This window comes from Canis aureus, chromosome 37 (assembly GCF_053574225.1).
Source record: "Canis aureus isolate CA01 chromosome 37, VMU_Caureus_v.1.0, whole genome shotgun sequence".
In the NCBI taxonomy this organism is placed as follows: domain Eukaryota; kingdom Metazoa; phylum Chordata; class Mammalia; order Carnivora; family Canidae; genus Canis; species Canis aureus.
The window spans coordinates 23,474,671-23,718,463 of NC_135647.1; the positions used below are offsets into that span (position 1 = coordinate 23,474,671).

The following is a 243,793-nucleotide window of genomic DNA, read 5'->3' on the forward strand; positions in this document are numbered from 1 at the left end:
TATAATTATAGTTGATAATTATATAATTATAATTAATATATTTTATATTGTATGTACTATAATATATATTTTATATTATAATATAAATTTATATTACACCAAGCCAGGCTATGTTCCCTGTTAGACCACATCCATTTCAGGGACTGTGCTTTCTAAAATGGATTTGGAAAAAAAAATAATAATCCACAGGACCGGAAAGCAGACATCTACAAATTATAATTTCATTTCATCCTCTAAAAATTATCCCACAACTTTATTAAGGTATAATGAATACAACAAACTTCCCATATCTGACATGTACACGTCAATAAGTTGTGATCCTGGATGCACTAGTAAAACCATAATCAAGATAAGGAACACATCCACCACAACCTGAAGGCTCCTCTTATGCCTTTTAATCCTTCTTTGCCCTCCCTCCTTGCCCCATTCTACCCACACACCCTCAGTCCTCAGGCAACCACTACCCTGCTGTCTGCCACTCTGGAATAGTTTGCATTTTATAGAATTTTATACATATAGAAGCATACGACACATACTTCTTTTGGACACAGCTTCTATCACTCAGTACAAGCATTCTGAAATCCATCCATGTTGTTGTGGGTATCAGTAGTTCATTTTTTAAAACTGCTAAGTTGGGATCCCTGGGTGGCACAGCGGTTTGGCGCCTGCCTTTGGCCCAGGGCGCGATCCTGGAGATCCGGGATCGAATCCCACGTCGGGCTCCCGGTGCATGGAGCCTGCTTCTCCCTCTGCCTGTGTCTCTGCCTCTCTCTCTCTCTCTCTATCATAAATAAATAAAAATTAAAAAAAAAAACTGCTAAGTTATATTCCTTTGTACGGATACACTGTAATCTGCTTATCCATTCACCTGTTAGGTTGTTGCAATGATTTTAACTATTGTAAATAAAATTGCTATGAACATGCATTTGCAAAGTCTTTGTATGAACGGATGCGGTCATTTCCCTTCATATAGGAGTGGGGAATAGTTGGATCATACGGCAGGTTTAATTTTTTAAGAAACTCTAAAATCGTTTTCCAAAATAGTTATGCCGTTTAACATTCCCAGTAGCTCAAATGAGAGTTCCCAATGCTCTGCCTCCTGACCAACACTTAGTATGGTCGGTGTTGTTAATTTTAACAATTCCAGTATGTGTATAATGTCATCTCATTGAGGCTTTAGTGGGCATGTCCATAATGACTAGTGACGTTCAGCATTTTTTCCTGTGTCCATTTGCAATCCATATTTGTTCTCTGGTGAAATACATCTTTTAAAATCTGTCACTCAATTTTTTTTGTTTTGAGAGGAGAGGGTACTTATTGCATTTTGAGAGTTCTTATATATATTGGGTAAATCCTATTTCTTTATTATTTTTAGTCTGCCTGCATGAAGCAATTATTTCAATGCTTCTTGAAGTACAAGGTTGGTTGGTGATGAAAGCATTTGGCTTTTGTATGTCTGAAAGTCTTTATTCCACCTTCATTTAAAAAAATTTTTTTTTTTGAAAGGGACGGAGTTCTTGGTTGATGGTTTCTCTTTTTTCTTACAGTATTTGAAAAATGTATCTCCACTGTATCCCTGCTTGCATTGTTTCCAAAGGAAAATCTAATATTCATCTTTATTTCTGTTTTGCTGTACCTTTGTTCTTTGATCACTTTTAAGATTTTTCTCTTTTTTGTTTTGAGCAGTTTGATTATGCAGTGTGATGATGAAATGAATAAAAACTTAGTTAAAACTTAACAACAGGGGCACCTGGGTTGTTCATTGGTTAAGGGTCTGCCTTCAGCTCAGGTCATGATCCCGGGGGGTCTTGGGATGGAGCCCCACATCGGTCTCTCTGCTCGGTGGGGAGCCTGCTTCTCCCTCTCCCCCTGCTCCCCTCTTGTGTGATCCCTCTTTTTCTATCTTAAATAAATAAATAAAATCTTTTTAAAAACCCTCAACAATAAAGACAACCTAATTTGAAAATGAGCAAAGTATTTGGCTTAATTTTTCTCTGAGAAAGCTAGACAAAGAGCCAGTAAGTACATGAAGCATCATTAGGCATCAGGGACTAATACAGCTTATTAGTAATAGTCATAGTCATACAGTTCTACGCCATAATGAGGTATCACTTCATACCCACTTGGATGGCTAAAATAAAAAAAAAAGAACAATAGATGTCTAGAAATTGAAACCCACATACGGTGATGGTGGTAAAATTGTGCCGCTGCTTTGAAGAATATTTTGACATTTGCTCAGAAAGTTAAATATAGACTTACTATGTGAATTAACAATTCCACTGCGGGTATAGACTCAAGAGAAACAAAAATAGGTGTCTACACAAAACCTTATATGGCGATGTTCACAGTGGCATTATTGTACACAACAGACAAAAGAGGGAAACAACCCAAATGTCTATCAATTGGTGAATAATCAAAATGGATATATATGTGCACACTCAATATTATTATATTATCAGTCATAAAAAGAAATGAAGTACAGATCATTGATACCTTAAACCAGCAAGGATTAACCTTTGAACACGGTGGGTAGCAGAAGAAGGCAGCTTAACCGGCTGAGCCACCCAGGTGCCCCTGGATCATATACTTTTAAAAGGTGAGTATTAAGGTGTGCTAATCGTATCTCAATAGAGCTGTTATTATTATTATTTTGAAGGGAGACACCTGCTCTCAGGGTCGGGAAGGCACAGGGGTTGGCCCACGAGTGGGGGCCTCGGTAACTACCTGGAGCCACCTGGCTGGCCTCCTCCTCCTCAGACCCTGGGAGGATGCGCTAATTCAGGTTCATTTGAAATAGGAGGCGAAGTGTCCCGAAGGACAAGGCTTCCGGGGACACCCCTCGGCCTCGGAAAGGCATCTGCCCTGCTTCCTCCTTCTGGACATCATCACATCAACAAGAAATGCTTTTTGTTAAACGCCGAGGCCCCGGTCCGCGGCCTGGGAGCGAGGCGAGGCTGATACCCGGGGGCGGTGCCTGCTGACCCCCACCCCTACCCCCCCGGCCGCAAGTCCACTCCGCCTCACAAGTCCCTATCCCGGGCGGGTCTGACCCAGCGCACCTGTTCGGCCCCCGCAGGTGCAGGTAGCGGGGCGCTGCTGGGGTGCAGGCGGCCGGGGCCCCGGAGGGGAGGGCGCAGGTCCCGCGGGGGGGCGGGCAGGCACCTGCCGCAGGTGCGTCCTGCAGCCCGGGTCGGAGGGTGCAGGAGCGACCGCAGCCCCCGCTCCTGCACGGCGGGGACCCGCGCGGGCGCTGAGCTGCCGCGAGTCGGGAGCCGGGCGTGCGCGTCCCCCGTCCCCGGGCCTCCCTCCCCGGGGTCACCCGCGGGCGCCGGAGCCGGACCCGCCCGCGCGTCGCCAGTCGGGAAACGCCTTTCGCTTCCTCCTCGGTTTCCGAGGCCGCGGGCCGACCCGGGCGCGTCCAGCCGGAGCCGGGGGGTGGGGCTGGTGCGGCGGGGACGGGGCGGGGCCGGAGCGGGGGGGGCGGGTAGAGGGGAAGGAGGAGGGGGGAGGGAGGGAGAGGAGGAGCGGGGAGGAGGAGCGGGAGGGGGGAGGAGGAGCGGGGAGGAGGAGCGGGAGGGGGGAGGAGGAGCGGGGAGCGCGGAGGGGGCAAGGGGAGCGGCAGGGGGGAGCGGGGAGGGGGGCGAGAGGGAGGGGAGCGGAGGGGGAGAGGGAGGCGGAGAGGGAGGGGAAGGAGGAGGGGGCAGGGGGAGAGGGAGGGAGAGGAGGAGCGGGGAGGAGGAGCTGGAGAGGGGGAGAGGGAGGGGGAAGGGGAGAGGGAGGGGGGAGGGGGAGCGGAGAGAGGAAAGGGGGAGCGGGAGGGGAAGGGGGGAGGGGGGAGGGGAAGGAGGAGCGGGGAGGAGGAGCTGGAGGGGGAGAGGGAGGGGGGAGCGGACTGGGGGAGAGGGAAGGGGAGAGGGGGGAGAGGGAGGGGGAGGGGAGAGGAGGAGCGGAGAGCGGCAAGGGGGAGCGGGAGGGGGCGGGGCGTCCCACCGGGGCCCTGACCCGCGCGGGGGACCCCCGCCTGCCCCGAGGCGCCGCCCCCGGGGGCGGGAGGCTTAGAGGTGGTCTCCGGCCCGGGGCGGCCGAGCGTGGCTGCGGGCAGAGCGGCGCGCGGCGGAGGTGGCAGGTGAGGGCTCCGGGCCGCGGCGGGGGGCGGTGGCGGGCGCTCGGGCGTGGAGCCTGGGGCGGGCGGGATCGCCTCTCCCCGTGGCCGGAAACACAGCTCGGTGCTCCGCAGGGCCCCAGGGCGCCCGGGTCCGGTCCCCGGCGAGGCCCCCCGCCCCCTCCCCCCTCCCCTGGGGTCCCCGCGGGACGCCGTCCCCGCCCGTCCCCTTCCCGCTAAGGTCCCCGGAGCGCGGCTGCAGCTCTCGACCCCGCGGTCGTGCCCTCCGCCCCCCTCCGCGCCGCGGCTGCAGCCCCTCCCGTGCCCGCGGCGCCCTCGCAGGCCTCCCGGGCCGCCGGAGCATCCCCGGGCAAGGCGGGGATTGCAGGGGGGCTGCTGGGGGCGCTGGGGCGCGGGCGCGGGGAGACCGGCCGGGGTGGAGGGGGGCCTGGAGTTGGAGAAACTGTTTCCAGGGGCGCGGGGGTGACTTGGAGGGACGCAAAGGTGGTCAGGGGGCTGGAGGCGGAGGCTGCAGCAAGGGAGGCCGACAGGTGGAGGAGCTTATCCCCAGGCCCAGGCAGGTTGAAGAGGAAGGCCGAAAGGTCGGCTCCCCCGTCAGAGGGCAGAGCGCTGGGGGGGCGGGAGGGGGGGTGGACAGCTGGAAGCTCCTAGAGGGAGCAGAGGATGCAGGCTCAAGAGGAGCAGGCTGGTTCAAGGGCTAGGAGGCAGCAGAAGGGAACCCTCGGTGATGGGTGCTGATGGGCGCGAGGGGAGGAGGAGCTGCGGCCGGGAGTCAGGGAGGCCCCAGGGTGGAGGGGCCCCAGGAAAGGGGCCCTCCCTTTCCAAGCTTAGCTAATTCCCTGGCCAAATGTGGGCTGCGGGGTGGTAGGATGAGGCCGCCGGCTTCACCTGTGGCCGGCACACCTGCCCACTCACCTTTATGCTTCTGGAGCTTCAGAGCTACTGGCCTCCCCATTCTGGGCGGTTCACCTCCTTCTGGGCTCTTCTCTGCTCCCCCTGGCCTCTCCACTCAGGTGTCCCAAGGGCCGGGTCCTTGCCCTCTCAGGCACAGTCCGCGCCAGCGGCTTCTGCTGGGACTAATGGGTAAAACTCTCAAATCAGTGTTTCTGACTCAGCACAAAGATCGTAAACCAAAAACACACAGTCGCCTCACCCTCATTTCCAATGTCTGAGGGTCACTTGGCCCCTAGGCCCTAGGGGCGGCAGTGGGTGCTTTGAGTTGGCCTCCAGGTGCCGAGGCCTGGTCAGCGAGAGAGCGCACTGGCTGTCCCTTGGCCGGTGACCAGTCACTGTAGGTGCAAGGTCCTTGCCTCGCAGCCAATTTCATACCCAGCTGTAGCCTCTCTTTTACCAGCATCTCAAACATTTCTCAAGAATTAGCAGATGGATAGGGAGACTGTAGTCTGCTGCAGAGGTGAAACTCTCAGAAGTTTCCTTTGCCCTGACCCTGTGCCCCTCCACAGACCCGAAGAGCTGGTCCTTGTGACAGAGGATTGGACTCCCCTGATCTCCAGACGCTGAGTGCTCTTCACTTTCCCAAGGCTCCCGGGCTGGTTTGATCTGCTGCCAGCACCACACGTGGCTAATTACATTAAAATTGGGACTTGTTTTTTGGATGGAGAGCCACAGGAAATGGATTTTCCTCCAACTGAAAATACTTATGAGCTTTATTATCTAAAAAAAAAAAAAAAAAAAAATGCAGGGATCCCCTGGTGGCTCAGTGGTTTAGCACCTGCCTTCAGCCTAGGGGCCTAGTGCGTGATCCTGGAGGCCCAGGGGTGGAGTCCCGTATTGGGCTCCCTGCGTGGAGCCTGCTTCTCCCTCTGCCTGTGTCTCTGCCTCTCTCTGTGTCTCTCATGAATAAATCAATGAAATCTAAAAATAAATAAAAATTTTAAAAATGTACAATTCCCGCATTGCCACGTAGTAAGGCAGTAGCTTTCGGGGGTGGGTTGAAGCAGCCTTTCTCTCTCTGCTCTGGTTCCAGACCCTGCATCATGGAGGCTCTTTCTGAAGCAAATGGCACCTTCGCCATCCGCCTTTTAAAGATGCTGTGTCAAGATGACCCTTCACGCAACGTGTTTTACTCTCCTGTGATCATCTCCTCTGCCCTGGCCATGGTCTACCTGGGGGCAAAAGGAAACACCGCTGCCCAGGTGGCCCAGGTAAACCTGCTTGTCGCCCAGGGGAAGAGAAGGCCTTTGGGGGGTTATGTTCTATGGCCCAGCTTCATACCTCTGACTCCAGAGCTCCCATAAGGCAGGATGGGGGGGTGCCAGGTGTGTGCACACATCTGTGCCTCCGTGTGCCGGTGGCGCTGCTAGAGACCAAGACAGAAAGGGCAGGGCCGGGAGTCTCCTCCACTGAGATGCTTTTTGGGGGGAAGTTCCCTAATTAATAACCTGGATGAGACCATCAAAATCTTGTCCTAGCGCTTTATCTCTGTTTAGAAATCAGTACTGAAATTCTTTGAAATCTAAGCGGCTAAGAGCTCTCATTTTTGGAGTAAAAGACTGCATGGCTATGACTATTCTTTGGCAGACAGGTAGGTTAAGATCTATTTCAAGCCATTAATATGCCAACATGCCTTCCTAGCTCAGTAAGGGGATGGACAAAAATACGCACAAGTGGATAAAAAACCACATGTCTTTGTTACACATACACACTATATCATGTGGCCTAGTCTGCTTAACAGACGTTCGGCAAACATCGGAAAATGATAAAAAGTCGATCCCTGTCCTGAAGGGATGGAGCGAGCAGAGGGACATGTGCCCGAGATAAAACCTGAAAGCTTATTTTCTCCTGCCACTGTAGATACCTTCACTGTCGACGACGTGTGGATCAGTGTGGCTCTTGGTTTTGATAGGACTTTTTTTTCCCTTGAGAACTTTATCTGGGGTGATTTTTTTTTTTTTTCATTTTTTCAGCTTGCGGTAGGAGGGATTGAAGGTTTAGGTGTAGAGGGGGTCTTCTTTTTTTTTTTTTTGAGGGGGGCTTCTTTAGCCTACCGAACTTTCTATGCTTTAAGCTAGCTGATGAACCCTTCTGGGGGCTTTTTTTGAGAGCCTCAAGATCGGTTACTTTGTGTTCAGAGACATTGAAATTCCTGATCCTCCTGGGCTCGGCTGGACGGCAATGGCACTGGCTATGCTAAGTGCACGTTGCTTAGAGCACTAAGGGACCTTCTCTCACGGAACTAGCTTTCAGATTCTGTGTGCACTGGTGGGGACGGAAAGTGAGGTTTCCCCCACTGACTGTATTTCTTCCCATCTCCCCATGAACCATTCATGCTTTTAATTGTATGTGCTTTTGGGTTTTTTTCCTTGTGCTGTTGGGTTTTTTTCCTTGTGAATCTTAGATGCGAGTTTCCCTCTATATAGGATATAGTTCATACTTATGTTTTCCTTGGGATGCAAAATTTTATAAAAGCCCCTTTTCTGAGCCCCTCTTATCCTTGTCACTACTTACCTTTTTTTTTTTTTTAAGATTTACTTATTCATTTGAGAAAGAGAGGGGCAGACGGAGAGGGAGAGGGAGAGTCCCAAGCAGACTCCCTGAAGCATGGAGCCTGACAAGGGGCTTGATCCCACAACCTTGAGATCATGACCTGAGCCAAAACCGATAGTTGGTTACTTAGTGGACTGCACCACCCAGGTGCCCCTTTCTATTACCTGCCTTGAAACAATAGAGATCTATTTAGGTAGAAAAGCCAACTCTTACTCCCCTGCTCTTTTTAAATTAAAAAATGTTTAACTTAAATTCAATTTAGTTAACATAAAGTAGATTATTAGTTTCAGGGGTAAAATTTAGTGTCACATGCATACAACACCCAGTGCTCATTACATCCCGTGGCTTCCTATAATGCCCATCACCCAGTTACCCCCTCCCCCGACCCGCCCTCCTCCAGCGACCCTCAGTGTGTTGTGTCCTTGTAGATCAGAGTCCCTTGTTGTTTGTCTCCCTCTCTGTTTTAACCTTATTTTATTTTCCCTTTCCTTCCCCTATATTCACCTCTTTTGTTTCTTAAATTCCACATATGAGTGAAATCATATGGTATTTTTCTTTCTCTGACTGCCTTATTTCACTTAGCCTAATACCCTCTAGTTCCGTCCACACCACTGCAAATGGGAAGAGTTCATCCCTTCTGATGGCTGAGTCCATTGTCTATATAGAACACCTCTTCTTTATCCATTCATCTGTCGAAGGACACCTGGGCTCCTTCCATATTTTCACTGTTATGGACATTGCTGCTGTGAACATTGGGGCGCAGGTGCCCCTTCAAATTGCTGTTTGTATCCTTCGGATAGATACCTAGTGGTGCAATTGCTGGATCATAAGGTAACTCTATTTTCAACGTCTTGAGGAACCTCCGCACTGTTTTCCAGAGTGGCTGCGCCAGCCTGCGTTCCCACCATCGGTGCAAGAGGGTTTCCCTTCTGCACATTCTCGCCAACATCTGTCATTTCCTGTCTTGTTCATTTTAACCATCCTCACTGTGTATCTCACTGTGGTTTTGCTGTATTTCTCTTTTTAGTAAATGTGCTGCCGAAGCAAGCACTTGCTGTATTTCTCTGATGCCGAGTGATGCTGAGCATTTTTTCATGTGTCTGGATCATGTGTAGGTCTTCTTTGGAGAAATGCCTGTTTCATGTCTTCTGCCCAGTTCTTGACTGGATTTTTGTTTGTTTTTTGAGTGTTGAGTTTGATAAGTTCTTTGTAGGTTTTGGCCACTAGCCCTTTATCTGATACATCATGTGCAAATATTTCCTCCCATTCTGTAGGTTGCTTTTTAGTTTTGTTGACTGTTTCCTTTGCTGTGCAGAACTTTTTATCCTGATGAAGTCCCAGTAGTTCATTTTTGCTTTTGTTTCCCTTGCCTTCAGGGCCATATCTAGCAAGAAGTTGCTGCGGCCAAGGTCACAGAGGTTGCTGCCTGTGTTCTCCTCTAGGATTCTGATGGATTCCTGTCTCACATTTAGGCCTTTCATTCATTGTGTCTTACTCCCTTGTTTTCTGTTCTCTGCCTCCCCCCTTTTCTTTCTATATCTTCTCCCCACCCCCACATCCTGTTGCCCTAGTAGGTATTAAATCTGCAATTAAATTGAAAGTAATGTTCCTTTTGAAAAAAGAGAAAACAATGCCCTTTAAAGGAAAATTTTGTGGAGTATTTGGGAAAGAATTTTGCTTACAGATGCTGGAATCAGCAAGAAGGCCATTAAACTGAGACCGATTGCTGTGATCAAAGGATAGAATGCTGACTGCAGCCACCAAACTCCACTGCCCCTCATGGGATGGAGGTGGACTGAAACTCCTCAGACATCAGACTCGAGACCTGACAGGTTCCAAAGTGCACAGCTGTAACTGTCCATTCCAACGTGGCTGGCGGGCGGCTGCTGCCTTCAGGAGCCAGTGTTGTAACATTACCTTCCGGGAAGAGTAACATTGCCCTCATTTGGAAAGGAATGTATGTGCTTCCTCCCTGATTATCCCACATGTTTTAGGAAAATCTGTTAGGGGGTGGGGATAGATCAAGATACTGCCTAACTCCTCATAGAAGTCTTAGTCATGACAGTGAGCTTCTTTACACCAAGCTCTGTGTTTATATTCTGAGAGGTATCATGTAGAGCGTTCTATTAAATAAGAAGGTTTTGAAAAAAAAAAAAAAAAAAGATTTTTTGAGACATTCTTTTTTTTTTTTTTTTTTTTTTTTTTGAGAAAGAGAGCGTGCTTGAGCAACTGGCAGAGATGGGGGAAGGACAGAGGGAGATGGAGAAAGAATGTCAAGCAGACTCTGCACTGAGCGCAGAGCCCAACGCAGGGCTTGCTCTCATGACCCCAACCAAGATCATGACCTGAGCTGAAATGAAGCGTCAGATGCTCAACTGACTGAGCCACCCAGGTGCCTCCCAAAGAACAATCTTCATAAATTTCAAAATTATGTTTTCTCAACAGGTGCTTTCATTAAGCACAGAGAAAGACATTCATCAGAGTTTCCAGTCGCTTCTCGCAGAAGTGAACAAACCTGGCACCCAGTACTTGCTCCGAACAGCCAACAGGCTCTTTGGAGAAAAGACTTGTGAATTCCTCCCGGTAAGTTGAGTCAGCAGGACAATAAAAGTTGTAATCAAAGTATAGAGTCTGAAAGGAAGATCCCAAAGAACTGAAAATTATGGTAAACATGTTTTTTAAAATCCTATTTCTATAACCGTGCCTTGAATTTTTAAGAATTTGACTACTTCTAAAATTCATTTATCCATTTCTGGTTATTCATGGCTTAGTACTTCCCTCTTTATAAACTCTGCTGTTACAGTGCCTAGTGGACTAAGATTCGATCAGTTTCAAGAGATGTAGACTCATTTTAATAAAATGTATGTAATATCCCGATTTGGGGGGGAAACTAGACTTTATCTCGGAATATAGCCGCGTTGCACTTTTCTTTCCAAAGACCTTTAAGGAATCCTGTCTTCGGTTCTACAATGCTGAGTTGGAACAGCTTCCCTTTGCCAAAGCGGCAGAGCCGTCCAGGAAGCACATCAACGCTTGGGTCTCAGAGAAGACTGAAGGTCAGAATTGCTTGCAGTTACCTCCCCCTCCCCCCGACCCTCCCCGCACCCTCGGCTTTCCCCTCCTTCCCCTGGTTCTCCTCCCCTTGCTTTTCCTGCTGCTCCGACTTCAGATTTCACTAGTGTTTCACTTGGTCTGGGCGCTGACAGGTTGGGCCTCTTGCCTTATTTGCACCTTAATGGCCTCACAGGGGTTCTGGGCAGATGCTCAGGTGTGCAACAGCAGACACCAAAGAGTTTATCCGCTCCCCTGGGACCAGAAGGACTGATACAAATGTCCAAAGAAACTGATAGGCCAGGGGCACCTGGGAGGCTCAGTGGTGGAGCATCTGCCTTGGGCTCAGGCTGTGACCCCGGAGTCCTGGGATCGAGTCCCACATGGGACTCACTGCATGGAGCCTGCTTCTCCCTCTGCCTGTGTCTCTGCCTCTCTCTGTGTCTCTCAGGAATAAATAAATAAAATCTTCTAAAAAAGAAAGAAAGAAACCAATAGGCCAGATTTCCAGCTTAATAGCTTGCACTGACTGAAGCGTAGCTTCACGTGGCCCGTGCCCTTCGCAGGGCCCCTGGGAGGCGGCTCGCTCTGGTTCTGCTGTGAGACAGGCGCCTGGGCTTCCTCTCTGGAAATTCTCTGCGGCCTTCCTTACCCCCCACCTCCCCAGGCTGCCCACAAAACTGCCTTGTTCTGCTTTCAGGGCTGCTCACACTCCCCCGTGAGCTTTGCTGAGCCCAGATTGGAGAGGCCGCAGACGCTGCCTCAGGCCCGGGCAGCTCGACGGACTGAAATCACGCTCTGTTTGGCCTTGAGCCTGATTCGTTTCTCTTTTACAGAGTGGAGGGTTCTTTTTAAATTTTTTTTAATTTTTATTTATTTATGATAGTCACACAGAGAGAGAGAGAGAGGCAGAGACACAGGCAGAGGGAGAAGCAGGCTCCATGCACCGGAGCCCGACGTGGGACTCGATCCCGGGTCTCCAGGATCGCACCCTGGGCCAAAGGCAGGCGCCAAACCGCTGCGCCACCCAGGGATCCCCAGAGTGGAGGGTTCTGATCGTGGGCCGCGTGCCCGCTGATGTTGGAGCCACGCAGGACCCTCCGCGCTAACTGCTAAGCATAGCACCTCGAGGAGCACTGTGACTAAGTCGGGCCACAGAGAACGAGAGGTTGTCTGTCCTTACAGAGCCAGCAGTGGTTGCTACCATTTCTTGGAATATTTGCCCCTTAGGGCATCTGGGGGCAGCGACTCAGTAGGGCTGCTCTTGGTTGGTTGGAAAAATACATCATAATATCCAGGGAAGAAGGGGGTGTCTTTCACTGGCCCACTTTACCTTTCCCAGGAATGTCTGGTGTTTTGTTTATTTTATTTATTTATTTTTAAAGATTTTATTTATTAATTCATGAGAGACAGAGAGAGAGAGAGAGAGGCAGAGACACAGGCAGAGGGAGAAGCAGGCTCCATGCAGGGAGGTCGATGTGGACTCGATCCCAGGACTCCAAATTCACGACCTGGGCTGAAGGTAGACGCCCAACCACTGAGCAACCCAGGTGTCCTGGTGTTTTGTTTAGAGAATCAAATAGTGAAATCTCTTCCAGATCCTTCCAGAAGCTCCTCAGAGCACCCAGGCTGCCCAGCCTCAGCTATTTCCCCTTTGAGCCATTCATCCTGGCTGCCTCCGATGCGGACATAGCGCTGGTTGTGACGTCCGTGCATTAACTACACACTCCATTTTACCACTTGAGATTAACAGAAGTCCCTCCCAGCCCATCTCTCATATCCTGCTTGCCTTCATGTCTGACCTAATATAGTGTTTTTCTTTGAGTGATTTATAAATCTTGTGCTGTTATCAACTCTGTGACTGTCCCCACAGCATTGGTGACCTGGCTGTGAAATACCACTTGTATGTGTTGTTTTTTTATTTCTGCACATAACAGTCCGAACTCAGCTCATTTCAAAAAGAAATGAATATTTGGTTCTTGATTAATAACCAAGAATCTAAAAAACAAAAAAAAAAAACCAAAAAAACAAAACAAAACAAAACAAAAAAAACAAGCATCTGCCAGTAAGCCTTACCACAATTTATTCATCACACTTCTGTGAAAAGAAAAAACACCTGAATATATTCTCTACTTTTCCTGGAAGGTAAAATTCAAGAGCTGTTGCCAGGTGGCTCAATTGATGCAAAGACCAGGCTGGTTCTTGTCAATGCCATCTACTTCAAAGGAAGGTGGAATGAACAGTTCGACAAAAGGTACACAAGGGAAATGCCTTTTAGAATAAACCAGGTGAGAGAAGCTTTCAGAAATCCTCCTAGTTTCATGAAGAAAGTGAATGGAAATAGTTAACTTTGTAAAAACATAAATGATTGGCTAAAAATAATTCTGAAACTTAACACCTTTGTGAATGGAATTTTAAAGTAGAAGAGAACTGAGAAATAAAAATTATTTGCTATGATTTTTTTTTTTGCATTTTATTACTGCTCCTATGGCCTCTGATAATTTCTCCTACATTCATTGCTGCCACCTAATTCAGGAAACTTAAGACTTTTTTTTCTAAGTCCAGTAAGCTTAACAGAAAGCAAAAAACAAGTGTTCAGGAGTGTGATATGTTGTATGTGTTGGGGAGCATATAGAAGGAGTCAATATCATTTTAATCAGATATTTTAAAAATTAAAATAAGTATAGACTTGGATTATTGTTAATCATTATTGATCTAGTATTTATATGTTTGTAATATTAAAACTGACAAAGATGTTAGGCATTAAAATAGCTTGTGGAATCTCCCAGCTTGTGGAAAAAAAAAAAAAATTCATGAAATTAGGAAACTTACACTTTACAGGTAAATCCTTTGGGGGGGGCATAAGGTGTACTTCATATAATCAGCCCTTTAGTTATAAAGGTGTGTTGGGGGAGGACCTTTCTAGCATCTAATTTTTATAATAGCTGATCCATATCAGTTTTTAAAAATTTAATGAGTAGTCCAATGAACTTCTGCGTGCATATTACCTCTTCTGTACTTTAAAAAAATACATATTGCATTGGATTCGAGTATCAGAATTGGAACAAGTGGATTTAAATATGTGAAGAGACATGTAATTCCCTCTGCTTTCTGAGGGGCCGTCTGCATACACTACGGGTCACACTGCTGCGAAACTCTTCAGTTTCTTTTTCTTTATCATTAACACGTTTTCCACTTGAATACAAATAGTTTTCTGTTTCAGTTCATTTGATTATATTGTTTCCTTAGATGTATTGCAGATTTTACATGAGGAAATTGGATTTGCCTCCTACGAAAAATGCAGTGTTGCGTTTATTTCGCTGAATAAAACGTGTCCTTTCCTAGGCTGGCACCGTATTTGCTTGCACTACGGGCCTTGTGGTGGTGACAGGAAAGAGTCAGCGCTAGCACACGAATATTGCTTCCATCAGGGGGGCTGAAAACACTCCTGGAGCCAATTATAGCTGTTTTGGAAATTTTTATTGCCGCTTTCAAGAGTCTGTTTTTAATTCTGTGCTCACCTGTTTAATTCCCATCAGAAGGAGCAAAGGCCAGTGCAGATGATGTACCAGGAAGCCACGTTTAAGCTCGCCTACATCGAAGAGCTGCAGACGCAGGTCCTGGAGCTGCCCTATGTGGGCGACGAGCTGAGCATGCTCATTCTGCTCCCGGACGACCACGTGGAGCTCAGCTCGGTGAGGGTCCAGGGATGCCCTCTGCGTCCTTCCTGCTAGGCCTCAAGCGCCGCGGTCAGCGTGTGTTACCTTCCACGTCCATGGTGTGCGCAGCCAGGCAGCGGGCACAGCGTTCAGGCGCTGGCCTCTGGAACCCAGCGGCCCGCCAGGACCCACTCCTCCCATTGTTATCCACGTGATCTTGCCAAATTCCTTAACTCCGTTTTTGGGCCTCGAAAATGGGGATGGTGGGACTCCTGGGGGGCTCAGTGGTTGAGCATCTGCCTTGGGCTCAGGGTGTGACCCTGGGGTCCTGGGGTCGAGTCCCGCATCAGGCTCCTTGCGGGGAGCCTGCTTCCCCTCTGCCTGGGTCTCTGCCTCTCTCTCTCTCTCTGTCTCTCTCATGAATAAATACATTAAATATTTAATTTTATTAAAGACAACCTCTCAAGTGGACAACCTCTGCTTGAGGGTTATGAGATTGAAATGAGGGTGGTTCAGGTAACAAACTTAGCGCATTGGGACATAATAAGCCCTGAATAAATGCGGTCCATTATTACTATCATGATCATTGTTAGCATTATATTTTATTTATCTATTTTTTAAAGATTTATTAGAGAGAGAGAGAGCAGTGTGCGCTTGAGGGACAGAAGGAGAGGGAGAAGCAGACTCCCCGCTGAGCAGGGGGCAAAAGGAAAGAAAGAAAGAGAGAAAGAAAGAAAGGAGAGAGAGAAAGAGAGAAAGGAGAGAGAGAAAGAGAGAAAAGAAAGAAAAAGAAAACGAAGGGAAAGCAGAGTCAGGTAGGCCTTGACGGTTGTCGGGATAAAGCGGTGACCCTGCGGCCGCTGGGTAAGACGGGGAAGGGCCACCAGGGTGCTCCCTGCTAGGCCCGCGCCCACAGGTGGGGGGGGAAGGGACGTGCGTGTCAACCTGTACTGAGCCGTGAGATTTAAAGTGTAATTGGGGTCCTTCCAGGTGGAGAGCCATCTGACTTGGGAGCGATTCCGCGCGTGGACCGGGCCGGCGTGCATGCGGAGCACCGACGTGGAGGTCTTCCTGCCCAGACTGCAGCTGGGGGAGGAGTACGACCTGGCCGCGGTGCTTGGGCCTTTGGGGATGGCCGATGCCTTTCAGGGGGACAAGGCCGACTTCTCGGCGATGTCGGCCCGCGGAGATGTGTGTCTGTCCAGGTTTGTGCACAGGAGTGTGCTCGAGGTGGACGAGGAGGGCACGGCGGCGGCGGCGGCCAGCGCGGCCCTGGTGGTGGCCGAGTGCTGCTCCGAGTCGGGGCCCAGGTTCTGCGCCGACCACCCCTTCCTGTTCCTCATTAGGCACAACGCAGCCGGCAGTATTCTGTTCTGCGGCAGGTTTTCCTCCCCGTAAGGGCGAGCCCCTCCGTCTCCCCATGACCCCTGTCCTGCCCCGCGCCTGTCCACACTCGGCTGGCCCCGTCCTGGCCCCTCGTTGGCCCTACCCAGTGTAGGGCAGGGGACGAGAGACCTTAGTGATTCCCTGGGGTGTTCAGAGCCCAGTCCTCATCCCGTCGGATGGGACGCAGAGCTTCCCCAGACTGGGTCCCCCTCCCTCCGTAGGTAAGTTACCTGTGACACTGAGTCCTGCCTCGGTCCTCAAATCCTGCTGCATACTTGCCTTAGCCTGTTTCCCTGGTGACAAGCGCTGCGAGCTCGGGCTACTGTTCTCTGTGCGCTGGTGCATGGGCTTTGTAGAAAGTTTCCTTAATGTACATTTTTATTTTATCTTTGTTTAATATTCATGCATCACCAGCTAGGTGGCAAACAGGGCCTGGGGCATTGGAGACGACAGGGTGGAGTCACGGCCTTTGGACACCTGGTCTTAAATAATCTTGCCAGAATCATGTAGCTTTTAGGACAGCCAGATAGGACAAGGTTATGTCCTTAAACTTATCACGTGATCCCCTTGTAGGGATCATACCTTTCTTCGCGTTCTTGTATCTCTCCACCTCCAACTCTCACAAAAATTTCGTTCAACTCTTAAAGCGCATTTCCGATGTCATCTTCTCCGAGAATAGTTTCCTTTTCTGCATAAGCAGATGTGCATCTTTGAACCCATGGAGGGAGGGCATTTCTCTTATGGCATTTGCTTTATTAATCACCGTGTTCTCCAACTAGACCTTAAATTCCTCAGGGCTTGGGAAGTGTATTTTGCAGTCTATGTGCTACTTACAATGCAGCGATATGTAATTTGATCACAGCTGAGCTCTGTAATTTTTTTAAAAAGTGATTAGATATCAGTGACATTATTGGGGCCTTCTTAAAGGATTTGTTATTGAGGTGAAATTCACATAGCGTAAAATTAACCATTTTTAAGCAAACAGTGCGGTGGCCTTTAGGACATTGAAAATGTTGTGCAACCACCACCTCTATCTAGTTCCAAAAAATGTTCCTCACCCCAGAGGAAAACCTGTGCAGTCACTCCTCGTCCTCTAACCCCCTTCGACCCCAGACAACTGCCAATCTGCTTTCTACCTCTATGGACTTACTTATTCTGGATATTTCATGTAAATGGATTGCTTTTGTTTCTGGCTTTTACTTAGCATGGCGTGTGCGAGGTTCATTCACGTTGTTGTATGTACTTCATCTCTTTTTATGACTGAATAATAGTCTACCATAGAGCTGCAGCACGACTTGTTTGTCTACTCATTCATTGATGGACATTTGATTTGTTTCCATCTTTTGGTTATTTGTGAGTCATCCTCCTACACATGTGCATATTTGTGTATTTGTTTGGATCACTGTTATACCAGGGTTCCAGTTTCTTCACATCCTTATCAACACTTGTTATTTCCCACCCTTGAGAAACTTGTGGGAACAGTTTTAAAAATCATGGCCACTCTGGTGGTGGAAGTGAAATCTCATTGTGCATTTTACTTGCATTTTCTTGATGACTAATAGTGTTGAGCATCTTTTTATGTGCTTACTGGCTGTTTGGATAGCTTCTTTGGAGAGAAGTCTATTCAAGTCCTTTGTCCATTTTTTCATAGGGTTGTCTTTTTGTTGTCAAGTTATAAGAGTTCTTTATATATACTGGATACTAGACCCTTCTCAGATATATGGTTTGCAATATTCTCTCCCTTTGTTTAGGTTATATTTCCCCTTTCTTGATAGTACCCTCTGATCCACAAAGGTTTTTAATTTCAGTGAAGTCCAGTTTATCTATTTTTTCTTTTGTTACTCATACTTACAGTATCATATGTAATAACCCTTTGCCAACTCCAAAGTCATGGACATTTACAACTATTTTTCCTAAGACTTTTATGATTTTAGATCTTCTGTTTAGAATGTTAATCTATTTTGATGTATATGATATGAGGTTTGGGTCCAACTTAATTTTTTTTGCATATAGGATATCAGTTGTCTCAGCACCTGTAACTGCTTTTGAACTGAAAAAGGATGTTGATAATAAACAAAAAAGAAAGACAATATCTAAAAAAATGAAAATATCTAAAAAAAATGATAAGGTGAAATATCATACAGTTGGCATACACACACACACACACAGACACAAGTATCTCAAATCCATTCCATGAAGGATACCATAATGAGACTGAAAGAAACTATAAAAAAAAACAGTAAAGAATTAACACTAGGGTATACAAAGAACCCCTGCAAACCAAAGAGAATAAGACAGTCAATTATTAATCATAAAAATACAAATAAAATACCGTGAGGTACTGCCCTACATCCATCAGATTGGTGTCAGTTAGAAAGTTGGATACTATGCAGCATCAGCCAGGAAGTAGGGAAATTTGGGAGCACTTGTGGGACCAGGAACCAATATGGCCAAGATAGAAAGTAATCTGTCAGTGAACTCAATTGGCGTCTGCTCTGGGCTCCAGCAGGCTCCTTTCTGGGTGTGTGGCCCAGTGATGTCATCGCACAAGTCCACAGGAGTGTTCACTGCCACTTCATTTATGTTGGCAATGAGTCGGGAGCTACCTAAGTGTCCATCTCAATGGGAATAGATAATGAAGATGTGAGACATACTCTGTGATATTATATAGGAGTTAGAAACTAAAGTACAGAGTAGGTCTTTAGTCTTGGATAGCTGATGTTGAGTTAAAAAAATTATGTATATAGTATAGTAGTATATATATAAGTATATATAAATATACTTCAACAACTTTTAAGTTTTACTTCTGTAAAAATCTCTTCAGGATATGTTAAACAAGGATATACACCAATTGTATTTCTTCTATTGGTGAGAAACTTTTCATAAATTTTGTTACCATATTTTATTAATGAACAGGTTTATTCCGCCCCCAGTCAAATCTAGGTTTTTCCTTAGCGATTTTTGACACTGCTTTCAATTCTTAGAAAGACTTTCCCATTCAAGCCAGTAGGTCACCTATATTTTCTTCTAAACTATTATGTTTTTAACTGACTTAACTATTCAATCCATCTGAAATTTGTTTTTGTGTTGTTGACATTCAGGAGAAATATAATTTTATTTATTTACAACCAATTTCTCAACGTTATTTGTAAGTAATCTGTTTTTCCCCAATGTTCATGATGATTTTCTCATCTTCATTCTTCCAGGTGAACTTCAGAATAATTTTGCAATACTCAAAATAATTTTTTTTAAAGATTTTATTTATTTATTCATGAAAGATGCAGAGAGAGAGAGAGGCAGAGACACAGGCAGAGGGAGAAGCAGGCTCCATGCAGGGAGCCTGATGCAGAACTCAATCCCGGGACTCCAGGATCATGCCCTGAGCTGAAGGCGGGTGCTCAACTGCTGAGCCACCCAAAGATCCCCTCAAAATAATTTTTTAACTTTGATATTTTTTGGAGGGATTAGTGTGACATTAAACATATAAATTTGGGATAAATTAATCTATTTACAGTGTTAGTCTTGTTTTAAAAAAATGTGAGGAGTCTCCATTTATCCAAATCCTTTTTTTTAATATATCTCAGTCTATATATAGATACATATAGACATAGTTTTGTTTTTCTCATTATTTCTACATTTTATTGTCATTATAATAATTGTGAGAGCATTTTTTCCCTCACCTGGTTATGAGTTACATCTAAGCAAACAATTGAAGTTTAATACATACTAAAGAGAATCACTATTTCTGTCTCCTACTACTAAACAACCCTTCTGACACGAGTCGTGTGGGTTTTTCTACACCAAAGAATTCTCCGCTTCTCAGGGACACCGAGCGGGTGCCTTAGCAATTTAACTCAGTTTGAATTTACTTTTTCCTCAATAGGAGAATTTAATTCACTTATATTATACAATACTATGCAGAACCTTTTTTTTAAATTGTGAAGGGTCTATAAGCAGTTCCTGAAAAAGATCATGAAAACCAATTAAGTGAAAAACACAGCTTGTGTGTGCACAGCATGATGCACACACTTATGTGAACAAGCTTTGTATGTGTACATGTAAATTCATGTATGGGAGCCTATGGGAAAAGGTCTAAAGACTAAGCCTTCACTGCTAACAGAGGTTATCTCTGGGAAAGGTTTGGAGGGGAATGGGGGGATACTTCCAATTTTTACTCTGTTTTCATATTATTTAACATTTCAACTAGGAAAGTCTAATCCTGTGATCTGCACATAATTTAAAGGAAGAAGAACTCTGAGATGTAACCACATGTGTAGTTCTTAGTGACATGGTATTGGAACGGAAATAAAATCTACATAAACACCTTTAAAATGTTTTATTCTTGGCTTTTATGGAAGTATCTACTTTATTTATATTTATATTTTTTGAAGGTGTTATTTATTCATGAGGGACATACAGAGAGAGGCAGAGACACAGACAGAGGGAGAAGCAGGCTTCCTGCGGGGAGCCCAATGTGGGACTTGATCCCGGGACCCCAGGGTCACAGCCTGAACCAAAGGCAAATGCTCAAGCACTGAGCCCCCCAGGTGCTCCTGTAAGAGTTTTTAATAAGAATATCAAACATATATCTTCCTCCAATCATGAAGGAGGTTTATGTCCATCTTTTTTTTTTTTTTTTAATTATCTTTCAAAACTTTATTTCCATGTGAACTGACTTCACATGTTTGGCCCATTGATTCCCTAGGGTTGTGTGGATGAGTAGGCACTTTGGTAGTTCCACACCACATTACAGTACAGATTAAGTTCCCTCATGGAGGGACACAAAAGACAGGGACAGAGATGGATAGAGATACAGAGACTCTGTGAGTTTGACTCATGTCCCCTGGATATGTTAGACATTTGGATATTGCCCAAGAGAAACATGCAGCGCATGAAAATATCAATCCTAACAAACCCAAATGGGCCAAACTACAGTTGTTTGGTCTCTCAAGCTTCTAAGACAAAGCGGTGAGTGCAGGGACCAACAAACTCTCTTCTTGGTTCTCTGGAGCTTGGGCTACTTCTCTAAATTCCCAGGAGCTAAGGTTGTATAATGTGGGCAGAGAAGGGGAAGTTTCCAGTCCAGACTGTGATGCTAATCTTGAAGTGTGAACCGGGTCCTGCTATTTCCTCCCTACCACCTGCTGCGTGAGCCAGTCCCCCACCTTCCAGGGCGATGAAATAAGGAAGTCCATTTGGACAAGACTCCCAGCTCCAGCGTTCTCTAAGCCTGTGCTTCTGGATCTCTTCTTGACAACAGGTGGAGATGGCATCAGGACAGCCTAGGGCCCCAAGGAGACGTGGGCTCCGCTGAAAAACGGTGAGGTAAAGGAAATTAGATCTAGTAATTCTTTTCTTTCCGTGGAAGGAGGAATTAGCATTTGTTAAACCCCGGTGCGGCCCAGAGACCGTGCTGGGCACTGCACCTGCATATTTTTACTTAGTGCTCACAGCAACACGGGAAGGTCAATATTGATAAGAAAACTGCGGTTCCGAGAAGTTAGGCAACTTCACTTAGCCTTGTCCATTTAGTTAGTACAAGGCTGGCAGGGAAATGAAGCCAGAGCTCTCCACAGCAAGGCCAGAAGCGAGCGTGGGCGGGCCTGGGTGAAAGGCACGCACCCCCCTGCCCCCACTGCAAGGTGCACGGGCTCGGGCTCGGGCTCGGGGTCACCCCTGCCCTCCCAGCACAGCGGAAACAAGGGGCTGCCAGCGCCTTGTTCTTGCTTCTTGAAACATTAAGGAGGCTCTACTGACCGAAGCGGGCTGGGGGGAGAGGGTAGCTACCACCCAGAACTCCATCTCTCCAGGGAGGACGGCTTAGTGATGCCCCAGGGCCTGTGCCCCCTGGGACCCCAGCCTGGGCGGACAGGATGGAGCGGATTCGGGGGAGGAAAACGACTAGACTGAAGCCAAGCTGGTCCAGACCCGGGGGCTGGGATGGGGGACGCGAGAGCAGCTCTGCGGGGCCGGCGAAGCCCCGCCCCTTATCGCAAGGCCCGCCCCTTTATCAACAGGCCACGCCCCCTTCCCACCAGGCCTGCCCCTCCCGCCCCCTTTCCAACCAGGCCCCGCCCCGCCAGAGCCTTTCCCTCCAGGCCCCGCCCCCGTCCGCCCCAGGCCCCGCCCCTCCGGCCCCGCCCCTTTCCCTCCAGGCCCCGCCCCCCGCCCAGCCCAGGGAGGGAGGGAGGAGAACCTGGGGCCCTGATTCTGCTCCCAGCCATCCTCTGGCTCCTGCGTGTGTCCCTGGAGAGCCCCGGGGCCCCAGGGGAGTCATTTGAGCTTTAGGAGAGGACAAGGAAGGACCACCAGGATCCAGGCATCTGCTGTGTGCCTAGGATTAGGAAACACGGCCGCGTTCTTCGGGGACTACAGTTGCAGGGGCCACAAGACCTCAATGGCCATTTTCTTAAGGCCGAGGCCTTGATTCCTCTGCAGAGAGAGCTGCGGAGTAGGAGCTGGGAAGGGTCAGGAGGGAAGGCTCCGAGAGCCAGGACATTATGTCCTTGTAGTAGCACCGTTGGGACCCAGAAGTAGGCACTGACTCGGGGAGAAGCCTGATGAGGCGAATCCTTAACAAGCGAGCAGCAACAGGGCCACATTGGTTGTGTTTGGCCAGCATTTATTCCGATTGGCCGCTGCTCAGGAGATTCTCACCACCACCCTGGGGCCTGGCCTCTGGCAGATGTGCTTGGTGGGCCCCCACCGCCACCCCAACACACTTCCTATGAAGCACCCTGTGCTTGGTCAGTGGGGCCTCCCAGAGGTAAGCTGAAGATCGCTGCCCAGGTTTGGGTTCCCAGGACAGAGCTCCGTGCTCCTCTCAGGCCAGAGCTGGGGGCAGCTGAGCTCCCAGGCAGGCATCTAGGTCATCAAAGCCAGGATGGAGTCCAGGACTGGGAGGGACTCAAGTGCTGCCAGGACAAGAATTGGGACAGGGCTCCAGGCTTACCTAGGGGCAAAGAGGCCAGGGCCTTGGCATGGCAGGTGGGTCCTCCGGGGTCCACCAGAAGACCCTGGTCTGGGAGTGGCCTGGCTGGGGCCCAAGCAAACTCTGCCCCTGAGTTGCCTGAGATTTCCCAAATCAAGATCCCGGGGTGCGCTCTGCTCAGTCACGTACATATGCAGAGCCCCAAGGCAGCCCAGTGGTAGGTGCCCGAGGTCTGTAGCCGGCCAGCCTGGGTGTGACCCTCTCTGTGCCCCCTACTGACTGGACCACTGCAGCTCTCCAAGCCCGATTTCCTCATCTATCAGGATGCCTCTCTCAAAGGATTAGGGTTGTGATCCACTTGGGACAACAGGGAACTGACAGTAAGAGCTTGATAAATGTTAGCTTCTGGGACCGTTTCAAGTTCATCAGATTGTTCTCTTCCGAAGGCATAGCTAAGGCCACGGAAAATGGGGAATGAAATCTTTTGTGGGCAGATGGTGAAGAAAAGAGGTGGAAGGACAAGGAGACATATATTACTTCATGAGTGCGGGGTCGAGGGCCGGGCTCCTGGGAGGCCATCTTGGGACAACCAGAGGCAGCGGAAGGGATGGTCACGGGCGGTTGGCGGCAGGGGCAGGAGAGGCGTGATGGCAAGCGACGAGGGAGCGGAGTCGAGCAGAGTCAGGTCTGACAGGCCTTCCTTCCTCCCTGCCCGATGGCGCCTGGGAGCCGCCACAGACACCGGTCCCTCCCCTGGCAAGCGTGACCTCCTGCCTCGCGGCTGCCCAGCCTCGCCTGGCCTTCACCCTGCTTCGCAGAGTCCTCCGAGGGAGACTGAGAAGGCAGGAGAAGAGGCAGCTTCCTACGCACGCCCACTTCCCTGGGCCGTACAGCAGCCAAGCTTGTCCCCTCCAAGCCCGTGAACACCCTGCTGGCTCTACTGAGCAGGCCCCGTCCTTGACGACAGCGAACTGTCCCACACGCCGAATACATCTGTCTCTGTGCTCTGGTTCCAGAACCCCCAGCACGGATGCCCTCTCAAGCGAATGGCCCCTTTGCTGTCTATCTTTTAAAGAAAACCCTTCACACAATGTCTTTTGTTTTGTTTTGTTTCTCTTTTCCTTTCTGAATGTCTCCTCTGCTTTGGCTATGCTTCTCCTGAGGGCAGAGGGCAACACTGCTGCCCAAATGCCCAGAGGTCTCCACGGCAGCGGAGGAGGAATTGGGTGTGGTCATTAGAGTCATTTGCCAAAAGTTTCTGCGTTTTCTCCTTTCTTGCACTTGGCAGGATTGGTCTTTTTTTTTTTTTTTCCTGGCTCCCCTGTGGGGCCATATGACCCGTTCTGGCCACTGGGTCACAGGTAGAAGGGACACACACACAAGAACATTAACTGACAGCTTGAGGTCCTCCAGAATTCTTTTTGTCGCTCTAACACGGCATCGGCAACATTTGAGATGACGGCTACTCCACTTGCCTGGGACCCTCGGTGCCCCTGCCTAACCATCACGGACAAACAGCCTGAAAACTAAGTGACTCTTTGCTAGTTTAGGCCACTGAGATTTGAGGGATTGTTTGTTACCCAGTGTACCCAAGCCAATCCTGACTGATATAATCAAACACTGTTTTTTCCCCCACCACACACCTTCACAGAAGCTGCTCATGAGAACTTTCGCCAGCGCTGCTGCAATGGCCAAAGAAGTGAAAAATGTGGTAGGACCTTGAAGACCTGTGATAACTTCCTCACTTTTCACATAAACTCAGAGGTGTCGTTTTGTGGGAAGGCCCTGAGCTTAGACTGATTTAAATCCAGGCTGTGCCTCTGATCTGCTAAGGAACCTTTCTTCAGCCACATACCTTTTCAGAACCTTATAAAAGACAGATAGTATCAGCTTGGCTTGTATTCACAAAACAGAAAACATCTATAAACTAGTGAAATATGTATGTAAAAGTGCTTTATAAATTTTAAAATAATGTGCACCTTAGCCATAAAAATATTGACTGTGTAATGCCTGATGATTCTTCTAGTTCAAAAAGTTTCTGTAACTGCAGAAGAGTTTATTCAAGAGATCAAATCCAACTTTTATACTGGAAACCCATATTATAGGTGGAGAAAGTGGCTTGGACTGAGAAACAGCTCTGAATATGGGCAGAGTTACACATCAGATGTACTGGTCTAGCCCAAAGCCTCATGCCACAGGTGTTGATGAACCTGAAGTTCAGAGATTAATAAGCAAGTTGAAGTCACTTCTAGTTCTAGGCAAGATGGAGTAAGGATGACTGGGCTTGCCCTCCCAGGGAATGAACCATAAAACTGGACAATACATATGAACTAGCTGCTTTCAGGTATTGGATAGACAGTGCAAGGTTGTAATCTTTGAAAGAAAAGCCACACATGAGATGAGATCTATATTATAGCTGAGAGAGCACTTTCCAAGCTGCAGCACAGGGAAGAGGAGCCCAAGCAGAAAAGAGAAAAAGAAAAAAAAAAAAAAGAAAGAAAGAAAAGAAAAGAGGAGTGTCCCTGGGTAGAACGGACCAAGATCAGAGTCTAAGGTTGTTGGAGCAAGTTGCATTTGCAGGACATGGTGCCACACAATGGGGAGAAATATAGAAAAGTAGCTTCCAAAACATCCAGAGGAGTTCCTTTCCTTGGGTCTTTGACTGAATACTGAGCTGCAGCACAGGATGAGATTCTGTGAGACTTGGCAGAGAACAGACGGGTCATGAGGGCTGGACCAAGATTCCAGATTACATGGTGCTGCAATGGAATTAGACTGCGTTGTTAGATTTCTGGCCTTACAGAGTTAAGAAAGCCCTGCTGAACAACTAGGGCTTCTGGTTGAGAGTCCAGGAAGCCCAGGCCTTTAGGACTAAGGCTAATATAGCCCCAGAATAAGGGCTCCCTATTGATAAGGGTCCTTATTCTGGACCCTCCCTAACAAAACCTAACCTCATCAGCACCAAATAGCCACCAAGTAAGAAGAAAACTCAATTCTATTTAAAGGAAGACAACATAACCAACAATGTCCAGCATGGAATAAAAAATTACTAATTATAGGTAAGTAAATATGGCCCATAACCGGGGGAAAAAAGCAGTCAATAGAAACAGACACAAAAATGATGCCAATGTTGACATTAACGGCCAAAGATTGCAACACAACTATTGTAAATGTGTTAAAGGATTTAAGGAATACATGGCATAATGAACAAACAGATGTGAAAACCCAATAGATAGATACTCACACACACACACACACACACACGGAAAGGAAATTCTTGAATAGAAAAATCTGAAATAAAAGACTTAGTAGATGACCTTAACAGTGGACTAGACATTGCCACAAAAAAATTAGTAAATACACTATGACTTTTACTCCAAAAAACTTCAGTATGCATTTAGTTTTGTTTAAAAACAAAACAAACAAACAAAAAAACCCCAACATTTTCTGGGCATCTGTGTGGCTCAGTCAGTTAATCGTTTGCTTCGGGCTCAGGTCATGATCCTGGGGTCCTGGGGTCGAGCCCCATTTTGGGTTCTCTGCTCAGTGGGGAGCCTGCTTCTCCCTCTCCCTCTGCCCCTCCACCCTGCTTGTGCTCTCTCTCATACTCTCTCTGGTGCATGCTCTCTGTCTCTCTCAAATAAATAAATAAAGTCCTTAAAAAAAGACATTTTCCTACCTAATTATAATACCACATTCACACTTATCAAAAGAACAATTATTTCCTCACATCCAATCCACATTCAAATTGCCTTGTAATCCCGGAAATATCTTGGTTTTTTAAAGATTAATTTATTTATTTGAGAGAGAGAGAGTGAGAGCAGGAGAGCGACAGAGGGAGAAGGAGACTCCTCAAGCCGACTCCCTGCTGAGCACAGAGCCCCAGGACGTGGGGCTCCATCCCAGGGTCCTGCGATCTTGACCTGGGTAAACCAAGACTCGGATGCTCAACCAGCTGAGCTACCCAGGCGCCCCTGGAAATATCTTTTATGGTTCTTTTCTTCTCACGAGAATCCATTCATGGGTTAGGCATCATATTTGATTTTTATGAGTCTTAAAACTCTTTTATTACAGAACAGCCTCTCTGAACACCCCACTTCCTTCATTTTCTGAGACATTGAGAAGAAGAGATCATTCTTGTACCATGTCCTGCAAACAAGATTGCCGTTGGTACTCATCCTAGTGGGGTTCGGCTCAAGTAGGCTAGGGAGAAGAAAAGGTACACAAAATAAGCTCCTGCTGGAACTTTATGACTTTAGCCCCTAATCAGCCGGCGATGCCCCACTACCCACATTTCACTTAGCAAAATATCACATAGGCTTTGTTCAGTGTCCATGAATACATTTCTCTGGCATCTTCATATCTTAGTAGTCAATCTTATTACCTTTTCTTTATACCTTCTCCCCCTCCTTCTGTCGTGCACTGAACGTCTTCTCGGCACTAAAATTACATAAATATTCACCTATATTTTTCTTTAGAGTTTTAATAGTTTTGTTTTTTATATTGATCTATTTTGGAGTTTATTTCCAACTGGCATACGAGAAGCCAAAATTTTAAGCTAATAGGCTTTTGTGTTTCTTAAAAATAGTGACGATATGAGTTAATTCAGTATTATCGGACAAAGATAAGGTAGGAATCCTCCAAATCCCCCGCATCTGTAACTCTGTCCTGAGGAACAAGTCACTGTGCACGGCTAGAGCAAGGAGACCACTAAGTGCTCCAAATGTCCTTTTATTAATGAACCACAAAGGATTAACACTAATATATGAACCGAACAGCTTTGATGACCGCTTGGGCTCAGAGCACTTCTGTCCACATGCAGATTAGATGTTCGAACTGTCGTTTTTGTTCATCGTCGATTACTGAGCCCACCACATACTAACATTGCTGCTTGGTCCCTTTCAAATTTTATGCTTGATCTTTCCCTGAACGTGTGAACCTCCCAGACAATGTCACCCCACCTCTCTGTTACGACAGGAAAAGACCCAGTGGAGCTTAGTAGAAAGACTTTCCTTGAACACCCACTGTTCTTCGGGAAACTGAAGGGCGACGCCTAAGGTAATTTATTTTTCTTTTTTTGAAAAGTACCTTCGGTAAATGGAAGTAAAGTCATTTGCATGTTGATGTCACTTCTTGTTAACATTAACAGACTGGGAATTGAGTCCTTGTTTAGAATGACCAGTGGGCTCTTTGGAGAAGAGACGTATGATGTCCTCTCAGTAAGTCAGACCTCATGACTGATCAAAAGACTTACTATGAATTTAGCAACACTGTCAGTAAGCAGCAGTGCTTGAGGGGTTTTTTCTCACATGACTCAACTCTATGACACCAACTGGCTGCCCCCAAAATTCCATTTTGTAGTAGTTACAGAGTTAGTGCAGATGTCACACGTTGAAGAGCTTAGCCCCCCCAAGACTGCTCCCTGAAGTGGGCATGCTAGCCCGAAATGGAGGGTTCTATTTCTGCCCAGGTGACTACAAATTACAAGTTCCCATGGCCAATCCCTACATTCAGTAATTTATCACATTACTGATCAGCTATTGGTTTCTTAGGAGGGATATCACGGCATCGGGCAGAGTGTATGGGAGAGGGGCACAGAATTTTCTGGGCACACCACCGTCCCAAGCTCCTCCACGTGCTCCTCAGCCTGGAAGCTCTCCAAACCCCGCTCTTGAGGGCTTTTTATGTAAGTCCGATTGAGTCATTATTGGACTCAGTCTCCAGCTTCTGGTCCTTTCCCCAGAGGTCAGAGGGTGGAGCTGGAACTCCCCACTCTCTAATTGCCCATTTTAGGAGCTCTGTGCCAGGAACTGGGACCGAGAATGATGACGATGATGATGATGATGACGACTAATATTCTCTGATGGTCCCACACCCTGAATGAAACTAACTCCCCAGGGAGCCTGGAAGGGGATGGGATGACTGGTCCTGCTCCGATTCTGAGTGAGCTCCGCGGGACCTTGCAGGGTGGAGGCCGGGGCCACAGAGACCACGGTAATGCAGCCACGAAGCAGGAGGGACGGCGGGACGGCCCTTGTCGGGCTGAGCCTCTCTGCCCTCTGTCCAGGTGCACGTGTCCTGGTCACCACCGCCACCGTCCGTGCTCCCTGAGATGTGCTCCTGGATGTGTGGCCCCTCGAGATTGTTGGGAGGCAGCTCCCTTGTCAGCACTATGTTTAGGATTTTCACTTCTCAGGACAACAATCAAGTATTTAGGAAAAGAAGGCTTTCATCCTGGGTTATCCTGGGTCATCCTGGGTCCTCCAGGGACCTTCCAGATGCGGTGTAGCCTCCACCCGAGGCTCTGCGGAGGCCCCGGGCCCAGGCGAGGCGGCCCTGCTTCCAATCACCTGGGGTGGGCCAGGGGTGGGGAATCACCCCAACAGGGGCGGGCACCTGTTGGGCCGGGTCCCCGGAGGCACCGGGCCGGCTTCCCTGGGCTTGGCTCAATTTAAGGGGCGCATCCCACGCTGATTTGGGCTCCAAAGCCGAAGACACAGAGAAAGCTCCTGCCCGAGGCCCGCCTGGGCATCAGGTGGGGCTGTCCTGCGGGGCCCCGGTAGGACGCCCCACTGCGCCCCAGGTCCTGGGGCAGAGCCGGGGGTGCGGCCTGTCCCCGTGGGACCCCCGGACTCCCACCCCGACGTGCACCCTCCATGACTGGCCACGCTGGCCCTCGGGTGGGACAGCGAGCATCCTCCTCACCACCCCAGGCCCCTCTGTTCCCCCACCTGGGGCAGCGGGAGGCCCTCCACCCCTCCCATCCCTTCATAAAGCCAGGTACAGCTACAATCCACCTGCCTCAACTTGCCCTTTTAGTTTAGAAACATTTCTCTATGTAGAAATGATTCAATATTGCTCTTCTGTTTATTCCTAACGCCTTTTTAAGACCATTACAATCCAGGGGATCCCTGGGTGGCTCAGCGGTTTAGCACCTGCCTTCAGCCCAGGACGTGATCCTAGAGACCTGGGATTGAGTCCCACGTCGGGCTCCTGCATGGAGCCTGCTTCTCCCTCTGCCTCTCTCTGTCATGAATGAATAAATAAAAAATCTTAAAAAAAAAAAAAAGACCATTATCATCTGCCCTCTGGCAGAGATGAGAGGCAGCCCAAACTCTCTGCGCTGTATCTTGTCAAGAATAGTTTCAGGCACCTGAAAACTGAGGATTCCTGTTTGCGAAGTCGACTACTAGGCACGAGAGCCGTAACAGTTTGACAGGCTGGTCCCCAGCTCATGATATGTTCTTTATACGCGTTATCACTGTGCCTGGGCCCAAGTTCTACTTAGACCTCTTTATTGTCTTTCCTTTTTTTTTTTTAATTTTAAAGATTTTATTTATTTATTCATGAGAGAGACAGAGAGGGAGAGGCAGAGACACAGACAGAGGGAGAAGCAGGCTCCATGCCGGGATCCAGACATGGGACTTGATCCTGGGTCTCCAGGATCACACCCTGGGCTGAAGGTGGTGCTAAACCGCTGAGGCTACCCTATTGTGTTTCCTTTTTGAAAAAGACAACCTTGTAGAGGTAGTGCCTGCCGATTCAATTGGATCATTGACACAACGGGCCCTTGTCGATGCTGTATACTTCAAAGGAAAGCAGTCCAGGCAGTTTGATGAAAAACATACGGAAGAAAGTTTTTTAAAATTAACAACATAAAGCTATATTGACCTGTGCAGAAACTGTCTTGAGACACGGGCCTGTTGCTTTGAGCTTAATTGTGTCCCTTTGATTTCATGTGATGAAGTCTTAACCCCCAGCACCTGAGAATATGCACTATATTTGGAGGTGGGATTTAGAGGTAGCTCTAGAGAGGAATCAAGGTAAAATGAGATCAGGTGGGTTGGCCCCTATGTCAGGAAATTTGGACACAGACACATGGAGGGAAGACGATGCTAAGATGAACGTGCAAGTCAAGGAGAGAGGCTCTCAGCGGGAACCACATCTCTGACACCTTGATCTTGGACTTGCCACCTGAGCCCTGGGAAACAATAAACTTCTGTTGTATAAGTCTGTGGTAGTTCGTGAAAGCAGCCACAAGAAAGTAATTTAAATTTTAAGAATCGCTATGATTTCTTTTCGGCTTCTAAATGAAAATGAGTGCTCAAACACCAGAGCAGTCATGTGAGTATTCTGAATCAAGTTTATATTTTGAATAAGACCTTTTGCCTTCCTCTTTAGTCATCTGGTTATGGTTGCCTAGTTACACCTGTTTTCTTTTAGAATGAGAACAGATGGGGCACGTGATGGTGATGGATCAGCAGCTGGGGCTCTCACATCCTGGGTAGAGGTGGAGCTGCCCCATGTCTCTGGGGAGCTGAGCATGGCCATTCTGCTCCCTGACACCGTGTCAAGGGGGATCTAAATGCCACGAGTCATTGCTTGTTGTGCTCTTCTAAAATAGACCCTTCCCAAGCACCAGTTCTTGGGGGTAAGAGATGGATCAAAAATTAAATGCAACTGAAGTTGTGGCAGAGCAAGGACAACTCTCCGGAGGGGTGTGGGGAAGGGCCTCATCTGTCTGCAAAACTCCAGAGCAAGCCATCCATATTGAGGGTGACAGATATGTTACCCTGGAGCCAGGCAACCCCGTGGCCCTGGCCCTCTGGTGGAGACCAGAAGCATTGTTGAAATGTGCTAGGAACTGTGAGAAACATGGAGAGAAGTCAGACGTGGTCCCGTTCTGCAGAGTCAACCACATACGAAAGAAAAGCAAAAAAAAAAAAAAAAAAAAAAAAAAGAAAGAAAAGCAAGTCTACGTGTAATGCAAGGTAGAATGTGGTAATTCACCAGGCACAGGGTACTTTTACAATTTAGAAAACACTTTTGAAAAAAAAAAAAAGAAAAAAGAAAACACTTTTGATCCATTTCTGGATCAGTGTTTGATTTTATAACAGCTCAAGGCCCCAGGCGAAGCCAGAACCATTATCTCCATTTTACAAATGAAGAATTTGGGACAAAAAGGTTTAGAAACTTGTCGAAGATCGCACAGACAGTAAGTGGCAGGGCTGGGACGAATTCCACGGAAATGCCTTATGGGTTTAATTCATAAAGATCGGTTGCTCTTTTTCTGAAAATTCACTAGTACACAATTAGCTCCCTCCTCATATAAATTATCTATTTTATCATAGCACAGACTTTCTGGATCAAGATTCATTTGCATTTTGAGACGAGCGGAGACATACTTAGAACAAAGCCTCTTAGCACTTGACAATTACTCAAACGCCAGCTGCAAAACTGCAGACAAATTCAAAGGGATATATGTACCTTTATGCTTATTGCAGCATTACTTACAGTGGCCAAGCTATGGAAGCACCTCAAGTGTCCATCCATAGATGAGTGGATAAAGGAGAGGTGGTTTATATGTATATACATATACACAATGACATATTATTCAACCATAAAAAGAATGAAATCTTGCCATTTGCAACAACGTGGATGGATCTAGAGAGGATAGTACTCCGTGAAATAAGCCAGTCAGAGAGAGACAAATACTATATGATTTTACTCATATATGGAATGTAAGAAACAAAACACATGAACAAACGGGGGGTGGGGGTGGGGGTGGGGTGGGGAGAGACACACCAAAAAACAGACTCTTAACTATAGAGAACAAACTGATGGTTACCAGAGCAGAGGTGGGCGAGGGATGGGTGAAATAGGTGATGGGGTAAGGAGGGCACCTGTCTTTGTGATGAGCCCCAGGTGATGCATGGAAGTGTTCAGTCACTATATGATACACCTGAAGCTAGCATAACACTGTTAACTATACTGGAACTAAAATTAAAAAAAGAAAAAAGCTGCAGATAGGCTCAAAGACTTAGGCCAAATTCTTCATGATTAGATTCAGAGTAGCCAATAAAACATAAAAATACAACCAATTAGTAATTAGTAACTATTCAGTTATTTGAAATCAACTTGACCAGCATCTTAAACCAGCTTTTGGGATGGGAAACTCAAATGTTCTTGAACTGTAACTCCATTTTTATCTGTCACATACAGCTAAACAGCTCCCTCCAGGGCCCACGTGACTGAGGGGAGGAAATGTCAGGGCGCTTGACCTGGTAGGGTTTCCAGGCGGTGGCAGCAGGGCCTGGATTGGGGGCCACTTACCCCTAAGTTAAACTGTTGACATTATTTTCTAATGTAATTATATGTAGAGTCGTAGAGTTAGATACACTGAAAAAAATGGACAGAGAATACTTTAATTATAACATTTAGGCTCCTCTCCCACAAAAGAAACCATATAACAATGTTTTATTTATAAATCCTATAGTTAACTTGGAGATAGCACAACTACATTGCATTGTATTTTTAAAAGCATCTGTTTATTAAATACAAAAATTTAAAACATATCATAATGTTTGCATTTCTTAATTAAAAAGAGAGAGAGAGAGAGAGAAGACTCCAAAAAGTGATATTGGCCTGGGCCTTGTCTGAACCTCCGTGAAGCCCTACCTCATGGACAGAGGACTTTGTGACGCCAGAGTCCTGGGTAATTATATGGGAAAGCAGGGCAGAGTGAGTGACTGGCCCACTATCGAGACCCTACGGCTCTTTCCTCTTTTCTTCCAGGTGGAAAATGAGCTTCCACATGGAACACTCTGCAAGTGCACACAGCCAGGAGCAATGGACAACAAGGGAGAGTGCAGTATGGGGTCTGTTCTTGGCAGTTAGGGAATTATCAATGCTTTTGACAATACAAAGCCTACAAAGCCTGACTTTTCTGGAATGTCATCCAAGACAGAGCTGTCCCTGTCCAAGTTTCAGCCTCTTTGGAGGTCAATCAGGAGGGCACAGCAGTGGCTGTTGTGACCATTGCAGCGGTCACAACAGGCAAAATGCACAAACCCCAAAGGCTGAGTACAGATCACCCGTTCCTTTTCTTCATTTAGCACCACAGAATAAAGAGCATTCTGTGGAAGTTTCTCCCTTCCATAAGCCAATTACTTTTGGCTGCTGTGCTGTATTTATTCTTCTCTCTCCTGTTATAATACACACGTTTTGGCCTCAGCCCCACAGCAGCTCATTTGAAGTTCTGAGCTCGGCCCTCTATGATACATGCACTCAAACTTTATGCCGTGATTTTCAAACAACTTTAGGATGTTCTGGGGGTACCTTGGTAGTTAGAGCAGGAGTGGAATGAACATTAATTTGGGTTTAGAAAGAAAGTGACTGTTCTCAGTTTAGAGGAGCAAACGACTATTGAGTTTTCTCTACAAAGGGTTCATCTTCAATCCCCTGAATGCCTGCCTGTCTGTCAGCATTCACACCTTGACCCTTACAAAGGCTTCCAGTACTTCAAGCCACCTACTCTTTCATCTCGGTAGTGACAATTTCCTGTCCTCTGCTTTCAGGATAAAGATCCCAGATAAAGATGCCTCTGTTGTTTGACCCTTTGAAACAGCTTGAAAGTGCACTTGAGACATCTCTCCTTCTGCCAGATGATGTGGAAGGATAAAAGGGCTGATGTACTTATTTTTGAGAATTCTCTGACCTAAGAGAACTGTAAGAGCTAACAGAACTTCCTGAGCTGGTTCACTTGGCTGGACTCTGTTTCTTCTCTCAGGAGTAGCCATTATAATCCGCCCCATGGATATTTCCTTACTTAGCATCCTGGTGGGCAGCGTGGTCATGCTGCAGCACATTCTCAAGAGGGAAGCCCTTGGCCAAGATCACTGCTTGGCATTGGTTCTCTGTTCTCTTTAAGGCATGGCATCTCTAAACACAGCCTTACCAGAATAAGAAATAGGGGAATTGAGGGTTGTTTGGACACCCACATAGGCAAATAATTGGCTGTAAGTTGTAAGAAGAAACTACAAAGGTGATTTTACCCAGAGAGGGGAGCAGTTTGATTTCTGTAGAGTAAGTTTCAGACTAACTTTTAAAACTGAACAGGAAATTGTGTGAATTTTTTGGAAATATCAAAAAATTTGAAGGTTGGCGTCCACACAAACTTTCCAATGTCGACATCAGCTGTAAGTATCTCACTCTCAAGGTTACTAAGTGGCCTCAGTTATTAGGTAGATTGAAGATAATGAAATGAAATTGGGAAAATCAAGGGGGTTTTAGTTGAGGAATTGTGACTAGACATTTCTTGCCTGGTTTTAATATCAAGGAGTCTGAGGGACTCTCTGCATGCCTCTCTCTCTCTCTCTCTTTTTTAAGATTTTATTTATTTATTCATGAGACACACACACACACACACACACACACAGAGACAGAGACAGAGACACAGGCAGAGGGAGAAGCAGGATCCCTGCAGGGAGTCCGATGTGGGACTCGATCCCCGGACTCCAGGATCATGCCCTGAGCTGAAGGCAGATGCTTAATCGTTGAGCCACCCAGGCATCCCTCTGCATGCCTCTCTTGGTTAGAAGTAATATTACTAATAAACAATTAAGTAAATGGATGGTGGATGGTGGGAACAGGTTTCTCATTGTTGGAGTGGGAGAGTTACAGGCACAGAAACCTGACAAACACTACCTCGGCCCGGTGACTGAGGTCAACATCAACAGTAATAAATCCTATTAATAGCATGTATCCTTGAGATGATTTGATGAGAATGGCACTTTATCTCTGTGATCTTTCTCCCAAAAGCCCATCATCCCTGTCTAATCATTAGAAAAATGTCAGACAAATCCCAATTGAGAGGTGTTCTACAAAATACCCAACCAATACACTTCCAGACTGTTACGGTCATCAAACCGAAGAAAGTCTGAAAGCTGTCATATCCACGATGAACCTAAGGACTAAACATAATGTTTTGTCCTGACTGGGATCCTGGAATAGAAAAAGAACATTAGGTAAAAACTAAGAAAACGTAAATCAAGTATGGACTTTAATGATGTATCAGTGTTGATTCATTAGTTGTAACAAATGTACCACATTAATGTAAGACGTTAACAACAGGGGAAACTGTGCTATCTCTACAACTTTTCTGTAAATCTAAAACTATTCTAAAAAAAGTTAATTTCTTTAAAAAAAAATGAGAGACTTAGGAGACATATCAACTACTAACAGTGATACTAGCTCTCCTAGTGTAATAAGGAAAGAAAAAACTAAAAGGCATATAGATTGGAAATGAAGAAATAAAACTGTTCTTTTTCAGACCTACAAATGGCCGAATGACAGATGAAAAAAAAAATGCTCCGCATCACTGGCCATCAGGGAAATACAAATCAAAATCACAATGAGATTCCACCTGACACCAGTGAGAATGGGGAAAATTAACAAGTCAGGTAAGGACACATGTTGGTGAGGATGCAGAGAAAAGAGAACCCTCATACAACTGTTGGTGTGAACTGGTGCAGCCAGTGTGGAAAACTGTGTGGAGGTTCCTCAAAAAGTTGAAAATAGATACCCCATGACCCAGCAATTGCACTACTGGGTATTTACCCCAAAGATACAAATGGGCACCTGCACCCCAATGTCTATAGCAGCAATGTCCTCAATAGCCAAACGATGGAAAGAGCTCAGATGTCCATTAACAGATGGATGGATAAAAAAAAAAAAACAAAAAAAACAGATGGATGTATAAAGAAGATGTGTCAATTATAGCTGAAAGAAAGAAGGGAGGGGAAGAAGGGAGGAAGGGAGGGAGAAGGAAGGCAGGAAGGCAGGAAGGAAAGGAGGAAAGAAGGCAGGAAGGCAGGAAAAGCTAGATGGAGGGAGGTATCCATGTGCCTTGTTAAGAAGTTTTCATGTTATTCTGAGTAAACTTGAGAGACACTAAAGAGTTCTAAGTAGGGGGGGTGGAAATCAAATAGAAAAAAATATCATTTAAAACAGCATTTCTGAAAAATTTTGATCAGATAATAAGAAAATGTCAAAACTGACATCCAGGAGAATAAGAGGAGTATGGCTTCAGGGGTGAGATAATAGCCCGGAATAGAGAAATGGTCACTAGAATAAGGAAAATGGATGAATTGAAGAGTTTTTACAGAGAAGAAATATCCATATGACACATTTATTTATTGAATGTTTTGAATAGGGCAAAGCAGTAATTAAATCTTTGACAAATATTCCCAGGTTCCCAGCATCTATAGATCGAAAACTTTCCAGTTTTGTACATGCTGTGTCTTCATTATCTGTGGTGTCCTAGAATTAAAAAAAAAAAAAATGTCAGGAGTGTAGTTTTTTAGAGCACAGCAGTGGTCTGGATCACCTAGGGGAGATAATAAAATGAGAAGACGCAAAGGCTAGGACAGAACCAGGAGAGACAAAACATAAATATATTAACTATCAAAGACCTCTGACCCCGTTGGTTTACACTACCCTATATTTAATGATCTCAACACAAAACTACCATAGATATGCTGAAATCTATCACCAGTAGATGGTACACACACAAGGTAAAGTATATGCCAACAAACATTTTCCAGAATTAAATGTGAAATGTAGATTTCAAGTCAGAATCATTGTCATTCGAAGATATATTACGATTAATATTCATGTATCTGTGTTCGTGGTATCTAGTTCCCCCAACATAATGTCATTCACACACATCTTTCACGAAGATTACTCTTGTGTTAAATATGATATACCGCAATTCGTTTTGTTCTGTATAAACCAAGTGATTGGAAATAAACTACAATATCATATATTTTTTAAAAAATGATTTACTTTTTGCACCTTCATAATAATATGTAAAAAAAAAAAAAACTATGCCAGGCCCACTGAAATATGCTGAGATACTACAGGGCATGTAGCAAAATTCCACCAAAATTAACCCACAACTCCGTGTTAAAGTGAATGTGACAGCACAAAAGCCTGAGGGCAGATCTGTGGGAAGTAAAAGAGATAGTTTTATTCCAGAACATGTGCTGATGTCCAACATGTCTGAGTTGATAGGTTATTCTGCATTCTTTGTAACCTGACTTCATGTGCAAAATAATTTCAAAGTGCATCATACGCGCAGAGAATGTGACCGCAAAGGTGTTCTTCAGGGGGATGATAGTCTTATTTATCTTCTGTTTGTAACTTATTTGAGGATGTTTTACTTCCATATATTTTCTTGTGGTTGTCTTTTGCTTTACGGAACCTCGAGCTTTTTAGGGAGACATAAATAATACGCAGAAAATTATAGCATTCAAAAGTATAGAGTCCTGTGAATTTTCGCTCATCGATCTAACTCGTATAAAAAAAATCCTCAGCTCAAGAAATGGAACATGAACCACACCACAGAATTATCCTTCCAACCATTGTCACTCTTCCGTTCAGGGTTGTGCTGATTTTGATCATTGCTAAGTTAGCTTAGTTTGTTTTGGAACTTTTTTGTTTCAATGTAAGCCTACTGTTTACACAAACTTATGGTTGGCTTTTCCCCTAAATACATTACACAAGAAATTCCTCTATATTTTTTTAGTTCAGTTGTAGTGTATTCTCATTGCAGCATACCATTGTATCCTAGAAATATGCCGTTGCGTAAATATACCTTGTGTCTGTCCATTCTACTGCTGATAGAGACCTGCATGGTTTCCATTTGGGTCCATGACGAACAGTGATGTTACAAACACTCATGTAGTGCAACTATGAGCGGATTTCTATTGGAGACATCACCATTAGACATCCTATGATTAACACAGAATTTACGCGAGGTACACGAGGGCTTGCATAATCTTCAGGTGGTGGATTAAGAACCTGAGATTCCCTTTTAGTTTTGTTGACTGTTTCCTTTGCTGTGCAGAAGCTTTTTATCTTGAAGAAGTCCCGCTAGTTCGTTTTTGCTTTTATTTCTCTTGCTTCTGGTGATGTGTCTAGCAAGACGTTGCTGCGGCCGAGATCAAAGACGTTGCCGCCTGTGTTCTCTTCTAGGATGTTGATGGTTTCCTGTCTCACATTTGGGTCTTTCATTCATTTTTAATTTATTTGGTGCATGGTGTGAGAAAGTGCTGCGGTTTCATTCTTCTGCACGTGGCTGTCCAATTTTCCCAGCATCATTTGTTGAATAGGCTTTTTCCTATTGGATATTCTTTCCTGCTTTGCCGAAGATGAGTTGACCATAGAGTTGAGGGCCCACTTCTGGGTTCTCTATTCTGTTCCACTGATCTATGTGTCTGTGTCTGTGCCAGGACCACACCGTCTTGATGACCACAGCTCTGTAGTACAACCTGAAATCTGGCCTTGTGATGCCCCTGGGTCTGGCTTCCTTTTTCAACATTCCTTTGGCTATTTGGGGTCTTTTTTGGTTCCAAACAAATTTTAGAATTGTTTGTTCCAGCTCTGTGAAAAATGCTGCTGGTATTTTGATAAAGATGGCTCTTATCCTGCTGGTGGGAATGCAAACTGGTGCAGCCACTCTGGAAAAACTGTATGGAGGTTCCTCAAAAAGTAAAAAAAAAATAGAGCTATCCCCTGACCCAGCAATTGCACTAGTAGGCATTTATCCGAAAGATGCAAATGTCATGATTTGAAGGGGCACTTGCACCCCAATGTTTATAGCAGCAATGCCCGCAATAGCCCAACTATGGAAGGAGCCCAGATGTCCATCAACAGATGAATGGATGAAGATGTGGTGTACACAAAAAATAGAATACTACTCGCCCATCAAAAGGAATGAAATATTGCCATTACAATGATGTGGATGGAACTAGAGGGTGTCATGATAAATGAAGTGTCAGTCAGAGAAAGGCAAATGCCGTATGATTTTATTCATATGCGGAATTTAAGAAACAAAACAGATGAACATAAGGGAAGAGAAAGGAAAATAAAATAAGATGAAAACAGAGAGGGAGGCAAACCAGAAGAGACTCTTAACTACAGGGAACACACTGAGGGTCACTGGAGGGGAGGTGGGTGGGGGACGGGGTACCTGGGTGATGGGCATTAAGGAGGGCACGTGATGTAATGAGCCCTGGGTGTTGTATGCAACTGACACTAAAATTTACCCCTGAAACTAGTAATATACTGTATGTTAACTAAATTGAATTTAGAAATTTAGGGAGTGGAGCGGGGCTGTGCCCTGACTTTTTCCCTCATTAGCTACTCTAGCAGAAGTGTTTTGGGGTTTTGGGGATCCTCCCCTCTCTTCCCTGCTCAGGAGACAGCCTCTTGTCTCCTCTTCTCCGTTCCATATCCTGTTTGCTGTGCAGAAGCTTTTTATTTGAAGAAGCCCCAAAAGTAGATTGGGACTACTATAGATACCCCCTCCTGTACCTTGACATTGCCCTTTGGGGGTTTCACACACTCTCACCTCCCATCACCAGCAACTCAACAAGGCGTTGAGTTTAAATCACCTCCCAGGGTATTCGAAAGACGACTTGACGCGGTTGATGCAGATCGCACCCTGTTGTCCTGGAACAGTGCGGTCAAGGAGGCTTTGGCTGAGGATTAAACATACCGGCTTCATGACGAAGTGTGGGCAGCGGGCGGTGTGAACCGCGATGACACACACGGAGGCAGAGCCAGGGAACTCTGACCTACCCAGCCGGGGCTCCTATGCTGTGTCCTTAGGCTTTGTTATTCTTACGCTGGGCAACTGCGGGCAACAGTCTCAGCTTCTCTGTTGACCTTGTGTCTCCAAAGAATGAGCTGGACTGGACGATGGGTGAGGACCCCTGCAATCCCACCATGGGCCCGCACGCCTACGCTGTCCTGAGTTCCCTGCCCTTCCCGGACATGCCAGTCTGACCCAGAGAGTCGGGGCCCATGAGTTTAGGCGTTTAGGCGTGGTATCAACCAAACACATTTGGTCTACGCCCGGTTCCTGCCCGGGAGCTTCGAACACCTGTGGGGGTTCCTGAGTGTTCAGAGCGTCTCTGGTTCTTCATGAATAGTGCCTTTCAACCTTCTTGAGTGTATGCTGACGGAGTGACGCATACTAGGCCTTTAGAGGGTTTCAAGGGAGCGGTCGGCCACACCAGGAAGACCAAGCCTGGGAGGAGAACTTTGGAACTTTCAACACCTTCCCTCCCCAACCTGTGGGGAGGGGAAGAGGATCAGAGGTGGCCTTCAAGTCACATGCCCAGAGGGCGCCGGGGTGGCTCAGCTGGTTAAGCATTTGCCTTCCCTTCAGCTCAGGCCATGGTCCCAGGGTCCCGGGATCAAGCCTGTCATGGGGGGGGGGTCCCCTGCTCAGTGGGGGGGTCTGCTTCTCCCCTCCCTCCTCCCTGCTTGTGTTCTCTCTCTCACACACACAAATAAATAAAATCTTAAAGAAAAAAAAATCACATAGCCAATGATTTTGTCAACCATACCTTGATGAAAACCTTAAACAATGAAATTTGGAGAGTTTCCGGGTTGGTGAATACGCTGAGGTTCTGGGAAGGTGGTGTCTTAATTTTAGCTTGTGGCATCTACACAAACTACAGGGTGTTCTTGTCCGAATGAACGGAGTTGCGGGACACCTACCTGCTGGTGTCGCAGAATTGTCGTGTTGGAAGGTGAGTGGCGGCAGGTATGTCCACGGCTGGAAGAAGCTTCCTCTGCAGAGATGACCTGTGGGATGCAAAAATCTTTAAAATGACACCTTTCCCTTTTTTTTTTTATTTTATTTTATTTTATTTTATTTTATTTTATTTTATTTTATTTTATTTTATTTTAATTAATTAATTAATTAATTTATTTATTACCTTTCCCTTTTTAAAGATTCACCTATTTATTTCAGAGGGAGAGAGCGAGCGGGAGCGGCAGAGGGGGAGGGAGAGGGAATCTCAAGCAGACTGTGCGCTGAGCGCCGAGCCCGGGGGTGGGGGGTGGGGGGCCCTCCATCCCATGGCCCCGCCACTCTGATCTGGGCCAAAAGTCGGGGGCTTAACGCACTGGGCTCCCCAGACGCCCAGACAATGATGCCTTTCTGAGCATGGTTGGAAATAGGGAAACGTGATAAAAAGAGAGTGCTTCAGAAGATGAAAGGAGTTGCATACTTGGTGCTGCTTTTCCTGTAAGGGAGATGTCAGAAGAGGTCGGGAAGGGCACCAAGGGCCTGGCCAGGCAGCAGGGCGGGAGCCACCCCTGCAGGCAGGCCTTGTGCACGCCCGGCCCTCCGCACGGCCGGCCCTCCGTGGCCTGTGGGAGACAAGGCAAAAGGAGCACTGACCTCCTCACTGCTCACAGCCCACTGACACGTCCTGGCAACATGCAGATACCCTTCCTGTAGGAGCCCCGTCGCCTCCGGGCTCAGGCTTTGCTGAGGGCAGCAGGGATCCAAGCCCGAGCCCTACCCCAGGACCTGGGAGTCTCCTCTGACATAGAAAAGCCCTTTGGAAACATCCGGTTTCCACCCCCAAGATGCAGGTTGGCGACCCCCACCCAAGCATGGGACCCGCCCATATCCACCTGAAGGGTCTCCTGCATCAGGGTTTATTAGGAATAAGTGACCTTTTCCCAGCAACAGCTGATCCCCTCAAGGTCCTGGAGACCTTGCTTCCAAAGCATGTTGGGGTTTGTGCCCCCAACAACGCCCCGGCGCAGCTCTTTCTTCAGTGACAAGTGCTTTAAAGCTTTAATGAACCACCTTTCTGCACCCGAGACATCCCCAGAGATCCCTGCTGGCCGCGGTGCACCGTGCACGGGAGGCTGCCGGGACCTGCTCCTGCCTCTGCCCGCGGCCCGACCCGCTGACCCAGGCCCTCGGCCACGGCGGCCAGAACTTGGCGGTCAGCCCGTCAACTCCGCAGCCCGAGCTTGCTCGTCCCGGCCCTGGAGGAGATGCCGGCGTGGGCCTCGGCCACGGGGCGCCTCGGCCTCCCCGCGGACCTGGCGTCGCCCCGACAGCCGCGCTGCTGAAGCACCTGAGAACCCTCTCGGTCCCCAACCTCAGGAGATGCGCCCCCCGGAGTCCACGCAGGCTCCCAGGTGGGGGACTCCAGCACCTGCACCCCCATGTGATTTCCACTTTCCCCTCAAGGACAGGAAGGTCTCCCTCCCCAGGGGAAGGCTCGCACCCTCGGCTCTGAGTCCCTGTTTGCTGTTGAAAGTTCAATAAAGTGTTGTGTTAAAATGCAAAAAAAAAAAAAAAAAAAGCTGGCCCTGGGCTGGGAAGAACGAGGCTGTGGGGCGCCGGGGGCAGCGGCCGGGCCGGGGCCTCCAGCCCTGCGCCACTGCGGAGGGGGGCGCATCCCCGGTCTCTCTCCCCCGAAGCCCGGGTACGAGCGTGCCCTTACTTGTGCCAGTGTCACTAGTGGGTGAAGTTAGAGGCTGTGATGCACGGGGCAGGCTCTCATCTGTGTCAAACTTCCTGTCACCATACTCGTCTTAGGTGTCCTCAGTTGTGGGTTTTTTTGTTTTTTATTTGGTTTATTTATTTGAGAGCAAGTGAGCAGGTGCATGAGCAGAGGCAGGGGCGGCTGAGGGAGAGGAAGAGAGTCTCCAAGCAAGCGGACGCCCCCAGCCTGGAGCCTGACACAGGGCTCGAGCCCAGGACCCTGAGATGTGACCCGAGCTGAAATCAGGAGCAGGCCGCCCGCCCGCCCGACCCTGAGCTTGGCCACTGGCCGCCCCGGAGCTCGGGGCGCTGAGGGTCTGGGCGCGTGGACGGTGCAGCCGGGACCCCGGCGGCCGGGTGTGTCCTGGTCCCCGGCAGGCCGCCCGCAGGGACGTGGGGCTCGGTCGCCCGCTTCCCTCCTGCCCGTTTCCTCTTTGAATTAAGCGAGTGCAGCTGCTTTCCAGATGCCCAGCGAGCAGCCCCCTGGGTGCCCGGCCCTGGACGCGGCCTTCACAGCCACGCCGGCGCGGCAAGCGCAGGCCCTGGTCTGCCCCCGGTGCCCCCCGGTGTCCGCGGACAGGGTCTCTTGAAGGCCGACATCTAAAGCACCTGTGTTCTGTCTACCGCGTCTCCCGGTTGGTTGAGGCTGACAGGGGGGCCGCGGGCCTTCCCCGGAGCCCCGAGCGGCTGCGCCTCCGGGAGCTCACCCCGCGACCTCGTGGAGGACCCGTGTCCCCAAGTGCGCCTGGGAGCGGCTGGCGCCCTCACCCTGGCCCGGGCACGATGGCGACAGGCTCGGTAAATGCCTCCTCCTCAGTCCTCGGTTCCCGGGGCCAAGGTTTTGGTGCCATCTCGTGCCACGAGCGTCACCTCGTGGCTGTGCTCAGCGAACTGCGCTGGTTTACACTCCTGCTTGGGCTCGTCTCCAGGTCACCCAGAGCTACTCTAACCTCAGCCCGGAGGCCTTGCCTTCCCCTTCCCCCTCACCGAGGACGGCACTGGGCCCCACACCACCTGCTCACACGGCGCTGCTGTCCGGGCTGTGGCCTTCGTCCCTGTGTGGAGCTACGTGGTTAAAGATGCGTTTATGTATCTTAGAGGGGGACCGAACAGGAGAGAGTGAGTGTGCGCGCTGCGGGGAGAGAGGGCCCGAGGGAGACGCGGACCCTGAGATCAAGACTTGCATGCTGGGGATCCCTGGGTGGCTCAGTGGTTTAGCAGACTCTCCGCTGAGCACGGAGCCCCACGCGGAGCCAGATCTCATGACCCCGGAACACAGTCTGAGCCAAAACCAAGTGTGAGATGCTTCACCAACTGGGCCACCCAGGCGCACCCAGGCATTTTCCAACAGTACGTACCGAACATCCTCTACGTGTTAGGTGCTGTGCTGGAGCCTGGGGATATGGCGGTGAAACACGGGTCCAAGGGCCATCGCCGTGATGGGACAGTTTGTTGAAAGAGACAGACGATGCCTTCATAAGTGGGGTCATTTCCGATGGCGACGGTGCTGGAAGACAAGCAGAAAGCAACCGGGAACAAGAACCGAGGCCCAGTGGCCGGGGTTGGTGTCAGCGGAGGTGGCGCAGCGCAGAGGCCAGCCTGGTGAGGAGTCCCCCGTCATTCCGGGACGAGGTAGGAGCCTGACAATGACCTGGAAGAAAGAGGGCCTTCTAGTCTGAGACACTGAGAAAAAGGATCTATGAAATGAGGGGGAAAGAGAAGGAGGTGAGGTCAGGTGAGGTCAAAGGAAGTCGCTGCTGGACGTGCGCATTTGTAAGAGGAGAATAATTGTATGGAAATCTCAGCTCTCGGAGCCAGAGCAAGGGGATCTGGTCTAGCGGAAGAAGTGCGTGCGGGAGGCCTCCTGGTCCTGGACGGCTCCGCAGCCCCCTGCATGTTTCATGGCAGTGACATCCGGCCCTCTGGTGGACGAACCTGCGTCCCACAGCTGAAATTTTAACACTGGGTTTGTTCCTCTATTTGGCGGAAAATAAAGGCCCTAGAAGACCCTTTGAAGGGTTATTTTTCTTTAAAGATTTTATTTATTTATTCATGAGAGACACAGAGAGAGGCAGAGACACAGGCAGAGGGAGAAGCAGGCTCCATGCAGGGGAGCCCGACGTGGGACTCGATCCTGGGTCTCCAGGATCACGCCCTGGGCTGGAGGCAGATGCCAAACCGCTGAGCCACCCAGGCGCCCTATTTAATACCTTTTCACACATTCTAAGCCATTTGGGTTTTCTCCTTTGAAGTGTTTATTCAAATTGTTTCCCCCCTTTTTGTCCTAGTTTTTAATGTGATTTGCATAAGTCATATACATGCACGCACAAGTGATACCAGTCTGTCCATCATATGCCATTCAATTCTCATTCAACTGTGTGGCTTGCGTTTTTGACTCTCCTAATGATATCTTCGTAATAAACAGAAATTCTTATTTTTAAAGCAGATTTATTCATCTTCCTGTATAGTAAATGTCTTCTTCCTTGAAAACCCATGGAAAAATCTCCTACATTTTCTTCTAAAACTTTATTTAATTTTATTTTTCAGAGTACTTTTCATCGATCTCAAACATCCATGGAATTGACTTTTTGGTATGGTATAAGGTAAGGATTTTTTTTTTCTTCTTTTTTTTTCTTTCTCTCTCTTTCCCTTTTAAAAAAAATTTTTTTTTTTTTTTTAAGTAGTCTTGACACTTGACATGGGGCTTGAACTTATAACCCTGAGATCAAGACTTGCATGCTGGGGATCCCTGGGTGGCTCAGTGGTTTAGCGCTGCCTTCAGCCCAGGGCCTGATCCTGGGTCCTGGGATCGAGTCCCATGTCGGGCTCCTTGCATGGAGCCTGCTTCTCTCTCTGCCTCTCTCTCTCTCTCTCTCTCTCTCTTTCTCTGTGTGTGTATCATGAATAAATAAAAAAATCTTAAAAAAAAAAAAAAAAGACTTGCATGCTCTACTGACTGGGCCAGCTAGGCTCTCTTCTGTCTCTCTCTTTACTTCTTACATATAGATATTCAATTGTCTCTACCACTTATTAAGTATTCCACCCTCTCCCCATTGACACCTTGCCATTTCTGTCATCTATCAATATGCAAAGGTCTGTCCCTGGACCCTTTGTTCTATCTCATTGATCTGTCATCTCTCCTTGCACCCATACGACACTGTTTTAATTATCACAGCTTTATAAGTTCTGGTATATAGCTGGGTGTGTCCTCTTGCCTTGTTCTCTTGCAAGAGTGTTTTGATCAATAATTAATAACAACAACAAAAAAAGGGTGTTTTGATCATTTAAAACACTGTGCATTTTTTTTTAAGATTCTACTTATTTATTCATGAGACATACAGAGAGAGGGAGAAGCAGGCTCCACACAGGGAGCCCAATGCAGGACTCCATCCTAGGAACCCGGGATCATGCCCTGGGCCGAAGGCAGGCGCTCAACCACTGAGCCACCCAGGGATCCCCAACACTGTGCAAATTTTCAAATCAGCTTGCCTAGTTTCACATGCACACATACACACATACATGCTTCCTTTGGAATACTGTTTGGGATTGAGATTTAAAAAATCAGTTAAAGTTAAACAGCCACCTTTGCAATAGTGAGTTCCACTCAATGAACATGACACATTGCTTCATTTAGATTTTTAAAAAAATTTCTCCTAATAATGTTTAAAAGCTTTCTGTATAGAAGCATTTCCTTTTTTTAATTTTAATTTTTTAAAAGATTTTATTTATTTTTTCATGAGAAACACAGAGAGGAGAGAGAGAGAGAGGCAGAGACACAGGCAGAATGAGAAGCAGGCTCCATGCAGGGAGCCCGATGTGGGACTGGATCCAGGGTCTCCAGGATCACGCCCTGGGCTGAAGGCGGCGCTAAACCGCTGAGCCACCCGGGCTGCCCTAGAAGCGTTTCCTGCTTGATTTTTTGATGCTACTTTAGTGGTATCTTTCCTTTAATTTCATTTTCCATCTGTTGGCAGTTAGTAGAAATACTGATGTTTAGTCCCTGTGTTGCTAAATATGCTTGGTAAATCTAAGTGGAGAGTTGAATGAAATGATTAGGCTCTTATCCTAATGGTCACAGATACAGGATACTGCCCTTAATGGATTTAGGATATATCTTTTCTTCCGATACAGAGGAGTATTTACAAAAGTTGACCATCATGTGGATCCTAAAGGAAGTCTGGAAACACTTCCAAAGATGAAACTAATATAAAGGTCACATTCTCTATCCACAGTACAATTCTCTAGAAGTCAGTAACAGACACAATTAGTTCTCAAACACCTACTGGTGCTGCTTGGAGATTTTCTCCTGGGTTTTATGAATCTGGCTGTGGATCTTTGAAAGACTTATACTGCATCTCCTTGATGTGTGCCCACATGTGAGAATAGAGGGGAAGGGCTTCTTACCTGGATTTGGAGAGCAGTGTGTTGCTGGACGTGGGAAGGCAGGAAGAGCACGGGGTTCACTAGCTCACCTGGGTCCCTTGGGCATAAGCCGCTGACCGCAGTTAGGGGTGGACATGCTGGGGGCCATGGCAGCCAGCTTCAAGCCAATTGATCCTGTGGCAGTGGAGAAAGAAGAAACAGGAAATAAGATAATCACATACATCTGACATTTTTTTTGTTGCTACTTCTTAATAATTTTTATTAAAGTATAACACACATGCAGAAAAGTACAACCATATGTGTACAACTCGGTGCAGTATCACAAAATGAAAACACCTGTGTAACCCACTACCTGTGTCAAGAAGTGCCACATCATCAGTACACCGGAGCCCTCCCCACCCCGTCTGCTGCGAAACATGACCCTATGTGTTAAAAATGAAACTTGGATGTGGTTTTGTTGGCTGTGGCAAGACATGGAAATGAGAGTCATGAAGGAAGTCTATTATCCCTAAAAATAAAAGGCAAACCATGTCACGCCATGCCAGACCATTGCAGGACCTGGGAAGCACAGGTCGTCCGGGAGGCAGGAGGCGAGAGGGTAGAGGACGGCCTAGAGCCTTTACTGGGGTTCTTGCAGGAAGGAATGGGCAGGGCAGGGTAGCTACACTAAGAAAACTTAGGATTGGGTAGTTTAAATAATTTTTCTGGGCTCTGGGCTATTCAGGTGGTCTCCAGTTGTCCGATACCTGGCCCGGGGGTGGTTTAGGGCAGGGGGAGCACTGGCTTGAGGGATGAGAGTTTGATAAAAAAGAGCATTGAGAGCACGGCCACCGGACTGGTGGGTTTATATATCAAAGTTCCACTATCAGGGGAATCACTCGCTCTCTCTAGGAATTAGTTGGCGCTGGTAGGGGCAATCTCTCTGGGAGCAGGGCCCCAAATTCCAGAGCACCAAGAATACAGAAAATAAGAAAATACAATCAGTAAAGTACTCCTCCCTCCCCGGAGAGATCGTCTTTCCTGACTTCAAACACCACGAATCAGCTGTGTTTCTGAACTTCCCGTGACTAGAACCATACCCTTTGGCATCTGCAGTCTTTTGTTCACCGGTGTGTTGGTGAGATGGAGCCGTGTTGTTGTGTGTTGTTGTAGTGTGTTCATCTCCACCGCGGTATATTATTCTGTTGTATTAATTTAATCTATTCTTCTGTTGATGGGCATTTAGGAGGCTTCCAGGTTGGGGTTCATATAAAGGACATTGGTATGACATTCTTTTTAAAAAGATTTTATCTATTTATTCATGAGAGATACAGAGAGAGGCAGAGACACAGGCAGAGGGAGAAGCAGGCTCCCTGCGGGACTCGATCCCAGGAACCCGGGATCATGACCTGAGCTGAAGGCAGACGCTCAACCCCTGAGCCATCCAGGCGTCCCTGTTATAAACATTCTTGTACACATTTCCAGGGGCACACACTCACACCCGGTTCCTTGGGTGTATTCCTGGGGGTGAAACTGCTGGATCATAGTTAGGGTAAGCATGTGTTTGAGCTCAGTGATACGCCCAACACTGTCCAAACCGGCCGGGCGCCACCGGTGTATGGGGGCATCTCTGCGCGACCTTGATAGCGGCCACGCACAGTTTAAAGAGTCTAAAGCTACAAGTAGAACCCTCCACTGTTATTCAACCGAAGAGTTACTTTGTCTTGACCTTATAGAGCAAATGTGTTGATTTAGGAAATGGGTTTATTTCATATCTGACCCACATTACTAACTCCAGGCTAGCACAAATGCAAAATGTCAGGAGAGAAAATAAAAATTCAGAACGCTTTCTTTTGGTTTATGTATTTCAGATTTTTTTGTTGTTGTTGTATTTCAGATTTTAATTTAACACATTTTCAGTGCAACTTTGCGCTCTTGACTTTCTCACCTCGGCCTCTTAGCAGAAGCTACCAAATGGTTCTCTAGTTCTGTGAGAAATGGTGGAGAGCTTACCAGATTCCATCGAATCACTTCCACCTGACTGTGATTGCCTTTCAATTTTTTTTAATTTTTTTATTTTTATTTTTTTATTTATGATAGTCACACAGAGAGAGAGAGAGAGAGAGAGAGAGGCAGAGACACAGGCAGAGGGAGAAGCAGGCTCCATGCACCGGGAGCCCGACGTGGGATTCGATCCCGGGTCTCCAGGATCGCGCCCTGGGCCAAAGACAGGCGCCAATCCGCTGCGCCACCCAGGGATCCCCTGTGATTGCCTTTCAATAAGTGCTGATTTCTTTATTCTAATAAACTGTATGGCAGCCTACAATCCTAGTTCTTTAACTCTTGCTGCTTTTTTATATAACAATGGAGAGTATTTTTATTACTCATCACTGTGATCTTTTTTTGCTCCTTTTCATTATAAACAAGTTCTGACAGTTGAAATAAATCTACAAATCCATGCATATTGTATTATCCCTACTAATAAAACAATAGGGTGTTTTCCTTTGTTCCCTTTACGAGTTGAGATTTGCAAAACAAACAAAAACAAAAGCACAGGAGAAGTTTCATGGATGCAGAATTATTTTTTTTTTAAGATTTTATTTATTTATTCATGAGAGACACAGAGAGAGGCAGAGACACAGGCAGAGGGAGAAATAGGCCCCATGCAGGGAGCCCAACGGGGGACTCATCCTGGGATCCTGGGGACCCTGGGGGGTCATGACCTGAGCTGAAGGCAGGTGCTCAACCACTGAGCCACCCAGGGATCCCCATGGATGCAGAATTATTTCATACCCTCGAGCGCTATAAATTTTGGTGAAATTACGTACCTGGACCTTTCAAGGGAGAACAAATAGACAAAAGCCCCACAGAAAGAGTTAGGGGGTTTACTCTGCAACCACAGCCATCCCATTTAACAGTACAGGAGGAAGAACTGCGAGTCTCCGTTCTAGTCCAGGGGGTAAGACACTCTTCAGTGACCAGATGTGAGTCACCGTGGTGTGCGGCTGTGAGTGACTCAGCGGCTGTGGCCCTGGCCTGTGAGGGAAGTCCTGGGGCGGCACTTTGGTACCTGAAAGACAGGGACCCCAAGGCCGCGGTTTGGAGGGCACCTGGCTTTCTCTCTCTGGGGGCCCACTTTTGCCCCGTGCCGGGCGTCCCGCATTGCGCCCCCCGTCATCGTGGAGTGCGCGGTACCCACGGCCCCGGCTGGCCGTCCCCAGGGGCGCCACTTGCTCCGCGCGGCGGGAACTAGCCCATCGCATCCCCGCGGCCAAGCGACCGCCTGGGGCCCAGAAAGGGGCCGGTAGTCGGGGAGGCCGGCGGCCGCGCGGGGGCGGGGGCGGGGTCACTTCCACCCGGGCTCCGGGGCTCCGGGCGGCCGGGCCTGCGAGGCCAGGGCCCAGGAAGTCCCCGGGGGAGGCCGCGCCCCGCGCCGCGCCCCGCCGCCCCGGGACCCGCCCCGCCGCAGCTATAAGGGCCCGGCCCGCCTCGGCGCCCGCCCCGCACCCCAGCGCTCCTGGTGCCGAGCCGGTAGGACCCGGAGGGCGGGAGGGCGGGGCAGCCCGGCTCCGGCGCCCCGAGCCTCGGGGACCCGGCGATCCCCGCGGGCCCCCGCGGTCCGCGCCCACTGCGCCCCCCCCGGACCCCGCAGTGCGCCGCCCCCCGCGACCCCGGACCCCGCCGTGCGCCCCCCGGGACCCCGGACCCCGCCGTGCACCCCCCGGACCCGCGCACCGCGTGGAGGGCGGGGGGCGGGAGGCGCTGGGGCCCGCGGGCCTGCGGGGCCGAGGTGGCGGCGGCTGCCAGGCAGGACCGAGGCCGGGATCAGAATGTTTTTCCGGCTCCAGCCCGAGCTGTGAGCGGCCGGTCCCGCCCGGCTTCTCCTTCCTGGGATTGGAGGCAGGAGCGCTCGGCGGAGCGGCGGGGGGGTCCTCCCGGGGACGGGGCGCACGGCGGGGAGGTCCTCCCGGGGACGGGGCGCACGGCGGGGGGGTCTTCCCGGGGACGGGGCTCACAGCAACGGGGTCCTCCCGGGGACGGGGCGCACGGCGGGGGGGTCCTCCCGGGGACGGGGCGCACGGCGGGGAGGTCCTCCCGGGGACGGGGCGCACGGCGGGGGGGTCTTCCCGGGGACTGGGCTCACAGCAAGGGGGGTCCTCCCGGGGACGGGGCGCACGGCGGGGGGGTCTTCCCGGGGACGGGGCGCACGGCGGGGGGGTCCTCCCGGGGACGGGGCGCACGGCGGGGGGGTCTTCCCGGGGACGGGGCTCACAGCAAGGGGGGTCCTCCCGGGGACGGGGCGCACGGCGGGGGGGGTCCTCCCGGGGACGGGGCGCACGGCGGGGGGATCCTCCCGGGGACGGGGTGCACGGCGAGGGGGTCTTCCCGGGGACGGGGCGCACGGCGGGGAGGTCCTCCCGGGGACGGGGCGCACGGCGGGGGGGTCTTCCCGGGGACGGGGCTCACAGCAAGGGGGGTCCTCCCGGGGACGGGGCGCACGGCGGGGGGTCCTCTGGGGAAAGGGCGCACGGCGGGGCGGGGTCCTCCCAGGAGGGGGCGCACCGCGAGGAGTGTCCTCCCAGGACGGGGCGCACGGCGGGCGGGGTCCTCCCGGGGACGCGGCGCATGGCGGGGGGTCCTCTGGGGAAAGGGCGCACGGCGGGGCGGGGTCCTCCCAGGATGGGGCGGGCGCACCGCAGGGTGGGTCCTCCCGGGGACACGGCGCACGACGAGGGGGGGGGTCCTCCCGGGCACTGGATGGGGGCACTGAGGGCCGCCCGGCCCCACCCCGGAACCCACGGTTGGGGTTTTGGGCCTTCCCATCGCACGCGAGCGGAGAGTCGGGGTTCGCGGCCTCGGGACACAGGACACGTTAGGCTGCCTCTTGGTGATGAGGCCACTTGGCTGTGGGGTGGGGGTGGGGTGGGGGGGGACTTGCCTCAGTGCGCGGGCAGGGGGTTAGGATCTCCTAATGGAGACACTTCCTTCGGGGAGGCGGGCCGGGGGCCCCGTGTCCCTGCCGGGCCCTGGGCGGGCATCCGTGCGCGTGGGGAAGGGGGGCGTGCAAGGTCCCGGGTGCTTGGGGGTGTTTGGGGCGCCCCAGGGCCCAGGCGGAGGAAGACGCCTCACGGGACCCGGCCCCCGCTCCGCTCCGCTTGCAGCCCCGCCATGGAGCAGCTGAGCGCGGCCAACACGCGGTTCGCCGTGGACCTGTTTCGGGCTCTGCGCAAGGACAGTCCTGCTGGGAACATCTTCGTCTCCCCCTTGAGCATTTCCTCGGCGCTGGCCATGATCTTCCTGGGGACTCGGGGCAGCACCGCAGCTCAGGTGTCCAAGGTGAGCAGGAAGAGCAGCAGCGGCCCCGTGTCTCCCTGCTGGCGGCGCCCGCTGAGAAGCTGCGCCCTCCTCGGTGTCCTGTTGTCGTTGTTGTTCTTAAGATTGTGTTTAAGATTGTGTTTGTTGGTTTGAGAGAAAGAGAACGGGGGGGGGGGGGGGGCTGTCAGAGGGAGAAGCAGAGCCGCTGAGCGGGTGCAGGGCTCCATCCCAGGGCCCCAACCATGGCCTGAGTGAAGGCAGACGCCCCCCAGGCCCCCAGGGCCCCAACCCCCCAGGCGCCCCCTCCTACAGAGGTTCCTAGAAGTGTATTTCTGTGTCAACAACCATGCACCGTGAGGTCAGAGCTTGGGAAGAAGCCCCAAGAACAGCGCAGTTGTGGGCAGGCTTTCCTTCCCCAGCACATGCCTCCCGAGCACCTGCCACCTGCCACCTGCCACCTGCACCAGGCCCTGTTGTGTGTGCGGCTGAGGGCACAGCAGGGAGGCCGCGGGCAAAGCTGGGCGCGGTGCCTGCCTCGACAGCCTGCCTCTGAGCCATCGTGCCTCTTCCTGGAGGACGATTTTCCAGTGTCCCTTTTGCATGTCATGACCCGCTGCTCATGAATGATGCCCGTTGACATAGTGTTACTTTCGAGCCTAATGACACATAGACGCATCACAGTGCCGCTGCTGGCGGTGGCGCCCTTTCGAGGGGACAGGGCGACTGGGGGATTCCACGTTCCCTCCACTAGCCCCGGGCCAGGCCCCCAGCGTGGCTCTGTGGGCTGTGACCCGGGGCGCTGGTGGGAGCAGGAGTGGCAGGGACAGCGAGGCCGGGCAGCTGCAGGCCCAGCACCAAGCCCCTAGGGGTGCGGCCGGTGGCTCTGGTGACAGGAGAAGCAGCAGGATGCCCTGCCTTCCTCCCGGCCCTGCTGGGGGTGGAGGGCCCCTCCGCACCAGGTGTTCTTATATTCTGAGAGGGGAACTCTGGTTTTCCCTGGATCTAGGGGAAGGGGTGGCAAAGTGAAGGTCTAACAAAGTGAAGCCACCAAGCGCAGGGCCCCGAGCCGCCAGAGAAGGTCTAGCCGCGGACTCAAGTTCATGGATCTCCTCCAGCTGCAGAGCTTCTCTTCCTCTACTTTACGGCGAACCAATCATCGTCATCACTGCAGTTAGGAAAGCATTTTAAGATTTTTAAAAATCCACCTTTTTTCCCTTTTTTTTGAAACCCCCTGGTACTAACTGTTAGTTGCTCCTGGCAGGGTAATATCAGCTTCTATTTGGAGGCTTTCCAGGGACTTTAAGCCTTCAGCAAAAAATAGCTTTAAGCCCCCCCCCCCCCACCATTTCCATTGAAGCAGATGGGTCATACCCTCCGTGTAGACATTCAACATCTTGGTGAGTAACTGGACTTTGTAACTATAGGTTTGTTCTTTGTGTCTTAAAAGCAAAGAACCAGCCCAGGCCTCATAAAACCATAAAGGGACTCTTGATTTGGAATGGATACATGAGGAATTAAACTTTTGCCAAATGTTAAGCTTAAAGAAGTCATTTAAAAAAAAATAAGTTATTTTTAAGTAAGTGAGTTACTGATGCTAATAGTATCAAAAAATCTTCTATCTGTAATATCTTTGTGTTCCGGCCTAGGTAATAATTCTTATTTCTGCTGTTTATCTCTGAGAACTTTCAGTGAAATTATATTAGATGCAGAATAAGCACATGAACGTATCATCTGTGGTTTTCTTTGGAAAAAAGTAGACTTGTATAAATATTTATTAACTCATAGAACGAGAATTGTAACAAAAAAGTGATATGAAAGCAGTTTCTAATGTTATGATTATTGTGTCTCACAAAGCTATACATTCTGGATTCTCTATTACTTGTTCTCCAATGAGAAATTAATAAAATTTTGGGTGGAGATCATGAATAATCAGTCAAAAAAAATTAATTTGATGGAAGCAAATGCCAAGGGATCGCCTTAAAATTTCAAAATAAGTAGTTATAGAAAGAATGTTTTATTTATTTTAGGCTCTTCATTTTGATGCCGTTGAGGAGATTCATTCAAAATTTCAGAGCCTGAATGCTGATATCAATAAACGTGGAGCTTCCTATATTTTGAAACTTGCTAATAGGTTATATGGAGAGAAGACCTACAATTTCCTCCCTGTAAGTACTTTGCACTTCCTCTCCAGAAATTCACTAGACAATGCACACTTTTTTCAAAGTCAATTTTAATTTTTATAAAATTTCAGAAAAATGATACCGAATGAAAACACATGACAGCCAGCACTCCCACTAATTGACGTGGCTTCAGTTTATAGTCTTCACAGTGAAAAGATCGGCTCTTGGCTATTTTACTAAAGCAAGAGCGAATCCCGTAATTCACTTCCAAGTATAATCAGTGTTTGCTTATTTGTGAAAATGTTAGCCAAACGTTGGAAAAGAATTGGCAAATTTCATACAACACCGAAACTACCAAACTATACACTAAAAAATGGTTAAGATGGTAAATTTAATGTTCTGTGTCTTTTTTTTTTTTACCATAATAAAAATGTTCAGAGTTAGATTTTTTTGTTGTTGTTGTTACAATGCAATTTGTACCTTTTAGGACCATTTCTGCTTTAAAGGATATTTGAAAACTATCTCTGTATGTAGTAGGAGTTATTCATGATATTTCCTTTAAAAAAAATTTTTTTTAAACAGGAATTCTTAGCTTCAACTCAGAAAATGTATGGTGCTGAACTGGCCAGCGTGGATTTTCAGCAAGCCTCTGAAGAGGCGAGGAAGGCGATTAATAAGTGGGTCAAAGGGCAGACAGAAGGTAAGAGACTGGCAGTCGGACCTTCTTCCCCTCCTGCCTGCTGCCCCACCTGCAGGTGACTTTCTCTCCCTTTTTCCTGTCCCGTCGTCCTGGGAATCCTCGAGTTCACCCTGGGAACGGACTCTGCACTGCCCATTGGACAGTGTTCGCGTGTAAAAATTCTTCACAGAGGAAACTTCAACATGATTTAACTGAAGCAGCTAAATACGTTTTCCCCATACATTCCCCAAACTGCATTTTAACATTAAAATTCACATTGAATGTAGAATAAAAGGAATAAAAATTTTGAGGGAAGCCCAGCCTGGCCTAAATTATTTAACATACACGTGGAGAAAAAATATCCTAATACTTGGGAACAAATATTCACAAACCACCGTGGTCATAAATAATTTTTGCCAGCCTCTTGTCTGAGAATTCAAGGATGATACGTGTAATTCTCTCGCCAGTCGTGGGAGGGTCAGAGCATCTGCAGAACGACTGTCTTCCATACCATGACTCGTTCGTGGATACACCGCAGTCAAGGCTGGCTCTCCTGTTTCAGTGCAGTAACTGTCCTACCTTTTGGATATTTACTAAAATCTTTTTTTTGTGTGTGTGTGAGAGAGAGTAGGTTTCTATTTAGAGGATTTGAAAAAGTGATTTACTAGTCACTAAAAATATTTTTGTTCAGGACATTTTTTTGTTCCTGAAAAAGAATGGTCACTCTCAAAATAAAGCTCATTGTCTACCCTACACTCCAGAAAAGGAGAGTTTTCCTGTTGTAGCCTGTTAGCCCTTTCCTTGGCTTATTTAAAGTAGAAAACTGCTGCTAGGGCTTTCCTAACTTCATGCCAAGTGAAAGGAAAAGTGGGTACGGAATATGCTTCTGGATTGCGTTTCACTGCTAATCAAATGTCTGTTCCAGTTTGAAATTCTGCTATGTGGATTTTTTTTTAAAGCTTACTTTATCTTTTTAGGGAAGATTCCGGAACTGTTGGCTGCAGGTACGGTTGACAGCATGACTAAACTCGTGCTGGTGAATGCCATCTATTTCAAAGGCAGCTGGGAGGACGAGTTCTCGAAAAAAGACACTGCCGATGCCCCGTTCCGATTGAATAAGGTAAGGTGGGGCAACTGCCTAAGGTTACCCTTCGGTCCACGAGAACGTGGATAAAGATGTGAGTGATGTGTTTTTCCCCCAACCGCTCAGAAAGACAAAAAGACCGTAAAAATGATGTATAAGAAGAAGAAATTCCCATTTGGCTACATCGAGGATCTGAAGTGCCGGGTGCTGGAACTGCCTTACCGAGGCAGGGAGCTCAGCATGCTCATCCTGCTGCCGGATGACATTGAGGATGAGTCCACGGGGCTCAAGAAGGTAACAGCTCCCAGCTTCACGCCTCACGTTTCCTCCCGACCTATCCACTCGGCCTTGTGTGGTGGTGGCTGGTTTTGCTGGTGGAAGGTGCTTGGTATGTGTCTGCGGCTGTTACTTCCCTTCCCGGTGCTTGCTGCTCTGTTGTCAGGTGGCCCATGGACGTTACTGCTCCCAAACCTTAAATTTTCAGCTGCTGTCAGTGAACAGAGGTGATGGAGAGCATCTAACGACGTCTACTAAGCGTAACACAAGTCAGTGGCTCGTGCTCATGGAAACTCTCTTAGAAGGACGTTAGGGGAAAATGCAATAGAATGAGGATTATCAAAACAAATGTTTGAAATTTAAAAACCCCAAACCATTATGGTACATAAGCTTCATCGTGTACTACAAACCCTACTACACTGCTCCTCCTGGCTGCAATCCATATGGGTTGTGAGTCGAATTTCCAACAGTCACACAGCAGAAAAAGATTCATGTGAAATGTCGGCTTGAGGGTTAAGGCTGATGCCTAACGCGAACCTTGTATGAGGTTCCCATTCTGTGTCATTTAAAGGCTGTGCTGTCTCTTGCCAGGGCTGAGACCAGGCAAAACTGTGAAGATTATGATTTGGGGGGTGGGGTGCCTGAGTTGCTAAGTCAGTTAAATGTCCAACTCTTGATTTCAGCTCTGGTTATGATCTCAGGGTCATGAGATCAAGCCTTGGGTCAGGCTCTCTGCTCAGCATGGAGTCTGCTTGAGATTCTCTCTCTCCCTCTCTCTCTGCCTCTCCACTTACCCCCTCTAAATAAATAAGTCTTAAAATAAGATTATGTTTTTTCTTCAGTGTCTCTAGGCTGCTGTGTGGTTTTTCTCCATGTCCACGATCAAACTTCCTTTCCAGAAGGGGTGTAATATTAGCCATTTCCATGTATAGAGTATGTTAGAATCATATGTTCCTTAGACTGGAATCCTGCATTCCATTAGAATCAACATGTTCCTTCTTTCAATTGTATCTCCACATTCATCTGTTTCTCTGATTATAAAAAGAAAGTCTCTAGCCTCATAAAAAGAATAATCAGCATCAGTAGAACAAGTGGGTAATGGTTCTGCTCTCGTCCAATAGTAGTAATTATAAGAGTAATGAAAACGGCTGTCATTTATGTAGCACTTACTATGTGCCAAGCATTTGATATATATGTTAACTAAGTTTATACACAATGCTGTAGAGTAGGTACTATTATTACTCCCTTTTAAATGAGGAACTAAGTTTTTTCTATGTCCCCCTAGGAGCTAAGTCTATTAGAGATTACAGCTCTGTGAGGTTCACAGATGATCACTGTGATCAATGGGGTTCAGAATAAATAGAAAAAGGCTTTCAAATTTTCCTTTGTACCACTTGACTAATTAGGTAATACAGTCATCCTGGCACATCCCATGTGTAAGCTGGTATGGAAGGGGCTTAGTAAGTCCTGGGCGGATGGATGGGTGGGTGCATGAGCATATGGGTAGGGAGGTGGATGGATACCTGATGGACCCGACGTCCAGAGTTCCTGCACTTGGGCACCTGGTGGCCTGGAACACAGCTCTGCTCTGTTATCCCCAATCACTGGAAAGAAAGGACATCTTCCAAGTGGAATCTGTTCTGGCACAAGATGTGCGGACTAAATGGCAGCTGATACAACGGGCTCGTTCATTTCAGTCATGCTTTATTAGTTCACTTATGTTAGATTGTTCTCACCTCTCCTTCTTGCCCGTTCTCCTCCAGATTGAGGAACATCTGACTTTGGAAAAACTGCATGAGTGGACCAAAGCGGAGAATCTGGATCGCGTTGAAGTCAATGTCTACTTGCCCAAGTTCAAGCTGGAGGAGAGCTACGAACTCAACTCCCACCTGGCCCACCTGGGTGTACAGGATCTCTTTACTGGCAGGGCTGATCTGTCTGGCATGTCAGGAGTTAGAGATCTTTTCATATCAAAAATTGTCCACAAGTCCTTTGTGGAAGTGAATGAGGAGGGTACAGAGGCGGCGGCCGCCACAGCAGGCATTGCCACCTTTGCCATGATGATGCATGAGGAGAACTTTGTTGCTGACCATCCATTCATTTTCTTTATCCGGCACAATCCCTCATCTAACATCCTGTTCCTTGGTAGACTTTGCTCCCCTTAGAGGCTGGAAGTACCAAGGTCAAGCTTAGAGCTTTGTTACCTGTACTTCCAATAGTGGCAATTTCGTACATCTTGGCCAGTACAACCACTATCCAAAAACATCTTTAATTCCCCTCCTAAGTGTAGCTCTGTTTATATACGTCTATGAACTTTGGCGCGGGTATCTATTTTCCTTTTCGTTATAGTATATGTGCTGCCGAAGCAAGCACATTTCCTTTTTGTTATATTGATAAAATCCAGCGATTGCTTTGAATGCAACGTAAAAAAAAAAAAAAAAAAAGGCAAGAAATGAAATCAGGTGTGTAGATTCTTGACCACATAGTAGTCTGTGAAATTGCTATGCTCTTCTGACAGCCCAAAGGAAACCTGATAATACTGTAATTTATTTTACAGACAGAATTTTGGAAGCCCAAGTAGAGACACACTGATTGTGGAAGAGAGCCTTAAAATCAGATATCTGATTGAAATATAGGGCCTCAAGGGCTTGGGTTATGAAGGCAAACTTGTCTTGGCCAATATTTCTGATTCCTTGTTCAAACAGCATTAGTATTTTTTGTTGCTGTTGTTGTTCTTATTCTTTCAAACAATTAAAGAGCCACCTGGTGATAGCCTGCCTTGCCTTTTATATTCTCCTTTATCCTACCTGCTGTGGTGTTTGTGTGGGATCACATGGAGTCAAGAAGTGGATGTCTTATAAAAGATGCCAAGAAATGTCAAAAAGACTAATGTAGTGGGAGAGATGGTTAAGCAAAGAGGGGATGCCAAGATCTTACTTGTTAGCAGTCTTATTGCGTGTTTTCTGTTAAAGGTTCTTGACTTCTGTCATGTGATATGGGTTTTTATGGCGATGGAATGGCTTTTGGCAATTCTGTGGAGGGAAATGGGAGGATGGACTCTGAATTATATACATGTACTTCTTGGAACAAGGCTTGAAATGCTGCATTTTCTTGCTTCCACAAGACTTGTGGGCTGGTTAATAAATGTTCTTAAGATACTGCAAGCCAGACTGATCTCAGTTCTCTTTTTGTTCTCCTGGATCTTATACAAGCCAAGAATAGAACAGGGGGTTCTTGGCCTGAAAGTACTGGTGTCCGTGGTGATAGTAAGAGAGTCCACAGAATGAAAACAATATGTTAGCAAATCTGTTGTCAGCAAGCCTTCCTTCCTTTTTTTCTTCTTATGGAAGGAAATATAGTAAAAATTCTAAAGTCTTTGCATTGTCTGGGAAGAGAATAAAAGTATAATTACAATTACATTCTATTTTGTTAAGGATGCATGTTGCACAGTCTATGGTTAACCACTAGAAGAATAGTAAAAGGGTTTATAACTTTTTTAAAAAATATTTTTTTAATTTATTCATGAGAGACACACAGAGAGAGGCAGAGATACAGGCAGAGGGAGAAGCAGGCTCCCCACAGGGAGCCCGATGCGGGACTCCATCCCAGGACCATGGGATCACGCCCTGAGCCGAAGGCAGGTGCTCAACCACTGAGCCACCATCCCAAAGGTTTATAACTTTCAAAATAAACCAAAGAGAAAAAGAGAGTAACAAGAAATAATCCAAAAAGAGGAAAGACAAAAGAGAAAGAGGTGCCTGGGTGGCTCAGTTGGCTCCCGAGTCCCGAGTCGGACTCCCTGCTTGACGGAGAGTCTGCTTCTCCCTCTCCCTCTACCTGCTGCTTCCTTTGCTTGTGCTCTCTCTGTTGGATAAATACATATAATCTTTAAAAAGAAAAAAAAGGGAGAAAGCTACACAAAGCAGGCATGACAAATACCAAGATGATATAATCAACTCCAAAAGTTTAAGGAACTACTTAAAATGCAAATTGGCTAAATGTGCCAGTTAAAAGACAAAGATGGTTATGCTAGACTGGAAAAATACTATCTGGTGCTTACAGGAAATGTGTCTATAACACAAAAGTAGAGTTTGAAAGGAAAAGATCTATGGCACTAAAACCATAGGAGTAGAAGTAGCTATAAGTATTTTTGGTAAAACATGGCAAGTGGTTCTAGTATTTATACAACACTATAAAAGACCAAGAATATCCAAGACAATCTTGAAAAAGAACCAGGTGAGAGGAACATAATTGAATCGAGACTTTAATTAGTATCAATGCCCTCTTTTACTCTCAAGATGGAATCAATTTGGATAATAAACCATATGGTCATCATAGTTACGATGAACGTGGCACTTCTAAGTTGGGAGTGAAGGGAGGACATTTTCAATACACTGTTCTGGGATATTTGGGAACCCACATGGAAAGCAATTCAAGGTGATTCCTGCCTTAAGCCCAGACAAATATTGAGACCAGCTGGACCCAACTATGGGAGCAAAACCATAAAAATTTGAGGAGATCGTATAAGAATATATGTTCATGAACCTGTGATTTCTTAATAGGACACATGCACAATTTTTTGTTAAATTTATTTCTAGGCATTTGGACACTTTTTTTTAAATGACAAATTGGGCCAAATGACAATTAAGAACTACAGTTCTGTATCACACACCATTAAGAGAGCGAAAAGGCAGGCCTCGGGCTAGCGGGTGCAGGCCAGCGCCCCAGGGAGGGCACCCCGCTGTCTCAGCGAATATGCCCCAAGGGAGGGGTCCGAGCCTGGAGCCTTTCCATCCTTATCTCCCAAGTTAGAACTAAAAACATGTGGGTAGGGCAGCCAGACTCCGGGAAGGTACAGCTTTGGACACTGGCTTCCGAGTATCTTCAGAGTTTTTATACATCAGAGAGGCTGCCTTACATTAATTACCCGGAGAAAGTGGGCCCATCTCAGGAGGGAAAGGGGAATCCGGTTGGGTCTTGCAGAATCAGGAGGGCTTTAACGTCATCAGATGTCAAATGGGCCTGTGATTTCTACACCGATCTACATTGATTTCTACAGTGATTAAACAGATTACTGCCACCTTCCCGCCGCCCTGAAGTCTCCCTCGCTCAGCAACAGAGCCCACTCTACCCCAAGTTCTGCTCGTTGAGGTCGGGGGCAGCCCCGGCAGGTGTATTAGCACCTACCCCACGGCAGGCACCAGGGGAAGCCGCATGCGGCTGGGGCTCGAAGCTCCGCAGGGCCCAGGTCACCCTGGTTCATCGGGACCTGAAGCAACTCTGAGTGTCACCGAGTCTCACCCAGAGGGATGAGAAGTGCCTTCTAAACGGGTCTCCAATCAATGCTCCAGTCCCCTCTCAGCTGACAGTCGCAGCCACTGCAAATGAAACCTTCGATAATTTTATGATTTCAAATAAACTTGCTATTGAAAAGGCAAAATATAACCTGAAATTGCTGGGAAACAGGAGGCAAAGGGCATTTCAGCAGAACCTGCTGAGTTACCGTTTTTCCAAGGCATGAATCCAGCACCCTTTTGGCTTCCAATGTCACTGCCAAGAGCTGAGATCACTACAAAAAAAATGATACATCTGGGTGGGGACAACAAATATCCTGGAGGAAGAATTTGTCGTTTAAAAAAAAAAAAAAAACAAAAAAACAGTTGGAGACCGAAAAAGGATCGGTCACATTTCAACGGTGGGGAGGTGACTGTCTTATAAACATGAACAGCTAAAAAGCATTTCTTCATCTAAATGCTCAGGTTTCGAAACACATGTGCAGAATTGGACATCAGACAGTTTCTGATCTGAAAAAGATAAAATGGTCAGTAGCTGTGGTGACAGGAGCCCAGTGTACAGGGTGTGATTGGAGTGATGTGGCGTGAATGAGTCAGCTCCAAATTACACTGCCAAAGAACCACATGGGTGCCATGGAGCAAAGGTGACTTTCCAGTACACAGGAGGGACAATTAGAGAGAGAGAGAGAAAAAAAAAGCAATGCATAGCAAGAACAAGAGGATGTTACTAGAAGAGGTTTTCAAAGAGCTCTTGCATCAGCCCTTCCTTGGTTTTGTAACTATGTTACAACAAATCCTGATAATAAGCTATTTTGCATCAGCAGATAAATGAGTTTCCCTGTAAGTTAACAATTTATTTATTTATTTTAAAATATTTTATTTGCTTATTTGACAGAGAGAGCTTGCTCAAGCAGGCGGAGCAGTAGGCAGAGGCAGAGGGAAAAGGACCTGCTGAGCAAGGAGCCCAATGTAGGGCTCGATCCCAGGACCCTGGGATCAGGACCTGAGCTGAAGGGAGATGCTTAACCACCTGAGCCCCCCAGGTGCCCCTAAATTAACAATTTAAATATCACTGTACAGTATTTTAAGAGGTCAGTTTTCAAAGACTGAATATACATGGCAAATTTTAGTTTTCTATGCAAAATTTGATATATTTAGGAAATTGAGTAAAATTTTTCCCCTCCATTTTCAGTTAATCCCAGATATTTTCTATAAAAGCAAAATAAGAGATAATTAAAATTTTCAGTTGCTTTCACATGACATAACCATATTATTGTAAGGACTTACATGCTTCTTATTTATTTATTTATTTATTTATTTATTTATTTATTTATTTATTTAGAGAGAAAGAGTGTGAGTGGAGGGGGGTGGGCCAGAGGAACAGAGAGAGAGAATCCTAAGCAAGATCTGCACTGAGCATAGACTCGGGGCTCAGTCTTACAACCCTGAGATCATGACCTGAGCTGAAATCAAGAGTTAGATGCTTTTCTGACTGAGCCACCCAGGCGTCCCAGGACTAATATACTTTTAAGATTCATTAATACGTTCTTATCGTTCATGTTCTACATTACTTGTTGAACTACTGTTAAAAAATTAATGTTTTTAAATCATTGTGAGTGTTTTTTAAGTAAAAATAGATTAACTCCAGTAAAATTGCTAGTCTAGAATAGGTAAGGTCCTTCATATTCAAGGCTCACCATGTTCCACTGAACCGTGACAAATAGCATGAAATATCTCTTAAGACTGTTTAAATCAATTCTCTTTGTTCTAGTTTCAAATTCACTCATTTTTCTAATTAATTTTCCTCCTCCATATATTATGTACTAAACGCTGGACTAGGCTCTAAGGATGAACCCAGTAAGACCCCTGCCCAAAGGTAGTCTATGTCTAGTTCATAAAATAGTTCTCCAATAACTCATTTGGTTAACTGGACCCATTAGCTAGCAATGGTATCAATTTGGTTGCTGCATCCTTAATCCTGTGCTTTTGCTCCTATCTTTCCCTTTATTGCAACCCAGGGGGTTGTCTTTGGTATTGGGTGCCAACACTCTGGGAAGCTTTTCTCTACATTATTTAGTAAGCTGGCAATTAGTGGGTCTGTACTTATCTTGTGTGCTTTTTTTGTGGTTTTCTTTGTTTTGTAAAGATTATATTCATTTATTTGAGAGAGAGAGAGAGGGAGGGAATAAGGGAGGGAGGGAGGGAGAACATGAGTGAGGAGAGGAGGCAGAAGGAGAGGGAGAAGCAGACTCCCCACGGAGTAAGGAGCCCAATGACCTGGGTTCCATTCCAGGATGCTGGGATCATGACCTGAGCTGAAGGCAGACGCTCAACCGATGGAGCCACCCAGTTGCCCCTTTACTTGTCTTGTTATCAGTGTAGGTATTCTGGTATCTACTCCCCCTTCTAGATATACCTGGGGTCTTCCGTTGAAGCAAAGTTGTGAATCCCCAAAACACAGCTAATCCAGGAGCAGGTGGACGCTCCCTTTACAAAGGGAAAAATATGAGCAAAGGCACAAGGTTAGGGAACCACAATCAGGGTGGGGTGATTGGAGATTAACAGGAAAAGGGAAGAACAAGGGGCATGTGGCTTGGGAGTGGAGAGCCTGGGTCCTGCAGAGCACTGAAGGCAGGTGGACCTGGGGATTTCTATCTTAAGTGTAATTACTCCATTCACCTTAGTAGGTCCCATATCCTGTTTTAGGTACTAAAGACAAAACGGTTAAAAATTGGAGTGAAAACGGTGTTTTAAAGCAAATAGGCCATGAGAAACATTTACTGTGCCTGGCATGTGAAGACACATTGGAGGGTAGGAGTGGGAGTCAGAGGGTTACTTAGGGACTCTTCCAGGAGTGAGAGATGAGGGTGGCTTCAACCAGGGGCCAGCGAAGATAGATGTCAAAAGATGGATTTGAGACATACTTGGAAGCAGCCCTTTGCAGGAGGTAACTTGTGAAGAGTGAAAGAAAATGAATTATCAGAATTTCTTCCAGATTTCTAGCAACTGAGTGAATGAACAAAGATGGGGGGTGGGGGTGGGAGGAAGAGCAGTTCTGGTGAGAAAGCTGGGAGTCTAACCACAGAGGTTCCTGGTGTGCCTACTGTGAAGTGGAGGGAGAGGAGAGAGCCTGAGGGCCAGCCAGTGAGGACAAAGGATGCCAGAAAGAAGAAGCTCAGGAGATGGGACAGAATGGGAGAGGGAGGGGTCAGCAGACCCACAGGAAGGGAGAGTTTCAAGGAGGAGGAAGTGGATAAATTGCATCAAATTCAGGAGAGGTCGAGGAGGTGAAGATTGAACTGCCCTTTTGATTAGCAACATGGCAGTTACCGGGGACCTTAGCAAAGGAACATTTATCCAGTGGTGATAATGGAAGCTAAATGGAAATGGCTCAAGGAGTAACCAGCAACACAACTTTTGGCTGCAAGATTGTGGCAACAGCATAGATTTCTTATTTATCAACCTACTGAGGCATAGCTTACAAATAATCACCCTCTCAAAGCATACATTTGTAAACCACTATAACTTACTAGTTATGGGACCAACAGATAGGTAAATTTACAAAAATTAATAGGCTTCTATTTAATCACAAAAGTAAGTCAGGAACTGTAATAAAAAATCTCATTTGCCGTATCAACAAAATTTGAAAATATCTAGAAATTAATAGAGGTGGAAGAGTAGAAAGGAAATCATTAAACTGAGTGAAAGACAGGAAAATGATGACATGACAATCATATTCTAAGACAGAATCCATGTGGTAGATGCATGAGTTCCCCCAAATTAATCCATAATTCTAATGAAATTCCAATCAAAACCCCAATCTGACAAACTAAATCTAAGGTTTTCTTGGAGAAGTAAATGAGTAAAACAAGAAAAAAAATTTTGAGAAGAGAGAAAAATGAGAGAAAACTCGACCTCCTGTAACAGAAAGAGTGTGGCTATGGCTCAGAAATAGACAAATCAACAGAATAAAACAGAGTATCTAGTAGTGAGTCTGTGAGAATATGTGGCAGTTTGTTACAGGATTAAAGTGGTGTCTTAAATCAAGAGAAAGAATGGATTGACTAAGTAGGTGTTGGGGCAATTGGCTGGGGAAAAATACATCTGCACTTCATACCCTGAAAGAATCTCAGATAGATTAAAGGCCTAAACTTAAAAAAAAAAGCTATAAATTAAGAAGATAAAGTAATAAAAGTACTGGAATAAAACCCCAGAGAATATATTTAAAGTCCAGAGCCATGAAGTAGAAATTTATAAATTTGATTTCATAAATTTTTTCTACCTGTAGAAAATATTCGCACCATATATGACAAAGGTATAACATCCCTAAGATGTGTACCAAGAGAGATAGCTACTGTGTCCAGGCATCAGGGACAGAGGCTGGGTGGACGACCTCTCAGGTGCCATCCGTCCTGTGGTCTTAGGATTCTTCAGGGACTGGAAAGCTCCCCCACCAGGACCCAAATGGAAAGTCCTCTGTCCTTGCAAGCATTAATCCGGTGAAAAGTGAGCACCTTCTATACATGCCTCTCATTGCCCTGGGTGCTAAAGATGAAAAGATAAGTAAGACAAAATGGTTCTTTTGGAAGGTGACTTTCTATTTGGGAAGACAAGAAGCAAATTACCACAATAAAGCATGAGAGGTTCAGGACTAGGGAGAGGCAGAGCATTTTCAAAGAAAAGGAGTGACTCATTTGGCCCCAGGGGGCTGGAACGGGGAGGGTGTGGGGAGGTCAGTTAATCCTGGGACTGGAGGGACGCCTGGGTGGCTCAGTGGTTGAGCACCTGCCTTTTGGCTCAGGGTGTGATCCTGGGATCTGGGATCGAGTCCCGTGTCCGGCTCCCCGCGGGGAGCCTGCTTCTCCCTCTGCCTGTGTCTCTGCTTCTCTCTGTCTCTCGTGAATAAATAAATAAAATCTTTTTTAAAAAAACCCTGGAACTGGATGATTTATCCACACAGTACCATTCAGATCTGCTTTTTGATAATATTTTTTTTTTGTTCAATCATTGCAACCATCAAATTTCCTAACTAGGGATCACCTTGATGTGACTTTATAAAACTTCTAAAACTCTTTACGAAGTCTACATTTTGATAAATGACATTTGCTAAGAACTAACTAGTGTTTTATATAGCGCGCTCACTACCTTTGAACAGTGCAGCTCAAAAATGTCTCACAAAGTGGACATACTCCTGTATTTAGTGCTCAGATCAAGAAATAGAATCCTCCCAGCGCTCCAGAAGTCACAAACCCAGCCAGGATAAACTCTCCTCTACTCTCTTAGAGGAGTTTTGTCTATACACTGTCTGAATTTTTCTTTTTTTTTTTTATTTTCTATCTGAACTTTCTTACTGTTATATTTTGTGTGTACATATGTGTGGAGCCCATATAAATCTATTCCGAATGGCCAACTTCTCTTGTGAAGAAAGCAACATCCCACAGGACTGAAGTTCTGTGTTTGGCTTTTATGTGTCCAAGTAATAATAAAGAATTCTCACCCTGTTTGGATTTTCTTTCTGTAGCCTGCTCTCTTCTCCTGGATGTTAAGAAAGGCTTCTAAATATGAGCTGTCTTGTTACCAGTTGAGCAGGAAAACTTTCTTTTTCTGAGCAGTTCAACCTGTTTTGTTACAACAATGAGTAAAACTCTTGGTAAACTTCTTTGCTGACTATTCTTTAAAAGAAATAATAGTAAACCAAAATCAGCAATGACATGGAAAATCCAGGGAGGAAAAGCCGGATAATTGCTTAATCTATGTTGCTCAGAATCACCAACCCAGCAATCATGCGGCTCATGTAGTAAAAACCCAAAAGGAAAGAAAAAAGAAAAGGTGCTGGCCTTCCCACCACCACCTCTGCCAACCCTGCACCCTGCCCCTTGGCACTCCTTTTGAGCACAGCCCTTCCGAGTCCCAATCCCTGGGAGAAGTCGCTTTGCAAAGGTCACTGATGATATTAACCTCGATCTAACTCTAAAAAAAAGAAAGATAATATCTCATACATAATGTTTATGTGACAGGAACTTTTCTAAACTTATTGGTTTACGTATAGCTTGCTTAATCCTCTCAACCATCTGAGGAGTTCACATATAACCAATATCTTTGGTTTACAGATGGCAAAACCGAGGCGCAGAGTCAAGTTGTCAGGGGTCACGAAGAGCCAAGGTTCAACCTGGACAGAGTTTTTGTTCTTAGCCACGGTACTGCTTTCTGCAGCACAGAGCGGCGGGCAGGTGTGTAAGACACCCTCTGGCTGGTTATGATGAACTCTTTGTCTTCAAGATCATTGCTCAGGTTGATGTATTAATACTCCTGTGAAATGATGTGTTAACGAGCTGCGCCAGTGGCCAGTGATGAGGGATGAGTAGAGCAGAGTCCTCTGTCAAGGAGTCCTTTCCTGGAGGAAAATGACAGGATGAGCACAGCTGCAGAGGACTCCAAACACAAAGACTATTCCATTCTATTTGGAATGTAGACTCAAAGAGCAGGAGGAGATGCCATTAGCATATCAATCATAGAAACCACATTCCTCCCTTGGGAAAGTGAGGATGTGGGTCTAAAGTCTTCTAAGTTTCCTCTAAACCCTAACATCCTGCAGTCTTCATGCCTGGTCATGGTCTCGTTTATGAACGGGACTCGGTGGCACATGTTGGTGATCAAATCAGCAAGACTTTGCCAGCCTCGCAAAACAAGATATTGGGCACGATTTGGGTGCATCTTGTGACTGTGGTTGATGGTGCTGAGTAAAAATATCGCATACAGCTGGAGGTACAACTATAGAAAAAAGCCACAAAATGCTCCACTTAGCAAGGACGCTACACCCCTCAAATGAGCTAAACCCCAGGGCCTTATATTTACAGCACGGTTCATATTATGGGATGGAATGGGATAGCTGGATGCTTTGGTTCTTTGGAAAAGTATTTGCCTTCACCCACTCATGACAAAGACATTTAGAAAATGTCTCAGAGATCTATGAGCTATTATTGAAGATTGCTCATCGGTTATTACTGAAGAATGCTCTATCTCTTTGACAACCAAGCACGTTGCCTGGCAACAATTTCCTTGTTGATTCCATATCTCCCCTTATCACTGTTTCTATAACCTCAGCAAATCTATCCCTATTTTGTTTCCTCCTACACGGAATAAAGGTCCCTTTATGTTCCTGAATTACCAGGCAGCAGAACTAGAGTGATATAGATCATCAGGATTTATTATAAGATAAGACATTGGGTGTTTCACTGCTATAATTGCACCTCAGCTTTGGCTTGCATTTGAAGCATTATGGGACAGATTCCTGTTGAATTTTAAGAATACAACCGAGGCCTATGACAGAACACACAGTTACGTCAGGGGAAAGCCAAGGGGAGAAACTTCAGATTCAGATTCAGGTTCCTATGCTGTAAAGAATTTGGTCAGAACTGGATTTTCCTGGAGAGCAGGAAGAGTGTGGTATTTTGAACACAAAGCAACAGGGCATGTTTCCTTCTTTTAGTTGTAAGAGTGGTGGAAGATTCTTACACAGTTGTAATTCCAACTTGGAAAACACTTAGCATTTACTGTACCTGAAACCAGGCTGGTGTAAGCCAAGTAGACACCCTGATAGTCTACAGCTGTTCCTTGAGGCTTCCAGCACCTCTGCCTCCAGAGACTTTACTTATCCTCTGATTAATGCCTGAAATTCCAGGACGAACCTCTATCCTGTTACCTTAAACATTTAAGTCCTCTTTAAAATAAAAATGCTCACTAAAGGAATAATAGTCTTTAGCTACCATCTGCATCTTAGTGAAGATCAGTCATTTATATATTTGTTGGACTGAGGACTGAGAACAAGACATGAGTAGGAGAGAGACCATGGGCACACTGGGCTCTGAGTGAAATGAAAAGATAATGGAAAAAAAAAAAAAAAAAAAGAAAAGATAATGGACCCAAATCTCAGACTTCAAAAAAGCATTGGCCTGGGGTTGATCCTGACTCGGGTGCTCTTGTCCAGTGACTTATATAAATACCTGAATGTACAGATACCAGACAAGTACAGACTTATTCGGATTCCTCCTTCTTCTTCATCAGCTCTCCCATTCTGAAAAGCCACAGAGTTGTAAAGAATTGTAGATTTCCCCCCAAACCCATTTCTGTTTATGCATGTAACAGAAATTCAAAATACATTGAGTAATAGTAAACTATTGTAGAGACTGTAAGTCCTTTGGATTGCTCCATAAGGGATAGAATAAGTACTCAGAAAATCAGTAAAGATATAGATTAACACTATGAACCAAACTGACCTAGTTGACGTTTATAGGACACTCCATTTAAACAGCAAAACAGACATTCTTTTCAAGACACAAGAAGCACCGATCAAGATAGACCATATTTGGGCCAAAAATCGAGGCTCAATTTATTTAAAATGATATGAATCATACGAATTGTTTTTCTAATTACAATATAATTTAATTAGAAATCATTAACAAAAAAGTATGTGGAAAATCTCGAAATATTTAGAAACTAAATAATGGACTTGAAAGTAACCCATAGGTTAGAGAAGAAATAAAAAGAGAAAAAATTAAAAAAAAATAATAAAATAAAAAGAGAAAAAATTATGCTCAACTGAATTACACTTTGAAATTGAGAAATGATGTATTAGAATTTATGGTATGCAACTAAAGTGGCGAGAAGAGGGAAATTAAGAGCTTCAAATGCCTATAATAGAAAAGAAAGGTCTCAGATTGATGACCTAAGCTCCCATCCTAAGAAGCAAGAAGAAGAAAAACAAAATAAACCCCAAGAAAGCAGAAAAAAAGAAATATAAGAACTGAAATCAAACAGAAAATAGAAAATAGAAACAAAAATAGAGGAAGTCAGTAGAGCTAAAAGCTAACCTTCTGAGAATATAAATAAAATTGGTAAACCTCTAGCCAGTTGATCAGAAAAAAAAGAGGAAAGATACAAATTACAAATACCAACAATGAGCAAAAGACAGCTCAACAAACTCTGCAAACAATAAGGAAATATGAGAAATACTGTATTAAAACATTCAACCACTTAGATGAGATGAACAATTTATTGAAAATTTAAAACTACCAACGCTCACCAATAACAAATTGGTAACTTGACTATACTGTGTCAATGAAAGGAATTGAATTTGTAGTTCAATACCTCCTCACTGAGTAAACTCCAGTCCAGATGGCTTTCATTGCTGAATTCCACCAAACATTATGGAACAAATAATGGTAATTCCACCATTGTGGTGGTGATTTCCCAGGTGCGAGCATACGTGACACTCGCAGATGACACCCTTCAGTCTGTGCAGTTTACTGTAGGTCAACGCGGCCCATCCAGCCCTCAGGGCCCCTCCCCACAGCTGTCCCTTCTGTTCCACTCTCCTGACGCCGAGGACTTGCAGGCCCCTATTATATTGCGTCTGCCCACCGTGCTCCCCGCTTACTACTCACAATCAACGCCTTCTTTGATGCTAAAAGGTCAAAGAAAAAAAAGATCCACAGAAAGTGCTAAGAACACAGCAGCCTCTGCTCTAGGCTCCCGGGAGCGTCCACTAAGGAGAGGAACCAGCGCCTGAGGCCTCACATACAAGGTTTAACGTCTAGGGACTTGCTGCGAACCCCGCGAGCTGCACCCCCACCTCCCAGGCTGCCCCCAGCCCCAGAGCCGGAGCCGGGCAGTGCCGGGACCTGTCCCTGGTTGTCCCGACTGGCAGGTGCTATTTTCTTTTTAAGGTTTTATTTGTTCACGAGGGACACAGAGAGAGGCAGAGACCCAGGCAGAGGGGGGCGCGGCTCCGTGCGGGGAGCCCAACCTGGGGACTGGATCCGGGACCCCGGGGTCACGGCCTGGGCCCAAGGCAGGTGCCTGCCCGCTGACCTCCCCCACCCCCCGGGCGCCCCGAATTTTATGTTTAAAACGCCCCGTCCTTGTGCACCACCTCGCGAGTGTGTCTACATCTTGACAATGTTTATTTTTTTATTTTTTAATGATAGTCACAGAGAGAGAGAGAGAGAGAGAGAGAGAGAGGCAGAGGGAGAAGCAGGCTCCATGCAGGGAGCCAGACGTGGAACTCGATCCTGGGTCTCCAGGATCACGCCCTGGGCCAAAGGCAGGCGCCAAACCGCTGCGCCACCCAGGGATCCCTTGACAATGTTTAAAAGTACCTTTGTGAGGCTGACAAAGCTGAAACCATGACACCTGGACAAATGGGGCGCAGAGGAGTCGTTGGAAGAAGGTGCAGAAGAAGGTGCAGGCTCAGCTGCAAGTGGCAGCGGCCCCGCCTCCGGGTGAGAGGCGCCGGCCCCCTCTCCTCCCTGAGCTGCACCCGCTTCTCCCCACACCTTGTGGCAGCTCCTCCGTGGACTGTGGGGACCTGCGGGGAGCGGGGAGGGGAGCAGGGAGGGGAGTCAGCGGGTGTATGGGGGGGAACAAGCCCCAGGGACTCTTCACTACAGGCACCACACTGCGGGTCACTGGAGGGAAGGGTACCTGGGGGACAGGTGGGGGGGACCAGGTACTGGGGGGGTACAGGGTAGTGGAGGGTGGGGGACGGGGCGATGGGATACTGGGGGATACTGGAGATATGGGGTACTGGGGGGATGGGATACTGGGGGGGCAGGGTACTGGGGGACAGGGTATGGGGTAATGGGGGTACGGGGGGTATGGGGTACTGGGGGGGACGGGATCTTGGGGGACAGGGTACCCACAGTGGACGGGTACTGGGGGGATGGGGTAACGGGGGGGATGGGGTACCTGGGGGACAGTGGACGGGGGTCGGGGTACCGGGGTGGGGGGCCGGGCACGGGGAGGGCACCTGAAGGAGTAAGTGCCGGCAAGTCACCGAGCACTGCTACTTTGGATCGAATGATGGACTTACGTACACGTTGGGTAACTGAATCTAAATTTAAACGACCGCCACCACACCCGGAGAACCACAAACCCAGGGGTAACCGACTAGTGGGCCAGGGTTCACGTTGGTGGCGCCCTTGCACACTGCGGGGAAGCCCATCCTGCCCCCGCGGGCTGTCCCCGGGGCCTGCAGGGCCGTGTCCCCGCGACTCTCGGCTTCTGTCCTGCAGAACCTACAGGCTTTACTGCCCCCCTGGGGTCAGTGACCCTCCCAGGGCGAGCGTGACTTGGGGAAACGTTGGTGAAGGTTTCCTAAACCTCCTCGACGTTGTGACACCCCCGGTGCCCTTCCCGTCCTGCTCCCCGCGTCGCTGTGACTCTCCTCCGACAGGAGAAACTTGGAGAGAGGCTCCCGGTGTGATCCTCGGCGTCAGCTGCCGGGACCCCTGGTGACTTCCGCGGCCCGCCAGGTCCTGTTCTGGGGGCGGACGGGGACAGGGCCTCGGCCACCGGCCCGCTGCCAGGTGGCGGGGACAGTGGAGGGCGGACGTTCACTCGGGCCGTTAGGGGAGGAAGTGGGCAGGATTGCAGGGCGACGGGCCGGGGCCGGGGGGCGGGAGTGGGGCCGTGTCTGTGCTGCTCGGAGGCCCCCGCATTCCTGCGTGGGTAGCAAGCAAGCCGGTGAAACAAATCTGACTCCCGTGGCATTTAGCCTCTGAAACTCGCTACTATTTCGTCTATAAATGTCCAAAAAAAAAAAAAAAAAAAAAAAGTAGTCCCTCATTTTGGATTTCCCTGACAGTTGATGAAGTATCCAGGGGACTTATCCTACTTGACTTTCATAAGAAACGTCCAAAGTCCAAGTGAGCCCAGCAGCCACCGTGACCCTCAGTCCAGACCTAGAAAGCGGCAGCACAAAGAAGGAACGTGACTCGCCAGAGATCGAACAACAGCCTTGTCTCAAAATTTCATTTTCCCGACATTGAAGAATTCTAGAAAGATCTAAAATGGGCCCTTTAACGGAGTGACTCATCAGCAAAAGGGGGACTTTCCTGTGAGTGGTTTTAGGACGTGAATAACATGCACGTGTCTTCAAACTGCATGAGTTTTTAGAGATTAATCTCCGCTCCTTCGAGAGGTGAGGAGACAGAGGTTTAGAGAGGCTAATTAATATTCTTCCGGAAGCTGTCCAAGCCTGTTTTATGATTTACCAGCTTAATCATATTAATTATATAGTACGTGTTCGACTCCAGGAAGTAAGGCCTCACGGAAAGGTCGAGAAACACCGACTCTTCAATCAGTGTTGGGGTCATTGCTTGAATAAAGATATTGCAAAAGGGAGATGGATCCTGTTTGCAGTGCCGAGGTGGAAACTCAGACCTCATCCTGAACGGCCCCTCCCGCCCGTTGCCCTGAGCCGGCAGGTGCCGCCTGCGCCGTGTGGGCCGCGGGTGTCTGCTCTTGAGGGTCACCGCCTCCCCAGGGGACGGCCCGCTGGACAGGTGCCCAGAGCCCCTCGGACCGGCCGCGGCGGGCAGGGGGCCACGAGCCGGGCAGGGGGCGGCTGGCTCTACCGGGCGGCCTGACGGAGGCCTTCACACCTCCCACGGGGCTCGCCCGGGCGACGCGTCAGCACGTGATGTAGCGGGAGACGTGGAGCCGCCCGAGTGCTTCAGCCTCAGGACGCAGCTGCGGCCGGAGGCTGCCCCCCGCGCCACCTGCACCCCCACCAAGGAGCCCCCTCCCTCCACGGTCACCTCTGGCCGTCTCCATGGTCTTGGCCCCATGGGACACCCTCCCTTGGGTCCCAGAGCGGTGCCACCACCGCGGCCCCGGCTCCCCACTTCTGTCCCCATTTCAGGGGCCGGGGCTTGAACCTGCTGCACTGGTCTTCGAGGGGCGGAGGGCGAGGGGGGAGGCCGGACGTGGGCCCAGCTGGCGTGGGGACTTGGGACAGGCTTCCCGGGCCTCCCCTGGGTCTCTAGAGGGAAGATAACGGCCCACGGGGGTGGGGGGGCAGCGGCACCTGCCAGCTGGGCGGGGACAAACTGTTGACGCTGGTGGCACAGCCCGGATGGGACGTTCTGGGCCCTAAGCAGGCACCGCAGGAGCCCATGGGGTCACAGGGCAAGAGCCCCCGCCCGGGCTCCCAGCCTGGATTTGCCACCCGGGAGTCGCCACCTGAAGTCCCAAAGCCTTCAAACTTTTCTATTTTTTTAAGATTTTATTTATTTGAGAGACAGTGAGAGCACGAGGTGGGGAGTGGGTGGGGGGGTCAGAGGGAGACACAGGTGTCCGCCCCACCCCCACCCCCCCACAGCCGGGAGCCTGGCTCGGGACTCCATCCCGCACCTGGGATCATGACCAGAGCCTGACCACCGCACTGAGCCCCCCGGGGTCCCCCGAAGCCTCTTCTGTATTTAAAATGGATGTGAGATCAGTAGAGCTCAGTTAGTTACCTTGTTACTCAAAGTAAATACTCAGTGACTTAGTTACCACTCGTTAGTTAGTTACTTTGGAAATGGGATCCTAAGGGAAAACCCTTTGGTGCCCACCCCAGCGGTCAGACACCAGGGAACCCGTGTGCCCGCTGTCCCGGGAGGACGGTGCCCCCGCCCCCGGCAGCCGGGAAGGGAAGTGGGAGGGCGCAGGCTGCGCACCAGCCCCCACCTGGCGCAGCAGCTCGGAGGGGACAGAGCGACATGGGGACATGGGGCTCACAGGGCTACGGCAAAGCACACGGCCCCGGGGGGCTGGGGGGTCTCCCGGGCCTGCCTGGGCCTGAGGGTCAGAGGAGCCCCTGGTGATTCAGGGCGCTGTGCACACTCACAGCTACCTGCCTGCGCGCCAGGCACGCTCTCTGCACCCAGCTCCGTCCTCATTAGGGATCATTTCGTCCCTATTCACGCAGGAGGAAAGTGAAAGAGATGATGACCTTGCCCAAGGTCACACGGTGGAGAAGCGGCCCAGACGGGATTCGAACCCAAGCAGATGGGTGCAGGGGGCCCAGGCTGTTGACCCTCGTAGTTGGCGGAGTTGCTGCAGGAGCCTGGGCCGGGGCTGCAGGGCCCGAGTGTGGGGAGAGGCTGGGGAGGAGGTCGGGGTGGGGTCGGGGACTTTGCTTTTATGCCGAGGGCAGAGAAGCCCCGCGGACAGGCTTGAAGCAGCAGGTGCCAGGGCCCGATGGCAGGGGATGGCACGGCTGTGCCCGGCCTCCCTCCCGGGGGTCACAGGGTGGGGTGCTGGGGGCAGGGCCCAGGTGACCAGCCCCGAGGCCAGGAAGTGGCCCGAGGCCCACAGGGTGTTTCTCCGATGGCACCGCACCCAGCCCTCGGGCGGCCACGTGTCCTGGCCGGGGTGGCTCCGGGGTGCCCTGCAGGCCGCCGGGGGTCACAGGTGAGCTGTGAGAAGTCGGGTGGGGAGGTGAGAACCGGCGGGCGGTGGGGCCCATGCCCTGTGCACACGGGCACACACACACACACACACACACACACACACACACGTGCATCAGAAAAATACCCGAAGGGCATATAGGGGGCCGTGAACAGTGATCGTCAGGAGGATGTTAAGGCTGATTTTTATTATTCTTTTCCGCACGTGTGCACGCTGGTTCGGCCGCCTCCTTCCTGTGCCAGTCTTGCATCACGGGCCGCTCTTGTAATCCAAGTCCTTTCAAAACCCTGTTTGTGGGGGGGATGAGGTGGGTCTCCAGTGGGGGGATGACTCCTGGGGGCAGCGCGGCTCTCCAGAGCACGCAGGGGTGGCCCCATCCTCAGCTGAGACCCAGACCAGCGAGTTTCAGCGGGTGTTTCCCGGCCGCGCTCGTAGTCACAGCGAAACCCTGTGCGGAGCCGGCTGCCCGCCCCCGCGCCCCCCAACAACGCAGCAAGGGCCGCCCTAGGACGTTTCGGCGCCACCACGCCCCCTTTGCTAGATCCTTGAGTAAACGATTTCCCAGGACGGCCAAGGTTAGTACGAACCCCCATCACCTCTCCTCAGCCTCTATCCTTCCTTCCCTCCGTTCCACTGGCTTCCTTCCTGCCACCGAGCCAGCCCCAACCTGCCTTCCTCAGGCCCTCGGCACCTGCTGTTCCCACTGCCCGGAACCATCTCCACGTATTTGAAGGGCATGATCCCTCCTAATTCTTGACTCAGGTGTTCCCTTTTGATAAGGTCTACGTTGGCCACTCCAAATACAATCGGGGCGTCCCCGCCCTTTCTAGTGGTTCCCTATTTTCCCCACGGCACCCTTCATGAACATATTAGTTTTTTATGAGCACAGTATGCTTTTTTCTTCACTGATGTGTTCCCAATACGAGTGCTTAGCATGAGGCTAGTACCCCAGACTTACTGAACGGATAAAGAAACTTTCCCAGAACCAAGAGACCCGGGCTTCTAGACTGAAAGGGCCCGCTGAGCACCCGGTTAAATCACTGTGAATCTTTCTAACACTAGGAACAGAAGATTCTATCAACTTGCAGAAGTCACAAATCAGAATTTCTTAATAGCAACATGGGAAAGAGGAAGACAACTGACAATTTCCAACCCAGAATTTATTCCCAAACTACCAGAGAAGTCTGAAAGTTGAAGAAAAGCATTTTCAGACCCTTTTAAGATCTAAAAATTTTTTTGTCTTCCATGCATCCTTGCTCCACGAAGCTCCGAGGGCATGTGGATCGCCTCAGCAGATAAAGGAAAGCACTGGGCCCCGCTGACTGGAACACGTGAGGCAGTGCCAGGGGGATGTCGGGATCGAGGAGGGGAGTTCGCACAGCAAGGCCGGCTAGTGATACCTCACGGTCTCTCCGGCCTGGTAAAACCAGCAAAGGACGTGTTGTGCAGAAATGATGGAATAAACCGGGAAGGCAGGGCTGGTGTGAAGGCAGGGGGCGTCCCAGGGGACCAGCTGTGCAGCATTCCAGACACAAGGACGCAGCGTTGTCCTGGAGGGATCACACCAGACGGGGTGGGCGTGGGGTGGGGGGCGTGGGGTGGGGAACGGAACCAACTCGTGAACGACCATCAGGTAGTTGGAAAACAATTAGCAGTAGGCGCAGAGGAAACGACGCTGTGTGTGTGTGTGTGTGTGTGGGGGGGGGGATTTAGGTTTAGGAATCACAAAAATCAAATAGCAGTGTGTCATTTAGAAACACGGAGCTGCAAGAAGAGGCTGCGGGAACGACCAGGCTACTGGATCCTTCTATAAGCCATTTAAACTTGTTTTCCTTTAAAAATTAATATGGATTGTCCCGAAGATACGGACTTCTCCCTAAGCTTTCCAACCTTCTCACCTGTGGGCAGTTTTCTTTCCCGGTACTGACCTACCATCATGTGACGGGGACAGATGTTGGTGGCTAGGCTCCCGGGTGGGAAAGATGTGAACCAATTGAGAGTACTTTGAAATAGTTTTATTGGCTCATAAGACCTTTGCATATAAAAAAAATACCCAAAACACTATGCAGTATTAAATCACAATTACATTTTTTTACCAATTCAAACTACCCTGAATATACATCTCTTAAAGAAAAAAGAATCCTACAGAACTGAATTCTGAATGACATTATGACTTAAATACTATGACAAAATAGATAATTCCTTATAACATTAATTCATTGCACAAAGCTGCCAGATATTTTCATAAGCATAACCATTGCACAGAGTGCAAGTGAACACAATTTCAATGTTACACATTTAGTTGAAGTACATGTGCCTCCCTCTACAGAACTCTGACACTTCTGGCACAGAATGTCGGTTTAACTTCCACCGGGCAACCAACTTCACAATCCAGTTACTCTTGCTCTCCTTAAAAACAGACACACCCTTCTGCGGTCAAAGCCTGCGAGTCAGCACCGCCTCTGCTTGAAGAAATCGACTCCCCGCAGCTCCTCCGGCAGGTACTCCTGATCCACAGGCTCGCTGTACATGGGGTTGTACTTGTAGCCCTTGCCGTAGCCCAGATCCTTCATCAGCCTGGTGGGCGCGTTCCTCAGGTGCAGCGGCACGGGGGGCAGAGGGCCCTGGTGGTTTCGCAGGCAGGCTTTGACGTTGTTGTAAGCGCTGTACACCTCAATGGACTTTGGGGCTCTGGCAAAATAGACTACGCACTGGGCCAGAAGCACCTAGGACACAAAGGAAACGTTATGAAGGTGCCAGAAAGTTTGTTCTGCAGAATATTTTGGGACACCTCTAGGTAATTCTGAAAAGATTCCCACAGGCTTTTATGCCTACAGTCTAGATAACCACTCGGGATACAAAGAAGAAATTCCAACAGGAGGCGACAGGTTTAACCAAACCAACGGTCTACTTTTTTCTGTCAAACAGAAGCATTTTTATTAAACGAGTCTTTTCTTACAACCCTAACATTTAAGAGTTAATATGAAGCTGCCCCGTTTGTGGGTGAACTTACAGAAACTTCCTGTTGAGCTCTCTCAATGCTTCTGGCCCCAGGAAAGCCTGAGCACTTCCTCTGAAACCACGACTACTGAAAAGTTCCAAAACATGACCCTGTCGATACTTAAGGTCCCTCCCTTCTCTCTCAAGTCTGAGCTTCTAAAATGGGAGTTGAAGAGCCAAGCGGCTTCTCCGGGGCCTGAACATTAAAGGTGAAGGCAGGACACACACTCCGGTCCACCCAGGGACACGGCACAAGGGAAAGGAACCGTTTCGCCAAGAACTGAGCTGATTACCTCACATTCGGGCATGCCTATGAAGTGACAGCCTTGGTAGGCAGCAACCGCCTGTGTTAATGCAGAAGGGTCAGCCAGACCTGTCGCACACGGAGACAAAGGAAGTTTAGGTCATACTGCACACTCCCACCCATACCTGCCCACGAGCTGCTGCGGCCAGACCGCCGCCGCGGTGCTCCTCGCGGAACAAAAAACGTCCCTTTGGCAAAATGGACAGACTGCTCTAATCTCATGAGCTTATTCAAGAAATGTTTACTGACTGGTGTCAAGAATGGTTTCCTCGTGGATAAAACGACATCTAGTAGGAAGAACACGGGAGTGCGCACCACAAGCACGAGGAGCAGAGGCCATGCAGTCACAGGACAGACGCGCGGGAGACAAAACATTGACTAACACCGAAGAAAAGTCTTCCTAATGTTCTTCTTTACTGAGTGTCCAGAATCTTCCATGACTATTTCAGGAGCCTGTCCAATGAAAACCTGAACACACGACTGCAAAGCTTTTAAAATATTTATTTCAACACTCATGTTAGGAAAATCACTCCCGGAGAGGAAACAGGTAATGATGATGACTTCAGAACACCGACACTCAAACACACACACAAGCCAAGAAATAAACCAGTGAGTTCATACTCGTCGTCTTCTCCTCACCTGTCCACATGGTCCCAAGAAAGTCCCAGGCCCCAAAGCAGCAGCAGCAGTATTCCTGCCCCTACAGCGCACAACCCCATCCTCCGTGCACACACAGGCCCGGGTCCTGCCCAGAACACTCACCTATGTCCTCACTGGCAAACCTCACCAGCCTCCGTGCCACGTACAGCGGGTCCTCGCCGCCTTCAAGCATGCGCGCAAGCCAGTAGAGGGAGGCGCTCTGGTCTGAGCCCCGCATCGACTTATGAAGCGCAGAGATGCAGTTGTAATGCTCTTCTCCTAGATCCCACAGAAAGCACACGCTCAATTACGGGCCAGAAGACAGAATTCACAGGGCTCATGGGAGGGTCATCCAAGCCTGAGTACGGGACCTAGGACAGTCTGGGGGAGAGGGAGGTTTGGCTGCTGTCCCCAAGGTGCTCGGTGGGAGGGCGTCAGGTCACTGGTGACCCGTGCAGCTCCATCTAGTAACCTGCTCCCCCTTAAGCAGGAGGCTGCTGGAGCATCTGTGCTGCCCGTGCTGAACACGAACAGAGACCAGGGGAGGCTGGTGTTCTCTTGGGCCTCAGTGGATTGCCACAACCAGGAGGTGGAGGCGACTGCTCTGATGTTCCACGTCTGCCATGTGTCCCCACTGCCATTTTGAGGCAAACTGGGCCCGGCTGGAGCCAGGATGGAGGGTCCATGACAGGGTCATCTGTTATGGACGGCCCCATATGTTTCTCTGTGTCCTTTCCAGCTGCCTTTCTGGGGTCTGAAGGCTGCAGTCACTTAAATCTGGTGTGGGGACGCCGGTGTGGCAGGATCCCAGAAAGGCCGAGGTGTGGACTAACAGCTCTCCCCCTGAAAGCACTGTAGCCCCTCCCTCAGCACCTGGATCTCCTCCCCTTTTCACCCAGGACTCACATGCAAACAAAGCAGTGAAATGTGCTTTAAAAAACATATTTAAGAAGAGAAATTAAAAAAAAAAAAAAAAAAAAAAGAAGAGAAATTTCATGATCTTCTGACCATCACCCCTTCCCTAAGTTCAAGGAGAGGACAGCCTTGTCATGAAGGAAAGCAGGGGAGTTACTCTTTTTCGCATTAGTCCCTCCAGGGAAGCACCAATGTGGACAGAGATCATGGCCTGCTCTGCACGGCATTCAGGCCCCAGGAACGAGTCCCAGCAGCTGACCATGCCAGTATGACAATCCTCTGAAGACAGCATGGGACAAGCTGCTGGCCTGCAGGGAGGAAAGAGCCAGGAGGCCGACTGCAGGGGCCTGAGCACCTCCTGTTCAGGAAGACAGCGGATCAGTGGTTTTCAGTCCAGCCACCAGATTTCTGGGGACAAATGGAATGGTCATCTATCCCCAGGCTTCCTACCTACGTCGCAATGTCACGGAGACCGGCTGGGAAAGGGTTCTGGGTGACATCCACAATGGGGGCCTGTCACCCCCCATTCACAGGCCTGGCCACCTCACATACACGTGGGAGATGAAAGCAGCCACCTCTGCTTCACTTTCCACGAAACATAAAGGAGGAGGAGGCAACGAACCTCCCTGACGCAAAGGTTACTACTGCCTCATACCTTTACGGCAGGTCAGTGCTGAGAGGCAAGTACGTGAAGAGCACGGGCTCTACGGCCAGGCAGCCTGGGTGTGAGCCAAACTCACCAGCCAGGTAACCATGGGCAAGTTACTGATCCTCTCTATGGCTCGGGCTGCTTGTCTGTGAACAGTGGATTACGGACTCCCTGGCTCCTAGGACTGTGAGTCTTAAGTAACGTCTGCCTGGTATGGAGTAAGCACTACAGGAACATCTAAGTCAGATATTACTGTATGCTAGCTTCCATTTTTGCTTTTATCATGTATTGTTTTTTTTTTTTTTTTTTAAAGATTTTATTTATTTATTCATGATAGACACAGAGAGAGAGAGGCAGAGACACAGGCAGAGAGAGAAGCAGGCTCCATGCACCGGGAGCCTGACGTGGGATTCGATCCCGGGTCTCCAGGATCGCGCCCTGGGTCAAAGGCAGGCGCTAAACCACTGCGCCACCCAGGGATCCCTCATGTATTGTTTTTTAACCAAAAATTTCACATTATTTATGTAGAACCCTGACCTCAATGCAAGGCAAAGAATCTATTCTCAATTTGGAAATTTCTTCACTCTGATACAGAAATATGTGAGCTAGTTACTGGTTCCCACAAGTGGGTAACTGTACATTAGATGGCATTAAAAGAAATAATTAAAATCTTAGGGCTGGGGATTTTTGTCTCACCAGAGTTATAAAAAGGCCCAGGAGCATAAGCTAGCAGGATTCCAGGGCAATGCTTCTTTCATCTCTATTTATGGAACCTAGCTTGGAAGAGAACAATTCTCTAGGATCTGAACTGTATTTATGAGTGTCTATGGATCCACCGTTGTGCTGTTCTACTACAGTGGGGTAGTGGCGGGAGTGGAGCGCATGGACACATTAAGTCCGAGACTTGCAGAATGCGTGGGTTCTCAGGGCCTGACCCCAGGCAGCCGCCACTGTCCCCAGCTCTTCCTGGGGCAGCACAGAGCTACAGAGAAAGTAATCCCCACCGTGCATGGCTCCCCTGGATGGAATGGGAGCCTCAAGGAGTAGAAACCCTAGGACTAGACATGTCTGGCATCTACTGTGTGTGTATGGGTGTTAGTATACTCACGTGAGTGTGTGAGTGTGCTCTAGAGGGAAACCGGTGACCTGAGGGAGCGGCTGGCGTGGAGGTTCCTAGGACTGTGTCCTTCCGAAAGGCAAAGTCCTAGGAACCTGTCTTCCACTTGGGAGTTGAGAATGAGTTTTACCACTTGCTTTGTGAAGTAAGGCAAGCCTTGTTATCTGTAAAATGGGGATAATATTAACTACTACCTCCTAACGTAATTTTGAGAATTAAAAAAAAAAAAAAAAACACGACAGTATATATACTCAAATATTCAGTGTTAGTTAATTTTATGTTAAATGGCAGCTGTCTTGATTTTATGACAGTCTGCTAAAGTGTGAAAGAACAGTTCCAGTCCATCCAGTCAAAATGAAGAGTCTCCTTTAGGACATATACAAGGGGGAGAGATCCCTTGCTGGAACCCCTCGAAACCATGGAGAATGTAGCAGGTGGGATATTTTTACCTCTTAAAATTTTACTTTTTGTTCATATCCTCTATTCTTGTATTTGCCAAAACAAAACAAAACAAAACAAAAAAGCAAAGCTCTATGGCCAGAATGCTTTAATTTTCAGACTTTTCAAGCCTTCATATGACATTCAGGAGAACAGAGAGCTGGCCACCTGGGATCTCTGGGCTGTGCTAGCAGAGGTCCTGCCAAGAGGCATGCTCATACCGGAGAGGAGATAGGACTATTAGATGCCTCTGATGAGTCCTTACTAACGTGTCCATTAGGTTTATTAGGACTATGCCCACACCTCTGCCCACAATCAGCTGAGGCACACTAAGGCTGAAGAACCTCTGTCACTTCTTCAAAGTCACACAGTGTTCTGTTCAACTTAACAGGAGGCAGTGCCTGGAACCCAAAGTTATTCTTAAGCTCCTGCACCTGCCTTCTCTAACCAGTAAGAAGTATTCTCCATCATCGAAAAGCATCTGGGAATATTGTAGTCAAGGTACCACCTATGTGATGCTCTGGCCTCTTCAATGATCAGCTCTTTTTTCCGGCATAGCTTTTAAAGGTGTGGATATCATTCCAGTTACTGCAATATGACTCTACAGAGAATCACAAATAGGGCAGCCCAGGTGGCTCAGCGATTTAGCGCCACCTTCAGTCCAGGGTGTGATCCTGGAGACCCAGGATCGAGTCCCACATCGGGCTCCCTGCATGAAGCCTGCTTCTCCCTCTGTGTCTCTGCCTCTCTCTCTCCTCTCTGTGTTTCTCATGAATAAATAAATAAAATCTTAAAAAAACAAAACAAAAACACAATCACACAAATACTCAAGCCCCAGAGTCCAGCCTAATCTATAATATGCTGATCTTCACCACCCACTTCTTTTATAAAAAGATACAGCTGTGCTATGCTTATGACATTTAATATTGCTAGGTAACAGATCTAATAAGAGATCTAATCTAATATCGTTTCAAATCTGTTATCTGTAAATGCAGTTGTACAAAAACAGAAGTGTACCCAGCAAAATTCTTTAAAAAAGCTATGACAAACTAAAGGAATTACATCAAGATCCACATAAACTCCATTTTTAGTTGAGACTCTAAAAATTAAGGACTTTAATTCTCATTAACCTAATAAAAATAAGTCACTTATTACAAAAGCGTTCTTCTTATTTCCTACCATTATATATGATCACAAAGATTACTGTCAACTGTAAATGTAGGGGCTTTCAAAAATGTATTTTAAAAGGCACCACCAGAGAATAACAGAAAGAATACCTACCTACTTTACAAGAGAAGTTTGAAGTCTGCAATTTTCAACATGAAAGCTCCTCTCAATTCTTATCAGGATAGTTGCTACTCTGTGGCCTCTCACAAGAAAGATCAGGAAGCTAGGTCTTTGAAATCAGGCTCTGAGTTGGAGGTTTAATTCAATTACCAACGTGGAGATCCAACTGAGAATCAAGTTCATGTTCTGAACTCAGCTGAAAGCAACCTGGGATGCGAATGTGTGGACACAATTTATTTCATTAAAGTTCTCCCCTTTTCACTTTCTATTACTTACCTGCTCGGTCATATAAAATATGAGATCGCTGGAGGCCTTCCTTCACATCATTTTCAGTGATCAGAACTCTACTGGGAGAGTAGTTTTGCCCACTCTTCTTACAGAACATCTTCCTAGAGCTTAACCTGGCCAGCACTGCCAGCTGTAGTCCATTCAACCCAGCTCGGGCGTCCCCATCACTAAGATAAGCCAGAGTGTCTACTGCTTTATCCTCTATGAACACAGATGGCCTGCAACACAAACAGGGTTACCGTGATTTTCATGTTTGACACTTCTCATTCTGTAGCACTTCTTACAGAACAGCTATGTCTTAGCAAGTTCATTAAAAAGCTACCTTAGGTTCAAGGCTCCCGCCCTCTCTCTCTAACTCATGTTGTCAACATGGCTAAGCATTATCAAGATTTGAGAACTCTCCTGATCTTGAGTCATGAGATTATTTTACTGTACAAGCACACATGCATAAGCATGCATGAAGGAAACATGGAAAGACATACGGCTTCTCTGGTTTTATCCTACAAAAGAATAAAAACTATAGAAACCTCTAGGGCTTCATTATAATATACAGAAAACATACTTCAAACACGGTCCACATCCTGATGAGAGGGGTATGTTCACACTACTTCCCAAACAGGGAAGGGCCAGGATCACATCACGCAGCTCAATTCTCTCATTTTACAAACAAACCAGGTCCCCAGTTACTCTGGATACAGCAGAACCTAGAAGCAAGCCTCTGGGATTTCGGCCTGGGGCGTGCTTCCAAAAAGCCTGCCCAGAGTAGCAGAGAAGTCACTCATCTGGGTATCAGTCAGAAGACTCTGGGGGATCCCTGGGTGGCTCAGCGGTTTAGCAGCCTTTAGCCTAAGGTGTGGTCCCGGAGACCCGGGATCGAGTCCTGCTTCGGGCTCCCTGCATGGAGCCTGCTTCTCCCTCTGCTTATGTCTCTGCCTCTCTCTCTGTGTCTCTCATGAATAAATAAATAAATAAATCTTGCTTTTTTTTTTTTTTAAAAAGAAGATTGACAGAACTTGGCTGTAAGACCTGGGGTAAAGTCACCATGATATTTCTAAGTGTGGACCTTCATAAAGATCTAATTAGGATTCATTCTCAAGTCTAATTCAGCAAATCTTTCTATCTCTAGTCTAATCAGAAAAAATATATCACATATTTAGTTATTTCAAAGGGTCTAATTCTTGCTTGTCTAGCTGCTAGCTACCACATTTGCAAAGGAAAATATGTTTTTCGAAGTTACAGTTCACCCATGTCATTGCAACCTTCATCTGAAAATGTCTCTAGTAATTAATAAGCTGATTAGGACTGTCCAAATCAGCTACCTAGAAAACAAAGCACAGGCACCAACTGGGTTGGGAAAAGGTGAGGCGGTGGAGGTCCAGTCCCTCAGAGGGACCCAGCTTGTCTCTGAAGGTCTATGCATAATTCTATACCATACACCCACCTGCTACTTCGCTTTGGTGAGTATCGTGAATAAGAGCATTTGCATTTCATTCACTAAAAGATGTTTCCAACATTTTAAAAACAGCCTCATCCCAGAGCCAAGACTTCCAGTTTCTCATCTATCACCACACATAAGGCACCTGTTTTGTCTTAACTTGATAATGAATGAGTCTCTCATCAGATTCCTGACAGCTGCCTGGGCCCCAAGAACCATGGTTACAGTTTAGAAGCCCATCTTCCTCCCTTCTGACCAGATAGATACGCAAAACATACACCAAGCCCACATCACTGGTGTCTGTAAAGCTGAGGAAGCATTTCTCAAACAGATATTGTTTAGCAGATTCTAGATGATTATGAAGAAAATGACAGACACATACTCAAGAAAATGTGTTAGGAGGGACTAACGTCAGAGGGGCGTGGTAGCAACTGATGTGCCTGAAAGGGAAGGGCACTCCGGGGGCTTGGTTACAGTACATTATGTCTGAATGTGTGCATGTATGTGCACATGTGTGTATGTGGGGCGGGGGGTGGAGGTGGGTAGAGAAAACCAAAACTGCCTGAATATCTCATTTCAGCCTCAGAACTAAAAGCAAAGCTTTCCATCTCTGTGGAAGGCTTCCTAGCAACAAAGAGCCTACAGGATCATTTGGAGGAAGAAAAAGGAGTAAAGCAGGAGCCCTAATCAATCCTAACTGACTGAGCCATCACCAGGAGTCGGGCCATTAGTGGATCACATTTGTCATCTCTCAATCCCCACTAAAGGCTGAGGCCTCAAGGACAGGAATTATGTTTTATTCCTTTTTTTACATCCCTGGTACCTGGGAGAGAACAGGCATTCAGTATCTGCACAATAAATGGACTAATTTCAATTTCCCCCACAACCTCAGAGTGAAATGTTTATTTTTTTTAAGAATTATAACACATGGGAAAACATTAAAAAACAACAACAAAAAACCCGTTTTATGTGCTACCTAAAGATAACAATAACTACTAGGTCTTGGTGAGTTTTCTTTATGGTCCAACCACCTATGCAACCATCAACCTTACATTTAATTTTTAAAACAAAATTTGGATCATACTATATATAGTTTGCACCCTTAACAGTTAAATAATATTTTGCAAAACAAAATAAACATTATATGAAATTTGAAAAACAGACATAAAGGGGCAAAAATCACCTATTGCTGTACTACCTCAGCGTTAGTATTTTGGTATAGATTCCCTTTCTAATGAACTTGTCCACTGTATATATTTAGCAGCATGGCATGCTTTTGGGACAGAAAAAAGACAGGTGTCCTTATATACCCCTAGCACTGACTCTGCAGCCTCAATTCCATTGGTCCTCATACAAAGTCAGCGAGTAGGCCGTAATAATTATGAGAGAAGCCAACTACAGACTGCTCCATAGATTTATAAATAGCACAATGTAAATAGGCCTTTAAATGGGTATTTTATGCCGTTGGAAAAATACTATCTCTCCTTCAATTTTTAAACTCTTAACTAAAGTCAGAATCATTCTATTGTTATCCTTTTTAATCAGGTTTGGAGTCATGGGGAGTGGGAGAGCTGCCACAATGAGAGCTACGAGCTCTCCCACTGCTCCACTCTTCCTCCCCCTTGATATGATCCACATTTCAAATTTCACCCCTGTCCGAAACGAGTATTTTTAAACACAAATGAATCTGTCAGCAACTCTGTTCAAGTAATAAAAGGTGACTGCTGACGGCACTCACAATGGTCACATAAGCAAATTACCAAATGGAAATTTGCTATTAAGAACACGGTACAGGATTTCCAAAAGGTTCTACACCTTATTCTCCAGTAGGTCCTGAACCCCAGTTTACATTACCTTGGTTCTGAAAAGTCATAAGGTGTATTAAAATATCTTGAAATCTTAGAAGAGGGAGCACATAAGTACTCATGCCAACAACATGAATATTTATACTGATACTTGCAAAACTCCTTGATAAACGGTAACTATTGCACAAATTATCTTGGAAGAGTGCTCCTTGTCCAGAGATATTACTTCAAAATTTAAGCATAAACTTATTAAAAAAAATGGCTAAAATAAGTGTACTGGAGAAGATCATCTTCCCAGTTAACATGTAGAAATTAAAGACTTAACTTTGTTTCTCTAACTGAAGAGAGATGCTTTGGTCTTAGCAGGTGTAAGGGAAGCATGCTGTAAAGTCAACTTCCTCCTTTCCTTTTCATTTCTAAGGGCCTGAATCTTTCTGCACACTGTTTTTGTAGTGGGTAATACCAGGATTTGGAGAATTCTTTTTAGATGCTTAGCTGTTTAAGTTGGAGGAGGAGTGAAAATAAGTGACAATGTACTTGTTATTTTGTGGCAGAACAAAAAAATAGGTGTGGCTCAGTTAAACTCTCTCTAAATCATGAAACAATACTTTGTGACTCTCTCTTACTACAGAAAAGGAACATTCCATGGTCAGGGTGACAACTGCACATGAATGTGCAGGACATTACAAAGAACTATCCTAAAATACAGACATGTGTATCTAATCACAGATATACTGATTCTATAATCTCCAGGACAGACCCTGGCACATGTAAAGATGACCCTTCAACAATGTGGGGTTTAGGGACAATGACCCCCAACATAGTAAAAAAATTCATATAAAACTTATGAGTGGGCAGCCTGGGTGGCTCAGCGGTTTAGCGCCGCCTTCAGCCCAGGGCATGATTCTGGGGACCTGGGATCAAGTCCCACGTCAGGCTCCCTGCATGGGGCCTGCTTCTCCCTCTGCCTGTGTCTCTGCCCACCACCCCCCTCTCTGCGTCTCTCATGAATGAATAAATAAAATCTTAAAAAAAAAAAAAAGAACTTTATAAAAAAAAAAACTTATGAGTCTCCCAAAGCATAACTACTAATAGCCTACTGTTGACAGAAACTGTATCAATAACAAAAATCAGTTAACATGTCTTTTGTATGTTACATGTATTACATGCTGTATTCTCAAAAACAAAATAAGCTAAAGACAGATTATTAAGAAAATCATAAGGGTGAGAAAATCCACTTACAGTACTATACCATAAGAAATCTGTGTGTAAGTGAATCCATATTGTTCAGGGGTCAATTATATTTTCAAAATGTATTCTCGGTAAATGTGGTATGTAGATCTGGCTAAAAGGCACTACTGCCAAATTGCAGATGGGAATCTTTAGTTCTTAATCTCTCACAAGTTAAAACTATTGTCTTTACACAAAGAAACACAGAGGAAGACTGGAACTTTAATATCCACCAGTAGCATTTTAACTTGATACTAAGCGCAAATAAGTAACTTGCTTAACTTGGTACTTAGACCCCTTCTAAACGGAGTACAGGCACACCTCCCTTACCTTGCTTCCTTTCACGGCACTTCACAGACACTACATTATTACAAATGGAAGGTTTGGGGTAAGCCTGCACTGAGTAAATCTATCGGTGCCATTTTTCCGGTAGCATTTGCTCACTTCATGTCTCTAGGTCACATTTTGGTAGTCCTTGAACTACTTCAAATTTTCACTATTATTTGTTATGGTGAATTATGATAAGTGATCTTTGATGTTACTATTCTAATTGCCTTGAGGAACCACAAACCACATTCACATGAGACAGAACTTTTACCGATTAATAAATATTTGTTCTGATTGCTTCATCAACCAACTGTTTTCATTGCTCTCCCCCTCCTTAGGTTCCTCTAGTCCCTGAGACATGATATTTAAATCAGGGCAACTAATAACCCTATAGTGGCCTCCCAACATTCAACTGAAAAGAAGAGTAGCACATCTCTCACTTTAAAAACTGCAAATGATTAAGCTGAGTGAAGAAGGCACAGTGTGAGCCCAGACAGACCAAAAGCTAGACCTCTTGCACCAAACAGCCACGTTAAAAATGCAAAGGAAACTATTCAATGTTATTTTCAATGCAGACAAAACAGGCTTCTACTAGAAGAAGATGCCATCTAGGACTTTCATAGCTATAGAGGAGAAGCCAAAGCCTGCCTTCAAAGCCAGGAGAGCCGGACTCTCCTGCTAGGGGCTAATGCAGCTGGTGACCTGAAGTTGAAGCCAATGCTCTTTTATTATTCTGAAATCCTAGGGCCCTTGAGAATTATGCTGAATCTATCCTGCCTGTGCTTAGTACATGGAAGAACAAAGTTTGGATGATAGCGCATCTGTTGACAACATGGCTCACTGAGTATTTTAAGCGCACTGTGGAGACCTGCTCAGAAAAAAAGGATTCCTTTCAAAATATTCCTACTTGTTGACAATGCATCTGTTCATCCTGAAGTTCTTTTTTTTTTTTAATTTTTTTTAATTTTTATTTATTTATGATAGAGAGAGAGAGAGAGAGAGAGAGAGAGAGAGAGAGAGGCAGAGACACAGGCAGAGGGAGAAGCAGGCTCCATGCACCGGGAGCCCAATGTGGGATTCGATCCCGGGTCTCCAGGATCGCGCCCTGGGCCAAAGGCAGGCGCCAAACAGCTGCGCCACCCAGGGATCCCCATCCTGAAGTTCTGACGGAGATGCACAAAGAGATGAATGCTGTGTTCAGGCCTACTAACACAACATCCGTTCTGTGGCTAATGGATCAAGGAGTCATTTCAATTTTCAAGCCTTATTATTTAGGAAATACATCTTGTAAGGCTAGAGCTTCTGATGGATCTGGGCAAAGTCAACTGAAAACCTCCTGGAAAGGATTCACCATTCCAGATACCATTAAGATCATTCAAGATTCATGGGAAGAGGTCAAAATATCAACATGAACAAGACTTTTGGAGAAGCTGATTCCAGTCTTTGTGGATGACTTTGAGGGGTTCAAGACTTCAATGGGGGAAGTAATTGCAGATGTGGTGGAAATAACAAGAGAACTAGAATTAGAAGTGAAGTCTGGAGATGTGACTGGAAGGCTGTAATCTTGTGATAAGACCTGAATGGATGAGGAGGTCCTTCCCACCCCCCCCCCCCTTTTTTAGAACTTTATTGACAGAGAGATCACAAGCAAGACCGAGGGGTAGGGGGAGAAGCAAACTCCCACTGAACCAGGAGCCTGATGTGGGACTCGATCCCAGGACCCCAGGATCATAACCTGAGCCAAAGGCAGACGCCTAACCAACTGAGCCACCCAGGTGCCCTGAGTTCCTTCTTATGGATGAGCAAAGAAAGTGGTTTCCTCATGTGGCACCTACTCCTGGCGAAGATGCCATGGAGACTGCTGAAATGACAAGGGAGGATTTAGAATATGACATAACTTAGTTGATCAAGCAGTGGTAGGGGGTGAGACTCCAATTTTGAAAGAAGCTCTACTGTGGGTAAAATGCTATCAAACAGCATCACATGCTACAGAGAAATTGTTTGTGAAAACAACAGTCAATTGATGTGGCAACCTTCGCTGCTGCTTTAAACAAACTGCCAGAGCCACTCAACCTTCAGCAACCACCACCCTGGATCAGTCAGCAGCTGCCAACATCAAGATCCTCTACCAGCAAAAAGATTAAGATTTGCTGAAAGTTCAAATGATTGTTAGCAATTTTTAGCAGAAATGTTTTTAAATTAAGATATGCATGTTTTTTTTTTATTTTTTTATTTTTTATTTATTTATGATAGTCACAGAGAGAGAGAGAGGCAGAGACACAGGCAGAGGGAGAAGCAGGTTCCATGCACCGGGAGCCCAATGTGGGACTCGATCCTGGGTCTCCGGGATCGCACCCTGGGCCAAAGGCAGGCGCCAAACCGCTGCGCCATCCAGAGATCCCTGCATGTTGTTTTTTAAAAACATAATACTACTGCATACTTAACACACTACAGTGTAGCATAAACATAATTTTTATATTCACTGGAAAACCAAAAATTCACCTGACTTACTTTATTGTAGTGGTTTAGAACCAAACCCAAATTATGTCTGAGGTATGCCTGTGGTTAGAAGCATGCCTTCAGATACCAGCCCTACTGCAGTCAAGCTGGGTGATCTTGGACACATTGCTTCACCTTTTTGTGCCTTGGTTTCTTCATCTAATAAAAGGAGCTAATGACACCTCATTCCAATTAGCCTAGAATTGCAAATCTTCAAGGCAGAGCTCTCAACTCTGCTGCTTCCAGGACAACCAGACTAAAAATAAGACAAAACAAACAAAAAAACCTTACTTTTTCCAAAAATTGCATAAACTTCACAGATGATTTCCCCTTTTTGTTTAATCCCATGGAGGCATACATCTTTCCCAATTACCTTCCACCTGGGAGAGAACAGTGGGATGAACAGTGGCCTCCAAAGATGTGCCTAAATGCTAATCCCTGAACTTGTGAATTTAACTATATTAAGGATTTCAAGATGAGATCATCCTGGATTTAGTATGGGGCCTAAACCTAAATGTCCTCATAGGAGACAGAAAAAGAGAAGACAGAGGTACAGAGACAGCCGTGTGAAGATGGAAGGAAAGACTCTATCCTAGAGCCTTCAGAGGGAATGGGCCTGCTGACAGCTAGATTTCAGACTCAGAGCCTCCATAACAGGGAGAGAGAGAATAAATATCTATTGTTGTAAGCCACCCACTCTGTGATACAGGTTGTCCCCACTACCTGAAAGTACAGGGTTCCCTTGAAACCTTTTGCAAGCCAAAAAGGCATAAATAGCCAATTACCATTAATTTATAATGGAGATTTTTTTTTTTAGTGTTCCCAGACCCAAAAAGTGACCCTCTCCTCTCTTAGGCTTTTCTGAGATCTTAGGACACATCTTGCTAACAGATGCACAAAAGGAACTGAGATAAAACACATGCTCACAGACAGAATCCAAAGCTACGGTGGCCTGACGCGGAGAGTGGCTCCCAGATAAGGAGCTGGGTAGGGCCGTTCCACCTGCTGGGGGCACTGCCTCTGTAAAGGACTCACTGCGAAACGAGTGCTGGATGCTTTTGCTTTTTGCCTTTTTTTTTGGTAAGAGTGAAAATCCTCTTCATATGACCTATGAATGCAGGTCTTTTTGTGAATATGCAGCATGTGTAATGTGAACTTTCAAAAAGATACCCATAATTTGTGATGCCAGGAATACAAGGTCAGGAGAAACCAACTGGTGTTTCTTTCCAGTTGTCATTATTTTTGTCATCATTTATATAACATATGCTTATATACCTTTTTTTTCTCTTATTTTGAACCATTTCTAAGGAGAATTATTAAAATCCACTCTAAATCCACAACTCATTCCAACCAGTACTTTCTATACTGGTGTTCCACTAACTTTTCTCCATTCAGTGTTAAAAAAAAAGGTTATTTTTGAAAGGCAGGCAATAGTATTAATATTAATAATATTAATTAGTGAAAACCAACCAAGCCAGCCTGCAGCCATCTTGTGCGGGCTCTCCCTTCCCAGACTCCGAGTCAGGCCGCAGCACCCTCACTTCCGGAGGACAGAGCTGTTTTAACTTCAACCAACTGTTGGAACTGCCTAGCTAGACAGCGACAGGGCAGCCCCGACTCCTCTCTTCAGTCTCCTCACATCCACACACAAATGCACTGGTATCTGGCCCACACACAATGGATTCTTTCTGGGTGTTTCTGAATACGCATGGATCCTATTATGTGGAATCTTTAATCCTTCAAAGCAGCAAGTTCTCAGAGTGACTAAACACTAGTTCACATTCTCATTTCCAGCAGCACAAGTTCACTGGATGACATAGATCATGGGTATTTTTTCCCCTGGTCTCCAAAATTAACCCAGCGCACAGATAACATGCTTCACTGTTTGTATCATGTGACCAGATGGGGAAGATGCTGTTCTTTGGCCCTTCTTCCTTTCTGTTGCCTGGAATGCAGGTATGATGGCTAGAGCTCCAGTAGCCACCTTGGGGCACGAGGCAGAAGCCCTGTGCTGAAGGTGGGAGAGCAGAAGGATAAGGGCCCAGGTCCCTGACACCATGAGGCTGACTAGCAACTGCATTTTTTACACTTGTCTACTTTCAGGATACTTTTACATGAGAAGGAAAGTTCTATCTTGTTTATGCCAGTTAGTTTGATTTTTTTTTTTCTTCCTGTTATATACAGCAAATCTATTCTTAAATGGTTCAATAATGTTGAGTACTCTCTCCTTCCTGAAGCTCTTCCCTGTGGAGCATCCTTCTGGTTTTCCTACCTTTCTGAACTTTGTCTCTTCTCCTACACTATAAATGCTGACAATCCTCAACTTCCTACCCTTAGTTCATGGCTCTCTTTAGCTCTTGTATTCAAACACATGGACTATACATTCTCTGAAGTGTTGGTGGCTCCCAAATCTCTGGCTCAAGACATTTCTATTGCTCTCCTGACTTCTTTATCTAACTGCCTAGAAAGTCTCTTCATATGAATCATCCAGAGGCCCCACAAACTAAGTCCCAAACTGAACTCCACCCCTCTTCTGTTCCTCTTCTTATATCCTTTTTTCTTTTTTAAAGATTTTATTTATTTATTCATGAGAGACACAGAGAGAGGCAGAGACACAGGCAGAGGGAGAAGGAAGCTCCATGCAGGGAGCCCAAGGCAGGACTTGATCCCAGGACCAAAGGCAGATGCTCAACCAGTGAGCCACCCAGGCGCCCCTCCTTGTATCTTTCTTGTCAAAACTACAACTGTTTGCCCAGTCACAAGGTAGGAGAGTCATCTTAGACACTCCTCCTTCCTCTCTCCTCACACCTAGGCCTACCACCTTTGCGACTTCTCAGAGCAGCTCTTGCCTTTGTTCAAGTCACGTGCATTTGTTATGGGTCTTCAGCACCACAGTCAGAGCTTCCTAACTGGTCTTCCTGCTGCCTGGTGAGGGGTAGGGAAGATTGGACTTACTCCCTCCAACCCACCCTCTCCAATGCTGTTCCCATCTTCCTAAAATGTAGAGCTGATATGTCATTCTGTTGCTCAAAATCTTTCTCTGGTTTCCCATAGCTCTCCACATCACTCACCTTATCTTAGAACACAGATCTTTCGTAATCTGGCTCTGCCTCCCTCCCCGGCTCCGCTGACCATCACTTACTCACACCCATTCTTCCACTCTGCTATAATGAATGAATGGATCATGCTATTTATTACCACCTTGTCTTTCACATGCTATATTAACTAGCCAAAATGAGCTTTCCATTTCATCTAGTTTAATTCCGCTTATCTTTCAAAATTCAACTCAGCCATCAGACTTCATATACTCTAGATGCCTCTTCTCTATCCCCTACTGCTCCTTGGTCATAACTCAATCACAGCACATCCCTGGAAGCCCATTTATCCATCTATCTCCTTATCACACACCAAGCTCTCTAAAGGCACAGGAATGTGCTTTTCAATACTCAGCTAATGCCTAGCATATAGGGGGCCTTCAATTCATGCTGAATAAATTTAAAGGAAAAATTTAAAAAGAATACTTTTATCTGACTCTAACGGGAATCTGTCACATACAAATGCATACTAGATGAGAACTCACAATTCCTCAAGAAAAACCAACAATGGTGTTAAGCCTCAGCTCGACTAGTTTCCAGACCAGTACCTGCTCAGCTCCTCTCATACACAGCCATAAGTAGTCTAGATTTCTCTGTAAACTAGGGTAACAAGACACAAGGCTACAAATGCACTCATGCCTTCCCAGAAAAAGTAATTATTTGGGGTTAAAAATCTTTCCTTCTAACTATATTAATATAAACCGAATCTAAGTTATGTCCACAAGAGTGCATCTACATTTGAAGCCAATCAAAAGATATGAAAGTACAATTTTATCTAAAACCGATAGAAAACAAAATCCATTTTTTATTCTCCATGGCAACTGGGGTGGTCAGGTGCTTCTGTCAGAAAATCACTTATACTGTAAGAGTTATTTCTGTGGCCTATGACATCTCCCAACTTCACTTTCTTGTCAGAATTGCTAACAAGTAGACCAATTAATTAAGCTTAATAGTCTTTAATTTCACTGTTTGCTTAGGCAACAGTACTAAAGAAAAAGGTTCTTGATACCTGGGCAATGGGGCAATCATCCCTTATTCTGGACTATCCAAAAATAAAATCAAACTATTTCTCTCCTACTGAAAGTTAGAATTTACTCACAAATCATTTACTTAGCACATATACACTAGGCAGTGTGCTGGGAATATGAAAAAGAAGGATAAGTTTTTATCCTCTTAGCCCTTCCAGGAAGGGGAGTGGTAGGAAACGAATGAATAAAAATAATAACTGCTCAATTCCAAATGAGCAATACTGGAAAAAGTATATAATCCATTGGACACAGTTTTCTCTGACTGAAGTGCAATTTTAGGAGATTAAGAATCATTGGTTCACTTTTAAATCAGGCTCCCAAGTATCAGTAGTAAGAGAAATCTTAATTCTTTCACTTGATCCTCTCTGATTTTAATGTGCATGCAAATGATTTGGGGATCCTGTTAAAATGCAGAAATCCTTTTTAAGATGAGCTCCATGATTATTCTACAGTCCTCCTCATTTCACCTAATTATGGCATGGCAGTGACTGGGGAGAGAAAACCTCAGGGTAACTGTGTAACAATTCCAAGAAATCATGATGTGACTGAAATCAACAAAACTACCCTAGATTAATAACAATGTAGGATAATAGTTGTAGATATATTTTGATCATCAGCACACATAAATAAAAATACACAGAAGTATGTTGGGATATTTATCCCTCTCTTTCCATTTTCATCGCTTGGTTCTAGGAATTTTGCAGTGAAAATGTTGTTTAAAAGACAACCCTACTGGATGTGACAGGCTAGCTGTATTAGCCCTTCTGACCCTGACAAGTGCCCAGCACGTAAAGGGGCTCCTAAGTGTGAACACACTTAATGATACCAGCAGGTTCCTTATTTCTTTTAAGCCACAAATTTGATGGCTATGCCATCACAACCCGAACCTAAAATGATGTGACTTCATTGTGCCTGGGGGTTCTTGGCCATGTTTCAAGGCTTTTGTGAGGCACAGTATAATTCCTCCTACATGAGACAGGGGCAAATGGGAGAGGCCAGATGCACAGGGAGAGACTTTTGAAACCTAAGCCCTGAACCTCAAACTATGTCTCGTACTTTAATCCTCACAGAAGAGCGGCTCCAGAACTTGGCCTCAGGGCAGGCACCAGCAGCTGTGGGGGTCCATAGCATGAAGAGGCAGGCATTAGTCTCTCATCACACCAGCTTATGTTCCACTGCGTTATTTCAGTTGACACATGAATAAACGACATCTGAAGAATATATTCGAATATAAAGAAAACCTCTGACCCAAGTCATCTAATTGATTATATACTATATATACATACATATTCTGTATGTTAACGAGCTCACATGGTACTCATGATACAAATAGATTACCAAAAGGAAAGAGAGAGCTTTTAATGTGTCATTTTCAAGTAAAATTTCTCTACTTTCACAGAATTGAGCTTGACTTTTAGAATGTGAATGCGCAAAAATAATTCTATAAAGATTTAAAAATTATTATAACATTTACATCAATTTATACTTAATATTTCTAAGAGAGCAGTAAACTGCAGGAAAAAAGAAATTGGAATCTGAATATAAATCTCGACTTGTATGTTAAGCCTATTCCATGATAAGAAAATAATCAGTAAGGCTTCCCATAGTCTTTCAAGCCTTTAAAAAAAAGTGTGTTAGGAAAAAACAAAATCCTTAAGCACAAAAGCAAACACCCAAGACTGAAATAATGGGCAAGACAGTTTAAAGCTTGAAAAATTAGATGCACTCCCCCCTCCCCCTTAAGGGCTATAAAATCCATCAAAAAGAAACAAAATGTTTGCAGAGATAGATTTGGTACATTTGGTACAATTGAGCCCTTTCCTCCACTCTTGTTTTCATTACTAGATCAACGTATCTTCTGTCCCCGCCCTCTCCTGACAGCCAGCCTTTTCTGGCCCCGTGCCAGCGGATTCTCTGAGAGGTCTGTGCCCCCAGGATACTGCCCACAGTCAACTTACTCTGAACTGCTGTTGCTGCTGTGGCTCAGAGGGTCAGTGGGACGGCTGGAGTCTAGGACGTGGATTCCCAGTGAGTTGATTGCTCGCATTAAAATAGTCACCATTGCCTCTACGGGAAGCTTCTCAAGAACAATAACCCGGCAGCGGCTTAGGAGAGCAGCATTGACCTGGAAGGAAGGGTTTTCTGTGGTTGCCCCAATCAGAGTGATTGTTCCACATTCCACGTGAGGAAGGAAAGTGTCCTAATCATGGGAGGAAAACAGAAGAAATTGATTCCAGTCAACAACCTGCAGAATCCTATGTAAGTTGGCCATTCCTTTCTTTTCCTAATTTTGAGTTCAGAAACCACAGCTTTATATTCACTGAATATGGATGCACTGTTGGGAGAGTGCAACTCATGCTTTTCTTTTTAAGCCAAAAAACACATCTTTTGGGATGTGAATGTTTGAGCCCGGCCACTTGCTCAAAGTAGAAGTGTAATGTAGTTACAGCATAAATGATTTTTTTTTACTTAGGAAATTCTTTTCTATCCTAAGGCTTCTATTTAAATTGGTAGACAACTTACATATAGCAGCTATTTAAGCCTAAGAAAGCACAAAAACATTAGTATTCCTAAAATCTTTCGCTGGAGTACTCAAGCCTTAAGAGTTATTCTTCCTAACAAACTTGGTAAATATGCATTGGTGAATATGTAACCAGTGGATGTTCTCTTACAGGGAAGAAATGCTAAGATAAGTCAGTGGTCTAATGAAACTTGAAGTGATAACATCCTGTCAGAACTCTGTAGAATCTACTTAAAAAGGGACTCAGATAAAAAAAAAAAAAAAAAAGAGAGCGAGAGAGAGAGAGAGAGAGAGAGAGATTCAGATCAGAAACAAAAGCTTAGTAGGTTTCGTAAAATATCTCTGATTAAAGAGCTTTAACAAATACGCTAAAGAAAAAAGCATACTTGAAGAAAAAAGTTAATGTTTATTTAGAAACAATACAAAAGTGGCTTGGCTTTATTAAAATAAACTGTCCTTATACTTTTATTTCAGACAACTGTTTAAAAAACTAGTGATGATCAGATCTTGTAACATTCACCCTGCTGAGAGCCTGAGGTCACAGAAACACTCTTTAATTTTGAAAATAAAGGAAGACTGTACAGGGGAGAAGTTTAAAAATATGAAAATAAGAATCTTAAAATCAACTTAAACTGCTTACTATGACTCCTAATATTTAGATACAAAATCTGTAAAAAATGAGAAACATGATAAAGCTGCTTTTCAGATATTGTATAGCTCTGAGCCATATTCATAATTTCACTTATCTGATAGAGAAAACATTTGCTTGTCAACAAAAACCCTAGGAAAAAGTGAGGAAACAGGCTCAAGAGAGGTGCGCTGACAATTTATACCTCTCTGTATGCAGAAAATCAATGACAACAATCCTCACATCTGCATAGTGCTTTATGCTTTTTAAAGTGACTTTACATATTTTATATTCACCTTAATGTTCACAATGACCAAAAGGTAAAGAATGTGAATATACCTGCTGAGATTTATTGAACCGATGAATCTCATCAATAAAAAGGATAGTTTTCCTCTTGAAAAAGCTCTTTTCATTTTGAGCTTGTTTTATGACATCTCGCACATCATTTGTCTTGGCATTTGTTGCGGACAATGTCACAAACCGTATGCTATGTTTCTTGCTGTTGTTGGCTATGATGTGAGCCAGAGTGGTCTAGAAAATAGGACACAGATAGTTTCGAAAGCTGATCAGACACAGAGAGAAAAGCACCCATGGGCACTAACACACGCAGCATCAGCACTATCTACCAAACAACTTGAATTCTAAGAATGCTTAGCACAGACACAATCCAAAATACCAGAGCACATTTTTAAAGATTAAAAAAAAAAAAAAAGTTAAAAATAAAACAGGAAAGCAGCTAAACCTTAGGCTAATCCTGACCTTTTCTCTTTTATACCTAACCCTGTTTGAGTCCTTTTTTGGGGACTCTAAGATCTTTGGAATCCCCGTAAAGAGCGGCTGTCTTGATTTAGCAGAGCCTGAGTGACAGCTGTGACCTCTTCCAGCCAAGAAAGCATTACTGCTGAAGGACGAGCTATGGAAACAGTGCAGAACCACAGAATCAATCAATCCTACAACTGGAGGCTCATCAGTGCAGCTTAGAAAAGGAGTGAGCCTTTGAACTGAAGGAAAGACCAATGACAACTATCTTACTAGATAGTAAGATGCTGCCACCTCTGAATGTCTACCTTGGAAGTAGATTAAACAGCAGCACCTTGATCATGTTACAAGTTGCAAGACAATGGCGAGATCCAAGGAAGGCAGCGCTCAGGTGCCTGGCACTTAGCAGGTGCTCCATAAATGTGCATATACCGTTATTGATATCTGACATTATTGTTAGCAGAAAAGGGTAATAAGAATGAGAATAAACAAAACGTATGTTTAAAATAGAGACGGCCAAAAAAAAATAAGACAGAGAGGGACAAATCTGGTCCTGAATGAATGGAAAGGAGCACTTTACTTTCTAAAATTTGTAGAGTACCATTCAGATACTACAGTTGCTTCTCCATCAAATCCCACACCACATACGTCTAAAGCTGGTGACCATCAACCACTTTGCTGAGCGGCCCATCGCATCTCTTGCCTGGCATCTTCTATTAGTTCATCCTACTCGTTTCCTTAGGGAGTTTTGTCCTTGCCATCTGGTTCACCAACAGCTGATTAGCCATTCCATGATCTTACGTAAAGATTTTGCGAACAATCACTAATCGTGCTCCTGCTCAATCTCCTAAGTGGGGTAATAACAAGTCAATGTACCACCAGGTATCACATTATTGGGATAGATGGGATTGATTGCTGGCCAAAGGGAAAGTATGAGTGCGAACAAGGAGGCACAAAATGGGCAAGATGCGTTCTAGGAATTAAGAGCAAAGGAAGGTGTGATTAAGTCAGAGATGAAGTCAGAAAAGAAAAACCGGGACAAGTCGTTCCAGTCCTTGTCCTCGTACACTAAACTCAGGAGTCTGTACCACGGAGCTACGAGAGCCCCTTTACACCTGGATCCCGAGTTTTGCCTTTTCACTCACTGATGCTCATCCTCTCTTCCTGTGCCTAGCAAAAAAAACAAAACAAAACAAAACAAAAAAAATCACAGACCTAAACACCTCTTAGCCTGGTCTGTTTGGCTGGCCTCCACCAGTGTCCCTCCAATGTTCTCCAGTGACATGTTTCCCAGACCCCAACATCCAAACCGAACTTCCTCCGGCCGTGTGCTAATTCCTAACGCCCTGCGTGGAACTGGTACACCGGAAGAAAATGTACTGACGTGCTGCCTAAGGCAGACGCGAAACGAGGAGGCTCATGCAAAATGCAGGGTGAAAACGACTTGGAAAAGGAAAAGGAGTCCACCTGTCATCCTGGTTACCTACATACACCTTCCGAAGGATAAACAAACGCCCGAGTGTTAAAATAAGCTGACAGCACGAGGGACGGGAAGCAAACAACTGAAACAACAAAATTTTGACTCCCCACCTCCTTCCTTCTCCTCCTCCCCCCGGAATGCTCACACCCATATAACCTCCAGACTGGCTACACGGATGCTCCTGTGCAGTCGCCAGCACGTCCTCCCCTGGAGGGCTGGGTCCTCCCCGGCCCACAAAGCTCGGACGCGTCTGCAGAGCCAGGTGTGCAGGCACCTCGGTTCCGGGGCGGGGGGCGGGGGGGACGTCGTGGTGCTCGGCGCGCACCCCGGGGGCCGTGGGGGGCCGTCGGGGGGGGCCGCACTCACCTTGCCGCAGCCCGGCGGGCCCCAGAGGATGAGCGACGGGATCTCGGTGGTCTCCAGCAGCGAGCGCAGCAGCGTGTCCTGCCCCACGGCCCTGCTCTGGCCGATGTAGTCCTGCAGCGTGTCGGGCCGCATCTTGTCGGCCAGCGGCTTGCCCTCCAGCATCTGCCTCACCGCGCCCGCCCCGACGTCGGCGGCGGCGGCCTCCCAGCGGCCCGGCTCGTCCTCGCCGTCCGCGTCCGCGTCCCCGTCCCCGTCCGCGTCGCCGTCGCCCGCCGCGTCCTCCTCGTCCGGCGCCTCCGCCTCGCCCCAGCTCCGCGGGGACGCGCTGCCCGCCGCCGCCGCCGCCGCCCCCGCCGCGGCCGCCGGCCTCTTCCCCGAGCCCTTCCGGGCGGGGCTGCCGGCGCGGGCCACCGGGAAGTCGGGGATGAGCCTGGCGCCGCTGGGCGTGGGCGGCGCGTCGTAGCTCTCGCGGCTCTCGGTCTCGCCGCCGTCGTCGCCGTCGTCGCCCTCGCCCTCGCTGCTCTCGGCCGCCGTCGGGGTGGCCGGCTGCTTCAGCGCCGAGCTCTCCGACAGCCGCCGCCGCTTGGCGCCCGGCGGCGACAGCGCCTTGGGCCGCTCCCCGGCGCGGTGCGGCCCGGCCGCGGGCTCCGCGTGGCCCGCGGGGTTGAGCAGCAGGCAGCGGTCCAGGTGCGAGTTGATGTGCGCGGCGGCCATCATCTGCTGGCACACGGGGCACTGCACCTGGTGCAGCTGCGACAGGAACGGGTCGTCCTCCGGCCCGCTCACCTCCATGGCGGCCGCCGCCCGCCGCCCGCCGCCCGCCGCTAGGCCCCGCGCCGCGCGACCCTCGCTCGGGGAGGCGGCAGGACGCGCGCGGGCCGGGGGAGGGCGCCGCTCATGCCTCACGTCCGGAGCTTCCCGCGTCGGCCCGCCCTCGGCCGGCGGCCGGCGGCGCCTGGCGCGAGGCACGCCGGGAGGAGTAGTCCGCCGCCGCGCCTCGCCGCCGCCGCCCGCAACGCCCCCGCGCGGCGCGCCGGGAAGTGTAGTCCGCGGCTTGCGCACCGCGGCCGCCGCCGGCCGCGGGCGTCGCCTCGCGCAAGGCACGCCGGGAAGCGTAGTCGGCCCGGCTCGCGTCCCGCAGCCTTTCGGGGAATGTAGTACACGGCGCCCCGCCCAGGCCGCTGCCCGCTGCGCTTCCGGCCGGCCGCGGAAAGCCGCTTTGCTAGAGGCCCGGAGGCCGGCGGGGCGCGCATGCGCAGGAGCGAAGGGAGGGGCGGGGCTGGGGAGCCCGGGTTGCACCTGCCGCCGCGGTGATGGGACCAGGTCCGCCCCGGGAGAGCCGAGCGGGGGCGTGCGGCCGCGGGCGGGGGGGGCGGGGGGCCTCCGATCCCAGGGAGGCTGCACAAAGGAACAATGCAAGCAAAAGACAATGCAAACAGCCGCACGTCGTCTGGGAGGCGTTTGCGTCGCAGCGATGCGCGGACAGAGCATCCCTCCTTCCCTCGCGGCCTTTTCGCCCCCGGGCTGCTCACCTGAGGCCCCTCCGGGTCCGCTGCCTCCGGGTACAAAACGACCAGCAAGCACACTTCCTTCCAAGTGCGGGATGGCCGACTCAGGTGTATTTACCCGCTTAGCCACCCGGTGCCAGGAGGCCCGTTAAAGTCACGTATTTGTAGGCAGTGACGGATGATGCCCGCCATAAAGGGGGGGAAAGAGAGATGAAAAAGTGATGTTATAGACGTCTTTGGATGATAGGGTTACCGTTTCCGTGCTCTTATTTTCTGCTTTTCTGTAAACCTCTCCAAACATGTATCAGAAGCATGCATTTATTTTTATTATTTTTTTAAATTTTATTTTATTATTTTATTTTATTTTATTATTTTATTTTCTGGTATTTTGGAAGGAAATTGAGGGAGAGCGAAGAAGGAAACGATAATGAATTCCAGGGAAAGAACGAACTTTTCTAAAAGTTGACAAGCATGAGTTTTTTTTTTTTTTAATTTTAATCTGCCCAAGAGCATCTCCATGCACCTTATTCCAAAGCAAACGCCTAAGGGTTTTATGACTCTTCGTGTAAGGTGATTTTACAAAAAGGACAGTGACTCACAAGGAGCTAGAATTAGATAAAGAATAGTAGTCGAAAGATAGAGTGGAGGAAGCATTGTTTCAGTTGTTACGTGTGGCGCCTGGTAACTCTGAAAAGAGGTGAGACTTGATTTTTTTTCATGGCTTTTCTGACTAGATATGTTAGGCTCGAAAATAAGATTAATAGATAAGATATGCAAAAATGAGTTAAGGGGAGCACCTGGGTGGCTCAGCGGTGTAGCGCTGCCTTCGGCCTAGGGCATGATCCTGGAGACCCGGGATCGAGTCCCATGTCCGGTTCCCTGCATGGAGCCTGCTTCCTGCTTCTCCCTCCTCCTGTGTCTCTGCCTTTCTCTCTGCCTCTCTCTGTGTCTTTCATGAATAAATACAAAATTTTAAAAAATGAATAAAGAGGAGCACCTGGGTGGCTCAGTGGTTGAGCATCTGCCTTTGGTTCAGAGCATGAGCCCAGGTCTGGGGATGGAAACCTGCTTCCAGCTCCTGGCAGGGAGCCTGCTTCTCCCTCTGCCTCTGTCTCTGCCTCTTTCTGTGTGTCTCTCACGAAAAAATAAATAAAATCTTAAAAAAATGAATTAAGAATCTTTATTGTTTGTCATCATCTGAAATTGTGCAAAAATGAAGGAGCATGACGTTTTATAGTGCCTTACCTATCTATCTCCCAGCAACCATCTCAGGAACATCACAGAAGCAAAGGCTTTGAGAATAGGCTGGTAAGGGAAAGAAAAAGTGTTTTCTTTTACCCTTCTAAAGTTTATTGGCCCTGGTGAATTAAATTTGCAAAAGACAGATTAAAAAGAGAAAACAAATTAAAAAAAACCCAGATTAACACAAAAGCACTCATGCACATGGAAGTACTTAATGATGAACGTGGGCTTATTACATCTTAACAAAATAATAATAAATCTGTAGAGCAGTGACAAGGCAAAGGAAAAGGACCAAGTTTCAAGAGCGGCAAGTTATGGAAAGGTAAATCTATGGGAAACTAATGGAAGATAAGGGCCACTTAAGTTCCATATGTAGATTCCTCTGGTGCCAGCTGTGGGCTGATAAATATCTAGAGTTGTCTCTGGTAACTTTTTTTTTTAAAGATTTTATTTTATTTATTTATTTATTTATTTATTTATTTATTTATTTATTTATTTAGAGAGTGAGAGTGTGAGCAGAGGGAAAGAGAGAGAGAGAGAGAATCTCAAGCAGACTCCACGCTGAGCTTGGAGCTGGACGTGGGGCTTGATCCCATGACCCTGAGATCATGACCTGAACTGAAGTCAAGAGTCAGAGGCTACAGGACTGAGCCACCCAGGCACCCTCTGGCAATTAGCTCCCTATCCTTTCTGGTAGAGAGGGGGAGGAAGGGCGCCTTTACCAATTTATGTTCTGTTTTTGGGCAAATGGCGAGGAGAGCAGAGAGCTTATCTTATATCTGCTGCTGCCTAATTGCCTTCAGCTCAAAATACAGCTAGTTGACCCTGGAACAACTGTGGTGTTAGGGGCAGTGATCTCCCCACCGCCACTCAGTGGAACATCCATGTATGACCTTTCAATTCCCCAAAACCTAACTACTAATAGCCTACTGTTGATCAGAAGACTTACCCATAACATCAATGGTTGATTAGCACATATTTTATATGTTGTATATGTTATATACCGTATTTAAAGAGAAAAGAAAATATCGAGAAAGTCATAAGGAAGAGAAAATCCATTTACAGTACTGTTTTTAATTTTTAGCAGTTTCAAATATTTTATTTTTAAGTTTTTATTTAAATCCCAGTTAGTTAACATACAGTGTAATATTAGTTTCGGATGCACCATACAGTGATTCAACACTTCCATACATCACCGGGTGCTCATCAGGACAAGTGACCTCCTTAACCCCCATCGCCTATTTCCTTAACCCCCATCACCTATTTCACCCATCCCCCTCCAACCTCCCCTCTGGTAACCACTGATTTGTTCTGTTTCTTGGCTTCTCTCTCTTTCTCTTTTTTCCCCTTTATCCGTTTATTTTGTTTCTTAAATTTCACATTATCAGTACTGTTCTTATTGATAAAAATTCATGTGTAAATGGACTCGCCCAGTTCAAACCTGTGTCACAATGATAATCCTTATGCCAAAGTGGTATATTTTGGTGGGGCAAATTCTGCTACCCTTCAGGTTCTACTACTGCCCTCAAAACAGATTGTGAAGGAAAGTATTACTAAATATGGAAATGTATTTTAAATGATTATAGAAAGATAGGGACATATGGTCACCCCAAATACAAGCACATTATTTTTTATTTCTAAATAGCTACAATAAATTAGGTAACTGTGGAGTTTCTTGAATGTCTTTTGGTGAGTGTTAGACTTAAAATATGTATATTTTTAGAAATAATTCATGTTATTAGGGAAAATCTACTCAGAGACCAGTGTTGTTAATATTTTAGCAGCTTTTTCCAGTCTTTTAAAATGCAGTTCAAGATCACATATATATATATATAATATATATATATATATTATATATATATAATTAGAATACAAAACCATACAGTATTTTCTTTTAATACACATGCTTTGCTCACATATATACTATATATAAGAAATAAAAGAAAACAGGAAAACATAAAGAAAAGACAAAATTCTCCATATATGTATGTATATTTCACATTCATGGTCATATCCATGAATAAAATGGAGCCATTTGGATGAGGTGAAAATGGACTTTGACATGGACTTCAGGAATATGGGCTTGAGTTGGCCACAGTGTGACCTTGGGCGAGATACTCAACTTCTCAGATTCAGTTTCCAAATCTGAAAGTGCTCACGGAGGTGACCACTGAATTATCTGTGCGAGAAGCAGAAGACCTTATATATGCAAAGTGTATAGTATAGTGCCCGACACACAATGCCTCTATTTTTTTTTTTTCCTGAACCCTAACTCATTCTGTCTGAAGTTCAAAGTTTTCTCCACTAGATGGTGATGGTAGAAAAATAAAGTGAATCTACCTTCCCAACTTTTCTAACCAAATTTAAACTTTCTTTTAAAATCAGCAAAATACAAATAAATTTAAACCGTATTATAAGGTTGCAGGAAATGAGACCCATTGTAAAGTAATAAAATCTAGGCTTAAATTTTCTCTTTAAATAAGCCGTTGATTAATTGTTTTCACATGGCCTTGGCAGTTTGAACAATTTAACCATCTTCTATGTCCTCCTTCTCCAGAGTCAGTATGGGAATGATGTATTCAGTGGGTGGCTCAAATAAGCCCTCTATTCAGTAGCCACAAGTATTACTGCCTCCAGGTATCATCTTTCCTGCTCATGTTCATACCGAAGGTTTGTTGGATATTTTGAGTCCAGTTAATCTCATCATGAAACATCCCTGACGTCTTTAGTCACCATCCTAGAAGCCCTATGATTATCTGTTCTCCTTCCTGCTTTGTGATTACTCTCCTTTATTTATTTTTTTTTAAGATTTTATGTATTTATTCGTGAGAGATACACACACACACACACAGAGAGAGAGAGAGAGAGAGAGAGAGAGAGAGAGGCAGAGACACAGGCAGAGGGAGAAGCAGGCTCCATGCAGGGAGCCCGATGTGGGACTTGATCCCGGGGGATCATAACCTGAGCCAAAGGCAGATGCTCAACCACTGAGCCACCTAGGCATCCCATGATTCCTCTCCATTAACCTAATCTCATGTTCCTTTCTTTCCTGACATCCCCCCTAAATCTTCCAGAATCTATGCCACATTTTTTTTTATGCCACATTTTTAAACTAAGTTTATTCTCCTAAATTGTATACATTTTCTTAATATTATGATAAGGTCTTTTGTTCTATTTTCCTACTGGTCTTATTGCTATAAAAGAAATACATTGATTTTTTATTGATTTATTTCATATTTGGCTCTTTTGAACACTTTTATTAGTTTTAAGTAGTTTTCTATTGATATGATATAAAAATAATATATCTGAACTTTGTCCCTAGTTCCTGATACAGAGCTTCAAAAACGCTTGGAATCTCCTGAGTGACAGGAGAGTTTTTATTATGCCAATCAGTTTGCCTCTGAGGGGTTCTTATATAGCTTCAGAAAGGTGGCTGGTCACCAGAAAGGCCACCCACATGATTAGAACTTGAGAATAACCTGGGTGGTGAGAGGGACATTGGAGATTGAGTTCAATCACATGGCTAGTGAGCTAATCAATGATGCCTATATAATGGAATTCCAGTAAAAACCCTGGACACCAAAGCCCAGTTGAGCTTCTTGGTTGGTGAACATATTAACGGGCCAAGAGAGTAATGAGCCCTATCTCCACAGGAGAGGGCATGGAAGCTCTGCATCTGGTACCCTCCCAGACCTGGCTTTATGTGTATCCCTTACTAAAAAATTGTAATCATATGTAGAGTGCTTTCAATGAGTTACGTGATTTGTTTAGTGAATTATGAAAACTTAGGGGGTCATGAGAACCCCCAGATTTGTATCTAGTTGGGCAGAGTGTGGCTGGCTCCTCAGGCTGGAGGATGGTGTGGGGCAGTCCTGTGGAGGATTTTCCCCTTAGCTTCTGCTACCTGGTTAGTTGCTGTCAGAATTGAACTGAATTACAGGACATCGAGTTGGTGTCAGAACAATACTCTTGCCTACTCCTTTTCAATACATTACTATTACTGTTTTCTTTTTGACTTGCATTAGCCAGTATAAGGTATTATTAAATTATTGGAGAAAGCAAGTCTCTTAATCTTCTAAAGTGAAATTTGAACTGGTATAGACAAAATTCTAATTCAATCCCCAATTAAAAAAAAAACCCTTCTATTAAAATAGGAGAAAGATGCCTCCTTAAGACATTTCTTTCTTTCTTTTTTTTTTTTTGCCACAGATTAGCAGCCATTGTTATGTTTAAAGGTAAAAATACTAAAGATATTCATCACATTTTCACACATATACATCTTGCTTCCTCATCATAGAATTCCCTTCTAGCCTTTTGCTATGTCTGGGTTACTGGTTACTCTTCAGTTTGAATAAGTCCCATTACCTGCCCTGACCAGGCTGCTTTGGTGTCCTTTGCTATATGCTCTGGTGCCTTTTGACACCTTATCTATTCCTTATAATGGACACATTATAGGATTATAGTTGCACATTTCCATGTCTATTTGCACTCCTGCCTCTACTTCCATTATAGGCTAGAGTTTTTCACCTTGCATGCTCAGGACCAGGCCCCACGCCTGACATGTCGTGGACATTAGGAATGTGGTTGCATGGAATCCATGAATAAAAGCAATCAGGCAGGCTTAAACTAGAGACTTAACTCTTCTAAGGTTCACATTTGGAGCATTATGTTTCTTCTGTAAAAGTCATCTGAGTTTGAAGGTATGGAAAGGTTTGGTGAAGACTCTGCTGACACGGAGATGGTTAGACAACATCCCATGAAGAAAAAAGATACTTTTTTTTTCCTTCAGGTGAGAATAAGATGGTCACTTAGAGCAAAGGAGAATTACCACTGGGAAGAAAGACTGGGTTGCTTTCGGGAGACATGGATTTTTCACTGAAGATGGCAGAGAATGTGGAGGGTATGCCATGACATCTGGTTTCTTTCTTGCTAATCAAACTGCATTTGAAACCTTATGGTGAGAGGGCTGAAGACCAGAGGATGAACAGACTGTGAGAAACTGGATGTTCTGGCCATTAATGGTGCTGCTGTGGGAGCTAGAAAACCAGCAGCACTGAATTGGGGTGGGGCCAGATTCCCCAGCTCTGCTGCAGCCCCCGAGGATGGACTGCTCGAGGAGCACGTATGGACAGCACCCACCCCACAGACTTTGGTGTTGGCACCATGGACTTCATGAGCAGTGCCCATAGCCAGGCTTTTTCAAGGAGGCTCTTGAGCATCGCCCTTTACTACATGCAGAGCCCTACAGGCGCAACGTGATGACTACAGCCAACAGAAGAGTTTGTAACACATTTCAGCAACTCTCTGAGGAACTTCCAGAAATAAGTAGGGGATACACTGGGAGCTGCTAAATGGCTGGTTGGAAGAGTGAGGCATTGCAAAGGAGAATCTCAGAGACTTTTTATAAGTCTCGGAAGACAAGAAGCAATTGGTATTCTTATGCATTGCTCGTGAGAGTATGAAATGATACAACCATTTTGAAAAATCATTTGGCAATTTTCTTAAAAAGTTAAACGTACCCTTGCCACATAACCCAGCGATTCCCAAGAGAATTTACCCAAGAGAATTAAAAAAACATGTCTACAACACATCCATGAAATGACTTGCATGCAAATGGTTATAACAGATTTATTCATAATAGCCTCAAACTGGAAACACCCCAAAAGCCCATCAACGGGTGAATGGAAAAACAAATTTTGGTTTAGTCATGCGATGTGATTCTACTTCGTAAAAAATAAACTGCCAATACATACAGGAAGATAAATAAATCTCAGGAACATGATGTTGAATGAAAGAAACCAGATACAAAAGAATATATGTGGTATGATTCCAATTAAATTCTAGCCTGGGAAAAGCTCATCTCTAGTGATAGAAATCACATAGGTGGCTCTCTGGGGCAGAAGGATGGGCATTATTGATGGTGACAGAGCATCAGGGATTTGGGGGGATAGTGATAGCAATATGGTGTTTATTGATTGAGGAGATGGTTACACAGTTATGTATATTTATAAAACATCACACTATACCCTTAAAATGAGTGAGGTTTATTAATGCAAATTTTATATGAACAATGTTGATTTTTAAAAATACAGTGAGATCCTATTTCATACCCATGCATATGATATTCAGATGACTGACAGTACCAAGTGTCGGTGAGGACGTAGAGCAACTGGAGCTCTCCTATGTTGCTCTTACAATGCTGGTGGAAGCGTAAATGGTACAGACACTTTGAAAAATTTCTTGGTTTCTTATAAAATTAAACATGCATCTACCCTATGACCTAGCACTTGTACTCCTGAGAGTTTACCCAAAAGAGATGAAAATATGTCTACAAAAAAATTCGTAGAAGAATGTTTATAAAAGCTTTGTTCTTAGCAGCAAAAAACCCTAAAGCAAACCAAACCAAAAAAACACCTGGAAACAATGTAAATCAGTAGGTGAAGGGATAAACAAACTGGTGTATTTGCACAGTGAAATACTACTTCGTAATGGGACAGAATGAGCTGCTGATATATGCAACAACTTACAAGATTTTCATGAATATTACGTTGAGTGAAAGAAGCCAGACACAGAACAGCACAGACTATGGTTTCATTAATAGGAAGTTCAAGAAAAGGTAAGCGCAGGAACATTATAGTGTTAGAAACGAGAAGGATGGGTGCACCTGGGCGGCTTAGTCGGTTAAGCATCCGATTCTGGATTTCTGCTCTGGTCATGATCTCAGGATTGTGAGATCAAGAACTACATCCAGCTCCACTTGGGATTCTCTCTCCCTCTCCCTCTGCCCCATCACATCTAAAATAAAAAACTAAATCTTAAAAAAAAAAAAAAAGAAAATACTTGCATTTAATTTATTTTTAATTTAAATTCAATTAATTAGCATATAATGTGTTATTGGTTTCAGAGGTAGAGGTCAGCGACTCACCGGTCCTATATGACACCCAGTTCTCATTATCATCTGCCCCCCCTTAATGTCCATCATCCAGGTATCCCCTCCCCACACCCCCATCCCTTCCAGCAACGTTCTGTGTGTTTTCTATGATTAAGAGTCTCTATGGTTTTTCTCCCTTTCTGATTTCATCTTGTTTTATTTTTTCCTGTCTTCCCCTATGATCCTCTGTTTTGTTTCTTAAATTCCATAGATGAGTGAGATGACATGATAATTGTGTTTCTCTGATTGACTTTAAAAAAAGGTATTAGAAGGATGGTTGTCTCTGGGGTAGTTGACTGAAAGGAGGCATAATGGAAATGTTCTATATTTTGATTGCGATGCTGATTAATTGGGTATACACATTTCTCAAAACCCACAGAACTATATAGTATTTTAATTTTTAAAAGGTTTTATTTATTTATTTGACAGAGAGAGAGAGAGAGAGAGAGAGAGCGCACAAGCAGGGAGAGCAGCAAGCAGAGGGAGATGGAGAAGCAGGCAGGGGGCAGGATGCGGAGCTCCATCCCAGGACCCTGAGATCAGACGCTTAACAGACTGAACCACTCAGGCGCCCCCCCATAGAACTGTGTTTAGATCTGTGCATTTCACTATAAGCAAATTTTATCTTGATTAAAAAAAACTAATGTGAGGGGCTTCCATTTTCAATAATGGCAGCTAGGAAATTCAGATCAACATCCCTGCTGAAAACAACTAAACATGCTGAGTAAAATATTAAAAATTTTTTTTAAAGGTATCAAAGGCCTGATAAAATAGTAAGGCAAAACTTCAAGGAGAATTGATATCCAGAGACAAGAGGGACCTGAATACAAAATTTCTCTTGCCCTGAGGGCTTTGGGCAATTCTTCCAAGTGTAGGCTTGGATCTTGGTGACTTCATGGGGTGAGGATGACCGTAGTCAAGCTTGAGGTCTCCCCACGCTGAGGGGTCTACTACATCTTCCTCCATTAAGTTGGTATCCCGCAAAGGGCAATACTCTGATGGTGAGAGTGAACCAGAAGTAAATCCAACCCCACTACTCCTGTGAGACCGTGGGGAAGGTTCCTTGGCGCTGAGCAAGACAGGGGAGACAATAATGTTACAAGTGACTATCTCTGAGCACTGTGCCTGTGGGCTCGCTCAGCCGTGTGTGATTTTCCATCTGGCCTTGCAGTTTCTTGAGTTGAGCCTCAAACTGAAAACTTATTAGGTCCTGAATTTCTGAGAAGTGCTCCCAGGGCTTGGCAGAGGGACAGGGAGACCTTCTCTAGAGAAAGAAACATATTTTGGATAACCTATGAGTCAAAGAAGATGTCAGAATGGAAATAAGAACATATTTTGACCTTAATGACACACAAATATTTCACTTCAAAACCTGAGAGATGTGCCCACATAGAGCTAAGTTTGTAGTCTCTTTTTTTTTTTCTAAATTTTTATTTATTTATGATAGTTACAGAGAGAGAGAGAGAGAGGCAGAGACACAGGCAGAGGGAGAAGCAGGCTCCATGCCCCGGGAGCCCGATGTGGGATTCGATCCCCGGACTCCAGGATCCGCCCTGGGCCAAAGGCAGGCGCCAAACCACTGCGCCACCCAGGGATCCCTAAGTTTGTAGTCTTAAATGCATATATTATAACAGAAGTACACCTGAAAGGACTTTTTTTTTTTTTAAGAAAATGTGTGGGCTAACGTTACTCAAGAATCACAGACAGAAAAATCTTAAAGCTAATATATTAACAAATCTCATTTAGTAATACATGAAAAGATAATAAGGAATAACCAAGTTGAGTTATTCCAGAAATGCAAGGTTGATCTTACACTAGAAGATCCAATAATGTAATCAGTCATATTAATGGATTAAAGGAGAAAACCATGCAATCATCTCAAAAGACACACAAAAATAAAAGCACTCAATAAAATTTAACCTCCATTCATGATTTAAAAACTCTTAGAAAATTAGGAGTCAAAGGGAATTTTCTTAATATGATAATGAGAATCCATGAAAATTTTAGAGCAAATATTAATCTTAATGGTGAAATGGTAAAATCTTTCCTTTTGAAATCAGGAACAGGAGCAGGATGTCTGTGAGCATCGTGTCACAGCTATGTTGATGGTTCATGCACAGCACTGATGTTACATGGTTTTTGAGTGAGATTGACCTTCTCCCTGTTTCCAGTCCCTAAAGTCCTTTATTTTTTTTTCTCTGACTTTATTCACTACTGTAGAGCACAGTATTTAGATTATTAAAAAATTATTTAAAAATAATTAAAATTAATTAATTAATAGTAATAAGATGCACTAGAAAACTACATAGCAATAAGAAAAATGATAGTAAACTTAAAAAATGAGCAAAGAAATATGTGCTTAATAAAAGGCAAAGACAAAATGGTATATGAAAATGTTCTTGATCCTTCCATAGACAGAATAATGCAATATAAATTAAAAAATGATATATTATTGTACATCCGCTAGATCAGCAAAAAATAAAATATTGTTAAAGATATGGAGCAATGGGAACATTCTTACAGTGCTGGCAGGAGTCTATGTTGGTGTATATGTTGAAAATATACATCTTGCATATACAATAATATCCATACAAGTCCAAACTGAAAATAGCCAGAATGTTCGTCAATAGTAAGGTGCCTGCATAAATTTTATTATATTTATAGAATGAAATACTGCACAACAATGAAAAATGACAAAGACAGCTATCCTCAGTAATATGATGAATCAAAGACAACTTTAACTGAAAGAAAGATACAAAATAAAGCAAATGGTATAAGTACATTTACACACAAATCTAAAACTGGCAAAACAAAACTGTATATTTGGTGTGTACATATAAATTTTAAAACTACTAATAAAAGAAATTATTATAAAAATTCAAATTAGTAGTTAATTCAATGGGGAGGACAAAGGAATGGGATTTGGGGGCACTAGCAATATTTTAGTGGCTTTATGAGTGTTTACTATTATTTCTTAGCTGTACATACACTTGTATGTCCTTTCCAAATGTGTATATTCCAATGAAAGAAAAATATATTTTAAGTTAACATGACTTCATTTTTCAGCCATAGGCTAGTGAGGCCCTAGCATACAATAACAGCAAGTGACCTTCCACCATGGTTAAGAAAATTGAGATACTTGGGAGTATTTTTCCTCCTTAGCTTTTAAGCTTTAAGTTTTTCAAAAAATATCTTTTATTTTTTATGAGATTTAGTAATACTAGCAATAATATTACCAATGATAACCAAAAAGACTAATATTTATCAAGTCCCTCTGATGCATCAGCCATTTTTATTTCATTTCTTATATCTAAATGACCCTGTAAGTAAATGTTATCTTCGTTTAACAGATGAAAAAAGCCTGGGCTCAGGAAAATGGAGCAACTTCCCTGACATCACACAGCAAATAAATCTCAAACATAAACCTAAGCTGTTTCCAAAGCCTGTGTTTTACCCACTAGGGTTGTCTCCTTATTATGGCACTTATTATTTTAATGGATTTTTTTCAGATTATGAAGAAAATATGTGTCTTAGAAAAGTTGGTAATTCTTGAAAAGCACAAACCATAATCCCCATCCCTACTCTAGAGTTAACCATTGTTAATATTTGATATAGTCACCCTATCCATTCTCCTGTGTATCTATGTGTATTACCATTCATCTATATATTTATACAGTATCTTTTTAAAGTCAAAATTGGAATCTTATTGCATATACTGTTTCCTCCTAACTGTCTCATTCATCTTTTCTTGTGTTGTTAAACATTCTTCTACATGGGACTTCATAGAAGCCGAATATTCTTTCTTAGGGAAGTACCATAACTATTCGACCAGCTTATACTTAGGTTCTCTTTCAGGGTTTTAAATATAATAAATAATGTCATCATGGATGACTTCAAAGATAATATTTTGTGTACAACTCTATTTCAGGGGTGGGGGTCTGAGGCAAAAATTCTTAAGAATGTACTTGTGGGTCAAAGGGTGTGACTGAATTGCCTTCCAGAAAGATTAGAACAATTTATATTTATATTTTCAAAACAATTTATATACTTATATTCCAACCAGAAGTATATGAGAGTGCCCATCCCCCTCTGCCCACCCAGGCTTCATTTACACTGAGAATGTTTCTATATAATGCCACTTTATCATTTTGCCAGTTGCTGTGGTCCTTCTGCACCAAAAAAAAAAAAAAAAAAAAAAAAAACCAAAACCAAAACAAAACAAAACAAAAAAATCAAATGAAAAATTCAACGATTTTGAGCATATAGCATAAAACCTAAGAACCTATTATGAACCATTATATAACAGCCAAATTTATTTTCTAGCTTAAAATACAACTTTTACCTTTAATAGGAAATAACACATCCCTAAAAGTAGGTGAAGTTTTCACTCAACTCGCCATCAGCCACTAATACCCTCTCTGCTGCCGTATTTTTCCCTATGGAAAATTTCTCTCCTGAACCTTACCCTCTTGGAAAGAGCAGGCCAACATTTGGTCAGAAGAGCATGACTTGGGCTTTGCACTTCTGTAATTTCATGCCTTGTTACTGTCATAAGCTTCTTCTAGCTCCTGAAATTCACTTCTAATTTGGAAGGTAGAAAAGCATTCCCAAGAATGTAAACACAACTATACCCTTCCTCCAATTCCAAAAACTAAGAAAATGATGATTCATGCTGCAGAATGGAATTTTTAGAAATTGGGCATGAACACTTTTAGACTTTCCTCCATTGTTTAGAACAGGTAGTCACATAGAAGCATGAATTTTACCTTGTAGCAAGCATTCTACTGTGTGTGTGTGTTTTTTTTTTTTTAATTTTACCATTAAATAATGGGAGGGAGATAATGTATCTGGAAAGGGGGAAGAGGAAGAAAGAATCCTATGGTGGTGGGTTGGAATTAGAAATATGCAAATATGAACTCCTGATTTTTAAAAAATTGTATTTCCTAGCTCTGTCCATGAAGGAACTAGAAGCCGTGACACCCCAGTAACAAAGAACCCTCTATGGCCCTTGTCTTAATTTCTAAATACTATTCTTCTCTGAAAGGAACCAGGGCTCCTTTCAGAAATGGCAGATTCTAGAAATAGAGCTGGAAAGGTACAATGTGTGTTTTGAACATCTTGTTATGCCAGAAGGTAGGAAGTACTCAAAAAATAATGGTGGCATGTCAAAAGTACACAGGTGGGTGCTCAGAAGTGCTCCTATGGACCAAATCTGGAGCAATTTGAATATCAACATGAATAATATAGGGAATGTATATTCATTTAAAAAAATTCACTAGTTCATGATGATACTAAAAAGCAAAGGGAACAAGGATGGGGATGGAGAGCTCTTCTCTTAGAGATAAATACCAATTAGTAAACATAGAAGAAATGATAGAATTAGAACATCACCTTTCAAGAATTGCTGTGATCAGAGTTGATTTGGGCAAAAACAGATACTAAAAAAATCATAGATTGTTGGGGAACGGGGTATCCATAAATTCTCAAAGATGCTTATTCATTCCAAGGAGAAAAGGGGTAGCATTACATTGGAGAAAGGTGGCAGATGCCACTTAGATCACCAAATGTCATGACTGATCACACGTGACATGCTACAAGCTACATGTACCGCCTACATGTACCGCCTCTTGGGTTGTTCTGAAAGACAAACATCACTTCCATGGTTTTCATGCCCAAGTTTGCCCAGTTCCACACATGAAGAAACAAAGAGGCAATTCAAGTTGAGAGATATTTTGTGAAGAAATAGATCTGGAGTCTCTAACAATATTAATGTCATGAAGGGTTAAAAAAAAAAAAGACTGGGTGATTGTTCCCTGAATATATAAAAGAATATTAAAAAAGACACGCCAAGACGTGCTGTGTGATTTGTGATCGCATCCTGTTATGTGAGAAAGTGTCTTTATTTCCAGGAGACGTAAGCTAATGTATTTAGGGATAAAGTTTCATGAGGTCTGTAACTTACTGTCAGAGAACAGAGATAGTAAACACAGAAAACGCTAGCAGTTGGTGAATCTGCGTAAAGGGTATATGGATATTCATTGTTCTATTTGTGTACATTTTCTATGGGTTTTAAGTTTTAAGAAAAAGTCAGAGGAGGGGCACCTGGGTGGCTCAGGCAACTGAGAGTGGGACTCTTGGTTTCGGCTCAGGTAAGGATCCCAGGGTCTTGAGATCAAGCCCCATGCGGGCTCTGCACTCAGCTGGGAGTCTGCTTGGGATTCTCTCTCTCTTCCTCTGCTCCTTCCCCCTTCCCTGACTCACATGCACAGGCTCTCTCTAAAATAAGTTTAAAATTTAAAAAAAAAAGAAGTCAGAGGAAAGGAAAACTATTTAACAAAAATTATATGAAAGTCACATGAGCTTTGGAAATTTATTCACAAATAGTATTTACGTAGCATTCTTTGTTTCTATTGAATATTCCCTGGATTGTTTAATCCACTGATTAAACTCAGTGACATGCATTTACAGTTTACAAGAAAGTAAAAAAGGATAGAGCTAGATGAACAAGTTGTGAAATCATTACAGACATAATGAACTAAGACATTATTTAATATTTCTGAAGGAGATTGACTTTTAAATGGTCCCATCTACGTTTTTGTCTAGTTTTTTTTTAAGCTCCCCTGTTTTTTTATTTTCATTTTTTTTATTACACAGAATTTAGCTACTTACTCATTATCACTTGGAAATATTAAGGGCAGAATGTAAATACGTCTGGATGTTCTGTAGCATTATTATTTTCCTTGCTCTAAGAATCCAATCTCTGAGTAGAAAGTGAGATAGATTTCAGTTTTAACTTGCCATTAATTTTTCTGTTAATAACAAAATCATGCATTACATGGTGTTCATACTAGAAGAGTGAGAGTCTTGACTTTTCGCCACTCACTGTTCCCTACTCCTTTTCGTTGGCCCCAGGTGACCCAACAGGTCTGGGTATAATTTATATCTCTTTGGATCCCAGTCTTGGTCACCTGGAAAAACTGGCCGTAAATGTTCAGTAGTGCTTTGTTCTTTTGTTTTCTTTTAACAAGTTTACTTTTTGTTTGTCATATTATTAGGTTTTCTTTTTTTCTTAATTACCTTATTGAAGTATAATTTACACATGAAATTCACCCACTCTAAGTATATATAATCCAACAGTGTTTTAGGAAACATAATGAGTCACACAATTACCATCACAGAACAGTTTTTTAATTTCTATCACCCAATACAATTTTTAAAAATTTCAAAAATTTCAAAAATTTTATTTTTATTTTAAAAATTTTAACTTTAAATTCAATTAGCCAACATACAGTGCATCATTGGTTTCAGATGTAGTGTTCAGTAATTTATCAGTTGCGTATAACACCCAGGGCTCACCACGTCACTTGCCCTGCTTAATGCTCATCACCCAATTACCACATCCTCCTACCCCCCCAATAAGATTTTATTTATAGTTACTCCTGTTTCTGCTTTCAGCCCCAGGCAACCACTAATCTATTTTTTGTGTCTATAGATTTGCCTTTTCTGGACATTTCAAACAAATGGAACTATATGGTATGCGATCTTTATTTCTGGCTTTTTTCGCTTAGCACAATGTTTTCGTTTATCCAAATTGCACCAGGGACCAGTATTCCATTCCTTGTTATTATTGAGTAGTATTCCATTTGAATGGATATATCACATTATCTCTTTCTTTTTACCTAACAGAGATGGATATTTTGGTTGTTGCCAATTTTTGGCTACTGTGAATAATGTTGCTATGTACATCCATGCACAAAGCTCTGAGAGTTCATGTTTTCATTTCTCTTGGGTAGATACCTAGAAAAGAAATGTTAGATCACATGGGAAGTAATTTTTTAGGAAACTGTCAAACTGTTTTCCAAAACATCTCTACCATTTTACATTCCCACCAACATGTATGGTGAGGGTTCCAGTCACTCCACATTCTTCCCATCAGTAACTCTTGTCTTTTAATTGTAGTTCTTCTAGTGGGCATAAAAGGCTATTTAATAGTGATTTTATTTCATTTTTAAAATATTTTCTTTATTTATTTGACAGAGAGAGCACAAGCAGGGGGAGTGGCAGAGGGAGAGGGAGAAGCTTTTCTCCCCATTGAGCAGGGAGCCCGATGTAGGACTAGATCCCAGGACTCTGGGATCACAGCCTGAGCCCAAGGCAGATGCTTAACCAACTAGGCCACCCAGGTGTCCCTTCATTGTGATTGTAATTTGCACCTCCCAACATCTATCTACACATAAAAGTGGATGTTGAACATTTTTTGTTGTGTTCTGTAACCATTTATTTATATACCTTCTTTCATGAGATGTCTTTCAAATCTGTTGTCCATTTTAAAAATTGGATTATTATCATATTGGGGATTTGTAAGAGTTGATTGTATATTCAGGATACAAATTCTTTTACCAAATGTGTGATTTCACAGTATTTTCCCTAGGTCTGTAGTTTGTCTTTTCATTTTCCTACACTGTCTTTTGAGGAGCAGATTTTGAATTTCAGTGAAGTGCAATTTATCAGTTTTTGCTTTTATGACTCATTCTCAGTGGTGGATTTTGAAAGGAAGAAAATTCAGTAGTTATATGGATAACAGGGATGTCTTTCATTTGCATTTTGGTTTTTTGAAGATTGTTCCACTTTTATGTGTAAATGTTCAAGAGGCCATGTTGTTCTGGAAACATTCAGAATCCTATGTACAAATAGAAATTATAAGCACTATCCAGCCTGATTTGAATGCCAATCAGCACACAGTCATTGGCAAAGCATGGTTTACATGGCTTTTTTTTTTTTTTGACAGTACAGTCTCTTGCTAGTTAATAAAAATGTCCCTTGAAAGAATTACAGTTCCCATGGCTCCATGGAATGTGTTTTTTCTGAGGTTGGTATTTTTTATTAGGGTTTATAGTTCCAAAATATGAGGGATATCCAGGAAAAGTGTCACTGAGTCTGTTCATAGCCTCACTGTGAACTTCTCCAAGCATATGAGCATCTTTAAGACATTCCAATTATTTTATGGGTGTGGACTTAGGATGTTGAGGCGAGGCAGATAGATCATAATAGGCATGCATATGTTACCTGTTTTTTGTTTTGTTTTGTTTTGTTTTTTGATGATCAAATACTATACCAGGCTGCTTGTCCTCTGTGCTATCAGAAGTTGGAAATAGTGTGACATAGCAGAACTGGACACTGATTCTAATTTTAGAAAACAAGCAGCATGGATTGTTTGAATCAATTTTTCTTTCTTATGATAGACACAATTAAAAAGCTTCTCTCTAGTAATTAATCAACAAATATCTATCAAATACATATTGCACATGGAACTATCTATATGCGATGACTTCCAAATTTATATCTCCAATCTGGACTTCTTCCCCAAAGTCTAGATTTCCATTTCACAATCTATTCAACTTGGATGTCCAATAGGCCTGCCAAAAACTGAGCTTCTGATTTTTCCCCACAAAAATTACCTCCCCCCACCCCCATATCCTTCTCCATCTTAGTTAATGTCAACTCTGTCCTTCAAATGCTCAGGAAAAAACTGGAAAGTCATCCTTGTCTACCATCATCCTTTCACACCCCAGATCCAATCCATCACAAATTCTGGTGGCTCTAAATGGAATATGAAATGCTAGATGAGATTCTGACACAGAAAAGGGGAAAACTGACAAACTCTGAATGAAGCATGGAGTTTAGCATCAGCATTGGTTCATTAATTGTGATAGATGTTGGATGTTAACAATAGGGGAAACTGGGTACAGGGCATAAGGAAACTGCCTGTGCTCTTTTCACCTTTCCTGTAGTTCTCAAACTATTCTAAAATAAAACAATTTATTAAGGAAAAAAAGAAAAAAGCAAAAGAGCAGATCTTGCTGTTTCCTAGTTCATTGGCACCTGTGGCTGGTTTCCACCCCCCTGAGGGGATGGAAGATCTGATCCTGTTGTTTGGATGGTCTGGATGGAAGTTATGGTCAAATCAGCAGAAGGCTATGCATGTTGTTTTCTTTGGGCAGGAGATTGGTCATTTCATCAGCTTATCACTTTTTTTTCACAATTTAATTACTCCAAGCAAAATTGATGACCTCAAATCAGTTCACTCTTTTTATAACAATTTTGTTAAATAATTTATCTTTAACAAATACCTAATTTTGTGTAGTTACTCTTCCTAAAGAGCCAAGCTCTCTAATCCTAGAAAAACACCTATAAATTTTCCTTTTTAAAGATTTTGCCATAATTCTTTATATGCTACTCAAAATGGAAATGTATTTTTATATTATATGGAACACATCGATCTGAATTAAGAATAAAAACTGTTTTTATTTTGGAAAAACAAAATAAATCTAGAGGCTGGTGTTGGTGGGGGGAGGACAGGCATCAGCTAAGGAGCCAAAGAGGTGAAATTTCCAGGTCTCGAAGAATCAGGCGATTGTCTGTTACTAGCTCAGGCAGTTGAGGTTTGATGCCACTCCTGTTAGGAGTCACGGATACACTCCTGTTAGGATCGTGTAGGTGGGTTATTTGCACTGGATTCTCCTTTCTTGACTTGTGACAGGGAACCAGGGGAAAACCACGGTGTTGTTTGTAAGGAGAGTTTACGAAAATTCATTCCTGTTTTTTGCAACTCCGCGGACGCTTGAGCCTTCGACCTTTCCTAGAGCTAGAAACTGTTGGAGATATTGCAGATAATTTTAAAGACTGAGAAAATGAAACCTTGCTGAGTGTTTTCCAAAGATCTGTCATATTCTAGATGTGTGTGTCCTAAGTGTCACATGGACAAACAAAGGTGGCTGTGGGATTCCCACACCCAGAATCCTCTTGGCTGGGAGTGACACTTAAATCATCACGAGTCTAAAAGGGGCAGGAGAACAGGGCATCTGACCGCCAAAGGCAAATGCTGCTCGGTAATTCTGAGAGCATTACCACACTGATGAGAAGAAAAGGTGAAGGTGATATTTCATCCACTGCTCCCAGTACATCCTCTCCTTACCTGACCTCTGAAATGGAGCCATTGGCCTTGAAAAGCCTGGCGTCTAAAATTAATATTCTTCTCCGTCTGACTAAGAAGGCAACAGCTGAGCAACATGAGATCAAGGATGATATTAGTTTAAACAGGGGCTCAAAGTGGCATTTGAGAGAGAGGATACTTCCTTTCGGAGTGGACACTTGTCTTTTCAGAAGAATTATACCGGCGGAGAGTAAAGACCTTTCCCAGAGAATTGTGTGGTCATTTTGAACTCTGCAAAACTTCCCTTATCTGCTGGAAATTACACTCTGCACTTGAAGTGGTCCAAACCCTAGGATGTCCTCCTATACGTGGTAATTATTTAAAAAAATCGTTGTGACCTCTCACATCTCCTGTTTCTGTGCTGCCTTAAATAACAGGTTGTACCAAACTCCAGGTAGAGTTTAACAGTTGTGACTTCTTTGCAAAGTTATCATACCTTGGACCTGTTTTCTTTTTAATGTGTTAATTCTTACGTGGCTTCCTGCTCCAGCGTGAGTACCATCTGCAATTACGAGCTATCTACAAGTCATAGTTGGCTTTGGAAATAGCCTGCACCCGTCTCTTTATTTTAATAACGATTTGTTTTCAGGGCGCTTTGAAGAGATGCCAGTATTGATCTGTAAGGTATTGTAGAGAACTCTGGTTGGTACTACGTGCATTTCAGCGTGTTTGACGTAAGGTCTTTGTAAGGCTAAGAAGGATTTTGCAGAGCACTGGATTCTTAATAATTTGGAACCCAAGGTATATATGAGTTTTGCTATGTGAGTTGAGAGAATGAAAACTGAAGTTTTGTGGAGAGAATCGCAGATGGTTTTAAATTTGGGAAAAAGCTGAAAGCAATTTTCAGAAAACCTCCAGCAGGGGGCCTCTGCAATCAGCTGTGGGAACCCTCGGCAGACTCCAATCCGTGTCTTTCCCCCAAGCCCCCACAGGATCAGGTGTGTGGACACGTACTTACACGGCGATCTCTAGGATGGGAGCAGTATTATGCGTATTACTTAATCTGTCATGAAAGTATTTCAAGGAAAGCACCACAATTTGAACTCCCTGACACCTGGCAGGTAATGACAATGCAAAGAAAGCTATCCGGGCATCTTAAATGTGCGAGGGGACAGTAAGGAAATTTCTTTTTAAAAATAAACACCGAACATTTCTGGTGTAGGCAGAGAAGGGCTCTGGAAATGGGCCATCTAGTGCAGATCACGCCCCAGAGGAGGACAAAATTCCCCAGGGGGAAGCACGAGAGACCCCCTCATACAGGCACAAGCCCTTCCCACCGGGGATGGGAGGAGCAAAATCTGCAATCCCAATTAACCCCAATGAAATTTTGTTTTCTATATTTAAATTGGCCACTTGATCTAAATCTTACCTTATGCAACGAGGGCGACAGTCACCCAGTGAAACTGGAGGTGGACTTTTACTGTTTGCTTCTGTAGGAAAAGGTGGGGGAAATAATCCTTTTTTTCTTTCAAAGTTCCGGCATTTGAAACTTGATCTTAACAATAGCATTTCTCTTCCTAATTTTGGGTCTTCTCTCCAGGTCCAAATTCTCACTGGTCATTTTCTTCAGAAGTCAAGTATGTGAATGAGAGATGAGAACTTTGCTTCCTTTTTTTTTTTTTTTTTACAGTCAAGAGGAAGGCACGCTCAAAGCTCATGATTGCGTCTTAATTTACAAATCAGAGACGGAGGGAGATGAAAACCACACTCCAGACAGTAACTTAATCGGACTTACCACCAGGATGTTAAAAGTGAAGAGGCTGGAAGAAATGAACACATGTTACAACAGTAACAAACTGGAGAAAATGGCCTTTTTCCACTGCATGGAAAAGGTTGAGAAAGTGAAATGTTTTCTGGAAGAAAATTCTAGCGAACAGGATTCAAGATCCGGAAAGAATGAGGTAACTATGGGCTAATTTAGTCTTGTGAAAAGTACCAGTTCTACTTTATCTATTCTTACATGAATCAGTGAATGTAGCCACTTAGCGGACTCGTCAAAGTCTATTTTTGTCACTTGTGTGAAGAATTAAGGAACGTGTCTTACAGATAAGACATTTTTCATTGTGTTTCACTGAGGATTACATGTTGTAGACTATACAAGTGAGTTTGGTAAGAAATTGAGAGGCCTTTGAATATGCATCTCTACCAGCAGCCTTCTCCTCACTGTGGTTAGCGGCTTAGGCGTTACTAGAGGGAACTTCCAGAGACACACATTTCTTGAGAAGGATCATTCAAAAGGATGGATTTGGGTGTAAAACTCAGAGAAGCACTATCGGGGGTACAGTCGCTCTGCAGAAGAAGCTTCTAATTTCCTCAAGACTTGGAGTTCCTCATAGTGTAGGTGACATAGCTGTTGACGGTGACGGTCAGATAAGGGATCCCTTATGCCTGGATCCTCATCCGTGCACCACGAGGCCCTGAGCCTGATTCTGGCTCCTTGATCTTTGGCAAGTTACTAGGCTCAGTCAAGAGGCGTCCTCATCAGAATAATGGGACGATGGCCGTTGGGGAAGTTAGGCGTGATAATGTATATAAAGGACTTAGCACAGATCTGTCACCATGGTAAGCGTTCGAGAAATGTCATCCAGCAATGGTCTCCCCTCCTCTCTTGACTTTGTCACTTCCCACTCTTGGGTCCAGAGTCGGCCCAGGGTCGGCCCCGCAGCCCTTATGCCAGCACATGCGACTGTTTCAAATGTCTGTCACCTTTCTCTAGACAGTGCTCTTCAAGGTCAACGCCTTGAATCCCTCGTCCTTGGATCTCAGTTGCTGTCCTGGTAGCTGGTGCAGAGGGGTTCCCCCAAAGGTCTGTGGAACGGACAGAGCTGTACAAGTGAATTCTGCATCCTGGCTGCAGGCGAGGAATGAGTATTTTAAAAGATCAGAGCCAGTGAATCTTCTCAGGCGGGATGGGGAAACATCTCTCTTTGTCCGACCACAGCTTGGAGAGGAAGGGCATTTCTAACGGTGCCAGGCTGATGCCCCTGGGCCGCTGAGTATCCAGAGCCGAAGAGTCTCTGCAGCATCAGGGAGTATGGAGTGATAGAACATGCCAGAGAGAAGAGGGAGTTGGGATGAAACTTAGGTTTTTTGGGACCTCTACTTTCCCTCTGAGTTGATGTCTTGTCCAGGATACACCAGAAAGAAATTTCCACAGGCCAAACGGAAGTCACGTATGAAGGACTTCCTTCCTAGGGCTGTTATAATGCAAATGAATTAACAGAAGGATTCCTTTTTCTGTTCATTAATTTCTGTAGGACAGAGAAGACAACTATGGATAACTTTGAAATAACCAGCTCCTGGTAATAGTTTATACGGATTTGATGATTTTTCCAGTACTCTTTTTCTCTGGCTTCTGTGAGACAGTTTTAAAAAATTTACTTATTAATTCATTTAATATTTTATAAAGATTGTATTTGTTTATCTATGAGGGACCCAGAGAGAGAGGCAGAGACCCAGGCAGAGGGAGAAGCAGGCTCCCTGTGGGGAGCCCGATGCGGGACTCGATCCCAGGACCCCGGGGTCACACCCTGAGTCGAAGGCAGCCGCTCAACCACTGAGCCCCCCAGGGGCCCCTGTGATAAACTTTTCAGAAGTAGGAATTGTCTTTGAAGAATGAGGTGGTGCTAAGCTGGAGCAGAAACATTTTAGGAAGAAGCGTTTTTGTGATAAACTGCTCCAGAATATTAGAAATCAAATGATTCGGAAATTAAATATCTTAGATACTTTTGAGGACAAGAATGTTGCTCCTCAGAAAGCCGGAGAGAACATCCTTCGGGCGTAGTCTGAGGTCCTGCAGGTCACGTGGGTCTCCTGGCCTCGCTCCTGTGGTCGCTGATGCGTGGAAGATGGAAGGGAGTGACTGGTAGCTCCATGTGTCCCATTCAGCTTCTTCTTGGGAAATGGCCAAAGGCCCAGAAGTGTCAGCAATAAATTTCCCTGTCTCTGTCGCTTGCCCTCTGGAGGACGGATGGGACCCAAAGGGGAGACACGGAGCTGTTCTTTCTGTGGCTGCCAGGTGCTGGAGGGCCCAGCTGGCCGGGTCAGTGGGTGCCGGGGTAGGCCGCAGGCCTTGGCGGGGGAGAAGGGCATCCCGGCAGCGCGGGTGGCGGCGGGCACGCTCACAGAGCTAGACGGTCGGGACGGGTCTCCGTCTTCTGCTGGGGCCACAGGGAGTCTGGACAATATTAGTCCTTTGTCTCCAGGGAACATATAAAAAAATACTGGCTGTGATGTGCCCTAAGAGGAGAAAACGTATTCTCCTTTCTCCTCCTTTTATCCCTTCTCTCTTTGAGAAGATTGGCATCGCTGATCACGCTAGAAAACTTCACTGTGGTGCCTGGGAAATAGTTTACTCTGCATTTCAGATACTCTAGTGATGTGGAAGCTTCGTTTTGAAGCTTTGAAGAGTAATTTATTTCTAGAAGAGTCTTTACCCCCTTGTCCAGGCTGGTAAAGCTCACTCTTTTTCTTTTCGCGCTCTTAACTGGGTTTTCCTCTGTCACTTGTTTTTCTTCCGTTAGGTTAATTTTAGCTATCTTCTTTCTTTTCCTCTATTTTTTGTTGAATTTGTTAAATGCCGCACATTCCACTTTTCTCCTCTGTTTTGTTCACCTCATTTTTCTACTTCCCTTTTTATTCTGTTTCCTAATGACTTTTCTCATTTTATTATAGTCTAAAGGGTGTTCAAATCCCCTAAATCGTGTAGAGTTCTAAAGCTTTTTAGCAGATATGCCATAATAAAACGGCCTAAACCCACATATTATGGTGTTGAAATAGACTAAAACACAAGAAAATTAACCTGCTACATACAAGTGATGAGCTTACCAAGTACTCATAAACGATCAATGACTCTCATAACTATAATTAGTATCATTTTTATATAGTCAAATACAGGTTTTCCTCTTTCTTTTCTTTTTTTTTAAGATTTTATTTATTTATTCACGACACACACACACACACACACAGAGAGAGAGAGAGAGAGAGAGAGGCAGAGACACAGACAGAGGGAGAAGCAGGCTCCATGCAGGGAGCTTGATGCGGGACTCGATCCCGGGTCTCCAGGATCATGCCCTGGGCTGAAGGCGGCACTAAACCGCTGAGCCACCCGGGCTGCCCTTCTTCTTTCTTTTTTAAAAATATTTAATTTATTTATTCCTGAGAGACACACGGAGAGAGGCAGAGACACAGGCAGAGGGAGAAGCAGGCTCCCCAATGTGGGACTTGATCCCGGGACCCCAGGGTCATGACCTGAGCCGAAGGCAGATGCTTGATCACTGAGCCACCTGAGCGTCCCCCAGGTTTTCTTCTTTAGTTAGTTCTCCATTACCTGTATAAATAGCCCCCTGCCACACTTCTCTTAGATACAATTTACTGTTTAATACACACACACACACACACACACACACACTTTATTTGTTTAATAAAAGACAGAAGGGCCAGACAAGTGAAGTTCTACTCTCCCATTTGGTTGTCCCCCCCCCCCCGCTTTGCCCTCCTTCACTGATTATACACATACCTACTTTTTAATACCCAACCTCCTTGTCCTTTGGCTTCCCCCCACCTCCCTATAGGACCCTGGTACCTAACCCCCACCTGAAAGGCATGGTCCCAACCAGGAGGTAAGGCGGTGCTGTCGGGGGAGAAATAAGGGCGGCCCCGACAGAGGCAGAATGTTGAAATGCCTGCTACCAATGCTCCAAAGACCAAACAAAACAAAATATTTATCGGCAGGATGTGAATAGGATAGAGTGGGTTGGAGCAAAGCGCGGCTCTCCCTGTTTTGATGGCAGTTGGCGAGCCTAACGGCAGATGGCATTTCCTGACTGACCGCCGTGACATCGTACATCAGTGGTGCTCCCAATGAGTTGCTTAGAGATCAAAATAACGTGGCGAGGGGGGCGGTTCTGCGATGTTTAAAGTTGCATTTCGCACCCCCGTCTCTGCTCCTCACCCGTAGGGCAGGAAAGAGCTCTCTGGCAGCGGCCCCCCTCCGGGCAGATGCCCCTTTCTGTGGTGCTAATCGTCCTTGAACCGGGGACAAGCGCATCTGAGTTGGTGTCAGTTGTCACCAGCGAGTGTCCCTCTGGCCCTACACCTGTTTGGGATCTGTCACACAGGCCCTCGGAGTTTTCCTTTAAAGAGGCCGAGGATCTGTTGATCGTGGAGCTGGAAGCCCGCATCGCAGGGGCCTGCAGGGGCCTGTGCCGCTCCTCGGCCGGAGCGAGTCGGGCATGTGCCAGGCCCTGTGCTGGGTAGGGGGGCGAGGGGCACGTCAGCCCAGCCTCTTGCCCAGCTGCTCCTGGAGATCGCACTGGCTGGAGTGTGTCATGAGCACGTGCCCGGCCCTGTGCTAGGTGGCGGGGGGGGGGCAAGGGGCACATCAGCCCAGCCTCTTGCACAGCCGCTCCTGGAGATCACGCTGGCTAGAACGTGTCAAGCCTGTGCCAGGCCCTGTGCTAGGTCGGGGGGCGAGGGGCACGTCAGCCCAGCCTCTTCCACAGCTGAGATTGCACTTGGCGCTCAGAAGAAAAGGCACCTGGCCCGCAGGTAGCGTGTGCCTCGCCTCGCCTCCCGTCCTGCGGCGTGTGTGCCAGTGCGGGATGGCCCGGAGGTCGCAGGCAGGCCGCTGCCCCGGAGGACACGCAGGTAGTGACCTCGCTGTTAACTAGGACATCCTCTAGCTGCGCTAGTCCCCCTTGCACGCTCGGTTTCCAGCAGGGAGCGGTGCCTGCCAAGGGGAGGAGGGCGCGGCCCTCTTAACGGTGCCCAAGACTCCCCGCCGAGGAGCGGGTGGCCCGAGGGACATGTGGCACATCTCAACATTCCAAACACCTGCCCCATCCTCGGGGAACCCAGAGCAGCCCCTCCTGGTGCATGCGGAAGGCGGCCGTCCACTTCTGTCCTGGGGGCTGAACAACGTCAGCCTCCTTCCAACCCCTTCCTGCGTATACGACCTAATTATGAAGATGAAATGACACAAAAGCAAAACTTCCACGCCTCCCCCCCCCCCATCACATCTATGGCAAAAAGCAGAATCCGAGGAGGGGCCGCCTCCCCTGGGGAGCCCTCCGGCCTGTGCGCCCCTCCCCTGGAGCCCTTGCCGGCTCAGCCTTTCACGTGATGCCGCAGCTATTCCAGGAATGGAATTTGGTGGGGACGATAGTACAATTCCAAAAGAAGAGAAATAATGCAGATTCTCGGGATTTTAGCCCTTCCCAAGAGAGGGTGTTCATGTCTGGGTGAACAGCTCTCCCCACGGATTTCATTCTTTTCTCAATTAGCATAAAATACGTTATTTTCAAGGCGGTATAAAACCTTCTGGAAGGTACTACAGACACCAGCCTGAATCACATGAAGGGGATTTACAGCCGTGTGCTGTGCTTCAGCTTTGTTTTATTACCATCTCCTCCCCTCGAAGGGCTTTTAGGCTTTTCTCCCCCTCCTGGAGCCCCTCTCTTGAAATCTTAACACCACGGATATACCATGTACCTGTGTACATATTACAGGTGTATCTGTGCTTTATATATAAAAAGAATGCACTTTTTTTTCACTCCCCCCTAAAGAACTATTTTACCTCCTTGGGGGGTGATATTACCCTTATTGAGAATGCGCATTTCTCTAGGGGAGCTGGGCAGCATATCCGTGTCCCCGTAAGCAGATGCCTGCTTTATGTTTACTCAACAAGAAACCACCAGCTCAGCAGCAGCATCCTGGTGGTGCTGGAGGACGGAGAGCTCCAGGCTTTCACAGTGGCCCTGAGCCTTTCCCTGGGACCCTGACTCAGTAAGTTAAGTCCACGTTCACAGGAGTCGCCAGACCTTGGGGTGGTTTATTATCTGATCTATCTTAGTTGAGGACAAGGTAAAAGAGATGGGAGAAAGATGGATAGACAGGAACGGACTTTTTTTTTTTAAAGTAAGATCATAAAACATTCTAATCTCTTTAGGTCTGACCTCATGTCACCATTAGGTTTGTGTTTTCAGGCTTGGTCACTGTTGTCCGAGCATTACTCATTTTTGGCTGCTTAACCGATCTCCTAGGGGAAATGCCACTAGGGCTTTCATCTTCTATATGGAAAAGAATGAGTTATTCACTCAAGCTCTCAGAACGTAGCCCTCTAGTGTTTCCCAGAGACAAGGTCAACAAGATATATGGGCTAATTGGGAGTGTTGTGGGTATGTATTTCAAAAAGTCTTTGCAACTTTTTAACTGTTAAGAAAACGTCTCTTAAGTTAGATTTTGTATCCTATTACTTTTTTCCCCCATTGTTGATGGTTATTTAGAAATGTGGACAATCTATTGTCTTAGAAATTCCTGCAAGTGCAGAAGTTATAGAAAATGGCTTTTATAGGAGCATCAGAGAGTCCTAATTGTCATATTAATGTACTCTGCATCCATAGAACATAAAAATGTTGTGTTTGTAATACAGGCATAGGGATATCCATGGAACATAAAACAACTGAAAGATTTTTCCCAATACATTGGGTATAAATGTATATAAAATGCTTTACTTGCCCATGTAAAGTTCTGGGTGTCCTAGATCAAACACACAGATAAGTCATATTGTTTGTGTCATTTCAGGTCCTCAGGGTAATTAAAGTTTTACAATATGTGTTATAATATGAGAAAAATATCTCATTTTCTCTAGAAGTTAAGGCAATATAGTAAAAAACATAAATACTGCAAATCAAGTCTGTTTTCTTAAGTAGGAAAATGCTTAGCATACTTGATAACGAAACTCACCTACAACATTATAGTAAAAAGCATATTGAGCTATCAGTGTTTCCCAGAGTTGTTCACATACCACCTTCATGGCTTTTGCTGTATCTGCATGCTGCTTTAACCTCTTTAACCTCTATCAATATTTTCACATATCAAGTCATTTAAAAGTTTTTTGCAAAAGCAACAATAGAGTGAAATCATGGTTTTGATGTTATAGATTTTTAATATTTATTATAGATTTTTCAAATACACAGTAATACACACATACATTTTAAAAATGTTTTATTCATTTACAACCTAAAATCACCCCAAATCCCTAACACTGAGGTGATCCCACTTCAGTCTCTAGACACCTAGACTCAGGAAGCTCTTTCAGGCTTTTTGCCTGTGCCACTTGATACTTTCAACTCTATTTCTCATTTTCTGCTCACTGTGTAGTGACAATAACAAAGACTGGGGAAGCTGATGATAAGCAGACAGCAGTGGAGAGAAGAGACATCCAAAGTCTTCCCTCTAGGTAGCAGATACACGGAAAATTGATAGTAGGTAAAGTCTATGCAACTCTTCTTACGTGCCTGGACCCGTGTTCTCCACTTTGTTGCTCTTGAAGTCCCATCAGAAGGCAGAACTGAGACAAAAGCACATGTTTAGACTGTTTGTTTTTGGAACTGACTTCAGCAAGTAGAAGTGGTGGCCTGAGGAGTGTGAAATAGAGAAGGAAAGAGACCCAGCACCTCACATTGCTAAGCTGACTACTATCAGGTAGGATGGCCTCAGAGCTGTCCACCCCTAGGACTGGGGGGCTGATAACACTGATTCACTGGCTCATCCCCACTGGTCAAGAGCTGTCCTATCGGGTGACTGACCCCCTGGCACTTTCAGTTGCATGCAGGTGATCGCTGGTTTCCAAGGGCGTCCCACATGCTTGAACCTCATTTACACCTTTGACCTCAGGAAGAGTGTCCGATTTGCTAGTCCATTGATTATGTAGGAATGATATGTGCTCATTTGGATACACCTGCACACACCTGCAGTATAATCCACGGCTCGTGGCTTCATCCACTCAGGGGTTCTGATGAGCCCAGGTAATTGTGGCATTTCCATAATGAATGGGACCCTAAAGACCTGTGCCCTAGGAAGGAGGCTGTGACTCAAAGATTAGGAACCTAGAAACATAGTTCTTAAGGGGCCTTTGGTGGTCAGCTCATTCCAATCCTTTTTTGAAAGGAGGACTCAAAGTCCAAGAGAGGTAAACTGGACTTGCCCAAGAGTCATTACATGGAGGAACTGATCTTTCCTAAGGTCAGAATTACCCTTCCAGCCCTGTTTTCCATATTGCTCTTTGCATGTTTTGTTTTATTAGCGCCAGCCCTTTTGGGCGAGCAGGTGGGCAGCACTTTGCATGATTGCTGTTAAGGTTCCCTGTTGGCCGTTTCCCAGCAGGCACAGCACAGCAGGTATCCCAGGTCGGCTCCGCCCAGAGCAGGGCAGCTTTTCAAGTCTTGCAGGTCTGCCTCAAAGGATGGCTGGCCAACAGCCAGGCCCACTGGCATCTTGCCTGGCACCACCTCTTTCTAGGCAGGAGCATCCTGTCTTCTTAACTTTCCTGCGCCTCAGGCTCTCCCTTTATGAACAATTCCCCCAAGGCTTCAACTCCGGAGCTGGGAATCTGAGCTGCAAGGAGCCCAGTAAGAAGGCTCAGACTGTGACAGAGCAGGTTTAATGCTCCCGTCAGTGGCCAGGTGTCAGAAAATTCTAAAGCAAGGCAACCACTAGGCTGGAATGAAGGGTGTGTGAGCCCAACCTCTGATTTGTCTACTAGACCTTTAGCTTCTAGTGTTGGCATCCCAAATGTAAGCAGTGAAAAAAAAAATGTAGATTTCTTTTTTTCTGTTTTACTTTTTATATGGTTTGAGGCTTATCGGAACTAATTGGGGTGAGGGGTAAGTACAGAAATGAATTATAGAGACAAGATTTTAATTCATAACTGTATTTTTCCTGTGTCCTTGAGAATGACTTTACCTTCTATGCAATATAAATGCTTTTATAATAGCATTTCCCCATATCCAGTCATCCAATTCTTTTTAAAAAAAGATATATTTATTTATTTATTTATTTTAGAGAGGGAAAGTGCGAGCAGAAGGAGGGGCAAAGGGAAAGGGAGAGAGAGAGACCTTAAGCAATCTCCCCACGGAGTGGGAAGCCCCATGCAGGGCTCCACCTCATGACCCTGAATCATGACCTGAGCTGAAATCAAGTCGGATGCTGAACCGACGGAGCCCCCCAGGCACCCCCAGCCATACGATTCTACGTTGAGTGTTGCTCTATGGAGTGAGAAGGGATACCCGTGGAGTTTTTAAGCTGCAGAGTTCTGAGGAAGCATAATAATCAACCTCTGCGAGCATTGTTCTATCACTCTAGTCCAGAGCATCTGTCATTCTAGGGTCCCACTTGTAGCTTGGACATCTTTGTCTCTAGCATATATTTGGTCTAGAGGATGGTTTCTGATTCTGAAAGGGGTTTTGAGCTCCCTTGGACACTGGAGGATAAGAGGGGAGGAACTAGCAGGAGCTGAATATTTTATTTGGAGCTTCTAAGTCTTCTAGAATCTGCCGGAGGCCTTTGCACTCATATCCCTTCAGTTCTCCAGAAAGTATCACAAGTGTGGCCTCAGAAAGTGCTCATCACCCATCCCAGCTGAAACCTTAAGGAAGGTCCCAGCAGCCCTGGGTGTTTTCCCAAACTGCTGGAGGAAGAGAAGCAAGGGGATGGAACAGGCAAGGGGAACACTTGATGAACCTACCCTGTTCAGCACTGTCTTTCATTGGAACATCAGCCACTAGGCCAGCAGTTCTTAAAGTGAAATCCTTGGAACCCCCAGAGGAACCCTAAGACTGTTTCAGAGGTCTGCAAGTCCAAAACTATTTTCATAGTAATTCAAATTCTTGGCCTTTCCACTGCATTGACATTTGCACTGATGATAAACAGGCAACGGTGGGCGAAACTGCTAGCACCTCAGCACAAAATAAGGCATTATTGTGTCCTGGTAATCATTGCATTTTTCACCAGCAGACAGTTGAAACTTTTGTTCTGTTTTTTTTTTTTTTTTAAGATTTTATTTATTTATTCATGAGAGACACAGAGAGAGAGAGAGAGAGACAGGCAGAGGGAGAAGCAGGCTCCAAGCAGGGAGCCCGACGGGGGACTCGATCCCGGGGCCCCAGGATCACGCCCTGGGCCAAAGGTGGCGCTAAACCACTGGGCCCCCCGCCCCCGGGCTGCCCTGTTCTGTTTTGTTTTTAAAAGAGCCAGTCTTCCTTAAAAAAAAGGTACTTGATGAAGCAGGAATGTAAATGTATTTAATCAGCTTGTATCAAAGTTATTTAGATAGTTGTGCTTACGTTCTATATTAATCTACTCAATAAAGAATTACTGAGTTTCTATTGCAGGAGGACACTGGGACTATCCCGTAGTTGTCGCAGACTACGACCCTGGTTTGGAGGGTAGATACTTGAAACCCAGGGACACAAGCAGTTTCACGCATTGATGTTCACCGATGTGTCAAAAAGAGGCAGAATCAGAAGAAACGTGATTCCTCATTTAAGGGTAAACACAGAATATGCATTTAGGTTGCAAATGGCTCTTTTTCTGTTGAGTCTGAGCTCCCCGTACTAGAGATGTTTTATGTTAGGATCTCCCTTTAGGCCACTTGGCAATCTGTAGTTATTTAGAAATTCAAAAATGCATAATGACCTGTGTTAGGTCCCAATCTTCAAGAATAAGTATGTTGAATTAATATGACAACATAGGTAGGTTTCTACATTCTTAAGGCTGTGTTTGCATTTACCTGTTTAGGATTTAGGCTTTAACTTGGGTCTACTTATTTATTTATTTATTGAACAAGCCTGTGAGTGGCCCTCACTGTGTGCCAGACCCCGTTCTAAGCAATTTCCAAATAAGAACTCATTTAAACCTTGTAGGCAGCACCCTGATTGGGTCCACAGATAATAGTGACTGCTTAGTGGGCCCCACGCACTACGTTAAGAACTTTTCATCCAGCATCTCAGTTAATCCTCAATGGTTCAATGACTTTGTATAATTATTACCTCCATTTTATAGATGTGTAAACTGAGGTTTAATGACATCAGGTAGTTGCTCAGTTATAGTCGTATAACTAAAGACCATGATATCTCTTCTGGGGTTAGCTTGCCCAATCACTTGAAAAAGAGAATCGCATTTATTTGAAGAAAATGGAGCTGGATTTTAATTTTTTTTGGATGAGACGGGAAATATTCGAAAGCAAATCATCCTTGATGAGTTTTCTAGGGACAGTCTTTTTTTTTTTTTTTAAGATTTTATTTATTTATTCATGAGAGACACACAGAGAGAGAGAGGCAGAGACCCAGGCAGAGGGAGAAGCAGGCCCCATGCAGGGAGCCCAGTGCGGAACTCGATCCTGGGACTCCAGGATCACACCCTGGGCTGAAGGCAGGCGCTAAACTGCTGAGCCACCCAGGGGTCCCCTCTAGGGACAGTTTGTATTCTCTCCACATTATCTGAAATATAATTTACATTCGGTGATTGTTTTGCTTATTTGTTCTATTGCTCTGTGCAAACCCAGCCAGAGTGGTTGGATAAAAAGTCGGGTTTCCTCTGCTCGACACAGGCTGGCTCTTCTCTGGAAGTGCGATGCAACAGTGTCCTCTAGTGGGGAGAGCCTGCAAGCATCACTGCGGCAGTGCGGGGAGGTCACAGATCCTGCTCATTGTAGGAACCGCGTCTTGGGGCTGCAGTCTGGCATCTGCACGTGTAGGTCCATGCAACAGCAGAAGCCAGGAGAGAATATCCTGGAGCTAACGATCCTCTGCAACATATAGTAAGGCTGGAAAATGATAAGCTAAAATAACTTCATTGTAATGATACAGCACACTGCACCCAAAATATATGTTAATTGGCTGTTAGGTTATTGATAAGGCTTCTGGTCAACAGTAGGCTATTGGTAACTAAGTTTTGGGGGAGCCAAAAGTCATACGTGGATTTTTGACTGTGTCAGCAGCCCCGACCCCACGTTGTTCAAAGGTCAACTGTATCTGACGTGGAGAAGGATTTAGTAAGATGGGCTTGATAGAACACGAGAGAAGGGAGAGGGTGTTTATTTTATCGGACACATATTATTCAATATGCCACAGAGCCAGGCAATGTGTGGCTCAGCCGAACCTGGCACAGCTACAGCGGGCAAAGATTTACCAACTCTCAAATTATAGCAAGTACCACCAGTGATATGACAAAAGAGGAAGGAGGCGCCACTGGTGTCCTGTCCGGCACCTTCATCTCTTGATATTTCGAATAGCGAATGACTACCCCCGACTTGTCTAGCTGTTGGATGCCACCAGAGAAGCTGTGTTCCCTACCTCTCAATTCTCCGACCCTGTTCCCCGAGAACCATCCCTGGGGCCAAGCTCAGGGGGCCACACACAGTTGACCAACAGGGCTGTATCTCCCGGTGAAGTTACTGGGGGATGAAGGGAAGAATGGGAAGTCATCAGACATAATCCTTGACTCCGAAAGATAATGACCTCTAATTGAATCCTATTGGTCTATTTCCAATTATTCTACTTTAATCTCTGGGTTTGCATGATCATATCATCCTATGTGGGATGATTAATGCTATTCCCCAACATCAGATTGGAAATTCTCAATGCATGTTACAACATTAAAAGCTCTGAGAGGTCCCCCGTTAACACAGCACAGCCATTTCAACCAGGCCCATGGGAAACATTCAATAAATGAATGAAACATTATCTGAAACATTATTAGCATTCTCATCTATCCTAAGAGCTTTCGGAATTCATCTGGCCACTGAACTCTTCTGTTTCCTGACTCATTCACATCTCAGGGTGCCATAGGATGTACCTTGGGGAATGCTGGTTTAGAGAGGATCCATTATTGACTCTGGTATCAAATAGACCCAGATTCAGATCCTCATAGGACCCCTTACCAGCTGTGTGACCTTAGTCATTTAACCTGAATGTCTGTCCCTGGTTCAGCATCATGGGTCAGAATGCCTACGTTGCAGAATAATTGAGAGGATTACGTTAGCTCATCCATCTGTTAGCAAGTAGCTTGGTGCCTGGCACATCCAATATCTGCTCCCACTTCTTTATGTTCACCATGCCTTCCCTCATTCTTCCTCCTCTTCTCTACCTTTAGAAATCCTTCTTGTCCTTCAAGGTCAGATTTAAATCCCACCATAGTTGATTCTAATCTGACATCCCACCTCCTCCCCGCCCCCACCAAGCTTGCCTTGACTACATCATCCTTTACACCATTTAAATAACAGGTGTGTGGCAATTTTCGTGTCCTTTCTGGTAATAATTGTCTTATAGGTTGGGCCTTTGCTCCTAAAAAACTTGGGCTCCTTCCCAATGGGATTATTCCCTAGATTTCTTCATTTCCATCTTAGCAACTGGGTTATGCATGTCCATTTCCATTTGTGCTCTAGTTATCACCAACACATTTTAGGAACAATTTCATATTTTAAGCCTTAGATGCGAAGATAATTATTAATATACGTATGTCAAACACTTAAATGAAGTAGTGAGTAGAATTCCACATAGAAGAATATTTGGAATGATATTGGTGTTTGACATTTTCCCCGAAATTTCCAAGAGGATGTGCTTGAATGAGACTTTAATCATTTCGAGGCTGGCAGAGTCAATTTTGAGAGATCAGTGTGATCTGATATACTCCAGCATTCTTCATTTACTCCCAGATCAGAGTGTCTGCAAAAAGAGAATACCAAGTTCTGGGTGCTCTCTGCCTCCTTCTGAAGAACAACGCAGTCTGCTTCGTCCTTCTTTCAAGTCAAAATCTGTCCATCCACTTGTACTCTGAAATGGCTCTAATAAAATTGAGTGAAAGTTGTTTATGATTATATGCAAGGGACATTGCATAGATTCTGAAGCCCTTTTTGGAGTTAATTATCCAATAAAAAGTAAGCCAATCTGAACACAGTTTTTATTTATTTTTTGTTGCTTTTATATAGTGTAATCCTTAATGGTTGCTGTTTACGTGCGATGAAGATGGTCATTTGCCAAAAACCAGAATCTTATTGTTCAAAGCATCTGTGACTTGTCAGCATCTCCTGGGAACTTGTTAGAGATACAGACTCTTAGGTCCCACCCAGACCTACTAAAAAGGAATGCATTTAATAAGGTCCCTGGATGATTCACATGCATATTGACGTCTGAGATGCACTAGAATATTCGTCACCTCCCACAATTGAAAAGTGAAGGGTTAATTGGTTTATTGCAAAAAATTGCTGAAAGGAAAATAAACATTTATTATTGCCCTTATGAGTATATGCTTACCTAAGTAATATATATGTGTTTTACACGCATACACATGCATGTGTATTCAGGACATATACGTGTATGTGTGTATCCTCCAAGGGGTCTCTCCGGCTGCTTCTTGGGAACCAGGCAATATCCTTTCTTGAACATTTTATGAGAATATTTTCCTTGATAAAATAAATATGTCTAATAATAGTTCTTTCCATTAGATTCCCAGGCAGACAAAATATGAAGCTTGCATTCTGGCCAGTGAGATTAGCTGGGTGAGAGAGCATGTGAAGTGCCAGGAATGGCTTGCTTTCTCTGCGAAGGTCACTCTGGTCCTCTCAGAGACAGGCGTGGACATCAAGTTCCTTGCCCATCCGGGAGGTTGTCGCCCTCTGATGGGACTCTGCGTCATGGAAATCCCTTGGTCTGTTCTCGTCGGCAAAGCAACAGGCGGTTTAATTGAAAGCCACATATGTGCTGAGTAAAGGACTCCTCTGTGAGAGTCTATCTGGCAACGGGTTACTTCTGCAGGTGCTTTCGAGCACGTAGACGCGAGTCCTTGTGGTGTGGAGCAGCCGGACCCAGTGTATTGCACCGTCGCTGGTTTTAGGATGGCTTTCGGTTCAGAAGCTCTCAGGGTCACGTGGCAAGATCATTGGTGTCTGGAGTTAGTGGGTCCATCTGGCCTTTGCCACTCACGGTAGATGCATGACCTTGACTCTGAGCACGTTATGTAACTCTGATGATTTGTTTATCTGGGATGAGAGACGCTGTTCGAAGGCAGTAGTTCCCAAACTGTCTTGAGGATGAGAATCACCTGGGGGGCTTGGTGAACGTCCAGATCCCCATCCCCTCGGAAGCCCCGGAGGCAGTATCTCCATGAGGGGAGCTTGGGAATCTGTGTTTCTAATAACCCTTCGGGGGACTTTGATGAGAGGTGTGGTTAGCCCCGCTCTGGGGAAGTGCTCCCTTGCCTTCTTCTAACCCTAAACTTGTTCGTGTCAGCAGGTGCCGGTTGGCAACTAAGAAGGTGATGTTGTGACTATAAAAATACACTGAACTCCGGCCTGAGGACTCATCATCTCTACCTCTTACAGCTTAGTCTCGTGACCACTTGAGTTTCCTTCTCTACACAATAAGGTGATAATAATACACACATATTAGATGATTTTTGTTCTGAGTCGATCTGCCTACCTGTCAGCTGATATTATAGAGCTTCTTGGCCTTCCTAGTGTTTGTTTGGTCTCTGGGGATTATGAATTCATGGAACATTGTGGGAAACTATAGTTTTTACATATATATTTCCATGTCCACCGTTAACTCTTCAATCTTTGTATCAGTTGCATCAAGGCTAAGACAAGTAATGTTTTGCAGGATTAAAAATTTGATTCTCTCATACCCAGTGAGAGAAGAGAGAGGGCTGGCTTCTTCACAGTTGGGTAGAAGACCTAATAGGTAGTTAGGGTCGCAAAAGAGGATTCATCCGGGGTGAAACCAACAGATCAAAAATAATCTGAAAAGAAGATATAATACAGGGACGCCTGGGTGGCTCAGTGGTTGAGCGTCTGCCTTTGGCTCAGGGTGTGACGCCAGGGTCCTGGGATCAAGTCCCACATTGGGCTCCTTGCAGGGAGCCTGCTTCTCCCTCCGCCTGTGTCTCTGCCTCTCTTTCTGTGTCTCTCATGACTAAATAAATAAAATCTTAAAAAATGAAGATATAATACAAAAGTTTTAAGGAAGGATTGAGTTGAGAATCCTTTTGCATGATGTGCAAGCAGGTAGGAGGGCCTGTCCCTGTCTAAATAATTATAATAAAGTAAGCCTTCCTTGAATGTATTTGAGACACTGAATGAAATCCAACTCCCGTGTTCTTAGCCCTAAACACAACCACAAATAGATTGAGAGAGCAGTTGAGGACAGAGGGTCAAGGAAGGTTGTAAATGAAAGAATGTTCGGGAGGAACAGCCAAGGTCAGGTGGAGTGAAGCCCAGACCTTCGGTGTGAGGTTACTCTCGGTAGAAATGAAGCACCAGCGCAGTCCCTTTGGCCATTCTTGCAAAACCCTCTAGATTTTCAGTTTTATGGCATTAGCAATAAAGATTCCACTGACCTCCCAGAATGTTGATTCCACCCCGTCCTGAGACTCCAGCAGCTTTCAGGGTTCACTCCGCATGGCCTGGCACAGAACGGCACTCCTAGGGTCACTGCGGAGCTGGCCAATAAACTCTGTCAAGACCAGGGTCCAGCTCAGATGGGTTCTGGCTGTGTGTGTGGGCCCAGGTGGGAATCACTGTCACCAGAAATGCAAGGAGTTGTACTGTTCTGCTCAGGCCAGCTGGAAAAGATTTATGAAATGCTTCCTGAGTACCCCAATACCTGCTAGGATATTCAGAGGAGGCCAAAGAAATGGGATTTACGGTGCCCATCGTGATTAGCTGATGGACTTATGTCAATTCCGATAGCTTGCTGAGTAGGTATTTGAAATATGGGGTTAATAATATTGCTCTCATGCTGGCTGCTGTGCAGGATACGTACAGAATGTGTGTAAAACACTTAGCGCTCCGCCTGATACACAGTGAACACTCCATAAATGGGAGCTCACATTAACATTATTGTTACTGTTACCCTAGAGGCTTATCATTTAGTCGAGGTTGAAATGTCTGATTATATGAATGAGGAAGAAAACGAGCTTGGGCAAATTCAAGCTTGGTCTTGGGGACTATGATTCTGCAAGCACAGCCGGCAGGCCGGTCCGGGCCGACCTCCTGCAGGACGGGCTTGCAGAGGAGTGTTTGCAGCTTTCTCTGCTCCCGCTTAGGTCTATGCAATGGGGGAGTCACCTGCAGGCCAGCGGTCAGATTGCCCATCGACAGCCTGCCCATTGTGTAGGAGGGACCCTTATGACCCCCGTCTCCTTGCTGCCACCTTCTCTTCTTTACCAAGCCCCTTAAAACTCGAACTCTGGAGCCGAATTGCCAAGTCCTTCTGGAATAAATGATAAACCAGATAAAACAGGCCCGTGACACTGGATTCACAGTTTAGCGTCGATTCATTTCGCCAGTCCTCTCTGGGCACCCCAGTCGGTGTGTGTCGGGTGGATGGGGAGGGGTGTGGATGGAGCTGTGAGTAAGAGAAACCGTCTCCCCACTGCCCCCCCCCCCCCAAGCTCACAGAGGAGTCAGGCCACCGAAGAGGGTACTAGGGTTCGGAGAAGCACAGAGGCCAGGGCGTCTCACTAACCTGGAGTAAGTCATCCACGCAGGCCTCTGGGAGCATGTGGAGCTCCAGGCTCCTCCGCAAGATGAGCAAGAAAGCAGGGCAGGGCAGTATACAGGAGGTGCTCAATAAAGGCGTGTCTCCTAAGTGAACTCAAGAAGGAGGCACAGCAGAGGGAGATGGAGCAGGGCCGAGCGCCCCTCCAGACCTGCCTACCCCAGGTCTGGAGAGAGGGGACCCTTGGAGTCGGCCCCGGTGTGGAGACACCGAAGGGCAGCCTGTTTCCATCCATTTGACAGGTCTGATTTCCTGCTAATATTCCTACCATTATTTTGTCACCCCTAAAAGTTAATTCTGGCAGTTTCAGGGCTCATTCCTGGGACTTCTTAGAAATGAAATTATACTTGGTGCCATTTCCCTTCCTTCTGAAATTACTATTGCTATATTTTTAGTATGTTTTAGGGGAGTAAAAAGCATTACTTACCTCTAGTTTTCCATATAACCACTTCTGATGACTACCCCTTTTAAATACTTTTTTTTTTTTTCCAGGCTATCCAGCCTGAATTAACTTTTCTTTAAGAAAAGGTCTTTCGTGGTTTATAAATTTTAATGCAAGATGCTAACTGCCAGGATATTTTTGGACCACAACCAGGGATTTAACCAGCCTCCCTTAACAGATGAAACGAGGCGAGCCTGTACTGCACCTGGACACAGTGGCTCTTTCATCGTTCACTTTCAAAGTCATGACACCTCCCGGTTTTAACCTCAGGACGTCAAGAATTTTCTTTTAAAACCTGTTTCCTGGAAATAGGTCTTTGCTGTGCTAGTGGATAATTTTTCACTTCATATTTTTTTAAGGTGCATAAATTCTATTTTTTTCCTCTTGCAAATAAAAAAAAAAAGCCCCACCAGGGTATGGAGGGGCATAGTAAGAGTCTCCTCTGTATTAAATAGTACAGGCCATCCCTGTCCTGGATTTTTAAATATTTCATTAGCAACAAGGGATTCTTACACTGCCCTATTCATTCCCTGTTCCTCCTCAGACACTGGACTGATTATTTTGATTAAAAGTGCTGAGTAAGAGAATGTGGGCTGAAAATTAGCCTCTTAAGCAAACGCCTGAGCCTTTAACCACGTGAGGACCTGCTCCTGTGGCTATTTGGAGTTCTCGATTGAATGTTGCAATGAAGGAAAACTGGGTTTTTGAGACTTCTATCCACGTCTCCTCATCCTTTCTCCCTCTGTGCTGGGCAGTTCTCCTGGAACCGAGGGTCACTTCGAGCCAGGAGGGGACTTTTGTGCAACATTTTGAGAAGAGTTCCTTCTAGAACAGGTTTGCAGGGACATTCTTCTGTGTGCGCTGCGGGCTGATGTTTTGGTCAGCCGACATCAGTTATGGGAGAAGAACGAGGGGACACACCCCGGTTGCCTCCTAGAAGAGCAGCCACACGCCGAATGTGGATGTGGACGTCTTGCTGGAGCGTAGCACTCGTTCTTGGTCTGCTCTTCGTTCATTCTGGTTTAGCTGCTAAGAGCTCATTCTTAAGAATGTTAATCATGCATTTGCGAAAGCCTCGTGTATTTCCTGGGAAGGCAGTGCTTTAGGGAGCAGGAAAGCTAGCATTTGCCAAATGTATCTCCATCTGGATGGAGGTAAAAAGCTGTCTTGAGCCCAGTGGTCCTGCTGGGAGAAATTGCTGGAGTAACCCTTCTGGGTTATGTAAATAAGAAAATCACAGAAACCACTGCCTCCAGGATAGGTTTCAACGGGTTCCTTTGTAGTGTGTCAAAAACTCCTCTCCCAGTGGTCTTGGTGGGTGAATGCTGAAAAATGCCCCTGAGGAGGAGCCTCCTAGAAAGAAATAAAATGAGACCTTCGCTTTTCTCCCCAAAGTTATGAAAACACATCTGATGAACTGAAGTCTACAGTCTGGAAAGTATCCAAGGAGGCCTAAAGAGAAACTCCCCTTGGGGGCTGGGGGGCTGGCCCACTGCTGTAGGCAGGGGCTAGGGTAGGGTAGCCAAATAAAGTTCAGGACCCCCAGTGAAATTTGAAATTCAGATAAACAGCGCATCATTTTCTGTGTATGTTTATGTGATATATGAGACATACCCTAAAGTTACTCATTGCTTATCTGAAATTCAGATTTCTCTGCGCTTCCTGCAGTTTTATTTGCACCATAATGGGGTGTGGCCCTAAGCAAGGCTACACAGGATGCGGGGTGTGACTGTGGTTGTGAACCAAAGCCCTGGGCCCTCGGGACCCCCGGTGTGAATGCGGTTGGCGAATTGGAACAGAGGAGGGAGTGGGAGCACCCAGCACCCACGGCTCGACACAGGGACCAACAGTTGTCGTGCAGTGCCCTGCGACAGCTCAGTGGAGAGGCAGCAACAGAAGGCGGAGTTGCAGAAGCCGGAGCCCGTGGGGACTGTGGACGAATGTTCTCCAGCTCTCCCTTGTTGGCATTGGGTGCGGATGGGTGGAGGAAGCCAGAGAGTCTGCTGACTGCGGGGGGGGGTGGGGGCTTGACGAATTGATTTGAAGATCAAGAAATGTGATGTGAAGCCTGATAACCAGGACGGAGGAGAAAGCCCCCTCGGCCCCCAGCCTCAGCGCCCCCCCCCTCCCCGGGAGCCCCAGCTTGGCCAGGCATGATGGGAACGGGCCGGGCCAGTGGGGTTGGGGCAGTGAGGACAGTCACAGGTGGAAGGAAATGCGTTCTTGAGCAGGGCCCGGCCAGCACGTAGGTCAGACGGGAAGTGGCAAAAGGTAAGATGGAAAGGCAGGTGGGCCAAGGCACCTGCTACGAGAGCCTGACCCTCCCAGAGGCTGGGCATTATCACCCTCTTCTCTTTAAGCTCTTTCTTCAAACATCACATGAGTGGGTACATGAGAGAAGTGGCCCCTCCGAAGGGGTGAGGCACCAACCTCCTGTTGTGCAGGAAACAGGAAGTTTGCACTGTGCCAGCTGCGTCTTACCTGCGAAAAATACCTTCAAAGGAATAGTGAGAAGCAAAGGATGCTGCACCAGGATTGCCCCTGCTGTCTGACGCTTCCCTTACGGCGGGGGCTTTGCAGCGCCTGGGTCACCTTTACAAGTCGAGGTGCCAGCTCCGCTAATTACCAGCCACGTGGCCTTGGAGTCAGTCGTTACTTCACTCTTCTGGGCCTTGGCTTGCTTGCATGTGGAATATAAGAAAAATGAGCATTTACTGGGTTCAGGTGGCTTACATCAGAGCGGTATTAGGCTGATGTGAAATCCTCGGTAAAGCTCGCTAATAATAGGAATCATTATAAGATGCAGAAGACAAAAAAAGGTACAAACCAACCAGGTGACTTTTTTTTTTTTTTTTTTTTTTTTTAATTTCTGAGCTCTGTTCCAGACCCATGAAATCAAAATTTCTGATCTTTATGTTTAAGTACAACCCCTAGTGATTCTTAGGTATTCTAAACTTGGCAACATTGCCTTCTGTTTTCTATGAAAGAATGCCTGTCCTTGGGCAGCTTCCCACTCACCTATGGGGTAGGTTGTGTCCCTGAGACTCTGGAGGAGGAGGAGAGCTTTCTAGTGCCTTCCTGTCACCAGCTCTGAGGCAGCCTCTTGCCCTGGCATGCTCCTCACCGCTCTCAATTTTCATTTTACCCCCAAAGCCTTGTGGGTCTTTCCCTGTGTCTTGCTCCTACCTTGTGTCCAGACTCTTAGAGTAGTAGAATCCAAAGTTTTTGTGTCTGAGGCAGAACAGTGGATCTACTGTATTTTGTTTTAAAGGATTGTAGCAATTGATTTTGATTTAGTTGATGGAGCCAGTTCTTTAAGATTAATAAAGATTGCCAAGGAGACCAGAAACAGCCAATTCTCCCGGCCCTTGGGGTCCCACCCAACTGCATCTATACTCTCTGAAATTACAAAGTGGACTTTACTAGGGCCACATTGTAGGTAACAGTATCTGACACATATTTATAATTCCAAAGTATTATATACCACAAAATTGGTCTTTCCTGCTGTAAGGTAATAATCCAGTTTTAAGATAATTTACGTAGAAATTTGTTTCAGCTTGAGTTATCATTTGGTTAATTATATAGTAAAGAAAAGCCACGGATGCGAGAGCTACTTTGGTCTGGGGTTCCTCTGGGCCACTCCTACTTTTCACGATGCTTTCTCATCTGTTATAATGGCCTTACAACTCTGGGCAGGGCTTTTGTGTCTTCTAAGTTGGAATGAGTAATTTTCTCAATGGCTAGGAGAGTGCACCAAGGATGGAATTTATTTAAGCAGACACCTAACACTGAGATCTGGTTTCACGAAAACCACTCACCTACAGTCTCCAAACACTTCAAACTATTTCCTGGCAAATGGCTATGGCTTTGTGTGCCCAGAGCTCCTTCCTTCCTCTCACCTCCTACAACTTCTCTGCTTTTTATTACATCTGTCTGTAACTTGAAACATGGTACCTTTTTTTTTTTTTTGGCAATTCTATAGTTGCAGAGTCTCAGCACCATTTTTGGACTTGAACAAGCATTATGCATTTCCTAAATACATTGGAGATGTGGATTATTTCTTAGCCTTTTAAAAAATGCTTTAATGCCCCTCAACTCCGTGAGACATCTGATAGTATGTACAACGGAAAAGGAGTGAGCCAAGAGAAAACAGCCCAGCATCAATGGCCCCTACTTGCTCCTTGGTAAACGCAGTGTCAGGGTCTTGGAGAGGAGACCAGGAACGCTGACCTTGGTATATAAGAATGGACCTTCCAAACACTGAGTTCATTCCATGTTGGAACATGATCATGCAGTCGTGAGCTTGTAGAGCTGGACCACTATTTGTCAAGGAGGTTATAAATGGGGTTTGAATGAGACACATTCACATGCTTCACCAAACTGTAGGAGTCTTTGATTTTTTACTATATTGAAGCCTGACATGTGTTGAATTCTGATTTATATTCCCCTCGTATACACGAGGTTATTTTAAAAAGTGCTCTGCCGGTCAAGATTTAATTCAAAAGATGCTAACATTTTACTTAGCTACACAATATATTCTTACTTTTATTTTTTTATTTTTTTTTAAATTTTTATTTATTTATGATAGTCACACAGAGAGAGAGAGAGAGAGGCAGAGACACAGGCAGAGGGAGAAGCAGGCTTCATGCACCGGGAGCCCGACGTGGGATTCGATTCCGGGTCTCCAGGATCATGCCCTGGGCCAAAGGCAGGTGCTAAACCGCTGCGCCACCCAGGGATCCCCTATTCTTACTTTTATATATAGTTTTAGTAAGCTTGAGTTGTTTGTGTCGTGAATTTTAACTTAAAAAAACTATGCTTCTTAATAGAATAAGAGGATTCTCCATGAGGATTTCCCTGTCAGTCTTAACCATCATCAAGATATAAACTGAATTTTCATTTGTCAGCTGCTATGCTACACATACAGTGCTTAGAAATTTGGACAGACCAGACTGTGTTCTCTGTGTTCACCCTATCATGATGAAATGGATTCCCTCAAGATCTCCAGTAAATAATGAACTGTGGAGCAGGTTCAAATGCCTTGGATTATTTAGCAACTGGCCATAAAGGCCTAAAGGATGAATTTCTGTAGTGTGAGTTTACTTGATAAAAGAAAACAAAGCTTTTTTCTTTTCTCCATGATTTCTGTTATGGCTCTCAGTGACCCTTCTCAGTTCCGTTTCTTAGCACAGGGTGACTATGACTAAGACCTTTAGATGTCTTTCTGCTTGGTTTCTTCTCAGCTGGTTCAAAGTCAGAGCACCCTTTCACAGCTCCTATAGATCTGAACTCCTGGGATTCCTGTTGTTTTCTCTTAACAAGCCCCTAACCCAGGGAGCAAACCCCCCTGGACTCTCAGGAGCAGCAACATCAGAATGATGATGACTGAGCAGCCATAGGAATGTCCTTTACATGTCTAGTTCACCAGCCCAGGTGCTAGATGAGAAGGAGAAACATCATTCTTGGCTATAGGGGGATAAAAAGGAGGACAAGGTAATCTTTAAAATCAGAGAGCCAGTGTAAAGAATATCAGAAACAGTCAAAATAACTTTGTGTAGAAGAGCCCAGAAATAGCCAGGCTCCCCTGAGAGCTAGCAACCTAATGAAAGGTGTCTGTCTAGCCAGATCTGCCTGGAGCCAGAGTTGCCCACAGCCCAACCACTTCCACCTGAGCCCTTCGTGAGGATACAAAACTTTATGAGGTGTTTTGACTAAGCCATGAATGAAGAGGAAATATGGAGAAGTGATTTTAAATGAAAGAACAAATGCAGACCCTAGGGTGTCAGTGAGAAAGAAAACCTTAAGATAGCCTAGTGTGAGGGCAGTAACCCAGTGTTATTGAGAGATCTTTGCATCTTTTGTACTTTCAAATATTTGACTGCTGAATTTCTTGAGCAAATTTATTTCACTGCGAGCTTTAATATACACTCTTTTGGATGCTCCATGGGGATGAGAAAGCTTACATTGAAAATCTGGTCATCTTAATAATTATCAGACATCCTGTAACTTATTTTTTTAATTAGAGAAGTAACAGTATGAGAAGTTGGTGTATCATTGAAAAAATGTGAATTATTAAATGTAAAAGTGAATTATTAAGGTGATGTAACAGGGTCTTAGATTGTCATGCTTAAATTGCAACAGCTCACTCATAATTAAGATATTTTACATGTAAGATACCTAAAGGATTTCTATATAAAATCTTCATATTTTTATATGATTTTTAAAATATTCATTATAGTCACATAATGTAAAGAGTCATAAAGTTCTATAAAGTTTTTGGTGAGAAACAGCAGTCCCTACCCTTATACCTCATATCCCCCTCATCAGAGGTAAGCACGTTCATTCGTTTTAGCTGTTTTTTTTTTTGTTATTTACCTTCATATGTCTAAATAACATGTATATGTTGTTTTTCCATTTCATATTTAGCCTTCTGTAATTGAATGCTGTGGAAAGAAAAAGTCTCTTTCATCTCCCACTTCCACCACACACATACACACACACACCCCCATAGACACACATGCACACCTTTTATGTCCTGCCTACTCCCTTCAGTTTCCCAACATACTTATACTTTTTCATTAAATAAATATTCAGTATTTCAATAATTATGATTTTGAAAATTCCATTCATAGCTGAGAGCAATGTAGAGTTTCATTGTGTATTTTCATCTCTTGCTCAACCTTTTGTTTTCTCCAGAGTTATCGGTTGCCTTGATTTTAAAAATTTGTATATTCAAGAAAAGTTTGTCATGAATTCAGAACCAAACTATTAATTGTCTAAATCTTTTCTACAAAACTTCAGATATATTAGATATCCTATCAATTTTATATTCTTGAAGGAATTTCTCCTGGAGACTTCTAATCAATCTGAACTTTATTTCATTCTACACTGGGTGCCCTCTAGGCCTGAAGCACAGTTGGTATCCTAGGATTTCTGTTCCCTATTAGTGTAGAGAGACCCTGTCTCCTATATTGTGTATCCTCTGGTAAATATCCTTTGTTTCTCTTTCTTGTTCTACTACTTTGTTTAGACAGGACCCATCTTCTAGTAGTTTCCATGAGAAGTGATGGAGGGATGTAATTTCTTGAGATCTTACGTGTCTGAAATGAGTATTTTACATATGCACTTGGATAATGGTTTATCTAGTGTATAATTCTAGATTGGAAATAATTTCTTTTCAGGATTTGGAAGGCGTTGTAACTTGTCTTCTAGCTTTCATGTTGCTTTGGAAAAGCCCAAATAAGTTCAGAATTTGGATCCTTTGTATGTGGCATATATTTTCCTCTCTAGCAGCTGTGAGAGACCCTTTATTTGTCCCTAAAATTTGGAAATTTCATAATTATAGAACTTGTACATGTATTTCATCCATTGTGCATGATATTTGCAGGGATCTTACATCTTTCAAGCTGGGAAACTTTCTTGGACAATCTTATATTCCCTTGTTATGGAGCTCCTATTATTTGAATGATGGATCTTCTAGTGTAGTCTTCTAAATTTCTTATCTTTTCTCTTCATTTTTATTTTCTGTATCTGGTTGCTCTGCTTTCAATGAGACTTCTTTATTATGGAAGTTTTCTTTAAATTTTCTTATCTACTATTATAGCCTTAATTTCTAAGAACTCTTAAATTCTCTGAGTGTTTCTTTTTTCATGAATCTTGTTTTTGTTACATAGATTTAATACATTCTCTCATTTCCCTGAGGATAGTGATGAGTTTTTTAAAAGGTGGTCTTTTCTCCACATAAGCTCCGTTTCCTCCAATTGCTTTGTTGCGTTAGTTTTAAATCTGTGTTTTTCATGTTAGGGTAGGGATCTGAAAATTTGTCTGTATATTAGAATCACCTAGGAAATCTGAAAAAAATTCCAAACTCTAGGCCATATGCCAGACCAAATTACACTACAATTTTCAGGAATAGGACTTAGAGAACAGTATATTTGAAGGTTTCCAGGTGATGTTATGGGGTTTTGTGGACAATTTAAGTTACTTCTCAATGTTTTCCTTTGTCCTCTTAAAATTCAGCTCTCTTGCATATGCCCAATTGATTACCACTTATCCATCTGCCTCCAGCTTCCAAAATTCCATTACTGTTATCTCCTTTCTTGTTTTCTTTTTTCACTGTGCTTTTGTGTTCTTGTCATTTCACCAACCCCTTTACTAATATTTTAATGGGGTTTAAAGAAGGAGCAGAGTGTGGAGTTAGGAAAGAACACATTGAGGAGGTAAGTTCTGAACTGGAAAGGTCCTATCGATACATGTACAAATCTATCAGCTGCGATTTCACTTCACTTAAATTGCTCAAAAAAGGGCTACTAGCTCAAAAAACAACCCAAATTTTCATTAAATATGAAAGCACTGGCATCATAGTCAGTTACACAGTAAAACCTCATGTAGTCAAATTTGCTAACATCTAATTAGTGATAATGGACTTGGTTAAAGTTCACCTTTGTTCTACTTGGCAGGAGAGGATTTGATTAAGAAAAATTACCTTTGTTCTACTTGGCAGAGAGGGATTTGATTTAAAAAATTATTGTAAACAAGACTGTAGATTAGCAACCTAGGTAAGAGAGAAAATATTCAAGGGTATTATTAGAACTTGTATGTCAAAAGACAAAATAGTTCTTCTGATTACAAATGCTGCTTGTTGATGTGGATCTGATATGGCATGTACCTGAACCGTACTTTATTAGCTATTACTTTGTATTACAGAACTAAAAGAACTGGATGAAATTTGCACTTCTTTTTAAACAAATGTCATACTTTTTTTTATAGACTTCTCAGGTACCTGAACTTGGAATTGTTAAGAACTTGCTCTAATGAAAATAACAGAAAGACAAACTGTGAAATATAACATGTCATTTATAATTAATAAATCACTAAACACAGGCAAGAAATTCAAGGGCTATAAAATGCCATGCATTTTCACAGTCAATTAATACTAAATTATTTGGCACATTCGATTCTGTAGCCAGGTAGAAAAAATTACTATATTTAATTGCTTTCAAATTCACAATTTTTCCTGTGAAACTGTGGCCTTCTTTTCACACTCTCAAGAACTATTATAAAAGTTGGGGAAATTGAGTCTCAGCCCTCCAGTTCACAGTAGTGTTGCTTGTTTTGTTTCTTTTTAATACTATCCATTAGCCTTTGCTTCCCATCCTCTATTTTTTTCTTTCCTTTCTTTTTTTTTTTTCTTTCCTTTCTTTCCTCCTTTCCTTCTGCCTTTCCTCCCTTCTCTTCCTTCCTTCCTTCCTTCCTTCCTTCCTTCCTTCCTTCCTTCCTTCCTCCATCATTACTCACTGATAAACATTCAATGTGCTAATCTTTATGCATAAAATTGACTGGAGTGTTTTCTCCCATGTGAATGGATGTGACTCAAGGATATATAACCCAAGATCTAGTTGCATTTCCTGCCCTTTGAAGAGTCTTCTTTGTGAAGAGTGCTGGCTTTCCCTAAGAAGCCCCAAGACTTTTGCTCAAAATTAGCTTCCCATTTTTCCCTACTCCTTGCTAGAACAATCTGTCTGCATTAGCAGTCCGAAGTGATGCCAGTGGAATGGTAGAAAGAGAATGTCATCATGAATCTAGAGAACTGGCCTTACAAAGTCATGTAAGGATCTAATGAGATTAGTGACTTCCAATCTGGAAAAGAAAAAAGTTCAGAGACTCCCTTATAATAGCAGCTATACTTCTGTTATTTCCTGTTGAGAAAATACACGACTGAAAGCTATTTTTATTCAGCAATTCTTTCAAGCAAGTCTGAATCTTACTAACCACACTAGTATAAACAAACATTGGAACAATAGCCACACATTCAGTTCGTGCTATTATTTAGCCACGATATCACTTAGGAATTGTATGTAGCTTCTAGACAGAGAGTTCTAGCTATCATGGATTAAATATATAAAGACTTAGACCCTCATAATAATGAAGCCCAGAGGTGTTGGTTTATAGCCAAGGTTTCTGAAATTCTCTGGCCTTTTTTTCATGGTCCCAGGGTGTTGCTGGACCTCCTGCCACAACATCTGCTTTTCTTAAGCTTGAAGAAGGAAGGGCAATGGAAGGGCAAAAAAATTTTTTTCTTGACAGCTTTTTATTCCTTTATGCGTATATCTCCATGGCTACCCCATTTGCAAAGGAGGTTGAAGACTGTAGCACATTATATAATAGCACAGGTGTCTGTTAGAAGGGAAGATGGGAGGAGGATGTTGGATCGCAGTCTATGACACAGTCAGGCTAAAGACAATGCTGAGGCTGCATCTGGAATCTTGGGCAACAAGAGGTTCTCAGTGTATGGGATGGAGACCACAGGGTAAATGTCCAGAAAGTCTTCCATCTCTAACGCTCTCTGACACTCTGAGGCTGACATCTTGGCATGCCGAGTTTAAGGCATTTCTCAGAGGAGGCAACAGATAGTGAAAAAAGCATGAATGTGGAATGAGAAGACGTGGATATGAACCCTAACTATTGGCCAGGAACTTGGGCAAATTGCTTAACTTTTCAGATTAAACTGCTCAATTCTTCCTCTACAAGAAGGAAATCAGAATGTTTTCCCAGAGGCTCCTTGAGAGGATTGACCAAGACTTAGCACGGTTTCAAACACGTAGGTGCCCACTCAATGTGACTTTGAGTCAAGGAGTGCAAGGTCATGGTCTAAACTCGGATTTGGAGGCAACCAGGGGAATGTGACGTGCTGGACTCTGCCCTGAATCCCACTTAAAAGTTGCTGAGGCAGGCACGTCACGAGGCCACATCCCAATACCAAACAGTTGTGTTGCAAATTACTTGACCCCAGAAGCAGGTGTCAATTGGATTGCAGAGGTGTGAGGCCTGTTCCATCCTGCATGTCTGTGCTCTGGAGGTCTGTGTAGGTATCTGCTTTATATTTCAGGATTTTCATTTTTTATACTAGTTCATTTATAGATGTTTGATCAGGTGTGAACTTCTACCAAGAAGACTATAAAAAAGCAATTTAACAAGTGAGTCTGAAATGCCATATGAAGGGTCAGACTTTACACAAATTACGTACTGGACTTTAAAAATGAACAACGTTGCTCTTTCTTTTTCATTTCCTTGAGACGCTCCTGGAAGGAAAGTTCAGGAGTTTGCACTGGGCTGCTGTTTCGGGCTGCTGTCCAGGCAGCCACATCTCCCTGCCCTTTCTCACACTGTTCTCGCTCCCTGAAATGTCCTTTCCCTTCTGTTCCCTGGCAAAAACCTATTCATCTTTTAGGGCCTGGCCCAAGAGCATCTGCACTTCAAGGCCTCTGATAGCCCAAGACCCAGGCAGAAGAAAGCCCTCTTTGCCCTGAGCTAGTATATTCCTGTCTCACGTGTTTCCCATAATAACATTAGGAGTTTACTGAGCGCTTCCTAAGTGCCCAGCATTGTCCAAGTGCTTTACATATGTTCATTCATTTAATGCTCATAAAAGCTTGATGAGGTAGGAACTATCATCCTATTGCAGATGAAAATTGAGGCACAGAAAGGTTAAGTACCTTGCCCCAAATCACCCAGCTAGAAAATAGCCAACTCAGAATTTGAACCCAGGTTTTTAAACAATTGCAGCACGTCCGTGATGATTGTTTAATAACGTACTTACCAATTTCCCTTACTAGATTATAGGGAATTTTCTGTCAGGGGCTTTGTCCGACATTTTATCTTGAATGAATGAATGTATATATACACATATTAGCCTAGGGTAGCAAATGCAAATTGTACAGTAAAACTCTAAAGTGGACAGAGATTACTATGTGGCCCAAATTCAAGCTTCTCTCTCCACAGTAAGCACTGTGAATCATTTCTTATGATTTCTTTTAGAAGATTTTTTTTCTTTTAGAAGATTTTTTGCACATATCAGCATATGTAAAAATGCTTTGCAAGATTTATCCCAATAGGATTCACACTTAAACACATTCTGTTCCTTGCTAGTATGTATAACCTATTTTCAGCTTAAAAAAGCAAAACAAAACAAAACCAAAGAAGAGATGATTCATGATATTTTGATTATGATGCCTTGAAGACTCCATTGACTTAGTGTCCATAAAAATCGCTGTCACTTAAAATAGTTGATCATAGCACCAAATCCAATTTTTAAAATGTTCTAACCATGTGGTAGTAACCTCAAATCCTTTGGGGAAGAGGAAAAGAAATAAGGAAAGAGCTTAACCAATGCACTTATCAACAGTGCACACTCAGAATCTTTCATTTTTCTTATTCTTCTGCATTTACCAAGAAGTATTTACTGGAGTGTTTTTTATTTTATTTTTTTAAGAAAAAGAGCTGGGGAATGGAGAGCTTTGAGCACAGTGTGAAGGTTCTAAAATTCATGGTGGCAGCAATCTTGGGAGCCTGGGTGGTGGGTGTGTATAACAAACCATGGGCTCCTGGCTAGAACAGAAAAGGTTCCATAAATCTTGGACTTTCCAAAGAACTTTCGTTTCCCACACGCTCTGAAGTTTCCAAAGAAACTTTCGTTTCTTCTACTGTGCAAACATTTCATCTCCTTCTCTGGCAGGGAAAACACTTTCATTTTCCATATGGTGCAAATATGTACCTCTTTCAGAAATGGACAGAGAACAAGAATTTCTGTAAGGGTGAACCAGAGAAGAACAACATATTTATTTGTGATTTTGATTCTCACCTATGGACTGGACCCTCAGAGAGGGACTAGCTCCTTCTTGAAAGTCAGCAGGAAGCTTTGACCCAGATGCCCTTTAGGGATGCACTCTTTTTCCCCTTAGCAGAGAAAATCTCCTGTGCCCAGGCCTTTAATGTAGCCAGGAAACCTTACCATGGCCCTTTTCTCTGTCCACAATTGTCAGCTTAGCCTACTTTCTCTCCAGAAAGTTCCCAAACAGCAAAATATGTATTAGCTTTCATGACTTAAAAAAATTATGGCAAAATATGACATAAAATAGAGCATCTTAACTATCTTTAAGTATGCAGCTCTGTGGCTTCTAAGTGCGTTCACACTGTTGTACAACCATCACCATCATCCATCTCCAGAACTTTTTCATCTTTGTACCCATTGCACACTAACTCCCCCTTCCCTCCTCCTCCTGTCCCTGGTAACCACCCTTCTGTTTTCTGTTTCTATGAATTTGACTCTTCTAGGTATCTTGTGTATATGGAATCATACACTCTTTGTCCTTTAGTGATGGGCTTATTTCACTGAGCATCTTTTCAGGGTTCATGTGTATTGTGACCTGTGTCAGAACTTCCTTCCTTTTTAAGGCTGTATGTATGTACTACATTTTGTTTATCTATTCATCTGTCAATGGATCCTTGAATTACTTCTACCTTTTGGCTATAATGAATATGCTGTGAACATGAATATATAAATATCTTTTTTAGTCTTTGCTTTTAATTATTTTGTTATATACCCAGAAATGGAATTGCTTATGTTTATTTTTTGAGAACCTGCTATATTATTTTCTACAGTAGCCATACCATTTTACATTCCCACCAACGATGCCCAAGCATTCCAATTTCTCCGCATCCACCCCAACACTGTCTTTTGTATTTTTTTGTTTGTTTGTTTTTGTTCTTGTTTTTGATAGTAGCCATCCTGAGGGGTGGTATCTCATGGTAGTTTTGGCTTTTATTACTTTTCACTCAAAAAAGAAATCATTCTTCATTCTTGGTTCAGGTGGGAGTGGCCATGACTTATTTGTGTTTTGAAGAGGAATAAAAGACGCAAAGTTCTCTACTGAATAGTAGCTCAGGGCACATTAGCCAGCCTATCCTTGGGTCTAAATATGGAACACGACCTTTAAATGGTACTGGCTGGGAAACTCTGCACCACCTGGCTGTGCTGGTCCTTAGTGACCTCCTCAGGGGATTCCTGACAGTTAAAGCTTGTCCTGACTCTTGGGGTGGGGAACTCCCCTTCTCTAACATAATACTAGTGGCAGCTTTGTGCTCTTATGTAAAAGGGAGAGTGTTCTTCCAAGTGTCAGGGTCATGCATGGACACTCCTATTTCAGCAGTGGTGACAGTCTAGATGTAGAGACAACACAGAAACTTCTCCTCTGGCAGCAGAGAGAGGATTCGGAGCAAACACTGTGCAGACACTTGAAACTGCTTGTTTGAGTTCGTGCTTTTGTTGCTTTTCTTTTTCCAAAAACACTTGTAACGGTATCTTAGCCTCTCAGTAATCTTTGGATCCAGTAATCTAGTAGAAAGTAAGCCCATTTGGCAGAGAAAAACATGGTCTTTGAGATATTAAATGCCTTCCTCAGGAGGACGCAGTTGGTAAGCAGAAATAGGACTAGAACCCAGCACCCGGGCTGTAGACAAATAATCAATTTTGATGGCTATGATCCCACCTAGGAGCTAACATCTCATGGATTTGAGTGGCCTGCTTTCTTTGGGGCTTTTTATGACTTGAAGCAAGGTACTCTGCTGAGCAGTGGCAGACAGCTTGTATCGGGTCCTTTCGGTGTATAGTCTTGGTGTTCAAGGAGGAGGAGTCTGACTCCCTGCAGACAGGCATACCTCAGGGAGGCCTCCTTCACCTCAGTGGGTATCACTTCGTACTCGTGAAACCCATAGAAATTTGGTTTGGCTAATTCTATTTTAATTTAGAATTTAGAAACCACTGCTTATGACTTTCATGGTCATTAATATCAACTTCTCAAAATATGAATGTCAGACTAATGAATATTCTAGGTTTTTGTTGTTACTCCACTTAGCACAAGTCAGAAATTGCTTGAAATTGTATATCACTGATGATGTTCTTTGAATAATTGGTGGCTTCCCACTGGATTTTAAATGGCCTGAAGCAGACACACAGGCCTGGGCAGAGCTCATCAGGCTATTTGCAAATATGCAAGCCACTGCATAAATGGTCCATCCTCTGGAATTTGCTAACTCGAGACCTACGTGTCAGAGAGAGCTCATGGGTACTTATGAACACAGCAGGTGAACACCATTGATAGACAAAAGGGAACCAGCTGAGACTTATGGCTTCTCTCCACAGAGGTTATTCATCAGCTCAGGTGGCCCCTAATGAACATGAGCCCCAGAACATGATGAAGCTGTTGTTACTGAAAGAGCAGTATCAGTGGCTCGAGGGTTTTAGATTACGGTGAGTATTAGTGGGAACGTGATGATGGTTTCTTTAAATAAACCAGTTAACAGCAGTCCCTCTTCTGCTTTAAAACAAAAGATGAGAAAAACTTACTTCAAGTGGCAGACTCTGATACGTATTCTGATACGTATTCCCCTGCATCACTTATAACTTTTATTTTTATTATTTGTATTGGTACAGAAGCACCTTTTGTCAAGGGTACTATGATTGGAGGGAAGAGTGTTAGTTACTGTGAGAAACAAGTATCACTTGTATCTTGCTCTTGAGTGAAATCTTCAGAGCCCACGTTAAAATTACATACTTAAAATATACCTTATTTTTTTTAACCAAATATACCCAACTTTAAGCATTACTGAAAAATGTTTTCAATTAGTGGATAATGTGACATACTGAATGCTTGTCTCAGATGCCAGTTCAAACCATCCTTGTGCCTCATAGCGTCTCAGATAATACCACGTGTTGAAGCTTACTCATGCACAATCATGTTCATCCCACAGGGCTGACGCCCCATAGAATAACTCATGCAGAAGAACCAGAAGAGTTTCTTGTGTCAACTAAAACACTTTTTTGAAACCAAAAAGGGACTCTCCTACTCCTTGTATCTCATCTGTACTGAGCCATTTGCAAGAGAACTTAGTGAAAGATGGAAGTGACTGGTAGTTGAGGATGTTTAGTACAGAGTCCCATCTGGGAGTGAAGGTGGGGTCTTGCTAACATATGCAAACACTAACAAAAATCTGTAGCTCGCATTCATCAAGAACATGTCATGCTAAACTCATCCCTTTTTCTCCTGGGCTAGCGGATGTGGGAATGCCGCGATTTGGATTAACTTCTGCAACTGGGTTTCTTGCCGTGTCTCGTGGGAAATTCAGAGGCATGTAAAATGGATAACAGAAGAGCTGGCCGCAGTTGCAGGTAGTTAAATAACAATACTCAATATGTGTTAATGAACGGATCGATAGGAACCAAGAGCCGTGGTCTTCAGCATGGGTGCTGCTGCGGCTTGCGGGGAGGATGACGCTTGCTATTCCAGACTCGTGTGCAGGGTTGTGTGCAGGGCTGGGCAGAGTGCAGCAAACTGGCCACAAGTCCAGCTTATCTGCCCCACCCAAGAAAACACACCTGGAGATGAGTTAGTGCAAGATGCAGTCTTATGAAAATAAATGTACTGCTCAGATTTGGGAAATAAAAGGCTTACAGATTTCCATACCTTGGACATTATTAGGAACAAATTATTTGTGATTCCAGCTGTGATACTCTGGTACTCCAAAATACTCAGCCCTTTGTCCCTTGATCTCATCCTGTTCAACATTTTAAACACCAACTTTAAAAAATGCTAAAAAGTGTGCTTTGAATATCCTAAGGAACTACTGGCTTGGGCGAGAGAGATGCTAACCACCAAAGCTGAAAGTAGCCGGCAGGCGTGAGGCATCATTTGGCACTGGGATTGGCTTTCGTGCCAGAAAACCTATAGATGAAGAAGCTTTAAACCAGTACTTAAAAGTTCATTCTTAAGAATGCACTTTTGAGAACTCTTTGTAAAGTCGTTTTCCTGTAAGTCTTGCTCTAAATGGACTTTTCTTATAAACAGAAATGTCAACACGACCAATCACTATTTAGGTAAATATTTTTAAAAAAAATTATTTCCTATTTTAATGGAATATATAATTCAAGTATGGAAAATTTTATTTTGCCTCTGGACTGTTCTTTGAGGACAGGGATAGTATCTTCTTTATTTCTATTGTCAAATCCTAGCACGTCTGCAACACACACTGATGAACTTTGGAGAATGCAATCCTACTTAACCAAATCAGAAAGAGGAGTCTTGAATGTGGCAACAGAATTCACTTTCCACTAAGATGAACTTTGCAAATTTGAGGGTAGCACCCTAGCAAGCTAACCCTAGGGCGATTGTTTCCAACCCTGACTGCACATTAGAATCATATAGGTTGTCAGAGAAAATATACAAGGCACCAGTTAAAATAGAATTTCAAGTAAACAATGAATGATTTTTTTTTTTTTTAGTATAAGACTATTGTATGGGCCATAGTTATATCAGAAAAAGTATTTGTTTCTTTTATCTGAAATTTAAATTTAACTGGGCATCCATGCTTTCATTTGCTAAATTTGACAAATATGAGCCTTGGGAGTGTGGGCCCCACTCAGAGTTTTGAATACAATCGATCTGGAATGAAGACACCAGGGGGATCCCTGGGTGGTGCAGCGGTTTGGCGCCTGCCTTTGGCCCAGGGCGCGATCCTGGAGACCTGGGATCGAATCCCACGTCGGGCTCCCGGTGCATGGAGCCTGCTTCTCCCTCTGCCTGTGTCTCTGCCTCTCTCTCTCTCTCTGTGACTATCATAAATAAATAAAAATTTAAAAACAAAACAAAACAAAAAAAAAAAGAGAAGACACCAGGATTGGTGTTGTGCAGAGACTCCCCAGGTGATTCTATCATGCAGCTAAGGTCAGAGGGTCAGAGCTAGGGTCAGAGGGTCACTGCCTTATAATGCATGTTTTGACCTTGAACCTTCTTCCCATGACTGTCAAGTGTAGGTTTTGCCTCCTTTCAAAGGTATCATATGCTTTAGCTTCCCAGAGGCCACCCTTAGTGAGCTGTGGATCCACAGGCTTAGTGTAAAGTAAGAACCTCTAGGCAGCCTTGACCTCTTTGTCATTCCTTAGACAAGAGAGATTTTACTTTAGGGATTTCTCCTTGTTGAAATATTTGGGAAATGAAATGTCTCTGGGCAGATACTGGGATCCCTTTGGTATCTCAAACCATTGCATGAAACTTAAGCTGATTCTCGCTTCATTATAGTTCACAAAGTGTAGCTCACTCCTGTTGGCTCCTTGAATTCTCATAATGAGCCTCCTACACCTGAGTTGCTCCACCAAAGTACCCCATCTCCCAAGAATGTTCCAGATACTAGGATCAGGCTCTATTGGTCCCTGTTTAAATCTTTGGTTGTGTGTGCCAGAGTTGAGTCTAGACCTCACACCTGGGCTATTTCCTAGAGGCTGGAGCTGCATCCTTGGACCTGAACTCAGTACCCAGGGCCTTAATAACCATAGGCAGACTTTTCAAAAGGTAGAGCTTTCTTGATTGGAATTCAAAGCAATCTTTCCCTGGATTCCTATTTGTTCTGCTGTGTTCACTTGTTGGATTCCTGTTGCCATTCATGTGCCCAAACACTGGATCTCGCCATAACCTTGGATTCTAAGGTGGGTGCACCTACTTCATGAACTATGCCCAATGGGAGAATGGGGAATTCTAGTTCAAGGCCCAGATCTGGCCCTGTCTTGCATTGTTGTCCATGCTTCACTGGAAAATCTATGAATAAGACAAGTATCGTTACACTATTGAAAGAAATTGGAACAACAGGAAGGCAAACCAATGTGGGGTATAAAATGTTGAGCTTTGTTTTAGATATTCAGAGTTCAAAATTCTTATCGCATGTCCAGATGTTAAAATCTAGTGATCATTGGGATAAAGACAATTTTGAGATCATTCGTGTAGAATTTATTTGAAAGGATTGGTGAATTCTCCAAAAGGAATAGATCTTAGCTCAGTGATCATAGATGTCAAATATATTAGTAGACGAGAAGACTGGTAGAGTGTTGTGATGACCAAAGCAGGAAGAAATGTCACACAGCTATCAGTTTCTGATTATGTATGAATAATGAGTACGACTAATGGGATAAGGTCTAAGCCCAAGAAACTAAAGGATCTTCTAAGAGAAGTCAGAAATCTGATAGTTACATGGCTTACCAAGAGATGTTAAAGTTTTAAGATATTTTTAAAAGTGCCATATGAGAGTTGCTCATTTAGAAAGAAACCAGATAGTGTTTTCAAGGTTATGTGCTTCATAGGAAAATATGAGGTGTAGAAACCAGAGGTGTTAGAAGCCAGAAGAAGGTGAACCCAGGCCTTCCTATAATATAGACTTGAGCACTGAGGGAATCCATGCAGGGAGGAAACCAGAACTTGTAGTTATCTGCTGGAGTTCAAAGTAACCAGCCAAAAGATTAAGTGGACTGGAACATATAGTCCTGGGTATAAACAAAACAACAACCCTGGTGAGAAGCTGAGAGCTGTCGGAGTCCGTAAGTGTGACAGGAGAAGCCAATTTACCCCTGGGCTCCTTAAGGCTAATGAGACTAATGGCTTAAATCAAAGCAAATATACTTTTTGAGATTGGATAATTCCTTCTGTTTTGTTAGCAGAGGAAATGGAAAGGTGAGCTATGATTTTTTTCCACAGCCAAGATTTATGACAATGAAACCTACATTATATGGCAAGTTCACAAAGTTGAACTTTGATAAGTAAAGGTCAAATCTTTCATATCCTCTGAAAAATGATCCAAAAAACCATTGAAGGGGAATGTACCAAAATATAATGTTTAAAGGCAAATTTTTAAAAATGGAGTTTCATCAAAGAATATCCATCATAAGCACACGCTTTTGTTATTTCTAAACACAAGTATATAAATATACTCACTGTCAACTTTTTCAGGTTTTAGTTTGGAGCTGGTGTCCTTTGATTAGAACTTGAACTTAGGGAACTTATTTTAACCTTACTAGTTATTAAAATAAACATTATTTAAGTATTAGATTGTGATTAATTCTATCAAAATTCTTAATTATAAAATTTAACACAGATATTAGATCATCTAGAGGGAAAGGTTTTGTACAGTCTGCAGACATTAATTTGGTCAAATCAGTATTGATGGGGCAATATTTAATAAAAATATAGATGATTATGAAATGTGTTTGAATGGTATGCTATTTCATTAAAAAATATATCCATATTATGTAATAAACTAGCCTTAGTTATTTAACCAGTTGATAAAAAAACACAGATTTTAGGATTTTGAGTTGAGGATTTTTTGCAGCTGGAGTCTCCAATTTATAGAATGTGGATTTTCATAGGAGTTGTAATTCTCATCTGGTTAATTCTCTTTAAAATTCAAAAGAAAAACTGCATTTGACTTTGACATTTATTGTAACAATTTTTAGTGGAGAAAATTTTGAGGTGATTCTAATTATAAGTAGAATTCATAAAATGTACATAACACTATTATAACATCTACCTGGAACTTACTTATTTTTAAATAACACTACTTCTCTATTAGATAGGAAAATTTGGTGCCAATATGAGTAATTTTGTGGGAGTGAAGAGAAAATGAACAACAGCAAAGTAATAGCATGTGAAGAACTTTTCATGTTCAGAATTGACCGATATTGCTAGTAAGTAATATATTTGTGTAAATGTATTCCACCAGTAATGAGGTCAGTTTGAGAAATATATTGCTTATAACTGAATTAAATCAAAATGAAAAATTTTACAGTGATTGTTAAATGCCAAATTGAACTGATCTCATTAAATGTGAAATTCAAGTATATTTAGACTATTGCCTAAATTTTAATACATGAACATAATGAGATATGACCAGAATAGTTGGAAAAAGTTACTTCTATTTCTTTTTTGTTCCAGTAGTTTCTTGTTTCACAGTTTAGATTTATTTTCTGGAATTTGATGAGATAGCTTGGCACGCGAGTATGAAGTATATAGTATGTTTCAGTAAATGGAGGAGGAGGAGTACACCATATATTGGTCTATACTGTCTTATACAAGTATTTTGCTTGTTACTTTGAGAGAAGTGCAGCTGCATGTAGTAAACACAGATGGAGCACACTTTTATTGAAGTTCCTAACTGGAAACAGACTTTAATCCTGTTCTTGGAATACCCACAATCAAACTTTCCATCAGTGATTATGCCTTTTTTTTTTTTGCTGCAGAGACCAGCTAACTGTCACCTCATCACAGGCATGCATTTATTTGTTGTTATCTGGGTGTAGTTTATCATAGTCTCCTGGAAGGTAGAAGAGCAAGTCTGCAATTGTTTTCTGCTTCCTATGGAAATATAAGGCATGCGTGATAATGCTCGTCTGTCCCCTCATACAGAGTTCCAAGTGGGGCTCTTCACAAGCCAAGGGAAGTCAGCCAGCCACTCCCAAATCTCAGGGGATGTGTCTAGCCCAAGGCTACAGATTCTCTTCAGATAGTTACTGCAGATGCTAATAGACTTTTCTTAATCCTATCCATCATTATGTCTTATTTGAGAAGGATTTTTTTTCCCTCCAAGCAAAAATAGTCACTTCAAAGCTTACTTGACCTAATTATGTACTTCCCACAATAGTAACCCAGGACCAAAACATATTTAAATGCTCATACTAAAAAATAAATAATAAATAAATAAAAATAAATGCTCATACTTATACCAATATATAACATAATCTATAGCTCCCTACTTCTTCTTTTTTTTCCTACTTCTTTTAAACATCATAGAAAACTGATATCTAATAACAAATGAAATGCTGAGAACTACGTGTACATCCAAAAACTGTATTGTGGTGGGCGGATTTTTAGTGAGAGGAAATGAAGATTGAGAGTGTAAGCCACAATGTCCTATTACATTTTTAAGGTTGAAGATGTGGGAAACATCACCAGTAATAGCAACAGCCTTCCCTCTAGCAGGTACATTTTATTTATTTATTTATAAAATATTTTATTTATTTATTCATGAGAGACACAGAGGGAGAGAGAGGCAGAGACACAGGCAGAGGGAGAAGCAGGCTCCACAGAGGGAGCCCGATGTGGGACTCGATCCCAGGATTCCGGGATCACGCCCTGGGCCGAAGGCAGACTCTTAACCACTGAGCCAGCCACCCAGGCATCCCCAGCAGGTACATTTTAAATGTTATTAAAATCTCCTATAATTAGATGAAACTGGGAAGAATCTCACTTCTCATCTCCAGTTGAACTGATTGGGCTGCATGCTGTCAGTCTTTTAAAAGAAAAAGGTAAGTGATTCAGCCAGCAAAATCTGGTTTATTTGGGAAGAGCAGAGGAATTGCAATTCGGGACAGGCAAGCTATGCAAACGACAGGCAAGTCTAGAAAACGAAGGAGGAAAGGACATTTATGAAAAAGGACACTTTCCTTTTATAGAGAAAAGGAGGAAGTTAGGAGGGGTTGTTTTGAGCAAAAGTTCACTGGAGGAAGAGGAGTTTGAAGTGGTGGCAGCTTCTTATTGGTTGCAGGCATTTGAAGTCTTGGTGGTGTTTCATTGGCTACAGGTAAGGGCATCTTGATACCGCCAGGTATTGAAATCTTCCTTCCTCTTGCTGGATTTACAAGCTGCAACAAGCGTCACAAGCATGAGAACTCCCCCTTCATGGTCTCCGACTCCAGTTTTGAGTTAGGTTTCCTTAACACATTTTCATATTTCCCCCTTTTGATAAGATCTTTCTTCAAAAGCATTGCTGATCAAGAGTTGGATCATCTATTCCTTATTGAAACATTTTTGTTTCTTGGTGTCAGGAAGGACTTTTTCTGGGTGTCATGTCCCATGCTGGAGGGAAAGTGTACAGATTGGAAAACACTGAGGCCACATTTGGGTAACAAACAAGGGTGGGGACGGAGAGCTTCCAGGCATTTCCCACTAAAGTTTACATCTTATCAAGGTTGTAAGTGTTGGAGATCATCATGAAGCATTGAGTCAGCATCACCCTATTGGGTACGCTGTTTTTACAAAGGTTCAACTGGCAATAGGCACAAAGCTTTAAAAATGTTTACACAAAATAAGATGAGGAGCGGAATGATGGCCCCATCGTGTATTAGAGTCCTAAATCAGCAGCCCAAACCAGCTAAGGAGATCAAAGGACTATAGATCATCAGATGGAATTTTTTTGTGGCCAATGTGCATCTTCCCTAATATCATGTAATTGGGTTTCTATTTCTCTGGAGGGATTTATCCACGTGAATAGGTACAATTAGTTGCTTTGGGAGTTACGACGGGGAGAAGTCAAAGCAAGGCACAGGAGAACCTGGTTGTGGAGGTTTGACTCAGTGAGAACGATCTGGAGGGGTGCAAGTGTAACTAGGGGTCACATTGGAGACGAAGGGAAAATTGCTTTCAGGAAGGCTAAAGGGTCACGTTTGTCACAGCTGGATCAGGGTTTCCAAGGACAGATCCAATAATCGGAAAGGCTTCCTTTTGAGATGGATTGGGAAATGCAAGTAACAGCATCATCTCTCCAGGACCAAGAAGGAGAAAACAAGGTGAGAAAAAGCAGAAAGGAGAGAATAAACAGGCCTGATCCTGTCATATTGGGAAAGCTGTCTGCTTCAGGTACCAGAAATTTTTATTTTGAGATCAGTTCCTGATCAGTTCCTTCAATTTGGTGTTTAAGGTCCAGTCAAGGTTTGAGGTTTTCTTTAGATGAGCCAGGAATCAACTCCTTGCACAGTGTGGTGACACAAGGACTGGTTACTAACACTTGATAGGAGCCTTTCCAGCATGGTTGAGGAGAGTCTTTCTGGATAAGGAGAGTCTTCCTTTCCAATAAGTGAAATTCCTAGTTTGACGTCTTTGTCTCCTGGGAGTGTGCTGTGAAAAGATCGCTCTCCTAGAGTATGACTATTTTCAAGGGGTGTAATTAGACCTTTGCAACAGTAATGGATATCGCCTTCACTAAATGCAGGTCAGAAGAGGGAGATGCTAGATGCTGAGACACCCGGTAATTTTCTCTAATGGTGAGAGTTTACAAGTTCTAAAGGGGATGGATCTGAGATTTAGAAGGGCCAATGGCAATGCTTTTGGTCAAGGTATTTGGAGGGTCTCCATAAATTTTTCCAATTGAGTTCAGTTCCTTTGACTAGCTTTGAAGACTAGGATGATAGTCTTCAAAGGATGAAGGATGAGGATGATAAACACAGTGAAAATGCTATCGAACTTGCTAAATGGCACAGATGTGCTAGAACATTTCACCAACAGAGTATGGGTTCTTCATTTGCTGTGGAGCTCAAGAGGAGTTCCCCGAGTAGGGATGGTTTTATTCCAGTAGGATTTTACCTACTGAAGAAAGATAGTAGCTTATCTACATGGAAAGGCTTTAGCCTAGTGGGAAAAACATACAAATCATTACCAAGACATATTTGATTCCATGAGGTAGGGGTCGCTGATAAAATCCATTTGCCAAAATTCAATTGGCCCATTAGGCAATTTAAAGCGCCAGGAACAGTGTGGACAGGTTTCCCTGGATAGTATTTTACGCAGGTGGGGAAAGCAGTGTAGGTACTTTTTGCAGTCTTGTTGCTGTTTCTCCACCAGTATTGATTTATAAACATCATTTTATCTATAGACCAATGGTTTAACGCATGCACAGTGGTCAGTAGTGGGAGCTTTAGAATTTCTGGTAGGACCAGGTTTGTATTTGGTCCAAACCTGAGACTTCTCTTCTTATCATACTAACAATCGTTTGATTGCCAATATTGCTTTATTGTTGGATGTCCATAGTCAATTTCTCTAAATTATCATCTGGAAGTGAGTTCCTTTGGACCATGGCAAATTAGAGATTTGACTTCTAGACCCTGTGAGGGTAGCATTTTTAAATGGAAATTCAGTGAGATGATTTTCTTTAGCTTCCAGAGAGTCAAGGCTTATAATGCCCCAGGATTTTAATAATAACGAAAGCAGCAGGTAAGAGTATGGCAACCAATAATTCCTGACTGTAAGGGCTGCTTTTAATTTTATCTCCACTGGAAGTAAGGAAACCACATTGTTTCCATAACATTCCAAAACTGCGAGCCACTCCAAAGGTATATATACTGACGGTGTAAATGTTGGCAGTTTCGCCTTTGGCTAGAATATGGGCCTGTATGTGCTTATAGCTCCTTGTTGAGCTGAAGTACCCAAGGGCAAGGGTGCCGCTTCAATTTATTTCATCGTTCACCTAAGAATTCTTATTGAACAATGAAAAGTCACTGTTATCCAAAAGAGTTTCCTTTAAGTTATTACGGAGGTCACAAGGGGATCTGTCAGTATTAAGCAGTTGTGGGCAGTTTCATCAGTAGAGGAGGGGAGGAGAGTAGCAGGGCTAAGGTTATCATAACAAAAAAAGTGATAGAAAGGACAGTTCCCAGTAGAATTTCACAGGAAGTGAGATGGCTTATTGAGGGATACTAAGTATGATGAGAGGTAAGAGGAGCTGCGACAGTACAGAAGTGGGTAAAGGGGAGCCCAGTAAATTTCCTCAGTCAGGGTTTTACCCCAAAAAGACAGTAAGTAACAGGTGGAGCTCTGAAGCATGGAAGGTATCCCCAGGCTGTGGCATCTAGTTATTGCAGGATCCTATGGGTTGGTTGTAATCCTCACGATTTTGGTTGAGAATCCCAAGGGCATTCCCTTCTTTTTCATATGCAAAAAGGAAGAAAGGGAGCTGATAATTTGGATGTTCAAGGGCAAAGGGCTTTATTAAACTTTCTTTTAATATTGGAAAGTCATGTCATCTGGATCTTCCTAGATGACAGGGACAGGTTTAATAGTCTTTAACAACATGTATAAAGGTTGGGGCTATACAGAGAGGTTTGGGATACAGTCTGCCAATTCAAGAAAACCTCACAGTTGACATTAGGTTTGGGACTTTGGGAAGCTCAGGATGCCATGAAAACTGTCTGGATCCAAATGCAGTCCTTGTTCTGAGATCAGATGTCCTAAATATTGAACTTGAGTTTGAACAAATTGTAATATTTCCTTAGAGGTGTTATATCCCTTTTTGGCTAGGAGTTTTAGCACATGGATGCTATCATCTCGTGAGGAGGCTTGGAAAGGGGAGCGAAGTAGTAAGTCATCCACATGTTGTATTAAAGTGGAGCCTCCAGGGAATTTAGTATCATCTGGGTCAGCCTTTAATGTTTGTGAGCTTTCCATGAAACCCTGGCATTACTGTCTCTAGCATCGCTGTCCTTCCCAAGTAAAAGCAAGAAGATATTGACTCCTTTTATCTACTAGAATACTAAAGAAAATGCTACATCAATCAAGAAAAAAAATTTGCTCTCAGTAGTGTTGAAAGTAAATAAAGTGTGAGGGTTGGGAACAATAGAATGGTGGGGGATGACGATATTGTTTATGGCTTGGAAGTTCTGGACAAGCCACTATCTGTGGCCACTTGGTTTCTTCACAGGTAAAATAGGAGTGACACAAGGATTGGTACAGGGCATAATGGGGACCCTGAATTTTTAATTTTGGCTTAATGCCTTGAACGGCTTCTTTACTTACAGGTGCTGATTAATTAAGGGGAGAGGTTCTGGGGGATCTTTTTGGGTCTTAATAGGAAGTGCATTGTGGATTCTGCTATTACTAGTTGAGTTTTACCCATAAGGAGAGTAGTAGCTGATCCAAAGGGGACAAATGATTACTATCCTTGGAATTAGCTCTAGGGGTCATCAGAGACACAGCAAATGAAAGATGTTGAGGGTCATGCCATTTACCTAGTTGGCTATTTTGGTTGATGCTGTGAAATTCTAGAATTATTTCCCCTTTTCAGGAGAAAGAACTTCCAGCATGATGTTTTTCTAAGAAAATGGCCCAATATATTAATCAGAGTGGAGGAACTAAGGCGAAAAGGGTGGGTATATCTTTTTTTTTAAGATTTTATTTACTTATTCATGAGAGACACAGAGAGAGGGGCAGAGACACAGGCAGAGGGAGAAGCAGGCTCCATGCAGGGAGCCCGACGTGGGACTTGATCCTGAGACCCTGGGATCACGACCTGAGTCAAAGGCAGACAGACGCTCAACCGCTGAGCCACCCAGACGTCCCAGTGGGTATATCTTAAAGGGCCTAAGCAAAAGGAGATCATTAGACATAGGCACCTGTTGAGGTTTATTAAAGACCTTCACTCTTTGTTTTCGTGCTCTGAGGCAGGGGCTCTTCAATGGTAGAGGGGTTGAGCACTAGAGTGTAGTTCTGGTGTCAGGACAGAGATCTGCTTCCAGTCTGGAGAGGGGTTTCTCTGAGTTCATTCCAAGTACAGAGAACGGTGGAGGAGAGTGTCCTTTTATAAAGGAGACGGAGGAGATTGGAAGGAGTGGTTCAGAACAAAATTTGGCGGGAAATGAGAGTTCATAGTTGTGGTGGCTTCTCATTGGCTGTAGGTGATGGAAGTGGAGGGGACCTCTTCCTGGTTGCAGGTGAGGGCAGTTACGGAGTTGAGAGGAAATCTCCCTTTTTCCTGCTGGCCTAAGCCAGCTGCAAGGAGTAGCATGTGCGCGACCACCCTCCCGGCATCGCTTCCCGCCTCTACCTGTGAGTTAGGTTTCCTTAGCCCGTTTCACAACGCTCTTTAAGGTCTCTCCGAATTCAAAATGGATTTTGTGATTTAGTAAGTTTTCTATTTCTTTGTCTTACTTTGAACCCTTAGAATATTGTGGGTGTTTTGTCGTGAGTTGTGTGGTTGGGAATTCAAAAGTTAGGTATCTAACCCCCTGGATTGTGAGGCAAACTCCTTCCATTATCTTCATTTCTTTCTAAAACCTAATTTAAATTTGTGATGCTAAATCTAGGGTGATTTTTCAGATTCCTTCCTGTTCTGTCGTGAGCCGATGTGGGAAATAAATAGCTGATTTCCACAACAACAAAGGGCTACCTTTTGCTTTGTTTTGCCGTTGTTTATTGAAGTAGCAGTCTCTTGCCTTTGAGAATAAGAATGTTGTTCCTATCTGAGTCAGCAAATGAAGCTCCCTGTTTAAGCAGGAGGCAGGTGCACTGGCCTTTTCAAATTCACGGAATTTGAAAAGGAATCCAACTGGCATGTTTTACAAACCCATCCCCACATCACGGGTTGCTGCCTCTGAGCAGGGCTTGAGAAGACCGTAGAGGAGCTCGGAGACAACTCCCATCCCTCTCCCTTGTCCTGGTAGCAAGGGGCGAACAAGGAAACTTTGTTGATGGAAACCCCAGGAGAACTCCCTCAGTGGTGACAGGGCCTCATGTGGTTGAAGCAAAGCCCTCACCTGCGGAGAAACGGAGACCGAAATAAATAGCACAAACCAAACAAACGCTACTTGTTTTCTATGATCTGCCATAAAGATGCTTTTACTTAGGCTTTACTTAGGTAAATCATCACCACAAATAGGTGCCAACAGTGAAGACACTTGGAAAAGCACCCAAGCAGCAGTTTCTTGCCAGCATGGAAAGCTTCAGTGTGCTCTTTAACTGCGCCAAGCTTTAGTCTCGATTCTGTGGCATCACAGAACTCGAGAGCCGAAGAGACATTAGAGTAATTGATATGATGTGTTAATCACCATTAGAAAAATTGTAAAGGGCTTCGGCAGTAAAATGCAAAGGCATTTATTTAGCACTTATTTTAATGTTGAGTTAGGCGCTAAACAAAGAAGTTCCGTGAGACATGTCAGAGGAAATAGGTACAGCTTGCTCTTGTCTTCGGGCAAAACTAAGTTCCAAAATCATAACAAAATGAAATGTGGCAATAACAGTATCTAACCTCTTCTCATTTCTATCCTCAAAAGTATCCATTAAGCATCTCTTGGAGCAGCTGGCCGGCTTGGTCAGTGAAGCATGTGACTCTTAGTCTCAGAGTTGGGAGTTTGAGTCCCAGGTTGGGTGCAGAGATTACATAAAAATAATAAAATCTTTTTTTAAAGATTTATTTATTTATTTATTCATGAGAGAGAGAGAGAGAGGTAGAGACACAGGCAGAGGGAGAAGCAGGTTCCATGTTGGGAGCCTGACGCGGGACTCGATCCCGGGACTCCAGGGATAGTGCCCTGGGCCAAAGGCAGGTGCCAAACCACTGAGCCACCCAGGGATCCCCAAATAATAAAATCTTTTAAAATAATATTCATTAAGTGTCTCTCGCTGCTGATGTGTTATGTGTTAAAAGAAGTTATGGTTGACGTAATAGATCTTAAATATATGCATCAATCAAATGAGTGTTTATAGCATATGTTCTGATTTTATTAGGGATAAGACATTTGTTGAGAAGGTGGTAAATGATAAATTGCCTCAATAACCCACACTGAGGGTGGAGTCTCAGATGTTAATTGTTGACACAAGCCTTAAAAATTCCTGCAAAGGTCTGAGAAGACCATGAGCTTTCTCCTCGAGGTTCAGGCCAACAAATTGCTCTACACAAAAGCGGGGATTTCTAGGTGCCAGAGGAGCCTGAGGGTGAGACAGCAAAGCCTGATACCAGGGAGGATATAATAAAGGGCATGCTACAGCACCCCTTCTGGAAATTTTATTTATTTATTTTTCTTTATTTTTTAAATTTTTATTTATTTATGATAGTCACACACACACACACAGAGAGAGAGAGAGAGAGAGGCAGAGACACAGGCAGAGGGAGAAGCAGGCTCCATGCACCGGGAGCCCGACGTGGGATTCGATCCCGGGTCTCCAGGATCGCGCCCTGGGCCAAAGGCAGGCGCCAAACCACTGCGCCACCCAGGGATCCCCTTCTGGAAATTTTATACAGCTGGTTGAGATGCTCAGTAAAGATTGCCGGGCATCAGCCCCCGCCCCTGCTTCCTAATCAATCGGTTTATCAATTAGTGTTTCTCTGCCATGTGCTGAGTGCGATGCTAGAGATATCAGGATATCTAGGTAAAGTCAAGCATGCCAACCCAATATGATACACTCATGATGGGTCATCAACAATAAGGATGGAGGAAAGACAGACTCTTCTTTGGTAGAAGGATGTGGGACTGGAGTGTTTCAAGGAAGAATTCACAACGGGAAACTTCATGAGGTAGGGCCTTGAAAAATGAGTAAGAATTTCATACATTTTCTGAAAGTATGATCCTTGGAAACAGAACCACTTCCAAAGCTTGTGAAAAATGTTCTTGGGCTCCAGCCCAGACCTACTGATTAAGAATCTCTGGGGCAGGAGATTTATAAACTTCAGACCACTGTCTCAAGGTCTAAGGTGGGCAAAGATATTGCTGATAGGAACTCTCCTACCTCCTCTTTACTCATCAGTCACTGCTTTTCCTGAGGGTCAAGGCACACTTTCCAATTCCTCTCATAATTAACTTTAAGGAACAGCACAGATAGTATTAAAAGCTTTTATTCCAATATTAAAAATTACCCGGCCATGCGCCTACTGTTGTGGCCAGGTGCACTCATATTATATTCACGTTCGCTGCTGCAGAACCGAACTTCGTGGCTGGGGGTCCGCAGTCACTCACCTTTCAGAACAGACTGCACTGGAATGAGGACCTGGAGGCCCCTGCCATAGCAGAAATTAGCCCTCAAGCTATTGGATTTTATGCGGGCCCTGAGGGTGGTTAGGTTAGGAGTTGAGAGCGGGACTCTTGGAGGTCTCAGGACATCCACTATTTACCAACCAGAATGGAAGTATTTTCCCATTTCCTATTTTAATAACTGGCATAGTACTGGGACTGTGCCAGCTGAATATTCTCCTGTATGTCCATAATAAAACAAAAGAATGAGATAAAAACATGAGGACTTCAGTAAGGTGTTGCAATGTTCTCCAAAAATTGAGGGTTTAAGAATATCTTAGGAGTGAAAGTACAGACAACTAGAGGGTATCAGGGGTTATGTACTATCTGTGTACTTTGTAATTTTTATTTCATAACAACTGGGCTAAATAAAATTACATGTTTCTCTTAAGGGGTCGACAGTCACCTTACAGCGACCAAGTTTCAGCACTTGTATTAATAATCCTATCTGTATTCTTCACATTTGGGGACGGATCAGAATATGTTCCTGATTCTCTAGAGTTTACTGCTGGCGCAGTCTCACTGAATCTTAGTTCAGGTGTTTGTAACAAAACACCACAGACCAGGTGGCTTACAGAGCAATTTCTTTCTCACAGTTCTGGAGGCTGGAGGTCTGAGATTAGGTGCCAGTGTGCTCTGGTTCTGATGGGAACCTTTCCCTGTCTTGCAGACAGTTGCATGATCGCTCTCTCCTCCCCTGGCAGGGAGGCAGGGGAAGGCCCTAGTCTCATCCTCTTCTAGTCAAGACACTAATTTCATCACAGGGACTCTACCCTCCTGACGTCACCTATACCTAATTACCACTTTCAAGGCCCCACCTTCTGATACTATCGTGTTGGAAGTTAGGATTTCACTATATGAATTTCGGCAGCACGTAAACATTCAGCCCGTAACAGAAACTTTACAACTTAGTGTTGCTTTCCTCTGAGGCCTGAGTTTGGTAGAGACCCCAGAGATTAGCGGAAACCTCTAGGCACATGATATCAAGTCTCGCCTACCCTTCTGAGTCACTGCCAGGACTCCTTGGGTCCGTGTCAACATTCTGGACATTCTTCAAAGCTCACTGATATTCTTCACAGTTCTGGACTTCCCCTGGCCGCTGCCCTCAAGGCCAGCAGACACCCAGACCAGCTGAGCGTTTGTTGGCTCCTTCCTTCTTTCTCCACATCCTCCCTCTGAGCTTAACCAAGGGTGACAATGGCTCTTTGTGGATGGAGGCCAGGTTGAAATAAATACAAGTGGCCGTGACAAATATTTTGTGAAATATTTCTTTGCCCAAGTCACTGTGGATGTCATCTGGGTCAGGGCTTCCCATATTTTAATGTGCATGGGACTCACCTTGGGAATGGTTGACACGTAGATCCTGATTGGATGAGTGGAGGGAGGGGCCGAGAGTCTCTAGTAACAAGCTCCCAGTGGCTGTTGTCCGTGGACCGAATTGAGTAGAAGGGACTGGACAAGTAGTCATGACTGATTCGTTTCTATCTACTGAGCGTGAATTATGTACTCCAAATTCGGAGACTTTTAAGAACTTTGCAGCTTCTCATTGCTTTTCAGAGATAGCTTTTGAAAGCTACTCTGTAGTGTGCCTGCAAAATTTGCTGTGCAGGGCAAGATAAGGAAAGGCAAACCTTGAGGAGGTTAAATATTTTGCTCAGTGAATCTAAGTTCAGATCTCCGAACTTCCCTACCAACCCGTGGGATCACACATCACCCCACCTGAGGAAACACGGAGCTCCCCAGGAGCCCCTGCCAGCAGACGCCACTTCCAGGAGCCAGCCTGCGGGGAGGGCCTGCACCAAAACGCCGATTGCTTACTCGGAGGGGAGACAGGAGATGGAGCGATAAAAGCGAACCTAAAATAAAAATTAAAAAGCACACTGAGAACACTATGTGAAATGAATGCTTGTAAAACTGTCTGCGGCAGGAAGAAATAGAAGAGTTTTATTAGGTGATGAAAAAACACTGTAAACTTCATGTGAAAACATTCCAGGGTTGGGTCTTGTGTAGTAGAAAAGAAGAATCTTACTAAGTAAGACTCATTTTAATCAAATGAACATCAGGGAGCTGTAATCCCATTTCTACCTGCGTTTGAAGCTGGTTATTCCGTGCTATCTCCCAGACACACACCACTGTTGCGCTTTCCCGGGGATCCTGCTGCACAGCCTTGGAAGGGCTCAGGTGCTCGCCTTTCTGGTGGCGGAGTCCCGAGAAGGCCGAGCACGACTATTTATGGCTTTCAGGGGGTACTTCTGGGTAAAGGGCTGTAAGTAATTCTATGTCCTGTGAAGTGGTGTTTCTCCACTTAACCCACGTCCTCCCTTCTGCTCACCTCCGTTTTGGTGGAGGAAAGAAATCACTTTCATACTAAACTCTGACCAGGAAGCGAGGAAGAGGATGTCAGGTGTGGTTGAAAATGCTGGCTTTTTTGCATTGGCCTGCCCTCCTCGGATGCCCCTGAGATCACTCCTGGAGGCGAGGTTTCTGTGGTCTCCGGGCCTGTCTACCTGAGACTCATTTCCACACACGGGCCTCTGGGTGGCCGGCGCGGAAGAGGCAGTGGTTCACTGGATAATCCATCGGGAGAGGATCAAAGACCCTTGCTGGTGGGTGGGAGGAACTCGGGATTAGGAGAAACACCGCATCTCCAGTGCTATTACCATCATTCAGAACTGTGGCACAGCAGCCTGGGTGGTAAGAAGGAGTAGCGGGGAGAAAAAACAACAACAGCCCAGAATGAGGGGGGCTGGAGCAGACAGGGCCAGCAGCTGCCGGCCTTGCGGTACAGTGGAGTCACTGGGGTGTGTATGTGTGTGGTGGTGGAGCTGGGGCCGGGGAGGGGATTGGAGAAAAAGAGTGTGCAGCCCCACTCCCTCTTTAGGGGTGGGACACATGTGTCATATATTTTCAAATGCCCTCCAGTTTTGACCTTGTTAGAGCAAAGGGGGTTTGGGCCTAGAAGGTGGGAGATGGCATGTGTGGCCAACCAAAGTCATGTGGGTAGTATGAGTGGGAAAAATGAGCAGTTATGAGTCAGAGGGCTCAGCATTTTCTGTGTTAAGATAGGAGTGGTGAGGGCATCTGGTGGCTCAGCGGTTGAGCGCCTGCCTTGGGACCAGGGTGTGACCCCGGGGTCCTGGGATCGAGTCCCGCATCGGGCTCCCCGCAGGGAGCCTGCTCCTCCCTCTGCCTGTGTCTCTGTGTCTCTCTCTGTGTGTCTCATGAATAAATAAATAAATAATCTTAAAAAAAAAAGGGAGAGGTGATGATGAGAAGAAAATTAAAAAATATGAATCCGTTTCTAAGATGTTTTGGGTAAGTTTATCCATCGGGCGTAAGATGAGGAAAAAACACAATCTATATATGATCAAAGTACCTGATGTGACTAAATATTTAAGTGAAGAGTCTTAACTTGTTCTAACTGGTTCTTCTAAAGTCGACAAAGGCAGCCTGGATAGAAGAATGGAGGCGAGCCAATGTTTTCTGACACCCGTAGCTTTCATCCACAGCCTGGCCTCTGAGTCGGCAGGGTCGATACTAGGGTCCCGGTCCTTGACCCGCTGGGCCTCGTACACCGCCTCAGGACTGAGCACATGGCCTGGGTGGTCTTGGCTGTAACAAGGAAGTTATTGGAACAAGAAAACCTGAAAGTACATTTAAATTAAGCCAAGTCTGTGGCCAATAAGGAATAACCGGATACAGTGCATCTGACAAGTGGGGTTCCCCATCCAGTCTTCTCCTGCTAGACGAGACGGTTAAGTGTGTGCACACTCTTTCTTTAGTTAATCCTGCTCAATACGTCTTAAAATCGAATAAAAGTCAAATTACCCATGTATCTTCCTAGGACAGATGGTCCCAGTAGACTTTCTTAAACCAGCCTTTGATTTCAGGTCCTCTGCTGGACATCTATGCTTGAGGAATTCTCTGTACTTGCTTTCTGAATGACGCGCACTGTCCCTGTAATAGTAGACGCATCAAAAGACCTTAATTTTCCTGGCAGGATTATTTTCTCAGGTGACTGTTTGATTATCCTTGATGCTCTCAGCAGCACGGGGAGGGTCTGCTTACTGAGTTCTGAGGCCAGAGTTGACACTTTCCCTTCCTGGATTTGCTCAGTCGGATCCTGTCCTGCCTTGTTCCACACCAGTCCCTATGGACCATGAAACAGGTTATGCTTTGTGAACATTCTTTTTATCACCCAGGGACTTTAAGGAGTCTCCTCACTTAATGCAAGAATTTGCGTGTGCCCTGAAGATGAAAAGAAATAGATTTATTTTACAAATGATTTCTAAAATTATCTTCTATAGTCAAGCAAGGAGATGTAGTTTTGATATTCTGAAAATTCCTCTTTTTGTATTTCTTTTAGGCTCTATTTTTTTTTTCCTCTCCCTCACGACAGCCTAATCAAAGTTTAGCAGAGTCATTATAAATTGTTGCAGCTATGTTTTTGGGTTTCTAGGCATTAGGTTAAAATGACCAGAAAGTGTTCATCTTGGCATCTCCACAAACCGTGATATGAAAAGCCTTCAGCTCAGGGCATGCGGTTAGTACAGTCGTGTTCCTTTGCGACGTTAAGAAAACAGATTTCTGTAGGAACCATCATCCCCAAATGCAGGGCTGCAGATATCACTCACCATCAGTTAAGTGAGCATCAGGAACAGGGATGCATTTCAGACGATGCTGGGGCAGTTGGGCTTTTATTAAAAATGTCAGCATGAGAGCACCAGTTCTGCAGGCACTTCTCTTTCCTTTACTGCACGTGGGTTCACCAAGCATATTCAGAACCTGACCCACCACCACGTGGTCCTGGGAAAACAAAGTGGAAGAGGAGGGTCCCTATCCCAGTGGGGGGAAAAGGCATGTCAAGGGACCATACACTGCACTGTGGGCGTCCAGAGGAGGCAGTAGCTGTTTTGTCTTTCTGTTCTTTTAAAGCTTAAATCTACTTTAAGATGGGTTTTTAAAGTTGATTTTTATTGAATGGAAATGAACCTGCTAATTAGAATGATTCTTCTCTAAAACAAGTAGTTCAAAAAAATCACAATGTAAGAAATGGTGTTATTTGGAAGAATAGTCTCCAAATTATTCTGATTTTGCATTGCTGTCAGTAAAATGTATTTAAGCAAATCCCAATGTTTATTCAGAAATTATGTACATTGATAAGCAATACATGTATATTTCTTTATATAAATAAATTTAGTATATTACAGATGCTTATAAATTATACGTGTGTCCAATTTTATTCATAGGTGTTTTAAAACATATGTAAAATATAAACTTTAAAGGAATAGAAAACAAATAAAAATGAGTTCTAACATTTCCTTTATACAACCTGAAGACTACTTTGGACACACTCGGACACACTCCCCACTTGAGACACTGCTCTAGAAAACTGTACAGAGTGGAGACAGCAGAATTGTGTTTGAATACTTGGGCTTTTGGGACCCCTTTCTTCTGTAAGCCATCCTGAAGGCATCAATAGATTATTATAAAAGCAATGAGTAAATGGTTACAAAAAGGATCCATGTGCAAATATAGAAGTATTTATTAAGTCAAGGAGTCATGAGTGAGTTTGAATGAAACGAAGCTCTCAGGCTCATCTTGGTCACCAGTATGAATTTAGCAAAGGAACATAATCTGACATGATTTTTATCTGTTAACAGAGAGTGATAGTAATCCTTCCAGAAACATCTTGCTTAACAGTCTTGTCATGTCCACTCTCATCAATTGAAAACATGTTCATTTTTGGACAAGATATATCTATGGGCTTGCACTTCCTATTTTAGCGACTTCTACAGATAATTTGGAAACACACAGTAAAAACTCTTCACACCGAGGTTGCCGTCCAGAAACAGGAAAGGAGAAAGACAGCTTCTGTTTCTTGGAAACTCAGTTCAAAGTTCCTCTAGATGTCAGTATTACATAGAGAAATGAAAATACAATAGCCTGTGGCAATGAATAAAGACCTCCTGACATTATTTAAATGGTAAAACATATGTGATGCATTATCGACGAAGAAAAAAGTCTCATTTGGAAGCTGGTTTCTTATGTTCCTCAGAATTGACAGCTTCTCCTGTTGGTCAGCTCAGACTGCTCTACCCGAAGAATGTCAGCACAACTTGGGGACATTTGACACTGACACCTAGATGACCTTAGAGGCAAACGCTCATCAATTTGGCACTTCATGGAGTACCAGATTCTCAGTTTTACCTATTTTGATGAACTGAAATTGATTGATATGTACCAGTTTTCATTTTTAAGGCCACCAATGTTCATGCTATCCAGAATGAATCCAGAAGCACCATGTCTATCCACCAGGAGTTTTCACTTCAAAAGAGAAATACTGAAAGACAAAATTATGCAACATCTTAAACACAATTTGTTAAACTCTGGTATTTGACTAATTTGAACTTATTTTCAAAATTGGATTTAATTATCTCTATCTCTTGCCTCTCTTCCATGTTAATGCTAATTGTTTGATAAAATATTTATTGCTTCACTCTGCTGATTTGTTTCCATTTTATACCCTTCTCTCTTCATCTTCTTGTGGTACTGGCTGTGTGATAGATAATCAATAAATACTAACCTCATACTTTGCCTATAATCTTTTTTTTTTTTTCCTGAGTGACAGTACAAGGTATTAGTTAAGAGCACAGAATTAAGGAGATGACTGATTAATAATCCTGGCCAAACCATTTCTGAACTGTTTAACCCTTAGAAATTACCTGATTTCACTATGAAATGTGGCTAGTAGTATGTATCCCAAAGAATTGCTGTGAGGATCAACTGAGTTAATAATATGTTTAGAAATGTTCCTGGTATGTAGACAGTGCTTCGTGTATATTAGCCATCATCATCATTGACATCATCACCACCACCATCATCATCATCACCACCACCATCATCACTATATCCTGGTCTCTGGGCCAAGTGCCAGAGATTCAAAGATGAATCAGTCTTTCTGCCTATTTAAGCAAGGCTTACAAGCTAGGGGAAAATTGACAGGAAAAACGTTTCAAGTGTTGCAAGTGATGCTGGGGTGGGCACACATGCTGAGTGCTGTGCACAGGGGAGTGAGCAACTGGCTTTGCCCGAGGAAGTTGAAGAACATTTGTCCTGCACTTTCACTTAAAAGAGGAAGTTGCAGGGCCACCTGGGTGGCTCGGTCAGTTGAGTGTCTGCCTTGGGTTCAGGTCACGATCCCACGGTCCTGGGACAGAGCCTCACGTTGGCTCCCTGCTCGGTGGGGAGCCTGCTTCTGCCTCTCCTGCTCCCCCTGCTTGTGCTCTCTTTCTCTCTCTCTCTCTTTCAAATAAATAAATAAAATCTTGAAAAAAAAAAAAAAAGAGGAAGTTACAAACTCTGAGGCTGTAATCTCTAATTTTGGTTTTCCCCAGATTTACTAAACATACCTTTGTGTTTCAAAGTCTCTATCTGAAAAATGGAAATGCTCTGAACCTATGGGACTGCCTCTGGGATTATTTAAAAGTACATTAGCAGTTTGTCTTTAGGCCCTGAGCCACACTGATGTGGCGTTTCATGCTTAAAAGTCACCCTAAGGCAAATTTTGCTCTCTTTGCAAAGAAAGAAGACTGATTCTTTGGACATCCATACAATTTCGTGCATTTATAACGCGTAACTTCAGAATTTGTGATAACTTGGGTGGATTGGGCTAATGTTTATCTTTTATGTGGTATTTAAGAAAAGTTGGCTAAGCAAATTCAGAAAAGCCAGACTGTGAGAAGGATGTTTATCTGCCTAGGAAAAGGGCCATCTGTTCTAAGCCATGTGAAAACTCATTTATAAAAGCTTACTTTAGGCTCTTACTTTCTGGTTTACAAAACCTATTCACATATATCCTCTCATTTTCATCTGATTTATATGTGAACCATATCAAGACAATATAAACAAAGGTCAGAGGTGACATATACATTATCAATATCCTTTAATCTAATCATGAAGATGGGCTTTCTTTTATAAACAATGTTAGAGTTTAATAGAATTTCTTTTAGAGTCGTGAGTTCATTTGTTTTCAAATATTGTAGTCTACACAGTTTCATTAATTCAGACTGTCCTGCCCTCTAACTTACTATTAATTTTAGTGGGTTTTTTTCTTCTGTTTTTGAATCATGAAATACAGTGGCTTTCAATCTGGGGTGATTTTTACTCCCCAGGGGACATTTATCAATGTCTGAAGTCATTTTTGGATGTTACAACTCTGAGGGAAGATACCATCATCATCTGGTAGGTAGAGGACAGAGACGCTGCTAAACATTCTATGGTGCTCATGACATTTTCCACCACAAAGAATTATCCACCCCACGTATCAGTAGTGCTGAGGTTGAGAAACCCTGATGTAATTACTAAGTGACTTCAATTATTCAATTGTGTATCCATAGGCTAAGGAGAAGACATGGTCACACCATGGCCCGAAGGAAACAGTACCTGTCAAAGGCAAAAGGACATCCACTCTCACAGGTAACATCTTTAGGAGACTAGATATTTATGCTTAGAAAAAGCTCTGGTGTAAAAGTCCCGTTATGATTGTTCTTATTCAGAGGGAGTTACGTGTTCATAAAGCCATGTTTCGGGAGAAGTGCTGTGTGGATATCTTTATTTGATTGACTTTGGGTCCTACTAGTTACAAACTAGGACATCTTTGGGAACCCAAATGTCAGCCAATTGGTCACGTTCACTTCTACTTTGCTTTTCAAAAGCTTATATCTTCTGATAAAGAGAAACCTGAATAGAAATGCCATGATATGAAGTGGAAATTATACTGATCACATGCGTCCTCCATTAAAATATTTTGTGGCTTTTAGAGAGATCTTCCCAGAAGAACCAGCCCTCCTCTGAGAAAGAAAAAGTTAATAAACTCAACGAGAAAAATTCTGAGAAGACCAATGCCTCTCTAATTCAGAGAAGTTTTGCCACATTTCATACAGAAAGACCACAAGACGAGATAGAAGATTTTGCTCTAAAAACTTCCATAGAGCCGAGAGGAAATGTAGACACAAGAGACATTTTAAGTGCAGAGAGACTGAACAGACAAGAAGATAAGAGTCCTGGAGATGATACACAAGCCACTGTGGATAAGAATGAATGTCTAGTGTTCAAAGGAGAGAAATGTGGGCTTCATTCTAAAGAAGATACTAGCAAAAGCAAAGTTGAAATGAAAGAAGGACCAGCAAATGAAACAGTGTTGGACAAGTGTGCAAATAAAAAGCAGTGTGTTGATAAAACTAACAGTGATCAATCCTGTGGAAGGTAGGGTTTGAAGCATTACACACCTACAATCGATTTTTTTGGTAGATCTATGCGCCATTGCAACTTAAGGCCATACCAAAAGGAGGGCTGAAGTGAATTTTTATTTTTTATTTTTTTTATTTTTTATTTTTTTAAATTTATTTATTTACGATAGTCACACTCAGAGAGAGAGAGAGAGAGGCAGAGACACAGGCAGAGAGAGAAGCAGGCTCCATGCACCGGGAGCCCGACGTGGGATTCGATCCCGGGTCTCCAGGATCGCGCCCTGGGCCAAAGGCAGGCCCCAAACCGCTGCGCCACCCAGGGATCCCTGAAGTGAATTTTTAAAGCAACAATTTAGAAACCAGTTTCCCAGCTGGTGTGGGCCTGTTCTCTTGCCATTACTTTTTCTTCTTGCCCGTGACATTCTTGGGCATTTTTACTGTTTTCTTCTACCAACTGGTTGACAAAGATAATGATTATTATCAATCAATATTTTTAAAAGATTAAGTAAAAAGTTCTTATTTTTAGCAATATAGAGCACATCCTTCCTAAGACCAAGCATTGAATAATGGGATCGGATTTATCTGTAAGTTAAGAGACTAATTTTGAAAAAGTTTGCCCATCTGATTATACGTGATTAGTTGGCTATTTTCCTAGAATATTGTGAGGGTTGAGTAAGAAGTAGATTATTTAAGGACTCTTCCTCAACTGCAAAGTTTCACATATAAATTCAGGTAATTATGTAGCCAATCACAATAAATTAATTACTCTATGTCGTGATGGGCCACAGACTCCATTTGGAACAGAATATCCACATATCTGTGTGTTTCTCAGGGAATTAAGATATAATTTTTATTTCATTTATTTTAATAATGTATTTGAAACCTAATCATGGAGAAGTCTAATGTTTTAAGAATTAAACATAAAGACTAATTTTATTAAGAAAGTCCATCACTGCAAAGATGTGCTTAGTAAGGTAGGGAGCTGTTAAAAAACTGAAATTAGTTCAATTCATATGGACTAAATTTAAGGTTTACTCTTCCCGCTGGTAATATTCAGAGATGACTGCTTCCTCTAGTATACCTTAATTTAGTAATCTCTCTCCTCTATAAGAAAAGGAAGTGAAATGAATGAAGACCGAATTAGCTAGGTATTCATAAAATGACTGCTTTTGTAAAGGGTCAGTGAAATAACTTGGAGTCGCAAAGGTCGACAGGAAGAGTCCTGGGAGTCCCACTTATCTGCACCTGTTCTTGTGCTGCGTTGTTTGATGAGGAAATCAGGCTTCTTTCTTTTTTCTTTCTTTCTTTTTTTTTTTTTAATCCCAAATGCTGAAACAGCCCAACTCTGTCATAAAGCTTCACCAGAACACCATGTTAAGGAAGCTTTATTTAGGTCTAAGACTTCTGACCATCTGAAGGCCATCTCCTTGAAATGCTGAGACCTGCAGCTGGATTTTATTTTCCAGGTGTATCAGCAATGTAGAAGCCATTTCTGCATCACGAACCCCGGAAACCCCAGAAATAGCACCCATTTTCCAGAGTGCTGAGCAAGCGGAGCACACTGGCAGCAGCAAGAGGAGGGTGATGGACGAGTGCTTCACCAAAGAGGACAACAAAAAAAGCAGAATAGATGTAGTGAGTCCAGGTGAAGGACACGCATTTAGGACACAGGAAACCAGACAAGCCCGAGGAGGCTTCCAAGGCAAACCCCTGGAGTCCGCTGGAAGTAAGACCTCCAGGCAGCAAGATCTGGTGACCCCATTGGGTAGGAAATGCTTTTGTTTCAGGCTTTTAAAGCTTCTTAACCTTTTCCAGTAAGCATTTCCAACTAAATCTCCCTTAGCCTAACAGCCTGAAGGAGACATAATGCCACACTGATGCCATTTGTGTATGTAATTCAGTCACCTTTGTTTTTTTCTTTTTTGGTCTGAAGAAATGAATGCCACCAAGAGAATTCTTTCATGACTTCTTTAGTTTTCAGCATATTTATGGTGAGAGAGATGAATGTCTATATCAAATCAGATTTCTGGAGACTTCTATTATCTGAGTTCTTAAGAATATTAACACTTGGCAGAGTGCCTAGCACAAGATAAAGTGCTCAAGAATTACGTGTTGAATACATTTAAAGTTCCTAAAGCAAAGTTATTATCTACTCACCTCCCCTTGTACCCCTGTATGCATGTAAGAATCTGCATGCAGTAGATGCTTAAATATGGAATAAATGAGGAAATGAATAGACCCACAGAGAACAAACCATGGAAAAGTGAAAAGAATGGTGGAAGAGCACTACTGAGTATGTGTTTTAGAGCCAATCGTGACGTGGACTAGAGTTTAAACACTTAGACCGAAGGGTGGGAAGTGGGAGAAATTTGAGAGCTGTAGAATATGTACTTAGCCAGTTTTACTGGTTTCATTTCCAGCCAGGAAAAATTTATCTTTTTTGTCTTAAATGTGTCTTAAATAAAAGCTAAAATATTTTGGAAATTAATATAGAATAATATCAAGCATTTCAATGACATGAAGAAACTCTATCTTTCTCTCTTCCCTTTAATTAAAATAATGGACCTTATCAGTGGTGCTTTTTTTTAGAAAAAAAGTGAACCAAGCAATTTCTCATCTTTGAACTTAAATGGTTTCAGGCTTGGGAGGATTATCTATATGGACTGTATTGGGTTTGGAGATTTTAAACTATTGTGACATTTCTAAAAGTTGTCCTAAAGATGGTGTAAACCATAGTTTCGTGGTCCTGACATTCTTTCTGAAAGATGGCAAGGGTCACCTTCCTGAATTACAGATCATAATATGAAATAAAAACATACATTCCCTGGATCGTTAGGAATAAAATAGATGGCGCATTTTATTTTATTCTGAGACCTAGTGCTGGTGCCAAAAAAAGAGGTCTGACTGCTTAACAAATGGCCTTTCTCTTCCTCTCACCATCTAGATGATGTCCCAGCTCCTCCTGCCCCATTTAATCACCGTATCGTGACAGCCAAACAAGCAGCCGTCAACAGTTTTTATACCGTGAGCAGAACGGAAATTTTAGGAGGGTAAGTCATGCTCAATTTTAATATGCTTTCAACAAAATAAGAGAGTTTTCAAAGAGACAGATTTTGAGGATTTCATAAATGTTTGCCGGTCTTGACCCGAGAACCAGAAACATCATAAACAAACATTTTAAGAGATTTTAACCATTTCTGAAAATCACCACTGATGTCAGAAAGGTTGATGTGGTGACAGTGACTAAAGTCCACATTTATTATCTGCTTTACTTCCCATGTTGTAATGTCTGAAATTGGGAGAAGCCCCAGTGAGTCACCAGTGAGAAGGTTTCGAAGCTGTCCAAAACTTGAAAACAGAGACACAAAATGTAGAAATGAGTGAACACTATGTATTTCTTGTGGCACGTATTCAATCTTGTATCTCATTGTTGTTGGTTTTACATTCATGTTGTTACTATATTAATTACTATTATCCATTTCGATTGTCTCCCTCACTGAAGAATTTGAATTTTTTTGAAGGACGTCTAAATGCAGACTCTCTCCCTGAAGAAGGAAGAGTACAGTCCATCAGGGGCCAAGTGTATTACTGGGGGATATTCCTTCCTCTTTTACACCAGTCACGGTCCTCCTTTGAGATCTCCTAATGTAAAGGCTAAATTATAAAGTTTGCTACTGTCAGCATCTCTATGTGAAAAAGGAAAAGGAAGCAGAACATTTATACTGATATACACAAAATTTACTTACCAACAGGTGGAAAATATGCGTAGCTGCTAGAAACAGTACGTGTTTCTGCATTTGATCGTTGGGGGTGTGGTTGGTATTTATGAAATCCCTCTTCCTCTCCCTGCTCCATGTTTCTTTTGCCACGAGGAGCCACCTGGATGCTTTGCCCCTCAGCCTGCTGGTTATAGGGACTGCAAGGAAGGGCAGAGGCACAACCAGGAGCTCCGACACGTGAAGAGGTGCCATGGGAGTCTTCCCACGAGCTGCACCCAGTAGCTCACTCGAGTCTTCAGGGACCTCAGGGACAAGCCGGCCACAGTTTGTCTGTAGGAGAGTGTTATCTGCAGAAGGAACTTTGGGACAATTCCCAGGGCATGCTCCCTTTCTTTCTTTCTTTCTTTCTTTCTTTCTTTCTTTCTTTCTTTCTTTCTTTCTTTCTTTCTCTTTCTTCTCTTTCATTTTAGAAAAAGAGAGAGAGCAGAGGCAAGGGCAGAAGGAGAGAGAGAGAGAGAGAGAAGGGAAGCAGACTCCCCACTGAGCGGGGAGCCCGACGAGGGGCTCCATCTCAGGACTCTGAGATCATGACCTGAGCCGAAATGGAGAGTGAGATGCTTAACCCACTGAGCCACCCAGGTGCCCCCAGGGCATTTTCTTCATCCGCAGCCACATGTGAGGTGCCTGGGGCTGTGTTCAAGTGCTCCAGGAGAGACTACACCTAGGAGGGTAGTTGGAATTACAGTCATCCCTTGGCTTGTGTTTACAGTAACATTCTCCAAGCCCCATCTGTCCTGCCTAGTGGAGTGGGCTGTGGTGGCAGTCACCACCCCACCTCTGGCAGCTGTTGCCACCATCCTCACGTCTGCAGTCCTCCAAGATTGTGGTGGGCCTTTGGGTCACAATGTCATTCAGGAAGCTTCCCCTCTATCCCCCGCATGACAGCCACATTGCACAAGCAGGCACCTGCATTCTATCTTACTAAATCAGGAATCAAAGCAAGGAGTCAAATTTTAAGCTCGTTCATGACTGTGCACTTCTAATTTGTAAGAAGCTGTCCTATAAGGTAAATATAAATGTATATCCAATTTTAGGAGGGTAAAATCTCATGGGTGATTATGTAATATGTATTTTTTTTTGTGTATTTTTATTATACGTATCTATATGTGATATTGTTATTACTTTATTTATATGCGGTTTCCAAAAATAATTTTACATGCCTGACCTATAGCCTGTACTGTTCATAGGCTCACAAAGCCCAGCCTATTACCTTCAAGTGGATTCAGAAAGATTTTTTTTTCTATAACAGAAGTTCCCACATTTTAGGGTGCATATGAATCACCCAAGGAATGTCATGAAAATGCAGATTCTGGGACCTCACCTTGCATTTGTGCCTCAGCAGGTCTGGGGTAGGGCCAGGAAACCCCTCAGTGGATTCTGATGCCTGTGGCTGATAGACCACACTTTGACATCGTTTTAGAAGTTTATTGGCTGCATTCACAGGTTAACCCAAAAAGAGAAATGCCCCGGGACAACCGCGTCTTCCACTTGGCTTCCCCTCACGCTGTGCCACATGCTCTTCTTTGGCAGGGGGCGCTTTGGCCAGGTTCACAAGTGTGAGGAGAAAGCAACAGGTCTGAAGCTGGCGGCCAAGATCATCAAGACCAGAGGCACAAAGGATAAGGTAAAAGCCGTGCAATGTGGATCTCTCCTTGCCATCATCTTCTCTTCACTAAAGCGTCTTTCCATCTTCTTAGGATGAAGTGAAGAACGAGATCAACATCATGAACCAGCTGGATCACGTGAACCTCATTCAGCTTTACGATGCCTTTGAGTCTAAGAATGACATTGTCCTGGTCATGGAGTAGTACGTGTTTTCCTCTGCCCCCATCCCCTCCCCTGCACAGCTGCACGCATACATCTGGAGCGCCCCACGGCATCCGTGACTATGTGGCTGCCGCTCTATCCTGCTTCAGAAATTGCTGGATCCCTGTTTGGTGCACCCCTGATTCTGATTGGCGTGTGTCAGACAACTGCATCATTTTCAGAAGGAAAAGCACACAGGAAAACACATCTCCATGTGTGATGTTACTGAGAAGAAGTAGAATGACAGCATAGGTGTAGCTTTGTATCTAAGCTACATGTCAAACAGCCAACCTAAATACTACTCGGGTTAACCTGAAGGGAAGTGGTTCTTGAACCACATTTTCTTTTCGACCTAATCATTAATACAAAGTTCACATCAAACTCTTAATAATTAGGGCTAAGAAACTTCCATTTAAATTCACTTTTATAAAAAATTAACAAGTATCTAATAAGAGAGTAGTTCTAACTAACACTGAATCAGTGTTGTGCTTCAGTTCATTCTTTCCTCCACTTGGGGTTTTGTTGATCATTGTGCAATAGGAATTTTGGGTAATAAAATGTCCAGCATCAGAAGCACATAGGAGCACGTTAACACCGAAAGTAGCCCGAGGAGACCCTGTTTGGCCTTTGCGGTATTTGGGATTCCTCTCTCTACCTCTGTAGGGTCCTCTTTATCTTCCATATATGTCAGGAAATGGCAGATGTGGGTTCATTCCAGAGTGGCAGCCACTGGATGACAGGCACCTTGAGGCTGCCCAGTTGTGAAGTTGATGGTAATTAAAATAAGGGCCTTCAGCACAAGCATCATCTGGCGGAGATAGCAACGGGGCTGGAGAGGTCACTGTGTCCACACACCTGTTGGAAGAGTTAGGGGAGTTCGACCAGCCAGCTGCTTGCTCCAAGAAATAGCTGTGTTCCTGAAGGAGTCACACTCAGGGCTTCACGCCTCTTCTCTCTGCAGTGTGGATGGAGGGGAGCTGTTCGATCGCATCATCGATGACAACTACAATCTGACCGAGTTTGACACCATCCTGTTCATCAAGCAGATATGTGAGGGCATAAGACACATGCATCAGATGTACATTCTCCATTTGGATCTGAAGGTAGGGTGTGTTCTGTTTGGTATGAGACCCTTGCCACCTCCCCCTCCTATGGATCAGTGGGCCCTGTCCGGTACCCCATGCCAGCTTGGGAAATGTATGCTGTTATGAGGTACATATTTGGGAATTAATAAAAACCTGGATTCTGATCGTCCTCTCCCCATCCCCAGCAATGTCACCCCCTAATTTTTGCACACCTCCATCTTCAGGGACTGCTGTTCAGATTCTTCTAACTTGCCTGTGTTAAAGGAATCCACATTTAGGGAGATGCTTTCCCTAAAAGATTAGAAATAGAACTACCACCACCACCACTCCCACCATTACGGCATCCTTGTTGCATCCCTTTCATTTTTAGAATAAATAGGTGGGAGGATTTTAGCTAACTCAGAAGTCCCTAGTGGTAGCCAAATTTTCCAGCTCTCCAAGTATCCTTAGCAGTCTCAAAGTCTTTTAGGAGGTGCTGGACTTTAGGGATTTGTTTTTCTGTGGGCATGCTAGAGCACCAAGTAGAGAACTATAGCAGAATGGGATACAGGGCAGCCAGAAGGGTGGTGCTAACATGCTCAGGAGCCCAGAAGGGTGGTGCGGGTGGGGCGAGCACCACTTTGGACATGGTGGAGAGCCTCTGGAATAGTGGAGAGCCAAACCACCTGCCTTTCTTCTCTTATGTAACGACTCCTCCCATTTGATCTCTCCCCCATTATGAAGTCCTAGAATTTGACTGTACATAGTTAGAACCAGTGAAAGACCCAGGCTCAATAACTCTGATCAGCTCTAATATTGGGGCTAAGTATCATAAATTGCCCCTTCTTGTGTGGCACAATCATTTTCTCATTTCTCCATTTGCACAGCATGACCGTGAGATAAAATATATATTCTACATAACATACCACCGGCTGCAAGTCATCGGGGATTGTAGAGCTAAATAAATTTAACTTCCTTAAATGGGTTTCCACGGCTCTGTCTTCTTATAACTTAACTTGCCTCACTGTCCTGATTTATGGGCACTACCCCTCCCATTCACGGGGCAGGAGGAAGTGGTATATAAAAGACAGTCAGAGGTTGAAAATCATTAGCAAAGCCCTTGGCTTCGAACTGAGTTTGATACTGTGTATTGCCATGGAGCGTTTTCGCTGAGTGTATATATTCCGCAGATAGCCCTACAGGGATTTGATTGGCAACTAAAACTAGGACCTGACCTACCGTAAGTCAAATAGCTCTGTATGTGGCTTCATAGCATTGATTGAGGACTTGCAATGGGCAATTTTAGTTATGGCTTGTAGGCAAAGATAATAGTAAAGGCGACAGCTGGATGGGTCATTAAGGACCACTCATCCCTTGCAGAAAGCTCTGTGGAAGGAAAATGGCCAAAAATATTAAGAGTGCTTGTCACCATGGAGGGGAGATTATAGGTGACTTAAAAATGAAAAATGGCCTCCTTTACATTTTTTCTGTTTTGCAAATCTTAGTCAATGAATATGCTTTCATTTCATAGTTAGAAATTTTTTTTTTGACTTTTTCAAGTGCTCTCAAAGCTGTGAACACATTTTTATGTCATAGTATCCTTTGACAATCGGACAGCTTTATACATGATTAATCAGTTATCTAAGCACAAAACCAAATGTTCTTATAGAGCATCCACTTGTTTATAAATAGCTTTTACTCATAGACATCAGTTTTAGAGATGTTTTAGAAAAGGGCTTCGAAAGACGTTATGCCAACCAAATGGACCCCTGAGTGTTGATAAGGAGACACTACATCATTTCTTTCAGGGCTTCTTAGTTTCTGATCTCATTTGAACCTCCTCTCTACCCGGACAGGCAGGGGAGGGGCAGCTGTGACCCCACCTAAATGGGACGCGGGGTCCTGGGATTCAGCAACTCAACAAATGCACCCCAGCTCTCAGGGATGAATTGGGACTAGAGCTTGAGAGTTCCAAGCAATTCTTCGAAAACGTGATTTCTCTTTTTTTATGGTTGACCTAGACTTTCAGTCAAATTCCCTATTTCTCTCGGACCTCAGTTTTTCCGACCTAACAGACACAGGCACACCTGTAAGATGTTCTACAAACGCTGAGTTGCATTGCTCTACTGTCTACGCTTCTCCCTCTTCCACTTCCCCCAAGACTGTTGGCTTGACGGAGCCGAGCCTTACCTGAGTTAAACTCCAAGGGAACACTTAGTCAAGGGTTTGGGCACTGGAAACACACTCAGCGAAACTTTGGAATTGCTGAGCATGAAGAATGAACGAGGGGGATGTCTTCCCTTTACACAGGACTTTCCCATAGCCTAAGCGCAAAGGGAAAATCTGGAGGTCACGAGTATCCACATTATATTGTGTACTCAGTGTGGCTGTTCAAATGAATCAGGCCATTTCTCCTGGAGCTCATAAATCCTCGGGAAAGATATTCCTCCATGAAGGGGAAATTCATACTTAATAATTTTAGGGGGGGGCACACGTCAAGTCTGAGACCGCCTCCACCGGTCCGTTTGGAAGGCCCTGAAGCAGCCTCCTTGTCTTTCTTCCCTCGGAGAGGCCTCTGCCTGAACTCACGCATTATGGTAAACTGGAGAACCAGAGAGAGGGACAGGCAGGGTAATGCAAGGTTGGCAGGGTACCCACAACCTCATCCACCACAAAATTAAAGGAGAAAATACCCACACAGACAAGCCAGACCCAAAGTGAAAGGCCTGATATGTTTTTCCTGAGCATCGTTGTATTTTTAGTTGTGGTTCGAGGACAATTTGAGTGAATGATGGTTGTTTTCATTGCTAATGTGTCTCTTTCTCCTGGCAGCCTGAGAATATCCTGTGTGTGAATCGGGATGCTAAGCAAATAAAAATTATTGATTTTGGATTGGCCAGAAGGTATGTGTGTTTGGGCATAGGTATATGAACGGAGGCAGGGAGCAGGATGGTGCTCTTTCTTTGCAAAGATAAATCTGATACACCTCTTTGGCTTCAGACTCTCATTTAGAACTAACTTGACAAAAATTATATCCCAGCCTTACCTTGCTGACTTTGGAATTGGAATGTTTAGAGGCTTCTACAAGTGTATCCAATAAACCATCAGAAAACTTAAAATCTAATACAGTGAGGTTATGAAATTTGGAGACATTAGCTTAGAATTTCTAAGTTTGTCTTAGTCTTGTATATTTGTTCTGTTTGTAAAGAGAAGATTTACTTTAAAAAAACGAAGAGTGTCAACAAGGTTGCTAAGTGTTCCGGTACATATAAGCTTCTTACGTGAACAGAGTTTATATGTGGGCCTCAGCACATATAATATTAATGGAGAATTTGAAAGGATGCAAATTATTGCATTTCATTTACTCATTAATATTGGTATATTCAAGCCATCGACATGGCAAAGGTTGTGTCAGTTTTCCTTTCATTGTGTTCTGTAATTCAGTGTTTCTAGTTATTCTCACTGGCTTCCTCCACCACTGTTTCAGATTATTAAGGTTTTACAGTATGAATTGTGACTCTTAAACTCCTGACTCCTTCACAAGTTTTTAACTTGTGACTAAATACGCGATTTCCTCTAAAGCCTGTGTATTTAAAATTTCCTGTGTGGCTGAAGTTATTTCTGTCTTATAGACTGCATCTTTGCAGTTTCTACGATTGTTGCTTTTTGACCGACCCTCTCCATCTCTCCACTTTGTCCCTTGAATTTCAGATACAAACCCAGAGAGAAGCTGAAGGTGAACTTTGGAACTCCAGAATTCCTTGCCCCTGAAGTCGTGAACTATGATTTTGTTTCCTTTCCCACTGACATGTGGAGTGTGGGCGTCATTGCCTATATGCTGTAAGCAGATCTCCAGTCTCTCTGACACTTGCAGATAGGAAAAATAGCCCAATGTAGGTCTTTTAAAAAATAAATAATGGCCTGCCATATTGAGTCACTTTCTAGGCTCTGTGAATCCTGTGGGTGAAAGACATAAATTCTTCCCCTTGCATCACCAGAAAAAGTAAATGTATGTCTACTTGTAATCCCTCTAACTCTTAGGACTCCACTTAATACCCTAAATGTAATTAAAAAGCAACTTGCGTCCTATCTCCTAAATGACTACTGCTAGCCTTACTCCTCAAGGGTGACACGTTGGTGTTTGCCTTTGCCATCTGAATGTGGGGCAGACTTTAGCAGCGGTAAACGCTTTAAAAAGGAAGTTGTGCTATCCTTAGAGATTCATATTTCAGTGTGGCTGCTCACCCCAGAGCTGCAGGTGTTTAATTAGGGGCCGGGGTGGGGGAGTGCGGCATTTTCTTGATTGCAAAAATACATTGGAAAATTATGTTTAATTATCAGGTTATTCGCCTTCTCTCAGTTTTAAACGACAAACCAAGAAAAAGCAACCTATTTGTAAAGGGTTTGAAGCTATTTAAACAAGACTCACTCTGGATCCTGTGTCTTACAGGCTTAGTGGTTTGTCCCCCTTCCTGGGTGATAATGATGCTGAGACCCTGAACAACATCCTGGCCTGCAGGTGGGACTTAGAGGATGAAGAGTTTCAGGACATCTCGGAGGAGGCCAGGGAGTTTATCTCCAAGCTTCTGATTAAGGAGAAGAGGTAACCCAAGTTTGTTCTGGGCTCTGGAAGAAGGAGAGAAATGGGGGAGCATAGGCTACCACAATTCATGTAAATCATTCCCGAATTCCGTTAGTGACATCTCCACTGTCCATGCAAAGTTGGAAGGCGTTTGATGCTCTTGACTTTGTTTACGTAGATCAGGGATTGGTTTGGTCATGAGACTTGAAAGGGGCTATAAAATCTTACTTCCTTCTGCCTTTTGCAATAAGGCTCCAGCAATTAGGGCCTCTTGCTGGGCCTCAAAATGAAGGGTGTGGGATAAGTTATTTCCATAACCCCTTTCACATCTCCGAAGCACATATCCGTCTCTGTGTAGCTGGACACTTAACTATCATGTCACTTGAGAACCAACAGTGGGCCAGACTATGCCACATGCTTCATAGGCCTGGCTTTTAATCCCCATCCATCTCCAGAAGGTGGGAATTATCATTACTATTTTATGGATGAGATTCTAAATAGTATGCCCAAAGTCATACGGCTGGTCAATGCAGAACTGAGAGTCGAACATGTCAACCTTCCCCTAAGGCTGCACATTTATCTCTTCCATATTACATGGCCTTCTACTTTCTTTCATTGTAAAACCACATTAATTAAAAATTCAGCAGATGGGAGCACCTGGGTGGCTCAGTCTGTTCAGTATCTGCCTTCAGCTCAGGGTTCTGGGATCAAGCCCTGCATCGGGCTCCCTGCTCAGTGCAGAGTCTGCTTCTCCCGCTCCCTCTCCCCTGCCTGTGCCGTCTCTCTCAGATAAATAAATGAAATCTTAAAAAAAAATTTTCAGCAGATGAAGAAGAATGACCTTGAAACATAGGGGGCTTACATTTTAGAATTACAGGCAGAGGCAAAAACACTGTTTCAGATGGTTTTATATCTAAAACATAAGAATGGTAAATACCATTTAGGATTTTCAATACTTGCTTCATTGTTTTATCATCTTTATGGTTGTTAAGTTATTAACAAACATGACCTTGAATAGATAGGAGGGTGTACTTGGAAGTTGGGGGTTAAAGAAGCAGCATGAGGCTAGAGCAGTGCCTGACACAAAGGAGGTGCTTTATCTACAATTGCCAAGAAACGTGTCTGGGGCATCGAGAACAGTTGTGTAAAGTCCAATCCCTGCCTTTAGGGAACCCATGATCTAGGAGAAGAGATAGATATTTATTAAAAAGATATAATGCAATGCAGTTAATGCAGATAGAATTTATTGAAAAGGGTCAGTCAGGACTGGGTCCTAGGAGGTAAGGAGGACTTAGCCAGGCTGGGGGTGTCAGTCTGAGGAGGGGGCACTGCACAGACATGCAGACATGGGTTTGATCTTTAATGGGAAGTCACAACGGCTGATGTTACTATTATGATTATTATTTGTATGTCACTGAACACCAGGCAGTGAACAGATGGAAAAATGTCAATTCTATCAAATTGTTGGTGGGTGAGCTCTACATTTACTGCGAATCTATTTGACAAATAAACTTTTATGTGTTATATGATTGAATTAAATGAGGAAACAGGGGCTGAGAGCAGTGAAGCAGTTGCAGAGCACAAGGCAGAGTCAGAACCATGCCCGTTGGCCTCCAGTGCCAGGCCCTGCCCTTTCCTTTGGTCTGGGCGACACCTTCGGAGGGGTAGTTACACATTTGGGCAGAGTGACACCTGCCTGAGTATTCAAATCAATAGTTGGCTGAAACTAAGGCCAACACCTGACACCACTCTCATAGAATGTATTTCTGGGTACAAAATAAACATGAAATTGCATTAAAAATTTAATTATTAGTACTATGTTATTGCTAACTTTTTAATAGTCAACTTTCAGAAGTTTGCATTACTATAGGGCAGAAATAATAATTTTTTGGCACTGTCAGCTATTGAAATGCTTCTAGGGGTCCAATACAGAACAAAATGGCACTTCCATCTGAGGTTGGTAGAGGTCACGAGTTTTTTAAAAATTATACCTGCCTGCTTAAAATCTCACTAATGATGATGTTGTCACCAAGTTCTTAAACCTTCCTTCATGGATTAAAGAGTTATCGTCTCTTCGAGTCTCATACTTAAATATTTGGTATCTGACGAAGCAATTTTACTGAAGCAATCTGCAAACCGAAATTCCATGACTGTTGGAAACTACTTTCTTGATACTGTTTCAGAAATAGATTCCAGATTGTTGTGCTCACTTAGAGTTTTTATTTTGAAAGGTTATTTGGTTTAATGTGTTAAACGTTAGCACTCAAGATAAGTTTACAAAACTTGAAATTAGAATATTATATAATCTTTATAATTCTCCTGTTATTTTTTAAATTGTATAAACATTTGCTGGCTCAAAAGGATATAGTTCCTTTGTAAAGGTATCTAATGTACTCTCTCTCCATACTTATATTAACTCTTCATCTATTTAAGTTTTCAAAATTTTTTTTAAAGATTTATTAATTTAATTTGAGAGAGAGAGAATGAGTGGGAGAAGCAGAGGGAGAGGGAAGGAGAATCCCAAACAAACTCTATGTTTGCATGTTACAGTCTCATGACCCTGAGATCATGACCTGCACCAAAACCAAGAGTTGGGCGCTTAACCAACTGAGCCACCCAGACGCCCCCAGAATTTCTCAATTGAAAAGTTAGTGATACATATTATTCAAGCGTTTTAATATATAAATCACCTTTGTGATTATCAAGAATCATTGTAGCATTTTGCTCTTGCGATAGTAAGTAAACATTTGTTTTCCCACTGATGGATAGAGGTTCAATTCATGAAGCTCAAACATCGCATGAAAGAAATGGTTACTTGTATTGGAAAGTAGATGTTCAATTAGGAACAAGAATTTTGAATTACTTGCCCCACTTCTCTTACTGCTGTTGTTACCCCGACTTGATTTGGTGGTAACCTACAACCATCCAGGATAGTTCTAGAAAAGATAGCAGGTGACATTTGGCCATCTGGTCTCCTAAAGACAATGGCCAGAGCTGAGGTGAATGACAGATTCAGGCCTCCTTGGTGTGTCTTTGCTAACAGCTCTCTGAATTTCCCTTTAGTTGGAGAATAAGTGCAAGCGAAGCGCTCAAGCATCCTTGGCTGTCAGACCACAAGCTCCACTCAAGACTCACCACACAGGTAACCAAGGCCTGTTGCTTTTTCTTTCCTTTCCTAGCTGACCTTAGTCTTTTGATGATAAGAGACTAGAAGCTTCTTAGCCTCATACGGGGTCCTGTCTACTTCCATCTCTCACAGCCTTCAATCTTGTGCTAGTGCTAGTGTTGAATTGCTTAAAATGCTTTTTTTGTGTGGGTTTTTAAAAAAATAAATGCTTCGTATGTTGTTTAGGAGATATTATTTTCAGCATAACTATTTATTATATTATTCAATCATTGTACCCATTATAAAATAAATTACATCCCCGTACTATACACACACACACACATTGTAGTCTAGGATACATAAACAGACAACATTTTGGTGAACATAGGTTACCTTACATTCAGGATAAATATGCCTCCTTAAAACAGAACTCAGAATTTTTTTTTAAAAGATTTTTTTTTTTATTCACAAGAGACACACACACACAGAGGCAGAGACACAGGCAGAGGGAGAAGCAGGCTCCTTGCAGTGACCCCGACGTGGGACTTGATCCCAGGACTCCGGGGTCACAACCTGAGCCGAAGGCAGATGCTCAACCACTGAGCCACTCAGGCGTCCCCAGAACTCAGAATTTTAACCGTTATGCTTACCTCCAGTCCAGTCTGTGCACCAAAACACTGTAATACTCAGGTTGATCCAGATCATAATATAAATATATGTGAAGGACACTATTACCAAAGACTGAATGAAGATGCCCTGAGTACTTGTGGTTTTTTTTTTTTTTAATCGTTTTTTTTTTTCAAGTTTCTATTTAAATTCAAGTTACTTAACATACAGCGTAATCTTAGCTTCGGGTGTAGGACTTAGTAGTTCATCACTTTCATGCAATACCCAGTGCTCAGCACAAGCACCCTCCTTCCTGCCCATCCCGCGTCTAGCCCACCCCCGCCCGCCTCCCTGGATCAACCCTCAGTTTGTTGTCTATCACTAAGAGTCTGTTTCCTGGTTTGCCTCCCTCTCTCTCTCTTCCTCTCTCTTTGTTTTCCCTTTTTTCCTGAGTCCTTGTTGACAAAAATGAAGCCCACACTCTGTGTTAACTTTGTACAATAAAATCCCTAATCTACTTTTATTGGTTTAATTGCCACTTGTGCCTGGCAGCCCATCTGTCCCTTCGGCACAGATTCCTTTCCTAAGCTTCAGATCCGTACACCTCCTGTGTATCTGACATCTCCATTTGGACCTCTGCAGTCCTAAACCGGACTGAACGCATCTTCCCCACCTCCCCTGGTCCCTCACCATCCTCCCAGAACAGCCCCCACTAAGCGGCCTAAACCAGGCACCCCCCAAAACCCCCCAGCTTTGATGTTTCCTCCCTCCCTTCAATCCTCCCATCTCATGTGTAAAGTTATCTCCAAGTTCTGTACATTATTTTCCCTAATTACTTCTAGAATCCCTCTAACCTTCTCCATCCCCTTCGTTGTCCTGGCACATGACACCTCTCCTCTGAATTACTACAACAGCCTCCTCCAGACTTTCTCTACCCACCTCCGTATGAATTATCCAAATAATTCAGAACCAAAGTGTAACATTTAAGTAACTCAACTAAACATTTAGGATGTTTAACTGGCCAAGAGGTATAGAGCGGCAGTAAATAACCTCTGCCTTTGGGCCTCATTGGGAAAGGTCTGACTTGAGCATCGGTTAAGACGCCTGCCCTGGAGTCCTATGCATTTGATACACTTTCATTTCCTCCATCTCTACTCCGCATCCTCCCTACTCCCCGGGGTTTTGGAATGGAGCTTTTTCACTGACCAACAAACCTTGGAATGACTATGCTTCAGGTACTCATTTTTTCCACATCCAGTTTTTATTGAAATTAACTTTACTTCTAAATTCAGCATCAGTACTAAGTTTTATTTGTGTCTGAATATACCTTTCCTTGATAATTGGTACTGATGTCAAGTAAAAATAGACTTTTTACCTAGTTGGTACCTCACCCAGACTACATAAACTGCTTATTAGGGTTACCAACCTATTTTGGGCCAATTTTCCACCAATGTATTTTTATCCAAGCTTATTGGTATCCAAATACACTTTGACATGGTAGGACAATATGGAAACCACGGCAGATAAATAATGACATTATACAGTTTAAAAGGGCTTAAAATGGGATCCCTGGGTGGCGCAGCGGTTTGGCGCCTGCCTTTGGCCCAGGGCGTGATCCCGGAGACCCGGGATCGAATCCCACATCGGGCTCCCGGTGCATGGAGCCTGCTTCTCCCTCTGCCTGTGTCTCTGCCTCCCTCTCTCTCTCTCTGTAACTATCATAAATAAATAAAAATTTAAAAAAAAAAAAAAAAAAAAAAAAAAAAAAAAAAAAGGGCTTAAAATATTTTTTAAACCACATAACAACAACAAAAAATCACCTTTTTGTTATTCCATCCAACTGTTGGTACCTGGGAGAAAAGATATTTCAGGAATGATGAGGATTTGAAAAAAATAAATTCCATTGTAGAAATCTAGTTAGTTATCGTTAAAGTTATAATTGTATGGGACTAGGCCAGGCACTGGTCTAACTGCTTTACAAAAATTAATTTTTTTAATCCCCATACCAGTTTTCTGAAACGGGTACTGTTATTTTCCTCCTATAGATGAGGAAACAGAGGACAGGGCTAAGTATTTGTATAGGATCCCACCAGGTGAAGGTGATGGAGCTAGCATCCCAGTGTAGACAGGCAGGCTCTGGAGTCTGAGCAAAGCTTCGCCGCTCCGCTATCCTGCTGGATAATGGGCTTCTGGGCCAAGGGGACCTGATGATGTTTCCAGAACTCTTTATGTACTGTACAATTTTGGTGTTACTGAATGCCAGTATTTAGGCTTAATGTGTTTTATTTTTAAAGCAAATATTAAGACTAGATTTTTCCTGAAGATTCATTTTTGGCATAATTTTGGTTCTGATATGTCCCATAAAATCAGAATTTAAATTTATGTTCAAAATTTTAGTCTTATCCCTAGCTATTTACTATTTAAATCTAACTTCTGTTTTAAAAGTCTTTCCTAGACTTTTACTTATCTCTTTTAATTATTTCATGCTTAAAAGCACTTAGCATTTCTTAACCACTAAGCCTGCCTATAATCAGTCAGTAAATTTAAGAAGGATTTTTTTCCCCCAGGAGTTAAAGCCCTGTAGCTCTCTGCCTTCTGTATTATGTTCTTACATTTCCAACCGTCCATACATAACCCATCTTCCATCAGAAACAGCTCTCAGCTGGAGTGGAACAAAGCATTCCCAAATTACCAATCTGTTAGAACTCATCAAGCACCTACTGCAGACTTAATAAATGCTTTGGGCCTGGAGGAAGGAAAACTGAACAACTCTGACATTGTTTCTTTTCTGCCAGAACTAATAAGCCTCTACCTTTCCTTCACATTTCCAGAATTATGACCTTAGCGCATGCCCTTTTTCCAATTTACAGAACTAATAAAATACCTTAGGATCTGATATTACACCTCTGCCCATCTCTTCTCTAATTCACCAAATGATTACTTCATTCGTAACAACTCTGATCGTAGTACTTCCTCACCAAAAATCCTTCAAGTGTTCCCCATTGTGCACACCAAACAAACACAGCCAGCGTCCCAGGCAAGCCCCGACACGCCCCGATCCCGGTGTCTAGTCCTGTCTCCGCTACTGCTTCCAGACCAGCCCAAATCCTAGCAAGTGCGTGAGACCTACTTTAAATCCCACCTCCCTTAAGATGGTCCTTCCCAATCCCCAAAGTGGAGGTGCTTTCTCCAACTTCTTGAACCTCTCCTGCGGCACTTAAATAACTCAAAAACTTTTGGAAGAAGCAAAAGTTGTATCTGATTCATCTTTGTCCTCACCTGATCTCAGTCTTGATTCTTGTGTTTTGTCAGCATGAATGTCTATGGAAGTGAGTTTTGGCAAAACACACGTATGTAAAAATGAGGTGTCATCAGATGCCAAGCTCTCTAACTCTGAGAGGAAAGTTAGTGATGATATAAGAAAGTGGGGGAATGCTTGAGCTGGATCCTAAAGGTGGGTCAATGTATCTGTCAGGGGGTCATGTACAATGTAGGCTTCTAGAACATTCTCTAAGAGCATTTTCTATTCAGTAGCAAGTTATTAACTCTTCAGGTGTTCTCACATCAGAAGTTAGGAATGAAATGATTTAAAAAAAAAAAAAGTTCTAATCCTTCTCCACATATCTTCTGATTTCCCCAGAGGAAGAAGAATTGCTGCTCGAATGCAAAGGACCTTGTGACCAAATAGTCCATGGAAGGCACCCATTTGAAAGGTTTGTCTTGGGTCTTTTCCTAAGGAGATGTTTGTGCAAGCCTTTAAAGATCAAGAAATAAGTTAAATGTGTGTTGCACTGACTATGCGGGATGCAGGGTGGTGTTTCTGGTGAGAGGGAGGGCCTTGATTTTAGACTGCTCTGTGTGCAACCTGGATCTGCCATTTTCTAGCACAAAAACCTGTTTCCTGATGATTTGTGGGTTGGGGATAGTCTTACTTCCTACGCTTGTTGAGTGGCTCCACAAGATAATCCAAACTAAGCCTGGAGACCAGGGCCTGGCACATAGGAGGTAGTCAATAATTAGCTCAGTTGGTGCCAATAATTGAACAGGACAGTTTATGGTAGTCCTCATAGTTGTGTGGGATCAGAGGAAGTATTCATTGTTTTTGTTTTTTTATTGATGGGAAACCAATCTCAGGGACTCACAGACTAAATAACTCCCTCAAAGCTATGCCGCTAATATCAGGTATCTCTGATTTTTAAAGCCCAAGCTTATTTTTCTTCCCTGAGCTGCCTCCTGGTATTGGCCCACTCTTGGACCTGGAGGAGCCACCACTTCATACAAAGCCTCTACCCTGCTTAGAATTTTGTCAGAATTCTTAAGACAATAGTTCTACATATGAATACCTTTGATTGTATCAATAAGCTGGCTTAATTTATGCCCTAAAGGAGAAGCCTAAGGCAGTGTATTTATTACAGAGGACTTTTAGAAATCCCAACATCTATGTCCCAATTGGGGGCTCATTTAACCTCCAGCAGGTCAGTTCTCTAATTTGGGGAAGTAAGTCCACAGCCATTGTTGCAACTCAATTTTAACAGATGTGTAAGACGTATGAGTCTATTGTTCTTGCTGCTCACTGGTCTTACTCTTTTATTCTGATTGGTATTTATTCTGGTCCCAAGGTTTTTGTTTGTCTGTTTGCCTGTATATTCTTGTAAGAATCTTGCCTTGAATCTCTTGTAGAATAAGATCAACCAGAAATATATCAACAAATCATAGCAAAAGTCACAGACCAGAGTTAGGCAAGTATTCAGCCTTTGGTGTACAGGTCACTTCTCTAAAAATCTATGAAACAGAAAGCCTTGGGTTTCCTACTTACCAAGACCATTCTCATGTATCAGTGATAGCAAGGACACTGAAGCTTTGGAGAAAGTTGAGGAAGAAAGCTTTAGGTCTTGTGACAATGTGGAGAAGGAAAGGACTCTCCATGCTCCCTGGCCTGGGTCGTCAGGCTGGCTGAGGTGCAGCCTGGCCTTCACTGTGAGTGGTGGGCACCAGAGTCCCCGGGCAGCTCTCCCTCCCAGTTTCATCCACAGTGACCACAAACCTCGAGGGTTCGCCACAAACTACATTCCCACCATGAGCACTGGAGTCACTTTGGAGGCCCAGTAGGAATGAATTCATTGGGTGACAGGAGGTCACATTGCAAGGCAGGCCTGTGGCTGGGGTCTGGCAGGAAAAGAGTGAGGAGGGAATGACAGTGGGAGGCGGTGGTGGAGTCCTTCCATGTCATGTTGGAGCCTTGAGCCCAACGCAATGGAGGACGGTGGCAGCCCAAGCAGTGACAGTTATGCAGAGGGCAAAGATACGGGAGCTGGTCACACTGGTGCGGTTAGACACCATTTTTGTTGCAATTGCTTGATGAGACCTTTCTGTGAGCATGGTCGGGCCTGTCTCCTGATGGTCACTTGGGCTGGCTGCCTTCCTCTCCTGGGTCCCTCCAGCTCCAGTTAGCCACAGAAATTCACCTTGGTTGCCCTGCAGGCCGGGGAAGAGTTGTTTTAGGCCCATGGGATGTGGGTCTTTCCTAGTTTACTTTTTCACTTTTTTTTTTTTTCCAAATTAAAATGTAAGTTTAAGATATTAACTCTGAGAGTAGCCTCATTTGGGAAGAATTTCTTTTAAATCATTTTTTATAGTATTTCCTGCCAGGATAAGATGGGGTTTTTGGCAAGCTCTGTTATGAGTAAAACCAACTTTGTGATAATATTGATTTTTAAAATCTGGTGGTTGAAGATTATTCCTGCGGAAAAAAAAATGACTTCCAGGCCCTATGAATAAGGCAGGATCCACAATGTAAATTGAGGCATATAAATCTCCTACAATTTGTTAGAGGTTTTTTGATGCGTTGAGGAAACACTCTAAAAACCGACCTGGTGGCATTTCGTTTTGTGCTTCTGTTGCATCTTTTGCCAACCTGTGAAATATGAATTTAGGCTTCCTCCTCAGATCCATGGGAGTGACGTAGGGCAGCAAGCCGCATGCAGGCCCATGCCACACGTGGTCCTAAAGCAAATAAAAACATTCCCATGCAAGATCTTCGGTGTCCATGTCACTTTGATGCGGGGTCAGGCGGACAGGATGGACGGCGCGGTGGGGAGCGCTCGGAGCTGGCCGTGCTTCCCATGAAACAAAGCGGCCTTGTCCTTCGATGTTGCAAATAGCGCAAAAATATCTTGCATAAACTTAAAAAAACACACACACACAAAACCCAACTTTGGTAAGCAGTGGAATCCTGCAAGGGGTTTCTCTTTTTTTTTTTTTTTTCCCTCCCTCTCTCACATGCACACATGCATTATAAAAAATCATGTGTGGTTTTCCTAAGGGGCACAACCAACTAATTACAATTTTAAAAGCCCTGCTGAATTAACAAGAGTCATATTTTGTTTGCTTTGCAGGAAAACTGCTGCGGTTGCTGCTGCTTTGGGAAGATTTTTGGAAAAATCAGCAGTTCTGATGCCTTGACCCCAATGATGACGGGTGGTGATGGGGGTGGGGGAGCCGCTGCACTTGAACTCCGAGCGCCTGCTTAAGGCCGATGCCTAGTGTCGTGTCCCGGGGATGCAGACAAGCCCCGGAACCCTTTGCTCACATCCCTACACCCCGTGATAGTCCACATTTGGGAAGATGTTTCCCTGACATCTTGAGTTTCCAATGCTTTTGATTTTAGTCACTGGGATGAGGGAAGCATTATTCTTGCTCATCCTCAGCTACTAGAGCAATCGGACTGAAGATGTCTTTGAGGCATTTAAACCTGGAGGAGGATACATTTAGAGGCAGAAAACTGCTTTCGGTCCTTAAACTATGCCTTTCAAAGAGGTGACCATATTGCCAGAAGAAAATTCTGTCTTTTGCACCCTTGAACACTTGGTTTCTTGGACTTCATTATTTTGATTGGGTCTGAAATCAGGTGAATCCAATTGATAAATAATTTGCTTTCTGGAACTCAAGCTGTTTTTGAATCCCAAGGCAAGAGGCATCAGGCATCCTACCTTCCACTTATTCTGAACTTTTCTCCCAGTTCATCCGTTTCTTCCGAGCAGCGAGTCTACTTTCAAATGAGTGACGTACACTTCACAAGGCAGCCCCGCTCTCTTCTGATTGAACATTCACGTGCAAGAAGTGCACTAGTTTTCACAAGTGGAGCAAGAGGTGTCTGCTGACAGTTAGTCCTAGAATTATGACCTTTGGGACGATGGTAACAGTCTCGAGGGCTTGGCCCGAGCCGCGATGTCAACGAGCGATGGGTCATGAGCGTCCTAAGGCAGGGCGGCCCTTCGCCTCCGGTGTTGAAATGATTTTGGAAATAGCGTTCAGGTTTCTGGGTCAACTCCAACATTTTTGAAGACCAACCATCTCACCTCTGCAGAGTCTTGCATGGCTCAGTGGTTGTGAAGAGAGGAACCTTCAGAAACCGGGAGGTGAGGAGGACACTCCTGCTTACCCCTTGGATATGAGGATGACTTCCAGTTGGAAGCTTCTTCTTGTTCCTGAGCTCATGCGCCATTTCATTACAGATTTCTAATAATGGAGATGAGTCCTACCGTATGTAGCACAGAAAGGCACAGGGCGTCTCAAGAGTGAAACGTGTGTGTCCTTTCTTTATGAAGAAGGGGCCGTGGAAAGCCACACTAAACTCCTGTCACACCTCGAGCACCACACTCACCATTCAGCTTCTTTAGCTTTCCTCCTATTTCCCATTTCCAAATAACTCCTGTGTTAAGATTAACTGTAAGAATGTCTTTATTTTTGGCTGTAAATGACTCGAGGCTGGGGCAGTCACAGTAGCAGTGACAGGTAAGGAGAACGCCTTCATGGCCGTATTAGGGAGGGCAGTTTGAATTGGCATGGCTTTTCTCCATTATTGCTCAGACCCGCCTAGTGGATCCTTCTGGCATGCCCGTGAAGAACTGTATGTGCAATGTTCTTATTCTCATGTGCAAGGTAAAGGGGAAGTAGAGACAGAAGAAAATGTGTAATTTAGTTCAGACCACATGCCAATTTAGCGGTCATGCTAGCTATAAAACTGACCCCTTTCTAGCTTTGCTCTTACATTATGATGCATTTCTTTTTTCCTTTGGCCTATGCATTTATCCAAGGTTGGTTTTCTCCTGTTCCTGTTATGTGACTATGCTTAAAATGTTTAATTTGGTTTCCTTAAAAAAAACACACATATAAAAAAACACACACACACACACAACAAAGCCCTGTGACTGAAGTGTTCTATTACTGTGCTATCTTTAGCTGATGGTATTCATCGAGTCTGGAAAAATACAAGCCAGTGCATGCATTAATACTCAGACCGCAGAGAGCTGGCATTCACTCAAATGCTAAATAAGACGCAAGGGTCTGATTTGAAACCCCTCATGGAAGGGCGTTTTCTATCCTGCGGTGCGGAATCTCTACCAGATAGAGCAGGAGGTCTTTTGCATCAGCTCCCATTCTGACTCACGTTGGCAGAGAAACGTTTACCAGACCCCAACACACATGGGAGAGGCAGCTTAGGCCGATGAAGGAATGATAGCTTTGTCAGATTAATCCACTAATCACCCTGCAGTCAGTGGGTGTGATTTCTTTTTAAAACAGGTTTAGAAAGGAGACTCTACTTTCAAAACGGGTCTCCTTTGAATTTGGAGTTAAATTTCCACATTTGGATGGGGAGGCATCCCCATGCCAGCAGGGCGCCTTTTATGTGAGAGCTGAGGATAGTTTGCATTGCAGAGTTGATTATTACAGTCTAGAGTTACAGCGAAATGGGAGCATTTCGGTCTCCTGCTCATCCTGTTCCCTCCCTCCACACCCATGTGGGGCTGCTCCAGCGAGGACTGCTAACTTGGTCGATTGCCACTCTGATGGGAAAGAGGGCTTTGCACAGCGGAGGAATCCAGCCAGATGCAAGCATGGACCAGAGAAGCCGAGTCTGGCTAGACGAGGCCTATTGTGATCAACTTTTCCAGGAAGTCATCAGGACTGGATAGCCTGCATTGCTCCTCCACCCTCCTAATGGGCCTTATGGCTTCAAGTCGCTTGCATTAGGAGTAGCCCTTTCTTTAGAAAAAGGTGGAATTCAGCACTGATGTGGCACGTCCCACTGCCTGCAGAGAGATAAACCCCACGAGGGAGTCAAGAAAAACCATGCCCCCATTTGTAATTTGTAAGATACCGACACTTCCCCAGAACCTGTTGCTATTTAGCAATCAGGGAGAAGAGAGCTCATGCCCCCGTCGGTGACATGGAAACGTCTGCAAAGGATTCTCACCTGAATTAACCTTGGGGAAAGATTTCTAGGTTGAAACTGGGTAATTCTCATGTTTGTTTTTAGTCTGCCTTGGTATATTTTGCTTTCTTTCCTCGAAAATGTAAATAGGCATGCTGCTTTGTTGTGGCCTACTTTGACATGAATGTGTTTTGGAAGATGAGTGAATTACTACATTTTCACCGTTTCTAAGGATATTAGCATAGCAAAACTTTTTCGTGTTTTAAAAATCAAAATACGTATTTGATATTAGGGAAATGAGGGTCTTATTCTTGATTTCATTCCTTTCTTCTTCCTTCTGCTCCCACTACCCCTACTCTAGACATGAGGCAAATGTGTCAGGATGCATACATGATACATGTGTTTGTTCAGTTTGGATGACAGGCCAGCTGAAGGAACCTCATTTGGGAAGTCCATCTGTGCGAGTGTGCCAAGAGGGTGAGGCAGGTGTCTGTTCCCTGGCCATTTCAGCGTGGGTGCAGGCTGTGCCTTCACTGCGGCTCACTTCTCAACAGCCATGATGCTGCCTATTTTGCTTTTGCTTTATCTTTTTTATTTTTATTTTTTATTTTTTTGCTTCTTTCTCTTTTTCTTCTGTTAGAATTAAAGTCCATCTTCTTATCCATCACAGTGCTCCCCTAAAGCCTTTTTGGGATAAAAATGATATTTCCAAAAGGCAAATTGCTTGCTGTCCTAAAGGAAGCTTGAAGCTGGACTATTAGACTATTAGGTGCTTGCGTCCTGGATGAAGGCGCCCTCCTTGCCTAGCATGAGGTCAACAGTTTCTCCCCGTAGAAGTTCTACATACGTCTCGGAGCTCCATTTAGTCAGGTGTGCTTTCCATAAGTGATCTTTATGTGGGTAGTTTCACCTTCCATGAAGGCTTATAACTCAACAACCACTTATTCAAAAGAGCAAAAAACATCTAATACCTGAGTGTTCCTACCTTGAATTGTATGTGTTTTGTAGTTGTCCCAGCTGATAGATGTCAGTGAGTCCTTTTGATGAGGTTTAGGAGTGTAGATAAGAAATAAAAATGGATTCATAATATGGTGATTGCATATGTCATGTATATTTTTTATTTCTGAACATAGTCTCATTCAGCTGTATTTCTTTGCCTTATGAAGATGTATAACAGTCACATATGTGTATTATACTGAAGAATAAACACGGACCTTATTTATCCTTTGGTTAATGAGTTAAATTATTCAAAGAAGTGGACTTGGTAAATACAAACTTACAAACTCTGTCCTTTATGATAAGCTCTGATGTGTTAAAGTCCTGTGACATTTAGAATCCAATACCTTAAAAGCATGATGCCACACTACTTGTTTGGGACTCCAGAAGCAGTCACGGACTGTGTGGCCTCAGGGTGGAAAAGCAACACTCTCACTTGAAGACAATGGTGGTTGCAACGTAGCCCCACAGATTTAGGATTTCTTTCCCTATTAATGGAAAATATTACTGAGATATATGTAAAGTATTTAAAATATTTAGTGCCAGAACAGTGCTTAGTAAATCATCAAGACAATTAGCAATTCAATCCCTTTACTGTGTCTTAATGAATATTATTCAGAGAGGTGTCTGTAAGGTGTCGGCTTCAGAAAATCTGCTACTGAACTATTTCAGAATATGATGGCCCCTACATACAAAGCAATCCTGTCCCTTTCTTGGGAACTCCAGTTGTTTCCCACTTGGATCTCTAGGTGAGGCATTCTGACTTTTACTCTAAAGTGAGGAAACCTCATGGGTCACCTGTGATATTGTGATATTTGAAGAACTATATATTTGGTCTCATCCCTGGTTCCTGGCACAGATCTCCTAAAACCCTTGGAATTTCCTGAGCGACAGGGGTGAGGGGGGTGTCTTTCGTTGTTCGAGATCAGCCCCTTCCAACCATACCTGAGTTTACGCCACTGAGGTGACCCTTGGAGGACAGGGCTGGTTGCCAGAAGAACCAACCACGTGATTAGAGGCTTGGAACTTTCAGCCTCACCCCTCCACCTCTAGGGAGGGGAAAGGAGCCGGGGATTGAGTTAATCACCCATGGCCAGTGATTATATCTATCATGCCTACGTAATGGAACCTCTATAAAAACCCAACACAAAGAGATTTGAAGAATTTCTGGGCTGGTGAACAAGAATACATCCATGTGCCAGGAGAGTGGCTTACCCCAAACTCCACAGAGAGAGAAGTTCCTGTGCTTAGGATGCTTCTAGACCTTGCCCTATGTACTTTCTCATCTGGCTGTTCATTTGTATCCTTTATGATGCCTTTTATAATGAAGTAGTAATAGTGAGCAAAGTTTTTCCCTGGATTCCATGAGCCTTGGTAGCAAATTATTGAGCCTTAGGAAGGAGTCATGGGAAGGCTCGATTTGCAGTTGCGTCAGAAGCGTGGGTGACCTTGGGCCCCACTACTTGTGACTGGTGTCTGAAGTAGGGGTGGTCTTGTAGGACTGAGCTGTTAACCTGTGAGGTCTGTGCGAACTCCAAGCGGTTCATGCCAGAATCGTTTAATTTGAGGGGAAAATCCACACATTCGGTATCAGAAATGTTATGAGAAACAGTTTTCCTTTACCCTCCACTGTTGGCACAATATAGGTCCCAGTGGACAGCTCCACCCTTTTACAGAAATAAATCTTCAATGCCAGAGTTTCAGGGCCTGGGACTCAAGACACAGGAACCAATCATCTTCCCACCCTTCTCCTTGCTCTGTCCTGAAGTAAAGTGAATGGGGCGACAGAGGGAGGGCACCAAAACCCACTTCATCACTTGCTGTGACCACTCCTTGCTCTGAAAGGGGACACCAACCCCACCTCATGACCCACACCCATCAGGAAGATGCTCGTCCTTCAGTAACGTATTTCTACTGCTCCTCATATGGGGCTTCTCCAAGAGCTTGTAGTTTATGTTCCCCAGACGTGGCTGTGGGTACAAATAGGGTCTTAGAAAAGGTACTAATGTGTATTTAGCTAGCTCAGGGCGACAACTACAGAGCTGAGGGCCTCTGAGCCCCCTCAAATATCACCCAGTTATTTTTAGAGATTTCCCAAGTATCCTTACAGGAGTCGAGGAGCCAACGCATCAGGGAGAGTAGCTTCTCCTGGCAGGACACCACATGAGGGCACCTCCCTCCTGCTGCTCCAACCTACCCTGGCACAGGGCTGCCTCCCGGTTTCTCTCAAGAGGCCAGCACCCTAGGACCTATTTTCTGGAGGCACCATCACACTAACACGGCGTGCACAGCGTCATGGGAATGTGCACAGAGAACGCTCACTGTCCTGTCGGCCGCATTCTTTGTGCTGGGACAGACCTAAGTCACCACAACTATTGGGGTCTTCTTGGGAGCAGTTACAAGCTTCCAAGAGGTGGATAGAAGTGAAGGCAGGAGCCTCCTCCCCCCGTGAGCCAACTGCTAGGTGCTTCCTCAGCCTTGCTCCTACCCAGGGAAGTCTGAGAATTCAAAGGCCCCTTTCCTCTTGGCGCTCTCTTTGCCCATTTTAGTTCAAGCTGGTGGTGCACCTGGCGACATAAATCTTTTAAAGACTTTACAGGTTGCCTGTGAATTTTATTGGGATTGACTCTATTAGAAAAGACCACCCCAGAGATCTCTTTGAGATACACTCTTCTCTACCTTGGACTTCAGCCAAGCCTACTGAGGGACAATGCCCTCCAGCTTCTGAGAAGCCCTATTATTTGACCGAATGATTCTCTGATGTACTCTCTTGGATATTTCGGAGGTCTTCCCAAAGAATTTGAAACTCTTGGCTTCCTGATTGGACCGTGTTTTCTTCAGAGTGTCCTGGGTTTGATCTTTACCTGGTAGTCATCTCTTCTCTTTTCTCTTTTAAGATTTTATTTCTTTAGGTGATCTCTCCACCCAACATGGGGCTTGAACTCACAAACCTGAGATCACGAGTCCCACGGTCCTCTGAGCCAGCCAGGCGCCCCAGCCATTTCTTAGTTGTATTAACATTCGTTGTCTGGAGAGGCTGCAATGCTCACTCCGTCTTTGTTCAGGAGTCCTTCCTTTAGTTTACCTCTTTTTTTTTCTCACATTCAAGCAGCAAGAAGAAACCAAGAAGTGCTTTCAACAGTATCTTGAAATCTTGGCCAGGTCACACAGGTCACTCAGTGTTTTCTACTTCCCTCACTCTATCAAGTGACCGTGTAGTGAAATTTCTGCCACTATATAACAAAGATCATTTCCCTCCAGTTTCAGATAACATTTTCTTCACTCTCCTCTTCAAACCATCGCTCAAAACTGCCTCAAAGGTCATTAGGATTTCATGAAACACCTTCTGGGCTCTTCAAGCTTTCAAATTAACAATCTCCCCAGAGTCTTCCCGGCTTTTCCCCACAGCCTGTTTCCTCTCAGGTGTTTGTTATTCCTGCCCCATAGCATCTGAGGGCGCCCACACAATAGGCTTGCTTATAATTCTGCAGCTTCATACACCCTCTTCTCTCTGTCCGAAATGTCTGCCTCTAACGTTGACGACCTGATAAACACCCCCAGTCCCACCATCCTTCCCCTTCCAGGGCAAAGTCCTTCTCACATCCTCTATGTTTCCCGTGGGGATTGTCACATTATTTTCCAACCTCTGCTTTTCTGGTCTGGCTTCCCTCCTCCTGAAAGCTCCTTGAGTGTAGGACTTGAGTCTTATTTTTGGTATAGTTATTCTTTTCTCACCAAGTTTCAACAGAGATACCCTTTGGGTTCATGAATCCTTATTTTGCTGGATTTGGGAGGAGAACATTTCAACAATATTAGCAAGACTTCTTGAATAAACTCTTAAAAATATTTATAATATTTTTCTTTTGGCTTAGACCCCTTTTTGTTTTCCTTCCATGTGTCATCAAGTGATTCATGGCAAAAATATAGAATATTATGAATAAGTAAGAGTTTATTTTCCACGTGTATTCATAATTTAAAAAATATTTCCTCCGTACATATGCTTAAAAATATGCCAACTTGGGAGAAAACAATTCAACAAGGATATTCATAATTCTTGCTAATTAATGTCTGAACTTTTTCCCCCTCAATTACTTCACACACCTGTTCACTGTAAATTTCCTGAGTGATTTTTATACCATGTTAATGTTGCCCAGAACTTGGACACATACCTGAGGTTTTTCTGCATTTTAATTATTTTCTAATTAATTTTAATATTCTGAATAATTTCGAACTTACCCATATGTTTAATAAAATTGGACTTCACATTTTAGAAATTATGAAGATTTCCCAAGGTTTCAAAAGACAATGAATGGTCTGCTTTTCATAAATACTTTAAAATACTTAAAAAAAATTCTTTCACCAAAAAGCTTCTTATTTGTTGTATCTCTTATCATTCAAAGTTGGCGGCTTTTGTTGCACAAAGTGCCTCACATCTTTCTAAAGTAAAACATGGTTTTGCTCCTCTGCCAAGCCTACCTTCTAAGTTGCCTTTAGTCAGAGCCCATGGTTCTGGTCAGTTTTTTCTATAATAGCTTTCATTTTCCTTATGTCCCTCTCAGCAGTCTTTTTGCTCCAGCTTACAAATTTGGTTAACAATCAGATGTTTCCTAAAACATCAAATATTTGGTTAAGGTCCTTTACAATATTAAGACATTACTAGTTGCGTAAAGAGGAACAAATCAGATAATAATTCTTTCTAATGTGGCAACCTACTGGGACTTGTAATTTTCAAAATAATAGCCTTTAAAGTATAAGATAAGAGGAGATCTTGTTCATATTGGCAAAATGAAGTTTCTATTTTCTCATTGTAAGCTGTAAACAGTATTTACTGTTTAGCCTTTGTATGGTAGTTTATACAGCATATAACTTCATAGACATTTTTATTAGTTATCGGTAATTATTATGTGGTATTGGTATCCTACAGAGACAGCCAGGGAAATAAATACTAGGGTTAGACGGGTCTACACAGCACATGGACTTTCCGACTTTAAAAATAGTCTATCGTGTTTTGTAGGAGCATATATACACATATACACATATCCTCAGACTTATGAGCAGATGCTCAATTGTCAAAACAATGCAAAAATCAAATTAAGATCAAACAGAAACTCACATAGTCAATATAAACGTAACTTAGAAGACCAAACTCCTAGGCCGATATTTGCCTATTCACCATTTCCAGTTCCTCTTCGAAAAAGAACAAAATGGGCAGATACAATGATAACCACCTGGAGATGGTGGGCTACATAAAGTAATGAGGCGCTGAGGATACTTGCTTTAGAAACGTGCTAAACCGTACATTTAAGAGACTGTTGTACTCAAAACAGTCATCTTCTATAGCTATGCATTTCTTCCAATCTTTTTTTTTCTTTTACTTCATGTGTGTTTGGAATTCCTTTTCAGGAATTGCTCATTGTCCTGTTTGGAAAATGCTTCCATCAGATCAGTATCTTTCTTTAGACCAATAGTGGGATTGTTGACCCCCCCACTCACTTTATTCACTGATGTGGCTCCAAATGACTTCTGTTTTCAAATATTTTGTAAAACCTTTAAATTTAAATAATTGCTGGGCTCCTGGGTGGTTCAGTTGGTTAAGTGTCTGCCTCCAGCTCAGGTCATGCTCCCAGGGTCCTGGGATCGAGCCGCACATTGGGCTCTCTGCTCAGAGGCTCCCTCCCTCTGCTCATGCTCTCTTGCTCTCACTCTCTTGCTCTCGAATAAATAAGTAATTTAAAAAATGAATTGCTATCATTGAAGTTTTTTTTTTTTTTAAAAACCATAGTGGATACCCTAAAAATTATTCCTTAAAAGTTCTAAAATGGTTTTGAGATATGTTTGGTACAATTAAATAGGTATAACTCTCAACTCCATGATGGTGATCACACTCATCTCTAACATAAATGTTAACAGGTATATCAATTGGGTATAAGCAACTGCTTTCCCTGCATCTCCTAAGTTTTGATATGTTGTGTCTTGATTTCAATCATCTAAAAGTATTTTCTAATTTTATTTGTGATTTTTTTTCTTGACTTACTGGTTATTTATGAGTGTGTTTCTTAATTTTCACGTATTTGTGAGTTTCCCAAATTTCCTTCCATTACTGATTTCTATCTTAATACCATTGTGATCAGAGAACATAATTTGTATAATTTAATTTCTTACAAATTTTAAGACCTTGTTTTGTGATTGAATCTATCTATGGTCTATACTGGAGAAGGTTCTGTGTGCACTTGAAAAGAAAGTCTATTCTATTGTGGTTGAGTGTGAGGCAGAACAGAGACTGGACTGGGTCCCCTCAATTCTAACTGCAAAATCTAGCATTCTTTGGCTGTCTCTGTAAAAAGAAAAGCTAAATGCCTCTTAAATAGTATATCTTGCAGGAATGCTGAAGCAGGAGGGACTTACTGGAAGGAGTGATTTGACCATGAAGACTGGAGAAGACAGGACCAAACCAGTCTGCGCCAAGGTGGACCTCAGCACTGACTTTTCACCAGCCTGTCCCCTTATTATATTCCTAAAAATCACACCCAAGGGTGGAGATTAGCATGCCAATTAGACATGCGATACATGAAGAAGCATGACCTTTAAGTGCACAGGAGCCAAGAAATATCCACCTCTACATGCTTACACGTCACCCTTTTCTCACCTGGGCCTCTTTAAAGCTCTCCCCCACCTCTCCTCGTGGGCCAGCCTGAAGGACTTTTCCTCTGTGTTCTCTCCCTCATGCTGGAGCATAAGCCCCAGTGAAGCCTTGCCTGGAACTCCTGTTTGGCGTCTTGTCAGTTCCCATTGTTTAGAGAGCCCAAGGGCCCAGTTCAGTAACAGGTGTTCGACACACGTTTGTTAGGTGTAGTGGTTCACACATTCTCAATTCTTCTCTTTCTAAGTTGATCTCCTGCCTAGTTGTTCTATTCATTATTTAAAATGGGATATTGAGCTTTCCAACTGTTACAGTGAATTATCTATATTTAGTTCTTCTTTCAATTTTGTAAGTCTATGCTTCATGTCTTTTGCGGCTCCGTTGTTAGGCACATATGTCTATAATTTTTGACTTCCTGATGAATTGTCTCTTTTATCAAACAGTGTCCTTCTTTGTTGCTAGTACAATTTTTGTCTTAAAGTCTGTATTACCTGATATTAGTATAACCACTGCAGTTATCTTTTGGTTATGGTTTACATGGTGTATCTTTTTCCATGCAAACTAACTTTGAGTCCAACACTTGTCACTAACATGCAGTTAGACTGTGTCTTTTTAAAAAAAAATAAAAAAAAATCAATTCTGCCAATATCTACCTTTTAATTAGAATATTTAACCCAGTTGCATTTAATGTAATTAATTGATCAAGTAGGATTTATGTGTGTCATTTAGCTATTTGTTTTCTACATTTCATGCCTTTTTGCCCCTCTATTCTATCGTTCTTCTATTTTGTGTTAAACAGTATTTTCTAGTGTATCTTTTTAAATCTCTTGTTTTTTTTCCACTATATTTTCTGAATTATTTTCTTAGAGATTTTCCTGGGGATTACAATTAGTGCATTAAGTTAAAACAATCTATTGCATTAATACCAACTTGATTTAAACAGTATACAAAACTTTGCTATAAAAGAGCTCTATTCTTATCTCCTCCTTTGTGGTCTTATCATCATTTAATTATATCTTCATATATTATCATCCCATCAACATAGTTTTAGAATTATTGCTCTATGCAGTATCTTTTAGATCAGAGAAAAGATGCTATATTCACCTGTGTACCTCTACTGGTGCTCTTTCTCTCTTCATACGAATTTAAGTTACTATCTGTTGTCTTTTCATTTTAGTCTGAATGATTCATATTATTATTATTTAAGCTATTTTATTGAGCTATTTACTTTATTGATATACAAATGGATTGCCTTTATTTCTTGTAAGGAAGGTTGACTATCAATGCATTCTCTCAAATTTTGTTTATCTTAGAATTGCTTCTACTTTATTTTTGAAGTATAGGTTACTATATAGTGAATTCTTCACTGATAGTCTCTTTCCTTCAGCACTTGAATACACCATTCCACTGCTTCCTGCCCTCTATGGTTTCTGACAAGAAATCAACTGTTAACCTTATTGAGGATGACTTGTACATGATAAGTTGCTTTATCTTGCTGTTGTCAAGGTTGTCTTTTGGCTGTTTAACTATGATGTTGCTAGATGTGGACCCCCTTTTAATTTATTCTACCTGGAATCTGTTGAGCATCTTGATGTTTTGCATCAAAATTGGGAAGCATTTGGTCATTATTCTTTCAAATATATCTCTCTCCTCCTCCCCACTTTTTTTTTTTTGTCTTCCCCCTCCTTCTGGGTCTTCCACTGAGTATATGATGGCATTCTTGATGGTATCTCACAGATTTCTGAGGCTCTGCTCAGAATGAAGAAATTTTTTTTCATTCTTTTTTTCCCCTGTATCAGATTGGATAATTAAATTAATCTATTTTCACATTTGCTAGTTCTTTCTTCTAAAAATTAAATCTGCTATTGAGTCCTTCCAGTAAAATGTTCACTTTAGTTGTAACTTTTTAACCATAGAATTGCTAATTTAAAAAAATAATTTCCATCTTTATCAATATCTTGTATTTTGTTTAGAGAGATTAAAAGGGAGTGTGCAAGTGGGGGAGAGGGGCAAAGGGAGAGAATCTTAATCTGTGCTGAGTGTGGAGCTCAGTCTCACAACCCTGAGATAATGGCCTGAGCTAAAATCAAGAATGAATGCTTAACCTACTGAGCCATCCAGACGCCCCCTATCTATATCTCTTATTGATATTCTCTGTTTGGTGAGATATTGTTTTCATAGCTTCCTTTAACTCTTTAAACATGTTTTCCTTTAGTTCTTTGCATAAATTTGTAATAGCTATTTAAAAGTATTTTTAATAAGTCCCCAAATTTGGCTTTTTCATGGATGATTTCTGCTGATTACTTTTGTTCGTTTCTACTTGCCATAGTTCTCTTTTTCTTTCAGTGTCTCATATTTTGTTGTTGTTGTTGTTAAAAATTGGGCTTTTTAAATAATGTAGTTACTCTAGAGGTCAAATTCTTTTTTCCCTATGGTTTGCCATTGTTGCTTTTCTGTTGTTGTTGATGATGATGATCTTATTTAATCACATTCTTTGACTAGTTTTGTAAAGTCTGTATTCCCTGCCATGAAGTGGCCACTGAAGTCTCTACTCAGTGTAAATTTAGTAACGAATTCATAATTAGAGAGTGATTTTTATAACTTTTTAAACATAAGTATTACACTTTTTTTTAAAGTATTACACTTTTTGCTGAGGAACTGTCTGTAAGTATTGGGGCACTTCTTCAATGCAACAGCAGTTTAGAACTCTGCCTTAGCCTTCACCTTCTGCTTATGCAGGAACTCAAGGTCAGTCAGAAGTGATAGATTAGGGTGTTTTCAGTTCTTTCCTGGGCATGTACGTAGCCCTGTACAAGTGCATGGCTTTCTAAATCCCCTGAAATATGTCAGAGTTTTTCCAAACCCCCTATGAATATCTCATTCTCCAGATACTTTTTTTTAAAGTTTTTGGTCAGTCTTTAGTTTTCCCCAACTGATAATGCCAACTGAGACAGCTAAGATGTTAAACAGTTGTCATTGGTCATTTTGACAATTGCCCTGGGGTTAAAGATTCTCCCACTGAACAAGATCCAAGTCAGGTCACATAACAAGTCCTGAAAATGGGGATTTCTGAGGAAACTGCCAGACAGTTCTAACGCTGACAAAGCTCTTAGGATGAAACTTTTTGAGAAATTTCAAATGTAGCATATACCCTTCATGACTGCTAAGCTGCTGTTTTTCAAGACTATTACAGAGCTGAGAAGGAGGGAATGAGAACAGGGCAAATTAAAATGCTGCAAAACTAATTGTACTTATAATATTCAGCTACTCTTGAATAAATACTCCTCAGATTGTTGCAAGCCTTTGATTAGTTTCTAGAGTTCTAAAAAGTTGATTTGGACTTTTTTTTTTTTGCCATTTTTAAAATTGTTTTGTCTTGTTTTTTAATGAAGCAGTGGATATTCAGAGGTCCTTACTCCACTGTTCTGGAACACACCCATTTTGATGTGCTATCTTCAGATGTGATAAATCTGGTTGCTCCTCTTTCTTTCTCAGACTCTCTTACAGGCAAGGCATGACCCTGTGATCCAATCCTGATTAATAGAGAGGAATTATGCTTGAATAGTGTTCCTCAATCTACAGATCAAAAACTGCCAGGTGTTTTGGATTGTTTATTTTAATTTTCAATCCATTTCAAACTGATTTTTTTGTGAAGTATGATGAAAAATTACTAACAAAATGAAATAGAAAAACAAGATATTAAAAATACAGGCCCTGACTTTTTAGTAGACTCAAGAGATGTAAAATAGACTTTAATAAGTATAAACTGAATAAAAAGAAGACAGTTGCAAAAATCTATGCATATTCTTCATTGACAAGGTGCATATAGCAATTTATATAGAAAATAGTTAATATATTCATAATTTTAGTAGCTTCATTGACATATAATTGACATAGAATAAGCTGCATAAACTTAAAGTGTACACGTTGATAAATGTATATATCTGTGAAACTATCACCACAATCAAGATAATTAACATAGCCATCACTTCTCAAGATTTCCACATGCTTCTTTGTAAGACTGCTTTCCTTCCCCTTATTATCGCACTCTCATGTTCTAATATAAACATAAATCTGTTTTCTAACAGATCTAATGCTAATTCATTTGCATTTTTTAGAATTCCGTATAAACATAGTATATGTTATTTTGTCTGGATCTTCTCATGCAATATAATTAGTTTGAGATTCATCCATGTTATATGAATAGTTCACTTATTTTTATTGTTGAGTACTAATCCAGTTTACATACTCATCTGTTGATCACTTGAGTATCCAAAGTTTTCCTATTACAAACCAAGCTGCTGTGAGCATTCATGTACTGTACAAGTCTTTGAATAGACATCGCTTTCTTTCTTTTTCTGGCTGTGTGTGTGTGTGTGTGTGTGTGTGTGTGTATCTGGGAGAAGACTGGTAGTATGATAGATGACTGTTTAACTTACTAAGAGACTGCCAAACTGTTTTTCACATTAGTTGTGCTGTATGACATTCTCCCCAGGTCCTCTACATCATTGCTAAAGCTTGGTATGGCTAACACTTTCAGTTTTAGCCATTCTAATTGATGTATAGTGGTATCTCGCTGTGCCTTGATTTGAATTTCCTAATGGGCATTTAATTTGAGTATCTATTTGTGTAATTAAGTTCCATCGTACATCTTTTGGTGAAGTATCTGATCAGATTTTTTTGCCCCTTTTTATTTGTGAGTTCTTGATATATTTTGAATGCAGATCCTTTACCAGATACTCACAATTGCAAATATTGTTTTCTAGTCTATGACTTGATTTTCTATTCTCTTGACAGTGTCTTTCAAATGGCAGAAGTTTTCATTTTGTAATTGAATTCATCAATTTGTTCTTTCATAGATCATGTTTCTGATTTCTTTTTTTTTTTTTTTTAATTTTTATTTATTTATGATAGTCACAGAGAGACAGAGAGAGAGAGAGGCAGAGACATAGGCAGAGGGAGAAGCAGGCTCCATGCACCGGGAGCCTGACGTGGGATTCGATCCCGGGTCTCCAGGATCGCGCCCTGGGCCAAAGGCAGGCGCCAAACCGCTGCGCCACCCAGGGATCCCCATGTTTCTGATTTCATAGCTAAACTATCTTTGTCTAACCCAAAGTAATAAAGAATTTCATTTTTTATATCCTGGACATTTTATTATTTTTTAAACTTGTCATTAGGTTCATAATGCTTTTGGGGTTAATTTTTGCATATGGTACAAGCGTGGAAAAAAGTTTGTTTGTTTGCCTGTGGATGTCCAATTGTTCTAGCACTATTTGTTGGAAAAAATCCTTTTGCTTTGAACTGACTTTATGCTTTTAAGGCAGTTGATATATGTAGTTTGGACTCTCCATTTGTCTCATTGATCTATTTGTCTAACTTGAGGTCAAAACCACATTATTTTGATTACTGGAGTTTTAAAGTTTTTTTTAATTTTTTAATTTATTTATGATAGTCACACACACACACACACACAGAGAGAGAGGCAGAGACACAGGCAGAGGGAGAAGCCCGCTCCACGCACCGGAGCCCGACGTGGAACTCGATCCCGGGTCTCCAGGATCGCGCCCTGGGCCAAAGGCAGGCGCCAAACCGCTGCGCCATCCAGGGATCCCGATTACTGGAGTTTTATCATAAGTCCAGAAATTAGGTATTTTTTATCCTCTTTTTCCTTTTTCAAATTATTTTGGCTATTCTAGATTCTTTACATTTCCACAAGAATTTTTGAATGAGTTTGTTAACTTCTACAAAGAATATCCACTTGGGGTTTAATTGAAATTTCACTGAACCTATAAATTAACTTGGAGAGAACTGACACTTTTAAAAAAAGATTTTATTTATTTATGCCCGAGAGACACAGAAAGAGAGGCGGAGACATAGGCAGAAGGAGAAGCAGGTTTCTGCAGGGAGCCCGATGCGGGACTCTGTCCTGGACCCTGGGATGCCCTGGGCCGAAGGCAGATGCTCAACCACTAAGCCACTCAGGCATCCCAGAGAGAAGTGACATCTTAAAAATACTGAGGCTTCTAAAACATGAACACAGAATATTTATGCATTTAATTAGATCTTCAATTTGTCTTATCAGTGTTTTGTAGTTTTCAGTGTTCAAGTTTTACTCTTTCTGTCAGATTTAGTCACTAAGTGTTTCTTGAGGTTAAATGCATTTAAAATTTCACTTTCAGATTGTTTATTGTTGCTGTAAAAATAAAATTGATTTTGCATATTAATCTTATATCCCAATCTTACTGATTCAATATTTCTAATGGATTTTTGTGTTTTCCGTTGGATTTTCTGCATAAACAATCAGGTTGTCTGCGAATAAAGACAATTTTACTTCTTTTCCAATCCGGATTTCTTTTATTTTTTTCCCATATCTTATTGTACTGGCTAGACCCTCTAGTACAATATTGAATAGAAGTGGTGAGAGGCACCAGGGTGGCTCTGTGGTTGAGCATCTGCCTTTAGCTCAGGGGGGTCCTGGGATTGAGTCCCACATCAGCCTCTCCAGGGAACTTGTTTCTCCCTCTGCCTATGTCTCTGCCTCTCTCTCTGCATCTCTCATGAATAAATGAATAAAATCTTAAAAAAAAGAAGTGGTGAGAGCAGACAACCTTGTATTTTTCCTGGTCTTAGGGGAAAAAAAATTCAACTTTTCAATGTTAAGTATAATGTTAGCTGTAAGTTCTTCATAGATACCCTTTATCAGGTTAAGAAATTTTCCTTCTATTACTAGTTTTATGAGAGTTTTCATCAGGAATGGATATTGGAATTTGTCAAATACTTTCTTCTCATGTATTTATATGATCATATGGCTTTTCATTTTTTAGATTATTACTAGGTGAGTCACAATGATTCATTTTCAAATGTTAAACCAAGGGTGGATTTCTAGAATAAACTCAACTTTGTCATAATTTATTATTTTTGCATATATTATTGGAATTAATTTGTTAAAATTTTGTTTAGAATTTTTGCATCTGTGTTTATGAGAGATATTATTCTTTAGTTTTGTTTTAATGTCTTTTGGTTTCAAAGAAATTCTGGCCTCATAGAGTAAACTGGGTAGTATTTCCTCATTTCAATTTTTTGGAAGAATGTGTGGAATATTCCTTAAATATTTGGTAGAATTAACAAGTGAAGCCATTTGGAGTTTTTTGGAGTTTTCTTTGTGAGATTTTTAACTTAGAATTAAATTCAATTCTTGTAACAGATATAGGACTATGCACAGTTTTTATCTCTTCTTGACCTAATGTTGGAACTTAATGTCTTTCAAAGAATTTGTCTATTTCACCTAAGTTTATTGATATACAGCTGTTCATAATATTCCCTATTGTTCTTTTAATATTGTTAGAATCTGTGATGATTCTACCTCTCTCATTTCTGATTTGTGTCTTGTTTCTTTTTTCCTGATCAATCTGACTTGAGGCTTATCAATTTTTTTGCTCTTTTCAAAGAATCAGCTTTTATTTCATTGATTTTCTCTATTAATTTTCTGTTTTCTATTTCATCATTTTCTCTTATTATCTTCATTATTTTTTTTTCTTTATTTTGGATTCAGTTTGTTTTCCTGTCCCCTCAATTTCTTGAGAAGGAAGCTTAAGTCATTGATTTGAAATATTCCCTCTTTTCCCATATAGGACTTAGTGCTAATAATTTCCCTAAATACTGTTTTTGCCATAAACCCAAAGAAGTTTGTGATACAAATTGGAAGCTTCTCAGATTATGTCATAAAATAAAATATTCACTAGTCTCCTAATAACACTGTATATGGGATCCATTCTATGGGATATTCTTGTAGGCAAAACTTCACTAACTCCCTTATGGCTATACTCCCTCAGATATAACCCATAGAATACTAGTGTTACTAAATTTTATACTCTCACGTACCACCTTAAAATAAGGTTCCAGTGTGCTGCCCCAAGAAGCAGACTGGCCCCAAGACAGAGACAAATCAAGGAGATATTCAAGTACTGGTGCTTATTTGCATGAAAAGTTATTTGGCATATCATGTTCATAATTAATCATCATTAATTGAGTGGATATTTTATGCCTGGCACTGTGCTAAGAGATTTACCCTTATTACCTAATTTATTTTTTTAAAGATTGTATTTATTTATTTGAGATAGAGATAGAGATAGAGATAGAGATAGAGATAGAGAGAGAGAGAGAGAGAGAGAGAGAAGCATGAACAGAGGGGAGGGGCAGAAGGAGAGGAAGAAGCAGGCTCTCCACTGAGCAGGGAGACAGACTTGGGGCTTGATCCCAGGACCCTGGGATCATGATCTGAGCTGAAGGCAGCCACTTAACTGACTGAACCCCCCAGGTGCCCCTCATTGTCTAATTTAGTCTCCATAGTAGTCTGTGTGAGATGTTATGTCCTTCTATAATACCAATTTTCTATATAAGGAAATGAAGTCTTCTACAGCTAGGTAACTTGTTGAAGGTCATTTAGTGGCCAAGTGGGGGTTTACCTCCATGAAACAGTCAATCACATTGCCTCCAATGCCGTTCACAGGCAAGTCCTGACTACATGGTTATTAGTCTGGTAAGGATGACACTAAGTGATTGGATTAGGGGAGAAACAATGCAAAAGAGCCCATTTGAAAAAGTTTGAAATTCTCTCCCTTGTGGACAAATTCATCTCCTCTTTAGGGGTTATTAGGAGATGCTCCTTTGACACACGTGATTGCAACAATGGTAGCCATGGTCTTAAAGGCAGTCAGTACATATGTGGCACTTTCGGTATAATAAAGAAACTCTCTTTAGGCCTATGTTCACTGGTATTTCCTATTCTCTATGAATTCACTTATATTTACGCACACACGCACACACACACACACACACACACACAGAGCTTCCTTCATGATGCTTTGCAGCACCTGCCATGAAAGGACATAAATCTAAATGGAAGACATTTGGGATAACCTGATATCCCTAGCCTAAGAAGAAAGCTGATAATTATTCATTATAAACATGTCTTTGAGCTTGACTTCTTATATGCTTTTATGTATCATCTCTCTTTTAAAGTCAATCTGGCCATTCAAAATGAAAATGCTCCATTACATTTTTACTCTTTAGTCTAAAACTTTGTTCATATTTTTCAGCCATTCTGGAACTGTTTAAATTAGTGCAGTTTTTTTATTGAGTGTCAAATACACTCTGGGGGTAGGCTGGCCTCTCAGTTACCCGAAGTGTTTAGCCAGGTCCTGGAAATTTGTGATACAGGGAAACACCATTGCTAATAAAAGGTTTTGTTATTAAGAGCTTATCTGAAATCCCTTCTCTTGCCTTCTGATTTCCCATCTGTGAACTGCTTGGGGATTGGTTCTCCTCTTTTGGGAGGACAAAGGTTTTGTTCCAGGATGTGAGCTTTTTGGAGAATTAGAGACATTTCCTCAAAGCTTCAGGGTGAAGTGACCTCCACAGAGGAGGTTGGGCACATTCAGCTGATATTTCAAAAATGGCAGAAACCCGCTGATCATCCCTTGTCTCCAAAGGAAAGTTAAAAAAACACAGATAATCCCCCCAGGTCATTTGGCAGTTATCTGGTCTCCCGTAGAGCTCTTTTACACATGTGCTGTTCTGTCTACCTAACCCAGGAATCAGGCTAGGGTATCAGATTGTCCCCAATGCATCGTGTCTTCCATTCAGATCTGGAGCCTTCATTGCAAGTGCAAGGCACCAGGCAGGAAGTGAGCTCCCAGCTTGCCTTGGAGGAACTAGGTGCCATCAAAGTGAAACCATTAAACCTTGCCCACTTGTTTGTTTGTGCGATGGCTGAGTCTAAGTCTTAGGATGAGTGGTGCATGCTAACCATCTCCCCTCTCCAGTTCTTCCAGTCAGGGATACCCACACCATTTATTGGGTCACAGGATCAGAAGGCCAATGGCAGCTTGGGAACCTCTCCAAATTCACTTTCCCACTTCTGAGCAGCACTGAAGTGGAGCACAAAGCATCTCACAAGTGAACAGTCTGCCTCCGCCTTTTACCGTCTGACATATACCCCTCAACTCACCTAAGCTTGGTGCAGCTGCAGTGGGTAGTTCCAAGTCAGTGCAAATGTGTGCTCCAGCGGGCCAGCTCCTTTTCAGCGGCAGGACTGTCCCTAAACCACAGAAAGCTGCTTTGTCTAGGTACAGACCTGGAGCAAGACCCCCTTGGGGACCCTTAACCTCTGGGAATTGGAAGTCAATGAGAAGTCCCCAACTTCCTGTCCTTGGGAGAGAGGATGCTGAGGCCCGTTCTTCAGTCCCTCAGAATCCCCAGGGGACCTGAGCCCAGTTGCCCGCTGCGGCAGCCAGCCCAATAACCAATCCTGACAGGCTTTTCTTCATTTCTGCTCTTCCTCTCTCCAGAGATTGCTCTCTCTACAAACTACGTGCCTCCAAACTCATGTCTCAGGCTCTGCTTTCAAAATAACTCAGACACCATCCCAAAGTCCTTAAGGTTGAGTCTACATGGGAACAGAGTGACCAATTGGTTAGGTCATAACCTCTAATTTTCTGCTACTCGATAAAGTGGAAAGAAAGGTCAATTTATTTAAATAAACAATTGACTTGGTTATTTGAATAAATTGATGGCCTGTGTTTGGTTTTCACACATTGGCAGCCCGAATGCTGCTTCCCATGAATGCTTTTCCCTACTACATGTCCCTGCATGGGATTTGAGACCCTCCAGGATTCTTTCTTACACAGGACCTGCCCCTTTGGCACAGCCTGCACCATCTCCCTCTGTGCTGCTCCACCATCCCACGTAGAGGTCAGGGCTTCCTGAGAAGAGCGAGGGGCATCTGGAAGCCCCTCTGCCATCAGCCTCTGTTCCCTGAGCTCAGTCCCAAAGGGCAGCACACTTTACTCCTGCACTTGTTTGGTTCTCCTACTGGAAACAGAAAGTTCTCACATTGGAATTGCCCTGTGGGCCAACAAAAGAAACAGTTGTCCCCTTAGAATTTGCAGCGGTGGTGGAGTTGAATGGAGGATGATCCTCAAACTTGGCAAACAGCCCCATAAGTGGGTGATGCTGGCCATGGCGGGAACCAGCACACACTTGCCTGCCTTAAGGATAGTGCTGTAAGGATAGTATTAAAATGGATGTTGCGTGGGGAACTACATTTTTTTTTTAGCTTTAATAAGGCATTATTTACATACAATAAAATTCAGGCATTTAAAAAAATATTTTATTTATTTATTCATGAGAGAGAGAGAGAGAGAGATTGGCAGAGACACAGGCAGAGGGAGAAGCGGCTTCCTGCAGGGAGCCCGACGCAGGACTCGATCCCAGGACTCCAGGATCGCGCCCTGGGCCAAAGGCAGGCGCTAAACCGCTGAGCCACCCAGGGATCCCCAAAATTCAAGCATTTTAAGTGTACACGCTGTATACATCGTACACACTGTATAGTGTGATGAACTTTGGTAATTTCATATAGTAATTTCATAACCACAATAAAGATACGGAACATTTCCATTACCCTAAAAATGTCCTTGTGTCTCCTTACACTTAATCCCCTCTCCTGATCCTAATCCCTGTCAACCACTGATACCTTTATGTCACTACAGTTTTGCCTTTTGTGCACTTTTGGATACACGGAATCAAGCAGCATGGAAGTTTTTGTGAAGGAAGTCAACTTCCTTCACTTAGCGGAATGTTTCGAGCTCCCCAGTGCTCATATTTTGTTCCCTTCTATTGCTCAGTATTGCTTAATCCTATGGGTATTCCGGACTTCCTTTATTCACTTAGCCACTGAAGGGCATTCAAGTTGTTTCCAGGTCTTTGTTATCTGAATAATGCTGCCATGCATGTTGGCATTGAGTCTTTGTGTGGCCATGTGATTCATCTCCTGGGGTAAATACTCAGGCATGGGATTGCGGGGTCATAAGTAAGTGCCACTCTGCCACACGGGATTCCAGACTAGTTGTACCATTTTGCATCCCCAGCCGTGGTACATAAGAGTTCTAGCTGCTCCCCTCCTCACTAACACGTGGTGTGGCCAACCTGGTTTACCTCCGCTGTTCCAGCAGGAGGGTAATGCACCTCGGAGTGGTTTCCATTTGAATCTCCCTGATGAATAATAGTGTTGAACACCTTTGTATGTGCTATCGTCCAGGTATTATCGCTGCTAAACACCATGCTCAGATAGTCCTAGGGGATGAACCGAACCTAGGCAGGTGTTATTACCACTCATTTATATATGAAGATCTGAGGTCTCTAGTGGCTGCATGACTGATCTAAGTTCCTTCTGGCAGGGTTGGGAGCGAGGCTTCTTAGAACAGTGCATTCTCCAGGCCCCAGGCTCTCGAGCACTTGGGACAACTGTTATCAAAGGGCCTCACAGATACATTAGTAATCAGAAGTTTCAACAGGCTGGCGGCACATTTTGACATTAATAAATTGTCATATGTTTTTGACATTAATAGCTGACAGCAACTCAACATTTGCCAAGTACTTTGTTCTTTTAGCTGTTGCACCTCTAACCATTTCTACTAGATTTAATAAATGGCAATGTCACATGCTTAATTAGTAAGTGCTGAAAGTTACTTTGCTGTGAAGTAGGCCCCTCTACTAACTTGGCCCATTTGGGGTTTACAGGAGGGAACCCTTGCATTTATCTTCCCATGTTCTGGGGAACACGTAGTAAAGACCCCATGTCACTCAATTTTCCCTCCCCTGTTCCTGGATGCCGCAAATACTTTCTACCCTGGTAGGGGTGGTCACTAAATTTAGGACATAGAGCCTGATGGGAGTAGATACCTAATATATGCCAGCTGGCAGAGATGCTAAAAAGGCGGTCTAGTGAAAGAAGAGTCCTTCGGGACTGAGCAAGGAGTGTTGGAGGAGGATGTTAACAGGGTGGGGTGTGTGTTTTACTCCCAGGAATACAAACCAAGACCTGAAGCTCTTGGGCTTCCCCAGCCAGCCACTGGGGGAAAACAGATAGAAGCCAGAGTTAGGAGAATGTTCCAGATCTCCTAGAAAAGGCAATAATTACGAGTGCTCTTGGAACCATGGTTCTAGAATTTTCTGATTTTTTATTCTGTTATCTCCCTTGCTTGTTACTTCTATGATCTTATCTCTTTTGCTCTTTTTAAAAGTGAAATTCTCTAAAATCCAAAGGACTTACAAATTTATTTTTAGGAGAAGGGTAGGAAAAGGGCCTGGGGAGTTAGTAAAAAACTGAAGGAGAGAAGTTTTTAAAAGGCAAAAGAACTCCCTAATTTTCTAAGATTTGAAGAAAGATGGAGATTCACAAAATAGTGATTAGGCCTCACATGTGGGCAGGTGTGTGTGGGCATGTGTGCGTGCATGGTTGTGCGTGTGGTTGTGTGGGGCGGGTGTATGTATTTGCATGTTTGTGTGGATGTGTGGAGGTGCATCCCCGCCTGTGTGTTAGGGTCCAGGGGAGGAGGGATCTATTGGAGTGCTCCAGCCAAGGGCATCACTTTGGTTCTCTGTGATCATTTACTCTTTGTTTGTTTGTTTTTTTTTTTTTTTTTTTTTTTATCATTTACTCTTTGGATCAAATTAATTAAATCCCTACCTTGAGAGTATTTTTAATGAGGATGGAGGAAGGAAGGATTTGGGTGAAGGGGAGTACACAAGCCTCCACTCGGTATCGCCGTCAGGTCTTTGCTGTGCTTTTCTTTCCTTGCCAACTACCTAAAGTCACGATTCCGTCAGAGGTCAGCCGCTCGCTGCCCCAAATCGAAGAATCTTTGATCCATTATTTCCTTTTGAAATGTCTTGTTGCTGTAGTTCCCTCCTGCATGATCAGATCTGCTCCGAAGTGCTCAATGCCACCCATTTGCCAGGCAATGGTCATGCACCTCATGTGCCCGTGAGGGTCGGCTAACTGCTGCCCCCCCGGGTTCCACCGTGATGACTCCCATCTCATCCAGTGTGTCTGGGGTGCAGCCGGGGCACTGGGCTCTTCAAAATCTCCCAGGAGATTCTCCTATGTAGTGAGGGTGGGGACTATTCACTGCCGGAAGGAATGGGATTGGTATTTTTTTTTTTTTAACTTGAGCGACTTGGTTTTTTCTACTGAATAACATTACTCAGTTTATTACTCAGGCGGTTTTTACTGAGTCCACTCTTATGGTTTACAGATGGGGAAGCTCTAACCACATCTGGAATTCCACACTGTCCGTAAGAAGACAGTTCCCATGCCTACAGGATCCTTGGTCCTGGAGTTCCCATTTACAGCCCCTTGGAAGGGGCCTGTGACTGAGGTTTGTATTTGCAACTCTTTGCATGAGTCAGGAGTTAAGACGGGCTTTTCAGTGGGAAACTGAGTAAGGAAGATGAATGTCGAGATGTGAAAAAAGAGGTGATCCCTTCAGATTATTTTTATCTTGTTTTAGATATTCGAACACCAAAATAGGCTCAACACCAAGTTAGGCTTTCAAGAGAAGCCGTGCATGTGTTCCAACCACAGCAAGAGTCTGGGGTTATAATTCTCTGCTACCTACAATAAAGTTATTTCGAGTACAAATAAAAAGCTAGTGATAAAAGGGACCAGTTTAGAACAATTGTGCTATAGTCACCAACCGTCGCACAAGCAGTGCCCGAGGAAGTCAGATCATTGGCCATAAACAGGCTATATTTAGATGACTTTCCATCCCAACTCATTTCCAGACCTGGTCAGGGCCACAGCGGCTTCCCACTTGGTCATTTTTGTCTATCAGGGGCTTGTTCCCTTATAATCTGGGGTCCCTCCTGTTTCCCAGGCTCCCTTGGAAACCACCGTGTGGTTGCACATCAGCATAGAGCCCCAGCCAACCAGGCGGCCACCGGACACCGGACCTCAAGACGAATGAGTTTAGTGTGTCTGGGCCGTGTGAGGTGGCCGTGAGGTCTAGTCTGGTGGCTGCTTGCCCTCCGGATGCCACCCAGGCTCTGGGTCACACGGGCTCCAAGATTCCTCAAGTCTTGGGTGTCCTCCCATTATCCCTCCACCAACACTCAATGAACCATTACAGGGAGGGGGGGCACCGGGGGAGGGGGAGCAGGAGAAACAGAGATTCCCCACAAGGGTAAGTTCCATCATAAGGCTGTGCCGAGTAGATCTTGATTAACTACGTCCCCTAAAGAACTTTCTTGTTTAAGAAATGAAAAGAAATCGCCTTCCTTTAAGACTCCCAGAGACTGTAATGATCACATTAACCCAAAGAAGGCAGCTCCACCGCTCCATGCCCCACAGGAGGGCTTCTGTCAAAAAACCAGAAGAGAGTGTTAGAGAGGGAGTAGGGAACTTGGAACCCTTGTACATGGCTGGTAGGAAAGGAACATGGTGCATCTGTTATGGAAAATAAGTATGGTATTTCCTCAAAACATTAAATTGAGTATTACTATATGATCCAGCAACTCCACTTCCAGGTATATACCCCAAAGGATGGAAAGCGAGGACTCGATGAGATGCCAAGCCACGGCATCTTGAGTAGGCCATGCTCAGAGCAGCATCATTCACAACAGCCCAAAAGTGGAAGCATCCCAGGCGTCCACTGGTGGATGAATGGATAAATAAAATGTGGCGTATACATATACTTGGAATCATAATTATATGATTATAACATGTATAATCATATTACATACCAGGCCTAAAAGGTAATTCTGGCACATGCCAGACAACGGATGAATCTCGAGGACACGATGCTCAGTGAAATAAGCCAGTCACAAAAGGACAAATACTGGATGATCCCACTCGCATGAAGTCTCTAGTCAAATCCAGAGACAGGACGTAGAGCAGTGGTCCACAGGGGCTGGGGGAGGTGGGAGTGAGGAGTTACTGTTTAACGGGCACTGAGTTTCAGTTTTGCAAGATGAAAAGGATACTGCGGTTGGATGGTGGTTGCGCAACGGTGTGAATGCACTTGACGCCATTGGGTTGTACACTTGAGAATGGTTAAGATGATAAACCTTATGTTGGTGTATTTGCCACAATCTTTAAGAAAAGGAAGCAGTGGAAGATGAGGTGTCAGGGTGGAGATCATTGACCTCTTCATCCGGGGACCCCTGCCACTGTGCATACGCTTCACGGAGTCACTCCAACCTCCAGTCATGGTCATCGATCTTTCTCTCCACACTGGTGGGGCCTCCGGTCGGCATCGTCTAGCACCCACCGTGGGACTAGCACCCAGTTCTCACAGCACAGCTTGGGCCTTTGCTTATTTCTCCTTATGTTTGTTTGGGTTTTAGTTTTTCTAACTGTGATACTTATTAGAAGTATCTAATTTCTAACTCTATTAGAAAACGATTACTTTCTTCAGACCAACATTTCTATTCATCAGGCACCCAAGCACCATTAAATATGCAAGACTGCTTTCATGTTTCCTTGAAGTTTACATCTTTTTGGGTGGGGTAGATTCGATCCACAATGTTCTGAGAGTTTCCAGCTTCGGAGCATCGTGTATAAATGTGAGTCCTTTGTTCTCTACTTTACCGAAGGTAAAGTCCCTTGGAAGAAGCTCAAAGTGCTTTATAAAAACTCCATCTTATTAATAATCTCTTTCCCACGTGATTATGGGGGTAGAATGAAAACACGAGGATCTTCCAGTTATGAAGAAATAGAGTCCAGCCTTCCAGATCACACAGCTAGAGGGTGAAATACCCAAAGGAGTATGCCTCCCTGGACCACAGTACTCCAGTCCAGTTCCTAAGTGTGCTCCAACGGTTCCCTCCGTCTACACTGGAGATATTCACAGCAAGTGGCCGAAACTTCACTGAAATGCGCTGTTAAAGATAAACTCCATCAAACTTGGCTTACATGTTCAACTTCAAACACGACATCCTCACGGGGTATGTGGATGGGTGAAGAAGCCAGCTTTCTGGCTGGGAGAGAACCTAAACTCTGAGCGTGTATGTGGCGTCCAGAATCGGCATAAATCAAACATGAAAACCAGCATTTTAACTTAAATACAAAAGAAGCACAGGCTTTCATTCCTTTCAGACACTGTCACAAGCACTTTTGGTCACTTGTAACCCTCAGGGGTAGGGATGGCAATGGCTTCAATATTCTGTTTATGAAAAAGCAACATCATCAAACACTCTAGAAGTCTGGGCATCTTTGGGGAGCCCTGAACGACTCAGAAATTTGGCTCACTCTCTGGGGACAGGGGAAAAAAATAAAACCGTACAAAAATGAGATTATTATTTTTTTTCTCCTGTGCTTCCTTCTGCATTTGATGCTTCCTGGGGAATTCTTTTCATTGGCAGATCATGGGTTGGTTTCTAGGGCGTTAGCAGGAGACTATCCCCATCCCCATCCCCCCATCCCCATCCCCTCATCCTCATCCCCATCCCCATCTCCATCCCTCCACCCCAACCCCATCCCCATCCCTCCATTCCCATCCCCACCCCAACCCCATCCCCATCCCTCCATTCCCATCCCCACCCCCATCCCCCATCCCCTCATCCTCATCCCCATTCCCATCCCTCCATCCCCATCCCTATCCCCATCCCCATCCCTACCCCATCCCCACCCCATCCTCACCCCACCCCCACCCCCATCCCCATCCCCCATCCCCATTCCCATCTCTACCCAATCCACATCCCCACCCCTACTCCACCCCCATCCCCATCCCCCCATCCCCATTCCCACCCCCACCCCATCCCATCCCCATCCCCCCATCCCATTCCCATCTCCCATCCCCATCCCTACCCCATCCCCATCCCTCCATCTTCATCCCCACCCCATCCACACCCCCATACCACCACCTCCACCCCTCCATCCCCACCCCCATCCCTCCATCCCCATCCCTATCCCCATCCCCATCCTTACCCCATCCCCACCCCATCCTCACCCCATCCCCACCCCCATCCCCATTCCCACCCCCATCCCATCCCCACCCCCACCCCACCCCATCCCCCCATCCCCATTCCCATCCCCACCCCATCCCCATCCCCATCCCCACCCTCACTCCACCCCCACCCCCATCCCCATCCCCAGCGCGGCCCGAGCGGGCAGTGGCGCGGCCCGGCCACCAGGGGGCAGTGGCGTCATTCGCCACCCGCGCCCCGCCGCCCGCGCCCTGGGGCAGCCGGTCGCTGAGCCGCGCGGCCTGGCGTGCGCTCCGTTATTGTTTTTTGATTTATAAAGCGCCATTCCTGCGCCGCCCCCGCTCCAGGGAGAGCTCTCGGGAGCATTAACGAGCAGCCCCGAGCAAGGTGGGCCGCTGGACGGCAGGTGGACACCTGCAGGGAGAGCTGTGACCGCGGGGCTGTGACCGCTGCAGCGGAGGCGGCTCGGTCCCGGGGGGCAGGGGGGGGCTCGTTCCCCTAAGGGGGCGACGGGGGCAGCTCTGGACCCTGCGAGCGCAGGCCTGGCCGCCCCACCTCCTGGTCTGCGAAGGAAGGGAGCCCGGGCAGGGCCTGGGGACAGCAGGAAGAGAAGGTGAGGCCCTGGGGCACCGCAGGCGGGCCTGCTGGTAAGACACCAACCAAAAGCAGTGATAGAAATGACAGCTCCTGGAGTCCAGGGGAAGGGCGAGCCCCCGGGAGCTGGCAGGGCCCGTGACACCGGGCGGAGGGGCTCGGGCACTTCCTTCCAAGGCTCCTGGGTCACCAGGGCTCCACGTTCACCTTGGAAGCCGGGTGGGCACCGTTCACCTCTGCTCGGGGTGGCGGGGACCGGGCCAGGCTGCGGGCTCCCTGGCCAAGGAGGCAATGCAGGGCTGGAAGGAAGCCCCAGGCCCTCCCACACCAGCTCGGCCGCTCCTGTGCTTTGCTGGCCTCCGAAGGAAGCCCGGATGCACACGCACACACACACCGGGAGTGCTGTCCCCGCAGAACCTCCCAAGGAGGTGGCCTCCGTCCCACAGGTGTTCCCGCCAGGTGAGAGGAGAGGACAGGCAGCCGGGGCGGCCAGGCCAGGCCGGTGTGCCTTTCTCCCGCCACCGGAGGGGAGCAGGTGCGGCCGCAGGGCAGTCAGGCGCTGGGCCCAGAGGCTGCCGGGGACCTGGACCTCTGCGGCCCGGGGGACAGGGAGGGGACCCTTCCCGAGCAGCCCTCGGCCCTAGAGGAAGGCCACGAACCATGCACGTTTGATTAAGGGAAGGGTTGAAGACAGAGAGGAAACAGGCCTCCCTGCTCCGAGGGTACCTGAGTCTTTCTCGGTTCACTGGTATTCTTAAAACCAGCACCATCATTCTGCCTCGGTTAGAAGAATCCGTCTCTGCTAGAAAATCGCAAGCCCTGGGAAAAGTCCCCGGGCATGGCCGATGTCACCATAAGACAATGGCATGTACGTCGCCGTGGTAAGCGGGGAGCAGAGGATTGAAACAAGGAGAGAAAGGCTGGGGCCCCGGAGGCGGGAGCCGGGGAGCCGGGCAGCCAGGGCGGCCAGGTCTATCCGGGCTCGGCTGAGTCGAGGGGGAGGCGAGGACGACCTGGAAGGACTTGCGGGTGCAGTTAGGGATGAGCAGAGAGGGGTCGCCGGCCCTCCTGGGAAGTCCAACCCAGAGGCGGAAACGGCAGACAAGCTGGCCAGGGGGGCTTGTCTCCAGCCAACCCGCCAACTCTGGGGAAAAGACGGGTTGCCACGAAGGGACAGCGGGGTGGAGACTGGAGGTGGAGGCCCCGGGCCCAGCCGCACGCATCCGTGTAATCGGTTCAAGAGCCCCGGGCGCCAAGCTCAAGTGGATGCGGGCTTGAGTCACGGCTGCCTCTGGCTTGGGGCCGCTGTGGGCGGGGTGGCCGGGCCGGGCGGGTCGCCCCGGTGGGGTCTGCAGCCCGGCTGTGGCTCCAGATATCTGCCCCGGGGCTGACTCTCAGCTTGGCCGGGACAGCTGAAATCTGAGTGGGTGGACACCGACATCATCCTCTGATTTCCACAGCTGTGCTTTCCACGGTCCCCTCTCCTTCCTCCCCCGGCCAGTGTCTTGGAGGCGTTAGGAGGTGAGGGAGAGTTCCCTATCTCCAATTTTCCTGGGGGGAAAACTGTGAATGGAAAGAATGGTTGGTCTCCAAGAAAGTCAACATCTTCCATGACAAAGGACTTGCCCCAACAAGTTGTTCTAGAGTGTTAACATTTTTTAAAAATTTTTATTTATTTATTTATGATAGTCACAGAGAGAGAGAGAGAGAGAGAGAGAGAGAGAGACAGAGACACAGGCAGAGGGAGAAGCAGGCTCCATGCACCGGGAGCCGGATGTGGGATTCGATCCCGGGTCTCCAGGATCACGCCCTGGGCCAAAGGCAGGCGCTAAACCGCTGCGCCACCCAGGGATCCCGAGTGTTAACATTTTTTAAAAAATTGTGCCACTTCCTGAGCCCTAATCTAAATGTTTTGCGTATCATAAATGATCCACTTTAAGCTTCGGACAATCCTAGGAGGGAGCTACTATTATCCCCACCCTGCAGATGTAGAAATTGAGGCCCGCGGTAGTTTTATGGGACTCACTCAAGGTCCCAGCTGGCAGTGGTAGATTTGGGATTTGAAGTCAGGTCTCAGACTTGGAACCCTGGGTATCTCCTCTTTATTTCCACTATTTTTGTTGTTGTTGATGTTCTTATTGAAAATGGCTTTATAGGTTTTGTAAAATAAAGCGTGGAACGTCACCTCAAGGTCTACCACGCAGGGATAACCAGAAACAGGTTAATGAGTATTTTTCAAGACATCTGTCTTCTGCTTTCATTTTAAGACAAGCTGGTCAATACCCAGGTTATTCCTACTTCAGAATTGGTCACAACACATTGAATTGAGTTGAAGTGGGTGGCTTTTGGTCTTCAGATTTTGTCTAACTGGGTGGGCCTCTGTTCTGTGTGGGAGGAAGTGCCTTTCTGACTGCAGAGTCTCTTCACCCCCCGCCCCCGGTGTCTGCTATTCCACCCCTGTAAAGGCTTGGTTCTAATTTCCATGCCTCATCAGTTCTTCCTAACATGGTCCCCCAATGCCCCCATGTCAACTTCATCATCTTCCAAATCAGGGAATATTATGCCCTTTGCCTCTAGGGTGCAGGACATGGTGGAGGAGACAGTGATGAGTGTACCCTGCATGCTTCCTTGATCTCCGAGGCCAGAGACTTTTGGGGAATTTCTTTCTAGTCAGTAGGACCACAGTCGGAGCTACCATTGAGACCTGACAAGCTCTCTGTGAAGGATTTTTAATACTCATGACAAATGCCACAAGGCAATTCTATTAACCCATTTTCTGTGAGAAGAAATCAAGAAGTCAGTGAGTTGCTCAAGTGCACACAACTGATAAATGTCAGGATTTGAACCGAGGTCTTTCGAGCTTCAAAGCCTGTGTGCGCTACATTTCACTGCTTCTGTAAGTCACATCTCTATCACAGGTGGGATGTCTGGTGTGAGAGAAGCCTATAGAAAAATGCCAATTTGGGGCCAGGGAATATTAAGACCAAGCAAGGCTTGATGGGAACAAACACATGTGCACATACACACTTTGTATCAGCACATAGTCTATCCCCTTCTTTTTGAAAAGGGCCTAAATAAACCATCCTGTGCCCGCCAGAGCTCAAGCATGTGGCTGGACCACATCGGGATCCAGCACAACCATAAAGCTGCTTTGTTCTTATTGTGCAGTGTTCTAATTATAATATGCTTTCCTGAGTCAGATGAAGGGGATCAACTATTGGCTGTTAAGTGGCATTTTTGAAATCCCAGTGGAAGAGACCATGAATTTATTTTAATGCATATTTACTGATAGTTTAATAATCCTATAGGGAACAAACTGAGCCATAATAATTAATGGAACAACGGTGATAGAAGGATCCGGAAGTGCTGATGTTCAATGAGGTCAACGGCTAAATAAGGAGATTGATGCGTTGGTGGCTTGTATTATCCAGGAGAGCAGCTCGTGCTGCAGAAATGACCCCAAAGTCTGCTTTGTGTTTATCAAAATCCTGATCAGGCAACTTTTGGGTCTGCTGTCTTCCCAAAGGTGTGCAGGGACCCAGGCTTCCATCCTGTAGCTACGCCCTCTGGAGCATGTGGCTTCCAAGATTACCAAGGCAAGGAAGAGAGGACCAGGGGGCAGGTGGGAAGCTTTTAAGGCCATATTCTACTGTCAAAATTAGAGTCTCGTGCCACCCCAAGAAGGATAAGAATTGATTAGGTGCCACTGTGCAAATCAGATCTAACCTTCATACTTTTCATGACATCTCTGTTCTCTCTCGGATATATCAACATATTTTTGGATGATAGTTCCAGGATTTTGGAAGCAGAATGATCTGTGATGGTGAGAACTTGTCATTGGATTTAGGGCCCACCCTAATCCATTTCAAATCTTTAACTCAATTATAGCTGCAAAGACTCTCTTTCCAAATAACGTCACATTGACAGGTTCTGGGTGGATGTCTGTTTTTCTGTGTGTGTGGGTGATGGTGGTGGTGGTGCATGATTCAACCCCCTACAAGCACTATCTAGAAAGAATAAATGTTAACATATTTTCATATGCCCCTGGTATTTTTTTTATTAAAAAACTAAATGTTACTAATAAAATGGAAGTCTTCTTTAGGACCAAGAAGGTCCCATTTCTTCTCATGCTTTACCTTCCCTCATCCTCTCCCTCCACAGACCCAGAACCCTGAGCAATTTACTGTATATCATTCTAGATCACATTTTTATATTTTCATTACACTCATTTTCTCCGTAATAAAAGGATAGTATAACTTTATTTTTTTTAAGTTTATGTAGGTGGCATCTTGTTGTATACATTGCTTAAGACTATTTTGTATATTCAACATTTTGTTTTCAAGAGCTGTTCCAGTGGAAAAGCATAAACATAATTATTCATTTTAATGAATATTTTAAATTCCATTATATGAATATGGTGCTTTTAATTTGTTGCCTCCAATAATGTTGGGAATTTAAATTGTCTTCGAATTTTTTTCTTACAAACCAGTTAGTGGTAGGGTTCTTCAGAGAAACAGAACCAATAGGATGTGTCTCTGTGTGTGTGTGTGTGTGTGTGTGTGTGTGCGCGCGCACATGTAAAGTAATTATCTATACCTATATGGATCTATACATATAGGAATATATCTCAATATGTATATTGAGAAAGAGAGAGGGAATTATTTTAGGGAATCAACTCACATGATTATGGAGGCTGGCAAGTCCAAAGTTTGCAGAGTAGACCAGTAGGCTGAAGACCCAAGGAGGAACTGCTCAAGTTCAAGTCCAAAAGCTGGCAGGATTCCTTCTTCTTTGGGAGAGGTCAGTCTTTTCTTTAAAACTTCATCTGATTGGTTGAGGCCCACTCACATTAGGGGCACAATCCTTATTATGGAGAGCAATCTGTTTTACTCAAAGTCTATTGATTTAAATGCTGGTCCCACCCCAAAAAATGTCTTCACAATGGATCACAAGATAAATGGGGGTCCTGGCTGGCATTTTATATTTGTGAAATGGATTTGATTCTTTAAATAAAAATTATGATTGTTTTGGTACACAAACAATATGTGAGGACACACTCTGTGAAATATGCAAGATGATATGGAAGTACAAAGAGCGAAAGCCTATATGGCCATCCTTTCGAATGCAGCTATTGGAAGGATGAAACGGGGCACTCCACTTTCTTCACTGGCTTTTTCCTCATTATGAGGAGCTTGAACGTTTCTTCAATTATTAGTGAGTAATTGAGGGTTTATTTTTATTTTTATTTTTTTTGAAAATCACATAGATTAAGCCGGAGTCAGGTTCTTTCTCCAGACCCGAGGCAGCTTCTCTCAACCCTTGCCTTAGAAGCAGATACGATTATAACAATTCTCTAAGGTCTCAGGTCCACGCATCCTTACAGCTGCTACTTCTTAACAGGATCGTTCACTTTCGGTAGCATCAAACGCAAATAAGCAGTAGTCCTCTAGCTTTAAAAATCCATTTTCAGGAACCCACAAACATTTCATGAAACCTGAGGCATGTATGTAATCTATTTATAGGTACTGTTTTCCTCTCTGTCCTCTCTCTATGGCCTCCATCTCCACTATTATGCTCTGATTTGCTTAATTCAGTATTTCTCAACCTCAGCACTATTGGTACTGGCGCTGGATAATTTTGTGCTGTGGGAACTGTCCCGTGCATTGTCGGATGGTGAGCAGCCCCCCTGGATGCCAATGGCATCCCCTCCCCAGTTGTGATGACCCAAAATGTCTCCAGACCTTGCCAAATGTCCCCTGGGGGCAAAATCACCTATAGTTGAGAACCACTGATTTAACTGAAAAAAAACAAAATAAAATACCTATAGCAGAGTCTTTCAGAGAAAGTACTCACTCACCCATATTCACCTAGCAAATACTGAAGCAGAAAGGAAACAAGAGTTTGAAAACATCACCTCCCCACCCAATTTATCCTTTCTGGCATTGCCTGATTTCTGGTTGCTCTAAATTTTTAGGCTCTGGCCAAAGTTTATTTCTCTGTTTGCTATCTTTAGGAAGAAAAATTTCATAAGTAAAAAGGTATGGTCAAGACAAATTGAGAGCAACTATAGGAAGAATCTGTCTTTTATTTCTATGGCAGGAAATGATAATAACCTAAAAGGGAGGTTTTCTTAAATTTTTCTGTCTCCTTAATTGAATTTTCTCTTTTGCTTTCACAGTGGGGACCAGGCTTCCAGATGTTATTATTGTATTTTGCCTTTTGATGTGAGGGGGAGCTTCAGGCAACCAAGATTCACAAGAATGAGAGTCTTCCCTTATTTACAGGGCAGATCTATGCCAATCATACAATCCAAGGCAAAGTTAAGAACGTGAAAGAAACAAAAATGTTTTCCAAAGCACAGAAATGCGCGTGAGGTCCATTCACAGGATGTGTACATAGAAGTTACCAAGTGTGATTATTGGCTTTCCCTGCCATACATTAGGAAAGAAGGGAGATCACAGAGCGAGTGGCTGCTTGCACCCCGATGGAAGAAGACAGAACAAAAACAAACGTAATTAAAAATGCTATCTCAAGTCTTCACTATCTTAGCAGCTGGAGGTTGTCTAATATACAGGATAAACAGCCATCAACACTTCATCTGTCCCCATGAGTAATATCACAACCCAACGTAATGCTGGATTTTTATTTATAATGACGTCAGAATCATCAAAGCAAGGTTTGTTTGTGTTAAAAATAATCGTTTCTTATGGATGGTGGTGATGGTCCCACCATCACCATTTAAATCCTATACACTTAAAAGTGAACTGCACTTAAAATAACTAGAATGATAAATTATATGTTGTGTATATTTTACCGCCATTTAAAAAAATCAGTTATTAAGAGGACTGGGAAGTTTGTGATATGTTTTGGATAAAGAAATGTAGCCCAAAATGGTTATGATTAAAAATGAAAATGTGCTGCTTGAAAGGATAAGCAAGAGCTAGCTTGATGATTCACTCATGAATAGTCTCTTTTATCAAAGAAGCTTGATATACATGATGTCACTGGAATTAGTTTAAAAATAGCAAGCAATCACACATTCTAATAGAAAGAATTGAATGTTGTGATTTTGGGGAACTGGCTTTTATTTTTAACTCTGACAATGAAATATGATTACAAATCCTGTGGTGTGATAATGGAGCTTAAAAAAATAAAAAATAAAAAAAAAATAATAAAAAAAAACAACCTCCCATTCTATGGTTGGGCTCCTTCTACAGCCTGAGCCCAGCGTGGCTCCTCTGATGAGTGTTGGTTTAGGGCTTTCCACATGAGCATCTGGGGTTGATGGATGAATACATTTACTGTCTGCATTGATAACAACGAACAGATTCCTGGTGGCCAGCGCTGAACACACAGAACCCTCCCGGGCCTCGGGGAGTAGCTGCTTTTATTCAGAGACACCACCATTTAAAGTTAATTGTGGCCCTAATAGCCAGGGCATTAAGAGCTCACTCACACAAACTCTCACTGTCATGTTCCCAGGACCCCGCCAGGTACATTATAAGGAGCTTTGTCATGTCAGATGACAAGGGTGGACATCGCCTGCTTCCTGCGGCAATATATTTCACTTGACATTTCTGCTTTTTTACATTAGGATGGGAGTCATTTGATCCCACGTTAAAATAAGAGGGCTCCAGATGACTGGCCAAGAGGTGGTGCTGTGTTGTTCTGTACTGACCACTGACCCTCCCTGAAACTGTTTTTTGGGACAGGCACTTCAAATCTTTTTTTTTTTTTTTTGGGAAAATGAGATGCAATATTTGGATTGGAGTTCATAACTTTTTTGCTTTGTTTTGTTTGTTTGTTTGGGTGTGTCTTGTATAGTGAAAACTCCAATGTTCTGCAATCGAGTCTTAAATAGATATCACTCGACAGGGGCCAGTGGATTCATTAAAAACTCTTCATTTCCATCACATGCAAACCTCAAAGCCTGTTTCTCCGTCAGGATAAGTGGTCTAACGAGCATAGCTAGAGGCATCCTCCACTCAATGGCTAAGTAGAGTTAGGACAAGAGTTTGAAAATATCAGCCATCAGTCCACCGGAGAGATTTGGGCAGCCAACTGGAATGGAATTCTCTGAGGAAAGAAAGGATTTTTTCTGAATCATTTCCTTAGGAGAGAAATAACCACACCAATTTCAGTCTCAAACTTTCTAAGTTATTTCTCAAAATCTTTGGAGACTTTTCAAACCAGTTCTGAAAGTTTTCATAAAGTCAAAATGGCTCTGAAATATCCTGTCCAAGTGCAGAGACCCTTGCTGAATGGATAGGGTGTGATGTGGTTTTCTGAGAGCTTGTTTGGATTTCAGGAAGTGAACAAGATAAGCTGAATGGCCTTTTCCTGCTCTGACGCTTAAAAAAAAAAAAGTCCTGCCCAAAGATGCTTGAAAGAAACCACTGACATTTCCTAACTTCAAAAGAGCAGAAAATCTAACTGGGAAGAAAGAGAGTCACAATTAGAGGCTCAGGATGTAGCAAAGACATATCAAACAGTAATGCAAATCGTGACGAATTTAGAATAAACACACAGCTCTTAAGGTTGCATTTTTATTTGCATTTTGTTTTGTTGGTTTTTGTATGAACTTCCCTGTTAAAACGGCTGAACTAGGAACACACCTGTACCGTCTGAAACGCTTCCCTTTTCCTCCTATTTGCTTCTGTTCTTCGCAATTCACAATCGGGAGCAGAAATAATCTTGGCACCAGGAGTATGCTGTTTGGAGACTGTTTCAGAGAAGTTCTATGTTGATGGAATAGCCTGGAGCTGAAATTTGTTTTTTGCTATTTGTTTCGATCGAACAAAAAGGCATCATGGTGTATCTTCATTGCATTTCTTACTTCAGAATGAGTAGAATTTCCCCGGGGAGGAGACCACACAGCTGCTCCTGGGTGTGAGTTTTCACCTTGAGAAAATGTGAGTGCATCGTATTTAGCTCGTCACAGGGGTCTAACTCTACCGCTGCCTTCGGACCCGCACCCCAGCCCTAAGCCACCTGGCAGAACCAGGGGAGCGGCGCTCAGCCTTTCTCTGGGGAGCAGGAAAGAGGAATCTGCCCTGGTCGGGCCTTGGACAGCCACGCGGGGGTCCCAGATCCTCATTCAACAAGTCTCCTCGTGGCCCCCTGAGACGACAGGTGACCTGCTCCGACTGCATCACTGCCTGCCCTGGAGACCTGCCATCAGGCCCCTGGGGCCGAAGTCCCTACGGGGGGGACAGCTCCTAAGCCCTCGGAATCTCATTTTACATGTGCATCAAGGGGGGTGCGGTGCCCCCGTCTCACGGCCCGTGGCTGGGAGCACTGAGGGGGTTTGGTGAGCCGGGGAAGTGTTGCACCTGCTGGCCTGGGTCCCACAGGGCCCCCTGGTGCTTCACAAGGTGGGGAGGTTGCATCGGCAGCCACGGGGCCTTGAGGCCCTCACTGTCTTTCAAGGAAGGGCCAGCTGGATCCCAGAATGATCCTTTCTGGGAAAGTAACAATAAAGCCTAACTTTCACTTGTAACTTTATCCCACACAGGCCAGCAAAATGCGTAGCGTCACATATTCCATCTCTCAGAAGGAACTCTCAGACTCCTGGGGACGAGTGCGCAGCGTGACTTGACTTCATTCGTGAAGCTCTCATGTCCCTCCAAGTCCCCACGGCCCAGGTTTCCTTCGATTCTGCGAAGTCCATCTCTCCGGGGGCACAGCGAGAAGAGCAAGAGCTGTTTGACTTTGCAGGTGCCTGGCAGTCAGTGACGTCACAGCGTGAAGCCTCCCCCCAGCAGGTGAGGCTGATGTAAAGGACCCAGTGAAACGCCCAGGCTCAGACATGCCAGCCTGCCTTGGCCTTTCGCACGAAAATGTTGCCCCTGAGGACCGGCCTCAAAGAGCTTCCAACTCTAGGGAAGGGGGTGGCTTCTGCTCCCCCAGAGCCAGATGCACGGGAGTTGTGGGGAGATGCAAAATGTCCAGCCGCTACTTTGATAGGTCTTTAAAAATTAAAGTAGCCTCAGCTCTAGAAGCTAAGAGCAATTTCCAGGAGATTAACAAGGAAAATTATTTATCTTCCTTTTTGAACTAGCATGTTCATAATGGCAGAGGAGAATAAACATAAGATAGCAGTGAGTGCTTCTGTCCCGTGAGCCCGTGAGTTTCCCTTTATCTATTCAGGAACATTCTCTTCTCTTCTGGGAGCCTTTTGATCTTTTAGGGAGAAAAGAGCATTTGATGGCATTGAACTGCTCAGCCGGGCAGCCCTCGGGAGGGGACTGTGTCCCAGGGCCTTTGAGTAGCTTTGGGGCTGTTCTCCTGTCCCAGATCCTTGACCTGCCTGATATCCAAGTTTCTCCTCCACCTCCACCGCAATTGCTGTTAGATCAATTCAGGAACATTCTATTCAGAAACCAGCCGTGGCCAAGTCACTTCCTGGCCCCCGAGAAGCCTCGAGGCCACCTTCCATCAGAGGAATATCAGAAGCGGCACATCCTGACGGCTCCGCACCAGGCTCAGGAGCAGTTGGGTCTTCCCTTCCCGCCCACGGCGGTGAGCTCGGGCACCCCTCGGAGGTCAGGCTCTGTGGCCTCCTCCCAGGAGGGCGCACCCCCAGCCCTCGTTCAAGGAGGGACGAGCACCTGCTGGCTGCTCTACCCCAACCTCACGGCACCCTGTGGGTGGGGAGAGGGTTTGGGATGGGGCACGCTTTGCCTGGCCCCAATCACAAAGTAATTCTCTCGTTGCTGAAAACACTTTTCTGCTGAAATTCAGAAAGAGGTTATTTTGAAGTCACGCCAGTAAAAGCGCTGGAAACAGTGATGGGAGCTTGAGCTGGAAGCCGGGGACATATGCCCCATGCTGATTCTTCATCCCTCTTATTTATTTGCAGGATCTGAACTAATTTCTCAGCTGTAATCTACACCACCCACCACCTAGGAGCTTCCCAGAAACGTCCAGCAGGGGAGGGGGCGGGCGAGTAGCAACGCTCTGACTCTTGGCAGGGCCTGCCCAGCGGCCGACTCCACTTCCAGGCTGTTCTGGCTTCAAAATTCACTTAGACGATCTCCTCGAAATAAGCAAAAAATATTGGCAGCAAACGGTTGGATGAAAAGGTCCCAGTTTTACGAGAGGACAGAATGAATGTGTTGCGGGATTGGCCCGCAGAGGGAGGGCGTGGGTCAGGGTGCTTGTGGCGGCCACGAGCACTGGCCTGGTCTTAACGTTTCCATATTTTCTTCATCCTGCATGGTTTTTTCATTAGTTTGTTCTTAAAAAAAAAATCATATTAGGAAATTTAAATGCATGTTACCAAGTGACAGAAGCTGGTCTGAAAATACTGCGCGCTGTACGATTGCACCTGTACGACCTCCTGGAAAAGGCACGACCGTGGAGGCAGTAAAAAGAGGAGTTTTTGCTTGGGACTAGAGGGGAGGGAGGGACGAGTACGCAGAACAGAGGGCAGCTTTAGGGCAGTGACACTACTCCATATGACACTGCACTAAGTGTCATAGGTACACTGTATGACAGGTACAACAGCAAGAGTGAGCCCTACGGTAAGCCGTGGATTTGGGGTGATGATGATGTGTCCGTAGAATCATCCATTATGACGAGTGTACCGCTGGTGGGGATCTTGATCACGGGGACGTCTGTGCATGTGTAGGACAGGGGCGTTTGGGAAATCTCTGTACCCGCCTCTTGGTTTTGCCACGAAACTAAACTTGCTCTGAAAAGTGAAGCCTAGCAAAAATATATCACACTAAAATGTTTTTTTTTTTTTTTTTAC

General features: G+C 44.3%; 5 protein-coding genes and 2 long non-coding RNA genes across 21 annotated transcripts; 5 read left to right on the plus strand and 2 right to left on the minus strand.

Annotated features, from left to right (window-relative positions):
* The first annotated feature begins 3,973 nt into the window (after positions 1 to 3,973).
* SERPINB9 (serpin family B member 9) lies at positions 3,974 to 20,058 on the plus strand. Of its 4 annotated transcripts, none has more exons than XM_077886328.1 (7): positions 3,974 to 4,126; positions 6,111 to 6,288; positions 10,076 to 10,213; positions 10,569 to 10,686; positions 12,827 to 12,969; positions 14,221 to 14,376; positions 15,331 to 20,058. In XM_077886328.1, exons 2-7 carry the CDS (start codon positions 6,121 to 6,123, stop codon positions 15,736 to 15,738), a joined length of 1,131 nt encoding a protein of 376 aa, XP_077742454.1. In that variant the 5' UTR covers positions 3,974 to 4,126; positions 6,111 to 6,120; the 3' UTR covers positions 15,739 to 20,058. The 4 variants fall into 4 exon arrangements, with proteins under 4 accessions (XP_077742454.1, XP_077742455.1, XP_077742453.1 ...); XM_077886329.1 differs by lacking the exon at positions 3,974 to 4,126 and adding an exon at positions 4,680 to 4,704; XM_077886327.1 differs by lacking the exon at positions 3,974 to 4,126 and adding an exon at positions 4,825 to 5,206.
* A 30,477-nt stretch (positions 20,059 to 50,535) lies between these two features.
* Positions 50,536 to 59,804, plus strand: SERPINB1 (serpin family B member 1). 2 transcript variants are annotated; one of them, XM_077886416.1, is made up of 7 exons: positions 50,536 to 50,696; positions 52,328 to 52,502; positions 54,509 to 54,646; positions 55,184 to 55,301; positions 56,258 to 56,400; positions 56,491 to 56,658; positions 58,404 to 59,804. In XM_077886416.1, exons 2-7 carry the CDS (start codon positions 52,335 to 52,337, stop codon positions 58,803 to 58,805), a joined length of 1,137 nt encoding a protein of 378 aa, XP_077742542.1. In that variant the 5' UTR covers positions 50,536 to 50,696; positions 52,328 to 52,334; the 3' UTR covers positions 58,806 to 59,804. The 2 variants fall into 2 exon arrangements, with proteins under 2 accessions (XP_077742542.1, XP_077742543.1); XM_077886417.1 differs by lacking the exon at positions 50,536 to 50,696 and adding an exon at positions 51,849 to 51,866.
* LOC144306815 (uncharacterized) lies at positions 58,729 to 68,944 on the minus strand. Of its 3 annotated transcripts, none has more exons than XR_013373907.1 (4): positions 67,934 to 68,944; positions 67,432 to 67,552; positions 61,828 to 62,018; positions 58,729 to 60,025 (listed from the first exon to the last, which is right to left on the minus strand). It is a non-coding gene; the product is annotated as an uncharacterized LOC144306815 (long non-coding RNA). The 3 variants fall into 3 exon arrangements; XR_013373906.1 differs by adding an exon at positions 62,144 to 62,209 and having other exon boundaries at positions 67,432 to 68,944; XR_013373905.1 differs by having other exon boundaries at positions 67,432 to 68,944.
* A 3,875-nt stretch (positions 68,945 to 72,819) lies between these two features.
* Positions 72,820 to 74,123, plus strand: LOC144306508 (uncharacterized). Its single transcript, XR_013373596.1, has 2 exons — positions 72,820 to 73,246; positions 73,579 to 74,123. It is a non-coding gene; the product is annotated as an uncharacterized LOC144306508 (long non-coding RNA).
* A 4,046-nt stretch (positions 74,124 to 78,169) lies between these two features.
* WRNIP1 (WRN helicase interacting protein 1) lies at positions 78,170 to 102,839 on the minus strand. The gene is made up of 7 exons (XM_077886212.1): positions 101,980 to 102,839; positions 99,714 to 99,905; positions 98,184 to 98,425; positions 84,795 to 85,024; positions 80,236 to 80,391; positions 79,463 to 79,542; positions 78,170 to 78,895 (listed from the first exon to the last, which is right to left on the minus strand). The coding sequence occupies exons 1-7, from the start codon at positions 102,769 to 102,771 to the stop codon at positions 78,620 to 78,622; spliced, it is 1,968 nt and encodes a 655-aa protein (XP_077742338.1). The 5' UTR covers positions 102,772 to 102,839; the 3' UTR covers positions 78,170 to 78,619.
* On the plus strand, positions 98,169 to 207,264 carry MYLK4 (myosin light chain kinase family member 4). 4 transcript variants are annotated; one of them, XM_077886207.1, is made up of 15 exons: positions 122,557 to 122,964; positions 124,284 to 124,554; positions 181,034 to 181,112; positions 181,457 to 181,901; positions 183,352 to 183,650; positions 184,830 to 184,935; positions 187,195 to 187,288; positions 187,362 to 187,471; positions 188,432 to 188,573; positions 191,367 to 191,437; positions 192,246 to 192,374; positions 192,985 to 193,137; positions 196,180 to 196,258; positions 200,469 to 200,541; positions 203,224 to 207,264. In XM_077886207.1, exons 1-14 carry the CDS (start codon positions 122,948 to 122,950, stop codon positions 200,514 to 200,516), a joined length of 2,043 nt encoding a protein of 680 aa, XP_077742333.1. In that variant the 5' UTR covers positions 122,557 to 122,947; the 3' UTR covers positions 200,517 to 200,541; positions 203,224 to 207,264. The 4 variants fall into 4 exon arrangements, with proteins under 4 accessions (XP_077742337.1, XP_077742333.1, XP_077742334.1 ...); XM_077886208.1 differs by lacking the exon at positions 122,557 to 122,964 and adding an exon at positions 124,005 to 124,095; XM_077886210.1 differs by lacking the exons at positions 122,557 to 122,964; positions 124,284 to 124,554 and adding an exon at positions 126,575 to 126,695.
* A 24,424-nt stretch (positions 207,265 to 231,688) lies between these two features.
* On the plus strand, positions 231,689 to 243,504 carry LOC144306424 (uncharacterized). Of its 6 annotated transcripts, none has more exons than XM_077885845.1 (5): positions 231,689 to 232,057; positions 238,217 to 238,714; positions 239,863 to 241,802; positions 242,335 to 242,559; positions 242,900 to 243,504. In XM_077885845.1, the coding sequence occupies exons 3-5, from the start codon at positions 241,656 to 241,658 to the stop codon at positions 242,909 to 242,911; spliced, it is 384 nt and encodes a 127-aa protein (XP_077741971.1). In that variant the 5' UTR covers positions 231,689 to 232,057; positions 238,217 to 238,714; positions 239,863 to 241,655; the 3' UTR covers positions 242,912 to 243,504. The 6 variants fall into 6 exon arrangements, 5 of the variants coding, with proteins under 5 accessions (XP_077741971.1, XP_077741970.1, XP_077741969.1 ...); XM_077885844.1 differs by having other exon boundaries at positions 241,553 to 241,802; XM_077885843.1 differs by having other exon boundaries at positions 238,217 to 241,802.
* The last annotated feature ends 289 nt before the right edge of the window (positions 243,505 to 243,793 follow it).

Coding starts and splice junctions, on each gene's coding strand:
- WRNIP1 (XM_077886212.1), bottom strand. CDS start 102,771: ATGGAGGTGAGCGGGCCGGAGGACGACCCGTTCCTGTCGCAGCTGCAC. Junction 80,392..84,794: donor TATTTTATATGACCGAGCAG/GTAAGTAATAGA, acceptor TGTGGGATCTAG/GAGAAGAGCATTACAACTGC. Junction 79,543..80,235: donor GTTTGCCAGTGAGGACATAG/GTGAGTGTTCTG, acceptor CGTGTGCGACAG/GTCTGGCTGACCCTTCTGCA.
- SERPINB1 (XM_077886416.1), top strand. CDS start 52,335: ATGGAGCAGCTGAGCGCGGCCAACACGCGGTTCGCCGTGGACCTGTTT. Junction 55,302..56,257: donor GGTCAAAGGGCAGACAGAAG/GTAAGAGACTGG, acceptor TTATCTTTTTAG/GGAAGATTCCGGAACTGTTG. Junction 56,401..56,490: donor CCCCGTTCCGATTGAATAAG/GTAAGGTGGGGC, acceptor CCAACCGCTCAG/AAAGACAAAAAGACCGTAAA.
- SERPINB9 (XM_077886327.1), top strand. CDS start 5,043: ATGCTTCTGGAGCTTCAGAGCTACTGGCCTCCCCATTCTGGGCGGTTC. Junction 10,687..12,826: donor GGTCTCAGAGAAGACTGAAG/GTCAGAATTGCT, acceptor TTTTCCTGGAAG/GTAAAATTCAAGAGCTGTTG. Junction 14,377..15,330: donor ACCACGTGGAGCTCAGCTCG/GTGAGGGTCCAG, acceptor GGGTCCTTCCAG/GTGGAGAGCCATCTGACTTG.
- MYLK4 (XM_077886207.1), top strand. Junction 183,651..184,829: donor AGATCTGGTGACCCCATTGG/GTAGGAAATGCT, acceptor CTCACCATCTAG/ATGATGTCCCAGCTCCTCCT. Junction 188,574..191,366: donor TTCTCCATTTGGATCTGAAG/GTAGGGTGTGTT, acceptor TTCTCCTGGCAG/CCTGAGAATATCCTGTGTGT.
- LOC144306424 (XM_077885843.1), top strand. CDS start 241,656: ATGTCCCTCCAAGTCCCCACGGCCCAGGTTTCCTTCGATTCTGCGAAG. Junction 241,803..242,334: donor GTGAAGCCTCCCCCCAGCAG/GTGAGGCTGATG, acceptor CTCCTGTCCCAG/ATCCTTGACCTGCCTGATAT.